Below are 247,500 nucleotides of genomic sequence, written 5' to 3' on the forward strand. Positions count from 1 at the left end.
TTAATCGCGATTAATCTTTTGACAGCCCTAAAAAAAATATATAATTTTTAAAAAATATTTTTCTGAAGAAAATGTGAGTGGAGGTGCTTGCCCGTACATTATAAAAATAAATTATAAAAAATGTAGACAAAGTTCTGTCATGAAACTCGCAGACTGATTGGTCCTTAACTCTGCTTGCAATCACATCGTTCTCTATAGGGCACAACTGATTGGTTCCTGCTGTATCAGTAGCCAATGAGCTGCTCAGTCTTTAAATACTTGGTCAGCATTTGCTGTATCAGTTGCAGTGCGCTTTCAGAAACAGTGCGCTTTCAGAAACAGTGCGCTTTCAGAAACCCTCCACCTTCCCCATCTCCACCTCTATAGATCTGCTATGGGTAATTCATGTATGCTATATTGTACAGCAGTAAAAAGTCCCACACTTGCTCTGCAGCAACAGCAATAACAGCAGCAGCAGCAGCAGATCTATCTATTCTAAACATATCAACATTTTCATATCCATTACCTTGCCTAACACTTTAAAATTAAAAATTAATTATGATAAATATTATATTTTAATATTTTCTAAAGAAAATATGTGTGGTGGTGCTTGACCATGTAAAATGAACCACCATGATGTCAGACTTGGCCTGTGCTCTCCAAGCATTTTGATCAGATCAGTGAAGGAAAATGTAGAATAAATAAATAAATACACATTTCAATTTCGTGAATCGTAAGAATATTCTTTTCCATAATTTGTCCAAAAAGGCTGCAAACTTAAACACGTGAAGGTACATTCAAAAGCAAAATATTATGACAAGACATGTCCATAAATTATTTTTGTGCAAAGGTTTAGAGAACAGAACGTCTTTACAATTCCCATTTACACATTCATGGCGTTTTCTTAAAGGTGCTCTAAACGATGTTGGGTGACGTCACTTCTTGTTGACGTTCGAAGTATTGTCAAACAAAATGGAGGCTAGCTCGACCCTCCCTCATCCTCATCCCTCCTCCTCATCCCTCCCCCTCCCTCTCCCTCTAATTCTCCCCTCCCCCTCCCCCTCCCCCTCCCCCTCCCATCCGTGCTTCCTGAAACAGACTTTTCCGATGTAAATTCGGGACTTCGCACGTTCCTTCTCCTTTCCCCTCTACTTTGCTGTTTGTTCATCTGAACGTCGTCTCTTTGGTTGTGTGTCGGCCATATCAAATTATATAATTCTAACGCTAGTCGTTGTCGTTGTCTAGGACATCTCTCCTCTAGCTAACTTTCCTCTTCATGCTTCTCTCTCCTCCACTCCCCACAATCATTCTTGTCGGTTATTGGCTGGAACAGTGTTTGTTATGTTTCGTGGTCCAGGCTGGGCCAGTTTGTTTTTGTTGCCGTTTGTGGAGCCTGGGCTGTCTACAGAGACCGCGTTTTTTTACAGTGTGTTCAGGGGACAGGCAGCTAGCAGATAGTGAGGAGATGTTTGCTGTGTGTGACAAAAAATGTTTCAGCCTAAAAAACGCACGACATCGCTTAGAGCACCTTTAAGTAAGTGCTTACTTTGCAGCCAGTTTCAAACATTTTATTAGTAAAAATGTGCTAAAGTGTGTATTGGAAAACTCAAGGTGAGATTTGTATTTCATTCAAATTAATATTAAAGGTTTTATGGAATGTACAAGATATAAACTCAAGGTCCTGGTGTCCACTGTGCCCTCTTTAGACTGGAAGTTAAATGGCTAAACGCTTATAAAGCCAGTCAAATTCAATCACAGTAAGTTACAGTTTTTCTCCATTGGTTTGGCTCATTTCTTGAAAGAGAAATTACATTCTCAAAACAACATGGACAAACCTCCAAACCACCTGGCAATTGTTCACAACAGAATTGAATTTCTCATTCATTTCATCAAATTGCAAATGTCTAAGTACATGTCTCAATGTCTTAGTACATCTTTGCAAATGATTAAGTACAGGTAGCCTACATTTAGCACAATTTCCAAGTGAATAGATCTTGTTGATCTAAACTGATTGTTGATTCTCAGTCTAATGGTTGTTCGCTCCAAAACGTGTCAGCGTCATTTCATTGTATAAGTCATCACATGCACAATAGTCTGTTCAATTGTCAAAATTAGTCAAGAACATAATACCATGATAACCATATATGTATATATATAATATTATTGGCCACCGGGCCATGGTGGATGTCCCAGGCCAGGGAGGGGGCAATATAACTATTTGTGCTGCCATATCTGAGAATGGTGTGGCCACTCTGAGAATGGTCTTGGCCCATACAGAAGCTCCTCATCTTCTTGGACCGCCTTCATTTTGATTTGATCCCTGAAAATGAGAGAGGTCTTGTAGGGCCTCACCTACCACAATATGTCATTGCATGGGACAATGTGAACTTCCACTGTGGCCCGCTCATCAGGGCCTGGTTCACTACTCAATCCAAAGATGGTCATGGTGTTCCTACCTATCCTATTGAGGAGAATTTCTCTGCTTGGAGGTGGAGAGTGTATGAGCATCGGGCTCAAGATCAGAGGTCCCTGCTCCATGCAGTGTGAGGATATTACAGGAGATCAGTGTAGGGGATGGTTGCGACATGCACGCCGTTTCTTCCCTCGTTGCATCGCAAGGGAGAATATACGCTGTGATGTGGACGAGAATCTGTGGCCAGACAGACAGCAACGTGTGGATGGCCAGGAGGGTGAGGACTATTTACAGCACTGTAGGCTGCATATAATTTTCATTGTTTTTTGTTGGTGTGTTTATATTACAGTATATTATGCTGTATACATTTTCTTTTTACTCTGATGTATGGAAGTAACTTTATGTGTGTGAATGATAATGGTTACAATTTCCTTGGCAGTATGAGTGCAATGTGTGATGTCAAACCTTGGAGGCTACTCTTACCCTAAAATCCTATTTCTTTTTTTCAGTTTTATACACAATTGTATTCTGTTAGCTAGACAAAAAACTGGGCTAAGACTGAAAGGTGGACATGAGGGATATTTCAATGGTCCTCTGCCATAGTGACAAAACATCTAAACATTTTGACTTGCGGTGCTTACACAATGCCAAAGGGACGAAGCATTTTGGGGGCACTGACTGTTTAAATGAGAAGGAAATTTAGTTTTGACACACTCATGTAACTGTTTTGGGAGATCTATGAGCTTTTGCAGGTGAACCATGGTGTTGTGCCGAACCATCCACATTATTTTGGAAAAAGCACCAAGAGTGTTGAGAACGTCCGGTCTGTTTCAAGAAATGAGCCAAAGCAATTGAGAAGGATCTTTACCATTTTCGTGGCACTGACTCTTTATATGGGAAAGGAATTTAGATTTGAAGCATGAGTGAACAGTTTTGGGAGAGATATGAGCTTTTGCAAGTGAGCTATAGTGTTATGTTGAACTGTAAGACTGTTTTGCCAAATGATCTTAGAGTTTTGAGAATGTAATTTCTGTTTCAAGAAATGAGCCAAACCAATGGAGAAAAACTGTAACACAGTAAATCACGTTTTAAAAATGTATGTGAACCACAATAAGTTGCCAGCTACTACTAGCTTTTATTTCACCTCTCTTTGGAGTAATTGATTTACTCCAAAAATCAATCACACATCTCCAAAACAAGCTGCATTATTTGAGGTATGATTCATGCATTACATTAGTTTAACTCCCAAAAAGCAATGGTATTATTGATGCTTGATTTTTGCTCAAAGCAAGATGAAACCTTTGGAGAAATCGAGGTTTATTTTTTGCATCTATTACAGCGGAGTTTGATATGGGAAATGATTTCCCATATCACACCGACAGTGTTTTACCATTTTATTTTTTTCTGGGTCCCACTGACAACGTTCGTCAAGGTTTTTTACCTTTTAATTAATGCTTGTGCTTTTTCGAACCTGATTCTGCTCAACATCTTTTGTGTTCCACCAAAGAAAATATACAGGTTTCATATGAGTCATATTCCATGTTTTCTTCAGATTTTGTTATTTCAAAAGATCAAGGAAAAATGATTTCTCATTATGTGATGCCTGTAATACAGACAATTTCGTAAAGCAGTTTCTCCTCAGATGACGTGACCTCTAAATCAGTGTATGTTGGAATTAATGTAGTGACATTTGGATTGTTTTATTTTACAGAGTCATTTGAACTTGTTCTTGCCGCCCACACCAAAGTTCATCTCTAATGATTTTTATTAAATTCTTCAGGCTGTGATAAAGAAATCTGCACCTTAAGACTTTAATCTACTTACACTGAATGATTTTCTTCCTTCCAAAACTTTAAAAAAAAATGTACATGACCTTTTCGGTATTATGTGACAGCCTAAAGTAAATTCATTTGAAATGACCTAAAACAAGGCCTCAAGGTCAAATCTTAATCATCAGGTCATGGCCTCAACCTCAACTATCTGTCCTTAATGCGGAAATGTAATGTTACAGAAAGGAATTTTGTGTGAATATTGTTGAGTGTGAATCCATATTTAGTGGTGCATGCTAAGTATCTTAAAATATAATAAAAGACCACTTTTGTTAACAAAAAATAAAAGACCACTTCATGCTTACACTTAATGACACCAAAATAATGAAATATGAGCAAAATGATGAAATGACAAGCTCCTAACCCTAATTATTAAAAATGATGGGTGAATTTAGGGTGAATGGGATTTTGCCATTGAAATGACTTGGAAAAAGTGTCCCTATCAACCTGAAGTCATCCCTATATATAAGCACCCACAACACCCTTGCAATTGCACTGTAAGTTATGCAGGAGATGGCATAAAAATGGGTCCAACACAATCATTCATGAAGCACATTGGACACGAAACCAACAGGGAGACAGCAGGGAGAAGGCCACTGGAAACTCACTGTCTTTTGAATTAAATGCACCAGCCAGAAGGTTTCTGAACAGCGGAGCAGAAGAGGATGAGAATGGAATATCTGATGAGATATCAGTCTGATTAACCAATGCTTTTAAAGGCTAAACAACACTTCAGTATCTATGAAGCAGGAATTTTAATTTCCTTGATCAGCAAACATGGCGTGGCTGCTGTCTTGTTATGCACAGTCACAATTCAAGACCTTTCTGATTTACCAATGTTACTATCAGAATATCAAGTAGCTTCTTCAGTTATTGGCACACCTCCACTTTTACACTATCATTAGCTTTTTTTATTTGTCTACTAACAGTTTCCAGCAGTAAAGAAACATGCATCATATCTAAAATGATGTATATTTTGTTTAACATGTATTATGCTGTGAATGACGGAATAAAATTGCAAACAATTTTGTCTAGTTTCATAGCCAGCACTTGATGTGTCCTAAAGTGTCATGAAATCCCCCTGTTTTAGCACTGGTCATTCACATCTCAGATTAAAAAAGACTCAAGAAATGGGCGTGTAAAGTTGTGGAAAAGTGGGATAAAACACAGAATTACAACACATATGAATATTAAAATTTGAGCGGAGAAAAAAACAATTTAATTTTTGGAACATTATTAATTACATAACATTATTTTGGAAGTTAAAGGTGCTCTAAGCGATGTCACACGTTTTTTAGGCCAAAACATTTTTTGTCACATCCAGCAAACATCTCCTCACTATCCACTAGCTGCCTGTCCCCTGAACACACTGTAAAGAAACGCGGTCTCTGTAGACAGCCCAGGCTCCACAAACGGCAACAAAATCAAACTGGCCCAGCCTGGACCACGGAACATAACAAACAGTGTTCCAGCCAATAACCGACAAGAATGATTTGGGGGTGGGGGGGTTAGTGCGCATGCACATGAAGGGGGGTGTGGAGGAGAGAGAAGCATGAAGAGGGAAGTTAGCTAGAGGAGAGATGTCCTAACAACGACTAACGTTAAAATTGTATATTCTTGAGAATTTTGATATGGCCGACACACGACCAAAGAGAGGATGTTCCAATGAACAAATAACAAAGAATAGGGAAAAAGAGAAGGAATGCGAAGTCCCGAATTTACATCGGAAAAGCGTTTTAAAGGTGGCGAGAACTCCGCCGGCAGAAGGGCTTCCAATCCGACATTCAGGTGGCTCTGTTTTTGTTGGACAGGTGGGTAAATCCAGTTTGTTTTTCTAAATGGTTCATGACTGTTTCAGGAAGCATGGAAGGGAGGGGGAGGGGACGGGATGAGGAGGAGGGAGGGTGGAGCTAGCCTCCATTTTGTTTAACAATACTTCGAACGTCAACAAGGAGTGACGTCACCCAACATCGCTTAGAGCACCTTTAAAGAGGTTTTTACATAGAATTCATAAGCCCTTGTAATTAGTGACACCGGTGGCCGTTAAGTGAACTGCAGCCAGCACTCTTTACACACCAGAGACTGAACCTGATTACCTGCCCTGATATATTCCCTTATTTTCGTCTTTGCTTAGAAGTAAAAATAAGTTGTAAATACCTTTACTGTTAACTTTTTACTGTCATTACTATCATTTACTGTTTACTGTTAACGAACATCCAGACGCCGTCCACACTGAGAGAGACGTTTAGATGAATATGTAAGCATGTGCTGCACGCTTTCACTCATTATCCATAGCACTTTCAAAGCATGGTTCTTTATGGAACCTTATAAAAAGGTTCTATTTAGCACCAAAAAGAGTTCTGCTATTGTTACAAGCCGAAGAACCCTAATTTGGTACTGTTTAGAACCATTTTTCTTAAGAGTGAAGATTTTAACAAATACTGTGATACTTCATTTTATCTGACTTTTCCATTTCAGCATATAAAGGGTTCTTCAGGATGATACGGTTCTAAATATAACTTTTTATGTGTAAATAACCTTAAAAGAACCATCTTTTTTTTAGAGTGTTGTGATGTCAATGCAGGTCTCGCAGCGGCTGAGGAAGGTTTGATAGGTTTTCTGTCATATCAAAGCAAACTCCACATCCCGTAACCAGATTAAGACTGTCAGAGGATTGTGAAACCACTTTCATTTCCACACCTTCAAAGCAAAAGCTTTACCACCTGCCAAACAGATCAAGCACCTCTAAACAGACTCTTCTATAAATGATTCTCTTCTATAAATGATTCATAAAAAAGTACTAGTTTACCTCTTCAATTTCTATTCACATTTCAAAAGTTTATTGTACACTATTGCCATCCATCAGTGACCACCGGTGTCATTTCTGATCATAGATAAAAAGCAAAAGTGAAAAAAAAGTTAAAGAAGTTTAAGTTTACTGTAAAGCAAATGTACTGAACTAAAAAAAAAAAAAAATCTAAAACTCATTATTGAAGTTACAAAAGCTATTCAGTCAAGAGCAATGAGTGATTTCCTTGTCTTTTGTTGTTTGATTAACATTAAAAACACAGACAACAGGAATATTAGGCTGCTGTCACTTTAAGACATAACACACTGATACTGATACACATGCATTTTCTTTCTCGACTGTTTACATTCACTTAAGACATAACCGACTATGTTTACTATACTCACCAAGACGGGCATGTTGAAAATGTTTGTGTGAATTTGTCCATTCAAGCGCAAGACTTAAGAAAACTCAATATTTTCGTATAACATTTACATCTCTGCAGGAGTTATACAAATATTCTGAGTGAGAGTGTGTTCTGAGGCTGAGAACGTGTTCACAACATCTTCTCCTGCATTTCATTCCCATAATTAATTTCTCCTGAGACAAAGCATCCAAATCTACCATATCTCAGTCCTATCACAGTTCCCACTGTCACTTGTGTGCAATAAATGGTCTTTTAGCTTGGACTCTTGAAAAACCACAGAGCTTAAAATCTTTTTCTCACCACAAATAAGGATTTACTGATGCATTTCTTAAAATTTGTCAAAAGGTACAGCACTCTTTTATCCAAAAATGAAAATTCAATCACACAGAATTTAAATATTCTATTCACCCAATTCAGACCTGGATGAGCAGTAAGTTTGACATCAACATATTTTTTTTTTTTTTTTTTTTTATTGAATGCCGTGATGCTTCAGTCTCTTTCAAGCTTCTTAGTTTCTCACAAGACTTTAAATAATGTGCACAAGTCATATGGAGAATACTCATATGATACTTTTATGATGATTATTTGTCATTTTTAGAGCATAGCAACACTGTCGACTTTTTGCCTTTGTCTTCTGTCGAAGAAAGAAAATCAAATTGTTTTCAAATGAGGATTAATGATTGAAAGTAAAATGATTTTACTTTTGGTCTGAATTATTCCTTTAAATAACCTTGCTCTTTCGAAATAAAAGATTGTATTTTAATCTTAATTGGTACTAAATCTGGTTCTGGCACTTCAAATTGATGCTCTTTTTGACAAAATAAGTGGTTATCCTTAGAAAAATGTTTTATCCACTTCCTTTGATCAGTTTGAAATTAATCAATTAAAAAAACAAATTAAGATAGCAAATTAAATAAACCAAAACAAATAAAAATGAGAAATAAAATTGTAAACATCTGGTTTGGATGATTTTTTTTTTTAACCAAAAACCAAATGATAATGAATTAACCAAACATTAAAGTGTTTGGTTTCTCTACAGATTATAATTTTTTTTTTTATGATCTGCACCAAAATAATTATTATTAGGCTGACAAACTAAACTATACCATCCAGACCATCTTACTTTTACATTTAGCATATGTTTTTATCCAAGGCGATTTACAAATGAGAAATACAAGCGATTGATCCTAAAGAGGCATTAAACACAAGAAATGCAAGTAGTAAAAGTTTCAGACGTGCTATACTTGTAAAAGAAAGTTTAAATCTTCTTAGAGCACAAACATATAAGAGAAAAGCTAAGCCAACCATTTATTTCAAATCTTTCTAATCCCAAAAACCTTTCAGCACAACTTTTCAGAGCCGGTCAGAATTCACTGAACCCTTAGAGAAAAAATCCAGATGATCACAGCTGGTCTGTTGGGATATGATAATATCCTGTGCCATCAGACCTCCTCTCAAACACTTCACAGTTTCTCTGAACGACATGCTTGGCATATTAAAAACAATGCTTAGTTTTGCAGGTGTATGAGAGGAGGAACTGAGTAGGACTCATTGATACAAGACAACTACAACTATTAGAAATTCATGCATTTATGAGATGTGTACGAGTATCTGCTGATTCAAGGACTTTTCAACATTTTGAATTCACTAATCAACATAGTTTTTACATTCGTGACACACGTCTTAATCTTGTGAAACTTTCTTTGAAGTGTACAGGTGTCGTGGATATTTTTCTCCTAAACCTAACTACCTGGCTCTATCTTTTGGGTCTCGTTCCTGACGTCCCCACTTTATAGATCACCTGTACTAACTTGTTTTCTCTAAACTAACTTACTTCCTAAACTAGCTTCCTGCGCAGGAATAAATTAACAAACAGACCTGCAAATGTCCTTTAAATGCTTTAATCACGGCCAGGAGATCTTCCCGAGCAGTTCTCAGGGAATCTCTCCCAAGAAGCAAGGCCGGAGGATCTCAGACAAATTCCATTGAGAATCCGAAAAACACCGAAAAACACATATACAACAGTTTTTATAGCAAAGAGGTATGACTTAAATTTCATACTGCATTACATAATTTCCCCACTATTTGATTGGTTCTTCATATGCAAACCCCTCTGTTACTAGGTAAAGAAAACTCTAATCTTGTGATTACTTATCACAAGGTTCTAACGATGACTTAATTCGTTAATCATAAGATTCTAACAGACTGTCTAGTTTTACTTCCCATAACTAGTTATTTTTACCCATAGACACTGACTCAAAGTCACAAGTTTTTCCCCAAAGAGTTTTGACACATTAAAAGCATATGAATGTTATTCCTGCAAGAAAAACAAATGTTAGTTGATTAATTAACGTTGATTAATTAAAATCCACCACACAGGTCAAACTGGCTATTCATGGAAATTAAAAGACTGAAAAAGCTCCATCTCCAGTCCACCATGACCATTTACTGAAACAAAATGGCAAACAAAATGGTTATTTAAATCATTGCATTTGTGATGTTAAAGCACATAAGAACGGGGCTGATCCAGATGTTGACTGAAAATTGGACACACACTTTAGACATTCTACTAGTCAAGTCAATTCACCTTCATTTATATAGCGCTTTTAACAATTGCTTCAAAGCAGCTTTACAGTGATAATAGGAAATTACAGTAACAAAGATTGTTTTGGCTTTACAGCAGCTCTAGAATAAAGTTATTGTCCAGCTAAAGTTAGTTTTGATTGATTCACTTCCGTCACAAAGATCATTAGTTATTAACTTAGGGGCTGCTTACACGACACCGTTCTAACAGAAAACCCTTATTGTGCTCCGGCCCGCTCACTCGCACAACAACTCGCCTGGTGGCTCGAGATCACAAACCATTAAATGTTCAAAGGTACAAGCCTTGAAAAATCTCTGCGCAACCTTAAAAAAACGCGAACCTGTGAGAACGCTGACGGCGTGCACATGCGTATAACATGTTTAGTCTATAGGTATGCACGTTTGAATATATATGTGCGCAGGCGTGTAGTCCTGAACTGGTATTATCCCAACAACGTTTTATCTGTACAGAGGAAAAGGGAAGGGAAGGAGGCCTTCACAGGGGAGAGACTGGGTGACACTTCAGGACTACGTTGTCGCCATGTCCAGGCGCAGGTCCTTCATCAGATAAACCTCGTAAACCTCGGGATAAACAGAGAGACTAATATTAGCGTAGATGCCATTCTTCTTATGATGTAACAAGTACATCAGGATTTATGGGAAGTGTTCCCAGTTCCGGCTGACCTAATCTATGCAGCCTAACATTGAATTAGAAGTCTATAATGTGTTATGTGTATACTAGGTCAAAGTATATGTATACAAAGTATACATGTGTTTTTAGTCTAGCTTTGAACTGACAGAGTGTGTCTGCTTCCTGGACAATGGTAGGAAGACTGTTCCAGAGTTTTGGTGCTAAATAGGAAAAGGATCTACTGCCAGCAGTCGATTTTGATATTCTAGGTATTATTAACTGGCCGGAATTTTGAGATCGCAATAGACGTGAAGGACTATAATGCGTTAAGAGCTCGCTCAAGTACTGCGGAGCTAAACCATTTAGCGCTTTGTAAGTAATCAGCAATATTTTAAAATGTATACAATGTTTAATAGGGAGCCAGTGCAGTGTTGACAGAACCGGGCTAATATGGTCATACTTCCTGGTTCTGGTAAGAACTCGAGCTGCTGCGTTTTGGACCAGCTGTAGTTTGTTTATTAAGCATGCAGGGCAACCACCCATAAGACAATTACTAATTTCAAGTAACTTTGCAACTATATATCAACTCTCATTAGAGTATTAGTAGGCTGTCTGCTTAATATCTGCTAACACTTTATTTTGATGCTTCCCAACACATTCTACGGACTATAAGTAGCTTTGCGACTACATGTCAATTTATTCTACTAACCTGAACCCTAATCACAACCGAACAGTCTACTAATACTCTAATGAGAGTTAGTTGACATGTAGTTGCAGTGGAAAGTCTAAAGTGAACTATCAAAATAAAGTGAAAGCCAAATAATTACAAAGCAGCAGAGAGGAATACATTTAATTAAAAGTGAAATTGAGAAGTAAAAGACAGAAATAGTATTTTCTTTACTCCAAAAATCTTCTAAAAGTTTTTACAGTGCATTTATGTGCAAATTCTAAAACCGGTAATCTGCAACATGCTGTTTGTTTCAAATGAAAAGGTTAGCCAATCAAAGCAGAGGTCATTTGCATGAAGTCTTAAAGCCACACTCTAAAAAAAAAACAGCCTGTAAAATTAGCTGTAAAGATCAGAAAGAGGTGTAAAACTGCAGTGTGAAACTAAATTATCACCATATCTGAGGCAAGAAACCTTTATAGCATTATACTGTAATTGGACTTCAGAGGAATTATTTAACATGCTTCAAAAGTGCAATATTAGCCTTTTGAGTGCACTTTGAGCACATTATATGTGAAGAACAACAACTCGAACGTGATTCACTGGCTTGATATTACCACGAAATCCAAACTAGATGAGGACAAAAACACCTTTAATGGTTTTTGCAATGATTTTTCAGGATGCATTACCTGGTGTTGAACTCGGATGCTGATCAGTCTTTGATTAAATAAATCACAGAAGAAAAGTTCATGTGATTTTTCCAAAGGTGCAGTTAGTTTAGAGATAAAAAAAATTGTACGGCATGACAGATGCAGTATTTTGCACGCCACATTTCTTCATTAGCCGTGCTGACTGGCAAATCATTTTTTAATGTTGGAACTGATGAGGCAGAGACAGTACAGCAAAAGCACAGCATCATGAAACCTTACAGAAGACAGCAGCTCAAAACAAAGATAAAGCCACTTGGGGACAAACTTCACTGACGAATCGTCTGGAACTGACCATCAATGAATCACGCAGCACTTTGGAAACGCAATAATCTTTAACGGTACATCTTATCACAGCATGTTGAAATCAAATCAAATCAATACAAGTCAAGGCAGCATGAAGTGTGGAACTAAATAATAGATCACTGGCTCACAAAGTACAATTCAGTGCAGCTTTGGCCCTCAGCGTGACACAATAGACAACACATTCACCCATGAAAACAAACGGAAAAGAAACCCCTTTTTCCTGGCCATAAAAAATAAATATGAACAATGTTTTTTGTAGACATCTTAAGGGTACAAAACTTTGCACTAAGGTCAAAAACAAGGCTTAACCGTTTGCAGTTTTTGCAACCCTGTTATGAAAATAGTTTAAAACCCTGATGTGACAATTTATAATGAACGTATATATATATATATATATATATATATATATACAGGTGCTGGTCATAAAATTAGAATATCATCAAAAAGTTGATTTATTTCAGTAATTCCGTTAAAACAGTGAAACTTGTATATTATATAGACTCATTACATGCAAAGTGAGATATCTCAAGCCTTTATTTGTTATAATTTTGATGATTATGGCTTACAGCTTATGAAAACCACAAAATCAAAATCTCAGAAAATTAGAATATTACATGAAATCACACAGTAATTACACAGTAACACCATGGTCATTGAAGCAGGTTTTGGTTCTTTTGGCAGTGTGAGCCGGTGCAAATCCTGCTGGAGAATGAAGTCAGCATCTCCATAAAGCTTGTCTGCTGAAGGAAGCATGAAGTGCTCTGGAAATGTCCTGGTAGACGGCTGCGTTGAGTGGACAGCACAGTGGACCAACACCAGCCGATGACATGGCTCCCCAAACCAACACAGACTGTGGAAACTTCACACTGGACTTCAAGCATCTTGGATTGTGTGCCTCTCCATTCTTCCTCCAGACTCTGGGACCTTGGTTTCCAAATGAGATGCAAAATTTGCTCTCATCAGAAAAGAGGACTTTGGTCCACTGTGCTTTATTAAATCCAGAGTCAACGCAGCCGTCTACCAGGACATTTCCAGAGCACTTCATGCTTCCTTCATTCTCCAGCAGGATTTGCACCTGCCCACACTGCCAAAAGAACCAAAACCTGCTTCAATGACCATGGGATTACTGTGTAATTACTGTGTGATTTCATGTAATATTCTAATTTTCTGGGATTTTGATTTTGTGGTTTTCATAAGCTGTAAGCCATAATCATCAAAATTATAACAAATAAAGGCTTGAGATATCTCACTTTGCATGTAATGAGTCTATATAATATACAAGTTTCACTTTTTTAACGGAATTACTGAAATAAATCAACTTTTTGATGATATTCTAATTTTATGACCAGAACCTGTATATATATATATATATATATACACAGACACTAAACAGTAAAATTAAATAGAATAAATCAATAATGAAAAAGTTAAAAAGTAAAAAATTATAATTATAATAATAAAATATATAATAATAATAATAAAACATTATAATAATGAATATAGTATAAAAGGTATAACATTAAACAATAAATAAAATGTAAACATTACTTGGCATGGACCAGCTAGTTTGGACCACCTAATTCTGTTTTTAGTAGATAAACAAAAAAAATAAAATTTAAAAATTTAAAAAAATTTAAAAATCTTTTAAAAACAAAAGTTGTTGTTTGATCGTTTTCTTTTTATAACTTTGGTAACAAGGTTAAATTGTTGAGCTCAACAACAACAAAAAAAAGGGGAAAATGGAATTAAATTATTTTAGTCATGCTGTAAAAAATAGTCCCAATGATGTCACTTCTTGGATGCCACAATTTTAAGGAATCTTCAGCAAAATCAGCAGCAACAGGGATGTGCATGCAATGCATGGCTACCAGTTATTAAAATGAATGAATAATTAAGACTTTACAATTCATTTCAATATCAATTCAACAGATTAGCTGTGCATAAAAAATGATGTCCCTTTTGCATAATCTTAATTGGTTTCTACAATTGAAAAGGTCAAGACAATGCATGTGGGACAGGCCAAATTCACCATTTTAGGGAGTGTTTAATACTAGCTACTTTCAGCCCAAGTTAATTTTATGTTAGATAACATTGTATTTGATATTTAATGAGATTAAGTAAGATTTGTACTTGCTGTAGTGTTGTCAAATGGATTAATCTCAATTAATTGATTCTAAAATAAAAGTTTGTGCTTATATATATATATATATATATATATATATATATATATATATATACACACACACACACACACACACACACACACACACACACATATATGTAGGCTATATATATATATACAAAAAACCCAACCCTAACATGTATTATATAAACACAAACTTTTATGTTCGAATTCATTAATCACGATTAGTCGATTTGACAGCACTAACTTGCTGGTTTTGAAAGCTTCATCTTTCTGAAAAGTGTCTTTGAATGCACATAGTGTGTCTCAAACAGGCAAATGACTGACTCTTGCAGGATATGAATTATGAACCCTAGATTGTTCAAACGGCACTTAAAGCTGTTTTAAAGACACCATTAGGACGGAGGCCGAGGAGGAAAACCCTGTTTGAGAGATAGATGGTTTATTGTGATTCTCAGGATTCGGGAACAACAAACTCTTTGAGTTCAATTCCGTCTTTGGTTCAGCTTCAACACTAAAACTGCTTCACCAAAAGCATTATCATCTCTTTAAAGCAGCTATTACCGTTCTAAATACTGATACTGAAGTCTTGATGAATGTTAATGGTTTAATTAGTTTCTTCTGAGCAGATGAAAAGCATACGGTTTGAGGGCAAATTAAATGATAGTACATTTTTTACTAAGAGGATTGAGGCAATTTGTCATTGATTTCATTCAGTTTGTGCTACAGCATCCAAAACCTCAAACCAAAACCGTTGAAAATGTTCCATCGGTCGCATGATGATGATTGGCTAAAGCCGCTGAAAGGACTCCTGGGTGATGTTGTTCAGCTCCAGGGCTTTATGAAGGTCCCTCTACATTGATGGTGGTGACCGTAGCCATGAAGCAGCGCTGGAACAGCCGGTCCGGGTCAGGCGGCTGGTTGTCACAGTCTAGTTTGCCTCTTAGGAAATGCTTGCGGAAACCTTGTGGTCCCGACGGTGCGCTGGCTTGACTCGGACCCTCCTGAGGACTGGCCCCAGATCCTGAGAAACACAACACGTGAGGAGAAAACGTGAGTCGTGCTTAACTGAGCTAAACCCGCAGGCAAGTATGAGCAAAATCAACAGTGACGCCCGTCCACAAGGACACATTCAAAATCACTGTAAAAAATTGTATGATCAATAAGTTATGACACCATGTTTTTACATTGCTTTAATTTGAATTTAAGTTAAGCAATTGTCAACTTAAAAAAAAAAAAAAACAGTTATATAAGATTCAACTAATTTTTAGTCCGTTAAGTCAGTTTAATGTAAAATAAGTTGAAATAACTTAAACATCCAAGTTGATTGTACTTAAAATCAACTTACTATCTCTGAGGAATATTTAGTATTATTTATATAATATTATAGAATGTATTAATACTTTACATGTTTATATTTTTAAATTTTCATTTTAAATTCAAGTTTTCGTAATGTATAATATGCTTTTTGCCGTTTTTAGTAGATTTCTATGGGATATTTCTCTGGTTTGAGTGCCTTGGACTACTATTTATTTAAAATATTAATATTTATCTGAGCATTATGATGCATTTGCAAGAGCTTTGAGGATGTCTATGCACAGCTCTCGTGGGTTTAGGAGAAGTTAATACATTTTGTAGAGGGTGAAATTGCCTTTCAGTATTCATACGCTGAAATACTGTCATAGGACCTCATTGGTAAGAATATCCAATGTAATACACTGCTTGCATTGACAATAATGCCTCCATACAAGAACATGCATAAATAAAACTAGTCTTTCATGTTATTACAAGCCTGGGGCTATAGCAAACCCAAAGGATGCAAGTCCATCCAGCCACACATTTCCCTATTAATGTTTTGCTGGGGTAAGAATTAATAAATGTATTAATGAATAAAGGACAGAAACAATTTTTTTTTTATATATATACTGCGTATTTGTTAAATATTAATATTGCATTATATTGCAGAGTCTTAATTATTGAATTAATACTTTACATCAATTAAATGATTAGTTCACTCAGTTTTACTCACCCCCACATCATCCAAGATGTTTATGTCTTTCTTTCTTCAGTTAAAAATAAATTAAGGTTTGAAGAAAACATTCCAGGATTTTTCTCCATTTAGTGGACTTCAATGGGGTCCAATTTTTGGTAGTGAAGTTTAACACTACCTCCAGGCTGTCCTATTTGGCATTAGTGGTGTTTGGCATTTCATGCATCATTTAGATGCTTTGCATTATTTTCATTACATTTAAGCACATTTTCATTACTGTAATGCCTCCAGGTGTTTATTTTTAACTTTATAAAATCTCATTATTGCAGATAATGATTATCATTTGAATCTTGTTTTTCAGTATATAATTGATTTTAAGTAATACAATTAAATGCAAGAAATACTACAATGATGTATTTAACGTTTTAAGACATAATTATTTGTAACATTACAGTAACCATGGTAGCCATACCATTACAGCTAATTTTGGGGGAAAACATGATTAATTGTGCACCTACACTTACACAAGCTTGAAAACATTAAGGTTTTTAAGGCTTTTGAAAGTAGTCTCTCAGTCTCCCCAAATGCTGCATTTATTTAATAAAAATACACTAAAAACAGTAATATTGTAAAAAAAATATTAGCCTACTAAAATGTAAAACAACCATTTTCTATTGTAATATATTGTAAAATGTAATTTATTCCTGTGATGCAAAGCAGAATTTTCAGCATTATTACTCCAGTCTTTTCTTATTATTCTTATTCTTAATGTTGAACACAGTTGTGCTGCTCAATATTTTTGTGGAAACTGTGATTGTTTTACAAAAAAAAAGTTTTTCCAGGATTTTTTTTATAGGCTATTCTCTCTCTCTCTCTCTCTCTCTCTCTCTCTCTCTCTCTCTCTCTCTCTCTCTCTATCTCTCTCTCTATATATATATATATATTAATAATATTTGTTAATTTCATAAATGTATTTACTGTATTTTTTGATTGATTTAATGTGCCTTAGTTAAATAAAAGTATTAATTAACTTTTTTTAAATCTTTACTACCCCAAACTTTTTAATGCCAGTGTATCATGACCCTGCTTCACAACGTTGTCGTGTTGTATTATTGGACTCTCTTCATTTTTAGCTCTCATAATTTGTGTAGTTATTATGAATAGACACTTAATTTTAGCAAGTAGAGAAACATGTGTTCTCATAATGAGTTAACAGGAGTAATTATAACCCTTCAGGTCTTTAGAGAACATTACCACTCTACACATGGAGCTGAATGTGTTCAGATTGTCTCATTAAACCTCTCTTCTCTGAAGATCTCAACCCTCCTGCTCATTAAGCCTTCTAGTGGATATTGTTTAGACCTGCATTACGTTCTTAATAAAAGTTATGATGAAGTGTTACCGTAAAATGATACTTCACAGCCGTAGGTCCTGCAGTTGGATTGAAACTGGATGGAATTTCATTAACTCAAACTGGATGCTAATTTGGGTTAATGTTCTTAAAGGGATGGTTCGGAGTAAAATCAACCTAGGGTCCTTTGTACCATGACCTCGAGCCAAACACCCCCCCAGAAGCCTTTTCTCCCTTGGTTGAACATTATTAAAAAGTTAGAGCTTATTTAGAGATATCAGCCGAAGGGCTTGAATGCCCAGAATGGTTATACTTGAGCACGTAAAAGTCCTGACAGAAAGCCAGTATATCCAGCATTTTTTATAATTTTTTTTCCAAAGTGTTGACAACTTAGTGTTAACTAATAATTCTTGCAAAGTGGTACTACTAACAAAATATTAGTGCATTCCTGGAACTGGGCGTCGTTACACTACATCCTTATGCATCGCTTTCTGCCAGGACTTTTACGTGCTTTTCCCAAATCACTGAAGTGACGTTGACGTGCGGGTTAGCGGTAGCATTGGCCATCAGGCAAGTGTTATTTAAATAAACTCCTGATGTACTTACAAACTTTCCAATGCCTCGTTTTATGAGTACAGAACCTGTTTGTACTACTGTAGAAGTTTGGTCCATTCTGGGCATTATTAGTGGGGTAATGTACGAGATACGTCATAGGATCCATTAGCGCCTGCACTAAGCCATTCGGCTGGTATCTCTAAATAAGCTCTAACTTTAATCATGTTCAACCAAGGGAGAAAAGTGTTTGGCTCGAGGTCATGGTGCAAAGGAGCCTAGGTTGATTTTACTCCGAACCATCCCTTTAATTGTCATGAATATAAATCACAACGCATACATTTTTATGCAAAAAACAATATTTATTTTTGGGGTGAAATATGACCTGGACAAGTATAGCATCGGTGTATGCTATTGCAAATATATATATGTATGTATGTATGTGTGTGTGTGTGTGTGTGTGTGTGTGTGTGTGTGTGTGTGTGTGTGCACATTGTGTTTTATTTTAATTTTTTTTTTTTTTTTTTTTTTTTTTAATTGGTTCCCTCTTGTTTTTGCATTTCTGTTCGTAATTTCTTTGTATGGCAGCCTGGCCAAAATGCCCGCACAATTTGGCATGTTTCATTGCGTCATCACAAATAAAACAATCGACTCCAAGAACAACTACACAATCTGCTTACAAAAACACTTTTTTAATAATATTTGAATAAATATTGTCAATTTTCTTAGGCTGGACATCACTTCTGTCCACTACTGTATGTAGCTATATTTGTGAAGTTTGAGTTTCATGTGTGCGAGGCACTAGATTTCTTATAGCAAAAAATCCACATCATTTTCTGCTGATGCAACCAAGGCAGAAATGCATTGCAAATAAACTGCAAGTCTCATGCTGTCAGAGAAAAGGGTTGTTAGTGTCTTGCCTGAAAACCCCCTCCAGCAGTCCTTTTCAACCACTTCAATGTTATACTTGAGAAAGCTACTTGATTATGCAAATACTAGCTTTGTCAATATTTAATGTGATTGCATGAGTATCACTTGGTTCTGCAGCTCTTAGGACTTACAGCAAGTCATCTATTCACCTGACACTGACAGAGAGTTCAAGATGCAGCACATCCTACATGAGCTCTCGAGCCTTGAAAATCTATAGCTTTTCTTTGATTCGTTTCCTTCCTGAGCCGACAGGTGTGAGATATACAGTATGAAACCTTTTCTCACACAAAACAAGCTTTTGAACTGTTATTGCTGAAAGTGTCGCCAGATAAGCTTCAGTATGTTTGTTAAGCTGCTCAAGCCTTGTAAAAACATAAAAAAAGATCAACAAAAGAACCACATTTGAGTCTAACGTTTGAAAATGGTGGCCTTTGCAATAAAGACTTAAAACAATCCATCCTAATTTTGCACAAATGAAGCACTATCGATGATGAGAGATGCATAATCATCACCCCTTGTCTCTATAGAAACTGTATTCAATGATTAACTCAATTCCTTTCGCAGCGCATCCAAGACAGAAACATGCAAGTGCAGTTCAGTGCGTTTTATACTTTTGGAAGTGCAACCAAACAAGAGGAAGAAAGGGACCTCGTTTTCCATTTTTGGCAACTTCTCTTGAGTTGTTACCTAGCTACTGCTAGAACTCATGGTGTTACTAAAACTGATGACGCAAAAATGTGATGTGGAAATAGCTAAGGGTGGGGGGGGGGGGGGGATGTCTTCAGATCATGCAATCAAAGCAGATGCGAAAGAGCCTAAAAACTGTCTAAAAATAGTTTACAGATTATAATCAAAAGACCATTTGGGAATAGACGTCACGGTTACCTCAATGCACTATGGTGGCAAAAGGGTTACAAATGGAGAAAAACGGGTGAGAAATTGTCTTTTTGTGCCTTTAGATGTCTTCATTTTTATAGAATACCGTCGTCGAAGACGGCCTTTCAAGCTAAACACAGACGCATGGTTGCATTTATGATTTTATAACTCACAACTGCGAGTTTACATCCCACAATTCTGAGAAAAAAGTCAGTATTTCGAGATATAAACGCAATTATTATTATTTTTTAATTCTGTGACAGAAACAAGTTTCCAAACTGCTACAGCAGAACTGTCACTTTTTGCCACAAAATGCTCTATAAATGCAAACATCAGGCAAAAGTTGAACTTATTAAACAGATCTCTAGAATTACTGATTCTGATTGGTCAATCGTAGCATTCTGGGGTCATATAGTTTTGTATTATGACTGTTCTCCCTGGAATCACTCCACACTCTTTTAAATCTCACATTACAAAATAATTTCCTCCTTAAAGTCCTCCTGTATAGTCCCTTAAAACTCATCTTTGATATTTTCCTTGAAAAAAAATTCTCCATGCCTTAAAATAGCTTGAATGTAACTCTACTAATGAGCCCCGCCTCCACTCACTCACACCAGTTCAGAGATCCCCTTGTTGACGATCACATGTTGATCTGATTGGTTACAAGGTAGTTTGTGACGTCAGAAACACCAGCGATTTCAAACTGTGTTTTTGAGACTGTCTTTAGTTCACTGCGGTTTTAAGGAGAAAATACTCAGCAATGCTGAAGACTTATGAATTTGTCTTAAAGCACATTAAAAACACCACATAGACATATAAACAACATTAAAAGCTTGATTTTCACCACAGGGGGACTTTAATAGTTTGTTTATTTATTTCCCAAGTAGATGTACAAAAAGAAGGATAATGCACATTACCCCTTTACATATTCATCCATTTACTTAAAGTAAATGTGACAGATGCCATCAAATGGATGAGTAAAAGATTGTTTGTCTGCTTGAGAGTATTTTTTTCATGACTGTGTTGATTAATTTATGCACCTGCATGTAATCGATTCATTCACAATCAATGTGTATAAATATTTTCTATTTATACACTGAACAAATAAATAATACAGTAGTCAACATTTGAAGTGGATCAGAAAAGTTCATCAAAGTTGTCCTAAGACAAGAACGGGTATTGTTCAGAAAGGTTTTGATCCACTTCAAATGCTGACTACTGTAGTATGACAGAACCAATCTAAGTTAATAGGAGGCTTACCAGTCGTAAATATAATTTATTTTTCACATCAACCACATAAACCCAAACTCAAAACAAGTTTGTGTAAAAATATACTATGAATGAGTCCTTAGCTCCTCTCTTGAATCTCAAGGACTTTCCTCTCAAGATGTTTTCATAAGTAGAAATTGTTGCTGTATTCATACCTGGCGCTCTTAGAGGCAGTCCATTGTCCAACCCTCGGGGTTTAGTGGCGATGAACAGGTAGCAAAGCACACAAAGAGTGATGATGAAGGCTAGCAGCACCACAGCAGCTATAGACAAACCAACCAGAGCTCCCAAACTGAAGGACAGAGAAAGAGAGAGAGATTCAGTTGTTTACATGTAGACCATGATGACATCAAATACTGTGCACAATAGCACATGGATGCACTGTGCCATGTTTGATGCCATCAATATAAAAGAGAAACAGAATTAAGGATTGAGTGAGGTAACATGAAATCATGAGAGAGATGCAATATTATTAGTCACTAGTCAGAAATAGGTTTAAGTTATGTAGGCCAACAATGCGGGAGAGCAGAGATATATAGCAAAACCACAAATGTTTTTCCACCAAAAAAATAAAAAAAATATCACTTTCAATTATTCCATTACTTGGTTAGATGTTTTTCCACTTTCAAACAACTCCTTTCAAATATCCTTCTCCCCCACAAGACCATGATGAAAGGATAATGACTTGTTTTAGATTATTAAAGCGTGCCGACGCACATCTGCATGCCTGAGAACAAATTATAACCAGCTTTGAAAAGAGCAAATGAGTTCTTACATAAATCAGTTAATGTTAATGGATTGTTTCGCATTAATTGTTTAGCGTGGAAGAGGTTGCAGAGACACTAAAAGCAGCAGAGCATCACCTGTGGAGAAACTGCACTTAAAGAGCCACAGTGGGTCATTTAGCCTACTTTACCAGTAAAAGGTCAAACTAGCAGTGCATCGCTACATTCGGGAAAACATGGAAAACTTGTCATTGTTGGGTGGTTGCCAGGTGACCAAATCAATAGAGCCCACCTCATTGAAGGCAGGTGCATATATAAAATAAAGGATCTTTATTGGCATCTATGGTTGAAGAATCTATGCAATTTTAGTATAGTATCTAAGTAAAAAATGGTTCTTTTAGAACTGTTCGCTGAAAGGTTCTTTTTTGGAACCTTTATTTTTAAGATTGTAGGTTATGGAACAGATCTCAAGATTCTTATCACACTCTTTTAAAACTCTATAAAGCTCCAAGGGGTCAGCATGAACAACCCCTGTGTGTGAGTCACCATTATTACTGCTTGTCCACAGACTTCTCTGAAATGTCATGCTGTAAAATGTCATGTCATGGTGACATGTGAACAGTCATAACTGAGTTCCTTGTGAGAGTGATCCAAGACGGCTTGACCTAATAACCTGAAGATTATAGCAGCCAAAGTACATTACAGTAGGCACTAGGGAAGCTTTTAATTGACCCTGACTGACAGAAAGTGGAACATTTGGATTTGTATCACCTACATCCTTCAAGAACATGTCCAGGCCATGTTTCACCACACAATCAAAAGAAGAAAAAAAAAATTAGGCTGATGTTTTGCAAAAAGAAAATGCATGGGGTGCTGGGGGTGGGGGGGTACTTGATGTTTTCATTTAGCTGTTTACAAGCTGTTTGTTTAGATGTATTGACCAGGAATGTGTTTCCCAAATGCATTATGAGCCTATAAATGAATTGTAGAAACCATTGGTAACAATGGCCTCTCTACATAGGTTTACGATGCTTTTGAAAGCCCAGGATGATATGGACATTTCTAACTGTAAAGCTATGGGATCCTGTGGGAAACAATGATCACAAATGAGAGTTTCTATTCAGTCAGTCACAATCAATGTTACGTCAATACTGGCGTATTGGGGTCTCACTTGGGAGCCCAATCACCTTCGAGGGGTAACAAAATGAGCCAATGGATATTACCCAGTGAGATTTGCATGCCGAGCCATTCCTACCCGACAAACGGGTATATAAGCCAGCTAGCAACTCTCTCTTTCAGGTTTTTCTGCGAGCCGAGACCGGAATCCCAGCCGTTAGGAGGTGGTTCAGGGTTGTGGAAGGAGGGACGTAACGTCTTCGTTCCCTCCTTCAGGGAACGAGGGTTAAATCAGTAACCAAGACATTCTTTATACTATCGCTGATGTTTCTTCTAGACAGCAGTGAAGTTAAATAGAGAGCAAATGGATACATTTGCTTCTCAGATATTTTCCTGCAAAAAAAAAAACACTTATCTGGCACATCTCCTCTTGAGTTTCAGAAGAAATCTCAATAATGTCAAAACCATTCTCAGATCTGCAATCAGATATCTCAGCATGAACTTCAACATTTCTCATCGAATTCCACCAAGAAGAAATGATCTGCTATTCAGATTAATTTATAGTTCTATTCTCTTACTGTACGTCAAGAATTGTCCCATTTTTCTCTACACTAATAAAAATGATTTTCTGGTCAAGTAAATACTACAGAAAAAAACAATGTAATTTACATGAAGAAGTTAGTTCAGGCAAGAATAAAAAAAAAAAACTAAGTAAACTCTATATTAGTAATCAATTCAAGCGTGTAGAAATGAAAGCGTAAATATCAACGTTATAAAATTAAGTATAGCCTACTCAACTTTTCTGATACTGGTGTTCCCATCATGCACTGGGCCTTGAATAATCAATGAGGTTGATTTTTTCACTGTTTTCCAGCTCTATTTACACTGTTTTATCAGTGCTTTTGATGTTAGGATTAGTAACTTGCCATCTTTTGTGACATTTGGAGTTCATTTTCTACTCAAAATGACACATTCAAACACAAAAACGATCCATCAAATGTTATCGTCATTGTGTATTGTCTACTAAGTATTCAGGTCTCTGCGTTCACATGGCATCTCATTAAACAACAAATTAAACCCCATGTAGTCTACTATTTAAATTGATTGCTGGACAATCGTAATGTTGTTGTACATAATATCTGATTTAGCATTGTATTAGCAACCCCCACCCCACCTGTCCCACCCACTTTTTAAAACAAAGTTATGCCACTGGCATAACTTCTCATATGTGGATATGGTGTCTCACACAATATATATTGTATTAATTACTATGATGTTTCTAAGTAAAGCATATACTTCAACAGTGTGGTTTAATTCAATGTTATATTGTTTGAATGAAATATATAGCAAAGGAAACGTCAACTAAATAGATATTACTCAACCTAATTACAGTTAAAATGACTTATTTTCTTTGTTACTTTCACTTAAGTAGAGTTTACTTAATTCCATATGTGAAATTTACTTTAAAAATATGCGTGCAAAAAACTTGCCAAAGAAAAATTAAGTAAATTTTACTTATTGTTTTTTTCAGTGTACTTTCATTTCTATCAAGGAACTTTGAGAGACACACCAGAGATTAAATTTACACTTGAAACATAAATGATTACTCCATTAACTCTCGAGAGCTATCAAAAAGCAACCTTTGAGCAAAAAGAAACTTTCCTCCGTGAGCATCCAGTAAAACTACAATAGTTCTAATTAACACTTGATGGAATGTGTTCAGCCTCCTGTCCTACTGTATAGAACCAGATTTGCATGAATTCCCAAGTAAGCATTTAACTAAACTTCAGTCATGAATATTGAAGATTAATGCAAAGGTTGTACTTATCATCAAATTAATGAGAAGATTCAAGAAACATGCATACATTTTCACCATTCTTGATTGCAGCTTTTAAGTTATTGCAACAATTTACATAATAATGGATCTATGAACAATGTAGGCTACACAAGTGATACAGTTCTTGCATCTTGAATTGGTGGTGTTTTATTCTAATTACATATGATGGCATCGAAAAGTGCAACAATTTGCATTAATTCATTAGTCATTTAATTAGGCTACAGCTTAATCGGTCAATCAAAGCTCAGGTATTAATACCATAAATATAGCATTTTCCATGACAGTGTCTGTTCTCACTTCAAGTCTTGTAAGGTCCTTATTAAGTGACTGTGCAGAAAGTGTTCTTCAAATCAAGACTTAATTAAGACTTGAGAGTGTGATTAGATCACTTGCCATTTCTTTTTTCTTTTGTAAACATGTCTACATTTAATTGTTTTTTTAGAGAGTTTGTCTTTGATTTTTGGTTGCAGCTCCTAGAAACGATTTAATTTCTTCAACCCTTCTTCTGATCAATCAATGGACCCATTAAACATTGATTAACAAAAATGTTAATGTACAATTATGTTAACAGATTGCCTGAAAATCATGTTAATGAGTAGGCTATCTTTGTCTTGTTTTCCAGTTGAAAAATTATGTAAACATCCTTAAATCAAAATACATTTTCCTGAGAAGCAGAATACAAATTATTTGGAAAAAATGACAAGCACTCTTACAGTGAGGAAAAAGAGTATTTGAACACCCTGCTATTTTGCAAGTTCTCCCACTTGGAAATAATGGAGGGGTCTGAAATTGTCATCGTAGGTGCATGTCCACTGTGAGAGACATAATCTAAAAAAAAAAAAATCCAGAAATCACAATATATGATTTTTTAACTATTTATTTGTATGATACAGCTGCAAATAAGTATTTGAACACCTGTCTATCAGCTAGAATTCTGACCCTCAAAGACCTGTTAGTCTGCCTTTAAAATGTCCACCTCCACTCCATTTATTATCCTAAATTAGATGCACCTGTTTGAGGTCGTTAGCTGCATAAAGACACCTGTCCACTCCATACAATCAGTAAGAATCCAACTACTAACATGGCCAAGATCAAAGAGCTGTCCAAAGACACTAGAGACAAAATTGTACACCTCCACAAGGCTGGAAAGGGCTACGGGGAAATTGCCAAGCAGCTTGGTGAAAAAAGATCCACTGTTGGAACAATCATTAGAAATGGAAGAAGCTAAACATGACTGTCAATCTCCCTCGGACTGGGGCTCCATGCAAGATCTCACCTCGTGGGGTCTCAATGATCCTAAGAAAGGTGAGAAATCAGCCCAGAACTACACGGGAGGAGCTGGTCAATGACCTGAAAAGAGCTGGGACCACCGTTTCCAAGGTTACTGTTGGTAATACACTAAGATGTCATGGTTTGAAATCATGCATGGCACAGAAGGTTCCCCTGCTTAAACCAGCACATGTCAAGGCCCGTCTTAAGTTTGCCAATGACCATTTGGATGATCCAGAGGAGTCATGGGAGAAAGTCATGTGGTCAGATGAGACCAAAATAGAACTTTTTGGTCATAATTCCACTAAACGTGTTTGGAGGAAGAAGAATGATGAGTACCATCCCAAGAACACCATCCCTACTGTGAAGCATGGGGGTGGTAGCATTATGCTTTGGGGGTGTTTTTCTGCACATGGGACAGGGCGACTGCACTGTATTAAGAAGAGGATGACCGGGGCCATGTATTGCGAGATTTTGGGGAACAACCTCCTTCCCTCAGTTAGAGCATTGAAGATGGGTCGAGGCTGGGTCTGCCAACATGACAATGACCCGAAGCACACAGCCAGGATAACCAAGGAGTGGCTCTGTAAGAAGCATATCAAGGTTCTGGTGTGGCCTAGCCAGTCTCCAGACCTAAACCCAATAGAGAATCTTTGGAGGGAGCTCAAACTCCGTGTTTCTTAGCGACAGCCCAGAAACCTGACTGATCTAGAGAAGATCTGTGTGGAGGAGTGGGCCAAAATCCCTCCTGCAGTGTGTGCAAACCTGGTGAAAAACTACAGGAAACGTTTGACCTCTGTAATTGCAAACAAAGGCTACTGTACCAAATATTAACATTGATTTTCTCAGGTGTTCAAATACTTATTTGCAGCTGTATCATAAATAGTTAAAAAATCATATATTGTGATTTCTGGATTTTTTTTTTTAGATTATGTCTCTCACAGTGGACATGCACCTACGATGACAATTTCAGACCCCTCCATGATTTCCAAGTGGGAGAACTTGCAAAATAGCAGGGTGTTCAAATACTTATTTTCCTCACTGTATATTCAAGATGCATCCAATGAAAACAAGTCTTAGTATGTTTCTCAGTTAAACTTTCATCTGTTTTGCTGCTCAGTGTTCATTTAGAAACTTTTGCATTTAAAACAATGTTTGTCTTTTGAAAATCTGTTTTGTCTGCATCATGGCTCCTGAAAACAGCACATTCAATATTGGAGAGATATAACAATAAACTAGTTTGTCCTTGATACTGTTTGATTTAAAGCGTAAATTCACTCAAAAAATAAAGAATACTGTCTTTCAACATGTACAATTATCTTCCTTTTGTGTAACACAAAAGATGTTTAGCAGAATATCGATATCTAAACAAAAACACAAGAAATCACTTTAATGTCAACATGAATCATGTACTATATTCCTTGGCTTCTGAAGCCATGATAGCCATTTACAATGAACAGAACAACACTCATTATTCAGTCAATTTTGGAAAAAAATGTGAAAATCTTGTCTGAAATAGCCGTTTGACACTTGGGAAACAGGCATGGCATGCTGTGGATGATGGTGAAACATACAAATGAGATTTACAAGTTATTGGAGATATTATAAAAGTATATATATATATTTTTGTACTATACATTCATTTGTCTTTTTTTTTTTTTTTTTTTTTTTTTTTTAGCTAACAGTATAACCACTTTTGTAGAATGGAAAAGCATGTGTTCAACAAAATAATGAAAGGTTCTGAAGGTCATCATGAGTAAATTTCAATTTTGGACAATTAATAGCCTACATTTTGAGTGAAAATTCCCATTAAGTTGTTGTTTTGGTAAAGACAGAATCAGAGAGTGTTGTTTTAGACAAATGTACGATAATAACCATAATTTCACATAATATCACAGTTACTCCATCAAACTTTGTCATTTCTCTCGTTTACTTTTTTATGATAGTGGTGACTACAAACTTGTCATTGTCAAGTTAGCCAACCATATGGCTACATAATTTAAAATTAGGCATCCATAACAATTAGTAGTTTCACAAAATATTGTCTTACCTAAGCCACCACATGTATCCATATTCATATGGGAAAAAGCTGTTGGGATCGTCGCAGCAGTATTTGACGTCATTGAACCCGCAGCAGAATATCGCGCGCGCGTCGCTGTCGGGTTTGGGGCACGTGAAGCCGCTGACAAACACGTTCTCCGCGTTGTAATATCCCGCGCAATCCGCGTTCATGCTGCCTGCGACTCGAACCCTCAACCGGCCACTTGTTAAAGCCTGAACACTCTTATCACATCCTCTGGATTTTCATTAGTCGTCTGGGAGTTACTTCAGTCAGATTATAAACAGTGATGTGACGACAGTCAAAGACGCGCGAACATCAGAACGTGAGATGCTGAGCGCTCTCTCTCTCTCTCTCTCTCTCTCTCTCTCTCTCTCTCTCTCTCTCTCTCTATCTATCTTTTTCTTTCTTTCTCTCTCTCTCTCCCTCTCTATCTCTCTCACACACACACACTCAATCAATCACCTTGTCTCTCTCTTCTATCCACTCTCACTTTCTATCATATTCTCGTATCCGTTAAATCTTAAGTTATGTTGTAATGACTACACACTAGATATAGATAGATAGATTGATCTATAGATATAAATAGATGTAAATATAGATGTAAATTATAGGTAGATAGATAGATTGATAGATAGGCAGATAGATAAAAATAGATTAAGAACATGTTTTTATGTTATTATTATGACATATTTACATATGAACATATTTTATAGTATAATTCTGATCTAAATATTTTCCAACAAAGACACAGTTTGAGCTGCTCTAGAGAAACTCATCAGCACAAGAATGAACGTCCTTGAAGTTTCCGTACACACCACACTTTTCTCTCATAATATTACACAATTAATTTCCTCATGATATGCTGCATGCTCGCAGAACCACATTTAATTATATCTTGATAAAGAGAAGAACATTTTCAAATTGTTTGGATGTTTGGTGGCGCTCTACCATTGAAGCGTTGAGAACTTTTCAAAGAAGAAACGCATGTGAGTTTTCACATTTCGTATCCTACATGTCAGTAGTTTTAGTGCAGTTTTCAATAATTCAGTTTTCTTATTGCTCAATAAATTAATTTTCTTATATATTTTGTTATCTTAACCCATAGTGCACCTTTAAATACTCACAGCCTCACTTACCAGCGCAAGTACCACCTGGATAAGTTGGATTCCGGGTGGTTTGTGAATGAAGACAAAGGATTTTGTGCTGAAATGGTGGAGTATGTTTTTTTTTTTTTTTTTTTTTTTTTTGTGTTTGTATATCAAGGAATATTAATGCTGCTCTGTTTTCCTCAACAGAAATATGTGTGCTCTGCCTATGAATAAGACCAGCTTTAAATCATCCAGATTGCTGAAGCTGATGCAGTGTTGCCACAGTAACACAACATGCCTCGGAGTTCAGCTTCAACACTTCGGTCCAGAGGCAAATGAGCCCAGGTTCAAGTCAGCAATAATACCCATTATCAGCGATGCAAGCAAACATAGCAGGTGCTCAGGTGAGGAAAAAAAGGGCAACCCTCTCATAATCACTATAGAAAACACTATAAAACAACTTTAAATTACTTTCATATTATTTATTTACATAAATATGTCTGTTGTTGGCATAGGCCGAATGCTGGAATTGGTAAATTAGCAAAAGTAATGTTGTGCATTACTGACAGAAATGACTATTTATTATGGATATTTAGATACATGGCACTGCAATTACATTTGCAGGAATAATGTAAAAAAAAAAATGATATGAAATACTTTTATTTGAAACTGAAACCGCCAGTAGGTGGCGGCAAGTCTTAATTAGTCAGTCAAAGAATCATTCATTCACTGATTTGTTCAAACCAGCTGCTTCATTCATGAACGAAACACCACTCTGTGATGCAGAGTTTTGCTTTCTTCAGAACTATTTCCGTTTGTGAAATAGAGCAAAAAGTCCAAATTGACATTAGTGTGTTTAAAATGTTAAATTGATAACTTATTTATTGTTTACTGAACTTTTGTATTAAAATGAAAATATTTAAATTACATTGCAATAGTGCTGATATTGGGGAAAACAGCACTTTTGCTTGTGTGATATTGCTCAATTATATCACATGATATATAAACATAAAAAAAACAAAATCTCATGCAGGGAAAATTCATATCTTGAATTTTGCAACCATTTTTATTAATTTTGGTGGCATTTTCGACTCCGCACGACGCTATTTTACGCCAGACTCGCTTTTTTGTTGTTGAGTTTAATGTATACAATAAACATAATTAATGTATAATGTATAATTAATGTATAATTAGCCCTATAGGTCTATTGCCGGTTAGGCTGGCTCTGTTTAATTTGAAAGCAGTGACAAACAAGTGGCCATGACAAGGGATGTAGGCACATACTTAATTGAGAATTGATGCCATGGGCCAAATTTCAATTTAAAATAAACTAAAAATGCACTTATGACTTAGAAAAGGGCACTTATCTAGTCAGAGACCAAACAAGCAGGCGCTTGAGGACCACTTGGGGTCTTCTCTGCATGTGCCAGCAAGCAGACATCTATCTGAAATATAACATGCTGGTTTATGTCATTAATGCATGCTGGCTGACTAGATATTTTACCCATGGACCTGCCTGAGCTCTATTGGTTGTACTCCATCTAATGAGTTGGTTGTATCTGATCTGAAGAATGTGGAGTAAGAAAAGGCATATATGTGGGTCAGCGAAGGCACACAAAGTCTAGGAGAAGTAAGCTAAGCAAAAAGCAAGAGAAAATAATTAAAAGTTTGGTAGAGAAAGAGGGGAAGACAAAACAACAGCGAAGAGCCAATAAGTGGAGTGATTGAAGTTGATGATTTGACCTGGTGGTCAACCTCTGTTTGTACCAATTCATGCCTGTACAAGCTCTTGCCTTGCCTCAAAAATAGAAAGTGCATTTTTATCTCATCTGAAGAACTGTGTTTGATAGACTCAGCAGGAGAAAGGGAAAAACATTTCAGCTTTCTGCCCCATTCATTGTGTTTGAAAGGACATTTTGAAGGCACAATATTGGCAGCCATGCTGAACATCCAAATTACCATTATTTTTTAGCCCTGTGCTCTCCAACCCTCCAAAGATCTCACTGTTGGACCTTTAAATGACCTTTAAAAACTGTTAATGCAATGACTGTAGTCAAGTCTTTTTTATCTGTTTCCTAAACCTAATCCTAATATATATTAGTTGCTAGGAATGTTGAACCACACATGCCGTTTGGAAAATTCAAGGTAGGGGAGAGCGGGGTACAACCTAACACATTTTGGTTTTGGCTCAATTATTAAAAAAATCATTAAGTTAGATTAATCTTTTTTTACACAGAAAGCAACATATACATCTCTGCTATAAATGAACACTTAAAGTTTTCTTCTAGGACCTACCATTTTTGTACAGTTGCACTGAAAGTGACAGAAGTGCAAATGTTACAACTTACCCCATGTGCGGGGTTAATTGTAACACTCAGAGGGGTTCGTTGTAACACACATAATTCAGAACTATTTTATCTGTATAGTTTGATATTGTTTGTACTGTACATCTGTATAGATATCCATACATCCATCCCTCATCCAATCATCCATCTATTATGGATCAATTAATGTCATGGATAGAGATATATGAAAGGGCTGCACAATTTTGCAATAAATAAATAAATAAAATCATCAAATGTTGTAATTGCTATTGAATTATTTATTTGTGGCAGCTGCATGCAAAATTAGTATTATTAATAATAACAGTAATAATAACAACGAGCTCAAAATCACATTTTAAAGGGTTTATTGCATGAAAAACAGGCTTTTTAGTGATTAATGCATAAGCAAATGTGAAAAAAAATCATACTTACAAAAGAGCGGAAACACAACCTGCTTGGCCCTGACTAACTATGTAAAAGGTCCGTGTTACATTTAACCCTGCGTTAGGCTGTGCCCCACGCTCCCCTACACTCTTAAAAATAAACTATCCAAAAAGTTTTTTTTTTTTTTTTTATCATATCTCCTGAACCAAACATGATTCAAACTAACTCATATTTCAAGAGCAAGCGTTTTGCACATCCCGCGTTGAACTCCGAGGTTTGACAAGCAAATGTAATCAAAACATAGGGGTAGACATCACATTTTCTGTTATCATGTTTGGTTCAGGAGATATAATACAAAATACATAATTTGGTTTTGGCGGAAAGCAAAATGGCCGCCACGAGGCGTTTTTGCGATGGATCGATTTCTGAAAATGTTCATGGCTGCGAACTGTACAAGTGTACCAAGTTTCATGCTTTTATGAAAAAGTGAACATCATTTTCACATATCGCCTGGACTATAAGTAGTCTCAAACTTATGAAATCTTTTATATGCTTATACTATGTGAATGTCCAATAGGTAAGTGGTAGGATTGTCGATTGTGTATGATGAAACTACCTTGTTATTGACATCAGTGCCATTTTTTTCCTGATGACTGTTGAAGCAGTTTTCAGATGACTTAAAAAGAGTCTCCCTGAAGAAAACAAGAAAACTTAGTGGTTAATACATATATTCCTGATCGATTGAGCTGTAGTGCTCAACAAGGTTGGGCAAATTTCTAAATGCATTGAATTGGCCACGCCCATAGGATGTTGAATTGGAAGGGAGATTTTTGCAATTCAAAGAAATGTAACAATCACATGTTTCCTGTCACTCTCTATTGTCCTTAGACATGTTATTATCATAGTGTTAAAATGAACCAGAGAAAAATTAGGTAATTTTGAGAATTGGTTTCCTACTCGCCACTCTGGCCACACTAAGCCTCTTAGCTGGAGTATTAGCTTTGATGATCAACAACCTCCTCGCATACTCAGTTCATTCTGAGTCATTGTCCATCATTCAAAATTCTCTGCTAGAATGACAGATGATAGTTCTGCTGTCATGGATATTATTTACTAAAAGCTGGACACAAGTCATCAACACAATTTTAAAATTATGGACAAAAAAAAGTTAATTGCCAGAGTGTTCCAGGCATTTGTTTTCCGGAAAAAGGCTGGAAACTGCCCAATTGCAAGTCAATTCTAGCCTCTAGATATGACATGAGTCCATCTTTCAATGTAAGTGTACAAAACAACACCTTCACTCAACAAGCAGACATGTCATTCATGGCAGGTGCACAAGTGTAACACCAAAGTTTAATATAGGGTTGGGTTTTTTGAAAAAGACAGCAAGAGAAATGTCATGTGCTGCCTTCTGATGACAGAGACATTAATATTATTAATGAATGAGTGAATGTGCACGGCAGCGGCTGGGCATTTGACTAATCTCTGCTAATCCTGACCTGATGAAACCAGATTGAGCAGAAATATTGGCAAAAGAGTGGGATTACTGAGCATGGAGTCTGGGCAAACATGTGACGTGAGGGATGACGAGACAAACCAAACATACAATTGTACAAATGTGCAAACATGCAACCTTTTACACTGGCATTGTTTGCATGTTTTTCTGATTGCAAAATAACACTTGCAATGAGTGCCCTAAAACCCAGATGCCATTAAAGAGGTTGTGTCCGTAATGGTGTCATGGGATGGTACACGTAGAGGTAAAGAGAGGTCTATCTCTCAGTGTGTGCATGTGGGACGGCCAAACTGAGTCGGATTACTCTACTGGTAAACATCCGCTGACGGCTGTCCTGACTGAAATGTATGACGCACAAGTCTCATGTCGGAGTTGTCTCAATGACCTAAAAATCTCTCCCTCTGTGCCTTACGTCAAACGAGAACATCAGCCTCTTCCACATTATGCAGATTTCAGACAACAGTTTGTTTGTACTGAATACATAATGCTGGGAAACTTTTTGAGAAAAAAATGCAGACGATTCAGAATAGTGATGGAGTTTGACTTGCTGTTTTATCAACACAATATTTAGCAATTTTGTCACGTTAAAATCGTGTTTTTTTGTTTTTGTTTTAGTTTTTGTTTTAGAATTCATTAGAGCTGAAATTAATTAAATACGTGTGTAGCACTGTTATTTGTTAACACAGTCAAAGCATTTACCTAATTTGACATTTCTGCCTCTTTCTGTCCTTTGTTATGGATCAGAACAAAGGAGGAACTTGATTAGACTTTTGTATAAAGCTAATAATATCATACCATTTGTTTAAAGCTAATCATATTGACTACACAATAACCCAAAAAGCTTTTTGAATTTTCAGAATGTCATATTGTGGAGCATGGCTGTTTTCATTGAATGGAAAGAGGAATGTGAATATCCTGCCAAACACTCCCTTTTGTGTTCGACCGATGAAAGAAAGTCATACAGGTTTGAAATGAGGGTGAGTAAATAATGACAGAGTTTTGAATTGAATAAAGTTCCTGTTAATAAACAACTGAAAATGCATTTTTTAAGCATTGAGCCATATAAAGTAACAATATAATATATATATATATATATATATATATATATATATATATATATATATATATATATATATATATAAACATTTCCTTAAAGGGATAATTTACCCAAAAAGGAAAATTCTGTCATTAATTACTCACCCTCATGTCGTTCCAAACATGAAAGACTTTCGTTCTTCTTCGTAACACAAATTAAGATCTTTTTGATGAAATCCGAGCGATTTCTGTCCCTCCATCTACACCTACGCAACTACAACTTTTGGCGCTTTTCCATTGAATGGTGCATCTCGGCTTGGCTCGGTTTGCTTTTCTATTGCAGTTTAGTACCGCTTCAAAGTGGGTGGGATTATAGACTGATCGTTATAGTTGCACCGCCTGTTGTATAGTTGTACGGTGTATAGTTGCACCGCTGTACTGCTGTGACTTAATCGTAAATGCGACACAAACAAATCCATAACACAGGAGAAATGGAGCATATCGATGGAATGGTGTTCTTGATTCTCGGCATGTGGATGTTTTTCACTGCAAGATGAAGAAGTTTGTTCGGTTTGGTGTCTCGTGTCGCGAATCCAATGATGCTGGTAGTGACGATTCTCTCTGACCAATAAGTGATCTGCGGTGTTTACACGTCACATTTTAGTATCGATACGGCTCGCTCTGAACCTCAACCGAGGTGGTACTATTTAAGTGAGCCGAACCATGCAGTGGAAAAGCGCCATTTGACGCTTCAAAAAGTTCATAAAGAGATTGTAAAACGAACCCATATGAATTGAGTGGTTTAGTCCAAATTTTTCTGAAAAGACTCGATCACTTTATAATATATTGGTGGAGAGGAGACCAATGAGTATATCGGGATGATAGGAGGCCAATGGGTAGATTTGGCCAGGATGCCAGAGTTAAACCCTACTCTTTTTTTTTTTTTTTTTTTTTATCGAAAGACTTTGTTTGATTTTTAATAACCACAGAGAGTCATGACCTCAGTTTAATGTCTCCTCCAAAGGACGGTGCTTGTTACAGTATAGTGTCCAGGGCGATATGGCTGCTGGTTGATGCATCATTATATGATGAACAGATTTTAATTTAGACTTTTATTCACATATAAACATTGATCAGCGTACATAAACAGAAGCTTAACTGAACCTGCTCGACTCGTGAGAACAAACTTCACTGGTTCTTGCTGAAGCTCAAACATGCTGCGTAACACGAGAATGAACCTCATTGGTTCTCGCAAGTGAACAAGCTTCCGTTTACCATAACCGATGTTTGAGTTGGATTAGTTTTACGAAATCTTCATGAACTTTTTGAAACGTCAGTGTGGTAGCTGTCAACGGAGGTACAGAAATCTCTCAGATTTTAGTAAAAAGAGCTTCCATTTGTGTTTCGAAGAAGAACGAAAGTCTTACGGGTTTGGAACAACATGAGGGTGAGTAATTACTGACAGAATTTAAATTTTTGCGTGAACTAAACCTTTATTATGAAAATGCTACAATTAATGCATTCAGTTCCTTTTTAAGGCAAAGAGGAAAAAAATGAGTAAGTCAAATTATGTCTGACTTGAAGCAGAATGTACAGTATGTACAATTTATTTCTAGCAATGAATCATTAACACTTTCGAAGATGCTCTGGCAGGTTCACCACATCGGTTTAATTTAAGTTTATTTTGGTCTCAAATGAACCTTTAGCTGTCACATTAGTACCATCATCATGAGTATTGAGAGGCTAGTTCATATACGAGTCGTCACTCACAGGGGTTCAGCGGGTTTAAATGAAGAATCTGAAAGGCACATTATCAAACACATTCTTCCACTAAAAGCTCTTCATTTGTTCGTTCTGTGTAGCGACTGACCCAGCGCTTATGCCCCTTTCGAGAACCATTGATGAATAAGACAGCTGGAGTGCAATGCTTAGCCTTCGGTGCTCTGGATTAATTGTGAATGAGGAGCGGAGATGTGTGTGGTGTGCCGGGATTATGTCATCTAACGCTCCTGTGATTTTCTGATCTCCTGTGCAAAAAATCACTGACAGTGCAGATTGCATACACCACTTTTCATACTATATATTATTTTAGTTTGGCATTTTGCTGCTTCTTTTATTCACGTACTGGTAAAAAGCTTAGGGTTGGTAAGATTTTATGCTCACTAATGCTGAATTGCAAAAATAGTAATATTGTGAAATATTATTACAATTTAAAATAACTTTTTTTTTTTTTGAATATATTGTAAAATGTAATTTATTCCTGTGATCAAAGCTGAATTTTCAGCATCATTACTCCAGTCTTCAGTGTCACATGATTCTTCAGAAATCATGCTAATATGATGATTTGATGCTCAAGAAACCGAGATGCACTTTTTTCAGGATTCTTTGATTAATAGAATAAAAAGAAAAGCATTTATTTGAAATAGAAATCTTGTAACATTATAAATGGATTTACTGTTACTTTTGATTACTTTAATGCATCCTAACTTTGGTCACATTTTAGATTAGGGTCCAATTCTCACTGTTAACTATTAACTACAACTTTTGCCTCAATAAACTCATAGTTATTGCCTATTAAGAGTTAGTACGGTAGTTGTTAAGTTTGGGTATTGGGTAGGATTAAGGGATGTAGGAATAAGGCATTAATATGTGCTTAGAATATATAGTCAATATCCTAGTAATATGCATGCTAATAAGCAACTAGTTAATAGTGAGAATTGGACCCTTTAACTAAGGCGTTTCCATTTCTTTTTTTTTTAAATTGTTTTGTTATTTTTTACATGCATCATGTCTAACAGTGACCTTTACCAAGATTATTTACTCAATATTTCATACATATATCATACATCTATTTCTTAAATATGCTATGCACATTTCTGTAGAATTGGAACTACATATCCAATGTTACAAATAGCATGTTCAGTTCTTTAAATGGTTATGCTACTAATAAAAGTGAAGTTATTACGAATCAGTTCAAAAACTGTTGCACTTTAACCTCAAACTCCCATTCCCCCCTGAAGAATGCACAAAGATATGCATCTGTAAACATCCACACGCCCATAAATGAGACCGTTTCTCTTCATTCAGTGTCATTTATAAATAGATCCAGCCAGTTTCATCTTCATTTGATGCTTTGTGTTTGTAATCCAGGCCACAGACCCCTTTACACAGCGTGCTTTTGCTAATAGGATTGATGGTGCCCGCACTGTGCACAACACCAACTGTTGCTCGCTTCCTATTGGCTGAGCTGGAAGGTGGGCGGAGCTGATCCGTCCCGAATGGGCTGGAAATAGTGGAGGCTTGAAAAGTGTGATGGTCTTCTTAGTCAATCGCTGCATAGGGAAGAACGAGAGACGAGAAAGAAAGAGTATGAGAGTTTTACCCATGTTCTGAGCAAAACTGCAATTATCTTTCTCGTTCACGCTCTGTCCAAGGTGCATCTGCGCGGGTCGTTCTCCCATCTGGATCTGGGTGGTGGATATATGGAGATCTGCTAGTGTGGCTGGTGTTTTGTGGACGTGGGACACACGATGGCCGTGGCACTGGATGCAGTGTGGGTGCGAGTGAAAGGGGTTTGTAAGCAGAACGGCCTGCTGATCCTCTCAGTGTTGGCCGTGGTTATCGGATGTCTTCTCGGCTTCTTCCTGCGCTCCAAGAACCTCTCGGAGCAGGTTAGTCATTCTGTCAACAAAGCACTGTAAAATTCTCCCCAAAAACCTCCCACAAAACCCTTTCCAACCCTGTCTATAGTGTCAGTATGGTCACAAACTTGGTCTCATTTGGTCCAGATGACCTGTGGGTTTCCTTTTTTTTAGATGACTTTCCAGTAGAAGGCTAAAATCAGGGTTTTTTAATGGTTATTTAATTAAAAAAGTATAAAAAAATTTTTTATAAAAAAAGTATTTCTTGTTGTACAGTACAAATATCTAAACATTATTAAATCAAGATACATTTACTTGAAAAAATTAGTTTATGCTTAAAACAAGAAGATGCAAAATCTGCTAACAGGTGTCAGAAAAAATAAACTTCAAAAGGAAGCAAGATTATTTTTACTTATCTGACTGGCAGATATATTTTTGTCTTAAGAATAAATTTGCTTCATTTTTATACATTTTTCAGAATGTAAGACTTCATATCTGAAGTAATTTTGCTCCCCAAGTAAATTTATCTTGATTTAAGTATGTTTAGATATTTGTAATGGAAAATAAAATAAAACACTGAGGAAGGTCATAGTTCTTCACTAGATTAAACCTACAGTGACTGAATGAACAGCAAACAAAACGTGGCATTTTTTCCCTCCATTTCACGTTGGCCGCTTTGACTAAAACCTCCGTTATGATTCTCAAATACGCCTAAAAATAAAACCTCCAGAGGCCATTTGCTGTGACGGCCGGGGATTACTGTCCAATCATACAAATGCTCTTAGTAATTGTACATTAAGCAAATACTGCTTAACCTTTCAGCGTTTAAAGCAGGTCTGTGATGTTATCGGCCATTTTCTGCTAAATTGGAATGGGCTCTTTAAAAAAAAAAAGGCTTATTTTGCAAGAGAAACCCAGTTTGAACCTATAAAAGAAAGAAAGAAAATGTTACATGCATTTATGTATTTGGCAAATGCTTTTATCCAGAGTGATGTTTTGTATATGCATTTACTGAAAATGTAACCCATGATCTTGGTGTTGCTAGTGTTAAGCTTGATAAGTTGAGCTACAGGAACTTGGCAATCTAATTCATGTACACTACTGGTTTGGAATAATTAATTTTTTTAATGGTTTTAAGAGAGTACAGTGCAAACAGTAATACTGGGTAATATTATTACCATTTTAAAATAGCTGTTTTCTATTTTAATATATTGTAAAATGTAATTTATTCCTGTGATCAAAGCTGAATTTTCAGCATCATTACTCCAGTCTTCAGTGTCACATGATCCTTCAGAAATCATTCTAATATGATGATTTGCTGCTCAAGAAACATTTCTGATTATTATCAATATTAAAAACATTATGCTGCTCAATATTTTTGTTGAAACCAAGAAAAGAAAAAAGAAAGAAATTAATATTTTCATTCAGCAAGGATGCATTAAATTGACAAGAATTAATTATATTAAATTGAAGCATTAAATCCCATCATTAAAGGGACAGTAAAGACATTTATAATGTTACAAACGATTCCAAATAAATGCCGTTCTTTTGAACTTTCTATTCATCAAAGAATCCTGATTAAACTTTATTTTATAAAGTGTCTTTAAAATCAGCTTCTCAAAGCGCTATACACAAAATAAGCAATAAATAGCTCAAGAAATAAAAGTAACATCAACAAACAAATGCTAGTTTAAAAAAATATGTCTTAAGTCAACCTTTAAAAATGTCATAGCTCTCAGCTTCCCGACGTTCAAAAGGCAGAGAATTCCAAAGGGCAGTGAAAGCCCTGTCACTCATAGATCTTAAGCGTGTATGAGGAACAGCCAACAAGTTGGATTTTGAAGATGGCAATCTATGATTTGGGGTATAGGACTTTAACAATTCAGATAAATAATGTGGAGCCAAGCCATGCAATGCTTTATACGTCAACATCATAATTTTAAAATCAACTCGGAATCTGACTGGGAGCCAATGTAAGAATTCCAAAACTGAAGTGATATGATCGCATATCCTGGACCCAGTCAATATCCTGGCGGCCGAGTTTTGCACATATTGCAGTTTGTTTAGTGTGGATTTAGAAATGTATCATTGGACGCAATCTTGATATATTTCTGAGGTGAAAAAAGGATGATTTAACTGTACTTTGAACAAAACAATCAAATAAAAAACTAGTCTCAAAAGGTTCCTCGCTTTACTTTGTCTCCAAGACCAATTTGATGGAAATCGGTATGGCGGGAACCAATGAGCATAGCATTCATGCCTTTCAATTACTAATTGAGCACCAAATCAGAATATTTGCCATCACAGTACTAAATTTACATTTTAAAATACTTTCAAATACAAAACGGTTCTTTTAAATTATAATAATATTTCCCAATATTACAGTTTTTTACTGTATTTTCAATTATATAAATGCAGCCTTGGTGAGCAGAAAAGAGTTCTTACAAAAACATTAAAAATCTTAATTAAAATGTTAATTATTCCAAACATTTGACTGGTAGTGTGAATTAATGCAATGCATGTTCTCACAATCTGTGACGCAGGAGAATCACATTGCACCAAAATCTCAAAATATGTTCCAATTGGCTGCTGGCTATTTCCAGTCCAGCAGCACATATTTGCCTCACTTCATACACCGCTCTATTATCTCTTTGTCTCTCACACACAGTCCTTTGAGGAGACCCTTAGGAATGGGAAGAGAATAGCTTCTACAAGTATCTCTCATGCACTGGTTATATGTATAGAGTATAATACACTATTTCAAACATATAATGGGATATTTATGTACAATACACTACAAGTACAACTATATCTCTCTATTAATTTATTTCTATACAAAAGCAGAAAACAGGTTAAGAGCCTATGATGTGTGGAGGTTTTGCATGAATTATGTATGAGAGTCATAAGAGGATAGAGAAGAGACTTAACTAACCCGAAAGCACCAGACACACACACACACACACACACACACACACACACACACACACGTTTAGCAAGCCATTTTACTACATAAAATGTTATATTATTGTGTTTAAACTAAGCTACAACTGCAGATCATAAAAGAGAATTTATAGGACAAATTAATAAACATCACCAAAAAGCTTTATTTACATTTTTTTTTATAGAATTTTAAAGGATGTCAGTTTTTTTACTTTTTAAAACTATCAAGTCAGCAGTTGTGATAGTCTTTTCTTCTCTATTGTGACATACATTTGTATTTGAAATTATTGAACCTCGATTTCAAAGGTTCAGGTTTATTGGCAAAATGTACAGACTTTCAGCTGTTTGCAATGAACAAATCAAACTAAAGTAATTGAAATAGCTCAACACAACAAATGTTTCAAGTGGTTTCCCCAAATTCAACTGAAAATGCAACTTTTAAGGACTTCTGCTATCTCAAAATTATTCAATGTCCTGAACAGAATCCTTCACAACAGCACAAATCTGCAAAACAAGTGTTGTGTCAAACACATGATGCAACTAATCAAGGGCTTCATTAGTTGCACCAGGTGTGCTTGAGCTAGAACACATTAAATATCTGAACTGGCTATGTTTGTTGAGTGTCATGTTTGACTGCATGTTAGAAATGTGGCTAAAAGGTCCAAATAATGGTGCAAAAAGATTAAGTGACGATATCATCGCCCTTCACAAACGAGGAACAGGATACAAAAAAATAGAGAAGGCACTAAATGTTCCTAGAGACGCCCTTGGAAGCATAGTTTGCAAGTTAAAAGTTAAAAGAACAGTGGTTACACTACTTGCATGGGGAAGAAAAAGAAAGCTATCAACGGCTGCAACCAGATTTCTGAGAAGGCAGGTTCAGAAAAACCCTCGAGTGACTGCAAAAGACCTGCAACAAGACTTGGTGGCAACAGGCACTGATGTTTCAGCTTGCACAGTAAGGTATGTACTAAATGCATGTGGTTTCCATGCCAGAACAACAACAACAACAACATTTATTTATAAAGCACATTTAAACACAATATAGATTGATCCAAAGTGCTGTACATAGTACAAAGCAGGTCTACACTATATTATAAAAAAAAATCCAAAAGAACACAGCCACAGGCGTTTTGGGATTCTGGCCTGTGGAGCAATGAAACAAATCTGGAACTTTTCGGCCCTATGGATCAGCGGTATGTCTGGAGGAAGAAGAATGAAGCATATGCTGAAAATAACACTGTCTACAGTTCAGCATGGTGTGGCTCGGTGATGTTCTGGGGCTGCTTTGCATCCTCTGGCACTGGAAACCTGCAGCGTGTGGAAGGCAAGATGGATTTATTGAAGTATCAGGAAATCCTAGAAGAAAACATCATGCCGTCAGTGAGGAAGCTGAAGCTTGGGCGTCATTGGACCTACCAACAGGACAATGATCCCAAGCATATACCTCAGATTCCACCAAGGCTTGGTTGCAGAGGAAGTCCTGGAAGATTCTACAGTGGTCATCACAGTCACCTGACTTGAACCCCATAGAAAATCTCTGGTGAGATTTGAAGGCGGCAGCAGCACGCAAACCCAATAATATTACTGAACTGGAGGACACTGCTCATGAAGATTCGTCAGAAACGCTGTCAGAAGCTGGTGTCTGGCTATACATCTCGTTTGCAGTAGATCATAACAGTAAACGGGTGTTCTACTAACTACTAAAGATGCCTGCCATGAAGGGGTGAAATCATTTTGAGATGTAGAAGTCCTTAAAAGTTGCATTTTCAGCTGAATTTGGGGAAACCACTTGAAACATTTGTTGTGTTGAGCTTTTTCAATTACTTTTGTTTGATTTGTTCATTGCAAACAGCTGAAAGTCGGAAGATTTTGCCAATAAACCATATTCGCAATGGGTTTCGATTACAACTGTATATCCGAGTGAAACGGCTTCTCAAACAAGAACACATTTAGGACGGGGCTTGTGGAATTGATTGGATGGTTGTGGTTTGCTATTGGTGGATCTCATGTGAGTGACAGGTTGCCCCGTGTTCATCATCAGAGAAGAGATGTCACTGCAAAGGGAGGGGAAGTTATTTTAATTCAAGATTATTTTTCCTACGGGATAATAAAAACTATTTTGATGTTCAGAATAGAACTATTTTGATGTGAGTTTTTTTTTTCTTCTCATAGCAATTGTTTTTCCCCCATACAATTTTTATACACAACCAACTCTGACATGCTTTTTGATCAATGTAAAACCCTGCTTTCAAAGTGCTTCTCCTAGAAAGATTTCCAAGCTGATTTCAGAAAGCTTTCTCACAATTCAGAATCTTTTGTTGTTTGCAGTGTGGAGAGCGCTGCTCTGAGTGGTGCTCTGTGTTTGTGTGTAAAGCTTAGTGATAGCATTGTAATGCCTCCACATAAGCTCAGTGCTGGCACGGAAAAGGAGCTGTGGGCCGCGAAGAGGTGGCCGTAAGTCATTCACATTATTTTGAAAGGCTGTGTTTATCATGTTTTTGGCAAAGCAAATGGGAGACAAAACACTTACAGACACTTTGAAGAAGAGGCTTTTTCATCCCAAAAAAAAATTATCCAAAGAACCCTTATAGTGCATGCAGTTGGTGTAATTTGAACAGCAGTGTTTGTTCATTTTCTTTCGGATGCGAGACGACTCCTGTGTTTGCCGTGCCGTGTGTGACTATAGCAGCAGTGAACAAGAGACAAGGAGACACAGCATGCACATGCTGAATAGTGGCATTGAGAAAGTCTGAATGCTTTGAGATTGATAGTCACAGATGATCACAGAAAATGTGCATATACAATAATAGACTTCATCATTCTGTAAAAGCTGGCTAAAACCAAGGAAAAATTTAAGTTGAATAAACAGTTCAAGTTAATTATCCCCATTTGGTTTCTTCTATAAAAAAAAGTAGAAGTTTAAAAGTAGTACTTATGAAACCAATTGCTTTAAAAGAATATACTTAAGCATGAAATGAATGTAATGTTTTTGACAATAATTGCATGTTGTTTGTTTTACATTACATTAACTATAGTTATTTTAAATGCAGGTATTTGAACTTAAGAGTGTTTTAACCCACTTAAGTAAAACATCTTTATATGTAATATAAGTACCTGTATTGTTTTGGTAATGGTTAATGTGTTCTACTGAAACTTGTGTCATGCATTTTAATATATTTGTAAATACACATTTGTAATGATAAAGTTGCAATTTAGAACATTTACAATATATTAGCTTTAAATGTACAGTTCAAATTATAATCTATAAACTAAATCTTATGTGCTTTAGTATGTTAGACGACATCAAAATGTGTATTTTTTAATGCACAACAGATTATTAAAACATAATTATTTAACCCCTTGCTCATCACCCCCAATTTTGGCAAGTGCTGCATACATGAAATGCCCAAAATAAAAAGGTTACTGCTCATAAGTAATTCTGAATAGAAACATAACACACATACATTTAGAAAGCCAACCCTTGAGAGTTTATAGTTCAAGACTCAAATTTAACCAGACTGTTATTAATATTGAGATATATAAGCTCAAACATATTTTGAACTAAAATAATCTAGGATCACCAGTGATCCCTGCCAGGTAAGGGGTTAAAATACACTTTAAAGTAAAAATGTAACATTATTAGAAGTGGCCATTTTAAAAGTGTAGGAGTGTGAAAGTGGACTCACTTTAAGTAAACTTAATTGTCCTTTAATTTCATTAATCTTATATTGTCTGCAAGTACAGTTTTAAAAAATATATACTTTTAAGATTTGCAGTACTCTACAAGCCCACAATAAATTAAACTAAGCACACTTCTTATTTATGACCTATGCTTTCTGGGGCCGGACTCGTATCTCAGTGTCAAACCAGCTGGACGTGAGTAGAAATGCAAGCTCTCACTGAAGCTCAGCAGGCTTTTGTTGTGGTTTTTACAGTTTTTCTCGATTGCTTAAACACATTTCTTGAAACTATGCCTCGTATTCTCAAAACTATAAACACAAATCCATAACGTCTCACCCAATTCCCCAAACATCCTATTTTCAGGTCAAAATGAAGCTCTACACTCAAAACCATTCACTCTTGCTGAAAAACCAAACTTTGACCTCAGACTGGACACACAAGCCATCAAAATCACACACACTACAACATAGTCTAAGACACTGGTGCAATAAATTCAAAACAACATTTCCAAAACTGGTAAGTTATGTTGCTTGTGGTTCCCCCTCGCAAACCTTTTCACACGATGAACACAAAAGACACAACCAATGGATACATTGGCACATTTTTATTCATACACAGAAAACACACACACACAAATATTTTTTTTTTTCCTGTTTTACTCTTTTTTTTTTTTTTTTTTTTACTCCTCTAAATTTTTTTTATATTTACTTACAGTAAGATGTGTGTGACCAACATATGACAGTAAAAGAGCACACACAAACCATATTCTAATATGGAATTCGAATTGTATTGGAATGGTAAAGAGTGTTGGGACGTGAGGGTCTCCACTCAAGGATACAATATGATGGACACGTCTAAGAATGTTTCACGTATACGGTTGAAATACCATCATTGGCCTAGAAAGATAACATTCTGGGAGTCAAGACTATAAAGGAGAAAGGATGCCCTCCCTTCACTGTCACACTCTGCAGCCACTCTGTGTGACTGTACGACTGCTGGCCTTTTCTTGCAAGAAAATAAACCTCATCAAAGACTATTGGAAATGTTTGTCTCTTATTCAGTAATTTTGTTTGCCACCACTCCTCCCTGAAGGTTCTCGAGGCGACGGTAAAGCGACTCAAATTTGGCCTTACTCGTAGCCGAGCCTCCCTCATAGTCATACCATTGAATAACACATGGGCAACTATGGGGCTTGAATTTCATCTGAGACTGCTTGTCTGCTTGCCCTTGCCCTTCCTCCTCCTCATTCTTATCCCTCTTCCTTCATGTCTTTCTGGATCCATTGTTCCAAAACTCAATAATCTGATTTAGGCCCTTTTATATATCTATTGAAGGTTCTGATTGATGTGTGTTAAATTTTGACTCTTAGTGTTTCCACCTGGGTAATTGTGTGCTAACTGAGCTGAAGCTGTGCTGACTGAGTGAACAATTTTGAATGCTAGTGCTTTCTATATGACAACATGGTGTAGGCAATGAGAAATGAAGGGATTTGTGTGTAGAGTTTTGCAGTGACAGTTCAACAAATTTGACTCATGTGTCAAAACAGGGAATAGTGTTTATAGTTTAGTGAAATGGGTGTGCTTTTTGAAAAATGGCATTATGGTTTTGAAATTTTAGTTCAAAAGCCTGGTTATAGTGTTTAAGCAATCGAGAAAAACTGTAAAGCATGCTGGTATAAAATGAATCCTTCAGCGGACGGATCATGGATTCAGAATCCATGATGCTCCGGTTCGTGAAGTCAGTATATCGGGAGTTCGGGAGTATCTCACACATTCAGATAAAGCCAGCAAAAGGTTTGGAATGTTCTAAGTCTCAAACAAACTGTTCCCAAAAGAGATGATGCTGTGATTCTTTTGTGCCCTTGAGTGAGACATTTAAAAGAGTGACCTGAATGGGAGCTCACGTGCATCATGATTGTGTCAGGTCTAAATGTCTCGGAGAATTGAGAGCAATGGTGGAAGGTACGATTTCAGTCAATAGCAAATTACATTTTTGGGGTGTTCCTCACATAAAGCTATTGTATGGCCTTAGAAAGCTTGGAAGATATCACACAAGTCTTATGAACTCATTTATAGTGGCTTTTGGAGCTGGACAAATGGTAATGGTGTCTATTTTCACTATATTGTAAAGAAAGAAAGAAAGTTATACGGGTTTGAGGTCAGTAAATGATGACAGAAGTTTGATCATGGGTGATTTATTGCTTATCCTGAGGGAATCACCTTAGATAAAGCATGGACTTCATCACACCTCCACACGGCTGCAGGATATTTGAATACTCATATCTCCTTTTTAAACAAATCTGAGGGGTTTAATTTTCTTGAGCCGACATTATTGGCCACATTAAAGGAACACTTCGGCTTTTTGGGACTTTAGCTTATTCACCGTATCCCCCAGAGTTACATAAGTCCATACACCTTTTTCATCTCTGTGCATGCTGTAGTCTGTTTGACACACCCACCGCTAGCCTAGCTTAGCACAAAGACTGGATGTAAATGGCTACAGCTAGCATACTAATCCCAATAAGTGACAAAATAACGCCAACATTTGTTGTGATTTGTATAGTCACAGTGTGTACAAATAACAAGGTCATATGAGACAGCCATTTTTTAAACGTTTAAATACTGGGAACTATTTTCTCAGAAGGCGAAGCACTACTTGGGTGGAGTGATTAGCGCAGCACCCGAGAAGCGCCGTGGTGAGGATCAGAGAGTTCGCTCAGAGTTGGAGTAATAGAGTCAGCAATTACTAGATAGTAAATGCAAAGTTTACAATCATGGGTGTTCGCTGTATTGTAAAGAGCTGCGACAATAAACAGGGGAGACCAGGTAATACCATGACGTTTCATAGAATTCCAACCAAAAACACCTCCACCCTCCATTTTTCATTTTTGAGAAACAGTGACCTTGTTTGTGAAATAGTAGGCTACTCCCGTTCTGATTCTCCCCTCGACCTCAGTCTGTTCGGCATCTTGTCTATCAGCTTCCAAAGTTTGTAACTCCTCGTCTGTGTATTCTGGCTCAAAACGATATGGTTCTGGATCTTGGTTTGATACCAAATAAAAATCCTCTGACAATTCCTCAAAGTCAGCCATGATCACGAATCACTTTCGCTACTAGCTAGTTAGTCACGTTGGTTTTGTTGACGGAACGGCGCTTCTCGGGTGCTGCGCTAATCACTCCACCCAAGTAGTGCTTCGCCTTCTGAGAAAATAGTTCCCAGTATTTAAACGTTTAAAAAATGGCTGTCTCATATGACCTTGTTATTTGTACACACTGTGACTATACAAATCACAACATGTAAATAGGAAAATGTTGGCATTATTTTGTCACTTATTGGGATTAGTATGCTAGCTGTAGCCATTTACATCCAGTCTTTGTGCTAAGCTAGGCTAGCGGTGGGTGTGTCAAACAGACTTACAGCACGCACGGAGATAAAAAAAGGTATGTATGGACTTATCTAACTCTGGGGGATACGGTGAATAAGCTAAAGTACCAAAAAGTTGAAGTGTTCCTTTAAATCAAATCAAATTTATTCAAAGCCGCATTACAGAAAATCATGATGTTGTTTATAATATTTTAATATCTGCATGCATTTTAGTTTAGTTCATGGCTTTTAATATCTTCATGCCATTTAGCAGATTAGAGCTGGACATGTTGGGAAGATTTAACTAATCACACAAGCGAGATTTGCTATAGAACATTAATTGCTTTACGTGAGTATGCTGTACATGCACACAGGTATAGAAGGTTGTACTACATAGCACATAATGCATACTGCTCATTTCCATAGTGACAGATAGTGACCATGTCTGTCAAGCTCCAAAAAATGATCTTATTTATCCAAAGTCCTAACATAATTTTGCATGAAAAACAGATATTTAAGTCTTCAATTTAGAATTCAGTCTGTTCTTCATGCAGTGCTATTGTGTGCAATCAGATGGAGATCAAGTGTGTGAGAATTAGTCCTCTTCAATGTTCTTTATGTGAAGAAATCCATTCTTTGCTTCAGGAACAATATTACCTGATTAACAGCTGCTCTTCAGCTCCACTCATCTTATGAGAAATTAGTGGGTTTGTTCCACTAGATGGCAGGATTCAAGCAGGTGACCCGGGGTCTTGAGGAAGAACTTGATGGGAAAACTTTGTGATGTTTGTACTTCTGAAATTAGAGTGTTCACCAAGATGTTAGTATTTTTTTTTATAGAGTGATATGCTGACTATATAAATGTACTTTTTTAATTACTAAAACTTTTTGGCATCCAAATTCCCCCAATAGACGAATCAGGCTGCACGATAGTTCTTAGTTCTGTACTTAATTCCAATCATTCAAAAAAATGTTCTATTGCATAAGGGCATTTATTTACCAACCATGATCACAAACAATACAGTCGAGATTAATATTTGGACTTATTACAAACCACATGGCTACATTCAGACTGTCAGTCCAAATACGATTTTTGTGCATATCTGATTGAAATCCGACCGGATGAAATCACATGAAATGTGATTTTTACAAATTAGTTTCGAGCTACATTCTTATGTGGTTTGAAAACCTATTCAAAAAGTCTGGCTGCTCTGATCGGATAGGATTTTGCGTGGTCTATGTGACTTCCTCACTCCAAGTAAAATGTAAACGTCAGACGTTGTTATAGGAAACATGCAGAAAGTTGCTGCAGACACAAGCTTGTGTTGTTGCAAAGTGCCACAAATGTTGAGCAGAAAATGACAATATAACGGAGACGAAAACCATCTCCGGTTATATTGTCATTGAAGACTAAAATGTCATCTTTTAATATGATATATGTATCTGTATTATTATTCTGTATTTATATTTATAATCAGTTTTATTATCTTATGGAGTTTTAAATGCATGTATTTGAATGCATGTGCATACTATAGATAGCATGAATCCATGTGAGGATCACATGTCAGACAGGGGGAAAGCTATATTTTGCTTAGAAGTGTGTAACATGTACACTGAGCAGAGATGTTTCCACTGATGCAAAATGCAAATGTCCCACAAATGCATCCCACAACATCTTTTCTATAGTTTCTCTCCTGACATATAAGAATAAAGATTTTTCTTGGCAAGATAACTGGTGCCTGGTCCCCTGAATCAAATTATAACGGGGAAAAGGCTTAATTCCAAGTCTACAGTCATATTGTGTGGGGGTTTTTTTTGGTTTTTTTTTTTTTTTATGTTACCAGTGCAAGATGACAAAATGTAAAATTTTCAGGACAAATAACCAGCGAGACAATGTCGAGACGATTATTTTTAATTAATCGAAAGAAGCAGACTGTCATCATGATTAATCTTGCAGCCCTGGATAGATGGATGCAGTGGATGGATGAATTAGAAATGCTGGGTGGAAGGATACAGTGAATGGATGGATTTGAAATGCTGGATGGAGAGATACAGTGGATGGATGGATGGATGGATGGATACAGTGGAAGGATACAGTGAATGGATGGATATAGTGGAAGGATACAGTGGATGGATGGATTTCAAATGCTGGCTGGCTGGATGGATGGATGGATGGATGGATGGATTTGAAATGCTGGCTGGATGGATGGATGGATGGATACAGTGGAAGGATACAGTGAATGGATGGATATAGTGGAAGGATACAGTGCATGGATGGATTTGAAATGCTGGCTGGCTGGATGGATGGATGGATGGATGGATGGATGGATGGATGGATGGATGGATGGATTTGAAATGCTGGATGGATGGATGGATGGATGGATGGATGGATGGATGGATGGATGGATTTGAAATGCTGGATGGATGGATGGATACCAGAGTTCATACCAGAGCTTTTGGTGTAGACAAGTTCGTTTGACACCAATTCTCTTCTCATAATGTATGTGCGTTCTCCAACTGATGCACTGTTGCAAAAGTTCTAATGAAACTACATAGAGAAACAGACAGCGTGACCAGTGTCCGATTCCAAAAGGAATGACTCTTCTTGTGAGCAGTTCTTTTTAGTGAAATACATTCTGTGTGATGAGTGTAGTACGACTCTTATGAGCAGGTTAATGGATCACAGAGCTTACAGCGCACAGCCACTGCAGTTCTTTAAATGAGTCAAACTGTGACACTTAATGTAGTTGCTGACTGTTTGTTTGTATCACAATGTGTTGTTGCTAAAGATGCACATTTTGAGTTTCGTAAGGATTTTTTTTTTCCAATAAAAATAAATGAATAGAATCAGTTTACACATGTCGTTGTTAATAATATGTAGCTATAAGGCTAATTATTGGATTGCATTTATGACTTCTAAAAAAAGTCTAATTAATTTTATTTAATACATTTGTTTCATTGATGCACCAGAATTGTTAAGAGGTGCAAGAACCAGAACAGTGATACAGGCCTACTTTATGATTCCCTACTGGGAGTCAGTATTGGGGTAACACATTACAAGTAATCTGAGTTACGTAATCAGATTACTTTTTTCCCTAGTAATAAAGTAACACATTTTTCAAATAAGTAATGCAAGTAACTTAGTTATAGACTAAATGTCCCTCATTTATCATTCTTGCGTAGAAACGGGCATATATGTTGGCGTAAGATTATGCTTACTTATGCGCCTGATTTATGAAGCTGTGCGTACCTTTGAAATCCAGGTGTACGCAATACCTGCGCTTGATAAATGCCGCGGCTTAAAACGATCGTCATTAGAATAACACGCCCTATATATTCAAGTCTCCGCTTCCCCCACGCCTTCATTTTATACCATGGACAAACGGAAGACGGAAAAGAAGAGAAACTTGGATGAGCAAATGACCTATCACAATGCATTATTTTACAGCACGTGTTTTGAAGCAATTAGCATTTAATTTCGTATCACGTCACATGTATTGGGGTGCACAATAGTGATGATGATGTGATGTGGAGTACCATTCATTCACATTAATAATTGCATGACAATTTGTAATATTCTTCTTATTATTATTATTATGATTTTTATTATTAATGACGCTTATTGTTATTTTGAAGAAGAATGTTGTTATTATTATTATTTGTATTATTATTATTATTATTATTTAAAAGAAGAAGAATGTTTTTATTATTTTGTCAGTCTGAATTTCTGCTTCCCTGTAGCTCAAACAGTAGAGCGTTGGCACTTGCAACGCCAAGGTCATGGGTTTGATTCCCAGGGAAAGCAAGAACTGATAAGAATGTAAATGTGTACCTTGAAATGCAATGTAAGTCGCTTTGGATAAAAGCGTCTGCCAAATGCATAAATGAAAAATGTAAATGTTTTAGTTTGTCAGTGCGTTTTGTGGTGTTAGGAATTGTTTTTCTGCGCATTTCCGCACTAACTCAAAACATGCGTACATGTACACCACCTCCTGAGCTGGCGTAGGATTTGAGCGTGCCGTACGCCAACGTCCATATTGATCAATCTCAAAGTCACCGTGGTTTTGGGTGTACTCCAGGTGTACGCTGGAAATTTGGTGTACGCACTTTTGAGGGCCAATGTGAGCATGCATTTACTCATCTCACTTGCACAAAAACAGGTTCAGTATTCCTCAAAGTAAATAAACACAGTGAAATGCAAACTCAGAATATTACACGAACCTGCTCAAAGTAAATATGTTAAATAGCACAAATATAATTTATGCATTTAATCTCACTTTAGTAAGCAATCTCTTTGCTGCTGACCTTCGATGATCCAATTCGACCACACTAATAAGCAAAAATAACTGTAGATAAACATCACATTCGTGTTTTATTTTTTGTTTTTATTGTTGAAGAGCCCTGAACTTTCTTGTCTGAGTTGTACAGATGTGAATTTGCCTTTCCTTCAGCCTGAGGCTTATTCATTTCACTTACGGTGTAAAAGGGCTTTTACATTTGAATAACTTTTGTGTTATTGAAAAACAAACAAGCAAGCCCAGCCCAGATAAGAAAAACTAACACAAACGTAACGTAATGCATTACTTTCTATAAATTGGACATTGTGAAGGCTATCTCACAGGTGTTAGTTAGGTTAGATTAGGTTATACTTTATAGTCCCATGTAGGGAAATTTGTCTTTAACTCAGAACACAGTATAGATTAACACATTAAAATACTGTATATATAACATATCAGTTATATATGCAACAGTATATAAACAGTTTCATTAAAAATATATAAAGTGCCCCCAAAGGGTTCTTATTCGGAGATCTCGGAAAGCTCTTCAGTGAGGGTTTAGGTGTTCAGTGTACAGCTTCATTTTTGCTCTTAAACATCAACTAATATGTTCTGCTCAGCAAGGTCAATAAAGCACTCAAATTGCTTTTTAGAGTCAAACAAAGAAACCTTGTACTCTAAAACTATGGAGTGGCTTTTAGAGCACAGCAGACTGCTAGAAGAACTTGTTCTTGTTTTGCTTGTAAACATCCCGTACTAGATGGAGAAACCAAAAGATAAGAATATCCACAATAATTTTATTATTATTTTGAAACCAGATAATTTCTTGAAGTACTTGTCCCTCTTTTTAAGATAGCCAAAATCTTTTAGTTTGCTTAACAGCATTAGGTGGAGAAGCATCATCTTTCTAGAGAGCATTTGATTGGACATCTGCATGTAGTGCAAGATGGTGTAAATAATATTCTTGTTATGTTTTGAATTACTCCTAAAAGTTTATTTGGACAGTTTTCACTTTTATGCATTAACCAACATTAAGTAACAATAAGCAATACATGTGTTACAGTATTTATTATTAATCTTTTAATGTAATCAATTTTAAATGTTGTAAAGAAATGGTATTTTATTTAGTATTTATTAATATTAATGTTATTTATTAAAAATTCAACTTATTGTTAATTCATAGCTTAGGTTCATTAAATAATATTAACATATACAACTTTTGATTCTAATAATGTATTAGTAAATGTCGAAATTAACATTAAAGGTGCAGTAAGCAATTTCTGAGAAATATTGTTGATATCTGTTGATATCGCCAAAACAAACACGCCCCTACCCAAAAAGATCACACCCCAATCTTCATAGCCCCGCCCCCAAACTAACCAATAATACACCATGCAACACAGGCACCTCCCCCCTCATGAGTGGACACGCCCCTTACTGCTGATTGGCTACAAGTGTGTTCTGGTGCGGTCTGATCCACTTTCAACAGCATTTCTCAGAATTCGCCCACTGCACCTTTAACTAAGAATAATAGATGCGTTATAAGTGCTTTTCATTGTTAGTTAACTAAAGTTAACAAATTAAACCTTATTGTAAAGTGTTTCCGGTAACTGTAACCAACTAAACTTAATAATTACAATGTGTAAATAACTCAAGGCAGTTTGTACCATTTAAACACAACTTTAAAGTCTTTTGTACTGTTGTATATCACCCCTTCATTGTTTAACCATTAAAAGATGCATGATGTTCCTTGTTACGCTGTAGGAGAACAAGCGTGCCACCCGGCCTATGCAATCGCACACAGATGAGCCACTTATGCACAAATCAATGGGTAATTTAAAAAAAAACTGCTTTTGAGTTCCTCTCAGAGTGTAGGAACAAAGGCATGTTATAATTCCGCTCCAAAAACTGAGCATTCAAAAACAAAGCATTGGATGTTCTTAAAGAAATAATGGATTGGCAATCATTGCTCCATTGTAAATTATGGATCTGTATATCTTGCAATATGAGGAGAAAATACATGTTCATCCTCGTCCTTCATCAAGACTTGCGGACGGAAGTGGCTCCCACTATAATTAAAGTGATCCAGTCCATGCAGGTAGAAAGAGAACATCTTTTTTAAATTGAAAAACGTAAAGTATTTGAATGTAATTGCATTAGATCAAAATGTCAGAGCAATACATTTATTTAAACAACACTAAAGCACACTTTTTGTTTGGTTTGAAAACAGTTGTGCTGCTTAATATTTTTGTGCAAACATTTTTAACAGTGTAAACCGTTTTTTTTTTTTTTTTTTTTTTCAGGATTTGTTAATGTACCTCATGTTTTTTTTTTTTTAGAAATTGTTTTTATTCAGCAAGGATGCATTAAAGTGATCAAAAGTCAGAATAAAGATGTCTATTTCAAATAAATGCTGCTCTTTATCACTGTTTCCACAAAGATATTAAGCAGCACAACTGTTTTCAACATTGATAATAAACAAATGTTTCTTTTTATCAGCATATAAGAATGATTTCTGAAGGATCATGTGACTGAAGACTAGAGTGATGATGCTAAAATTCAGCTTTGATCACAGGAATAAATTACTGTGGTGAGGGGGGCGTGGTTCAGCGAGGTCTGCAACGGGAGAGAGAGTTGGGAGACGAGCGGTGAGTAAGAAGGTCAAGTGAAAATGACAAACACCTGTGTCTTGTTTTAATAATTGGTGTGGAGAGACCGAATATAAACTGCTGGGAAACGGTGAGCGGGGAGAGAGACCAATCTGAGAGCTTGTGCTGTGACCGCTGATGAGAGCTGGAAAGCAAGAACTATTGATGACTGTCAATGAGAACTTCTGTTGAGAGCGCAGAGATCGCGAGTTTGGTTGTGTTGCTTTCAGTTTAAAATTAAAAGCGTGGGCCCTATTTTAAGCGCAGGGCGCAAGTGCATTTAGGGCGTGTCCTCTGAACATTGTTACATTGGTGCCGAAAGCCGGGAAGGAAGAAGAACGTCGCCACCGTCATGCAAACCCCGTCAGGTCCGCCATTTGCGGATGTCATCTGCTCGCTCGAGAGACTCTATCAAGAGCAACAGCAGGCGCTGGAGGACATGAGGGAGGATCAGACACGCCATTTCCAGTCCCTTGTCCAGACGCACTGTGGGGAATCCCTCTACATCGGCCCTGCCCACTCACGTGCCTCATGAAGATGGGTCCCCAGGATGACCCGTTGGCGTTCCTGGACCTCTTCGAGAGGACTGCTGCAGGGGCATGTGAGTGGCCCCAAACCCACTGGCCGGTACGCTTCATCCCCTGCTGTCGGGGGAAGCGCAAATGGCAGCACAGCAACTACCGGTCCAGAACCTACTGGTCTACAAAGACCTAAATTGAGCCATTCTTCAACGGGTCGGCCTCAGCCCAGAGCAGCAGCGCTTCAGGTTACTAGACATTGGGGAGGGGGGCCGTGATGGCTCAGCAGCTGGACTTGGCCATCCAACTGGCGGAGGACCAGATGGTTGTGTGTCCTTGGTTTCGGCACCAGTTTAACAATGTTCAGAGGAAGGCAGGAAGAAGACAGGGTCGGCTTACTGAGAACTCATGCTGTTTATTTGAAACGAAAAGGAACACAACCAAACTCCTGTCCGCTGTAAACAGAAGTGCTCAGTGACAGTCATCAATAGTTATTGCTTTCCAGCTCTCATTGACGGTCACAGCACGAGCTCTCTCCTCACTCACTGTTTCCCAGCAGCTTATATCCGGTCTCTTCATGCCAATTGCTGCAACAAGACACAGGTGTTTGTCATTTGCACTTGACCTTCTTGCTTACCGCTCGTCTCCCAACTCTCTCATCCATTGCAGACCTCACTGAACCATGCTCCCCTCACCACAATTACACTTTCAAATTGTTATTTTACATTTTTACAATATTACTGTTTTTCTGTATTTTTGATCAAATAAAGCAGCCTTGCTGAGCAGAAGAGACTTCTTTCAAAAACTCAAAAAATCGTACCAACCCCAAACTTCTGAACGGTATAGCTATCTTACTTTCATATTTGTGTGTTTGTGAGCAGTCGATGGAGAGCCGCTCTGCCGTTTTAAGATGGATTAATTTCTCCGCTCTGGCAGTCCTCTGCTCTCATAGCAGACCACAAAACAGACATAGCTTAAAGCAAAGAGGCTTTCTCAGAGTACTGACATCAGGCCAAACATCCAACCAAAGAGAGAGCGAGAGAGAGATTTGGGCATTATCACTGGGCAGTTTCTTCAGTTTTGGACTCTGGTCACTGCGGAGAGCCAATAAAGAGAAGCGTTTAGGTAACTCAGTAAGATCTGCTGATTCCAGCTGTTTTTTGCCTGGAGTTAAACAATAGAGGCATAATTGGGGGTCAGAACCTCATTGTCTTTGGAGGGTTTTTTGGAAATATTAAACGTCAAAACTTAAACATGATGTCTGATGGCCATTTCATTCCTACAGTATGAAAGCAAAACCTGATCGTCTTGAAACAAGCCCTGACCACTGAACAGCACTTGCATGCAACTTTAAAGCTGAACACTGGGAAAAAGCACACAGGCCAAATCCACCATAGCATATCAATAATTCTCTCACATGTTGATTCTCAGCGTTTTCTGCCTTGTTGAACTGGTTGTAACTGGTCTGTTTTTTGTTTATTTTTTATCCTCCAGGAAGTGAAATACTTCCAGTTCCCTGGAGAGCTGCTGATGAGGATGTTGAAGATGTTGATTTTGCCTCTGGTCGTGTCCAGGTAAGACTTAATAATGATCACTATGGATAACAAGCTGATTTTATGCCTGTAGAGCTCCAGTTCCCGCTTTAAAAACCATCTTAATGTGTTTTAATCAAACGCTATCTCACAACCAATTCATACGAATTCGTACGAGTGAGCAAAAGGTGGCTAATTCGTACGACCTCACTCGTACGAATTCGTACGTTTTACGTATTCGTACGAAATGGTTAGGTTTGGGGGCAGGGTCCAGGGGTAGGTCATTCGTACGAATTGGGCAGCTCATAAAATACGTTCGATTTCGCAAAAAAACGTATGAATTCGTACGAGTGTGGTCGTATGAATTCCTATGAAATAGCCACCTCGTAAAATTCATACGAATTGCCGTGAGATCGGGTTGGTTTTAATATGGAGTTCTACTGTTCAACAGTTTGGGTTTGGTAAAATTATAATTTTTATAATTATATACGAACTCTCTTCTGCTCACCAAGGCTGCATTCATTTGATCCAAAATACTGTAAAACCACTAATATTCTTGAATATATTTAAAAATGTAATTTATTCCTGTGATCAAAGCTGAATTTTCAGCATCATTACTCCAGTCTTCAGTGTCACATGATCCTTCAGAAATCATTCTAATATGCTGATTTGCACCTCAAGAAACATTTCTGATTATTATCAATGTTGAAAACAGTTTCATATTTTATAGAAACAATGATTCTTTGATGAATAGAAAGTTCGAATGAACAGCATTCATTTAAAATATAATTTATTTGTGATGCTATAAATGCCTTTACTGTCACTTTTTGTCAATTTAATGCATCCTCAATAAAAGTATCTGGTCTAGTCCAAGCTGGCTTAGGTGGGTTCATCTGCTGGCTACAGGTTTTTAGGGGTTCAAGCATGAAATGCTGAAACCCTATTGTAATTGTAAGGATTTGTAAAACGCATCGTGCAGGCCAAACCGTAAGGCCTAGAGACTTGAAACCTGGCCAGATGGTAGGCCTCAATTTGGGGACAACCTATCAGAGTATGACCCCGAATGGCCCATAGGTGGCGCTACAGCAACCAAAAGTTCAAAATTGCTCATAACTCTTAGACCCTTTGTCCCAGGCTCAAGTGTCTTACGTCGTTGGAATCCTTGGCTCAAGGCGGCGGACAAAATGGCTATCTCCGATTTTGATTTAGGCAGGGAAAATTTTCTGCTATGTCGAATTTTGTCCAAAACCTACTTTTGCAAACTAGTCCCTGGTTTTTCGCCCGATCGGAACCAAACCAGTCTAGGACAATTCTCTGGACTCTCTAGATCAATAATTATCAAAAAAAAGTTTAACTTTGGCATTTGGGTGGCTGTAACAGGGTCACTTAGAAAAGGGGCGTGGCAAAATACACTCAAAAGCCTATAAATCCCAAAGGAAAACTCAGAACTTCACAAAAATTGATGAGCATATGTGTCAGAACATGGTGAGGAAGCATGCAGAGTTTCATGGAGATCGGACCATAGGTGGCGCTATAACTGTCAAAAAGCTTTGAAAACCATATATTTCCTATGTTAAATGGCCTGTATTGGCTGTAAATGGTCTTTTCCATCATATATGTCAGTGGTTAAATGCTTGCTAAATAAAACTTAATGTCTTTTTGATGCTTATGTGCTTAAAGGCCTTAAATGCTTGAACCCCGATAAATGCTGCTTGCAGCTTTAATTTTTGTTTGTTTTTTCAAATTTGGTAGTTAATTGGTAGTTTAAGACATTGCTGCTGGAGGCGAGTTCAACCACCTATAGCTTGGAAGGAACCTGGAAGAAACCATGTTCCAAACGTTCATTATCTTAAGCTAGTTTTAGCTGGATTTTCAGAAGTTATAGACTGCAGCTTTCATCATTATGAATATTAAACCCAGCAATCCTGGCTTCCATCTCACATGCCTATCATCAGCTCGTTTTAATAAACCTATTTTCTTAATTATTAACAAATTAGCCCAGCTGTACTAAATTAAGAGCCATTCTTGATTTATCCATGTGCATCATGCTCATAAATGCAATGCAATTATAAAGAAGCAACCTGATCTGGCAAAACAAGCACAAAATAAGCAACCACCGGAATCCAAAATATCAGCCCTGGTTTTCATAAATGGTTTCAGTCAATGCTGATGCAATACGGCTAACCATGTTAGGAAGCTCTGAATGCAAATAATCTTTGGGGCAAAAAAAGATGTAAAAGGAAAGGTTGAGAATGTCATATGATTTTAGCACAGCCAGGAACTTGAAACGTTCATTTGATGCAGAGAGGAGCATGAATTGCACAGCAGCAAGTTGAAAGTGGGTTAGGAGTGTCCGTCATCAATGGAAACAGGAGCTGATTTCTGAGAAAACCCCATTCAGTTCCTGGAAGCGCAGAACCCTTGATATGTGCCTATTTCCTTTGAGTGTCTTGCTTATATGCGAGAACTCTCTCATCCTGCTCTTCATACGCCCTTTTAGTGGGAATGTTTGAATTAACTGTGTAAACTCTTCTTACCAGCCACAGAGGTCAGTGCGGCCAAAACAGATGGTGGAAAATCAGATCCAAAATCTGAACCTTAAATAAGCAGAAATGCATTGATAATGTTTACAATAGCGTGTTTGCAAACATATTACGATCTACAGTATTCTCCTTTATTTATTTATTTATTTATTTATTTATTTATTTATTCTCTACATTGTTGCTACTGTCACGACAGAGCAATTGTTTGAATTGAATTGTCTGAGACTTATGTTACTGCATTGCATATTGTACAGTACATCTACAGTGCTTTAGTTGAGTGTTTCTATTGTCTGATTTCGTAGATAGTTTATTCTGAATATAATGTGTGGTATTTTCATTTGTTAAAGTCGTCAAAGATTGTTCTTACGAGTTGACGCACATGAATGCCACCACAAAGTTGTAAATACGAGTGGGAAGCTTTCTTTAAGCCCCGATGTTTACAAGTTTGGGGCGTGTGTGTCAGTGAGAAACGTGGCAGAATACCACAATATTTATAGGTATTTAGCAGTGACATTGTCATGCATTTTTATTTACAACAAAATAAGATAATTGCCTGCACAAAATACGAAAGCATTGTAATCTAACAATATAATATGTTACAAAGTTTACAGTGGCTTCATAAACTACTTAAAAAAAATAAAAAAGCAAAACACACCAGCTGCACATTCACTGTTATGCATTTTCTAGAAGTAGAGTTTAAAAACCTTGCTGTATTTTTGTGAGGTTAATTAAGAGACGGTAAACCGCCATCTTGCTCCAACGAAGTGACTTGAACACACCAGACCTCGTAAACACAACTTCCCAAGAGGATTTGAATGCACCTTCTTAAATTACCCTCTTGCACAAATGGCTGAAATGTTCTCTTGCACTGTTAACTTCTGACATGTTGCAAGTCTTCTTAATAGTCCACATGCTCACTTGCTCTCTTAGGACTGAAATGGCCATAATTTGCGTAAAAACATGTCTTGTAGAGCATAATTGCCTTTGGTTATAATCTGTGCATGGCTGCATGATGAACTTTCAGCTTTGGATTTGGCGACTAATTGACAACCTAGGATGGATCATTTGGCCAAAATAGGCAATTTACCAGCAATCTAACCTCAGCGACGAGGCAAGATCCTGACTATAGCTGTAATCTGAAAGGAATACTGAATGCTCTGAGGACTTTAATTGCATTGAGATTAATTAGTGGGAAATAGAGAGGGTTTTCATTGATGAGATGCATTACAAGCCTTCAGATTGCAGTTTATTTCTGTGTGCAAATCATGGTTCTTTCTTGGGGTTTAAAAGACAATTAATATTCAGTAATATTATTGATTTAACTGCATTGAAACTATCGGATGAGAGCTGAATTGAAACTAAATTGAGCTGAATAATAGCACTGTAGAGCTGCTTTACAGCTGGAACTGAATTAGTTTCATAATGAATTTTGCAACATTAACATCGTTATTTGCTTGTTTATTGATGTGAAGCTGCTTTTAAACAATCTGTATTGTGTAAAGCACTATATAAATAAATGTGAAGGGAAGCAGTGCATACTAAGAAAACTGGAAAGAGCAAAAAGACTGAATTCAATCATGTTTTTTTATAATGCAATGCACTTTCCAAGGCCATTGGTTAACCAGAAATAATGTCAGTAATGATTTTGAATCACCTTGACTTATTATTTGGTAATAGTGTCAAAAGGTAAGACATTTTTACACAAAATTAGATTTTAAACAACCATTAACAAGATGATATCTTGATGTTTCTCACTGAATTGATGTGTGACCTGATGAGGTCATTTGAAATGTGTGCTTTTGCAGAATGTATTCTAGTATTCAATCTTGAAATGACATACTACTAAATCATTACTTTATTGTTACACAGAGATTGGTAGGTCTATTAGTAAAATCTGTTGACTTTAGCAATCGTTGTTGCATAAAGTTTGCATACCTGTAAGTAACTCAAGAAGTATTAAAGATATCTTAATTTCCTTTCAGAATTTGGTTCGTAAGAAACTTTTCTTTTGATACCCTATCTGGTTTAATACCACAGTATTGGGGATCTCAATATGGCTCCAAGTATAAATTGTTCAATTGTACACATTTTCAATGGTCGAAAACCAAATGTGGTTAACTTTGCATGCAGCTGATCATTTTTCTTTTAAAGAGGAATGTCTGAAGTTGAAACTAGAAATGTATCTATTTCTGAGAATTCTTAGTGAGATCAAATGTTTCGTGAATACGGCCCCTGGTGTTGATGGATATCTCCCAGAACATTGTGAGAGCCAGTAACTGATGTCAGTAAATCTGATTTCAAGTTCTTGGCAGTTAAGCACGTTTAATCAAAACATGCAGATATGACGCATTTCCATAATCTAGTAGCTTATGGCCTTGGGAACTGTTTAACAGGCAATCTTACTCCATTCAGTAGATTTCAGATGCTAGTGCAATCAGTTGTTTCATGCTTACAATTATGGCATTTTAGATTATGATTATTGTAATACAAATAAACAATTGTCTATGCAATTGTCTATGATTAAGCATTTGTATCCATCTAATGTAGAAAAAAGACACATTTACTTATATAGTGCTTTATAAAACAAAGATTTCTGTCAAGCAGCTTCACAGAAATAAACAGGAAATTAATATTTTTAATGTTGTCAAATTCATCAGTAACGGAACGACTTTGATTTCTGTAAAGCAGCTCTATAAAGACAATATTCTCATTAATAAGCTCATTTTAGTTTTATGTTGATTCAATTTAGTTCAATAATAGTGTTGATGTTGCAAAGTTCATCATTTATGAAACAAATTTGAAGACAATAGTGTCACTATCCAGATTAATTCAGTTCAAGTCAGTGCTGTCAAATCGATATTTCTTTCAATATTTCAAATTTTTCTTTGTCCCCTGATGTCAACCATTAAATGCACAAAGCCATATGATAGAAGCAGATATGATTAACCTTATAAATGTCCTGAGGTTAATTGGTTTAATTGTAGTGAAAGTGTTACGAAACCCCCCGTTTGCACTGGCCATTTCATACTACAATTGTAAAAAGTAAAATAACACAGGCTGCAGGTAAAGAGCTGTTCGGTTGGTGTCATTTCACACAAAAAAATTAAATCTGTAAATGTTTTTCATCCCCAAGTCGATCCAAACTTTCTTTCATCTGTGCAACACACACACACAAAAAATTCTGAAGACCATGTTGGTTAATTTTTTTCCATGCAATTTTCCCCATGCAATTACAAGTAATGGGGACGGATGCTTCCGAGTTTCAAAAAAGACCCGGAAGCACCATAAAAGCATCATAATTGTGATTCATACAACCAAACTTGTGTCATATGATGGCTTTGTGTGAGAAACAGACTGAAATTGATGTCATTATTCAATTAAAATAATTGGTTGTTGAGTCAGTGAGATGAACTCGATATAAATGCACCAATGGATTCATCGAAAACATCCGACTCAAAAGAATGACTCATTCATGAATCGGCTGATTCTCTCTTGAACTCTAATAACGTAGCCAAGGAGAGCAGGATGAATGTAAAGATGTCAATTTTGGTGTGTTCTTCAGACAAAACTCTCATATGTGACAATATAAATAACACTAGACATGCAAATGTTGCATGGACTTTTAGTCAAGTCATCTTCATTTATATAGCGTTTTTAACAATGTAGATTGTTCCAAAGCAGCTTTACATTGATTTTAGGAAATTAAAGTAACAGAGATTGTTTTGGCTTTACAGCAGCTCTAGAATAAAGTTATTGTCCAGCTAAAGTTAGTTTTGATTGATTCACTTCCATCGCAACGATCATTAGTTATTAACTTACGAACCTGTGAGAACACTGATACGCGCACATGCGTATTACGAGTTCAGTCTATAGGTATGCGCGTTTGAATATATGTGCGCAGGCGTGTAGTCCTTCCCTACAAACCAACCCTCAACAAATTACTTGTCTGGCATTAAAATTTATAATACAGAATTTTTATCGCTTCCACGTAGCCACGCGAACCGGAATTATCCCGAGAACGCTTTATCTGTACAGAGGTAAAGGGAAGGGAAGGAGGCCTTCACAGGGGAGAGACTAGTTGACACTTCAGGACTGCGTTGTCGTCATGTCCAGGCGCAGGTCCTTCATCAGATCTGGATACGGCCTGGATCCGGCGGACTGCGGTAAACCTCGGGAAATATTTTAGGATAATTATGTTTTTTTTTTAATCCTTTATAAATTCATTAAAGTAGTGGCCTGATGTGGAATATTCATTTATTATTGTCCAACTTAAGATGTATAAGCTCAAAATTAAGTGTGTTAGCGTTAATATATGGTTCAAAGTTTCATCCATTTGAAACCATGGCTGTGGATTATGCATAGGACTGGACAATATTGAATATTTATGATAATAATGAAACATAGGCCTATATACAGTATATATATAAACATATATATATACAGCTTTGATTTAAATATATACACAGCTTTGATTTGCATTTAAAGATACCAGTATAAGGGTGTTTACACACAGAGAGAGAGAGAGAGAGTGTGTCTTGAGTCACTTGAGGGAAAGAGCCAAATGAAATGGAGAGCAGCTCTCTCAATAATTGTGTGTTTTTCTAGCACAGTTGTGAAGGTACATTTATCATGTCATTTCACCTTGATTTCCTCAAGAGATCCTTCAGGAAAAATCCTCATAATCAAATTTAAAACATCATCTCGCCAGTCACTCTCCTCTCAAAACACAAACAGACACCCACACACACACACACACACACACACACACACAGTTGATTCTACTAATAACTGTTGCAAACCAGCTGAGAAAATTTTACATTTGACAGCATTTCAACAGCTTGCCTTTTATGATTATTTTGAAATCATTCACCAATTGCAACCTGTGGTGTTACTTTGAAATATCAGCATGTGAAAAAAATCTTGTTTTAAAAAAAAAAAAAAAATAGCTGTTTTAGCTTTTACAGGGACATGTTATTGAAAATGCACGAGTGGCCATCAATTGTGCTCATTTTAGACAGATTTAAAGGAATAGTTCACTCTGGTTACTTAAGTTATAAAAAATATAAAAAATTCCTGACTTCTCTTATAAAACAGCTTTTTTTTTTTTTTCATGGCAGACTCCAAATATGTAATGTCTTAATGACAAACATATTCGAAATGTTATAGAGCAGCGTTTCATTTATTATGTGGTTAAACTATTTCCACACAAAAACAGTTTGAGGTCAATGTTTTTGTCAATGTTATCACCTCAATAGCTCCAATGAGCTTAATAACTTAATACTAATAATATTTTTTAATTGAGACATGCTTTAATGTGTTAAATCACCTAATATTTTCAATTTTCATAATAATTTTTCAAATATTTTTAATATTTTATTTAATTGTGGATGTATAATTTTATAATAAATTAATTATATTTATTTTATATAAATAGTGAGTATAATGATAAAAATTATATTGAGGGTTATTTGAACCGAGAAATGTCCTGTAAAGTTTATAATTTTGTCCAAAAAAAGTGGAATAGCTTGATCATGGTTCATAACACTTGTTGTAGAGAGGTTGTAAAGGCAGCTCTCCTGTGCGTGTGGCTGTTTCACGCCACATCGGCTCACTTATATAATGTCCTTTATCTTCTCTTAGAACCTTTTATCCATCAGAATGATGATATAAGAAATTATGTAATTTACGCCATGCAAAGATGCAAGGTGTTTGCAAACACTAGACCTGTGCAAGGAAGTACAGCATTTGAACTCAACACAATTTAATTGGCTTATAACAGTATTTTCTGTAGGCGTTGAAAGCGGCATGTTGCATTGCATTAAACGTTGTTAGCTATGCAAGCTTTAATTCTTGTTTTGATCAGAAATGTATACGACAATTTGCGTGACATTCTCCACATTGCTGCAAGGTTCGCCTCCTACTAATATAATGGCGCAGCAATTGTTTGAAGAAACACTGCATTGATTTTGCACAGAAAATCTATTGTTTTATTTAAAGGCCAATGTTCTCGTAAGTTTCTCACCTCAATACTTCTTTCTCCTTATTTTTGATTGAGATATAAAGTGGAATTTATACAACACTATAAAAGTGCACTAGCCTTTTTAGCTTTGCAAGCTTCAATTCAGGCATTGTTTAGTTCAGAAATGTAAACAGCAATATGCAGGACATTCTCCACATTGCAAATGTCATTGGATTGCATTTTATACAGGTCATCTCTTGTTTTATTTATTTAAATGCCAGCAAATGTATTTTTTGAGAAGTGTCTTGCTTGTGCAATGTTCCATTAAAATAAATGTCACTCATTTTGACATGTTATCATCTAATGCGATTACATTCAGACATTTTGAATTGTGACTTAAGTGCCCAAATCATATTTTTTGCACAACAGTATTTTGTGTATCCATACAAGGAGATTATGATGCTCTTTTCAATGGTAAGAATAAACTGGACATATGCTTCATATTTCTGTTATGAGTTTCTAATGATGATTGTTTCCTCTCCACTGAGAAAGGTCAGCGAGGGTGAAAACGCACTGTAAACGGGAGGGGATAAAGTAGAGAGAAATAGATTTGACATTTCCTTAATAAATCCATCAGCACGCAAGCCCAGATTGAAACGTCATTGCAACTGGATACGGATTACCCACAATGCTCACCAGGGGTCACAGCGTTGAATGAGAAGAGGCGATGCATACAAATATGGCCATTTACACTGACCCGACACCAGCTGTGCCATGTTAGCATCAGAATGAGAAGCTCATGGGCTGTGTCCGAAATCGCCCCCATACCCTTAAATAGGGCACTATTGAGGACGTTATCGAGTGCACTCATTCAATCCCATAATGCACCACAATAACGAATGTACAACTGATGTACGCTCAACTGCTAGAGAATACCCATAATGCACTATGATGGTCATGCCAGTTATATGGCATGTGGAGTTTTAAAGATCTCAACATTTTCTCAGACTGTGCTCAGCCTCAGATTGGCCAAAAGTCTGGAATCAAACATGCAGATCTCAATATGAACTCAAACATTTCTTATCAAATTTATCTGAGATTAAATGATCTGAGCTTCAGTCCACATTCATTTACCTTTTCATGCTATTACTGTATGACTATGGAGTGCAACAGTCACGTTCTGGAAGTAAAAACCTAAATTTTCTCCAAAGGGAAATTGATTTTTAACAGTAGGCACGTTTCCATTACAGATTTGCACAAAACTCTATCGATTTTTTTCTAAATGTCGACAAAAAACTTTTGCGAAATGATGGCGTTTCCATTAACCGATGTTATGTGACTAAAACTTATTTTTTTCCTCTGGCGATAAGTCATTCCAAAAATCATAGCAACGGACGTTGGTAGGTTTATGTATATCTCAGCCACCGCACTGGCCATTATTATTAATCAAAGGAGACGTATGTGTGTTATCCAGTCATTAATGGCAAGGAAAGACCCTTAGCCTATACTTGAGAGCGGCACATATGAGGTGTTTCTGGGTGTTTCTCCGTCATATCGGCTTTGAGCTCTTGATTGTGGCATTTGTTTGAGGTTTAGAACCCAGTATTCCTGTAATTCTCAAGTCTTTTATGAGTTTAATAAAGAACTCTGTCTCGTATTCTGTCCAAACACACCGAGTCATCTACGTCAGGGGACCTGTAAATGCGCAAAAACTGTTTCCATTCCAGTTTTGCAAAATATTTCTTTTTCGAATTGCCTGAAAAGCCACATCAAGCGAGCGTAAAAAAATTTTTTGCGATAATTGGGAGTTTTTGCGAAATTGACGTGTTTCCATTGGGCGTATTTTCAATTCACAATTTCAATTTACGCAGTTTGAAGGGTAATGGAAATGCGGCTAATAACTTACAAACCTTTCAAGAAAGCCCTGATGTGAGCTACGAGGATGTTAATTGATGGTATTTGCTTCCGTCAGCCTAGTTTTAAAATAATCGTGTTTAACAGCCGAATTCGAAGTGAAAAACTACATTACCCATGATGCTGTACAGAAAATTTCACCAATCAGAGTCACCACAATCAAAACACACCAAAGCTCCACCCACTCCCATGAAGCACTGCAAATCTCAAGTTAGCCTCTCAAAATATTTGTGTATATGTACATAAATACTTTATATAAAACAATATATTTTAAGTTTGTTACAATAATCAACATTTTTAAATTAGTAGTTTTATATTTCTCCATTTTAATTTGATTATGCTGTTTGCCATGCTTCATGGGATTGTAGTTCTTTACCTCACTAAAGCCATTAAATACCTTATATCTTGTGTATTTTTGTCCAATTTTAAAAAAAGAAGCTTTTAACACTTAAATAAACTATTTTTAAATCCTTGTGGGAGAAATGAATGGGAAAAAAACTTCTGGAACCAGCGCTGCTGAAAAAGTGGGCGAGCACTAATTTGAAGATTGAATCGTGCGTGATTATTTTTAGCATTTGAAAGAAATGCAAGATAAACTTCATACACAGTTGAAACATAACTGAGAAGAACTAAATTAAGTTTCCTAAGCTATGAAAGAGAGAAAAAAAAATCCTCTGGCCATTGGCCATGCAAAATGCAAGATGTTCTGAGTGCTTTTGAGCATATTAATAAGCAGTTGCTAGAGTCTAAACTGTTCACCCTTAAGTCTCTGAAACCATACAATATATTTTGAAGGAGGAACCTAAATATCAATTACATTTTCTTGTTTGCCTACATCTGTGACTGTATATCATAACCTTACTGTGCTTGAAATCATCTCTGATTTGAAAAAAAAAATCTGAATCCATCCAATGCAGGAAAAGGAAATGATGTGAATGTGAAAAAGCAATATTTTAGCTTGAACCTCTCATTGCACGATGCCCTGCGGTCATTAATATGTAATCTCTGGCTGGTGGAGCCAGCTGTTCATCTGCACAACAGAGGCTGTTTAGAGGGCACCTTCTCCAGCGATAATCTCGCAGCTTTTGTGTGGATGACTGACTGCTCGCGTTGTAGTGAGGTTTAGCTGTATTCCCAGAGGGATGAGCGCATGTGGACATGATGACAATGATGTGCTTTTTATAGGCACCTAAAAAAATCCTGTTAAAAGGCCTTGAAAGGTCAAAATGTGGTCTGCTAAAATTCCATTAGGATGTGACAAGATGTGCTGCAGAATAAAACAATTCAAGGCCATATTCTACACCTATGACACATTTTTTTCCCTGACCATAAGTGACAGTTAAGACGTTTATAATATTACAAAAGATTTCTATTTCAAATTAATGCTGTTCTTTTGAACTTTCTATGAAAGCTGCAGTCCGTAACTTTTTTGGGTTAAAAATGATCCAAAATAATTTTTTGAGCAAGCACATAACCAGCCAGTGTTCAGAACTCTCTGCTTGCCTCAGCTCGATTCTAAACTGTAAGCTTGTAGTAATGTTTTTAATTCCAGTGGTACTGGTGGATTTCTGGGGGAAATTTGAGCATTTCTTTGCGTCATTACGCCACATCTGTACACATAAAGAAGAGTCTCGGAGGCACATTTCGACCCTCATTCTGACATCATTCTGAAATGATTTTAATGGGCGGTTCCTTAACAGCAAAAGTATCAACGTGCCCTCGCTATTGCACCTTAGTGTTTTAAAAATATTATCCATATAAAACCAAAGATTAATGAAATAGTTTACTTACCGTTTGTGATGCAGGTGCTGTCAGATCCAATACATTCGGCTGCTTCATCTTTCAACTAAAGTTTCTTTACGAACTCTCCGTTACACTGTGCCTCGATTAAAATTCAAAGCAAAAGTGAAATGCTCCGAACAAACATATAATCCTCAGATGCGATTAAAAAATAAACCATCCACTTGTTCCTGATGCTGGGATACTTCTGAAGTCTGTAGAGACACAAATGAGCTGTTTATATGGACTCAAAGCGAATGTTCTTTCACACGTCCTCAAGCGTCTGTATATCCAGTGTAGACATTGTCAGTGATTATGGCTACGTTTACACGTGGCCGGCTATTTTCATAAACGGACATTTCACCCTCTCCGTTTTCAAAAATAACATTGTGCACACCTGTCAGTTTTCAGAAAAGTGTCCGTTTACACAAACCCGTGTATATATGCCGTCAAGAGCATGCCAAACCTGTAGGTGGCAGTGTAACGAGAAGCTCAAGCCCACGTTAGCCAATCAGAATCCCGAAAATAGCAACAACAGCAATGAATACTGTGACGTCGGCTGCCTAAAACTCTGTTTTTCTCAGTTTACATGCAAACGAAGTTTTCCAAAATCTCCACTCTGGCCGGAGTTTTTAGAACAAATCATTTTCAGAGGCGAATTCTCCATTTGCGTGTAAACGAAGGGCACAAACGAAGGGAAATGTCTCAGTTTTTCAAAATAACCATGTACGTGTAAACGGGGCCTATAATGGCTTCTGTTTGCTTTTGACGCAACACTCGCCTCTGGTGCAGACAGGTGTCAACCGTTAACTGAACACCAGTGGGCGGAGCCTATGTGTCTGGAACAATAATATAATATCCAAAAAATATCCAAAGTAGCCGTTTTTGGAGCTTGATAAAATAAATGCTTTGTTTCTGAGGATGTTTTAAGCTATGAAAATTACAAGATTATTTAATGATAAAAAGACCACTTAGCCTATATGTCAAAATATCATGTCATGACCCCTTTCATTTGTATTAATATTTCCCAAAATTACTATTTTAATAGGTTTGATCAATTAACTGACTGAAAACTTTTGAACGGTAGTGTTATATACATCAAGTCACCTTTATTTCTATAGGACATTTAAGGTAGGGTAGGCAATTTTCGGAGAGGCTCGCTAGCTTTGAAATCATAAGCTTCCGTCATCCCTTCAGTAAGTCTCCAAACCCACGGCTCCTTCAAAACACATGAAAACACACTGCAGAGTCTGCAAAGCGTCACGAGACGAGAGACGGCGTTAAACTACCTCATGTCTCAAAGCACATAACATTACAATAATAATGAATATAAACAACTTAAAGAGCTCTGACCTGTATCACCTGACTGCTGCAGATTCATTTCGCCGTTGATAGTGTTGACATTGTAATGTATAAATTCGAGTCACAAACCTCTCCAATATCGTCATGTGTTTTCATCTCATCCAAATTACATTAGTTATGGTGATGGCAGCATAAGTTCATTGTTTCGGTTCAGGAGGAACTGTAAAGGGCAGCTGCTGTTTCGTTTGTGCTGCTCGTTGACTGACGTCTGTCTAACTCATTGCATGAACATAGCATGAAACGCACTGATGACGTGTGTTGATAGGCAGATAGGACCGAATGCAATGATTGGACGAACATTTCATGGTACGCCTTCCACATATGAGATATATACATGTAAACAAATTGAGAAGAGACTTTCAACCAGCATAGCAAAAAAAAACAAGTAATAAAAACTCAGTGAGTGTTTTAGCGCAATTTTCTGACGTCATGGGATCACAACACTAATGCTGCGTTCACACCAAACGCGAAAATGCGTCTGGCGCGAGTGATTTCAATGTTAAGTCAATGGTAAGACGCGTTTACGCGCGTCTGGAGGTCTTGCGGCGCGAATGAGGCGTTTAGCGCGGCGCGGTAGACGCGAATTCGCCTCATTCGCGCGTCTAGTTCGCGCGAATGACGCGAATTGAGCGTCTGGCGCGTTTTGCGCGTTAAGTGCGAATTGTGCTTTTTGTGCATCACGCGTTTGACGCGAATTCGCGTCTGCCGCCCGAGTTGAAAAATCTGAACTTCTGCGTCAATTCGCGCCGCGTTAACCAATCAGGAGCCTGCCTGCTTGCTACTGTCACGTGGTGAACTGACAGTTTAATGTTATTTTATGTTTGGCCTCAATAAATTATTTAGTATGACTAAAATGCACAACAAAGCAAATCTTTCACATAAAAACTCGATTTCAATATGAGAGATAGCCTACTCATTTGTATTGAATGCTATTTATTCCATATCTATTCTAGATTAGCCTATATGAAGCTTTATTAATCTAATGTAAAGACACCAAACACAATTAAGTGTATAAAAACTTTTCAAAAAAATCACAGGACAGGTTTCACTTTTGGAGGCTGGCTCCATTTATAATCAAAACAAAAATAAATGACAGATTAGGTGCGGGAGAGGGTGAACCTCGCGCCGGACTGTACAGCGCGGGCTCGTCATGCAGAGACCACTCGAGGCCGAGGCTTTATACGGCCTACGCTGTCCTCGTCAGCGTCCTCACCGTTAGGTCCACCAAACCTACCTCTTGGAGCAAATTGTGAAACTCCTGAAACCCTCCGGAGGTTTTGGTGGACCCGAGTACAGCGACGATGTCCCCTACGCAGCTGTTTCTGCTCTCCAGAGCATAAGAGCGGTGACTCTCTCGATTAATGCTAATGATAATGCTCGATAAACATCTAAAAAAGATGGCCGCCAACAGCTTTCGAAACTTTCGCCCCCGGACTTCGCCTTTGACGCGCGTGACGCGCGTAAATTTTTTGATTTTACGCGCGTCAATTTCGCTCTTGACGCGCGAATGCACACAAAGTGGTCACGCGTATAACTAGACGCGGCAGGCGCGAATTTTGACGCATTTTCGCGTTTGGTGTGAACGCAGCATTAGAGATAGTAAATGTTTTTATGGTATTTTTTTTTTTTTTTTTTTTTGTTTTTTTTTGTGTGCGTTCCCGAGATTAGACCTTCCTTAACATAATGCCGAAAACCCGAAGTCTCTAGGTGGTCTGGTTGAGGAGTAGATAGAAGTGCAAGATTGGTGCGCACAGACAGAACAGAAATCATGAGTTAACAATCGCAATTTTGTCCGTAGGAAAATTGCGCTAAAAAAAATCTGGAACAAATCGCCTACCCTGCCTTTAATGCAGATAACAGAGTTAATTTCAGCTGCAGCTCTACAGAAGGCAATAGTGCCATTATTCATTCACTTTGAGTCAGGTTCAATGTTGATTAAATTCAGTTCAATTGCAGTGCCAATGTAGCAAAATTAGTAAATTATGAAAAAGTCAAATCAGCAATAAAGCAGCTCTACAGAAGACAAGGGTGTCATTATCCAGCTCACGTCTGTTAAATATATCTCTGTCTGCTCTCCGTCAGTTTGATGTCCGGTCTGGCGGCTCTGGATGCAAAGTGTTCCAGTCGGCTGGGCCTCATCACGGTCTCCTACTACCTGTGGACCACCTTCCTCGCTGTGGTGGTGGGAATCGTCATGGTGTTGATCATCCATCCAGGTGGAATGGCACAGAAAGAAGATTCAGAGGACAGCGGGAAACCCATCATGAGCTCCGCTGATGCTCTCCTGGATCTCATACGGTGAGAAAACCCTCATGTTTCTCCCTCATATCCTTGGAACACATGTTCTATGGAACACAAAAGAAAAGAAAGTCAAATATCTTTGATCCAGAAACATGACTCATGATATTAACCTAACTAACAGGGAATGTTCTCAGAACGTTCTGGCAAGGTTCTCTCAAAGTTATGAAGAAACATTCTTCTAGTAACATTAATAGAATGTTCATTCAAAGTTATCTGGTCTTTAATAAAAATGTTAGCACAAAAACATTAATAGATTGTTCATGGAACGTTTTATTCGGATGTTCATCTCACATTTGTTAAATGTTACTACTTGTTTCATAATGTTCAGAGAATATTTAAAAGTAACGTTCCCATAATATTTGTAAAATTATAACGGAATGAAATTACTACTAATTACATCTAATTACTAAGAAAAACACATTTTTAAAACATAAAAAAAAAATGGATAACTTAATTGAAACGTTAGCAAAAGTTCTTATTTTTGATAGCTGAGAAATTGCCATTTTCGTTATCAACAATACCTGGCAAATAAAAACACAATTTGATTTATGAATTACTAGCAACTTGGTCAGTAATATTTTACAATGAACTGCAATCACAGATACAATCTCCAGCAACCTGATTGTGTTTCGATTGAAGGTGTAGCAGTCCTAATCTCACATGACCTGCTTGAGAGCACTCGACCGTCTAAATGAGTCACAAACACACGTCTAGAAGGATTGAGAAACTATTGTAGATTTGAGTGTTTTTATAAATGCACAGTGACCCTTAAACGTACTTGGACACTTAAGACACATTGCAAAAAATTGCATTAGATAATAAAATGAACTATAAACAAACACAAAACTGACTGTCTTCAACACTAGATTGTTTTAGGTTTGTGTGTTTTTACTTGAAAAGTGTGCTTATGATAAATGACCCTTGGTTTCGTATTTTGTTATCTAATGCAATGATTTAAACTTCAAGTGTCCAAATGCATCTTTGTGCCTCTGTTTGCATGAGCTCAGCATCAACCAACTTTTCAATTATTGTGTCATTTATACTAATGCCTGTGTTTGTAGCTTAAATCAACTATTATATTTATAAACAAGCTGTACACAGAAAGTGAATTATTGACCCTGCTTGAGGCAAATGCAGCCATTGTTTCCGCCTCCAGGAATCCACGTAACTAAAATAAATTACACTCCATCGTTACACACACTTCATCAGCTGAAGGTCACTTTATTAGAAACATAATGTAAACAACAGCCGAATTTTATTTTTGTGACTACGAAGTTGGCCTTCATTCATTGTGCATTTTGTTTTCATTCACAATTTTTATGAAGGATACTAGAAGTGTGTGCATGTTATGCTTTTTAGAAATGTCTTAAAAGCATTCAGTTGTTCAAAGAAACTCAAGTGCTCATCTAACTGTAATACATTGTATGTCCCTGAACAGAAACATGTTTCCAGCCAACCTTGTTCAAGCCACATTTCAACAGGTAAGAATCCACAGTTAGCCATGAATTAGTAGTCACACTCCTTATAATGTGTAGGGAAAATATGACAATGAACCATCAAATGAATACATGCAAAACATGAATGCACACTTGAGAATCTGTGATTCAGATGCAGCCACTGCAAAAAACATTTTTCTCATGTCTTGAGTGTATAGACACTTATCTTGTGCATTTTGCTTCTCAAGTAAATGCATTTTGATTGAGGAATGTTTAAACATTTGTTGTGGAAAACAAGACAAAAATACTGAGGAAGCAGGTTAGATACTATGCAATTAGGATTGCTGACTAAGGGACCGTTTACATGACAGTGTTTTCAACTAAAAACAGAAAACGTTTTATGCGTTTTAGCCATTCAATTACATGACAATGGCATTTTGCAGGCCTGAACATGCAAACGTTTGAAAACAGGTTTCAAAGTGCACGTTTTTGAAAGGGACAACGTTATCGTCTCTGTGTAAACTACAAAAATGATCATTTACGAAAGCGGTGCCTTCATGCATATTATGTGTTCAGTCTATAGTGTTTCTTGACAATGTCACATCGCCACCTACTGGCCTGGCAGCAGAATACAGCGTTTTTAGTCGTTTTCGCAGATCAGTGTGAACGGGGAACGATTTGACAACGTTGTAGTCTGTACACAGAAAAACGTAATGGAAAGATTTTTGCATTTACATTTGAGGAGCTTTTGCTTTGTTCACAAAGTGCTTGACAAACTGAAATAATAATTAAAAAAAAATCTCTTTAGTATCGTACCAACAGTGTGCCCATAATGAAGACGCCCAAGACGACAGTGGCCACCAGTCTGATGGAGAGCACCACTCGCCGCACGCTCATCTACGGGATTCAGGACGATAACGGGACGGACATCCAGAACTTTCAGCTGGATCTGACCCCGCCTCCTGACGTGGTGATGCGAACGCTTCCTGGCACCAGTGACGGCATGAACGTCTTGGGGATTGTCATTTTCTCTGCCACCATGGGTGAGAATACTGCAACAAATGACATATGTGTTAATATTTTTATATTATATCTCACATTTGCATATCGCTGGTCATTTTTGCGCAGGCATAATGTTGGGCAGAATGGGTCCTAACGGCAGTGCACTGGTTAACTTTTGCCAAAGTCTAAATGAAGCGGTGCTGAAAATCGTTGCGATTGTCATCTGGTAAGATTTATTTATTTATTTATTTTTTTTATAAATATATAAATGAATTTATTAATTTATTTTGCTTTGATTTTAATGTTAAGAATGTTAAAACATTACCTACTTAAACTTGTAAAGCCTAACATATGAAGTGATAGTCTAGTTTATTGAACATTTAGACAAATTAGGAAATAGTTTTTATGTTTGGCTCATAGAGTATGATATAGTGAGAATATGGAGCTCAAACTCGAAGAGGAATAACAGCAAAACAAACTGAGCAAAAATATGCAATTTTATGAGCAAAGCTCTGTAGTTTTAAAACATATAATGCAATGCAATACAATAATTATTGAGAGATTAACAAATAAACCTTCCTCAAAAGCCTGATGGATCATATTTGATACATTTCAATGTTTCTAAAAAGAAAAATGTATGGATAATCAAATAAAACTAAGTTGCTTCAGTCCAATAAGTGATCATCTTGAAATATCACTAACAATATAAAAATTATTCTTGAGTTTACTTTATAAAAATCTGTAAAGAATGCATAGCAAAAAGATTAGCAATTATACTAAATGGCCTTTTACTTGCTAAAAAATTGTATGAACTATCAATCAGATGACAGAAGGCATTTGGTAGATCGTTCATGTGCAACAGGTTTTGATCATTTAGACGCTTTATAAACTTTTGTTTCAATTATGATACAGTAGGCTTTATATGGTTAAGCAATAAAGTATAAGAGGATACATTTTGAACGTATTGTTTCTGTGCAGGTACTTCCCGTTTGGCATCGTGTTTCTGGTGGCCGGTAAGATTCTGGAGATGAGCGACCCGTCGGCGATGGGGAAGAAGCTTGGCTTTTACGCTATAACTGTGGTGATGGGCCTCATTCTGCACGGCCTCTTCATCCTGCCCAGCATGTACTTCTTCATCACCAAGAAGAGCCCCATCGTCTACATCCGAGGAATCCTGCAGGCGCTGCTCATCTCACTGGCCACGTCCTCCAGGTACAACACACACCGACACCAGCGAAGGACAAAAACATCACATTCATCCTGTTAGTCTTCTTTGGCAAAATCCCTTTAACTAACAAAAGCCAGTTCCTTAATGACACCATCCTCCAAGAAGTGACCATTTTTGGTCGTAAAACAGCGCAAATGTCAGTATTAGATGAATTTGATGAATTCTGTGATGTTTTGTGGTATTAGCTGCTTTGACGGATAATACCAAAATTTTAGGAGACATACTGTTCAAAATGTGGTGTCAGTAAGATTTTTTATTGTTTATGAAGGAAGTATCTTATGTTCACCAGGAAATACAGTAAAAACAGTAATATTGTGAAATAAATTAATTCCTGTGACCAAAGCTGCATTTTCAGCATCATTACTCCAGTCTTCAGTGTCACTGATTTGATCTATTATCAAAGAAAAATGTATCATCATTTTCAATCTATACTTTATATATACTTACTGAGCCCAAATTTTTGAACAGTAGCCTGTAAATATTAAAAACTTTAGCTCATTATTTCCATTCTGTTCATTTTCTTGCCTTTGTGCTGCTCGTGTAGAGGTAAAAAATGACAGAATTTGTTATTATATTATTGATGAAATGAAATGAATGTACTATATTATATTTTTGTATGTTTAGGGGATTTCATGGTTTTTATACCACTAAATTATATTTATGGAATAGTTATGATCCATTTATTACCTGTTAATCACCTTTTGAGTATAGACCTGAAAATGAAATTTCCAACTTAAACTGTCATAAAACTGTCGCCTTGGAGCACAGACTTATTTTTTAAGAAGACACTTGGCAAATTATTGCTGAAGTGAAAAAAAAGTTAAAAAAAGTGACACTAAAAAAAAAATTGATAAGTTTAAGTTTATTATCATGAAAAATGCATAATTCTATTTTTAAATTTACATGAAATATATATTTTCCAAAAACATGTTTTTTGTAAGATTTTGTTTGGGCCCAGTACCAAACTTTTCCTCTAGATGAAATTCGCTTCCCATTCATTTCCAATGTGCTCATTTTTGACCGCCAACAGTACAGTTGTTTTTTTAGGACCATTTAACCTTTTCAAATCGTGTGTGTGTGTGTGTGTGTGTGTGTGTGTGTGTGTGTGTGTGTGTGTGTGTGTGTGTGTGTGTGTGTGTGTGTGTGTGTGTGTGTGTGTGTGTGTGTGTGTGTGTGTGTCAAAACCTTTACCCAGTTTCATACATTCCGATTAAGTAAAAAATGTAAAAAAATGTAATTTTTCCCTCAAAAATTACCGAAGAGCACCAGAAACAAGAGCATGTTTCTGAAAGTCTGGAGTACAATTTCATTGCAATATACCCATAAATTACAAACATATTCATTTTAAAAGTTACAGTAACGATCCCATTAATTTTCCACTCAATGAACAACATGTTTTCTGCCATTCTACAGTTTGTGTCCCAGGAAAGTGTGTGTGTCTTGAGAGGTTTTGCGTGTGTTTGGAGTGCTTACAGATTTCAGCACAGGCCTAAAGCTGTAATTTCAACCTACACACCATCAGGACTCAGGAGGAGGTTGTGTGACCCTGCGTCCAGGATAGAGAGAGAGAAAACATTTTAAATATTGCACAAGCACTCATACACATGAGATATTTCATCAATAAATGTAGCCTTTTGTCAACACACTTTGCCAGTGGCTGTAGTTCACATGTTGTGTCCAAAAGAAAAATGAATTTAAAAAAAGGATAATGGTTGTGATTTTTCTCTCTGTTGTGAAATATTATACACTTAAAAACAAAGCTCCACCACTCAACACTCATCTGTAATTTATTCATAACAACCTCAGTCTTTCTAGCAATAGTTTGAGTGTTTGCACATGAATATATTGTTGTGTGAGGTCAACCGGTTATATAATATGAAGAGAATCTGTTGCAACAGGTGGTGAAATATTTTGGCTCACTCAGAATTTGCACAACATCCTTATTAGCATTTTCTACCTGGATTATGGAGATAAATATGTGGATTTTCTCAGAATGGCAAATTGTGTTTCTGATGGTAGCTGTATATATGAATAGATTAGCCACAATACTGAAACTATAAATCTAATAAATAAACATGCAAGTGTTAGAACAAATCTAGAAGTGTTGAATTATAGGAGTTATAATATGTTTGAGTTTATATTGAGAAATTTTGATTGCAGACTTTGGTATTTAGGTAAAACTAAGTTGTTGAAATCTCCTGTTATGGAGTGTTATTTTAGTTTTATTGATATTTTAAATTAGCTTTTAGTTTTAGTTTTCATGAAGATTTTAGTTTAATATTGAGTCATTTCATTCTGTGCTTTTGTCATTTTATTAGTTTACTGTTTATTTATATATATATATAGCTTTTTGGGCTTAATTTATTTTAGTTTGTAGTTTTAGTTAAATTTTGATTTTTATTTATTTCCTGGTAATATTTTTAGTGCTTCAAATTTCAATTTATTGCCAAGGCAATACATCTGATTTTCATTTAGTTTAAGTTTATACTATACTTTAAACTAATATTTGACATTATTTTATACCAGGTGTATTTTTATTACCAGAAATGTTTTAGTTTTAGTTAACAATAGTAACCCTGAATGAGACATGAGTTTTAACATGAGATCCTTTTTCATTTGCAGTTCTGCCACTCTGCCTATCACCTTCAAGTGCCTGCTGGAGAACAATCATATAGACCGGCGGATCATTCGCTTCGTGCTTCCCGTGGGAGCCACCATCAACATGGACGGCACTGCACTGTATGAGGCGGTGGCAGCCATTTTTATCGCCCAAGTCAACAACTACGAACTAGACTTTGGCCAAATCATCACTATCAGGTTTGTTTGCAAATTTAAGTTTGTAAAAACAACACTCAATCTGCTTGCAATCACATCATTCTCTATAGGGCACAGCTGATTGGTTCCTGCTGTATCAGTAGCCAATGAGCTCGCAGCTCAGCCCTCAAATACTTGGTCAGCATTTGCTGTAGCAGTTGCAGTGCGCTTTCAGAAACCCTCCACCTTCCCCAGCTCCACCTGTACAGATCTGATACGGGTAATTCATGTACGCTATATTGTACAGCAGCAGCACGTCTCACTTGCTCACAGCAGTGTGTCGTGTGTGTATTAACTGTAGCAAGTCCCGTACTTTTTCTACAGCAACAGTAATAACCAACAGCAATAGTAGCAGAAATAACAGCAGTAGAAGCAGTGTAGCAGATATATTCCACCAAGACCAAACATATCAATATTGTCACATCCATTACCATGACAAAGACTCTGAGAGTTGTCATGACAGAACTAATATAAGTCCAAATATAATGAAATACTACTATACATAGACTGCATGAGGCTGAATGATTGCAGTTAGCTAAAATCATAAAATAATTGTTACTTGAAATAAATGTAACTTTAATTGAAATAAAATAAAACCTGAAGGTACACTGTATAGGAATTTCTCCCATCTAACGGTGAAATTGTATTTTGCATTCAAACGTAGCGCTTTTTCAGATGCGTGTTGCAACTACGGTAGCCGTTATGTACCAAGAAGCTATGACAACATGTCTTCCAATAGCACTTCATCGAGTTTAACTTTACATGTTCTACTGTTATGCTGCCTATATAATGAATTACACAACCAAGCACTTGTAATTTAGACCGTAACATTGACTTACCTGTCGAGAAGAAAGCAGGCAACTTCAGCGTCCTTTCAAAGTCTTTCTCCTTCATTAGCTCTTTCCACCTGGGAAAAGCTATCCCAATATTTACCCTCGTTTTTTTAAGTAACCGGTCATGTTTCCTTTTAAATTCAATTGTTTGCTTTTTTGGCGACGAGGATTCCTTCTTCTGTGGCTCAGCATAAGTATGATCCTGCATTATGAAGTACTTCGCAGCGCAGCCTTTCAAATTTGCCGGGGCAGTGACCAGCGCCTCTCACTGATCTCCTTGTCCGTTTCAGCTGGTTTCAGTCACGTGACGCTGGCTCTGAACAAAAACGCGTTGAGGTAGGCTAGTGCTTTTTGTCCCTTCTGCTATTATAGTTTTTCAAAATGGCGGAACGACATGGAAGCCTCCTTGGACTTACCCGTTCAATGTAAATAAAGATAAGAAATTCTTCACTTATGAGGATAAGTCAGATCATTGGCAGTGGTAATTTTACACCAATGAGGACATATTTATGAATAAAGACTGATTTTAGCTAATAAAATACTTAAAAAACTACACAGTGTACCTTTAAACTCGTTTTATATTTGGCTTGTTGCCAAGGCAACATCTCTCATTTCATTTAGTATAACTTGATGCAGTAAAGTAACTAAAAGTAAAATAAAAATGAATAAAAACTATAAAGACGTTTAAAAAAATTCACACACAACGGAATTAATTAAAATTGTTAGTAAAAACTATAATAGTATCTCAATAAAACTAAAATAACACTGGTATGAGAAATGTATCACTATTTGACCCATCCACCCATCAATCTGTTCAGCAATCTAGCTAACTGGCTAGCTCTGGATTTACAGTATTTCGCACATGTAGATCTTCATGATCCAGAGACTGAATGAAGCCGAAGAGACACTTTAATCCAGCTGTGTGATGCACAGAAGAGCGTTATGTAATAGCAGTCCATTATTTATGCAATTGTACAATTTTAGAGGAGTAACAGAATAACAATGCAAAGATTTTGCCATTTCAAAGCTCTTTCCACATGTTGAAGTGGCCCTTCAATTTAGACAAGTTAAACGAATTCATAGTGGAAGTGAAGTGTTTCAGTTTAAAGAATTGATATGCAATTTCAAGTTGCATTTCTGTCTCAATAGGAATGAAAGTATACAGATATAAAATATATATATAAAAAAACTATACCTATAATATATCAGTATTCCCCAATATCACCATACCAGTTTCATGTTGTGCTCAGTTTGAACTACATTGAGTAGTTGCATGCAGTGTATTTATTTTGGTGCCCATATTAACAGGTTACAATTGAATAGCAGAGTTTCCGTGACTATTTTTGCTGAATTCAGTAAAAGTGTGCCCGCCTCGCATGCCAGAAACGCTGGTTTGAATCCTGCTCGGAGCGAGGAGGGCTGGAGGAGTTACACAGGCTCAAATATGCATTTACTAAACCTGACCAAGAAATATCATGTAAACAGTGGAAATATAATATAATATAATTAGTTTCTGGAACATTCTGAAATTTTCACTTGGCATTCAAATGTTTTGCACATAATTTACTCTGTTAGCTTCACAGGCGTGCTTGATAAAACCACCATTGGTTAGATCTTTTGGCATGCAGCATTATCCCTCCATCATCCGGTCTGGACTAAAAGGAACAACAAGCACATAAATCGAAGTGCATACTTCAGAGTTCACTACATCATAGAGTGACATGGAGACCTCACATGTCACAATCTTGCGAACGTGAGGTCAGATGAAGAAGTGGAGGGTAAGGAGATATAGGGATAGAGAGCCAGAGAGCATTTTGGGCTGCGCTGTTACAGGGATAAACTCAGCTGTCACATGGTTGTCTTACCACAGGATTATTGTGCAGTTTTCAATTGTTCCCCCCACCCTTCCCAAAATCCATCATCTCTCTCTCTCTCTCTCTCTCTCTCTCTCTCTCTCTCTCTCTCTCTCTCTCTCTCTCTCTCTCTCTCTCTCTCTCTCTCTCTCTCTCTCTCTCTCTCTCTCTCTCTCTCTCTCTCTCTCTCTCTCTCTCTCTCTCTCGCTTTCAAATGCTCTGTTGCCAGTGTTGGGGGTTGAGCGAGCCTGTTTCATGCATAAGCAGGGCAATAGCACAATGCATTTATTGCGATGCCCATGTTTACAGGTCACAGAATTCACTCTACATTGCATAAACAGGTTACACCAATTCACACTGTGATCAGTGCAATAGCAGTGTATATTTAGTGGCGCACATACAGTTTAAACAAGTGACAGCACTCATTCTACACATATAAGCAATGCAACAGCAGCACACATTATTGCAGTGCCTGTATTAACAAGTTACTGCTTGCATTTTGCATGTGTAAACAGCGCAATAGTTGCATATATGTTTTGAAATGCCCATTTTAACAGGTCACATTTACTCTGTAAGCAGCACAATAGTGGCATTTAAAGCGATGGCCATATTAACAGGTTACTGCATTTACTCAGCAAACGTAAGCAGTGCAATAGCACTATGCATTTATTGTGGCCCCTGTATTAACTGGTAACTGCGTGTTCATTTTGCAAGTGTAAGCAGTGCAATAGCACATACAGATGGTGGTCAACCAGAATGAGACTTTTACCGCCGCCGTTCCCGCGGCGGCAAAATTGGGATGTGTATTTGCTGCCTTTTACCGCTGAGTGGCGCTGTAATCACAGACTTTGAAAAGTGTCAGTTTATTCTCTTTATGACGTAATCTGCCGCGGCAGTAATTTGAGCTGAGGTCACAGATAAATTCAAGATAAATATTGTGGTTAAACGAATTCAAATTCATTAAATTTAAACAAAGTAGACACACGTTAACATTGTGTGCCCAGTTTTTCTATAATTTAGAAAGGCTATGTCAATAGGTTACTTGTCATTTTCTTCGTGTTATTTTAATGTGTTTGTAGATTTATTAACTGAAACATAACAGTGAAATAACTTAAAATAATTTACCGTGAAATTAAAACATTTTCAGGACTTGCAGCTCCTAACCGATGTAGTCGGTTTAAGCATTCTTTGTTATATTCAGAACTAAATAGCCTTACATGTTACAAACTTTTAAAACAGGGAAAATAGTAGACGTTGGCGATTCAGACGGTAGCTCTGTGGTCAAAGCATTATCAATAGCCTCTCGGAGCTTCAAACGATCTGAGATCGAATCTCAGTGTAGCCGACAGTGTTTATGTTTTTCCGTTCTTGATGCTTAAATATGTATCTGTTTATTAAAGTCAATCATCTTGTTTAATTATCAATTGTACATTACAACATAAATTTGCTACATTCCCGCTGCAAAGACGACACATCTGATGAAGGAAGACTGTCAGCCGATTGCACCAGAAAATGAAGATGATTCGTCTTTAATCTGCTAAATTATTTTTTTGTGTGTGTGTGAATCATTCACGAGATTGAGATGACTGACAGTGACCCGGCCATATCAACGGAAGACATTTTTCAAAACAGATCGAACAAATCAGAAAAATACTTTCAATACAGTATTGCTTTCAATTAAAAAATAAACAATGAAAATGTAAAATAAAAATAAAATTAATTAAGTTTGAAAACCCATCGCACATTTTAAGATATGAATAAAGTGTCGGGACAGTTTATTTATTTAAACAGGGTTGCATCGATAGAGTTTATTCCCTTTGTGATGCAAAATAAGAAACAGAATCTTAGGCCTATTCTTGCAACATTTTAAATTTCTATTGTCAAAGAAATTGCAGCTAAATTAAAAAATTAAAACGGTACAAAACGGAAAAAGTTCAAAGCAACATAAATTAAGAACAGGCGTTTTTCTTTGCCTCTCGCGCTGGATATTTTTTTAGTAAGTTTGGTCTCCCTCACTGCGCGCGGTGGGTCTTTCTCGAAATTAAGCATTTCAGCGTAAAAAAACACCATACAGCTGATAATACTGTATATGTCGCTGTGTGTCATTCACACAAATCACGAAAGAAAAAACTGTAACAAATAGCTTTTGTTCCTTCAAAGATACAACATGCCTTGCTGAATTCACCTTACAATAAAACGAGGTGGGTCGCCAATAAAAGAGCTCTGTATCTGCTAAATTTAAATTGTTTGTGGAAAACCTATACAATCAATAAAACTACAATATATAATTTAATAAGATATAGGGCCTACTGTACATAGGCTATGGACTTTTGGAGATTTTGAGATTAATCCTTAAAAGAATTTTGCCTTTGCCTCATCAGGCTGGCTCCGACACTCTCCATATGAAAGACGGAACATTAACACCTCTGTCCTCCACCCCCACGATAAAGCAAAGTATTGCCTTCTCCAAACCCCCCACAGGCTAGCTGAGTTTGCAAAACAAAACAAAGAGTTTGCCACTCGTCGTGCCAAACAAATTATAAACTTCAATATTTAATTCAAAACAATCTCAAAACGCTTTGTGACATTTTGAAAAGCCGTGGATGCATTACTGCCACTGGAACCATGAACGCAACAGAATACTGGTTCTGATTTTATTGTTTGTCGTTTAAACGTCATATATATGAATTATTATAGGCTACAGAAGTAAAGTCATTGTATAATATTTGTTCCTTAGTGTAAAATGGAAATGCATGGCGATTTTATTTTGTAAATAGGCAAAAAAAAAATGTTTTAGAAGACAAATCTCTCTGCATCAACAATAGACTATAAAATGCATTAATAGGATAATATAAAAACACCAGTAGTCCAAGTTAGTTCGGGATTCGAACCCGAGTCATCTAAATGATCGTAACGTACGTTCAACCACTCGGCCACTATTCACTCGTTGCGATACGGCCTAATGTTCCAGTGTGTGTTCGCTCACACGAGCGAGAAGCGCTCTTCATTCAAATGAACGCGCCGCCGCGTTTGTTGAACACTAATTCAACATGCCAGAATAAAACCTGGCTTTAGAACAATGCATAGCGCCACTCGTCGTGGTGTGCCAAAAAATTACAATAATTTAGTTTAATTTATTTCAGTGTTAATGTTTGAGTTAAAAAATCCTCTACAAATTAAATTAACCCAAAGTCGGCTATAAGAGTCCTTTATACGTAAAAAAGCAAAGGGCTTACAGTCTTAACATTTAGGCTACTTTGCTTAAATTCGATACATTTATTTTCAGTAGGGCCTAATACATTTGTAGGGATGTAATTTCAGTATGCTTTACCAACGCTATGTATTCAATTAAAGTTCCAAGAGGTCTGGTCTCTATATTTCCTTCCCAGCTGACACTAATATGCAAGTGCACAGCAAAAATCACAACTTGTGCTTGCTGGAACGCAAGTTATTTAAGGTGTCTCAACTGTACACAGTCTACAGTGTGAATTCGTTACAAGGTTTCATTTAATTACATTAACGTGCAGCAATTTGTACAAATAGAGTCTATAGGCCTACTGTTGTAGACATTAAATAATCTCATTTAGTATCATATTTGTTAAAATATTATAATGTTGTTTTTTCAATCTATGTTGAATATGAAAAGTGAACAGCATGAGTAAGATAAGATGCATTATATCGAGAGATGGATATGGAGTGGGTCAGACATGATTTTGACCACTTCATTAAGTTTTGTTTAGTAGAAACCTTTTTTTAAAGTGAATTTCGTTTTCTATAAATTGTATCTTAATTTTAATCATTTTTTCATCACCCAATTGTCTGGATTCAATAAGTAAGAGAAGCAAACAGACACTAATCATAGAGGCGCCCGTGAGGTCACTTGCATTGCACGTCAGCTGGAGCGCATCTCATCCTCCTAATTTAACGAAACTCAGCGTATGCCTCACACAGACATGATAAATACATCAAATACACAAAGCTTGAAATGTCTTCAAACGAAATAATTCAAAACGAAAAAGAAAAAGGCTACTCTCTGATTATGTCTTTGTGCATTTCTCTCTAGGTGCGTTCACTACAAATATGGCGATCGTCAACTTCATCGTTGCAGTCGACACTGTCAGAAAACACTAGTTCATTGATAAAAATCATATGAAGACAAGGCATATATTAAGTTATTTTAGCTGTTATGAGAAAAATAAATCTAACAAAACCTAAAATCTAAATCTAATAAATAAAAAAAATATATATTAACGCCAATTCAACATGCCAGAATAAAACCTGATTTTTGAACAATGCGTAACGCCACTCGGCCTGGTGTGCCAAAACACTACATTTTAAACTTCAATGTTTAATTCAAAACAATCTCAAAACGCGTTGTGAATTTTTTTTAAAGCCTAGCCTATATACATTAAGGGCATTGAAACCAGGATCTTAACTAAAACGTGTTCCGCGTAATCTCTCAAAAATTATGCCACACTACTCCATGTAAAAAATTTTTTTTTTTAAGGACTGCTTTTGAAATCACTATAAATTGTATCGCTCACGAGAGCTCTTCGTTTATCTAATTCCTCAATAGAATAGTAAAAATATTCAGCGTCATTGCTCCTAACATCGTCTCTATTTTTAACTTTTGATTCTATTTTTTCAGCTGTAAAATTGATTCTATCTTTGGTTCTATTCTGTTGTAGCCTAATAGGCCTATTTATATATATGAAAAATATGCCTATTATTTAACCCACTTACATTTTAAAATACGGCAATTGCTGCTGTTTTGCACAATGTCCCTTTGCGCCACCTGGCGGTCATTTCGGGAACGACTTTGAAATGCGGCTGGTTTATTTTCGCCGCGGTAATTTCGCCGCGGCGGCTGGCGCGGCGGTAATAGGCATTCTGGTTGACCACCATCTGTACTATGTACTAAAGTGCCTATATGTGTATATTTTCTCTGTACACATAAGCAGTGCAACAATGACAAACATTTATTGCGGTGCCCATATTAACATGTTATCGGATTACATCTCTCTGCACGCATATGTAGGGCAATAGCACAATGCATTTATTTTGATGCCTATATTACCAGGTTACAGAATTCACTCTGCACACGTATACAGTGCAATAGCAGCATGCATGTAATGCAGCTTTTATATTATCAGGTTATCAGGTTCTATTACTTACAAATTGTAGTCCATTACTGATTCCAAATTACATGACAAAAATGGTCATTTTAGGTCATGACAGGTACCTCAAGCCGGGACTCATCAGAACCTCATTACTTCACAAGAAAAGGCCTATTATTCATCCTGTTGCATTTAAAAAATAGTGTGCAGATCGAAGCGTGACATTGATATATGTTATTCCTCAATGAAGCAATGCACATTATATCACTGGGTGTTAAAAAACGTGTTAAACCTTGAGTGTGTGTCACTCGAGTTGACTAACGTTCTTCTAAGCCTGCGAGGGAAGAGTTGTATATGCTTGCATTCTGTGTTTGATTTTATGTGTATGTTTTGTTTGCTTTCATCCTGTAATAAATGAAGGCTGGTTATCTGTCATTGAAAACAGTTGCAAGCAGTTGTTGCTAATATAACGGGATAGTTCTCCCCAAATTGAAAAGGACCTCATGCATTTACTCTCAATGGTCTCTTTTTTGTTGTGTAATGATTTGTTTACCATGTTTTCCAGTATTACAGCGACAGCAGCGAGCATCGGTGCAGCCGGGATCCCACAGGCCGGCCTGGTCACCATGGTAATAGTGTTGACATCCGTAGGACTGCCCACCGATGACATCACTCTCATTATCGCTGTTGATTGGGCCTTGTAAGTATCGACATGTGCTGTATATTTTTAGGCTTTCACGTAGAAACCACTTTTTTTATCAGTGCACTGTTAGGCAGTTCACAGATGTTTTAGCATTCTACTGCGCTGCTTTTCCATTCTTTTTCTACATAAACATGTGCTAGGCAAACATATTTGAGCACTTGGTTTTAATTTTCTCATCATGCTCTATTTTTATCCATCATTTGTATCTATCTATTTGTTTTATCCATCAGTGTTTGTAAAACTCGTTAAAGTGGACCTATTATGTTGTTTTACAAAGTCTTGATTTTGTTTTTGGGCTGTACTAGAATATGTTTTTATGCTTGAATGTTCAAAACAACAATTTTTCTCATATTTGACCATGTCTCTTCCCCGTATCGGGTGCGTTTCCAGAAAGCATTGTTAGCCAACTATGGTCGCAAGTTCCATCTTTACCAGGAGGGCTTGACATTTTTCAACTTCAACTTTCAACTTTTTTGCTCACCAGCCACTGTGGCTAATGGTTTTCCAAAGTTACTAGCAACTCAGCATTTTCACTGGCCACAATTTTGACATCGATACTATGGGGAAAAACTGACATTCTAGATATTTTTAATATTATCTCATAATTTGGCAGCAGGAATATTAGGCTGCTGTCACTTTAAGACCTGACGCACTGATCCATTATACTGTTACACATGCGTTTCTTTCTCAACTGTTTACATTCACTTAAAACATAACTGACTGTGTTTACGTGAATACTTGCCAAGAACAGCATTTTGACATTATTTTGTGTGTATTTGACTGTTGTGCGTACCTGCTCTAGTACACTCTGCGAGCCCCAAAGTGACGTAAGAGGGAACTTGTGATTTTAATGAAACATCTGGAAATGAAGCAAAAACATGGAGAACAAAATAGCAAAGTAGTCTTCAGATGCCATGTTCATTATTTACAGCAATAATCTGATTAATTAACTGATGTAATTACTCTACCACCTGTGTGACATCATTAACTACTGTTGATCCAACGTGGTTTAAATGACAGATGTGCGACAGTTAGTATGTTTTCGGGAAACAGTCGTGACTAGCTAGTGAGTTTCTCCAACAATGCATTGTACTATGGTGGTTAAGCATTGAGTTGTCGTTGCACGGGAAACGCACCCTTGTTTAGTTCCTGTCTCTATAAGCCCTACACTGTGCTCTGATTGGTCAGCTGGACCGGTGTGTTGTGATTGGTCGAGCGCGAGTGTGTTTTTGGGAAATGTCCCGCCCCTTACCATAACCGCCAGTTTCAACACACTACTAACTAACTAAGTAAACCAGGCCCCGCCCCTTTATTCTGCGTATGAATTATTTAAATGAGGAATATTGTGACGTGTTCGTTCCCGGAAGAAAACTCAAAACTACAACGGAGGCGTTTCAGGGAGTTCAGAAATAGTGTTACTGATTTAGAGAATAACTAATGCTGGAGGGACTTTTTTGTGCTCAAACTGCAACATTACCCACTAAAGAAAGATTTAAGTGAATTTTAACATCATGTCTGTTTGTCCTCACCTCTCCAGAGACAGATTTCGCACCATGGTCAATGTGATGGGAGACGCTCTGGCCACAGGAATCATGGCCCATATCTGCAGAAAGGATTTCATCAAAGAGGGAGATGGGGTGAGTTCCTTAAAAACATCATATAATATCTGTATATATCAACTATAGTTGACAAATAACATGGACATTTTTTAAATTCCATCCAAATCAAGATAAATCACACATAAGATCACACATAAGAGTCCAGCACTCTGTAAATTCTCCTCCAGCACATCCCAAAGACTTTCATTGAATTTAAGCTCTAGATGAGTAAATTCATGTGTGAAAATGATTCTTCATTCTCCTCAACCATTCTTACACAATCGAAGAAAAGAAAAGAAATGAAAAGCTACACACTACATCACTCCATCAATTAGGGTTAGAAGAACTGTTCCCAAAACATATAACATGATAGAAACATAAGAATCACTGCAATACTGATCTAATCATAGACCCTTAAGTCTATTGCCTATCCAAACAGCGACTTTTTTTTTGGCCGGGCAGTGTTTGATGAAAAATTATTAATTACAAAATAGGAGCATTTTCACTAGTGCTCTCAGACTTTTGGAACCCACTATATATATGGGAACGCAATGTATGTTAATGTATTGGATTTAGATGCAACAGAACGACTTCAGGAGACCGTTTCCACACACTCACACCTGTTTCCAAAGCAGCTTTACAAAGTATAGCAGTTCACACACCCCACAGAGAGGAGACAATGGCAGGGAAAAACCTTGGGAGGATCGAACTACGCAATATAACAGATATAAATATATTTACACAAACACAAAGACTGAGTTTGATCCTCCCAAGGTTGAGCTTTTTTGGAAAGAATATAAATTGTAAAACGCACTTTCTTTCAACAATTTCTCAAAATGACAAGTTGCATGGACACAGTCCTCACTGAATGATATTTTACACAAGTTCATGTCTTTGTCAGTGTTTCATGAAGACAGATATAAGTATAATCTTAATTTTACAGCCACAACGTGATAACGATAGTGAGGGAGATGTGAATAGAAAATAAGCATGTTTTGTAACTGATGAACATGGTTCTCAGGAACACAGGGTTTCAAAGTTATTTCCTTGACAATAGGAAAGATCATCTGATTCATAACTCTAAGGATGCGTGCCATAATCACAAACACATCTCAAGGATACTGTATTGAAAACCAGAACAAACTAAGTAGTGTGAGGAGAGTTCATGATAATTGCATATGAAGATAGTCACGACAAGATAGAAAAACAGGGTTTCTTAGGAACTATGTAAATATGACATGATACCACTATGATTTTCACAAAACTTTTATGGACCCCAGAATATTTTGTTAAACACACAAACACAAAATCTAGCTTCATGCATTCTTCTAAATATAAGCATTTAAAACTTGCAGTCTCTTTTTTACGCAAATATGATAAATGATTTTGGTGGCATCAGCTTCTCCTCAGATTTTCTGTCCAATCAAATGCTCAGTAGAATCTCAGGCTCCGCCCCCTACATTATAAATCTGATTGTCAAGTCTGACGTTTATCCTCTTCCGGGTCCAAGCGCTCCGCTCGTCCAGATCCAATAACAATGGTGGAAACTGTGAATTTATTTACGATCACGTCCTTCTTTAGTGAGCCACCCATGGCAGTCAAAAAGGGTTTAAATTTGAACTCCAACAGAGTGGTTAGTGTAGCTCATCATTCAGGTGCATAATTAAGGGTAGAGTCCAGGCATCAGTGAAAAAGAAGGTTTACGAGGTTGAGATGAGAATCTGAAGCTGCGGCTGAAATCAGTCACTTGTTCACACATTTACTATTTTCTACATGGTGAATGGCACATAGTGCACTATAAAGGAGATAGGGAACGATTCATAGAGTGTAAATATGCTTTCCATTGGAGTGAATGAAGTCTGGTTTCACGTTATAGTCACTTGATCAGCCGCAGATCCGGTCCAGAGACATGACAGCACAGAGCGGATCATATGATCAAGTCTCGCAGACCAGAATAGGTATCGGACCATTTGAATTCTGCACATAATGCTATATTTTAAAGCAATATGTAGGAGATTAGGAGGAGAAACAGTTAGAGATTAGGAGAAAACTGCGGCTTTACTGAGCTCAACGGCTCTGGCCGAGTTGTGAAATAAACTAAACACTATTGGCTATTTATAAAAAAGGAGAGGAGCTGTTCGATATGTCCTGTCCTGTCTTCCTGTTTCAGTGGAAATTACATCAACACATTGAATAATGCTGTGTGTTTCAAGGCACTTCAGTGGGCCTTTAAAGGCATATTTGACATCTTTCTTTCTTCTGACCACTGTAATCAATCTCTCGCTATTTTTTCATAGAACCCTATCGTGGATTTTTTCTTTTGCTATTGGAGCCTAGTCTTTGTTTTTGATTTTATTCACGCTGCTAGGCAGCCTGGACACCATGGACCATATTTTCCCCTCAAAAAGGGAACCAATCACAGAACGGGGAGGGAGCAGCAAGACGATGCCGACGTCTATGCGACACACCGAAGCAGTTTGTTTATATCTATGGGTCCAACATGGCATCAGATGTGAAGTTACCTTTCGATGCAGCCTTAGATAGTGTTCTAAGTAGTTTAGAACGCAAGTTTATTTCGTCTTCTTCCTCGTCGAATTTCTGCCGCTCTACATACGTCATCTGGTATAATTGAAACGATTGGCTATGAGCTACGTGCAGGCGCATTTGATAGACATTCGTAGCGCCCAATAAACGGCTCATTCGTAAACCACGCCTCAAATACGAGAAAATGAACATGTGGTTCCCAGACCACGTCTCAATGAGAAAGAGATCTGACGTTAGCCAGGCTAATTGGAGCCAATGGGAATGCAACACATATGTTTTAGCAGTTTTCATTCCAAATGGTTAGGGAAAAATACCATTCGTCTTTATTTTTTGCTAAAACCTGACTGACGGCATATGTACACCATGTGTTGGGGGCCGTTTCTAATTATTCTTCAGGACATTTGAGTGCTTCTGTGACCGTGATGATCTCATTTTTCCACTCTTAGTAATTAGGAAGTGATTTAGCAGACGCTTTTATCCAAGAGCCACTTGTAGTTCAAGGACTATTTAACTGATTAGTTCAAGAGCAAAATGATGATAGCATATTTAACCCCTGCCACACCACCAAAAAGTGCCATCACTACATGGTATTTGCTAGGATTTCATGACAAAAAAACCCATTGTAGTCAAATCAAAACTTGCATCTATAACTGATGTGAAACACACAGCCGAATCATAGCCATGCTGATATTCGCTAAACAGCATGTGTACGTAAAATATTGCTTAAAAACTTGAGTAATCAAATGTTCACTTTGAGAAATTAATATATTCTTATAAAAGCAAATATGCATTAAATGCATTGAAATATATATTGTTCATTAGCCATGTTTTCATCCACCTAAATTGATGTGCATTTTGGGATATGGCATAAAAAACACTGAATGGAAATACGCAATAAACTGCGATGGAAACACAATTTGCCGAATAAATCCCTTGATGCGCAACAAAAAGCTCATGTGACTTTGCCTCAACAGAGGCTGTGATTGGATAACTGGACTAACCAGCGGACCAATCACATCACAGCATCTCAAATGTTGATTTTGTCGTTCTAAAATGCCTGAGACAAAGTCTATCATCAGAATGATTTGGTTTAATTCCCCCCCAGAAGCGTCTCACACGATTGTGTTCCCGAACATTAGCATCCAAACGCAAGTATAAGAAAAATTAGCTCGAAAAAGGTAATATATAATTAATAATTAATTATAATTATATAATCATACTGGTTATGATCAATTATTACCTACATATTTTAAATCGCCCAAAAAGGGAATACATAGCCCATGTATTTGTATTAGGGTGACCAGAAGTCCCGAAAAAATATAAGCTGTTGTCCCGAATCCCGAATCCGGCCCTAATTGTCCCAAAAATCTTGAGTAGTTATTGTCTGATAAAACATTAAAAACTGTCCGTGGTGGTTGAGTCGTCCTGCAGCCAGCCCCCGCCGGCTGCTCATTGGCTGCAGCATCTTTTTTCTTTTTTTTTAAGTTCTACAAAGATACCGTAAGCGTGAATTCATATGCATTGATAAGCGAGCGCAAGTTGCCGCAGCCGTGAGGACAGTGAACGTGCAGCCAGTCGTAAAGGCGTGATTGATTGGTCGCGGCACTGTGTGCAAAAAAATACTTCAGCCTAATGTCTGATGTCGGGTTACACAAAGCAAATCATCTACACAATTATTTAGTTTTCTTATTTAATGACCGACAATTTAGTTGTAATAATAATTTTGGCATAAAGCATTAGGCTATAGCCTGAAAGGTCTGATTTACGCACAGTTATTGAATTAATGTTATTAAATTCTGTCACAGAATTAATTTCACATCGAATAATCTGTTTGTCCACCGAACCGACAGTACGATCTTCTTATCAACTCTCAAGAAAGGTTATTCTTCTGGTCATGAAGACTAACTTTCCTGTTCTATTATATAACTATAAAGTACTCAACAATATAAAAGCTTGTAGCTTAAGATCTCACATTTAAGAGACTTTGTTAGGTGAGCAGGAGACAGAGGCAATCAAGCGTATAATGGGTTTTAATAAATGAAACTACAAATACATACGACTATACTTAAACAAAGAATACATAAACAGAATAACTAAAAGTAAAGAAAGAAAGAGAAAGCAGATCACAGAATGCCAAATATCACAAACAGTTAACCTTTGAGAGCTAGGACAGAATCAAATCACCTTAAAGCAGGGGCAAACAATCTTAAACGCATCTAAATCTCGATAGAAATAATACTTGCATGAATCATGGGTGCTGAGCAAGAATGCATGTGTGTGTGTGTGTGTGTGTGTGTGTGTGTGTGTGTGTGTGTGTGTGTGTGTGTGTGTGTGTGTGTGTGTGTGTGTGTGTGTGTGTGTGTGTGTGTGTGTGTGATGATGCTCGCTGGGTCCTGAGTTTGAAGCGTTCTTTCAGTTCTTCCAGAGAGCGTGTCGTTCGTGGAAAGTTTAAAGGGTTTACTTGAAAGCAAAGTTGCCGGAAATTCAGGTTAAGTCCATTTCACCCAGAGATAGAAATTAATGAGCACGGAAGAAAGACTAAAATGTAGGTAAGATGTAAGAACTAAGATAGCGATGAGCCATCATCCTTATCCAAAGGATGGTACACATAGTATAATACATTTTATCGTAACCTACTATATATATATAGCTAAGGCAAACCGAGAGGTTTAATTCGGTACCAAGAAAGATATGTCTGGAAGTTAAAAAAGTAGAGATACATTCTTACACTTGAATATAAGCGCTTAGAGTTCAACTAACACAGCTAGAAAGTCATAACTTGGCTAATATGAGGTGGGAAACATGCATACACACAGGAATATATCATATACATTTTGGAATGACTTATATAATGAGTTAAATGGAAAGAATGTTTGTGTATGTATATTGGTGCATCTCTCAGATGTCTATCCATGCCAGTTGAGTTGATAAAGATCTTTGTAAGCTCATGACAGAGTTTGTAAGTGTTTCTGTTTAACCTCTGTCATGCCACTAAAGTGGCAATGGGGCAATTTGATGCAGACTCATTGGCGCTAGGCCTGTGATTTACAAGAATGAGTCCATTAGGTTAAAAGCTTTCTGAAGCTTAGAATGAATAAGTCATCGTGATTTCGTCCAGACGCTACACAAGAGAACATCACAGAGTTTATGATGCAAGAAAAAAAAGTGACCAATTGCAGCAACATCCATTTTTATCACAGATCATTTGTGCCAATTTCCCAAGAAGTGACAATTTTGTTCTGTTGAACACATGGGATTGAAACGCTGCTTTATTTGTGAATGTTTTATCTGAAAATGACTCCATGATTTACTCACCCTCAAGCTATCCTAGGTGTATATGACTTTCTTCTCTCAGCCAAACAGATTCTGAGTTATCCTGGCTCTTCCCAGCTTTATAATGGATGTGAATGCTACCTTGTTTTTTGAAGCCCAAAAAAGCGCATCCATCCATCATAAAAGTAAGGCTCCAGGAGGGTAATAAAGGCCTTCTGAAGCGAAGCGATGTGCTTTTCTTAGAAAAATATCTATAATTCTAACTTTATAAACCATAATCACTGGCTTCTGGTAACGGCCGTACGCGAGTCGAGTTCCAGCAGAAGAGTGACCTCTGACCCGACGCATGACGAGTGACCTCTGACCCGACGAATAACGTAGGATGTAGGAGTAGCCTAGGTGAGAGTCGACGCCTCTCGCGGTTCAAACTAATAGGGCTAATTAGCAAAAAAATCAAGCTCCTATGACATTTCTCTTTAAATATTCTCGTTTAAGACTTCTAATTCATGACCGGTGTTTTGTTTTGCTCTATCGTCTGTGCCTCCGCATTCGTCAATACATCATACATCGGGTCAGAGGTCACTCTTCCGCTGGAACTCGACAAGCGTGCGCCAGTAATTATACTTTATAAAGTTATAAATATGGATATTTTGCTTACAGAAATGCGTGGCTTTGCTTCAGAAGGCGTTTATTAACCCCCTGGAGTCGTACGGATTACTTTTATGATGGATGGATGCACTTTTAGGGCTTCAAAAACTCAGTTACCATTCACTCCCATTGAAAAGCTTGGAAGGGCCGGGGTATTTTTTTTATATATAACTCAGATTGTGTTCGGTGGAAAGAAGAAAGTCATATACACTTGAGGATTATGGGATAATTTTCATTTTTGGCTGAAGTAACCCTTTAAATTCGCAACTTTGGATAGAAACATAGCTTTTAACCAATGTGAGACCTTATTGTAAACTGTTCCATAGATTTCATTCGAGCAAAGCAAATAAAAGAATTGTTTCATTTGCCTTTCCCTGTTTCTCCATAGGTCCCTCTCATCTGCGAAACAAAGCCCGTGACTAACCCGGGTTTGCCAAACTGTCAGCAGAACAATGGTAGTTTCCAGCCCCCGCCACCCGAGGGCAAACCCGAGCACATTCCTCCAGATGTGGCCCGTCTCATGCAGCTGGAGGAAGGGGTTCGTCCTCCGCCTCCAGATCGGAAAAAACCTCCCATACCGCCGCGCCACCTGAAACACAGAGACAAGGAACATTGTGCCATCGATATGAACGGTCTCGAGACTAACGTATAGCGACCATCGAAACCTTTCAGGGCGCAGACTGAAAAAGAATCCACGTACACGGGAACGGACGACATGTATTATTTCCTTTCCGTTTTTCTCTGACAGTCATGAGGCAACACATGGTATGATCCTGCACATATGGGCCAATGCCGCAGTAATGCCACTGTTGGCAGCACATCCCAGTTGACCCATTCAGAGCATTAGATAATGCCAGGATGGAAAGAGAAACCAGGTCACCAAGCCAGCCTGTTTCTTTGGGTTCAGAGCGAAACTTTTCCTGTAGTTCAACAGAAACGTGATTCAAGACTGTCAAAAAGCACGAGTGAATTGTAAATACAACATAGCTACGTACTCTATGCGGTGTTGTTTTTTTATTTCTCGAGTTTATATATAATTTTATATCTTATATTTGATTCTGGTCTCTTCAAGCAAGCCTTGTAAAATATTGTAAAGATCGCAGTTGCGTGTGAAAATCGACATTGACTGTGATGTTGAATGTTTTATGTTATCGGATGCACTGTGAAAAATTATTTTCTTGCTCAGTATTTTTGTCTTGTTTTCCAAGTACAAATATCCAAACATTCTTAAATCAGGATACATTTACTTGAGAAGCAAAACGACATAAGATAATTAGACTTGTTTTCTGAAAAGAATAAATCTCTGCCAGTGGGGTCAGAAAAATAAACTTGTTTTCCCTTTCAATTAAAAAGCAGAGAGCCGAAAATTCAAACAAATTCTTCTTTGTTTTATCACTTAATTTTGATCATTTTTTAAGAAAACAAGACTATTTTGCTTCTCAAGTAAATGTATCTTGATTTAAGAATGTTTAAATATTTGTAATGGAAAACAAGAGGAAGAAAATCAGTTTTTTCAGTGGACATTCTCCTCTCCCGTTCTTGTGCGAAACACATCTGGGTCGGTCCTACTGTTAAGCGTTCATCGAATTATTGCAACGACTAATTCAAAAAGCACTGAAGAAGCCACTTTAGGTAAGCAGTACTAATAAATAAAAGTGTGATCCCAGTCATATATGAGCTGTGAAATTGCTGTATGATTATTCAAAAATAAATATTGGTATGTAATATACCATGCACATCTCAGAAAGTGTGCTAAATTAGTCCAAAAACACTTTACGCAAGTATGAAAACCCAGAGAATCCTTTGTGAGGAATATTATCTCACTGAACTTACATGAAACTGTCTGTACATTAACCTTTATAAGCTTTTCCGTAATTTTTGAACGATTTCATATCATTTTTATAAAAATGGTTAACTCAATCTGAGTGCTTTAAATCTTGGTGATGTTTTGAATCTGAACAAACATGACGAGTCATGTTATTTTTCTTTAAAAAAACAACAACAGATGGCATCAATCTGGCCCAAATGCACAATAAATGTTCATATTTTTTTCAAAGTTCTCATATGTAAGCAATACTGAGAATAGTTGCACTGCGTTATGAATAGTTTGTGTCACATTTCAAAAAGCAATGTGTAAAATCATGCATGTTTGTGTTCATGTGCACTGGTTACAAACCTACTCAAGTTACCTTCATATGTCTGTGCCAATAAACTGGATGTTTATAGCCAGCTACCTGAAAAATAACTGTTGGCAGCTTATCAAAACTCATTTACTGAGCCAGACACTTTTCTTCTATTCTTCTAGACATTTTATGCTAATGGTTATAGAGTGCTCCTTATTGGCATCTGCGGTTCCGTGAAGAAACTTTAACATTCAAAAATAAAGGTTCCAAAAGAATGGTTTTCGCTGCAATATCATAGAAGACCCATTTTGAGTTCCAAAAAAACGTTCAGTGAACAGTTTTTGAAAAGAACCAATTTTTTTTCTTAGTGTGAAGAACATTTTAATAATCTTAAGAACATTTTTTGATTATAAAGAACCTTTTGTGCAATGAAAAAGTTCCATGGATGTTAAAGGATCTTCATGGAACCATTGATACCAATGAAGAACCTTTATTTTTCAGAGCGTGGATTCTTTATAATGAAACAAGGTTCTTTAGATTATTAAATGTTCTTTACCTTAAAAATAAGGGGGTTTTCACAGTGATGCCATAGAAGAACCATTTTTGGTTCCCCAAAGAACCTTTTCTATTATAAATAACCTTTTGTAGAATGGAAAGGTTCCATGGATGTTAAAGGTTCTTAATGGAACCATCAATGCCCAATAAAGGACCTTTATTTTTTTAAGAGTGTGGAATCTTTGCATTGCACAAGATTCTTTATAATGAAAAATTTTATTTACAGTAGACTACACTCTTTAAAAGAAATGTTCCAAAAGGAGTGATGCCATAAGAAGAACCATTTTTGGTTCCCCAAAGAACCTTTCAATGAGCCGTTTTTAAGAGAACCATTTTTTTCTTAGTGTGAAGAACATAATGTACAGTGTGTTCTAAAGAACCTTTTTCCAAATCTAATCTTTTTCCACTATAAAGAACCTTTTGTAGAATAGAAAGGTTCCATGGATTTTAAAGGTTCTTCATGAACCACTGATGCCAATGAAGAACCTTTATTTTTAAGTTTTAAGTTATTTGTAACTTTTTAGGCTGTGTTCACACTTGGCATGATTGGTTGGATTAAATCGAACTCTGGTGCGATTGCTCTGTTAGTGCGGTTCATTTGAATAAGTGTGAACGCTGCCATCTGAACCCTGGTTCCACCAAACAAGCGGGCCGACACCGCTGAAAAGATGCATCTCGGTCCGCTTCCAAACAAACTCTGGTGCGGTTTGAATGAAACATGAACGGAACAAAGACATCTAAACAAACCAAAAACAGGACGCGATGTCACAAGATGCGACCCTAAAAACAGCAAAACGTGTTTTTTCTCGTCATATGCATAATGTTGCCCATCACAGTTCGGTACAGGAGTCAGAACCGGGTCTCCTCGCAGCAGATCTTCATTTTTGTGTGTGACAGAGGGATTCCTGACGCTGTTTTGACTCCTTTACTCATTTTATAAGCTTTTCACGAGTTCAAACAGATGGTCAAAATACCATCATATGTAGCTACGCACGTACAACGAGCGCATTTATCCCAGAACACAGCATTGTTTTTGATGTTCAGTAAGTTCCGTCACGAAATAAACGTAATAAAAGCCGACCAATCAGGTTGTGAACATATCCCTAAAGCCAATGTGAACTCTAAGCGGACCAGGACTTAATGTTTTGTTTTTTTGGGTCCGGATCAAACTAACCGAACTACAAGTGTGAACACACCCTAAAAGGTTCTTCAGGGAACCGAAAATGATTCTTCTATTACATTGCTGTGAAAACCCTCTTTTGAAACCAAGAGTTTTGAAGCAACACTGAGAATCTGGCAGTAGTTGACCTGAAGACAGTTTGTGCCAATACCAGCTATATCACCTCTTACGGCAATGCTGAGCATCCAACTGTATTGCACGTTTCGTAACTCAGTGATAAAGCATTTGCGCTGATGTACTTGCGTAGAGTATATTTCAGGTCTCACTCTGCAGTCAAACGTGTATGTCGCGGTCTCTAATCTCTGATGAAACTCATTTGCGCTGATTACGAAGGCCAGCAAAGCCGTGACACGCGGGCCGGTTCATGGCCGGCTGCTGTCGTCTCTCAGAGCTGATTAAAGCGCTCAGCTTTTCTCATTGAAATATATAGAGTGTTCCATGTGGTCTTTGTGATTAACTGAATTAGGATGAAATCCCTCTCTCAGCCTTTGACACTGATGCACAGAATCTGTTCTCCGTGGATAAACGCGGATGGGATTTCCAGGAGAAATGCGTTAGGTTCTGCTCCACCTATGTGGAGAGAAGACGTGCGGATATTTGATTGACAGCAGCTTCGTTGGCAATGCCACTTGTTTTCTTGTAATCTCAACTTTTTCATAAGGAAATAAATGAAACTGCTCATCACGCACCTTTTCTCTGTACAGATGCATCTAATAAACTTCCTGCACTCTCAAGTTGGCAGGCAATGAAATGAATCGTAGTGTTGGACACTGATGTTAATCACTAAGAGACAGCTTGAGGGCAGCAGCAGATATATTGAGCATAGAAACAGCATTATTTATCTCCAGACTAAAGAAAAGCAGGAGAAGATGACATTTAAACAGCTTTTGTTATGTTGAGCTCACAAGGTCAAGATTAATAGTGACCTTGACAAAACAAGACAAAAACAATAATGCATGACATTTTAGCTATTCTGTTCAATAGGAGAGATCTCATTTCAGTATTCTAAGGTGAACTTCTTTTTTTAAAAGAGTAAAAACATGTCACATTTGCACTTATAATTGACTTTCTCACAGGAATTACCAAAAATTAACTTAGCTAATTTTAAAAGATTCACTGCCCATTAATATTTCAACCAGCTATCAAACTGTATCTTGCTTTATTTTCCTCTAATTTGCTTGAAATATTGTTGTCAAATGAATAGCCGTTTTCCTTTTAAATTGTTGTGGACATTTCACACTCGTGTTGCATTGCATTATGTTGAGTTGCAGTTTCTACAAAAGGAAGGAAATGCATTTATAATTTACTCACCTAATCCCATTTTACTCTCATTCTGCTGATTAGCGAGTGTTATTATTTGGACCGTGACGCAAGACACATTGATGAACATCTGTGATCCCCACTTCCTCAGATTACGTCTGTTCTGAAGATAATTAATGATAGAATTCATGGGCCAATATTTTGTTAATACTGTGGGGGGGGATGCATCAATAAAGCATTTCTATACACTCATATTTAATCGTGATGATTAGGCAATAATGCTGCAAAGAGTTATTTCCTTTCAAATAATCGATCCTTGTTTAATAAGCATCACTGATAAATATGCTTCAACACCCAAACCTCACTTAACACAACATGATGAGATTACAAGTGTGTTTGCACAATCTGGAAAGCACACGACTCGTACACAAACCATTTGCGCTAAATGAACAAGATTTAATCAAACATTGTTACCAACAAAAGGAAAAATAGCAGAGTTGCTCTTCTAAATATGAGTATAAAAATGCAACCAAGCACAAACGGCACAGCTGAAAAATAAATATCTTGTGTTGGTCGTGTCCAAGGTTGTGAGAGTAATATCAGAACCGGAGGGCATTTTTCACACATTTATTTAGACAGATGAAATTAGACAGATGCTATGTGACATGCTCTTTTCCTCAAAAAGCACACGAGGTAAAAGAAAATGATAGATGGACTACATTAAATAAAGGTTTGCTCGGGGAAAGGATAAATATTTTGTGTGGTGAATTAGCAGAGAGGATGAAATTTGGAAACCAATTAGGCTACATTTTAGCATGTGATTTTAACCATGTTGTGTTCCAGTCACTTTGACCCTGAGAGGATTTGCTAGTTAGCCTAATGTTATCGCATTGGACTAAAACACAATGAATTTACTCACACAGGTCATAACAAATTCCCAAAAAACGTTTTGATAATTTGTGTTACACGTGTGTGGTGTTCCCGATCAAAAATAACATTTTAGCAAAGTTTGCTTCAGCGGTCCAACAACGCTCATCAATGTCAAGATGATGGCCAATCAGATCAAAGAAGGCGGGGCGTAATGTTCGCCGAAGACGAGTGAGAATTCCAAGGTCGCGCTTTTAGTTTTAACAGCGAAAGAGTAAACTAAACATTTAACATTTGACAACTGTTTTACAATGGTTATGTTTAAGACCCACAGTTACATACAGTGATGCTAACTATTCAACCTTTTAAAGTAATTTCGCCATTTTCAATTGAAAATATGCACTTTAAACTCATTCATAACTGAATGTGACGAGACAAGAAACGAGACAAAAAACATAGGCTATTAGACATGCTGACAAGAGTGAATGTGTGCATATTATAAAATAAAATATTATTTGCAGAGTTTAAATGGATTACTTTACAACTAGGCTATGATTAGACCTAGAACTTATTTTACAGTTCTTCTTCTTTACTCCCTTAAATCACATTTAATCCTTTAATTATTTTATTTCTTTAAATAAAAAGACAGGTCAGGGATTTTCAGCACAGCGCAAGGGTTAAGGACATTTTTGCTTTTGTCCAATCAACTATAATAGGTTCCACGTTTGCTTTTTAATGCCTATTATTGTTGTTTCACGAGATGCGAGTGCAAAGGGCGTCCGTCTAGCGCGCGTTCACCTTGAAAAATAATGGAAAAGTAGCTCAATGGAATGAAAAAAAAAAAAGCATTCTGTGCGAGTGCAAAATGTATGCTGTCAAAGAGAATGTTCAAAATTTTAAATGAAAGACCTGCGAAGATGACAAGCTCACTATCTCGAGCTTTTAGTTGGAGAATTAGAACACAAACATCTTCATATTTGTGTTGCATGTCATGTGCAGTTACCCGTCGCAACACATTCATTAGTTAGAAAGGTAATAAACGTTTTTTTTTTTTTTTTCTTATAGGGACTGTCTGGCAGTTTAAACACCCTATCTTTTACAGAAGACCTTTCCGTTCATTAAACTCTGAAAGCGATTTTCCCAGAAAATCACCACATTCTGCATGATGAAAGATGAACTCTAAAGCATAACACAAATCTGTCTGCACAAAAGTACATATAGTTATCAAAACTTTCTGTACATGAAAGACTCAAAAGGCTGTCATAATAAGTAAACTGAGAATTCTGTTATAATTTACTCACCCTTGTATCCTTCCCTGTCTTCCGAAAATGAGAATTTTTGAAGAATCTTCATGCAGGTCTCGAGGGACCACATCTGCCAAGCAGAATTGTGCAAAATTCAAAACTCTCTTTTAATTCATGAGTGTTCAGTTTGAATAGAATTGGTCTAAACTGACAGGAAGTTGAATTGAAATGACTTGAAATGATTTGGAATTTATGGATTTGGAATTCTAATTGTAAATTCAAAATAAATTTAACAGGAAATTGGAATTTTGGGTGCATTCTTGGGAAATTAAGTGTTCATGTTTGTAAATCTATCTGTAAGGCCTATAAAACCTTCAAACTTTAATGTTGCTGTATGTTCTTTTTTTATTTATTTTTTTGACTGTACTAAAGCATCTAAACATAAACCATATGTTTGCAGATATTTAGAAAACATGCTAAGTTCATATTCAAGAATATATTCATATTCAATAAGCCAGTTATTCTTACTTTAAAATGTGAGTTCAGTGTTGGAATGTCTGTTTTTGTTTTGATCTGTGTGATCCCGCCCACTGCCAATTTACCCAATCGTATTTTGACTCCCCAGGTTGCCAGTTGGCGGATAACACAGCAAACAATCTAGGTCAGAGATGGCAGATTCCCGACAAAAAAAAAGTTTCAACATGTATCTAAAAATCCAGAGGAATATTAAAATGTGGATGAATCAACTTACAGTGTAAGACTCGTTGCCTTCCGTTGTCAGTTGCGCTCGTTCCTGTTGCGTGTCCTCAATCTGGCAACCCGCGTGAGCGTCCAGTCTGAAGAGGAGGAGGCAGGGGAAGCAACTCTCTCCAATATTTTGAATTTGGACTGCAGTACCCATTTCAACCACTAGCTGTCAATATTACTACCTGCACTTTTAAGCCAACATTAATTTGCATTTTTCTTGTTAAAATTACACTTATTTGGGTTATATGAATTTCAGTGCCTGCACTAAGCCATCCGGCTGATATCTCTAAATAAGCTCTAATTTTAATAATGTTCGACCAGGGGAAAAAAGGCTGGGGGGGTGTTTGGCTTGAGGTCATGGTGCAAAGGAGCCTAGGTTGATTTTACTCCGACCCATCCCTTTAAATTCTGCTTCCTTAAAATTCAAATTCAATTCCGGTTCCATTTTGCTACCTGAGTTCCAATTCAATTCAAATTCAGGAATTGATGGGAGTTTTAAAAAAACATTCTCAACTGATTCTGAATGGTGCACAATCCAGCAGTCAAGTTCCAAACAAACAAATAAAATATATCCCCTGTTATGTTACGTTATGTTACAAATCTTTCAAAATCATCAAATCTTTTCAAATCAATAGATTTGTGTGATTAGCACCCCAACATTTAAGTTGTTCTTCATGGGAAAACTGTCTAAACATCAAACCATCAATGATATCAAATTTAGTGTTGCACACTGATGCACCACTTTTGAATCTGAATGAGATTTCTACATAAATGCAGTCAGTTTCCACATGACTTCAGAAGACCTGGTATACACTTTTTCAGTCAGTCTTCCTTTACAGAAAAAAAGAAATACTCAGATGAGCCTGTTCTCTGGAGAAAGAAATTATAATTTCATAGCACAAAATGTATTCATACATGTAAACACAGTGAGCAATGAGTCATGAATTAGCAAACATCACAAAAACAAAAAAAAATAAAAGACAACCAATAAAACTTTCCGGTATCCTGCACCAGATATTTACATACTGTTTATGAGACACTTCTTTTCTTACTATTGCTTCTGATTACAACATAAAGCCAAATGAAAATATGTCTATAATATCTTCCCATGCACTCAGATGTTATTTAGAAATGAATCACACTCTGTCAGCAGCCAAAATGCATGTATAATTTCAAACTGGTTGTCATTTTTATTTTATTTTTGAGCAAGGGAAAGTTCAGGGCATGAATTTTACTGTTTTCCATTCCTTCCTGACTCATGAATGTTTCTCCTCCTCTTCATCAAACGGTAAGTCCTCCTCTTCCTCTTCCTCCTCTTCTCCTCCTCCTCGGCCTCGGTTGGGCGAGATGTTACCGTGGCCAATGTCCAACACCTGAAGCTTGGACAGGTGAGAAAAAGACTCTTCGGATACCGAATGAACTGAGAGACGATTAAATCTGAGGGAGAAAGAGAATGAGAGAGGCAGAGAAATAGTTAATGCACTGAATTTAAAAGAAAAACTAATTTCTTCCTCGGTATTTTTTGTCTAGTTTTCCAGTACAAATATCTAAACATTCTTAAATCAGGATACATTTACTTGAGAAGCAAAATGACTTAAGATGTTATGTCTTGTTTCTGAAAAATCTTATCAAAAATAAAAGTTTAACCTTAAAACTAGGCCTTCCAATGGGCTCAGAATATAAAATAAACTTTATTCTAGGGTGAAACTACTTTATTTTTCTGACCCCACTGGAAGGCCTATTTTCTTGTTTCAGGCTTAAACACTTCTTTTTGATATATATTTTATTTTTAATATCTTAAAGGGGACCCATTATGCCCTTTTACAAAGTCTTGATTTTGCTTTTGGATGTTCTTGAATGTTCAAAACACATTATTTTTCACATATTCTCCATTTTTGCAGCTCCTCTCTTCCCAGTCTGTCAGTAACACTCTGTTTAGTTCCTGTCTTTATGAAGCCCCTCCTTCTGAAAAGCACACTGTGCTCTGATTGGTCGGGATTGGTCTCTTACCATAACCGTCAGTTTCAACACACTACTAACTAACTCAACCAGGCCCCACCCCTTTATTCTGCGTATGAATTATTAAAATGAGGAATTTTGTGACGTGTTCGTTCCTGGAAGAAAACTCAAGACTACAATGGAGGCGTTTCGGGGAAGTCAGAAACACTGACACTGATAGAGTATAACTCCCTAGGAACCATTTAGGTCAAGTTGTTTGTTGCTTTAAGAAAGTTTAGATATTTGTACTGGAAAACAAGACAAAAATAGTGAGGAAGAACATCATTTTTTAGTGTCTTTCACTAGTTGATTTTCAAACATGCCATCTCATTCCAGTTTAGATGGTGAGTGAATTCTCAGAAAAGAGTCGTTCAATCCTGGACTGTTGGATGTTCTCAAATCAAAGCAGGAATTCAGCACTCTAGCCCATATTTTTTTTAATAGACCAGCTAAATTGCAAAACAATTACACTGACATGGCTTGTAATGGCTCAGGCATGTCAACTTCCATCAAGTCCATGATGTCATTCACCTACGCACTTGAGTGCTTTATTGATGCACATGAATCCATCTTTTTTATTTTCTTCCGTGTTTTTATTAATAGATACTGCAGAGAGCGGACAGGAAATTATGTACAAGAGACCTGGAATCTGCCTCTCCAACATGAACATTGGGTTTGGGGAATCAACTCAATATATATTGATATTGAACCATTTTCATGTTCACTTCTTGAATGCTTCTGTTCCTCTCCCAACGTGAATGACCATTTTCATTCCAAGTATTGTTACCACTATAATGTATTGATTGCAAAATTTTTTTTTTTTTTATTCATTCATTTTTTCACCACTGACATGCTCTGGTTCGCCTCACACTTTGAAAACTGATTTAAGACATTTTTCCTTATATAGAAACTTTTTGGCAAAAAGTGTTCATTAAAATTCATTCATTAATAAGCATTAATAAGACAGCTTGTGTTTTATATAGAACCCCATTGAAACTATTTCTAAGATTGAATATAGTAGTCAACATTATAAAAAAAAAAAAAAAAACTTGTTTTCTCTTTGAAAAAAAGTTTACTTTTCTGACTCCACTGGCAAATAGTTTCTTGCTTTAAGCATTTTAATACAATTTTGATTTTTAGAAAAAAACAAAACAAACAAGATGTAATGGTGTGGTTTAGTCAGGAACAGGCTGAAGACTCAGAAGATGAAATCCAAACACTTTAATAGCAACTCTCAGGAATCATGTACCAGACAGCAGTAACTTACATTAACATGACGCAGGTATTACAGTGACCAGACAAGGAGTGCAGGAGAAGGAACAACTTAAGTAGTGAACATATCGAGGATAATTACTAGACTCAGCTGACGCACATGAACTAATAATGACGGTAACCAAGGAGACGGATGAGTAGCGGGAAACTGAACAAAGAAACAGTGACAGATGTCCATGAACAAAACAAAACTGAACGTGACACAAGACTTATCTTTAATAATTTTGCTTATCAAATAAATGTATCCTGATTTTAAAATATTTGGATATTTGTACTGAAAAACAAGACAAAAATACTGAGGAAGAAAATCAGTTTAGCAGTGTATTGCACAACAACCCGGGGTCTGAAATAGGCCTACACATATTTTTAAATCCTATTATGTGTTAGATAAAAATTATTGTTCAGAGAGGGACATATTTGTTAAAGAAAATTGTTAAATGTTAGCCTGGCTAACGTCAGACCTCTTTCTCATTGAGACGTGCAGCGTGAATAAAATCGCGCTGAGCGCAAGGCAGCATGGGGAAACCCAGGCTAGTTAAAGGAGAACTCCGGTCAATTTTAACATTGAGCTCATTTTTTTGTCAATTTGGAGTGCTGTCAGTACAGAGAACAACGACAGAAATCGGTGTTACCTACACCGTGTTATCCTCTTTTTAAAATTTGCACCCTGTTGACTTCAATGGGGCAATATTTAAACCTGCTTTTAGCCTCTTAACATCCTTGATGTGTCATTACAAGTGCACAGCCATGTGAGTGATTCCTTCAGAGTGAACACGAGTGAATCTGACTGCAGTAGATGTGAAAGATATGAATAAAAGTGATGTTAATTCAGCCAGCGCACATACCTGTATTTACATCCTGTTTTCGGTCGAAGTCCACAGTAGTCGATTGTCGAGTTCACGCGCGTGATCATAGGTAACAAAACCGATTTTTGTCGTTGTTCTCTGTACTGACAGCACTCCAAATTTACAAAAAAAATGTTAAAATTGACCGGAGTTCTCCTTTAAATGTAACATAAAAAGATGTTTAGAATGTTAAAATTATATAGATATAGGATTCTATAAAAACAAAATCTCCTCATCAACTCAAAAAAAAAACAAACACACCAGATGAAATAACAACATAAAGTAATCTCACTGCAGAAGGAACATCTCTTCTTTTGTATAAACACCATCATTAAACCTGAGTCAGCGTATTTTCATGTTGCACCATCATCATCATCACACCAGCACCTAAACTAGTCCAAATCCCAGTGCTTCTCATATTTCTGAAACCAATAACCAGATCAAGACGGGAAAACTATTTTGAGAAATGTTCTTAAAATGCACCATGTCATTCACTCCACATGCTCCCCGACTCAGATTACACTCTGAACGCTTGTTATGATACTGTATGATTTTATGGGAAATGTTCTCGCCTCGCGTTATGTGGGAGTTAGTACAGCTGTGAGAGCTCTGAAATAAGTTCATTATAGCAGAGCAGATCCAACAGACCACAATAATGAATCGCAGAGTTTCAGGGAAAAAAATGATCTGATCCAAATGTGTTTGCATGTATAAACAAAACACGTTAGCTCATTAAAAAAGCCAACAATGCAAACAAGCCACGTTTACATGAGATTTTGAAGTCATCTGGGTTTTATCTGGTTTTGATACCAAAACATAAACAGACATGCAAAAACCCTTGCAGACAATTAATAAGCCATCAGAACGGCGGTAAAATGTGTTTACATGCAAAGTCAGGATAATGAACAAAAATCCATGTGCCGATCCGGTTTTGCTACAACAGTTTATGACTTTTAACTGATTAAACAACCCCATTTAAGACCTTTATGTGACATGTTTTTGTTTTATTAACTGCTCATTTATACTTATAGGAGACATCTATTCATAATGATTAGAAAGTGCAGAAAGTTTATCCAGCAAGGATGCATCAAATTGATCAAAAGACAATCAAGCTATTTATAATATTACAAATATTTCTATTTAAAATAAATGCTGTTCTTTTGGACTTTCTATTCATCAAAGAATCCTGAAAAAAAATGTATCACAGTTTCAGATTTCAACATTGATATTAATCATAAATGTTTCTTGAGCAGCAAACCATCATATTAGAATAATTTCTGAAGGATCATGTGACTCTGAAGACTGGAGTAATGATGCTGAAAATTCAGCTTTGATCACAGGAATAAATTACTTTTTAAAGTATATTCAAATAGAAACCAGTTATTTTAATTTGCAATAATATTTCCCAATTTCACTGTGTTTTTGATTAATTAAATGCAGCCTTGGTTAGTGTTAAAAGATTTCTTTCAAAATATGCTTTCGACTGAATGATCTTCTAGTGGGACGCAGGCCTCACTACGAGTGAAAGTACAAACACTACTCATAATCATGAGTGAAAGAGAGAAAGAGCAGGAGTCACCTGAGGAAGATGCCTTTAATGTTGGGTGTGTTGAGGAAGGCTGTGGCGGAAACCGAGCTGATCCTGTTGTTTTGCAGGTGAAGGAACTCCAGAGACTCGGGCAGGTCAGGAGGAATGTGAGACAACATGTTACCGGAGAGATCCAGCGTCTGAAACACACATAAAACATGCTCAAGCATCCTCTTTCTCCATATATCACACAATAAAGGGAGATGGACAAACCCCAAACCTTGAAATGTGAAATTGGATTTTATGGATCAGGAAACAGATCACAAGAATCTTTCCTTGGCTACAAACAGCACTTATGAGAGCATGCAATGACAGATATTTCATCCTTTTATGTAAGAGTGCTTTTCTTATCCAGCTGAAGGGAGAAAACAAGCTCTCTCTGAGATTGCTTCTGCCACAGGAATAAAAAATAAATAAAAGAACAGAATGTAAAGTAAAATTAAATAAAATATATAACTAATAAAATGCATTTCCTGAGGTCAACCTATAACATCAGTTATAAGTTCACACTAGTCCGAAATTCGCGTCCGAAATTTTCGCACGTTAAAAAATAAATACGACCTCACGTTATGTCAATCACGCTTACACACTGCCTCCGAAACTTTCGTCCGTCAAAACGATGCGAAAAAAAAAAAAACGATGCGTTTTTCGCATCCGTAAATGGTGTTTTGACAATTCAGAGCCACCGAAAATTTCGGATTTTCAGTGTGCAAGGACCTTAATTACTTGCACAAAACCGTTGTAATCTAGCTGTTAACTTGATAAGACTTTACCTACCTAATTTTAATTTTATCGTGAATAAAACACAGCTATTGACCAATCAGAATCAAGGATCGGAACTAACCGTTTTATAAAATGGTCATATACATTCATAAGATCAATAACTGGTCTTTGTTTCTATCAAATCAGTCCTCATGCAAATTATATTCAAATTACTGCCTTCCTAAGCAATTCCATTCATAAAGGAAAATCAAACATATGGATACACAACATATTACATTTCTTCCACACTATCTCTCACCGTGAGTGCGCTCAGCTCCTGCCACGCTCCCTGGTAGATGGAGTTGAGCTTCAGTTGGTTGTTGGCCAGGTAGATCTCCCTCAGCGAGCTCATTCCCAGCAGAGCTCCTTCTGGTACCTCAGTCATCTGGTTGTCCTTCACCTTCAGAATCTGGAGGCTCTTGGGAAGCCCCAACGGCAGCGCCTGGAGCTTGTTTCCCGACAGATCCAACGTCTCCAGGATCCTGAGCTTCCTGAAGGCCTCTCTGTGGAGCTTGGCACTGGTGAGGCGGTTGTAACTGAGGTTGAGCTCGGTGAGGGTGTAAAGCGTGATCAGATCGTTGCGTCCGATCTCGCTGATGTGGTTGTGGAGAAGCATGAGGGTTTTCGCGCGGCGAGGAAGGCCGCGGGGAACTCGCTCTAGGAGGTTGTTGTACATGTGGACGGTGTGGAGACGTTTGAGGCCATGGAAGGCGGCCGGATGGATGGAACGAGAGCGGAGGTGGTTGTTGTGGAGGAGCAGGTACTCCAAGTTTCGGATGGGCGTCAGAGCGTTGACTGCGATGCTCTGGATGTAATTCTTCTCCAGGTGAAGCAGGACGATATTGCGGGGCAGCCCGAGAGGAACCATGGTCAAGTTGTTATTGGACAAATCCAGATATTCCATACTGTTCAAGTGACTGATGAGAGAAGGCAGGATATTTTCCATCAGTTACAGCTCAGGGTAGAGTTTTTACAAGATGCAGAAGAAGAGAGCCGTGCAGAAGAAAGAGTGGGAGGTAAATTAGGGTTTTTCTTGGTTTATTCAGTCATGCTGACCTGAAGGTCTCGTTGTCCACGCCATCATTACTCAAGAAGTTGTTTTGCAGGTAAAGTTCTCGAAGATGAGACAAATTATCCAATGCGCCAGCGGGAATCTTCTCCAGCTTGTTGTTCTGCATAAAAATAGACAAACAATTATATAAACAATGATTATTTTTGATTCAGAGATGTGTACTGGGGCAATTATGTCATTATGTATCTTAGTGATGTGGACTGAAAGTGGTTCAGAACAACCTGAGTGCATGTAAACGATTGCTGAGCATTGTTTTTGTGTAATCTCTCCATTTAATGAGCTACGCACGGGTCTTACCTTCAGGTGTAGGCGGTAGAGGGCGGTGGGCAGATTTTTAGGGACATAACGGAGGAAATTACTGGACATAATGAGGATCTCGAGGTTGTCTGATCCATTAAACATGCTCTCTGGCAGGCCGGCATCCGTTAGCTTGTTGTTATGGAGATACACTGACCTGAAGCACAGCACACAGACCGTTAACACTCAAAAAGCAACACATAAAGCAAGTGAAAAGAGCATTTTGGGCTTACTTCAGGGCAGGCTTCTGGCCAAATGTGTTGGGGTAGATTTTAGTGAGCTGGTTTGCAGCGAAGTCAGCGCTGACCAAAGAGGCAGGGAGGTGTCTGGGAGCTGCTGTGAGCTGTGAACACGTTTAAAAGCATCATGTCAAGACAAGTCGGTCCTTACGGCAAAATGCCCCTGCCCCTTTTGTCTCAAAATGTATTGTGCCCCTCTCTGATAAATGTAAATAATAATAATTATTAAAATAAGTATTATAATAAATAACAATACACTTATACACCATTGCCACGAACAATAATAATACAAACAAATATTAAATATTATTTTTTTGGCGGAAGCATTTGGCGGAGGTGAAGTGGCAGTAGGCGGAGTTCTTTTTTTTTGCAGCGCTATGTACGCAGCAGTTCGCCGCGAGTCTTCAAACTGCACGGGCAGCAGGTAATATTAAGCTAATACGGAAAAGTTACATTTATCCTACCATGCTACTGTAAAAGTTGCGGCAGCATGTGAGTTATGCTTAACAATCATAAAAGTATAACTCAATTTCAGCCGCATTCTGAGTCTGACAATGTCATTCGTTTTTGTCCAGGCCATAGCAAGTGTAATTAGCTTGGGGAAATGCATCTAGTGAAAGGAAATTTCATGTCCAAGGAAAAGTCCATGTCCAGCTCTAAATTGTAAGGAATTTATATCTTTGATTTCATAGTACACTTTACAATAAGGTTAATTTGTTTATTATTCATATTAACTAACATTACCTAATCATGCAAAACAACTAAAAAATTACAGATCATGTACAAAGTAATCATCAATTGCCAGAAAGTATCCAAGGGTTGTTCACAGAAAGAGAATGCCAACATGACTTAAGGGGAACTTGTACAGTTCAAAAAGAACATAGGACCAATGCAAAATACCATTGCATTTCAGTTAAAGGTGTAAATCTATGGAATAGCTGTCATGAGGAATTAAAAATATGTGGGGCACTTAAGTTAAAGAAACTATTTTAAAAATAATGCACTGAAACTATATGAAACCATTTAAAGAATGATAAATGAATAAGCTGCTTTTGTTGTATTTGGATTGTGCAATGGTATTGCATAGGACATACTAATGTTTTTGTATTCTGTTTATATTTGTTTGTCAACATACTAGGGGTGTAACGGTACACAAAAATCACGGTTCGGTACGTACCTCGGTTTTAAAGTCACGGTTCGGTTTATTTTCGGTACAGTAAGGGAAAGAAATGCAAACATTAAATTGCAGGTTGTTTATTACTATAAACTTTTTTTTAAAATTTGTTTACACTTTTTTAAACACTTTTTAATAAAATATAATAAAATAGATATAAAATAAAAAAAGAATAAGAAATAAAATACTGCTGCAAAGTTCTCCACTAAATAAAATACTCTCAGTCTTAAACCAATATCACATAATAAAATATAATGAAAAATATAAATAAATAACTATGATTACAGTGCAGGAACAGAAAATAGCCCTATATTAAAATAATATTAAACAAATATATTAATGTATTATTATTTTTCAATAATCAATCAACATAATCAATTTAAGATTTTTTTTTTCCACTTTTTTAATAATTAACGTTATCTAAATAAAATATAGTCCAAAGCTATAGTACAAAGCTATTATTACCAGAGCATGTGATCAGAGCAGGTCATTTTACCATTGTTGCCAGCATAACTATACCAGCTCAGCAAACAGAAATCTAAGTTACTACTGAGAAATTTCACCTTATTTGAGCGGACTTTGCTTTTCCAGTGCGTGATCGGTACATGATTGGAGTGTTTGGGCCGTTAACCACAGAGCAGAACGCGCATCGCAAACACGGACTCGAACATTGAGCAGAGAGCGCAGCGGGTCGTCGACACACACACACACACACACACACACACGCGCGCGCGCGCGCGCCACGGAACGGAGAGTGCGGCGGCGCACACGAAGCGGAAAAGCTTTTTTTCGCCATGCAGTCTATTTCATTGTTACAGTGACGACGGGTAAAACACGGGTAAAACCAGAGAATGTCTAATAGGAAAAAACATTAGAATCAGCTGCAGGGCGGGATTTGCGCTGAACGCGGAGACTTCCGCCACTTAATATGTTCGTGTGGAAACACGAAAATGTACCTATGTTCCGCACACAAAATATTGCATTCAGTCATTCGGTACACACGTGCACCGAACCGAAAGCCCTGTACCGAAACGGTTCGGTACGAATACACGTACCGTTACACCCCTACAACATACTGAAGACAATAATCATAATTATTGATTATTCATCTGTAAGACAATAATTATTTTTATTTTTATTTTTTATTAAAATATGAGATGTTTTAAAAAGGTAGGCATTATAAGCAAGAGCTTCAGCCTACACCTGTTTTTCAGACTGTGCTGTTGTTTGTTAGCTCAACTGTGTCTGAAACTAAACTAAATTAAACATTTGTTAGGCTACTGTAGGCCTATTTGTTAATCTTAGTTATTAATAATACAACTTTTAATTGTTTGTTCATGTTATGTCACAGTCAGTGCATTAAAGCTGGGGTAGGTAACTTTTGTAAAAATGTATTTTTTACATATTTGTTAAAACTGTCATTATGTCCTGACAGTAGAATATGAGACAGATAATCTGTGATAAAATCAAGCTCCTCTGGCTCCTCCCAGTGGTCCTATTGCCATTTGCAGAAATACACCGCTCCCGGTAAGAAACAACCAATCAGAGCCAGGAGGAGTGTCTTAGCACTGTCAATCAAGTTCGCATACGCGCTGATCGCCCCTCTCTCGCACAGCGCGTACGTCATTCAAAATCAAGATTGCCGGTGTGCCGAGCAGCTGTGCTAATGGCGGACAAACAACCAAAACTGCCAATTTCTCGAGTGGAACCTGCTCATACAACAAAGACAGGTAAACGGAAAAAGACCGATGACGATAAACAAGCCCGTCGGAGCCCATTGACTCAGTGTTAAAACATAGCCGCATAACATACAGATAAAATGTCACGCACTGTGCAAAGCAACAACTGAAACCTGCTAATTCACTGGCTTGTCATGCTGCTGAAATAATGTACTAGCAAAACTTATTTAGCACTTACATATGGCTAGAATAATTGTTTACATAGCCTACTGCAACGTTAGTTACCGTTATATTATCTTACTAGCTATGGAAAAACGTGTATCAATGCAACCTGTTTTTAGCTTTGCCTTATAGTTAGCCTATAACTAGCTCGTTAGCGAATCAAAAAATATATATTTTAAACTTTACCAATATCGATATGCTAGCTTGAAAGTGAGTAGGCTACTAAAATACATCTTATTTGTTTATATTCATAAGGATAAAGTTAGATTTTTTTATTACATGTGATTCTGACATGATGCTACATGCACTGCGCTCCTTCCTCTCCACTCGTCTCAGGTAAATAATAATGCGTCTTCCAGCTCAGCTGCCAGAGTCGCGCGTTCATGCGTTTTGGGGGCGTGGCTTTGGAAGGAGCCCAGAAGGGAGAGGGTGGACTGAATGGAAATAATGAGCTGTCTTTAAAACAGTCGTTAGAGGTCTACATACACTCGATTTTTATACTTTCTTTTTCAGAATACTTACATTTTAATTATGTATTGATATATACATAAAGTTTAAACAAATTTGAAAAATAAGTTTTTTAGACCATTCCTACCTACCCCAGCTTTAACTAATGTTAACAAATACAACTTTTGATTTTAATAATGTTTTAGTAAATGCTGAAATTAATATTAACTAAGATTAATAAATTGTGTAGAAGTGCAGTTCATTATTAGTTCATGTTAATAAATGTAACTAATGAAACCTTGTTGTAAATTGTTACTGATTTCATGATAGCTAACACTTTATTGAATACATAGGCCTACAATTTATAACATCAACATAACTAAACATGAATTCCTCATAATTACCGACTTGATTCTCTGTTTTGTTTGGTAATGTAAATAATAATTAGTTATATTATCATCATTTCCGAGAGAGGCTCTCTGACCTACTGCTGCTCTTCATCGAGTGAGATATTCCAAATAATTGTGAGGAAGTCATTAAAATAGATAAAACACAACAGACAGACGGATACTGCTTTAAATACAGGTGATTTATTTTAAAAATAAATGTTTTTTTAAAAGAGTGCCCTTTTTGGACCTTCCGCCCCTGCCCCGGAGGAGGTCTGTGCACGCCACTGACATGATCCTTCAGAAATCAGTATAATATGATGATTTGATGCTTAAGAAACATTTCTGATTATTCCCAATATTAAAAACAGTTGTGCTGCTATATATTTTTGTGGAAACCATGTGACATGATTTTTTTTTCAGGATTCTATCAGTGAATAAAAAAGTTCAAAAGAACAGCATAAAATTATAAATGTCTTTACGGTCGAATTTGATCAATTTAATGCATCCTCGCTTAATTCAATTATTATTATTTTTTTTTTATCATATTGATCCAAAACTTCTGAACGGTAGTGTATGTTGGAAATTGTTTGCCTGAGGCAATATATATATATATATATATATATATATATATAATGTACATGTTAAAAAAGAAAGAAAGAAAAGAAACTGCCTGGTTATATATTATATCAATATCAATGACATAATAGTGATTTCAATGCAAAACTTCATCTTCATTGCTATTTCTTCCCCAAAAATATTAAAATCATATTACACAAAAAAAATATTGATTCTTAGGATGTCAATACATGGTGAGGTTAAATATTGCAATACGTTGAAATACACATTTCCCATCCTCCAGTAACCAAAATCGTGCATCGCAAAGAAAAAGCACACACAACAATACATCTCCATTGTCATTTGGTGACGCCAGCTGCGATTCAAATCTAACATGCTCAAGGAGAAATACTTTGTTCAATGAACAAGGACAGTTATGTGTGCTAAAGTCACGGACCAGGAGCCGCTAAAAGAGCTGAAGTGTCTAAGCGTTGCGATCAAGGCCTCCAGCATGTGAACGGAGATTGAAGAGGACTGAGAGAGAGATGGCATCCAGATATCCTTCTGAGCGCAACAGCGTGAAGCCAACACACGAAAAGAGTGATGATATGAGCTGAGAGCTGACAGAAGACATACGACCAACTTCACGAGCTTCAGAGACTGCAAAGGTCACACCATTCTTGGTGTTATTTGCCATATATTGCCATTATGAGCTTTAATGATGTGTTTCATTATTTTTATATCCAGATTTAATTTATGCGCATAGTACTTTGACTTCACAGGCTTTTCAGAGATCTGAGGCCCAAAACGTACTCTACGCAAGTGTGTGAATGACACCTCTAGCTAGGAAAAATATGCAATACATGCAATGCAAGTAAAGTTCATGCTGCACCTCTAGTGTTGCCTCAATGCATTTGCAAGAAAAACTGCTGCAAATTAATAGGCCGAGGTGGCAATTTCCGTGAATGGTTGTGCAAAAACCAACAAAGAAACTGGTTAAAATGTGTGTAGACATCATAGTCAGAATCTCTGTATACGTACAAGTAAAAAGTGCTGATTATTTCATGCATAGCAAACACACTAGTTTGCCTAACGTCTCCAACAAAAGACTGAATATCTGTCATAATGCATATATTTTAAGCCAGGGGTTTTCAATATATTAGATGCCACGAATCCTCAAATATGATCATCCTCATGTGAGGGACCTCCACCCTAAAATTTCTAAACATTTTTAGAAACATTCAGTTTATACATAGAAAAAATGTATATTATATATATATATAAAATTAGTTGTTAAATTACACTATTATATATTTTTCTACTCACTATATGTACTGTTCTGTACTATTTATTTATTTGTTTAATTTTAATGTTTATGTATATGAATCAATTTATTTATTTTAACCTAATTTAATAGATTTTATATATTTTAATCAGATTTGTATTAATGTATTTTTAATCTATTTACTTTAATATTATTGCATTGATTTATTTGGCAGTCCCCTGCGACCCCCCGGAGGTCCCCGGACCCCAGTTTGAAAATCCCTGTTTTTAAGCCACAAAGCTCTGCCAAACTCACTGATTATCTGTTCTTCACAATCACTCAAAACACTGACTCAGTGCCGCAAGAATGCATGTAACAGATCCGATGGGATCAACGGCAAACATTCACATCGCCGTATGTTTCTAGCATTTGCTTTGGCTTTCATTGGTGCGTCTTTGTCTTACTTTTCTAGCGCGACGGTGAGATTACACTAAAATCTCAGTAGGATCTCTTTCTCTTCCTGTTATCCTTTTTTAAGTCCATCAGCAACAAATCTGTCCAGCACCCGCTCTGGAGGTCGTCGGGACCGCTTTAGCTCCCACAGCTGGGTGATTAACAGGGAAAGCTGGCACGGGACGTCCAGAGACCATGCTGTTACCAGCTGGCAGAAGAACAATCCACTGACGGAGCGAGGGATTGTGGGAGCTAAACAGCAGTGACCAAACTGGCTCCCGATAACACGACAACAGACTGTCTCATGACCAACATAAACATCAAACTCCAGTTCCCACCAGCCAGCGTTAAACAGACCTGGGAAAGGCTTCAGTGTTGGAAAACAAACGTTAAAACTCAAAAGTGAGTCACTCTCAGGGGCCGTGGCTGAAAACCCTGGCCTTTAAACGAAAACTCGGTCTGGTTTTATGTCGAAACATGACTAACTCTGCTTTTCTATGGAGATTGTTATGAAAAGCATGTGCACTTGCCAACAAAAATGTTGCAATTAAAATCACGCCACAGCAAATCTGAGTACATGATAAACAGTGCAAAACAGAAACACAGGTTTGGTTTTCAGCACAACATGCTAAAACCTTGAGAATTAAGGCGTAACTTGACTTGTAAATGTGCTCCAGATGTGAGACCTCAAATCATAAATGATCAGACGCACAATTTTCACCTGCTGGACCATAAAAGAGCATTGCAACGTGTGTAATATTTTATATATATATTTTTTTTTACAATATATATATTTTTTTGGTGTATGAGTTTCTTTCTTCTCTTGAACACAGAAGAAGATATTTTAAAGAATGTTGTTAATCAAATGGTTTACGGCATCCAGTGACTTCAAGAAATACTATGGAAGTCAGTGGCTACCGTCAACTGTTTAGTTACTGACATTCTTCATAATTTCTTTTGTGTTCAACAGATGAATGAAACTCATACACGTTTGGAACAACATGATGGTGAGTAAATGAAGACAACATTTTTATTTTTGGTGAACTATCCCTTTAAGTCAGGAGAGAGAGAGAGAGAGTAAGAGAGAGAGAGAGAGATGAGAGATTGAGAGAGATGAGAGATTGAGAGAGAGAGAGAGAGAGAGAGAGAGAGAGAGAGAGAGAGAGAGAGAGAGAGAGAGAGAGAGAGAGAGAGAGAGAGAGAGAGAGAGAGAGAGAGAGAGAGAGAGAGAGAGAGAGAGAGAGAGAGAGAGAGAGAGAGAGAGAGAGAGAGAGAGAGAGAGAGAGAGAGAGAGAGAGAGAGAGAGAGAGAGAGAGAGAGAGAGAGAGAGATTGAGAATGAACATTGATGACTCACCTTATTATTTGCCAAGTATAAATATCTCAGCTTTTCCAGAGTATGAAAACCTTCATCGTCAAGGCCTGCACATACACACACACACACACACACACACACACACGCACACGTTATTCTTGACCTTCATTTCATATTTCATTTCTTTAATTATGTTTGTATGCATATATATATATACACACACACACACACACACACACACACACACACACACACACACACACACAATATCATTCAATTTTTAAATGTTAAGTTAAATGTTTAATGTCTTTAATATTAAGATTTTTAATAGTCTTTTCTGTTCACCAAGGCTGCATTTATTTGATCAAAAACACAGTACAATTTATAATGTTTATGTAATAATAATTGTATAATGTATAATTGTGTAATGTATAATAATTTACAATGTAATGTATTCCTGTGATCAAAGCTAAATTTTCAGCATCATTACTCCAGTCTTCAGTGTCACATGATCCTGCAGAAATCATTCTAATATGATTTGATGCTAAAAGAAACATTTCTTACAATAAATGATGTTGAAAACAGTTTCATATTTTTGTGAAAACCATGATACGTTCTTTTTTTCAAGATTATTTGATGAACAGAAAGTTCAAAAGTATAGCATTTACGACATTACGGTATTAGTCGTTCCAAACCCGTGAGAAATTCAGAACTATGAAAAATGATGTTTGACGTCAATGACACCTTGAACAAATTCAGTCTGTCATTCACACAGAGCAATATGGCTTCAAAATACTGTGAATTTAACGCACAAGTCATGTTGGCAGCGTCTGTGGTGTTTTTTGTCCTTTTCTTAGCTCGTATGAAACAGCATGTGTGTGTTTGAACGACTTGAGGACAAATAGGCCTAAATAATAGCATGATTTTGGCCAAACTATTCCTTTAAACAAAGTAATCTGATGTTTCTGCTGATTTATTTGAATAAAAACATGTTCCACTTCAAACAGTCATGTTGACCCCACATGCAGGACTCCAAACACGGCACCACTCTTCCCTCCTTCATCCCTCCATCCTGCCCTCTCTCTCTCTCTGTAACAGATTACTGTGTGCTGTTTTCAGCTGCTGTCCTCCGCTGACCCCCTCATCCCCCTGTACCTTGAGTCGTGAGCCGGTTGTTCTGTAAGTTTAGTGTCTCCAACAGCTGAAGTCGAGACAGATGCTCCAGCGTGACCTCAGTGATTTGGTTATTCTGGGACAGAGCAGAAAAATAAATGGCATTTAACCTCTGAATCAAAACTTTGCTTCTACATGCCTTCTATGATCTGACTAATACTTTTTTTTTTCACTCTAAATTGTAATGTAGACCATGCAAAGTTGCTTTGAAACCATGTGTTTTGTGAAAAGCGCTATACAAATAAATGTGAATTGAATTGATAATGATACATTTATTCAGCAAGGATGCATGAAATTTACCAAAAGTTACAGTAGTCTTACTGTAGACACTTACTAAAGACATTTATGTTGTTATGTTATGTTACAAAAGTTAAATAAATGCTGTTCTTTTGAACTTTCTATTCTATCAAAGAATTCCGAAAAAAAAAACAAATATCACCGTTCCCACAAAGAAATATGAAGCAGCACAACTGATTTCAACACTGATAGTATAGAAATATTTCTTGAGAAGCAAATCATATTAGAATGATTTCTGAAGGATCATGTGACACTGAAGACTGGAGTAATGATGCTGAAAATTCAGCTTTGATCACAGGAATAAATTACATTTAACTATATATTCACATAGAAATTTTTTATATTGAATTTGAATAATATTTCACAATATTACTGTTATTTTGATCAAATAAATGCAGCCTTAGTGAACAAAAGAGACTTCTTTCAAAAAAAAAAAAAATCTTAATTATTTTGATTTATGAATAAATGAGTCCACTGGAGAACACTAGACCCCCCACTAGAACTCCTATAGCCTACTTAAAGGGATAGTTCACCCAAAAATGAAAATTAGCCCATGATTTACTCACCCTCAAGTCATCCTAGGTGTATATGACATTCTTCTTTCAGACGAATACAGTCGGAGTTATATTAAAAAAATGTCCTGGCTCTTCCAAGCTTTATAATGGGAGTAAATGGCTGTATGTCTTTGGAAGTCCATCAAAGCGCATCTATCCATGATTACAGTGCTCGACACGGCTCTCCGGGGGTTAATAAAGGCCTTCTGAAGTGAAGCGATGCGTTCGTGTAAGAAAAATATCCACATTTAATACTTTATCGACTAAAATAACTCAAAGTCTGAAAGAAGAATGTCATATACACCTAGGATGGCTTCAGGGTGAGTAAATCATGGGCTAATTTTCATTTTTGGGTGAACTATCCCTTTAACATTTCAGATGCTTAAATTTGATTATTTCAGTCTGATTTTATCTGCAAACGAACAAGAAACACAATAGGCCTACTCAGGGAAAGTGTGCTGGGGAAACGATCAGTAAACAGACCCACGCACCTGCAGCGAGAGCTGGCGGGTCTGTTCGGATAATAACTCGAGTGGGAATTCATTAAGACTCGCTCCGCTGCAGTCCACCGCCCCCTCCTCGGTGCAGCTGCAGTTCTCCGGACACAACATCTTTTTCTCCACTGTTCCGTGGGCGTTGTCCGGGTCTCCTTCTGGTTCCACCTGAGCTCGAAGAAGAGTCCAGCCCAGCAGAACCAAACACAGCAGCTCCAGCAGCCCGCGCCGCTGATCCATCACTGCCGGGCCACACGACACCTGGACCCTCGCTGAACCCGACTCTGAACGCTGTTTACCGATCCAGCCAGAACCAAACCAGATCTGGACCTCGGGGCATCAAAAGAAACCTGAGATTGAAAAGGATTGATGACTTTTAGTAGGGAGATTTCCTTCTTGTTATAGTGTGTTTATTAGGGCTGGACATTGACACAAATGTCACGATTCGATTCCGATTCCGATTCACCAGCTTGTGATTTGATTCAAATTCCATTCGATTCGATTAGGGATGCACGATGTATCGGCATCGGTATTCATTTTTAATGTTATCGGGCTGATAATAAAATTTGGCCAAATATTAAAGCCGATAAATTATGGATTATTACCCTCAGCTGAAACACTTCAGATGTGCACTGTTCAACATGATGGTTTTGAATTGCTTGAAATATGATTGGAATCACTTCAAAAACGGAAAAAGTCCAACGAGCTGTCATATAGGCTACATAAAAGTATAATGAGAACATCATAACTGTGTGCTTGAGACATGGCTTTTAATGGTGAGACTTTTGTTGTTTTAATCAAGCTCTCAAAAATGTAATAATTTGGATTTAGATTTATCGGCCAATATATCGGTTATCGGCTTTCAAATATAAAGAATTATCGGTTATCGGTATCTGCCAAATTGTTCATATCGGTGCTTCCCTAGATTCGATTAATTAGTGTATCCATCAGTCAGTGCAGAACATGGCAAATTTTCTAAAGGAAAAAATAGGTAGGCCTACCGGCTATTTTTACTAAGTGAAATATTCACATTATTTTCTAGTGATATGCTATTTACACAAAGCCCCTGTTTACACCTTGTGTTTTGGTCGATCGGATCACAAGTAGACGAGGGAGACACATTCACGTTTACACCTGGTGTTTTAATCCGTCTCTTTTGTCCACTTTCAACCACTTCTGTCCTGATTTCTTTCGAGGGGAGGGTCTATGGGTGGGTAAATGTTTGGGCTTTTTCAGTTCTTTTGATCTAATGGATGAAATAAGCTTGCGCAATTTACATGTGAACAAGCCCGGAGACGACGGAGAAACACACGGAGAGCATCAGCTTTAGTTTCTGCTCTGACAGCCATAAGATCACGCCGTGTGTGTGTGTTAGAAATCAGGAATGGTGAGAGAACATTGTGCTTGGTACGTTTTTCGTCTCGAAACCAAACTCCAGTTTCCAGTCAAAGTTTAAATCCCGTTTGGCTAGTGCGCTTCCCATAAGATTAGGTCAGTAGACAGAGAGCAGACGGTGTTTTGTGGCTGTTTGAACACATGCGACCACATGAGCGTTTACACTACGAAAGCAATCCTGTCAAAGCGTTTTCGACTAACTCTGGAACTGGTCGAAAGTGGACAAGCTCAAAACATTTTAGACCCCGTTTACACCTGTATTTACAGTAGCGTTGTGATCCGATCGACCAAATCACTTCTTAATACCGGGTGTAAACAGGACCTAAGTGTTACAAAAAGTGCCTATTTTCTTTGCAATAAGTGTAAATAGTAGTTAGATACTATTTGCATCTCAGTATTTTAGTACATTATAAAACAGGATGCAATAATAACATATTGAGTGTGAATGATTCTATTTATTAAATAAATGCCGCCTTATTGGGACAATTAAAGCCCTCCTAACCCTACCAGATAAACACTTTATTATTAAATAACTCTTGAATTCCACTTTTCACATATTTTCTTCATGTTCATTGAAAATAAATGCCTTTGCAATCTGATAAGCGAGTTATTCTTGACTTCAAAATAAGAATCAATTAACATTAAGAAATCAATATTTTTAACCAAACCCTGGCGTTTATATTCAAGTTCCAATTGAATTTGTCACACACTTGCAGTGAAATGATTTTTCGTCTCTCCGAATAAAAATTAGAAAAGAATCACATAAATAAAATATATAAAATAAAACAAAGTTCTCAAAAGAAAGGAAAAATCACAAATAAGATGTTTTGTCATTTCTCACAGATGAATGGACTTTTGCTGAAGTCTCCTGCATTTCAGATGTTTCATGCTGAGAAAAAGCTCTCGAAGGTTCAAATGTAATCAATGTCTCAAACTGCATTCAGGGTTTGCCAAGAAACCAAAGTCTGTGATCAAAAGTCAAACATTTCACAGCAAATTCATCCAAGACCAAATATAAATTGAATGCTGGTATAGCATAAATAAGCGATTTAAACTCTTTTTGTAAGTGAAAAATTTGTAGCAAAATAGTATAGCATGATTTTTTTGTTATTTTTTCCTTGTTAGTCCTATTCAATCTTTATTTCAGTTCTCAGAGAACCATATTTATTTGTATATCTACAGTTTTGATAGTATTTAGCATTATGTGATTTATGATTTCTATTTATTATTCATATATTTAAGTATTTTGATCTTTAGCAAACTAAAGATTGTGAAAGAAACTTTTTGATTGTGGCGCTTCAAATGATAATGTGCTTTATTTCGCCTCAGTAAATAAATACAGGTCTGGATTCATTGACCGTGTGAATACACCACCAAAGCCCTGATCTGAGAGCAGTTTTCTCCAACGTGTTCATACAAACCCCGACATTCCACATCTGAAGTCTCGTTTAAAGAACTGGAAGGAAAGTGCACTGGGAAAAAAATTCTGGAATGAGTTCCAACAATCTCAAACAGGTGTCTAACATAAACACAGTTCACATCGCTGTGAGAGTTGGAGGAGCTGGAGCGAAGACTTAGAGAAATCTCAGTCTAATAACCAGTGTACTGAGAAACTGTGTTATCTTAGTATTATTTCTATAGTATTTATTACAAGGATAGTTAACTAAAATTGAAAACATAAAAATTGTTTTCATTTAGTTTAACTTTATGTAAAATAACTAAAACTGAAATAAAAATTAATAAAGAAAATATAGACATATTTTTGGAAGAAAGAATAACAACAAAATGACTAAAACCTATTTTTGGAAAAAATGATTTATTCATATTTGCATTTAGCTTTTATTTTTATATATTCAGTTTTAACTCGTTTTAATTTAAGTTCTATGTGCTTTTGTATTTTTTTTTTTTATATTTCTATTTAGCTTTAATGTATTTTAGTCTTAATAATTTTCGTTCTTCAACTTCAACTTATTTTATTTTGCACTAAAAAAAAACTTGGTGTAGGATTTACTTTGATACCATTTTCACTCAGATATTGCTTGTAAATTTCCCAATTAATTAGGCTACAAAGTAGCGGCAAGTCAATTTTAAAGTAGAAAGACTGAAATTTCTTGTATTTTTCTTGTATACTACACTATTTTCCTGTAAGTTCTAAGTTTTTTGTGCAATATTTATAATTTATTTCAGGCTTATATAATTATTTTGATGTTTTAGTCAGCAATAACACTGCTCTAAACCCATCATGAATTTCATTTTGCTAAGTAGGTCATATTGTGTTTACAACAACATCCTAGTCAAACAAACATAGTTGTAACCCCAACCGCAACATTAACTAAAATCAAGGGAAATGAACATTGGTCAAGCCTTAACCATGAATTTATAATCTGACAGGAATCATACTCCAGTATCAACAAGGATGTTGATCCAGGAACATGTCCTACTTGGCAAAGTCTCAGCATCCCAAAAATCCTTTTCACCAGCTAATTTATACACAGTGAGGTCCAAAAGTTCGAGACCACAATAATCTAAACCAAAGACCAACAAATACTTCTCATTCAGCACTGATCACATGACTTCCTCGCTTCCATTGACACTCTTTAGATCACATCAAATCATTTAAACCACAGAGTTTCAACTAAAAACGGAAAGCTTTTAGTGCCCGTTCATTTACACGACATAAGCGTGAAAACTTTTGAAGACTTTGAAATTTGTGAAAACGTGACGTCATGCCCATGTGATTACGTGTTCAGTCTATAGTGTTTCTTTACAATGTGACATCGCCACCTACTGGCCTGGCAGCAGAATTCAGCGTTTTTAGTCGCTTTCGCGTGTGTGAACGGGGATCGTTTTGACAGCGTTGTCATCTGTACACACAAAAAAAAAAACGCAAAGGACAAGCTTTTCTGTTTTTAGTGCATCGTTGTCTTGTAAACAGCACGACAGGTTCCCATCCATTTTATGGATTTAGTTTTCATTTATTTAGTTTTAAATTAAATTGTATGACTTAAACAGCAAAAAATCTAAATAACCATGTTAAACATGACAGTATTTCTCCTTATATAGAACATCTATGGCATAAAGGGTTCTTTAAAATTGAATTAAAAACCGTATAGGATTCTATTTAGAATCCCATTGATCCTTTTTTTCCCAAGAGTGTGGAGAACATGATCATCAGGTTTTCTGTTATTAAAGTCAAAGAGACACCAAATACTAAAACGTTCTCAAATTCACTCAAATATGCTGATAATATACTTAAAGAAAAGCTTGTATTAAATTCAAAAACAAGGCAAAAAGGAAGCATTCTTAAACTTTTTGATTGCAACGCTCAACTCCTTTCCCAAACAATAAAAAGCCTCATATTAATGCAGAAAGAAAAACAGACATTCTGTTCACACTTTCCATAAAGTTCACTGTTACATAACACTAACTGTAACTCACGGGTCAGAAACTATATAGCACACAATATTATGAAAAACACATGACACCAAGATAACACCTGTTCGACATCAAAAACAGCTGGAACCAGTTCACATGCTCTGGGAAAACTCAATGGATCGGGAGAAAAAATAAGCATATATGCATATTCAGAAAGTATAGATTCATACCTCAGTTCCCTGAAAGTATCCAAACAAAGTTAAAGCAAAAGTCCAACGTGTCAAAGCTTCCTAAAACAGCCTAAACACATAAGATCAGCAGCACTGGAGAGACGCGGTCACCCGTTGTACCTTCCAGATGTGTGAAGAGCCAGAAAGGGAGAGAACGCTGAAGAGGAAAGAGGAATAAGTGGTGTTGCCAAAAATTAACGTCTTCTGTTCCTCTTGAAAACAACTCTTCCATGATTGTAGTTGATATATGAGGCTGGTGTGGATTTCATCATCTTGGAAACATATTTGCGCATACAGTGAGTAGAAATGTTCTCACTTTAAGATATAAACAATATTATAAGTTTGTCATTCACATCATGAAAGTTCCTGAACCGTTAAGAGACAAATAGGTCAGCCCAGAAGAACATGTGTTTTTTATTTGTCTCTTGGGTTTAAACTGCATCATTTATGCACATGCAGATCTCGCTAAATCCAATTGCATGTTTTAATTCACTTCTTATTCACTGTAATATGTGCATTGAACAAAATTAAACTTTTGTCCATGTCTATTTGTATGCAGTCTTAAAAGTTTAAAATTTCATCTGTGAACATTCACTTTCACCAGATGTATGTATTTAAGAAAAATCTATTCTGGAAAATAAGTAAAAAATGTATGAGTCATGTTGCACTTTGTATATTTTTGTCCAATCAAATGCTTGCGTGAATGAGAAAGTCCCACCCCTTAAAGGGATAGTTCACTCTAAAGTGAAAATTAAGTTATTATTTACTCACCCTGGTGTTGTTCTTATACCATATGCCCTTCTTTCCCACAAAAGGAGGTTTTTTTCTAAAAGGTACTTAATGGCTGCCAATTCATAAGACTCTCCTAGGTAGTGTCATGAATGTGCAGCTGTGCACAGAAGACCAGGGTTTTCTTTTTATTAATACATTAAATTTCAGTTTGTTTTTCACATACTAGTGGTGTAACAGTACATGCATTCGTCCCGAACCGACAGTCAGATGACGAATACAGTCAGTGATAGTCGATCCACACTCCAATCCAGAAGGAGGTGTACGTGGTAATGCAACACTGTTTGCTAACCATCACAACTCTGATGCTAATCATCACAAAAAGAGCAGAAGAAGAAGAGACGATCTACGCACCAACCCCAAACAAGCGTTCAGATAGCATGCAAGAGCTTGAGTTTATACGCTGAGTTTCAATATATTGTGACGCGCTCCACAAACTTCCCGGAAAGGAAACTGGGACAGCGGCATCCTGTCCTTTTCTTTATTTTACAAAAGCACAATGTTTGTTTGTTTGTTTTTTTGGGGGGGGGGGGGGGGGGGGGTATACACAAATAACCCTTTACAGTTTCAAATGATGTCTCACTCTTATCTGTATGACCATAAATGATGGAGTATTTTAAGTTGTTTCTGCTATTATGAGAAGAAATCATTTGGCATTGTGCCGATTTGTGTCTCACTTTCCAGTCCTGGAAATAAGAAGCCTCAAGTGCTGCTTCACCCTTCGTCTCCTCGTGGAAAGGTGAAGTAGGCTCTTTTTCTCCGTCTCGCTCATCTTGCCGTGATTTCTTAAAAAAAAGCGTAATATTAAGCTTTGTGCGTCCGCCATTGACACCACATGTTAATGAACTCTCAAGTACAGTTATTGATCTGCCTGCATTGACACCACTATATGAGAACTGAACAGAGCTAGATGATAACATCATGGTTTACTCCATAGCGGCTATATATATATCTATATATATCTTCTAGAAAAACACTTTGTTGCATTATTTATTTCCTGTTATCACTGTAAAGCTGCTTTGAAACAATCTATTGTAAAAAGCGCTAAAGAGAGAAAGATTCTTCTGCTCATAAAACATTCATACTAGGCTTAAGAGATATGACCAGTTTAGATGGAAAGGATTTCAAGTTGACTAGCTGAAAACATTACTGTAGCTTTACCCAACAATAGACAATAAATTCCAGCACAGCGCTACAACAACTGATCTTCACAATAGATAATGCTTTACAATGAGCACTGTTAAAGAGCAACATATGGCAATTATCTGTTCAATAAAACACCTTACTCGCATGTTGAGTAATAAAAACACCATCATCTCCGCGTCGCTTTTACAACGTTTCAAATCCCTCAGTTCTCGTCATCATCGAAAAGCCGAGCCGATGTTGATTCTTGTTTTATTACGAGCTCTGTCTCGTTCTGTTTCTGCCAGCAGACTCTCCTCTGTTCAGCGTTTGTTTAAAACGGGTGATTCTCTGGAGGATGGAGATTTAACTGCTTCATGTCAACCTTTCACTAACCCCTGCCACACACACACCACACACACACACGTACACACCAGACATGCAGCAAAGCAGCCTGAGCGATTTTTCTCTGTTTTTACGGATCTGACGAGACACACACGGGAGAGTGACGTATGTACGCCATTTACCACGAAAACCATCCCGACAGGACTCAAATGTAAACACTTATAATATGCTTCAACACAAAAACACACTTTGGAAGAAGGACAGTACAGCCAATTTGATTATATTTAAAAATGTAAGGCAGCAACTGAACTTTTTTTAAGTTGAAATAGGTGTATAAAATAAAAATATACAGGGCTAATTTTAATTTCACGTTGACCTAAGTGTACTATGCATCCAATGTATTAATGTACAAAAGCTGCATCATATGCAGATGCAGGCATTAGAATTCTCCAAGTTTTCAACAGGAAGAAAGCACTGTTTCATCCTTGGAAAACTGGACTTGTTTCTAGGCAGAAACGCAGGGACAAAGTGAGCGGGATGCAGAATCCACAAGCACACCAAGGACAAACTCTGATGATAAAACAACGAGGTCAACACATTTCACAGTCATTAACTCAAGACTGCAGCACTTGCAGACCTTTTGAATGCACTGAGATTTCTTAATTGCTATAAAACTAGACAATGGGGATTAGGGTCAGTAGGGCCACTGCTTTCTTTAAGTCTAATGCTGGATGAAAAGGCAAAAAAATCTTCTACAAGCACTTAACCACAACCGGAAAAACTAAGGCACTTACACAGAGACGAAAAACAAAAACCACTTCCACATCTCACCTCTGCTCTAACTTTTATAAGTAAAACAACTACTATGAATATTGAATTTCTCATGTTCCTCATTTATTTTGTATTACATTATTTCTTGGCCCAGCTTTTGACAAATAAACTTAGGATTCTTTTCTAGTCGCCAAATATCAAATTCACAACAGACAAATGAATGAATCATCTATTAACACTAATTCTCCAAACATGTTTTGGCACAAACATGTCAAATAATTAACGAGCCTTCAAGACACTTCTGGGTCAACTTGCATGATTCAGTCTGGAAATACATAACCATATTCCTTTATTTCTGGGATGGTTCATTTTCAGTCACATCATATCATAGTAAAAAAGAACCAATAATGAATATACCTGATGCAAATACACCCTTTTTCTAACATACACCAACAAAAAAATTGCATTGATGAAAATATGATAACCTCGTTATGATTTCCTGTCTCGTGAATGTCTGAGAGTCACATGAGAAGAATTGGAATAAGCTTCCTCACACATTACACAGGTATTGCAATCCAGACATCATTAATTAATCACATTGCATTTCCAAATAATTGACACATTCATCAGTGCCTGTTAAAGTGAGTCAGACTGACCTTCAACACCCTGAACACATGAAATCTCTTATGAATTCAATGATGAAACCTGCAAACATACTCGCTTAACCCTCTCCATCCAGTCTAGACACATTTGTCTTTCAGCCAAATAAACTGGAATGAACACAGTTGCATTCATCCTGCAGATCACTCACATATTAAAGATGAATTTACAATCTAAACATTTTGACTATAAACATGAAATATGACACAATTTAAAAGATGTATAGTCAGATATGACGCATAAAAACAAAACCCGAATCCTGTTGTTTGTCAAAGTGACAGTTCACCCAAAGTTCACCGCAAGATATTTTCATTGTCTTATTCTACGACATAAAAATACATCAGCAATAACAAGTTTCTAAACGGGACTAAACATCATCTACTCACTTCCACAGACTCATTATGTTTATAATCGCACACTTGCAAATTATTATAACTCAAACTTTTAGGGAAAATGTTTTAAAATAAAGACTGAAAGAGTTGTTGAAGCGTATTGGTGGTGACATTGAAGTCATGTGACTGTAGTGTAGTTAATTTGTTTAGCTTTTTACTACCTGTGTTTAGGCTTCAAAATTCATAAATGTTGTTCATTTGTGAAAATTATTATCATGATGCACAAAATATGTAAGAATCACTGGGTTTTGGTTGAAGAAAACAGAGTGATGGTAACTTACGGGTTGGTTTACAAAAAACAAAACAAAAAACCGTCATCTATCTGAAAGTTTCTCTTCAATGCAGAAAATAAATAAGCTTAATGTGTAAAAATCTCATCATAGTCAATGATTCTTAAAGCTGAAGTGTGTTTCTGTGCCACTAGGCTATAGCATCACCAAACAAAATTTCAGTATGACTCACTTATAGTCTCTGTATATGAAACTAAGATAGAAGAAAGAACACAGAGAGAAAATGTTTTAAGCGTTTTGTGTGGCTAAACATCTGGTCAGTTTCGCAGTTTAATAAAATCCTCTTTTTACTCCTCTGTGTCTGGAGGCTGATCTACGGAAACAGACAATAAAACTGATGGCCTAGAAATGTAATTCCTGAAAAAACTCTTCCTGGAGAAGTCAGTCTGACCGGGAAACACTCCCTGAGGTCAGACCTACAGCACACATTAATAACACAAACGGAAGCGCCATTTCACTTGTTTTTAGCTCTTCTCTTTAGATTTAAGCACCAATAGATGCGTTGAGTTCTTCAAATGTGCACTTGATGCTTTGAGTTCAGCTCTCAGGAAAATAAAAAAGAGGAAACAATTATACAGTGAAGGACGCTGAGAAACGTGGGATGTAAAAAACGCCTACGGAGAAACGCAGAGCTCTTAACAGGCAATTCACGGCAAAAGCTCCAGGACACTGTGAGTAGAAGCATAGACAATGCATTGCTTTCTCAGTGTTTCTTTAAAACCAGAGAAAAACAACATCTATCTGTAAATGTAAGAATCTCAATCAATTCTGAAGTTCTACATTCCACGCGTGTTTTCATGTATGCAGGTTTAAGAAGTTTCAAAGCACCCGTTCACTACTTAATGTGTTTTAAACTCACTCCACTCCAGTCAAGCTAATGTCAATGGCTTGGAGTTAAAGCAATGCAAGAGCACTTAGAATGAGCAACACATTATATAAAGCTATTTAGTAAAAATAACTCTAAAGTGTGTCAGTGATTTTACCACGGTAAGCGGTGTTCAGCATGAAGCAAAGAGGAAACACTCTTAACCATGAAAAATCAGAAAGTGGAGCCTCAAGTCATGCTTTTATAAAAAATCACGGTTTTCTACAGAGCTGCTTTATAGATGAATATAACTAATTTCATATTTGATGATCTTTACACAGTTATTGAACAGAACTGAATCAACACTGAACTGACTCAAGCTGAACAATGACACTGTCGTCTTTTTACAGCTGCTTTACTAGAATTAAACTCTGTTTGCTTCATTGAATCATTATTTTCCTGTGTTTATTACGATAAAGCGGCTTGAAACAATCTGTATTGTATAAATGGTGACTTGACTTGATAAAATGCAACTGGAATACTTTCAAACAATAATTGAACTAATAAAAATCCCTATAATCAATTCTTTTTCTTTAGCATACAGTAACACCTGGAATCTTGATATAAAGTTCAACAGAGATGTGCAATAACAGGTATGCATATATATTGCCTATTTCTAGCAGCTCATCTAATCAGATTTTAGAGTATAGACACTATGCAAGATCTGTACCTTAAAGGGGGGGTACAATGGTGTTTCATGTATTCAGAGTTGTTTACAGTGTTAAAGAGATGGATTCTCATGCTAAACATGGCCAAAGTTTTTTTTAAATATTTTGGACGAATAACGGAGAATTTCTGTGCCGAAAATCTTACTTCCGGGTTGGTACAAGTTTCGGCTGTTTTTTTTTTCGACCGTGGATCTAATGACGTAGACCAGAGTGGAACTCCTTATATGAGCATTTCTCCCGGAAAAGCGCGGCCGCGCACACGTCGACCAGAGGAGAGCGAGACCGCGCACATCAACGCGCTTCAACAGGAAATCATCGGCAGCGCTGCATAGTGTCTCCAAAGTGTGTTTTTGGATGTGAGGGAAAGCTTACCAAAGAACCCAGCGTTAGGAACAGTGGATGCAGAAACGAGTTGTGTAGACTGTTTGTTCCCTGCATTTCGACGATGAATGTTTTATAAACAAAGCCCAGATCGACGGATGCTCTGGCTTCGCCCACACGGCCCGCCTCCAGACGCTCGGTTTTTTCCGGAAAGACTCGGTACAGCCTATCTTTCTTTAATAAATTTAATAAAACTAAAGACTTTTTGGAGATATGAAGGATGCAATACTACTCTATAGGTACTCAAGATTAACAGGAGATTGAGTGAAAATGAGCATTTCACCCCCCCTTTAAAGGAGACATATCATGCTTTTAAATCGTTCCTTTTTACATATAAATCATACATTTGTAGTCTATATAAAGCAGAACTGCAATGCTTGGGTCTGAATTCCTCATTATTATAGCTCCACAGGCCCCTTTTCTACCCCTTTTCTGATGTGCGTCTGAGAGCAACTCGTTTTGGTGCGGTCTCTTTAAATACAATTGAGACACTTCTTACCCCGCCCCCTCTCCAGGATGCAGAGGTGACACTCGGTTCAACTCCACCCCGTTCGGCCATTTTTGTAGTCTGATAGCAGAGATACGATTATCTAGCGGCACAGAATCTTTTTATTCACACGTTATTAACAAAATGTCAACAACGGAAGACTTGTCCAGCCAGCCTTACATGTTCGAGCCAGAGTCGGAGCCGGAGCGAGATGAAAATGAAGACGACGAACCTGCAGAACAACGTCTTCATATGGATGTATCGCAATGGTGTGTTACTGTATTTGCACATGAAACTTTGGTCTTCTGACCTTTTACCACCGTGTCGATTTATTTTGATTAATATGTGCGAGGGAGAGAGAGCAAGACAGCATCTAGTTCGGAAACGGTGTCTTGTTTACATTTTCGCCTGGCTCCGAAGAGAGAGAGAGTGCGTGCACGCGACCGGGTCTCTCTCTCTCTGCTCGTTCTTTCAGTTAAACATGCGCCCTGTCACAGGCACGGCAGTTCATCTACATTAGACGGTGTAATGAAGCGTGTGGGTTACTACATCCAACAACCGAACATTTAAACTTACCCTCTCGTAACTTCTGCATCTTTTAGCTTGGACTACAAAATTGCAGCGAGAAATAAAAATGGCGGATTGCTCGAAGTGTTGGGCTGGAAGTCAATGTCCTTATTTGGCAGTTCCGCTGCAAATACTGTGACGTAATAGTTCAAAAAACGTCATAGAGAACAGAAAAATCTGAACAGGTTGAAAAATAAGGCCAAAACAGAATATAAAGATATCAACGAAGCACCTGAAGAGAATAATTTCAACTTTTCTGTACTTCTAAACACTCCAAATATACAACAAAATGCATTTAAGGGCTAAAAAAGTGGATTTAGCATGATATGTCCCCTTTAATATAACAGCTTCGAAGTCACTTTGATGGTAAACGAACTCGTAGTAGGGCGAACTCGTCGCTGGCAAACCAAGCAATGCAAGTTTGAGAGTTGGATTATCCTCCTGGAACCTTGTAAAAAACTCTAAACTAACTGTAGAAGCTATTTGTTATGCTGCTGAAATGTTTTTGATCCTGTAACACATATCATTTATTTGAGAACAATGCCTTATTTTATTTATTTTATTTTTTTCATTGTCAAATTAAACATTTTGTTGATGCCTTGCCTGTTTTGCTGTTGTCTCCACGAGAGTTTGTAATAAACATTAATAAAAAATAAAAATAACAAAAAGTTTGAGAGTTGGCGCCCCGACAAATGTTGCGAGAATCACGACTTGCTTTATGGCACGACGTCACATACATCAACAACATATGAAGCAGCCTCTATGGAAGATACTAGCACGCATTTCAGACGTGAATCATGCACTGATCTATATAATGACATACAATGTCATTCTATATAGATCAGTGGAATCATGGCAGAGTCGACGAAGAAAACAAATCGGGGATCAGGCCGTGAGTGCAGAGACGGCTCTGCGTGAGTGGTATTTACCACAGTAACGTTAAATACAAGTACTCTAGGAGTCGCTGTTTCAGAAAAACGGAAACTGCAGTGTGCCTTTAAAGTAATGAAACAATGAGGTTGTGTTTCACAGTGATTTTAACCACTAAAACCTACTTAAAAGCAGTAAAAAATAAAAAGAAAGAAAAGACTTCACCTTTAGGGTCTTAGTGCATTTAAACAGCAGAAAATTATTATATAATAAATTACATAAATGTTAATATTCAGCATTTATAATGTCATCTATTTTCAAATTATTACTATTAATAATAATATGCCAAAATAAAAGTATAATTAATAACAAAATTATAATGATAATAATGTTAAAATAACAATTATGTATTAATGTATTAATTACTCTGCAAATAATAATAAAAATCTGCCAGTAGGCTGTCTCAGACAATCTTTAGTTCTTGGAACATTCTGTGAATAATGGTGTATGGTTATTGTTATAATAATAATAATAATAATGATAATAATAATATAACAAAAAATATAATGTTCCTAAAACATCAGGAATTAGATCACAAAAGTACAATCAAACTCTAACATTAGGTGAACGTTCTGTGCCTGTTGTGCATATGTTTATGATTGACAGCATCAGCTTTGTTTTGTCCATTGTTTGCCTGATCAATAGCACAGGGGGAAATATTCAGGAAACTTGTTTGAATTTCTGCAAAATGCAAATTCACTTGGAACACTAGTGGCACAGAAACACACAATGGACCCTTTCACAGACTGTGACGACGCGTTTCCACATTTATCAACATGCAAATCAAGTAAAGGTTTCATTTTTTAAAACATTTTACACACATTTACAAAAACACAAATTAACGCAGCTAAATCTACAGCTGAGGGAGTGACAGCAAATTTGACATCTTTCCGTCTCTTCTGACCAACGTCATCAATTTCTCTAGATTGTTTTTCCCTCTTTTGAAAAGTTGTGGAGATTCTATCAGGGATTCTTTTTCTTTTGCTATTGCCGCTTATTAGCTGTCGTTTCCATTCACCGCTATTGAAGTTTACCCAACTATGATGACTTCCGCTTCTGGGAACCCTGGAAATGTGAAAAAGGTCCTTTCAGCTACAATTCAAATTTCCCTAATAATAATAATAATAATACAGTATACTATACTAGTAATGCATGTGATCTGTATAAAGGTTTGGAACGAAGGAAAGAGAGAAGGTCTCAGCTGTGGAATGTAGGTCAGAGCTCATTAACAGTTTCAGGGATTTAGTGTTTCAGCTGAAGTTTTCAAAGGAAAAACAAAAGCGTGGCAGACTGGACACCGGCCAGTGGAAACTTCTGAGAGCTGGAACACACACTTACACTGGATCATCTCACAAGAAGAGCAAGAGAATGATATACAGGCAAACAAGCTTCGACATGATCAGAGCACATAACAAAAAGAAAAAGCGGTGGTTTATGTTTGACTTTTTTCTTGCTAAATCAAGAGGGCATTCTGAAGCAGATTTAAACAATAAATAATAAATAGTAATTTAGCAATTTAAGCACAATCCTCAAATTCTTTCACCTTAATTCAAATTAACTCACAATTTCATGCCTAAACCTTTTAATTCAGCTCAAAAGCTTTCCTGTAGCTCTAACAGTAGAGCGTTGGTGCTTGCAACGCCAAGGTCATGGGTTCGACTCCCAGGGAAAGCAGGAACTGATAAGAATGTAAATGTCGCTTTGGATAAAAGTGTCTGCCAAATGTAATGTAAAATATCTTACATTGGATGTCTTTGCCACCTCTCGTAAAAAAAAAAAAAAAAAAAGATATTTGATGACTCTAGGCACTAGATGGCCTTATAGCACTATTTGGAGCAAATGAGCTGTTCCGCTGGGTCCTAAAGTCATTTGCATTCAGATAAACATGTAGACATTATAAAATAATTAATCATTTTCAGATTGAATTTTGAGCATTTTTAGGTTTTTCTATGTGTACTGAAGCATTCCTCGCATTCCATTCATTCACATAGGGGTCAAATTGACCCGTGAGGGAAGAATCTGTTACTTTTTTAAATTTGTACCAACAAAACTCCTCGAATCCACTCAATGTGTTTTGTAAATGACCCGAGGGAGGAACAGGTTTAGCAGACCTGTTGTGACAAGCAGGGCGGGGCCGAGAGCTGTGGGAACGGAGCGAGTATTAATGATCCACACCGGTCCCGAGTCCCACGGAGGAACTCCTGAAGGATAAAAGGAGGAGTGACGACAGTGAAGGATGAGAGAGGACCAGGACTGGACTTCATGTTGTTGTTATTTTATGTTTATGTGCGGCAGTCGTCCGTGAGGGGCTGCCACTTTACTTTCGTTTTGTTGTTTATGTTTATTTTATTTTTATTATTACACCTATATGCAAAGTGACTCAAATTACACTTATTACAGACTAAATCCACTTGGAATAACCTGGTTATTGAGGTTCTCGCTGGCACAATTAATATAGAGAGCTGCAGTGATGACGTATATTTCACAAACTGAAGGCTTTTCTCTTATCATCATACAGAACATCATCAATCTACAGAGAGAGTGAAAACAGACACTTCCCATTTTCATGAGAAAGATTAAGTTTATTTAGTACAAAAGTATTTTAGCATCTGATGGGCAGAATTCATTGACGAGCATGAGAGAGACACACATGAAATGATGCTCCAATAATAGCTGAAGGATACAATAAAATCTATCCATTTCACTGATTTGATGGACATGTTTATAATTGGTCTGTTTTATCAAAGCAGTGAAATAGAATAAACCTAGGATAACTATAAGGATCAAAGAGAATGAATTTCAATGTTGTCGTACATTTTAACAAGACATCCATCCATCAAAGCCCAACACCATGCAGTGTGTGTTGATAGTTCTCTCACACACACACACTTTACCAGGCCTCATTTCCATTAAAATCCTTAAACACACCATATTTAACACCACAGATAGGCATTGGGGAAATCGATCCACACACACATATAATTGAAACAGTTATGGGTGCCTTATCCCTATTAAAACTTATCAAAGTTATCAAATCGATCTTATTAAGAACAGTATTAATTCCATAGTACTTATCAGTATCTATCAGTGATTCATCATTAAATAATTCACCCAAAAATAAGATTTCTGGCATCATTCACTCACCTTCATGTTGTTCCAAACCCATATGACTGTATAAAGTTCATAACATCTTTCGTTTGTCTCCAGAAGACTACACTGCAAAAAAAAAAAGCTTTTTTTAGTCTTGTTTTCCAGCACAAATAGCTAACAAAGATACAATAACTTAAAAAGCCAAATTACATGCTTTACTTTCTGAAAAACTTATCAAAACTAAGTCTTTAAGCTTAAAAAAAGAAGAAAAAAAATGTCAGAATTATCTTGTTTTTCCTTCAAATTCAGTACATTTTTCTGACCCCATTATTTTAAAGTCTTGTAATAATGCTTTTCAAGTAAATGTATCCTGAGTTTAAAATGTTTAGATATTTGTACTGGAAAACCAAAACAAAAAAATACTGAAGAAGAAAATCATTTTTTGCAACGTGAGAATATAGTGCACGAGTATTATGAACTACTGTAATGGGAAAGTTCTGGAAAGCGACGGTGAGTAAACGATGACCATTTTCATTTCTGGGTGAACTATCGCTTTCCCTGGTTAGAAAGAGACTGATCACTACAGCACAGAAACACATCTGGTCTCAGACTCCTGTGCTGCTACTCTAATAGAGTGAGCTCTGTGGGAGGAGCTACTCAAGGCTCCGCCCTCCCTTCGCTTGGCTCCGCCTCCTACAGCTTGGCTTTGCCTGGCTGCAACTGCAGAGTTTGAAGCTTCATGGCCATTCCCATGTTTCCAGTGATCTTCAGTTTGCCCTGAAAGAACGCCTGCATGAACGAGAGGACATGAAACCGTGATTAACATTGGTTTTGAAGATCTTAACCTCCTGAGACACAGCAATTCATTTGTGGTCCAGTAGAAGTATTTTTCTGTGACTTTACATACAAAGTTTTGTCTCTTAAAAACAACATCCAGGGCTTTTTCTTTTTCTTTTTAGAGATACAAAAAGGGAGGTTGTTTATAGAAAAACATTGAAATTAACAGTGAACAGTGAAATTAACATTTGGATCTGTTGATATTCAAATTGCTTCTCATAAAACCATCTCAGAAAAATGTCAGTAAGCTTTCAAAGCAGAATGTCATTTTCTTTTACAATAAAGGCACTGATTTTGTTTTTCAATTGCATTAAAAAAATATGCAAAACAAATCCAAGAAAGAAGACCAGTTACTATTCACCCTTCAAAATAAATCATACAAACATTACAATAATGTCATCACTGTCTGTTAGAGTTTGAATGCTGATCATTCTATGAATGGAATTATGCGGGAAACTTATGAAAAATATATTATAAATTATACTTATTATAAAAATGAAATTTAAATGAAAAACTGAAGAAGAAAAAAGGCTAAGACTTGAATATGAAAATAATGACACTTTTCATTTCGTAGTTTTCATTGTGTATAGTTGTTGACCTATATTTAGCAAAAAGTAGAGAAAACATTTGTTTTTCTCTTACAATAACCTATAGGTAGATAATAAAGGTTGATAATCACGAACGCAGAATGAGTTTCTTTCCATGCTTCCAAGTTTCCACGCTTCCACTAATCAAAGCTCTTCGCCCTTCATGGATATTTTATATATATATATATATATATATATATATATATATATATATATATATATATATATATATATATATATATATGAGGGCTGTCAAAAGATTAATCGCGATTAATCACATCCAAAATAAAAGTTTGTTTTTAATAATATATGTGTGTGTACTGTGTATAATTAAATTTGTATATATAAATACACACACATGCATGTATATATTTAAGAAAAATGTGTTATTTATATATAAAAAAAATTATATTTATATATAATATAAACTATATAAATATATATACAGTATATGTATGCAAATATTTCTTAAATATATACATGCATGTGTGTGTATTTATATATACAAAATAATTATACACCGTACACACACATATATTATGTAAACACAAACTTTTATTTTGGATGCGATTAATCGCGATTAATCTTTTGACAGCCCTAATATATATATATATATCCATGAAGGGCGAAGAGCTTCGATTAGAGGAAGCGTGGAAACCTGGAGGCATGGAAAGAAACTCATTCTGATCCAGACGGAAGGCCCCACAATATCTCCCTCAACATAGGCCATTAGTATTAGAAAAGGAAAGCGAGTGTGGAGAAATTGTTCATGGAAAACAGTTGGCGGGTTTGAGACAATGCATAAAAGGAGGGTGGGAGGCTACACAAACTATGCTTTTAAATGCTTAAAATGTATGTCCCTGAAAGGAGAGGCCTTGAAGACAAAATATCTCCACATTTCTTTCATTCAATTGTGAATTGCAGTTTGAAAAAAAGAAAAAGAAAAAAGATAACAACAGCACACGTGTAGCTAAAAGACAATACTGCTTTGAATTCACAGGCACTTGCACTTATGTGAACCTACGCAAGACAGAGTCAAAGAAAGAAAAACATCGGGGTTATGTGGGATGAGTCTCTGTGGTAAATCCAAACGGGAAAACTGAGACCGAGTTCAGCCAAAATCATAATTATAACCATACAAATCAATTGGAAATGCCAGATATCTGCCTTTGCAGCCATTCTAGGCTTCCCACTCTTTCCAAAACATTATTTTCCAGGATATTTTATGCAACGTATGCTTAAAAGTTAGGATACAATGACATTCGCAAACTATTTAACTTATATTATTTGACATGCACTAGCATTCAATAATGTGGGGTCAGTCAGATTACAGAAACAGTAATATTATTACCATTTAAAATAACTGTTTTCTCTGTGAATATAGTGTAATATAGTGTAAAATGTAATTTATTCCTGTGATCAAAGCTGAATTTTCAGCATCATTACTCCAGTCTTCAGTGGCACATGATCCTTCAGATATCATTGTAATATGATGATTTGATGCTCAAGAAACATTTATTATTATTATCAATGTAGAAAAACAGTTGTGCTGCTTCATATTTGTGGAAACTGCGATAAAAAAAAAAACTGGATTCTTTGATGAATAGAAAGTTTAAAAGAGAGGAAATAATTTGAAACGGATTTTTTGTAACAATATACATGTCTTTACTGTTGCCTTTGATCAATTTAATGCATCCTTACAGAATAGAGGTATTCATTTATTTTAACAAACCAAAATTTGACCACAAACTTTTGAATGGTAGAGTAACAGGATGTTCAAATTAATGAAAAACTGTGAGTCGCATCTTGTTTTCAGTAAAAACATCAAAACATTCGTAAAACAAGGCAAATTTACTAGATTAGCAAAACTGCACAACATATGAAGAATAGTTTTCAGAGAACATATATTAAATTCCTGTTCAATACTCAAAAAAGATTTGACACAGAGAGTAAGGAATGCTTTGGTTTAATTTCTTGGTTAATATGTTGAAACAAATACTGTATTGTCTGTCTTTCAGGAACTCTCTGATTGAAAAGCATCAATAAAAAGTTAAACTGATACTCAAAAGATTTTTGCTTAAAATGAGAACCAATTCCTCAAATAAATTTAGCGTGTTTTGTAGATGTTAAATGTATTTTTAATGTGGGCATAAATACAGTTTTTTTAGTCCAGCTTGTAACTGAAAAGTAGGATAGACGGTTGATTTTATTTGAAACAGACAGACAGACAGAGGGTTGTTTTAGTGATTTGGCTGTCTGCTTCATCACTACTTACGGTCTGTGGATTCATCTTTCCAGTCATGAGGTCCAGCAGGTCAGAGTCAGACATGGCAATAGTGCAGTCTGCTTTCTTTTCTGAGAAACACAAGAGAAGATGAACATTGAAGATCACAACATGCTTAAAATGAGATCGAAGAACAAACTGAAGTTATTTCAAAATCAGGCCAAAAAGAAGTTCATTTTGGAAGTTTGAAGCAGCTTTCAGGGAAAGTTGGCTCCGGCTGGTAAAGTCAAGTCAAGTCAAGTCAAGTCAAGGCATATTCATTTATATAGCGATTTTAACAATATAGATTGTTTCAAAGCAGCTTTACAGTGATAATAGGAAATTACAGTAACAGAGATTGTTTGGCTTTACAGCAGCTCTAGAATAAAGTTATTGTCCAGCTAAAGTTAGTTTTGATTGATGTAAACACCATTATGTAATAAATGGGTGTGGCTCTGAGGCTCCGCCTTCTTTGACATGGAAACCTACTCTGATTTATTTCTTCTGTTCAGTCCGTCAAGGTCAGATGTCCACGAGAAAAAACACAGCCGTAATTCTGAATGAAAGCGATTCTGATGTTTGCTTACAGTATAACTATTTCTAACATCTTTTTACCCCAGTGAAGTACAAAAAAATATATATATAAATATAGTATATTGGGGCATTTATAGGGGTGAAACTAGCAGGAGTGAGCGGTGAAAAATACAGCTCAGCACTTGCTGTTTCGCTGTCTTTAGCTCTTGATACACAACAAATCAGAATCCGGCATGTGTGAGCTGGTTTGATCCTGGTCATTAGACCGAACACACACTCTCACTTGCTTTCATTTCCTCTCAGCCTTCACACCAATCTCGTGGCCGTGGACAGACACACACACCTGTGAATATAGGGTATGCATTGACGTCAGCCCGATGCTCAGTATGCTCAGCCGAACTGAGTGGCAAAACATCCTGCAACATGACAGGATTTAATAGGATACTGCAAGTAAAAAAGAAGATTATCTTCTTAAATTAAAGGCAGATGAACTTGACAGGGATCCTTAATACTCACCAAATAACCAGCAATCCATATGGCCAGTAATCGGGTTTCCTGACATTTATATGTGTGATTTTGACGCCGAGGAATAACACATAAAGAAAAGCCTGTGAACGCTTAATCTGCTAGACCTGTGCTTCTCCACCATTGCACATTTTGGGTGTCTCCCTCATCAGACACACACACACACACACACAATTCAAGTCCTGCTGTCTGTACTAATGAGCTGATGAGTTGAATACGGTGTGTTAAATGAGGTAGACATACAAAATGTGCAGTGATGTGGAGACGCCAGGACAGGTTTGAGAAGCACTGTGCTAGACAACACTATAAATACAATATAAGTAGATATAAATCTGGATGATCACTTATATCATTGTTCTATATCGTCATATCTCCCCATATCCCCCAGCCCTAAAACTTGTTAAAGCTTTAAAGGGTTAGTTCACCCAAAAATTAAAATTCTGTCAGTAATTACTCGCCCTCGTGTTGTTCCAACCCCGTAAGACCCAAGAATACCATTAAGATATTTTAGATGAAATCTGAGAGCTGTCTCACTCCTCCATAGGCTTCTATGTAATTTCATTCTGCTGGTCCAGAAAAGTTATTAAAGACATTGTTAAAATAGTCCAAGTGACTACAGTGGCTCAACCTTAAAGGGATAGTTCACTTTGAAATTAAATTTTGGTATGTTTTAGCTTACCTCAAGGGCATCCAAGATGTAGGTGTCTTTGTTTCCGCAGTAGTTTCAATTTTGATATTTTTAGGTCAAACCGTTCTTGTCTGTCAGTCGTATAATGCAGGTCTGTGGTCACGGTCTCAAAGAACATGCACAGAGTCCAAATTAAAACAATTCCCCATCGTCCAAATTAAACAATTCCCCATCGTAAGTACACATTGATGGCCTAAGACACGAAACGAGCGGTTTGTGTGAGAAAACGAACAGTATTTATATCGTTTTTTAACTCCTGTACACAGCCACGTTCAAGTGATCTGAGGGCGCGCGCGCATCCTGGTGTGTGACGTGTGCGCAGACTGGTGCATAGATATATATACACTAGATATCGCCTTGGCTACGGCAGTTCATTGGAACGAATGCCGTAGGCAAGGCGGCATCTATTCTAGTGTATATATCTATGAACCAGTCTGCGCACACGTCACACAGCAGGATGCGCGAGGCCCCTCAGATCACTTGAACGTGGCTGTGTACAGGAGTTAAAAAACGATATAAATACTGTTCGTTTTCTCACACAAACCGCTCGTTTCGTGTCTTAGTGCTCTTTGAGACAGTGACCATAGACCTGCATTATATGACTGACAGACAAGAACGGTTTGACCTAAAAATATCAAAATTGAAACTACTGCGGAAAAAAAGACACCTACATCTTGGATGCCCTTGAGGTAAGCTAAAACATACCAACATTTAATTTCAAAGTGAACTATCCCTTTAAGTTTATCAAGCGACGAGAATACTTTGCGCAAAAAAGCCCTAAAATAACGACTTTATTCAACTCTTCATTTTCTTCTGTGTGGGTCTGAGTGAGTTCACGAGAGCAACACGACACATGCGTGAGAACTGAGAAGATGACGCAGATGAGTCTCGATGTCCTGTTTAAAATGGTTCTAAAGTGTGCATTTCCTGGATGTTTGAAACATAAAAGTGCCTTAAAATATCGCAAAATGAATGGCTTACCTTTCACACTTTCCCATCAAATGATCATGAGCGTCATCTCAGTTCTCGCGGATGCGTCGTGTTGCTCTCGTGAACTCACGAGACCCACACAGAAGAAAATGAAGAGCTGAATAAAGTCGTTATTTTAGGGCTTTTTTGCGCAAAGTATTCTCGTCGCTTGATAAACTTAAGGTTGAGCCACTGTAGTCACTTGAAATATTTTAACGATGTCTTTACTAACTTTTCTGGACCGGCAGAATGAAATTACATAGAAGCCTATGGAGGAGTGAGACAGCTCTCAGATTTCATCAAAAATATCTTAATTTGTGTTCTGAAGATGAATGAAAGTCTTACGGGGTTTGAACAACATGAGGGTGAGTAATTACTGACAGTATTTTCATTTTTGGGTGAACTAACCCTTTCTAGCAGGGTTTCTCAAACTCGGTCCTGGAGGGCCACTGTCCTGCACAGTTTAGCTCCAACCCTGATCAAACACACCTGAGCAAGCTGATCAATGTCTTCAGGATCACTAGAAACTCACAGCTAGGTGTATTTGATCAGGGTTGGAGCTAAACTGTGCAGGACAGTGGCCCTCCAGGACCGAGTTTGAGAAACCCTGCTTTATAGCATTATAGCATTTGAACTGAACACCAATGTTGCCACTCAGTGGGAGTAACCCGCAGTGACTCCGCCTACTGTGACGTCATTTTGAAATATCAAATAAATGTATAAAATAATCAATAATTAATTAAAATTACATTGTGTGTTTTTGTGTTCAATTAAGTTTTTTTTGTTTTAACCTGTTAAGCTTCACCAGTGCGTGGGCGCACTGAAGCGTTTTTTTATTTATATAGTTCAAAGTTACTATCAGATTTAATGTTATACCTTGACAAACTATACATCATTAAAAAGATATAATACTCAAGTTTCAGTATTTGACCACTATAGTATTCTGAGAAACTTATAGTGACAGTTATGTCTTAATTTGTGTCAGGAGTTATGAAATGAAAAAATGAGTCGATACCTTTAATATGAATTATGCGCGTCAGCCACTGATCTATATAATGTCATTCTATATAGATCAGTGGCGTCAGCTGCTTCCATTCATAAAAAACTCCCGTGCTGTCGTCATGACAGCGATACACAAAACAACGTCCTTCAGGGCTTTTAGCTCAAAAATGTGCAAACTTGGAGAAATATTGATATATTCTCATAGATTCACGTCATATTTCTAAAGACAGGAATAATATTTATTGAATTTATACCCAAATGCGTCGATGTAATCATTATGATCGCTTCTTACTGAGATGTGCAGTGTTTTCAATTCATACCAATAGCCTGAGGGCGCTATATGCACAAAAAATAATCCATATATGGGACATGAAGAAGAGCCATAATCATGTGACATTCCAGGACGTCACTGCTACACACAAAGCTACAGAGATCGCTGTAATATGCAGATAAAAGATGTTTTGAAGACAATAAACATGTTTGCTATGATATTTGATTTGCCTGTGTTCTTCAAGCCATGCCAGGTATTTTCATAATAATAGATTATATTTATAATGTAATGCTAATCGATATAGACTTTATCATCGTGCATAAAACTATAAATAATGTTTTCTGTCTGATTTTTTTTTTATCTGAAGCCAAATTATATCACAGAAGATTATTTAAAACACTCGATTGCGTTATGAAGTAAGTTTGGAGCACAAACATGGTTTTAATCTCATAAATGGTCGTGTATTGATGGTGTGCTAAGCTAACATGCTAGCTAGCCCAGGTGCACCTGCCACCAGGGGTTATTCTTTTATGAATTTTGTTCTAAATAAGAATGCTTACTGATATGTTTTAGTGCATTTGACCACTATTTAGTGCACTTCAAATGTGAAGTGAGAACTTTGATAAAAGAAATTAGGGATTGAAACTAGGGGTGGGAATCTTTTACCATCTCACGATTCGATTCGATTCCGATTCTTGAGGCCACGATTCGATTCAAAATCGATTTTCGATTCAAAAAGATTTTCGATTCAAAACAATTCGATTTTATTCATAATGATTTCTAATCAGGTTTCTGATCATGATCTACTCTCATCTGCTTTGCAATACAGAATGACAAACGGAGACATTAAAGTGTCTTTTTCACATTTATTAAGTTCAATTCTCAGGGAAGTGCCTTTTATCAAAAACATTGAAAAAATATTTTTACTTGGTACTTTTAAAGCAAAGTATTTATGATGACCCATAACGAACTTACTTCCAATACTTCCTATATTAATTGTATTAATAAAACAAATGGAAGTGATTTGGCAAGTCAACTGTAAGGTTACATTTGCCAGCATATGTCCCAACATTGCTGAGAACCAACAGGAAAATAAATGTGTGCCTGTACTAGCAGCATACTTGTAGTAAATTAATACAAACTTCAGCATATTCTGAATAATAGACTTCTAACCAACATCCTCTTGTTATTTCCAAAGAGCAATATAATCCTTCAGACAAAAAAAAAACATTTTGCTGTAGCAAATTCACAAACAGTTTTCGTTCAAAAATATAGAATTATGTACCAGAAGCTATCATAACGTATAATGCTTGTGGACTTATGCATATTCTGAATAATTAGTAACATACAAAGTCGCTCTTGACTTATACACAACTAAATAATAAAGAGTTATGACTTGAAATGTTTGCTGTATACCACAATCAAAAATAGCAAAGAAAGTGAATGAACATTCTGCAGAGAGTAACTTACAGTCAAAATGTTTTTTTGGCAAACTTTTTGTGACTGGCATTGCACATATTGCATACAGATCAGCATATTGATGTGAAAACTAAACAATACAGAAATTAGCTCTCATACAAAAAAATACTAAATAGATCACAATGAAATTGCCAATGTTCCATACGTTAGCTTTTAACGAAGAGGGTGCCATTCGGATTTGGCGCTCAGCCTTCATGCGTCTGTTATGTGCGCGTCTCTGTTATGTGTACGCCACAGACTGTCCGCGCACTGCACGTCCGCTTCAGAGTTCCGCCTTTTGCGTTCCGTCAATGTTACGTTATTAGATTTTTTTTTTTTTTTTTTTTGAAAATCGATTTTTGACATTTGTGAATCGATTCAGAATCGTCCACGTCCCGAATCGCGATTCATCTAAGAATCGATTTTTTCCCCACCCCTAATTGAAACCCTGTGAATAGCCAGTCGTTAGTAACTATAATGCAGACAAAAGAAATGCATATTTCGAGCCATAACCAGGCTGGAGAGGTGTGAATGTGTGCAGGGGGAGACTGAGACTGAATGGGGCTCGTTTGCACCACAAAACAATAGAGACAAAAGACTGAATGGATGCTTAGACGATGACTAAACATCAGTAGCATTTTTAGAGTAGCCTAATCAAAATAAAGTCATGACATGATCTTGAAAAACATTTAACTAAATACAGAGTTTTAGACTTATTATCTTCATATTTTAAATATAACATGGTCAGACATGTGGCTTTAGCTGTAGTGCATTTCTAGATTGCTCCAGTGCCAACTTCAATTTTATTTTCATTAATATGTTTCATAAAAAAAAAATTCTAATAACTTTACAAAACTTTGAAGCTATTTAAAAAAAAAAAAATCATTATGACAATAATTAATTCTACATTTACAATAAACTACCAGGTGTCAGCTTTCAAATGAGATCATACTTGTGCTTTTAGTGCAAAGGGTTCATGAACTGTATCTGTTTCAGTTTGGGTATGTCATTTCTGGGGATTTTTCAAAAGTGGGGTTGCAGCTTAACAGGTTAAAAGGTGCATTGTGTAATATTTAGGAGGATCTGTAGACAGAAATGCAATATCATATTAGGGCTGGGCGATAAAACGATAACGATAATTATCGCGATATAATTTTTCTCGATAAAACGATATCAAGAGGTCGATAAATGTTTGATAATGTTTATGCGCCAAAAGCGGAACGAAACTCATTTGAACCGCGCGCCACACGGACCATTTATCCGCTCGGCTCAAAGTCCGAACGGCAGCGCGAGCGCGAGCTCACTAAAGTTATTAGAGCAGATGCGTTTACTCTGATCGGTCTCGGTCACGAAATCCAGTGAGAAGCGCTTGAATTCAGCGAGGAACACAAATGTCTCAGTGATTTAAACCAGCTTAAAGGCAGATGAAACAGCGCTGACAAACTGTGCGCAACGATACAGTCTGAAGGCTGAAATTCCCATCATTTACCACGGATTTACTGTTAGCTTAGTAATATTAACTGCACTATGAAATGTAGGATATACATTGAATTGTATTATTAATGTAGACAATGTATTAAAGGACTAATGGAATATAATTACAGTATTTAATAATGTATTTAGACTACTGTTTTTCATACAAATACCATAGAAACCATAAAGTTACATTTTGCCATGATAGTGAGGTGCTATAGGCTAGCCCTGGTTTTATCTGTGGTTATCATGATCTAAATGCATGATACTGGATGACCAATGGTTAAGTTTAATAAAACTCAAACAGTCAGAATATTACATTTTACCAAAAAAAAAATAAAAAATTTAGCACATGCAGAAACTAAGAAATTGTCCAATAAATATATTTATTTTGTTAAGGAAAAATGACAAATGTTTGTCATGATATGTTCTGACAATAAAGAGTAGTTTAAAACCACAGTTAACGCTCTGGTTTCTACAACTTTCACTTAGGAGCAAAAATCTGCCTTTAAACTTTAAAGAAATAAAGATTTGACTTTTATCGTGATAATTATCGATATCGACTGATATAAAAAAAAAATATCGTGATATTCTTTTTTTGGCCATATCGCCCAGCCCTATATCATATGTATAACTATGTTTTCAGTGGTGTATAAAGACCTTACATTATGAACCGTTATGTTTGTATTACCTTAGAATGAGCCATTTCTATCTATCTACATACACCGCGGGTCACTTACATTGAAATGCGCCGACAAGTTTCTACAGTGGCCCTGAACGGACAAACGCGTTTCGTCACTATGTTGATCTTCGTGCAAAGAAGCTAGCTAAAGTCAGCGAATAAAACACTGACACAATGATGAACAAGTAACAATAATATTCACAATAACATTGTTTTACTGAATAATTAAGTAAACCTAATTTCTTAATTTATCTTTGTAAAGAAACCTCATTGCTTAACTGGCAAATCTCTGCTGTCTCAGACGACGACATCACTTCCTGTCAGCCACCGTAAAATCTGTTGGGTGCAATTCGCAACCTCACCACTAGATGCAGCTAAAACTTACACAGTGCACCTTTAAGTTTTCTTTATTCATTTTAAGTGTGTTTTGGTGTGTGTGTTTTGGTAATTGTTCACAGTTTTCAGAAAGACACATGGAAACTTCTACTGGGGAAAATATCGAACCTCTCCTTCAACCTACAGCTATTTTCATGTAAAATAACTCCACCTGATCCAGGTGCATCCAGCCCGAGACACTGACAGACTAGGAAAGGTCAGCTGTCGCAGATGTTCGTAGCATCTGCATCCTCACCCAGATTTAATAACAGAGAAACACACTCACCGGCATCATTGTGAACAGAGCCTTTTCCATTCTTAACATCAACGATCCAGATGGCTTCCTTTCCGTCCGGCCCGTCCTTCACCTTGAAGGCAAAAACACCTCCAATCTTCTTCACAAACTGCTCTCCGTCCTGCACACACACACACACACACACACGAGAGCCCGTCAGTTGCACACCCACCATAAACTGTGTGAACCGCAGCTAAATTTAAACGATGAAGAGATAACTTTTCCCTCAAACAGAAATGAATGTGTAAGTTTTATTTTAAGCTACTGACGTTATATGGTAACACTTTCCAATAAGGTTTCGTTTAACTACATTATTTAGCATGTACCAAATCAGAACAAAACTTCTATAGCATTTATTAATGTTAATCTCAACATTTACTACAACATTTTTAAGATCCAGCTCAATCTGTTAACATTAGTTAATGCACTGTGAACTAACATGAATGTTACATGAACACTTTTAACTAACATTGCCGAAAGATAATAATGCTGTAAGAATATATTTCTCATTGTTTGTTTATGTTAGTTAATCCATTAACTTGTGAAGGGCTGCACAATATATTGTTTCAGCATCGATATCGCGATGTGTGCATCAGCGATAGTCACATGATCGCAGGACGTGCGATGTCAAGTATAGAGATAGTAGATGATCCGTATGGACCAGGAACCCCGGTTCGAAACGCACATTTCTCGGATTTATTGCAAAGTTTAACCATCAGCAAAAATTCATAATTTGCACGTGTTTTAGGTCCTGTCCGTTTAAATATTCAAGCGATTTGAAACCATTCACGTGTATTTGTGCTTGATGTACACATGCAAAATCATGTCAATACTCATCGAGACGGGAATTTCGGCGTAAACACAGTAGCATATGGCTTATGTGAATGCAAACAATTGAGAAAGAAAACAGATGCGTATCATTATATTGGATCCGTGCATTCGGTCTTAAAGTGACAGCAGCCTAATATACCCACTGCTGTCTGTTATTAATGATAATCAAACCACAAAATACAAAGAAAAAATCAATTTTGTAGATTTAACAAAGATTAATCATATTTAATTTATTCAGTGAAGACTATGCAGTGTTATTTTACATTTGATTATTCAATTTCTGTACCCGAATACTGTTAGATTTACGTGAAAAACAAAGCACTGTTTACTTAATTTGTATCTTTGTTCTATTGTATTTATCTATAGGCTTGTAATTTGTTTATTATTTTCTATGCAGATTCACTCCCCAACAAAATCACCCTAATCATTCTATAATAATTAATTCTTTTCAAATAGAGTTTAGTGAAATTGTTTTTATATGTCAGTATATGTTTTATATGTATATCGCAAAGTCAGTTTTTTCCGATATCGTGCAGCCCTTAAAGGGATACTTCACCGATTAGCATTAAGCTTTGTATCAGTAGAAACCCGGTAGTATTTTGGAATGGCCGTGCTTCCCTCCCTCATGTCCCCCTGAGACGAGAGATTACTGTATTGTGTGTCTGGAAAAAAAACTCTGATAACGTCATTTAGCGTCATGATCATCGGAGGCTTGTTTGTCCAGAGGCGAGAGACTACAGCCAGTAGGAGGAGCTCGTCCCGCATGTCTTCAACCCGCTCATAGGGGGATCTCACGATAAAACGCCATCTTTTCAGTTTCGAGTCGACTAGTAGCCTAGTTGTATCATTTCTTCCGATACTGCCCTCTGTAACCGGTAGGCGTGGCTTGGGAGTGGCCTCGTAGGGCAGCGAAGCAAGTGCATTCTGGGAGTTGTTGTCTTTCATCCACATGAGCCAAAAATACATTTTCTGGCTTTTCTCAGTCTAGAAGGCACCAACTTCTAAAATTATTACACATTTCTACTACATAAATGACCCAATTTAAATACACATTCATCTTTCCAGCGGTGAAATATCCCTTTAACTTAAGTGTTACCCATTATATTTAGAATATAACACAAAAAGATCATCAGAAAGGGGCAGCAGGATCGAGAAAAATAAAATAGGTTGAAATACTTGATTTTAAACTTAAAAAGAGGTTATGAAAAGCTACCAAACACTTGCTTTGCATATAAACAAAATTTCCATCCTATTACACACTGTTACACACAACAGAAGAGTCATAAATAGCTGAAAAACAACAGCGAAATGTGGCGCTCGTAACATAGACCGCCTCACTCAGCCTTCCAGCCTGAGACATTTAATTTACTCGTGAAATTACACACTGCATTGAAGAGAGTAATGAAGCAAAACTGATCGGAAAATGCAGCGGTTTTACTTCTGTTGTGTAACAGGCTGTTATTTGAGACCTTTTTTTTTGGAAGAAGCTGAAGCGTGGCTGATGGTAAGAGATTATCAGTGTCTCGCCTCTCAAGAGGGTGAGAGTGTCACGGATCAACAATAACCCCATTAGAGCCCATTAGACAAGTTACTTTGTATAAATACCTAGGTTTATTTATTGATTACACACTGCAAAGAATGCTTTTCTTACTCAGTATTATTATCTTGTTTCCAGTGCAAATATCTAAATATGATGCATTTACTAAAGTAATAAAATTATATAACATATGTCTTGTTTCCTGAAAAAAAAAAAAAAAAAAAAAAGCCAAAATTAAGTGAGTTTTTGCTTACAGCAAGAAAAATGATCTGCAAATTGGGTAAGAAAAATAATCTTGTTTCCGTTTGAATTAAGATTATTTTTCTTACCCCATTGGCAAATAATTTTGCTTGTTTTAAGCAATAATAATAATAATTTTGATTTATTTATTTATTTATATTAATTTATATATATATATATATATATATATATACCTTCAACATATGTGACCATGGACCACAAAACAACCACAATTTTGAAAATGAGATGTATACATCATCTGAATTTATCATGAATAAATAAGCTTTCCATTGATGTATGGTTTGTTAGGATGGGGCAATATTACCGAGATACAACTATTTGAACATATAGAATCTGAGGGTGCAAAAAAAATCAAAACATTGAGAAAATCTCCTTTAAAGTTGTCCATTTATGTTGGCGATTGTGCTGCATTCACTCACAAAAATAAATGTTGTATATATTTACGGTAGGAAATTCACAAAATATCTTCATGGAACATGATCTTTACTTAATATCCTAATGATTTTTGGCATAAAAGACAAATGGATAATTTTGACCCGTATAATGTATTGTTGGCTATTGCCACAGATATACCCGTGCGACTTGTGACTGGTTTTGTGATCCAGGGTCACATATATACAACTTGGGCTTGGCTTGGACACTACAAAAATCTCCTTTTGTCTGATTTCGAAACAATACACAGTAAGCCCAGGTGACGAGGCTGAGCGGGTAAAGGCCTCGATTTGAGGTATAAAGCAGGTGTTGAAACAGCAGTTTGTGGAGGGGATGGACACATATGTTGCAGATTCATCAAAGTATGTGTTGCACATGAAATGACATGAATCATCTAGATAAAAACCAAGGGATTTGGGTTTCATGAAATGACGATCCTTTCAGCACCCAATAACTTTGTAGTCTGAATAAAAAGCTTTGCCATCAGCCAGCGAGGGAAAAGCAGGCCTGACAGCGGATCACTGCTGACATGATTAAAGCTGGGTAATAACTCCAATTCTGATCCATCTTGATGCAGCCTCGGGCAGAGACGCCGATGTGTAATGAGGCTTTACCTCGACAGCCAACCAATTCAGATGAATTAACCCAAGCAGGCTTTCCCATACCTCAAGCAACTTTTTATTGATCTCCTGGAAGACAGCGTGAGCTTTGAAGCCTTCTAGACCTGAGGATGCACTGGTCGACAGCGCCTGGATCTGTGGAGAGCTGGGAATGAAAGAGATACATGAAACACACACTCAAGGAACAATTCAAAGAGTTCCTCTGTGATTCACAGGAAAAGGAAAGCTGGACAGATATGGAACTAACATGAGGATAAGTAAATGAGAGAGATGCACGATATATCGGCCACCATATCGGTATCGGCCGATTATGTTCATTTTTAATGTTATCTTTATCGGCCCAATAAGAAAACTTGGTCGATATATTAAAACCAATAAATAATGGATTATTTCCTTCAGCTGAGATGCTTCAGATGCGCACTGTTCAACATGATGCTTTTGAATTGCTTGAAATATGATTGGAACTACTTCAAAAAAGGAAGATACAGTAAAGTGCAACATAAAATTATAATGAGAACATCATAATTGTGTGCTTGGGACATATTAATGATGAGACTTTTGTTTTTGTTATCAGGCTCTCAAAAGCAATATTTTTTGGGGGGTATTTTTCGGCCAATATATCAGTTATAGGCTTTCAGATATAAAGAATTATCAGTATCGCACAAAATGTTCATATCGGTGCATCCCTAGTAAGTGATATTTGGGTAAACTATCCCTTTAAGAAGTAACATGGCTTACAAGCATCCTGATCTCTTCACAATACTTTCCCCTCTCTCTCTCTCTCTCTCCTCATCCTGTCATAAACATATTAAAACTTCATATATTCAATCTGAAAAAAGAATAATGGGGCTGCTGTATTAAGTTCAGTACTTATTTAAGCACAGGAAGACATCCAGACACAGATCTCTGGACGAACTGATCACACAACACACATGTGGAGTTACTCAGACTTCCCTCACATAAACATGCTGGGACAGCAAGATAAAAACAAGACACACACATTTTTTTTGTTTATCAAGAACATTTCAAGAACAATTGCACAATTATTGATGTTTTCTCATGGGTGAAACACACACACACACACACACACACACACACACACAAATCTATTTTAAATGAAAATAATGTAAATTAACACATTATATACATAATACCTTTGCACAATTACAGTGCATTTGGTATTTTAAGTGCTTGAATATGTCTCATTCCTAGGATTTTAAACAAATTTGAGCTCTAATAAACCAAGAATCCCTTTCAATCATTGGATCAATCCACTGTCATCATATAAAACCTTAATGTTTCATATTAGCGAATCAAATCCAGAAATCATGTAATAAATGGCTCTCACACACACAGAGAAGTAAATGACCTCCATAGGATGCTGTCACACTCTCTCAGCTCTGCAGAATCATCATCAAACACACACTGTGATTATAAGCACACTGTAAACACAGGTTAGATCATCATCATCCTCACCTTGACACCTGTGGGACACGCATTGTCGGTGAATATGAACAGCAGACAGACAGGTGATCAGAAGGCCGCTGACAATCCAACACTCGGCGATACATTTGTATTTCTGAGCGCTACTTCCGTGTTCTGTGGCCACGAGCCAGACCTGAATAATCAAACACTGATTATTCAGGTCTGACATTATCATTCGTTCACTGATTGAGAGGAAAAAATAGCGTGATGTTTTTACTCGCTAAGTATGCATACAAGGAGAAAAAGACGTGCCTTTAAGCTCTCTGGTTTTGAAAAAGTCAAAAAGCATGACATATTCATGCGCATGATGCATGAATATAGGCCTATAATAGAAGCTCCCCTATAATCTCCAATATCTGTATAGTTACAGATGTGCAGCAATAAACTGCACACATTACAGTGTTTCATCTTCTATTCTAGCATCAAGATCTCATTAGACTAATAGACAGAATGAAATGATATAAAATGATATAAATACTGTTCGTTTTCTCACACAAACCGCTCGTTTCGTGTCTTAGGCCATTAATGTGTACTTACGATGGGGAATTGTTTAATTTGGACTTCTCTGTGCATGCTCTTTGAGACAGTGACCATAGACCTGCATTATATGACTGTCAGACAAGAACGGTTTGACCTAAAAATATCAAAATTGAAACTACTGCGGAAACAAAGACACCTACATCTTGGATGCCCTTCAGGTAAGCTAAAACATACCAACATTTAATTTCAAAGTGAACTATCCCTTTAAACTCTGTAGCATATGCAGTGTCTCTCTCACAGAAGAGACAGACATCGATCGGCTGGATTTGGGATGGCATGCTCGTTTAGCAGCTTACCTTTTATTTTATTTATTTATTACTATTTTATTATTATTTATTTGCATAATTCACAAAGAAAGAACATTTACTGTAAAAAAAAAAACACATCAATTAGAGAGAAAAACAAGATCACAATACTTTACTTGTTTAAGGGGTTTTATAATATTTATCATTTTTATTAGAGAGACTTCAAATCTGAGCAAGAAATTAGTTCTTATGAAGTAAGGATTTATGATGCAAAACAATGAAATTTAGAAAATGTTCAATATCATGATTAGCATATACCACCTGAAAAATAAGTATTTCAATGATAATAATGATAAATTAACTCAAAAGTATAAAAGGGCATAATTAAATTATTTTAAATCCTCACAAAAAGAGTGTAGAATATTCCAGATTGTAGAAATTGATCTTATTTGAAAGCCAGCTGGCTGGAGAGTTTGATTTAACAGAATAAATCATGTTGTTTTGTTTTGTTTGGTTGCTATTCAGTATATTGCACACATTTTCATCATGTATTTCATATGAAGTTAAAATAAGTTTCGTGGGTATTGGCTTTAGGTGATACGGTAAATGTGACGACCTTTAAGGTTCAAAGAAGAGACGGCAGGGTGTATTTAGTTTTATAAACAGCAGAAAGGGAACACAACTCGGGAACACAACTCACTCTCTCATACACACACACACACACACACACACACACACACACACACACACACACACACACACACACACACACACACACACACACACACACACACACAGAGAGAGAGAGAGAGAGAGAGAGAGAGAGAGAGAGAGAGAGAGAGAGAGAGACACACACACCTCTCTCTCTCTCTCTCTCTCTCTCTCTCTCTTCCACACACACACACACACACACACACACACACACAGACAGAGAGAGAGAAAGAGAGAAACACACCTCTCTCTCTCTCTCTCTCTCTCTCTCTCTCTCTCTCACACACACACACACACACACACACACAGAAAGAGAGAACCCCCCCCCTCTCTCTCTCTTTCACACACACACACACACACACACACACAGAGAGAGAGAGAGAAAGAGAGAAACACACACCTCTCTCTCTCTCCCTCTCCCTCTCTCTCTCTCTCTCTCTCTCTTCCACACACACACACACACACACACACACACACACACACACACACACACACACAAAGACAGACACACACACACACACACACACACACACACACACACACACAAAGACAGACACACACACACACACACACACACACACACATACACACAGAGAGAGAGAAAGAGAGAAACACACCTCTCTCTCTCTCTCTCTCTCTCTCTCTCTCTCTCTCTCTCTCTCTCACACACACACACACACACACACACACACACACAAAGAAAGAGAGAACCCCCCTCCTCTCTCTCTCTTTCACACACACACACACACACACACACACAAAGAGTAGGGCACAGGGATGCTCAGTTCAGATTGGAATTCTCCCTCAGTCTGCGGGAAACAGAAGATGGCCTTTGCTGCCTTCTGCCGGGCAGTTTAGTTGTGTTTTCCTTCTCAATATGTGTGATTAAATCATAAACACTTGCTTTTCCACGTTAATCAGTCGGAATGCCTTTCTGTGCGTACAATTACGTGAGTCGCGTTCATGCTTTGTCTATATTATGTTATAAAATTAAATGCTGAATTAATGCTAGGCCTATATGATATTTAAATTAAATGTAGAATTAATTTCCTCGTTAAACTTCACATGACGGGAAAAACGAATAGCTACTGGTCTTGAACATGAGGGTCGATTTTCAGGATTGTTAGCCTATTTTATTCGAATTCTAATATGAAAAAAAAATAAAAATAAATTGTGAATAAACCATAAATGAATATTATATTATGGTAATAATATCGATGTTACACTTATCCCTCCTGAGTCCTGCGTTTACAATAAAAGTTGAATAAGAAGTTAGAATAGCAGAGTATAAATTTAAATCATTTTAAACAGGCACAGCGCACTGTCACGTGATGTTAGCCTACTTTTCTCACCGTTTGTTTGGAAGAGGCCGATATAATTGGTCAGATATCATCCCTTTGCCCGTATTTAATATTATCGATTACAACAGAACAAAAACGAAATGATATTTAAATAAATAGGTTTTAATGGCGGGTTGTGATTTTGAGCCAACACGCGCCCCCTGCAGGCCGAAACTCCTCTGCGCCTCAGAGGAACCGTTATTTACGCACACGTGACGTCCGTTTTCGGTGTTGTTTGGCGTTTTAAATCGATCGTTAAAATGTCTAATTCAGTGATTTCAGTAATTTCCAGGTTTTTGCAGGAATATGCGTGCAGCACGCCGAATAAACTACTCTACTGCAGGTCATTTAAATCCATTGTTATTTAGTTATTTGTTTATATTCACTATAAATTATCTTATGTTGGCATTAGGCCTACTGGCAGTGTTAGGTGTAGTGCCAAATTAATTACTAAGTAATCTAATTACTGTAATGTAATTACATTTGCCTTGAAAATAGTAAAGTAAGGGATTACTCTTAATTTACTCTTACTTAATTTTTCTGTAATTTAATAACAATTACTTCTGATGCAATTGTATTAAATAACCTACTTCTAGAACTATTCTGTATAAAATAATAGTAGATTTAACATAAAAAATGCAATATTTGTTTTTACTGTAACCTGTTCACTTTACACACTTTGGTCAGTTCAAGAATATGATTTATGCAATTGTATATTGTTTATTTGAAAGAATTAAAAGAGCAGTTTTGTGTCTATCCTTGTATTGATCAACCGAGCGAGGTTGATATCGGATTTAGAAAGTAATAAGTAATCCAATACTTTTTAGAGAGAGTAATCGGTACACTGCTGAAGATGTGATTTGTAGCTAGTAATTAATTAATTAATTCACCCACACTGATTGCGGGATGTTTTTGTGTGTTTGTGTGTGTGTGTGTGTGTGTGTGTGTGTGTGTGTGTGTGTGTGTGTTGTTATTGATATCATTTAGAAATTATTAATTTATAAATAACTTATTTATCCGTTAATTTGTATTGCATTGAATGCTTTTTAATAACATGTTAATCACATCATAATCCTCAGAGGTTGTTATTATTTCATTGTTTAAGTGTCCACATGTGCAGATAAAAAGGTAAAGAAATGGCCTTTATCTGGCCTTAATCTACACCTTTAGGAATAGAGTGAGCCATTAGAGTAATTTGCAATTTATGAAGTGTTTAAAGGTCAAACTGTACTGTACGTCTTACATGTCATATTAATAACATGCAATAAAATCATTAAAAACATTGACACCGCCAGTACATGACACAGTCAGATAAGCTAGTTTTGCACTGTATTAATCCATTTAAAGTGATTATATGGTTTTGCCTTTTAAAAAATATTAAGAAATGGTTTCTTATGCTCATTAATGATTTTTTGTCTCTTCATGCAGATTGACCGCTGAGTATGACCGGTTGCATGTGGTGCCGTGACCCGGGTGGGAGTGAGGTTTACACACACAGCTCTTACTATGTCCATTTCAAACGCAGCTTACAGAAAGCAGAGAAGAAACATCGTGTATTTTCTCCTATTGTCCAACCTTATCAAATTTCCAACACTGCATGTGACAAATCCTGAAACTGGTCAATGCTTCTCAACAAATAAATATAATATTTTGGCCCATTTATGTTGCCTCCCAATATAATCAGTGATGATTGAAGAGCATTCAGTCTGTCTAATACTCAACTGGATTGTCTATTCTTTTAATTCAAACATGTTTGTACAAGTTTCATTACCAGTATTTTATAGATATATATTTATTCAGAAATAAATGATAAACCATGTTGATTTATGTTTTCTGTGACCCAGAACATATATGCAAAATATTAACAGCTAACTGTTCTATGGATGCACAACTAGCTTAGCTATCATCGGATACACAAAGCATTCAATCATGCATAAAATAATCCATATTTAAAGGAACAAAATGGTGAAAAAGCTGAAGCTGTAGCCCATCCAACACAAAGGTCATGGGCTCCATTCCCAGCAGGGAGAGCATTTTATAGTGATGAAAATGAATGCAATGTAAGTCGCTTTGGATAAAATCATCTGTGAAATGTATAATTGTAAATGGAAAAAGTAAAATAAATAAAAGCTGAAGTCAGTAAAACAGCAAGAGTTGTAGGCCTATGCACGGTAGAAATCAGGGTTTTTTTTATATTTTATTTTTTTCAAATGTTCCTTACAGATACTTGTTTACTATGAGACCAGCTTACCATGAACTTCCCACAAGGCGGCGCATGGAGGCCCATAAAGCCGAATCCTCAGAAAAGAAATTGTGCTTCTTTGGCGCTGGACAATGAATTAAAAGCGAAAATGATACTGAGAGGGTTTAATAACTATTAGATTAAATACAAAGTAGCTATTTTAACTAAAGGAATTGTTTAAACTAACCCCGCCCATTTTATCACACCGGTTTCACTTAAACTTCCTTCTACCCACTTTCATTTCTATTGTTTTCCACGCCCCGTGACGTCATCAGAGCGCATGCGCAGTAGAGTCTGTCTGTCCAGCGCTTCCTAAACACGAACGGATTCAAACTCTTGCGGGTAACGTTTCGATTTGTACATTATTATTTGAATTGCGCATTTTTCTCTACATACACACGTATTTATCGCTCTTTTTTTCGTATTTAATTAGGTCAATTTGGGCGAAGCGTAAACATTGAGCGGTAAACCTCAAAACATATTTAATCTGTTAGTTCAAGCCTATGAACATGGTTATTATAATTAATCATTGTTAATAAATGTAATTACTGATTACACTAACAAACTATACCATGGTATTACCATTTACCATGGTGTTTTTACAACTCATTTGAATACAAACATAGTAATGTAGAAATCATTACTGAATGATTACTATATTACTAAACCTTTGTATTCAAATGAGTTGTTATATGCTGTATATGAAAGTACTATGGTTAAACCATTATTTCTGCGCAATACTAATTAAAAAGGCCATTTTCCTTTCCACACCCATCAGATGCTGATTGACAGCTGTCAGATGCTGATGACCTCATGGCCTCGTCCTCTGAGGTGAACGTCCACATGGAGGAGGTGGTGGTGGTTACGACCCCTGACACCGCGGGTCAGACTTCATCTGGCGATGAGGAGAAGAATATACTGATGGCTTCTGACCTGGAACAGTCTGAGTGAGCATTTCAATCTGTTGTGACTCCCATCATGCACCTCTTTCAGACTCTCACAGAAGCTTCTGTCTTTTCCTGCGCAGGGAAAACATTATGGAGCAATCCATGGAGTCCGAGGCCGAGTCTAGCACCACTCTTTCTCTGCCCAAGGACACTGTGCTGGGTATGAAATTAGTTTTATTTTTAAATATAGTTTTTATTAAACTGCCCCTATTATGCTATTTTAAAGGGTCCTAGTTTTCTCCTACAACAGGTTTGCATGTATCAAAGGTCAAAAATACTTGAATTTTCTCATAATATACATTGCCTCATTTCTCAAAGAGTCTGAAACGGTTCGTTCGAAGATTTAGTCTCTCTAAACCCCGCCTTTCCACGAGACTACTTTGCTCTGATTGGTCCAACAGCCCAGTCTGTTGTGATTGGTCTACTCTGCTCTGATTGGTCAGATGGCCCAGTCTGTTGTGATTGGTCTACTCTGCTCTGATTGGTCAGATGGCCCAGTCTGTTGTGATTGGTCTACTCTGCTCTGATTGGCCAGATGGCCCAGTCTGTTGTGATTGGTCTACTCTGCTCTGATTGGCCAGATGGCCCAGTCTGTTGTGATTGGTCTACTCTGCTCTGATTGGCCAGATGGCCCAGTCTGTTGTGATTGGTCTACTCTGCTCTGATTGGTCAGATGGCCCAGTCTGTTGTGATTGGTCTACTCTGCTCTGATTGGTCAGATGGCTCAGTCTGTTGTGATTGGTCGACCGCTTAAAGCAGGGGTGGGCAAACTTTTTGGCTCAAGGGCCACACTGGGTTTTAAAAATTTGACATAGGGCCGGCCCAGTAGCAGATTATGAAGCACGATCTCATGAAAGTGCGTATCTATACCACAAATTTTATTTCTCGTGCCATTTATATGCCAAAAATGTTTGTTTTTTTGCGTGCATGCTACACACTGTAAACCCCTTGGTTAGGATTAGGGGTGTGGAGTGCGTGCCTATTATATGCCATAAAGTGCATATCATATGCACGCGAAAACATATTATGCACTACAAATACAATTCGCACTTTCATAAGATCGGGCTGAGCAAACAGACAACGTTGTGGCAATGTCTGTGCGAAATTCAACAACTGAGAGACGACATTCTGACAATAAATTTTTTTATGCTAGATATCCCCCATTTAGCATGTTATGTTTTGATGTTAATTTTTAAAGATGTTAGATAATTATAGCCTATACTTTTTAAATATTTTTTATCCTTATTATTATTTAATGGCCTAACAGTAAATTAGAAACAAAACATCTGCAAGTGTACACTTAGAAGAGTAAAAATGACAGGTTACGTTAATTCAACTTTATTAAAACTGAATGGCAATTTGCACTTCCAAAAGTCATACATTTGTGGAAATAAACGAATATGCTAATTTATTTTAAGAATAATAAAATAAAACATAAAAGGCAAAGGGAGATCAGAACATTTAATGAAAAAAAAACGGGTTCTGTACATGGCAGACAGGGTAGCGTAGTCGAAAGCCGGACGATAAAGGTCGGGAAACGGAATCGGGCAGGATACATCCACAAATCCAGAGGAGCAAAGAAACTAAATAGCAGACAAATCAAAGGAAAAACTAAGGTGTGCAAGCGGTTACCAAACATTTTTTTTCTCATTGAGTTTCCAAAAAAGGAAAAAACATTAACGTGCAACAAGTCTATGCGCTCAAGTTGCTGTCTGTTTGGTTTCCATGGTGACGCGTCATTGCTTGTTACGTGACACACCGCAGCCACAACAGCGCTGAATGAATGATGATCTGCTTTTATGTCATTTTTCCTTTTTTACATTGGTTAGCTATGGCATGCAATATCTGATATTCCGATTGTCAAATATATGCAACGCAATATATATATATATTATATATATATAAATAACGCAAAGTATTGCAAGAAAAAAGGCAAAATTAATGCGCAATTTTTTTAAATACTCGGCGGGCCGGATTAAACAGCCTAAGCATGTGGCCCGCGGGCCGTAGTTTGCCCACCCCTGGCTTAAAGTGTATGTCGGAAACCAAACGGCCATTACCATATCTGAATATGAGCTCTTCCTCAGCACTTGATACACAGTGATATGAACAGTGACGATGGCGTCGGTTTTGCCGTATCAATTTGAGTGCGAATCATTTTAAATTGCAGCAAAGTGGATTTGCTTTTCGACATGTCGACACACAAACCAAACTCTTCAACTCCAAACTCCAAACTCTAGTGTTTGAGGGGCTTTTTTTCATGTTGTCATGTTGTCATTGTGGAAATTTGTTACATTGTTACGTAGGTTTGTAACAGGAAGTGAGACTGGAATTACTGACGACTCGTTTCAGCAGTTCAGAATCGATTATCTCTTTTAGGAGACAATAATTTTATTTTGCAGAGCTTTTACATTCACAAACAGCTATATTACACATTTACATTTAGTAATGTAGCAGACGCTTTTGTCCAAAGCGACTTACAAATTAGGACTAAATTAAGCGAGTCTTCGTGAAGAGGCAAAAAACAATGCAAGAAGTGCTCAAAATACGAAGTTCAGGTATTGTTCAGAGTATAGCATAAGCCCGATAAGCGAGGATTTAAAGCAACATTAAGGAACTTTTCCTCTTCGGTCGCCCTACAGGTTGGAAGCGGAATTGTCCATTATCGCTGTCGTAAATAATTTCGCCGCAGCCTACTGTCGCACACACGCTCGCTGTTTATCCAGCAGCGGCTTTGAATGAACGATGTCCACAGACAAGGTAGAGTATGTTGCATGATTTCATGAAAGTATGATGTATTGCGACATCAGAAACGAAGAAAAACTAAATAATGACTATTGTAAGGCTTGACGTAAAGCAAGTCAAATTTGTAGTTTTCTTATGTCTCATTCGAACTACAGAAACGCGACCCGGTTTGGCAAACTTGCATAGTGTGGTTATAGCAGATATAGGGCTGCAATAGGGCTGCAAAGCAAATCCAGAAGTGCCTTTCACCCTGTTACGACTTGATGAACCACTGATACCATTTTGGAAACATTATTTTAATGTAAAAAATGTTACTTAGTGTTGCTTTAAAGGAAAGATTTTTTTTTTTTATGAGGTTAAGTGCTCACGGAAGAGATGGGTTTTCAGCTGTCTTTTGAAAGTTGTCAGGGATTCTGCATTCCGGATGAGGGTGGGGAGAGCGTTCCTCCAGCATGGAACTGTGAATGAGAATGTTCTGGAAAGTGATTTTCTGGCTCTCTGTGATGGAACCACGAGACGTCGCTCGTTGACCGATCGTAGGCTTCTGGTAGAGGTGTAGACTCGTAGGAGTGAGTGAAAGTAGGAGGGAGCTGAACCTGTGATAGATCTGTAAGCAAGCGTCAATGCCTTGAACTTGATGCGAGCAGCGAGTGGTAGCCAGTGCAGAGAGATGAACAGAGGAGTGACGTGGGCCCTCTTGGGCTCGTGGAAGACACATACACACTGCATGAAAGGTAAAATCTGAAAAAGCATAATAGGGGCACTTTAAGATTTTGTTTTAACTTGAAACGAAAATGAGAAATGTTGCCTATAGCTGCAACTAGCAGAAATAAAATAAGTTTTATTTTATGTCAGTTCATGTTCATTTTATTTCAAGTCTTAAAAATGTTTTTGAATGGTTTTAGTTAACAATAAAATAACCCTGCATAATATATCATAATTCAGATTTTAACAATAGACATGCCATGTTCATGTTTACACAGTGAAAATATCCGACGATACAGATGTTGAGGGTGATATTCTCTACCCCATAACCTGTGGGGACAGCAAAGCCAACCTCGTGTGGAAGAAGTTTGTGTGTCCCGGGATCAACATCAAATGTGTGCAGGTAAATACATGATGCAGTCTATTTTAAAACACTTCAAACTTACGTTTCTCGTGATCTTTTTGATTTAAGAGGTTGTGCTTAGCTAGAGATGTCTATCGATTCAGATAATTAAATCCAATTAGTCATATATATTTTTCTGTTTTTAGCTAATGCATTCATTTCCTTCAGAAATTAAAAAAAGAAAAGAAAACAATGCTATTATTATGTTTAAATTATTACTATTATTATGTTTTGCAGTGCTAATCAGGGCTATCATAATTAAAATAAAATATACAAAAATTTATTTTATTTCAGTTAGTTGCCAAGGCAAGATTTCATAAATTCATCTTTATGTACTAAAACAACTAAAACTAAAATTGAAATAAAAATGACTAAGAACTATATAGACATATTTTAAATAATAATAATAAAGTCAATAACATACAACAAAATTGCTAAAACTTTAACTAAAATTAAAATGAAATGGAGAAAATATAAACTTATTCAAAATATTAATAAAAACACTGGTGCTAATTACTCATCTCACATAAAACAACATATTCTATATCATATTAAAAATCTTATCATCTCATGAAAATTTTAATTAGATTTAGTTGTAGTCACTGCATAATTCCCACACTTTCATTTAGTGTTCTTTCCTAGATTGGATGGCTTTACTATTATTATAAAATGTGGAAAAGCAGCATTATTAAAGAAAGCAGATGTGAATGATAATGTTTTATGATCATATAGAAACTTCATATAAATTAAGAAAATAATCATAAAAAAAAATCGGAAAGGATCTATAAGATTGAGATGCTCTGTCATTGTTTTTCCTCTAAATGTGCCGCTTTGAGTAATGGACTGTCCTGACAGGAATATCCTCGCCACATAGACCATTTCACATGTGCTTGATTTGATATATAACTGTATGTACTGGACGGCTTGCTGTGTTCCAGCTGAACGAGCATCTCATCAGTCCGAAGGAGTTCGTCTATATAGCGGGAAAATCCACGCTGAAGGACTGGAAGAGAGCCATTCGCCTCAATGGGACCATGTTAAGGTTTGTGGCACTGGGCAGAAAAAGAATATCAACTAGAAATACATCCCAGCTCTGGCCGTTTTTATATTAGTATATGGTGGAATATAAATCACAAACACTTGTCTCGCTAATCTTTTCTTCCGTAAGGATGTGTTAAATTAATCAAAAGTGACAGTAAAGACTTTTTACATTGTTACTTGTTTCAAATAAATGCTCTTTTTAATGTTCTTTTCATCTCCTCAAATTTTAAACACACCTGTTCTCAACATTTTTAATAATAAGAAATGTTTCTTGAGCAGCAAATCAGCGCATGATTTCTGGAGGATCATGTGACACTGAAGACTGGAGTAATGATGCTGAAAATTCAGCTTTGATCACAGGAATACATTACATTTTACTATATATTCAAATAAAAAACTTATTTTAAATTGTAATAATGTTTAACTATATTTTACTGTATTTTTGATTAAATAAATGCAGCCTTGATTAACAGAAGAGACTCCTTTCAAAAACAAGCCCCGCTGTTGTCAATAATTTTATCCCTTAAAACTCATCTTTGATCACCAAAATTAGAGTTAAATGTTTTTTCCTTGAAATCAAATTCTTCATTCCTTAAAATATCTTGAATGTAACTCGACACCCTTGCCCATTTAGTTTATGTGGTTCTATGAATATGCAACTGAGCCCCGCCTCCACTCACTCACTCAGCTCAGAGATCCACTGGTTGACGATCACATGTTGATCTGATTGGTTACAAGGTAGTTTGTGACGTCAGAAACACCAGCGATTTCAAAGCGTGTTTTTGAGACTGTCTTTGGTTCACTGCAGTTTTAAGGAGAAAACACTCAGCAATGCTGTCGACTTATGAATTTACACATGGTTTGTCTTAAAGCATATTAAAAACACCACATAGACACATAAACAACATAAAAAAATAGATTTTCACAACAGGGGGATTTTAAGACCCCAAACTTTTGAGCATGGTGTGTATACATAAATTCAAAGCATTCATCTCCTAAAAAAGTCAAATTAATAAAAGATGGCTATTTTTTCTTTGGATTACTGTGCATTGAGGAATTGTTCACAATAAGATCAGGTACGCATATTAAAGCAGCAAATGGAGACTTTGTGTTTTTATGTCGACTTTAAGCTCCAGTCCTCCTTATATTGTTGAAGATGAAGGAACTATTGTTCAGCTGTAGCTCCTGGTTCTTCCTACAGGAAGATCATGGATTCAGGAGAGCTGGACTTTTATCAGCACTCCAGACTGTGTTCAAACACCTGCCGCAGTACCAAGATTGACCTGGTGGGGTCCCGAGTGTCTCTCAGCAGCCAGCAGTCCACAGAAACGGCTCCTGCGACCCCCGCCTCAGTGGACGGTACCGACACACAGTCAATTTCAGTAGTTTATGTGTAGACTTTCACATATGTTTGCACTTCAGAAGGATTGTCACGGTAGTGCCATTAATTGTTTGAGCAGGGATAATGTTTAACATTTGGTATGATTATTTATAGAAAAAAATAACATGTTAAAATGATTAATACTTTTAACGCACCCAGCTCAGACCTGTACTTCATCTTACACTGCATGCAGTTTAGTTACGAATAGGGATGCACCGATATGAACATTATGGCTGATACCGATAATTGCCGATAACTGATATATTGGGTGATAAATCCACATTTTTATATAATTTTTTAGAGCCTGATTACAAAAACAAAAGGCTCACCATTAAAATCCATGTCCCAAGCACACAATTATAATTTTATGTAGCGTATATGATAGACTTGTGCTGCACATGGTGCACTTAACTATATTTTCCTTATTTGAAATGATTCCAATCATATTTCAAGCAATTCAATGCAATCATGGTGAACTGTCCTCTCAGCTGAAGGAAATAATACATTATTCATCGGCTTTAATATATCGGGCAAATTTTATTATCGGGCCGATAACGATAACATTAAAAATGAACATATACCGGCCGACAAGTGTTGTGCTTCTCCGTGCAACACACAGCGGTGTTTCATTACTGAATGAATCTGTGGTTTTTAACAAAACGAGTGAGCCAATGATTCAGTGACTCATTCAGAAAGATGTTCACTTGCTTTGTTCCTGAACGAATCAGCCGTTAGAATGAATCGGTTGAGTGAACGACTCAATGACTCACTCAATTAGTGACTTGTTGCCACATACTGGCGGTTTTTGTTTAATAATCATTTCATTTTTCATTCATATTCTGAGCTACATTAAACAGTCTGTATAAATATACCTAAATGCCACTTCAGATGCTGCTTCTGAAAAAAAAAAATGCTATAGCCACATTGTAGCCTTAAACGTTTATGTGTAATAAATTCTATGCTGAATCAAAATATTTCTTTCTAACACTACTTTTTGTAATGTCTATTCAATGTATTTCTCATCAAACACTAAATTAACTTTTGGGGTAATTTCTCGCAAAAATTGAGGTGCGATTAATTTGTGATTGATTTAAATAATGAATTGGCATATCATCATGTGATTAATTAGATTAATAATGTTAATTGCTTGACAGTCCTAGTTTCTATTGCTGTTTCAGTGAATGGATGTTCAGCTTCGTTTTCCACAGATGGGGACGACAGCACTGAATGGGTCACGGCTATAGGAGGTGAGAGGCACTGCTAATGTCTCTGACATTTTAAACGATCTGTGTAGTTAATTGGTGTAACTCTTTCACCGGCCGTTCTTTTCCATATCAGAAGACACCATGACCTTCTGGAGAGGACTGAGGGATGCTGGGCTGTTGGAGGAAGTCATGGAGGATCTGGAGAGACAGATCCAGGAGATTCTCAAGGGCCTCGAGGAGCGAATCCAAGACCCGCCACTGCAGGTCAAAGGTCAGAGTTACGCCACTAAACCTGTTCATACTAAACAATCTGATGCTGCAATCAGTTTGAGCCCGCTTACATCATTTTTTAATTTCTTAAAAAATTATAACACTTTTATTATACATGCATATATATATATATATTAGTGGTGGGCCGTTATCGGCGTTAACGTGCTGCGTTAACGCGAGACTCTTATCGCACGATAAAAAAAATATCGCCGTTAATCTATTCTCCAAGTTGGGTTGGGAGCTGCCTCTATACTACACACGCTATGATGACGCAATCTACCCGCGGCCGCGAGGTAAACCCGGCTGCAACGCATCATATTCGTCGTCATCTTAAGTAAACTGCTGAAAGTGAAAGCTGGTGAAAAAGATCCGTGCAACATCCATTATTTGGACTTGGTTTGGATTTAAGCCGTCCAACGAGCAGCAGCAAATAGACAGAGTGTGTGGGGTAACAGTTCGGTAAGTTAACACACGACTAATCCGTTCTACCACCTCAAATTCAAAACGAAACATGATATCACTGAATACCAGCGCGCGCGTATTATTCCCAATATGGTGTAGCACATAATCTCTGTCTGCGCCCGATTTTAACTGTTTCTTTTTAACTGAAAAGACATCAGTTAGACAATATTCTAATTTTTAAATGTGGGGTTTCATAAGCTCCAAGCCATAATAAACATTAGACCTACTTAAGTCTCTGCAGCTAGTGTAGCCTACTTAAATTTTATTTATCTGCAAAATTATGTTGTATACTTACAGTTTTGCACAATATATGTTCTCAAAACATACACCCTTTAAAAAAATAAATAAATAATACATTTAGCAGTTGTTTAGCAGGGTCTGTGTAACCTGTTCTGAAATGGTTTTATTATCATCACAAGATCACAATATAGGGATCATACAAACGATTTATTTTTAAAATTAAACATTTTAAAATTCTATGATTTAGTGGATTACAAGGTTACATTGACAATGTATAAAGCATATTATAAAATGCTGCCTGATAAAATTTTGAGTATGTTTGAGAAACGTTATTGTAAGTATGAGTTAAAAGGAACATGTTTGTTTAAAAAACTGAAGGTACGAACAAATATTAGATGCAGAACTATCTCTGTAAAAGGAGTGAATTTATGGAATTGTTTGCATATAGACCTTAAATTGACACAAACAATAAGTGGATTTAAAAGGCTCATAAGAAACAAGATGATATTTCATATAGATAAGTTTTGGGTAATCAATTTCTATGACTTTGTTGTTCCAAGTGTTTGCAAGAAGAGAATTGAGCACTGTTTGACTGTGAAAATTGAGGGATAGGCGTTAATAAGCCTTGAGCTTCAGCCTATACCCTTTGGTTTAATCAAAAGTTATGTATATGATGAGTTGAATATTTGTTATTGTATATTTGTTAGTGATAAACCAAATAAACGAAATGAAAAATTATAATATATATCGTTATCACAAGAGGCTGCAATGTATATCACAATATAAATTTTAGGCCATATCGCCCAGAAACCCGTTCTCAAAGACTTACTTTTATAGTCATTATTTGGGTAGCACACATATTCTGAATGCCTTCGGCAGAATTCAAATGAGCCATTTTAATCTAGATTAATCTAGATTAAAAAAATTTATCTATGCCCACATATATATATTCATACATACATATAATTAATGAATTACAATATTAATATGAAATATGTCACATTAATACTTATATGATGTTAAAATTAAATAATCTATTATTAGTATAATAAAATATAGAACTATTTTAATATAATATTTGTATGTATTCTCAATATTTCAGAATATATTGCATCAGATTGTAGTCTTGTTGTTTAATGTTCAATTTGTGGTAAATGAGTTTATATCATTGAAATGCTATTTTAGATTTCATTTTATTTTTTATTATTTTCTGTTTTCATTTTAATTCTAGTTAAATATTTTGACATTTTGTTGTGTGTTTTTGTAATTTTTAATAGTTTTTTTATGTCTAAATAGCTTTTGTTAAGTTTTAGTTTATTATTTAAAATGAGAAACTAGCTGAAGTAAGATAAGTGTAATATAAATATAAATGTTTCTATAAGTTATATATATATATATATATATATATATATATATATATATATATATATATATATATATATATATATATATATATATGCCAGGGTTATTATCGTTAACTTGAATATTTTTAGTCATTTATAACATTGTATATTTATATTTATATTCATATAGATTATGTAGAATAATATATATATATTATATTCTTGTTGTTTAATGTTCCGTTTGTAGTAGGTAAAAAAAAACAGATTACATATATGAATATATATTTTAATATAATGCTTTAACTGAAGCAAGACATTTATGTAAATATATTCCATGTCTGTTTTTTTGTGATTCAGTATCCTGCAAATAGACACAAATGTTCTATTAAACTTCAGACTGATTCGATATATTGTTCATTATATGAATCTGTCAATAGATGCCGCTCTGCTCAACAATATAGTCCAGAACTTTGGGATGTTGGACCTGGTGAAGAAAGTTCTTTCCAGTCACAAAAGCCAGATGGACCGCTGTAGGGAGCAGTACACACGCAGCTTAGTGGGTCAGTACGTGTGTGTGTCTGTGTGTGTGTGTGTGTGTGTGTGTGTGTGTGTGTTGTTTGTGTGTTTTTTCTCCATATCCAACCACACATTTTAGGTTTTTAAAGAGGAAAACATTAATAAGCACTAGGGCTGCATGAATTATATGAAATCGAATCGAATATGATTATCAAATTGTGACGGCTGCAACTTAATTGACTTGAATGAATGAATGAATGAAAATATTTATTTAGGACTATTAAAAGAAGAAAGAAACAAATAAAATATACAAACGAGTAGAAGAAGGAAATGCATAACAAAATAATCAACATTATACTCTACATAATACTCAACCCATTTGAAAAGGGAACTTAAATAAATATAAATTAAATAAGTACATGCACTGTGTTTTGTGAATCTTCCCAAAGTTGTAATGAGAAGCTTCAAGGGCTTAAATAAATGTAAAATTTAAATTGTATTTAAAAGTAAAAAAAAAAAAAAAATTAAGACAGCCATAAATATTATTATTGTAATTTTACATTTGTAATGTAAAATAAAATTATTAAAATTATATTTTCTTAAATGCTTGATTTTTTTTTTTTTTTTTTTTTTTTTACAGTGAAAAGTTACATTAGTATGGTAATATTTCTTATTTAGTTTTATTTAGTAATAATAATTAAAGTAATAATAATAATAATTATTAAATAGCCACACAAAACAACACATTTTGTGTGGAGCCATATAAACAAGCACAGCAAACTTGGATTTATTTATTTTTTTTATCGCAATTTTCATCACAAAAATCCCCATAGCAAGTTTTTAAGAAGTGACTATTTTTAACTCTTTGCATTTCTAGCCCTAGAGCAACAGTGTGACGAGCATCGCAAACGCGCCAAAGAGCTGAAGAGCAAATCTCAGCACCTCAACAACGTCCTGATGACCTTGACCCCCGTGACCTCACCTCCCACTGCCAAACGCCCCCGTCTGACCCGTGCCGTTTCGGGCCCCGCCACCGTGGCCCCGACCCCCGCCCAGTCCACGCACTTCACCCTGCCCATCACCCAGCTCACCGGCATCCCTCTGTCGGCTCAGACTCAGTCTCCGCTGATCGGCGGATACACAGTGCTGACGTCACCCGGGGGGGGCGAACTGCATCCCGACGGCTCCAATCTGACCGTGCTGAGCGCTGCCGGCGTCCCACAGGGCTCCGCGGGACACACGTTTGTCAAAGTGGTCAGTCCGTTTCAGCTGGTCACGTTGCCCACAATGGCAGGAGGAGCCACGCTGCAGAACCTGGGAGCACCAGTAGGGGGCGCTGCAGGCAACACTGTAGTCGCTGTGCCCGTTAGTACTGTCAGTAGCATAAACACTGCCGTCGTTGAGACCGTCGGGCCGCAAGCAGACGCGGCGACAGAACAGAGAGATGACCAGAAGGAGTGAAAATCTCCTGAAAGCCAGGAAAAAGTTGCGTGTTTTTTTTTTTTTTTTTTTTTTTTTTTGGCGTAACGTCAATGTATCATAAAATTTGTATAGGGAGGATGAAATTTTTTGCTTTTTAATGAGGAATTTGCAACTTTTTTTGCAAAAACAGCCATGGTTTGCTAATGAAAGTCTTTTGTTTGCATTGCATTTTGATTTGATTGTAAACTGATTACAATGTGGTGAAATACAGGATAAACTGTTTAAGGATATTTTAAATGCTAATCCTTAAAATTCTGTGTTTGACCAGTGTGTATAATTTGTAGTTATGTGTTTTTGATGTAACGCTCACTTTGATATTTATACTGTGCACATCATTTTTTCCATACTGATGTTTCATATTAGTATTTCTGAGAGCACTTCATTACAGTGGAATCTGTTCCTGACTCGTCATTATTTAAAATTGATTAACCATCTTGTCTTTCAAAATAAATATACATTGATTGTACAATACAGCAAATTGACCTTAAAATCAACAACATGATATCAAGGATTGGGGGGGATCCAGTTCTACACAGGCAGTCGATATAAAATAGGCTGAATATTCCTCGAAGTTCCACGGTGGACTGTTTTGCAGTCTTTTAACCACTTACCATTGTAAAACAATGTGTAGAGTCATAAGCTCTGTGGTGCATTTTTGTGTATCACTGAGTGTTTCTTCATCACAGTACAACAGGACTTTTTTCAAGCGTTGTATTTAACTTGTAATTTTGACCAACAGGTGGTGCTGTTTATCTAAACATTCTGCACGTGAGATTTGACTTTAAGGGATAGTTCACCCAAAAAAATGAACATTTTCTCATTACTTACCCTAAGATGTTCCAACCCTGTATGAGTTTCTTTCTTCTGTTGAACACAAAAGAACATATTTTGTAGAATGTTGGTAACTAAACAGTTTATGGCATCCATTGACTTCCATAGTAGGCTAGGAAAGAAAATACTATGGAAGTCAATGGGGTCCATCAACTGTCTGGTTATCAACATTCTTCAAAATATCATCTTTTGTGTTCAACAGAAGAAAGAAACTCATATCAGTTTTAAACAACATGAGGGTGAGTAAATGACATAATTGTCATTTATGAGTGAACTATCCCTTTAAGATGGACAATTCCTGAAAGATAAGCAATCTTTTTTTGGATTAGACTAAAAAGGGGTTTAACCTTAGTAAATCGTATAGTAACATAGCAATGCAATTTCATGTTTAATTTATTAGAAATTGTAATGTGCTCGAAAAAAAAAATAAAGTGGAGGGGAAAAAAGTCACACAAAACATTACCCGAACAATGTTAGCAGGTAACCTAATGGTCTTGCCCTTTATTGGTCATCTTAAACAAGCATTATTTGCAGTAGCTATTGATTGCTTACATGGGGTAAAGTTCACTGGAAACAACAAGTGGTCGGTCACTGAAACGTCCTGAGGGCATGATTGACAAGTTGATAGTGGATGATTGATAGCGTCCAGAGGTCAGCAGCGATTTCGGTTTGCCATTTTGGGGGGGGTGGGCAATGCGTAGGCAAAATGAGTTCTGATTAAGTTATGATACAACAGCCTATAAAGCATAGTCCTCGTGCGATGAGGGCTCTTCGTCAGAGCGCACGGAGATTTTAAAATGGCGCCGTAAAAAACCGCCATATCGCTTTTGGTTGTCCCATCTCAACTTCGGGCGAATTCTTCGCATAAAACCACCGTATCGTTTCTGTAACACCTGCCGGCTGGTGTTGTCCACCAAGTCGCTTCTTTTAGGACCGAATTTGCGAAGAAACCCACCGTAACGTTTGACTTCATTCAAAGGAACTTCGTTGTTGTAAAGTCCCGTTTCGTTTTCCGCCGTAATATCGTCGCCCTCGTCGTCTTCCGTGAACGACGGGACGTCTCGCTCGCTCAGTTTAGAGAGGGATTCTCCGTATTTCTTCGCGAACAATCCTTTAAGAATGGCGTTCTCCTTCCAGGGTGAGGCGAAAAATTTATTTTTATTCTTATCGATCCTCTTGATGAATCCTCCGTATCGTTTGACCAGGTTGTATGGCTTGTCTTGGAGATCCTCTGCGTTTAGCGCGCTTCGTTCGCCGTCGTCGTCTGGGTCGAGGTCCGCTAATTCATCTGAAAGCTCCTGTAACGCTTTCTCACATCTGTCTAGTGTACCAGAAGATGGGACTGCTCCTTCACATTCTAAAGTACAAGTCTGCAAAAAGAAAAGTGGGACAAACTTGACTCTGTGCACTCTTGAAAATAAAAGTTCCGTTATAGAACCTAAAGGGTTTTACCATCGGATGCCTAAAGTTCCAAAAAGAACGTTTTATTTATTTTATTTTATTTAAAAACATCACATAACTCAGAAGGCTACACGTAGCCTACTTTAATGTGTTTTTTAATCTCAAAAAGAGCCTTACAGAAACAGAAACATATCAGATTAGAAACAATTTGGGTTTGATGCAGAAACTTTTCAAGTACGAAGAACATTTTATTTATTTACCACGTTTTTTTGCGGATTGATTTCAATTTGTAGGCTATAACCACAGTTTTACTACAAATACAATGGTTAAACTATGGTTAGTGTAGCAAACCCATTTTTTAATTTGTGGTTACCATGGTTTAAAATACAATGACCATGTTTTTTGGTTTATTTTAGTAAAAACCATGGCTCATTTTCGTAAGGGATTTAGGCTATATATTTTTTTCACCGAAACTATATGCAAACTATCCTTTATGTACTTGCAAAATTTATAAATTTTTCCTCAGTATATGAAGAAGGTTTTCCCAAGGTCGTTATATCTAAAGGAGCGCGCGTACTGTCGCGCTCTCCATGGTGCTGAATGCGCGCGCCCCAGTGAGTTTAATTGCAAAAAATGACAAAAGAAATCCATTTTCAATTTTGAAATGTTTCCATTACAGATAGACATTTCTATTTGTTAATTTACAAATGCTTATTATTTATTTGATTTTGTTTAAAACTCATTGCATCTAATTTTTCATTCGTTTTACCATTATACTGCCATTTTTGCTTCATTTGCTAATCGACCAACATTTATTTAATGCTACATACTATCTGCACTTCTGATTAGATGCTAACTTTATTTTTCTGTTCAGTACAAGTACAGAGCCAATAACGACAAAGTTTAATCCATTTCAATCGGTTTTGCTCCTGATCGTGCATCACATTTATCACAAAATTAAGCGCATGCAAACTATATCTGGTCATAAGTGGTTTAAAATGAGGAGAACTGAGGGTGATCTTACCAAGCGGTTCACTGCAGTGTCCAGGTCGGAGATCTGTTGCGCGCATCTCAGGCATTGCGCTGAACAATCTGCCTGACTCAAGGTTGGCAAGCTCAGCATCAACACCAAAACATACCACTCCATCATTCACTGGGATTCCTGTGGTGCGAGAGAAGAAAACATAAAACAAGTGACACTATCTTCCTCACAGGATCCACCTTATCTTCTCTTCAGGGAGGTTTTTGAAGAATTCACTGATGTTTGAGGTTATTTAGCCTATTTTGTCTTTTTCTTACCAGTTTTATATCCAAAACCTTTTGTATAGAGTTATAGGCACGTGTGCCAACACTAAATCTACTCCGTTACCTTGAATGCCTACAGAGCTTCTTGTTTTCCAAGCGTCAAGGCGATCACTTGGTGAAGCTGGTTGAAACTTCTTTGTTCTGTCCTTCAATAGTCACTCTTTATCCATCCACGGCTCTTATTTGGACTCAACCCAGCCTCCATACTTTTATTCACGCAGCCCACACACCCCTCCGAATGAACGTTTATCTGACCAATGGGAACAACGGGCCAGTTGATTGACAGGTCCCACCCACACAGTGATGAGGTCGCATCAGCAATAGCTTGGCTAATAAAAAGATTAGGCTCTGATAATGAAATTACTATGAAGTGCAAAACTGTTATTTAACATAATATGGATATTCCTAATGGTTTTTAATTATTCACTTCACAGTATTTTAAGGGTAAAATACATAGTCTTTCATAGAATTATAAACACACCCACTTTGAGGAGAAGGAAGTGCCACGGGTAACTTGAGTTGTATTAGCTCAAGGCTGTAGGCTTGTGTTCTCTTCTCAAAGACTGCAGCTCCTCATCTGAATGTCTTTGCAAGTCCTTTGCTAAACATTTGTAGTGCCAGAAATCACACTCTTTTTTTGGCTATAAAATATCCGCACGAGATCAAGGCCCAGATATCAGTCTTTGTCCTCTATTAACCTGACATCATTCCTACGTAACGATGCTGTAAACCACTCTCAGTTTCTGGAACTTCAAAATTAATTTAGTGTGTATTTGTGCGATTCAAGGAAAGACGTACAGCTGCAGTAAATCTTGTAGGCTATGACTCATTTCTAATGAATCTGCACCACAATAGTATCAAACCTTCTCAAACACTAACGTTTTTGTAATACGCTTGTGATATGCAAGTCTATAATATCTTGATAAATAATGGCAATGCATGCATTAATGTTTTTGCTGTATCGTCCCATGACTGCTGTTGCGAGCTTATGTAGCTCCGCCCCTTTTCAGCGCCGCGCTCGTTGTGTTCTGTCTTCCGGTTTGTATTTTCACAGCATGACGGTAAGATCTTAGGGATTTATGAATGAAGCGCTCCTTTTAAATTCTTCCCAGTCTATTGACCTTTGTTATGATCCGCTTCAAACATTACAACACTCATAGTAACGTTCGTTAACTCTACAATAAGTAGCCTAAATCCACTTCACTAGCTATAGGCTAATTACTCTGCAACAAAAACGGAAGTTCAAACACAACATTTGACAGATGGCTGCGTGCTTGTTTCTCTGGTTCATGGTCTATATATCATCTATTGAAAAACAGGTGAAAAAACACGCTCTCACTAATTAGTTGATGTTTCCCGAAAGAAAAGTTTCTACAAGTGCTAGCGAGCAATTCTGACTTTCAGGGGGAACTGGACACAATCTGCGGAGGTTCCCGCGCAACCAACATTGCCGCTTGCCAACGCTAATTATCTTACAGACTTTTCAAACAAATTACTAAAACGATTATTTTTGTAATATCAATATCAGCCTACTGTTGGTTACCTCGTCCCGCTTATGAGCGAGCCGTCTGTGTGGTAAATTATTGTAAGATAGCGTTTGTGGTTGTGTTTGCGAACAAATAAATGATAGTGAAAGTACAATTATTGTGTTAAAGTTTTAGGCAGGTTTTGGTTTTTAGAAAAGAAAAGACCAATCTCTATTCAAAAATTACATCATCGAAGTAATTCTAAGAATGTGGGTCAGTGGGAGATTTTATCAGAGAGGGTCTTCATTATTGGGAGATACTAGGGTGGCTCTACCCAGAGCCCGTCTACGGAGAGCCTGTCCACTCCCTATTAAGTCCTATTGTACCAAATTTTGGTTGTAGTTCCACCAGAGTTCCACTGGGGGCGATCGCCAATGAGTGCAAAATGAATGGGAGTCTATGGAGCTAGACGGCTAAATTTGTCTCTTTCACCCGATTAATGTTGAGAAATCTCAGATTTGATTGTAGGTTTTGCAAGTTCAACATGGGTTATAGGTCGAAAGTTGAATGAACATGTACTTATGTCCTTTCGATTTCTTACCACAGCAAAATCCCCAGAGTAAAATTAACTCTGTTCAGAGAACATTTGGTCCCTCTCTACAGAGAGTTAAAATAACTCTGAAACAGAGTAAAAGTTAATGAGATACTTAAGTGATTAATTAAATTATGATTGGGCATTAATGATGAACACCTGCTGTCAACAAGTTCTCAGCAGAGGAGGATTAAACAACTCCATAAACAGCATTACCAGCTGCACTTATTACTAACCAGACTGACTTTATTTCTGTCATACGTCTACAGAAGTTCGTATTGAGAATTGAGGTTTAGATGTTGACGATTTATTGAAAATGTATGATCACCAATATCGTGATGAATGTTTCCTTTAGTTGGGCAGTTTGACTCTAGCTTATATTTTTGAGCGTTTATGGTTTTTGTAACAGCTTTTACCAAAACATGTAATTTGTTGCAAAGAATGCCAGATGCAAAGATGTTCAGGTGATCTAGTTTTCAACAACAAAAAGTAGAATGATGCGCTTATATCATCACTGTCCAAAAGTGGTCATTTGATGTTAATAGATTATGTTCAATAACAATAACAATAACAATTTTTTTAAATAAATAATAGGGGATTTTTTTTTTTCTAAGACACAGACATCAAGAATCAGCTTATGAATCTCAACAATGGTAACATGTTTCATGCCGCAATGCATCCTGGGAGCCATGAGTTTTATAATATTGTGGCTCCCAGCATGCATTGCAGCATGAAGCATGTCACCATTGTTGAGATTCATAAGCTGATTATTGATGTCTTTGTTTAAAAAAAAAAAAAAATCCCCTATTATGTATTTTAAAAATTCAAAATGTCCAATCTGTAGCAAGAGAGTATTGTTAGTGAAAATAATCTATTAACATCAAATGACCACTTTTGGACAGTGACGACATAAGCTCATTTTTTTTACTATCTGCTGTTAAACACTATATCACCTGATCATCTTTGTTTTTGGTTTTCTTTGTAACGAATTACATGTTTTGGTAAAAGCTGTTACAAAAACCACAAACTCGCAAGAAGAGTCAAACTGCCCAACAGAAGGAAACAATCATCACTATAATGGTAATCATACATTTTCAATAAATCATCAACATTTAAACCTCTGTTAATTCTCAATAAGACCTTCTGTAGATGTCTGACAGAAATAAAGTCAGTCTGGGGTGCGTTTCCCGAAAGCATCGTTGGCCAACTATGGTCGCAAGTTCCGTCGTTACCAATAGAGTTCAATGGACATTGCGATGAACTGGCGACCATAGTTGGCCAACGATGCTTTCGGGAAACGCACCCCTGGTTAGTAATAAGTGAAGCTGGTAATGCTGTTTGTGGAGTTGTTGAATCCTCCTCTGCTGAGAACTTGTTAACAGCAGATGTTCATCATTAATGCCCAATCATCACTTAATTAATCACTTAAGTATCTCATTAACTTTAACTCTGATTCAGAGTTATTTTAACTCTCTGTAGAGAGGGACCAAATGTTCTCTGAACAGAGTTAATTTTACTCTGGGGATTTTGCTGTGCAGGTTGAGTTGTTGTTGCCCATAACACGCTAGCATTCTGCTAATGAGTAATCAGTCCTTCAATGACAAAATATCGTTTAGAGTTGTGCGACAGTCAATTACTGTCTGCGTCCAAAATCACCACCTATACCCTCATTCACTATTCCCTACATTAGTCTATTAATAATTAACTAAAGAGTGAATGAAAACGAGTGAACGAATTCGGACACTGAGTGCGCTGGAAGGACTGCCGCTTTATGTTTGCTGTTTAATAATCATTTGACACTTAGCAAACTGGCAGCTCCAGTAGTAATGAAAAGATTTATCTTGAACATTGTCATGGAAGCTATAGCATCTATGAACCTTAATGAAACAAGTTAATGATCAATTAAAAATGAATGTATGATATTACGCCATCATACATTTAAGATGCGGGCGCCATCTTTAGCTCAGAAGCGGGAATTCATTTGGCGCGACTGTCGCAATGCATTATGGGTATTTGTTTTTGCGGTGCATTATGGGATTGAATGAGTGCACTGGATAACGTCCTCTATGGTTTCAGACACCACTACAAATGGCTGTCCCCTCAAATTGTGCCCATGATTTTGCGGATACCATAGAAATGAATGAAACGTGCTGAAGATTAGCCGACGGGCTGTCGTTTCATTAAACCATAAGCCGTTTTCCCACAAAAGCAGTTTATTCAGCATAGTGAAGCCTCTCCTCCATTGACACCCTCTAGCAGCTTTAGCATCCGTGGCTTTGATTTTACTTTAACCTTTCATTTCATAAAAAGAGTAAACTCTACCAAAAAACGTTGACACACCTAAGGCTAAAAACAAAAACTAAATGTATGTAATGTACGTAATCTCTTAATTAATCTTGCGTTCAAACGCTCAGTTGCCAGCTCAGATCTTTAGACCTCTGTAAGAGCTAGAGCTATGTGATGTGATGTGTCGTAGTACAGTGAGAGACACTGTTGTCAGTGATGCTCAATAAGTAAATGGCAGTTTCTAAGCAACCTCGCCTAACAGTATAATGTGTGTTAGTCTCCTGAGCTCGTTTGGACATGTTGATCTTCCTGCTTGTTGCCAAAGAACCAAAGGGAAAAAAATAATAATTTAGGTTGTCACGGAGGACGCACAGATTGATCTTCTTTCCTCCCAGGAGAAGATCAGTGGCGTGTATGAGGCAAAAGAAATGAAATCCATATGTCTTCACAAACACTACACATGAGGTTTTAATATTAATAATAATAAAAACAGTGACTTGAGGAACTGGAGGTGTAACATGAAGAAAGCACTGAAGAAAAGATGCAGTTTACAAAGACAATGTGACAACATGCCCCTATGGTTGTCAGACTGGAAACCTGCTGTTTCTTTTTATATATATTGCACTTATTTTAACAAGTAATACCTGAGACTGAAAGCTGGAACATTCTTCCACACAATCCTGGAGGAAGCGGTCCGGACAGAAGTGTGTCGTGCACCAGCTCTGTTGTAAGTCCTGAATAAATCATTAATCTAATGCTGGGGCCTGTTCAAACACAATACTCAATTATCCATGTGGGCCCATCAGCGAACACAGTTTTTATATACTCTACTGTTCTACTGTCAGTGTTTATCCTTCCCAGTAACCTGGATACAAAAGCATGTCAATCCTGAGTCATTACAAACGGAAATATCCTCTTTCACGGCTAAATCTGACTTATGGAAATGCTTTTAAACGTTGTGTACTTGAGATTTGAACAGTGGTCACAAATTAGCCTCACTGTGAAATACATTTTAAAAACAGTATGTTAATGGGGCTGTTTCAAATCCAGGCTCCGCCGATGTTCAGGAAGCTATCAGAAATATGTTCCTAAAAATGTTTTGCTAATGTTTCCATTAAGTTATGAATATGTTATTTCTGAATGTTGCCTGAACATTCAAAATGTCCAGTTCTTTTAAAAGCTTTTTCCTGGTTGTGCGAAAGTTAAGGGAACATTCAATTTTTTGCATCATATGGAATAGCATGTTCTGTAAACTTTCTGAAACCAGTTAAAGGAGAACTCCGGTCAATTTTAACATTGAGCTCATTTTTTTGTACATTTGGAGTGCTGTCAATACAGAGAACAACGACAAAAATCGGTGTTGCCTACACCGTGTTATCCTCTTTTTTAAAATGTGCACCCTGTTGACTTCAATGGGGCAAGTTTTAAACCTGCTTTTAGCCTCTTAACATCCTTGATGTGTCATTACAAGTGCACAGGTCATGTAGTGATTCCTTCGGAGTGAACACAGGTGAATCTGACTGCAGTAGATGTGAAAGATATGAATAAAAATGATAAAATTTCAGCCAGCGCACATACCTTTGTTTACATCCTGTTTTCGGCTGAAGTCCACGTAATCGATTGTCGAGTTCACGCGCGTGATCATAGGTACTAAACCAATGCGCGTGAACTCGACAATCGATTACTATGGACTTTGACCGAAAACAGGATGTAAATACAGGTATGTGCGCTGGCTGAATAAACATCATTTTTATTCATATCTTTCACATCTACTGCAGTCAGATTCACCGTGTTCACTCTAAAGGAATCACTCACATGACCTGTGCACTTGTAATGACACATCAAGGATGTTAAGAGGCTAAAAGCAGGTTTAAAACTTGCCCCATTGAAGTCAACAGGGTGCAAATTTTAAAAAGAGGATAACACGGTGTAGGCAACACCGATTTTTGTCGTTGTTCTCTGTACTGACAGCACTCCTAATGTACAAAAAAATAAGCTCAATGTTAAAATTGACTGGAGTTCTCCTTTAAAACATTTTTTTTTAAAAAAACATTAGACAAATAAAAAATAAAAAAATAAAACGTTCCATGAACAATGTATAAATAATGTTTTTGTGCTAACTTTGTGAAAACATTATTAAAGACCAGATCACTTTTAACGAACATCCTATTAAAGTTACTGGAAGAATGATTGTTCATAACTTTGAGAGAACCTTGCCATAACGTTTTAAGGAGATTTCCTGCTAGACAGCAGACAACAGAGCAGCTCACAAGATTTCGGAACAATTATTGCATTTATAATTTGGCAGATGCATCTTTTCATTGAAAGTTATTAAATTACAGTTCAATTGCAATTTTAAAACGGGTCAATTTTAAAACTATACTTTTGCATATAAGTTACTAGCAAGGTAGAGCTAAGTACATTAAAGCTACTCGAGATTTAAAAAAAAATATATTTATTAGATCAAATCACAAGAAAATGAAGATCTCCATTAGAGTGCACAAACTGCCTCAAAAGGCTTCAAATGAATTCATGAATCTATGATTCATATTAGTAAATCTGTTTGACGTACATGATTCATTTGAATTTATTTGAATCCCATTCAACTCAATCTAATTCAAATGAATCAGATTCACTGACTCATTTGAAGTCAGTTCTTTAAAGTTAAGTACAAGAATTAGATCATTTGAAACATTATACTTAAGCTATTTACAGTAAATAATGCTTACACTATTTTAATGTGTCAGTGTTACAGTGTAATTATACATTGAAGTACTGAGTATTATGAATTAACTATATGTACTTAGGGCTTGATTTGGGGTTAGTTGCATGTATTGTGTAACAAGGACACTGTAAAATAAAGTTGACCTAATATGTTTCTAAATGTATAACTATGATTTATTTGTCACAAAAACAATTAAGGTAAAAGCATTGAACTTTTTAAACATGAATTTTCACTGATTCCTACATGTGGTTATTGTAATTGCATGCAAACTCCTCACCCGATCAGGCAGTGAGTCTGTAATGAGTTTTGAAAAGCAACAAGTGAATGACGTAAAGAAAGACAGTGAGGGAGAAACCTTTATCTCATTTAAATTGAATTGCAGCTGCGTGCGGTGTGAACGTAACCATAGCAGCAGAGACAATTGTGTTGTTGCCATAAATAATTACTGTGGGAGTTGCAACTTTTAACTTCTCATTACATCCCATAACTCCCAAATCGACAGGCCTGGAGAAGCGGTAACAGGTGAAATGAGAAGACGCACTTCACAGCTTGGTCAAAGGAAAGATGGCATGGTGTGACGTACTGCATTAGGTACATTCAGTGTTTTTCACGAGCTCAGAGAGGTGATGACAATGTTTGCAATGATTCATTTTGATAAAAATACATCTCAGAGAAGGACTTGAAACATAACAGCTGCTACAAACAACAGTTGTGCTCTGCTTTTGAATGTGCAGATAAATGGAGCTATTTTAGTCCTATTTCATACTTCATGTCTTAATGTTCTTAATATGCTTTATTTTTGGAACCAAATACACCAGAAATGTGGTGAAGTGCTTACACCATATATGGCTGTGTCTCAATACATATACTGTAAGAAATATCCTTATGCATCGCTTTCTGCCAGGACTTTTACGTGCTTTTCCTAAATCACTGAAGTGACGTCGATGTCCGGGTTAGCGGTAGCATTAGCCATCAGGCAAGTGTTATTTAAATAAACTCCTGATGTACTTACAAACTTTCTAATGCCTCGTTTTAAGAGTACAGAACCTATTTGTACTACTGTAGAAGTTTGGTCCATTCTGGGCATTATTAGTGGGGTAATTTACGAGATACAACCTTGGATCCATTAGCGCCTGCACTAAGCCATTCGGCTGGTATCTCTAAATAAGCTCTAACTTTAATCATGTTCAACCAAGGGAGAAAAGGCTTCTGGGGGGGGGGGGGGGGGGGGGGGGGGGGGGGGGTTTGGCTCGAGGACATGGTGCAAAGGACCCTAGGTTGATTTTACTCCGAACCATCCCTTTAAGTATAACGTTTCAAATTATCTAATTCTTGTACTGAACTTTAAAGAACTGACTTCAAATGAGTCAGTGAATCAGATTCATTTGAAACATACAGATGTCTCTTGCAGTGACATCTCTTCTCTTCTGTGATGACCTGTTTACTGGCGCGAGGGCGGGGCAACCTGTCGCTCACATGAGATCCACCAATAGCAAACCACAACCATCCAATCAATTCCCTATGAACAAAATCAAGCCCTGCCCTACTTTTGATCTTGTTCGGGAAGCCGTTTCACTCGGATGTACGTCACAACTGAAAAGACTATCGCAACTTCCGGTTCCTTCCTCAATCACGTCAACAACAATAGAGATGCTGCAAACAAGGGGCTGATATTTGCTAAATAAAACATGCAGACATTATCACAGCTGATTCCAATACATTAATAGAAAGATTTGGGTGTGTAATGAGGTAAAAGAAGCAAAAGACACACTTCAGCTCCTGATAAACGTGCTGACAGCTTTATCGGCTTGTCCTTTAGTCCGTATCTTTCAGTGAGCGTGTCCATGCAGTTGTATGACGTGTTTCTGTGAGAGAGAGTCTGAATAGCTCTTATTTTCACACTTGGAATTAATATGAAATGACCTTGGTCTCCAAAGATACGGCAGAAAAAAAAATTAAGCGTGTTGGTGACTAAGACGGATTGACTTCCGAGTCATCTAATCAGAAGTTTAAACAGATTCAAAGCCTCTGCTTCTGACTGATCTGCTTGCTATTACTGTATCATTCAGCACAGGAGAAAATATGGGGAAAACTGGGTTCTTATTCAATAGCCTATAGGCTACTTAATTAAGAAACTCAGTTGTTGAACATTTTATCACAACATATGTAAAAGATGTGCATGTATGCGTAGAAACATCGATAAACAGCAGAATTTTGCTTAATATTTCGCTATAAATAAAAAAAAGGTAAAATGGGGATGAATCATCTGTGAATCTTTTATTTTTTGTGCATTATGTGTTTTTACAATTGTTGTTCAAGCCGTCCTTGATAAAGGATGCATTAATTAATCCCAGGTGCTCAATCTTTGTGATTTGGCAAAATCCTTTTTAATGTCATGCAAATAATAGTTCCGTTTTGTAGCCCATGTCTTCTCTCCTTTGGGCCTTCATTCACGTTTTAAAGATAACAAAGGCACATGATTTTTTTTTTTTTTTTTTTTTTTTTTTTTAATAATGATGTGCTCGGAATCGGATAAATAATTTATAATAAATACTCAAATAGCCTATGCCATAAAAAACAAGAGTTGTCAATGTTGGTTTCATAGCGACTTTACATCGAAACAGCAGCTCTTTCCTTTCTGTTTGTTTGATTGCTGATTAATAATTCAGATCAGAGTCCACTGCTCTGAGATCAGTTTCTGAGATCCTCATTGACATGCTGCTACACACAGCGGTTGTGATCTCAGAACAGGGTTTATAACGGGCAGAGCACCGTGTGTCTCGTGAGCAGCGTGAAGCTCTTGTACGCGCGCGGAGGCTGAAAGCTTTCCGGCGTTTCCGGATACTGGACAAAAGCCTTCCGCTCAGACACAGCAGGACTGAGTGTGTGTGTGCGTGTGTGCTCGTGTGTGCTCAAGGAGAACAGGATAGGGGACAATGTCTAGCACACATCTGTTGGTTTATATTTCTGAGAATTGGAAATTAAATTACCCAGGTGTAAATCCAGTCCCGTGAGGCTTTGAAACACGAACGCAGTTATTGGGCCTTCTGTATCGATATCGCTGATTGAATTTTTCTTTATTTCCCCACTATAGAACCTTTCGTGGAATGGAAAGGTTCCATGAATGTTAAAGGTTCTTTATGGAACCATCGATCCCAATAAATAACCTTTATTTTTAAGAGTGTATGATTGTGTCCTTATCATATTGCTTTTAATCTGATGATTAATGGTGAGACAAACCCATAAATGCAAAGAAAAGTTGTGAATTAATGCAGCAATTAGAGGAATAGTTCATGAAAAAAACATACTGCTCTACTTTGTGTGTGTGTGTGTGTGTGTGTGTGTGTGTGTGTGTGTGTGAAACATTAGAGAACATCGGTTTGTCTGCCTATATTTTTTGACCTGCAAAAATAAGCCGCCTATATTATAATGCCATTGTTGTTCACAAACTTTTGATAAATGATCAATTACATGTTATAAATGTTTTATTTTAGATTTGACCGCCTCTTCAAAAAGCATGGCACTCAACGACTGACTGTTTCTGATTGGCTAATAAAGTGTGGATTGCTTTTCGGATTCATTTTTGTTGTTTACAGATAGGACTGTTCAATTTTATACACTTAAAAAACGGACATTCCCAGAAAAGTATTTCGTTTAAATAGGCTAATTATGTTTCTTAATAGATTTTGTCAGTTATGCATATTTGAGTTTAAGTAACATCTTGTTAAATGAATGTTTAGTGCATTATTTGCATGTGTGTTTGCATTATTCACTGTTTGCGTGAATGACTTGTTCTATAATTCAGCTTATGGAAAGGCTATGAACTTCCTAATGATTCTTCATGTGGCTTCCTCTTTTACCATCTGCATTATTATGGTGGTTGTCAGTAAATGTTAAAGGTACAAAATACATTTCAGTAGGATTTACCGGTTTAAATAGCAGTTTTCATGTTTGTAAATTACAGTTTTATACTGTAAAATGTAAAAGGTTGTTTTGTAAATATGTTTGCTGCATTTTTTTTTTTTTTTTTTTTTTTTTTACAGAATATCAACCACAGCTGCCAGGATTGTTTTGTAAAAGCAGCGGGATTTTAAACTGTATCCTATCTATCTGTCAGGCATTATGGACACTTTATTAAAAGATCCTGCGTGAACACGCATCTAAGTAGGCCTATTAAACATCAGAGCTGATAAAAACAAGCCTTGCAGAGTCTTAAAAAACAGTTGTGCAACCTTGAACACATAGCCTACTCTAATTGTTTTTCTTTTTCAACTAGAAAGAGAAGCTCTGGGCACAGACACTCTTGTGGTGTGACAAAATTAAGATTTGACGTCAGCGCTTTTCTATAGATTTGTCTTTCCACACGGACTGCACATCATCGCATGTGGAAGCTGTTGTTGATCTCTGTTCAGACAGAAGGGGGCGCCAGAAACCAGTCACTGTCACTCACAGGCCGACAGGTGTTCTGCCTCCCAAAACTATTAGTCAGGACGCATGTACAGTATCGTTATATGTACTCATGTATGTAAATTATGTTTTATTCTTATTGAAATGCAATCAAAAAACAAAACAAAAACTATTAGTCAGGACCGCCCACACAGCCGGATAATCATATCAAATATGTAAATTAACTTGGAATTTAATCTGGACTTGTAAACAAAAACTTGGAACAAAAACAAAAATCTGTAGGCCTACATTAATAAAAGCAATTACAAAACTAACAGGCTGTAACTATTAAGACAATTCCAGATTAAATTCCAAGTTAATTGACATTTGATATGATTATCCGGCTGTGTGGGCGGTCCTGACTGTATAGTTTTTGTTTTGTTTTTTGATTGCATTTTAATAAGAATAAAACATAATTTACATACAGGAGTAACATCCCTGACTAATTTGTATTTTTGTATTTAATTTCCACTTTCTCTTCATTCACTCAGAACAAAGAGACCTATGAAAATAAAGTGTTGCAAATAGACACTCCTAATTTAAAAAACAAATTCTAATAGCTTTATAAATAAAAATGGTTACTCCAAAATATAAATAAATACATTTCGTGCAAAATTACAAATGCACATTGATTTATCTCTTTCTCTTTTCATCCACTTCTGCTGTTCAGAACAAGGTCTTCAAAGTAGTACAAAATAAAAGAGTGCAAATACTCTCATAATACAAAACAATTACTAAATTAGCATACTGATGGGATTTGGGGTTATTAGTGGTAGCAGGTTACAGGTTACTTAGGGGCCGTTTACACGACACCATTTTCAACTAAAAACAGAAACCTTTTTATGCGCTTTGGCCATTCATCGGCGTCTTGCGGCCCTGAAAATGCAAACCTATGAAAATGGTTTTCAAAGTGGAACATTTTTGAAAACGATAGCATTATCGTCTCTGTGTAAACTACAAAAACACAAATTTGTGAAAATGGTGCCGTCATGCGTATGTGTACTACGTGTTCAGTCTATAGTGTTTCTTTACAAAGAAACATCGCCACCTACTGGCCTGGCAGCAGAATACAGCAATTTTAGTCGTTTTTGCGGATCCGTGTGAACGGGGATCAATTTGACAATTTTACATGAAAAACAAAACAGAAAAACGTATCCATTTTTAGTACATCGTTGATGTAAATGTACCCTTGGAGTCTTATAAAACCTTCAGAATGTGAGTCACTTGTGAAAAATAAATGAGTGATTGGTTGTGAAAGCATGATTTGAGCAGGCAGTTATATTATATTAATGATCTTAATGTATTTCAGAGTGTGTATGGATACTGAGAGAGTGATTTGGTGATTAAAAAAGGAGAAAGATTTTGGGAGATTTTTCCTCTTCTCTCTTTTGAATCCAGTGGGCTAGAGCTTGAAGTAGAAGAGCTGCCTCTTTATTAGTGTTCATTTGAAGGTCTCTGCTCTTTGCTCTCCTCGTGCCTCATCTCAAGGGTTTTCCATCTGTACTTAGTCCTTCAACACTCTCACACACTTCCTTACAAGAGGCTCTGCTCAAACAACATTTATGTTACATCACACATTCATGAGCCTGTCCAGCTCCAGCTGAGGGGGATGTAAATCTTTAATCTTTAATCTATAAATGTATATCTCCCTCATTTTGTTCACTACTAGTTTGTAATGGTTATGTTCGGTTTGTGGACTTTTACTTTGTTTCCAGTGTATAGTTCCTGTTCCTATTTTGCTGTTTGTTTCTATGGCTACTCATTGATTAATTGATTATGTTCACCTGTGTCTTGTTTGGTTCCTCACTTAGCCATGTTTTTAAGCCCTCAGGGTACTTTTACATGACAGCGATGTACTAAAAACGGTAATGTTTTTCTTTTGCATTTTTCACATACAGACAACAACGTTGTCAAAACGATCCCCGTTCACACGGATCCGCGAAAACGACTTAAAGCGCTGTAATCTGCAGCCAGGCCAGTAGATGGCGATGTCACTGTGTAAAGAAACACTATAGACTGTAAACGTAATACACATAACGTCACTGTTTTCACAAATATACATTTTTGTGGTTTACACAGAGATAAGAACATTTATCTAAAAAAAAAAAGTATCATTTATATAAAAAAAATTGCACTTTGAAACCCATTTTCATTCCCATTTTCACTGTTGTGTAAACCAGTGGTGTAAAATATTTGAGTAAATATAAATAGTTTGAGTAAAAAAATATAAATCAAGTTTTACTGTTGTTTATATGTCTATCTAGTGTTTTATATACAAAGACAAACCATGTGCAAATTCATGAGTCAACACCATTGCTGAGTATTTTCTCCTTAAAACCGCAGTGAACCAAAGACAGTCTCAAAAACACGCTTTGAAATCGCTGGTGTTTCTGACGTCACAAACTACCTTGTAACCAATCAGATCAACATGCGGGCGGGCTTTTCTCTGAAGCATTGGAGTCTCAAGAGAAGCCAGATTATCCCAGTATATTTTTCTGTTGATATGATAAATCTGGTACATTTAGAAATATACCGGGTGAATTATATGATGGATATTACGATGAACTATATGCCTTTGTCCCCTCCACAGGCGTTCTGATGACTGTCAGAAGGCAGACTTAGATGCGAACGGAAACATGGTTTGTGTAACATTAGCAACACATTAATAGCTGTTTTTATAATCTAGTCAAGCCAAAGGCTAATCACATTAATTACTGTAATGTGTCCGACATGGTAAATAGCGATACCTTTGTGCAGTGTTTACTATAGTAACTTGAGTAAAGTTGAGCGAGTGGATCTCTGCGCTGGTGTGAGTGAGTGGAGGCGGGGCTAATTTGCATATTCATAGAACCACATAAACTAAATGAGAAAATAAAAATCGTTTAAATGTGTAATTTTGTTGATCAAATGTGAGTTTTGACTACAGGGGGACTTTAAGCACCTTTTTGGCTACTTTGTATAGTTTTACGAAGTATCAAAGATATTAGCAACTTTTACTCTCTACTTGACCACATTTTTGAAGTATATGTACTTGAATACATTTGTAATGAGTAATGCACTTAAACTTTACATTTTGCATGGCACCTAACTTTTTCTGCAGCAGTTTATTTCTGCTACAAAAGAAGCGATATCGCCATCTACTGTACAGGACACTGAAGGTACTTTATCTTGTGTGTTTTGCTCTTACACTCCCAAACTTGTCAGCATGGCTACTGTAAGCGAATGTGAGTGCATTATAGTTGTGAATCGCAGGTGTTTCATATATGAGATGAGGACATGACTGCAGTCAAAACCAGAACAGAGCAAGTATAGGCTTTGACTTTTTCTTGTTCTTCACTTGCATGTCTCTCAGGTGTTGAAAAATAGTGCATATTTGAGTCTACATTTGGTATACGAGTAAAGTATGTGAGCACTGTTAAAATCAGATAGCCTACTTTTACTCAAGTCCTATTGGAATTGGAGAACTTGTAGTGAAGTCATTTTCGTTGTAAGGTATCTGTACTTTTACTCAAATGCTGTAAACAGCCCCTCTGTTTGGTTCTTCTCTTTGTCATGGATTGTCTTTACGTTGGTGAAGCTGTTATGTTGATGTCTTCTGGATCAACAGTTTTTGTATAAAGCTTAGATCCTCTACTCCTTTTCTCTCGCCTGCACCGTGAAACTATTTAAATGTCATTCATCATTGTGATTTACATACTTAAATATGTTTAGCTGAGCAAACAACAAAAACATGTTAGTTTTAAATAACGTTTTTTAATTACAGACATGTCTTTCTATTCATGCACGTTTCAAAGTGATTTCAGTCTTTTTAATACAATTTTTAAGTGTAAATATCTTTGTTTGCCTTATAGACCGTATGTAGCCCCGCCCCTTTTCAGCGCCGCGCTCGTTGTCTTTTGACTTCCGGTTTGTATTTTCACAGCGATCTTCTATTTATGAATGAACGGCTCGTTTTAAAACATTTGTTAAGACATCTGCTTTAAACATTACAGTCCTCCTCATGATAACTTTCGTTAACTTTACATTAAGTAAATCCACTTCAAAAGCTATTAGGCTACTCCTGGACAGCAATGCCATAGAAATATATAAAGTCCCTCCCCTTCCGGTCGACCACCATGGGACCTTATTTCGGAAAAATATTGTATGGTAGTCAATGGCGAGAGACAACAAATATGTTGATCTCGTTTGAATTGTGCCCTGATTTACACATATGATGTTTGTCAATTTAAAAGATACATTTTAAAGTCAAGAAAGTCGCAGCTTGATGTAAAACTGCTGAGGTATAAGACTGTGAAAATACGTAATTACAAAGACTACAAACCCAGAAGGCGCACATGCGACGTCATACCTTTTCTCTCAATGAATGAAGCTAACTTTACTGAAGCTAACGTCTGTCATGTTTTCTATAGTCTTACATTATAATCGTAACGTTACGCCGTCATGCCTGAGTGTTTTGAGCCAGAATACACACATACGAGCAACGGATCTTGTGACGTACATAGTGCGAGACGAGAGATGTAGTTCATTGAGCGATTTTCACATAAAACTAAACGTTACTCTTCTGTTTTATGACAAACTGCGACTTTCTTGACCTTCATAATTACCTTTTAAATTGACAAACATCATATGTGTAGTTCAGGGCACAGTTCAGACGGAATAAAAAGATAAGTTATCTCTCGCCATTGACTTCCATACATATTTTTTCCGAAATAAGGTCCCATGAGCCGGAAGCGGAGGGGCGGGACTTAGGCTCTCTATACAGAGCGACCGCAAAAACGGAAGTTCAAAGACAATATTCTAAAGATGGCTCCGCCCTTGTTTCTCTGCCGCATAAGGTCTATCTATATGTTCTCTCCACTAATTAATATCACATCCTGCTTTTTATTCCTCTCCGCAGATGATAAACACAAGCATGTTATTGTGAAGCTGTTTACATGCTTTTTCATTTATCTTTGTTGAAAAAAAAATATGCTGGCCTTCAAGTTGCTGTGGCAACGCAAGTGACATGATGCAGGGTGTAAAAGTAAGAGAGTGACAGACAAAGAAGAAGAAGAGAAAGAGAGAGGCATATGTGAGTCATACTGTGACCCTGAAACTTGAGCAACAAAATCTGCCTACAGTTACAATTAATGAATGATATGGAAGGGTGAGAGAATTATATGAATATTGCATTGGAAATGACCTAAAAAGAAAAAAAAAAACTGCATCAAGTCATCTCTTTTGAGAGGCTTCATGGTTATTGGTGAGTCACACATACAGTATATCGCCAGAGAAATGTTATCAAACCACTGAAGTGCCTGAAGAGTAACGGAGGAGAGTCACACCAGTGAGATTTCTGAACGTGAGGAGATGTAATGATGAGAATCAGCCAGATTTGATCTTCAGCGAGCTTCTTCTTTGAGATGTGAACTCCTGAGCTCGGCCCCCGGGCTCTTCTCAAGTCATTTATATAGTTGTGAAAGGCATTATATAGCGTTCGTGTCCAGTGGAGTAATGGAGAAATCAATGGAACTGATGCAAAAGAGTTACAGTTATGACATGATCACCTAAATAGTGCGATTTGACATTTCACACCAAATTACAGAGAGAAGGGAACCTAAAATCATGTTTCAGTCTTTCTCATTTGTTGGGACACCCATTTGGCATCATTAAACACACACACACACACACACACACACACACACACACACACACACACACACACACACACACACACACACACACACACACACACACACACACACACACAAATAAATGTTTTACTTTCTCACAAAATTTTGAATAGGTTTTATATTATTTTTTTATTTTATAAAGCACACACTTTTTAATCTTCTTGTGAATGAAATGTTAATTCATTGCTTCATAATTAATAACATTCATGGATTGCAGTTGTCGTTTCCAACAGGAAAAAGTCTTGCAAAAAAACAGAAGTAGGAGTACACGGGTGTCTTTACATCAAATTATGTAGACGAAATACTCCAAGGCATTGACGTGGTAAAGTAAACAGCCTTTAATGAACTGGGCTAAATCATTAAACCAGTTTAAAGTAGATCTACGTGTTTCGGCAACACAACTAGTGGCGAATAGTGGATCATCAAGGACAGCTGTTGATATGTGTGTGTGGCTGAGACTAGCCTCTTGGTACAAAGCATAACAACAACAAAGACAGAAAAAAAGAAGAAAAAGCGAATGAAGAAAGAAAGAAAAAAATCGATTAATCACGATTTAATCACATCTAACATAAAAGTTTGTGTTTAGGCTATATAATATATGTGTGTAGCCTACTGTATATTATATAACAGTGGTTCTCAACTCCAGTCCTCGGGACCCGTTGCTCTGCACATTTTGTATGTCTCTCTTATCTGACACTCTCAGTTCAGTTCATGGAGTCTCTCTTAACGAGCTGATGATCTGATTCAGGTGTGTTAAATAAGGGAGACATACAAAATGTGCAGAGCAGCGGGTCCCGAGGACTGGAGTTGAGAACCACTGTTATAACATCTTATGTTATTATATAACATCATATATATATATATATAGGCGTGTTCACACACACACACACACACACACACACATACACATACACACACACACACACACACACACACACACACACACACACACACTGCACACACACACACACACACATATATATATATATATATGTGTGTGTGCAGTGTGTGTGTGTGTGTGTGTGTGTGCAGTGTGTGTGTGTGTGTGTGTGTGTGTATATATATACATATATATATATGATAGGAAAACATCATGAAATTGATGCGATTTACATTTGAGACAAGATAATGCTGTTGTAGCTTTTTTAGCGCTTTGGAAAAAATATATAAAAAATCCACTTAAAATAAAATTTTTGAAATATTATGTGCATCTGATGTAGAAACACTGTTTATATAATGGATTAAGACTGACATTACTTTCTCAAAAAATAGTTTTTTAGAATGATTATTTGACTGATATGTAAAGACTTTTTTCCTGTTGCAAAAGACAATGTCTGTGAATGTTATTAATTATGAAGCAATGAATTAACGTTTCATTTACAAAAATATTAAAAAGCTTGTGCTTTATATATATATAAAAAGAATAATATAAAACCTATCCAAAATATTGTGAGAAAGTAAAACATTTTTATTTATTTTTTTAAATAAAAATATTTTTGTATTTATAGTAGGCTAGTTCATTGTTGATCTCCTGGGGGAATATGCAGTGAAATAAAAAGGAAAGTAATTAATTAATCAGTTTACAAGGTGCAGTCACGTGATGCCTTGCATGCAATATATGCAATTAGTTAATATATATATTACATGTACCTAGGATGAAAAGGAAAAATAAGCCAGAGTATAGCTGAATAAATCAATGACTACATACATGGACAGATGTGAATATCAATCTGCACATCATTGGTTAAGAGAAACGTGTATCATAAAAACAAAGGAGAAAAAAAAAACAAAAAAACAAAGCAACATGCAGGCACAATGAAACGCTTCTGACACATAGCCTAGGTATATAACACATGTCTTCGATGACGTCAGGGGCAGGCTGTGCGTGTCTGAGGGAACATGCTGAACCGCACGTGCCCCTCACCCTCCCCCTCACGTGCCACCGCACATCATCAACTCACGCCGATACACTACCCTGTCATTTCATAAGGGCATCATCTTTGTTTTGTTTTTATAAGTTGATGTTTGATGAATTTCAGTGTCATCAATTTCAAATTCAGCGCAATTATGCTCCGTCAATTCCTCCCCCTATCATGGAGAAGTGGGATCAACCTACTTTGCATATTACAGAATGACGCTGTGTTTAACCACATGAATATGTGTATATCATAACACAGATCTATGAAAAATTTGTGAATATCCTTTTGCGTCAAATATGAATGTGAATATAATGTGAAATAATTCTGAATTAAAAATGACTTTTACCATGTAGCATTACTGGGATTGTTTAACACATAGACAAAATAAGTAACTTTATCTTTGTTTTCTTATTCTATCTCTTTCTTTTACATATTTTATATATATTATAGATTTTAGTGGACACAATATTTTATTTCATTTTATTATTTTGTCTTCAGGTAATGCGTGAGTCAGTCCACTTACAATCACTTACAAAAATGCTGTACAATTCTATTAATAAAAACTGATATATGATATCAAGTTCACATTTTTGTTAAAAAAAAGGGATTACTCTTCATTTTTTATGTAGTCTAATTTAATTACAGTTACTTCTGATGCATTAAATACTGTACAGACTATAAACAATTATATAAAACAATAGTGGATTTAACATAAAAATCCAATGTTAAAATGTATGTTTTTAATGTAACCTTCTCCCTTTACACACTTAGGTCAGTTCAAGAATAATGTTTGCTATTTTATATGATTTTTTTTTGTTTTGTTTTTTTTGGAAAGAATTAAAAGAGCAGTTTAATGTCTATCCTTGTGTTGATACTGCTCGAGGTTGATATGCGATATAGAAAGTAATTAGTAAGTAATCCAATACTTTTTAAAGAGAGAGAGAGAGAGAGAGAGAGAGAGAGAGAGAGAGAGTGAGAGTGAGAGTGTAATTAGTACAGTTATCTAAATACACTGTTGAAGATGTAGAATTAACTACTTTTTAGAGTAACTTGCCCAACACTGTTTGTAAGTATACAATCTTTAATGGCATGATTAAATTCTTAAAGAATTTTACTTCTTTTCAATATATATATTAAAAAAACACCCTTAAATGTTTATTATTATTTTTTATTCTGTGCATTTAAATCAACTCTGAAAAAAATAAATCGCTTTAATATTGTTTAAAAAGCTTTTTTTTAATGTGACAAACCCCACCCGTCTTTTGAATGAAATGGAACAGTCCGCCGAGGCCACGCCCCCTTTGCTTTCTCCTGTTAATGTTGTTATTGTTTATGTCAGTTGGACGTTTGATAGAAGAAGTGACAAAAACAAAACAAAAACCTACACACAAACCTGTCGAGTTTCCCCCCCCAAAAAACGAGCACAGTCAGCTAGATAGGGACGTTATGACAAATAGGATTATTGCCCCGAAACATATGTCAACACAGGGGGTAATAAACTCATGGAGCTGCGCAACGGCACACAGGGGAGAGTAACGAGCCTCCGGCGGGGCTGCAAGAGAGTCGAGCCGCCCATCGCGAACATGAGGCGGGATGTCAGTAAAGTTTTGCGCCCGCTTCCCGTGGAGACCAACGATGATGATGAGCCCATGGAAGAAGATGACTGCTTCTCCACGGGCTTCCTTAAGAGTGCCAACCGGGAGCTCGCGACGCTGTTCTCGGCGCCCCGGTACAGTCTGATTCGGGAGGTGGGTCGGGGGAGCTACGGCGTGGTGTATGAAGCGGTCGCCCGCAGGACCGGAGCCCGGGTGGCCGTGAAGAAGCTCCGCTGCGACGCGCCAGAGAAAGTGGAGCTTGCACTGGCTGAGTTCTGGGCCCTGGCGAGCCTGGAGAAGAAGCACGAGAATGTGGTGCAGCTGGAGGAGTGTGTCTTGCAAAGAAACGGGATGGCACAGAAAATGAGCCACGGGAACAAGCGAAACAAGCAGTATTTGAGATTAGTGGAAACTTCACTGAAAGGTAAATAAAGTTTCACAGACCAGTACTGTACTGTAGCTGGAGCTTCTTGAAAGCATTTGCACTGTTCATAAGGTGGACTAAATGCTTGATATCTGATTTATTTATCTTGTCAACACAAGTAGGTGTTTGCTTTGTAATACAAATGAAAGTTGCATAAAAGCAAATGCACTTTTAATAATATGCATGCATTAGCATTAAAACCCTTTATGGTTTTATTGTGCATCTTAAATGCACATGAATGCAAAAAGTAGGAAGAGAAGCTCATCTGTGCGTGAGGGAACATCATGTTCCAGCACTCAATGCATTAACCCCTTCACTCCCATACAGGCCATATAGGCTATATGTACACCTCTGGTCATTGTATGCAATTTTCAAAACTCGAGTTTTCCAGTAGGTTTAATAATATTGTTAAATGTTTAAATGTCTGAATAAAAAAATCTGAATCTGAATCTGAATATTGCTATTTTCATGTCATTTGTATTACCAAAATCAGATTAAACTCTGCTGTCAAGGTGCAGAGTGCAAGTACTTTTAAAGACATTTACAGGATAAAAATTTATTTTTAAGCCATTGCAATCACAGACAACAATTTCTAGCTCATTAGATGTTTTAGAGTGGTTCATAATATGAAAAATGTAAATTGCCAATTGTTTTGTTGTTGTTGTTTCATGAATTTTTACAATTTTACCATTTTCTTTGACTTTTCGGGGCTTGGGAATATATATATATTTTTAATGCCCTGATATTTCCATGATCATAGGAACCCTGATTATAGTTGATCATATAGGCTAGTTGAAATTTTGAAATATTTTACACGTCCCATTGGTGTACTCCATTTATAACAATTTTAAAGGGGATTTTGTGAATTAGGCTATTTGATACATTTTCAAAATGGCACAATGTGATTTTGGTGTTTGTGTGGCGTGTGGCGTGTGGAGGTGACAGTGAGTTGCGTGTGAGTGAGTGCTATATTTGTGGTTGTGCTCAGCAGTGGCAGGATCTATTTTGTGCTGACTGGTGTTATGCAAGTGCCACCATTTAGTGGCCTCGTCTACAGCGGAAAAACTAATCCTGATGTTACAGCCTTCTTTAGAAATGATCCTGATATAAATGTTTTTGCTGATGGATTTTTGGGTTATGTAATGCTTTTTGACAAATACGTCATATATGTCCGTCATGTCTGTATCAACTAGGCCAGAATATTGTGTTTGTGGCCTGTAATCAGTCAGTTCGGTCAAAGTGAACAAATTTATAGATCGCACCTTCCATTAAATCAGAGATTCCTAAACTTTTCTTTCTCATTTTTTAATCCAAAGTAAATACCCTCAGTAATAAAGTTAATATTTAATATTTCAATAGTTCATGCTTCTCTGCTGTCAGTTAAAGTGCCCCATTGTGATATTTTAAAGGTTCCTGATTTTCTCCTACAATAGGTTTACATGCATCAAAGGTCAAAAACACTTTCATTATTATACATTATATCTCATAATAATATATATTGCACATCACCACTTAATTTCTCTGAAAACGGTTTGTTCGAAGATTCAGTCTCTCGTTTCGGCTGTTCAGAATCAAATCTTTCTTTTATAAGAGACAATATCTTTATTTGTCGTGCACTTTAATTTTTAAAACTTTGCAGACATTTTAACTTCACAAACAGCTGTATTACACACTGCATGAAACAGAGATAATATATATATAAAAAACATAATGGGGCACTTTAATTGTTACTTGAAATGCAGGTAAGTAAACAAAATAAGTAAAAAATGAAGTATTTAGGTAGATCTTTTGCTGTTTATTAAAGTTTGATAACCCCAGTTTGGGAAATCCTGCTTCGTGAGACCTAACATTTGTTTTTTAGGATTATAGGAGAAACGTGTTCCCTAGTGTTTCCTTTCGCTAAGTGTTTATAAGTTGCTATATACTTCCACAGGTCACAGTCCACCTGTTTTCCATGCATTTCCCAACCCTTGTTTCCTGAAGTTAAGCTATGTTAGTTATTACAGAACGCAGACAGATTATCAATGCTTAGCCTCATACAGTCTCTTTGGAAGGGCTCCAAACGTGTCGCTCAGAGGAAATCTGTGCTCAGCTAAAGTCTGATTGGTGTTTTGCTAGTCTATCAGCATTAGCTAAAGCAGCACTTTAGTTCTGGCTGGCGTAACACTCTTTGTTGAAGGCTTTGGTTCTTTGGACAGTAAAGCCGCTGTAGTTTGAACAGAACTCGGTTTAATCAAACACAACCGTCTCTGTTTGCTAATGAGTCTGACACAACGGCTTATCAGTGTCAGTTAGAGACCAGAAACGTTCAATGAAGAGATGTTTTGCCTAACTCAGCAGAAACAGCTCTATTGAAGCACATGAGTAGATTATGGACTGGAGTGGGTTTGATTTGCCATCATCCTGAAGTGGTTTACAATAAAGGCCAGTTCTGACTTAAAAAGGAGGCCACTTGGAGCACATTGTTGTCCACCGTTGTTTTCTTTGAATCTTTAAATTGGGACTTTATGCTTTGAAAGCAAGGAGCTACTAAAAAGGCAAAAGAAATTGTTAGTTTCGCAACATGAAATTAAAATTGACCCCGTTTACTTTCTTCAAAGGGTTAGGCCTAGTTCACCCAAAAATTCTGTCATTAATTACTCACACTCATGTCGTTCCAAACCCGTAAGACTTTCGTTCTTCTTCGGAACACAAATGAAGATCTTTTTGATGAAATCTGAGAGATTTCTGTCCCTCCATTGACAACCTACGCAACTACAAATTGACGCTTCAAAAAGTTCATGAAGAGATCTTAAACTAATCCAAATGAATTGAGTGGTTTAGTCCAAATTTTCTGAAGAGACAAAATCGCTTTATACACTAAATAGATTTAATTTAGGCTTTTATTCACATATAAGCATTCATCAACTCACACATCAGAACTTGTGGTAAACAGAATCTCAAGCATGTTTGCTTGATGTGCGAGAACCAATGAGGTTTATCCTCGCGTGTCAAGCAGGTTCAGTTGAGCTTCGATTTATATTCGCTGAAAAAAGTTTATATGTGAATGAAAGCCGAAATTAAATCTGTTCATCATATAAAGAGATCGAGTCTCATCAGAAAATGTGGACTAAACTGCCCAACTCATGATTAGTTTTACAATCTCTTTATAAACTTTTTGAAGCATCAAAGTGGTAGTTGTGTAGCTGTCAACAGAGGGACAGAAAGCTCTCAGATTAAATTAAAAAGATCTTCATTTGTGTTCCGTAAATGAACGAAAGTCTTTTCGGGTTGAGGGTGAGTAGATGACAGAATTTTCATTTTTGGGTGAACTATCCCTTTAATAAACATGTTTAATCAGTGCACCTTATTTTAAAGAAACAACATTTTCTTTTTCAACATGCTGAATAACTAATGATCGTTGCGACGGAAGTGAATCAATCAAATTAACTTTAGCTGGAAAATAACTTCATTCAAGAACTGCTATAAAGCCAAAACAATCTCTGTTACTTTAAACTATCCTTGTATCTCTGTAAAGCACAATCTACATTGTTAAAAGCGCTTTATAAATGAAGATGACTTGACTTGACTTGAATTGGTAAAAAGGCCCCTTACAGGGTCCAACTAGTGTCAACGGTGCAGAACACACTAAAACCGGGCCGGCCGACTGTCGGCATGGTGTGTCGGGGCCTTAAGCTTCAAACCTGCTTCTTAACTACAGTAGTCAACATTTGAAGTGGATCAAAACCTTTCATCAAAGTCATACACGAGTTAACTTTGTTCAACTTTGATGAACTTTGAATGTCCACCTGTGCATTTTCATCGCATAATTCCCACATTCTACTTTCATTGCAGGTGAGCGTATCTTGGGTCACCCAGAGGAACCGTGTTATCTTTGGTTTGTAATGGAGTTCTGCGATGGCGGCGACCTCAACCAGTACATCCTCTCCCGACGACCTGATCCGCGGACCAACCGCAGTTTCATGAAGCAGCTGACCAGCGCTGTGGCCTTCCTACATAAGAACAACATTGTCCACCGGGACCTCAAACCAGACAACATTCTCATCTCACAGAAATCGGATGGTCCCGTGATCAAGGTCGCCGACTTCGGCCTCAGCAAGGTGTGCGCGGGACTCAGCTACATTGAGAACGACGGCGACAACCATGTTAACAAGAACATGGTGAACATTAATAAGTTCTGGCTGTCGTCAGCATGCGGTTCTGACTTCTACATGGCACCGGAGGTGTGGGAGGGCCATTACACCGCCAAGGCGGACATTTTCGCGCTCGGCATCATCATTTGGGCCATGGTAGAACGCATCACGTTTATCGACGCCGAATCCAAGCGAGAGCTCCTCGGCACGTACATTCGTCAGGGAACCGAGATCGTCCCGGTGGGCGAGGCCTTGCTGGAGAACCCGAAGATGATCCTGCATATCCCGCAAAGGACACGCAGTGTCATGTCGGAGGGCGTCAAGCGGCTTCTGCAGGACATGTTGGCGGTCAACCCGCAGGACCGGCCCGACGCATTTCAGCTGGAAGTTAGAATGGACCAGGTCACGTGTGCGGGATAAGCCGACCTGATTGGCCAAAACGAGCATGCTTGCTCTTTCAGGTGGGTTGCAATTTCTAAACATCAAGCGCAGCGTCAGTTCTGGTAGGTTACGCTAGTCAAGCTCGCGTCAGCTGACTCTCAGCTGATCCACGTCTACCTATAGGAATACGATGCCTATCACTGTATACGTATACAGACCCTTTCCAAAAAATTAGAATATCATGGAAAAGTTTATTTATTTCCATAATTCCATTCAAAACGTTAAACTTCCATAGATTATAGATTCAGGACCCATAACGATTTCAAGTATTTAGTTGTTTATTTGTACATAATTTGGGCTTCCAGCTCATAAAACCCACAAAAACAGGATTTCAAAAAATTAGAATATTACATGAAATCACACAGTAATTACACAGTGATACCATGGTCATTGAACCAGGTTTTGGTTCTTTTGGCAGTGTGGACAGGTGCAAATCCTGCTGGAAAATGAAGGAAGCATGAAGTGCTCTGGAAATGTCCTGGTAGACGGCTGCGTTGACTCTGGATTTAATAAAGCACAGTGGACCAAAGTCCTCTTTTCTGATGAGAGCAAATTTTGCATCTCATTTGGAAACCAAGGTCCCAGAGTCTGGAGGAAGAATGGAGAGGCACACAATCCAAGATGCTGGAAGTCCAGTGTGAAGTTTCCACAGTCTGTGTTGGTTTGGGGAGCCATGTCATCGGCTGGTGTTGGTCCACTGTGCTGTCCACTCAACGCAGCCGTCTACCAGGACATTTCCAGAGCACTTCATGCTTCCTTCAGCAGACAAGCTTTATGGAGATGCTTCCATCATTTTCCAGCAGGATTTGCACCTGCACACACTGCCAAAAGAACCAAAACCTGGTTCAATGACCATGGGATTACTGTGTAATTACTGTGTGATTTCATGTAATATTCAAATTTTTTGAAATTCTGTTTTCGTGGGTTTTATGAGCTGGAAGCCCAAATTATGTACAAATAAACAACTAAATACTGAAATCGTTTAAGTTGTGGGCCCTGAGTCTATAATCAATGGAAGTTTAACGTTTTGAATGGAATTATGGAAATAAATAAACTTTTCCATGATATTCAAATTTTTTGGAAAGGGTCTGTATAAGCTCCTTCAGTATTATCAGCAGCTGTCGTGTTTCTCAGGAGCTCATTACCCTCCTCCATCCCCAGCTCCTCCTCTCGTCAGTCAGGATTTGGCATTCTGATTCCCCTTTGAATCAGACTATGTTGTACATTAAAATCTTTATTAATTATTGATATCTGCAAAACATTCATGTAATTTATGTAGTTTAATGGGCCGCAATGGAAACTAAACAATCAAATTACACTTCAAACACATTGTTTCCAAAGATGTTTTATGTAATTTTAGGTCGTTTTTAGTTGGTCTAAGTTAGTTATTTGATGCTATAAAAATGGGAATGTGACGTCATGGTTGACAGCTGTGATTGACAGCTTCTCTAAACGAAGTAGTCACTGGGGCACCAACAGACTTTTTTTGGGATTTTCGGGAGGAGATTGGAGCTTCAACACCGACATAATGAGTAAAGTGAGTGAGGCCGGGACCTTGATATCGCGGCTTTTCTTCACGTTCACTACTGGGCAGAATCAGGTCCCAAATCAGCGCAAGATGTCAGCGCCATATTAGGACTTTGGCGGCTTCACTTTTCACCAATGGGAGTGATGGTGTGTCGTCCACATCTTTTTTTTTACAGTCTATAATGTAAATACGTACATTTATCTACGTGTTAAAGTGCTCTCAGGTGCCAAATTGATTATAAACGAAGCTAGGCCGATCTTGAGTTTGCTTCCCAGAGTTCTTTGCCTATTCTAGAATTTCTCGTCCTTCCAGCTGCTTTGTGTTTCTCTAATCAAACCCACGTACAGTAAATGGCCTCAGGGGTAACATGTACCCTGCGAGGCTGCCACGCTCTAACCTTCGCACGTCTCGCAGGCCTGTTTGGTTTTACCGACGCCACGCCCTGAGTTCCTACCAACATTTTGACTAACAAGATCCGACACCTTTTTAACAGCAGAATGCATGTGGCCAGGGGCGATAGCGTGACTGTGTGATACACGGCATACACCCAACCAGGTGCGTTCTGTTTTTTTGGGTAGGATCCAATTATTATACAATGTCAGTAATACCAAAATGGCGTTCCCGCAGAGTTTATTGCACTTTTTTTTATGGATTTTGCATTGGATGAGGTTCAACTAAAAAGGCCAGAGGAAATTGAATGCATTTCCTGAATGCAAGTCACTCTATAGTTTATTTTTTATTTTTACTGTAGCTATATTTAGGCTTTTTAATTTTAGGAATTATACTATTGCTGCTTTTTTAAATAAAAAATATTCACACTTTCAGGAATTCACGCCACAGTGAATAACAGTGTGAATTTTATTCATTAAAATCACTAAAGTTTATTATCAATGTTTTATTAATGTGTATTACTTTTATTAATAATGTTTTATTAACTTATTATTAATAACAATTGTTAATATTATTTATTTAATGTGATCTAAATGTATTTATTTATTTGGTTTGTTGTTCATGTTGGAATATTATTAAATTTGCTGAATCAATAATAATTATAGCTATTATGTTTTTTCCTCTAATTTCCTTTTTATTAAAATCTAGGGCTGTCAATTCTGCATTCAAATAGTAATCATTTTTAATTAAATGAAATAATATGCTGAATAATCTGATTTATAAAAATATTCACACTTTCAGTAATTCACGCCAAGTATTTTAATGTGTAACAAAGTAAATTGTATTCATTCAAATCAATAATATTTAATATCAATGAATGTATGTTTATATTATAATGTTTATTATTTTTAATTAATAATAACTTATTCATTTATATTTAATTATTTATTTATATGTAATTTGATCTAAAGTTATTTATTTATTTATGAGTTTGCCGTTAATGTTGGAAGATTACAAATTTGCTGAAACAGTAAAAATAATATTTCAGTAATAATTATATCTATTATGTTTTTCCTCTAACTTCCCTTTTATTCAAATCTAGGGCTGTTAATAAAAAAAATAAAAATATTTTAATCAAATGAAATAAAATGCTGAATAATCTAATTAATTGTTTATATATTCATATTTTCTAAAGAAAATGATCATTTGAATATATTCCATTGTCACGTGTCATTAGAAGTCAACATATTGTAATTAAAGTCAGTAAAGTATTTTACTAACTTAAAATTCACACTTTAAGTCTGCTGTATACTCCCAACCAGGTGCTTCAGTGTTTTGGGATGGGAACCAATTGTTATACAACATCAGTAACACCGGAATGTCGTTCCCGCAGAGTTTATTGCATTCTTTTATGGATTTTGCATTGGATGAGGTTCAACTGAAAAGGCCAGAGGAAATTAAATGCATTTTGAAGCCATTTTATAGCACGATTTTAATCAAAACTGGCTTCATTGTTGTCCGGAGGCTAGAACATACGACAGCCGGTTTGTTCTAAAACAATGACTTCATTCAGACTAGCACGCATCTGTATAACCTTTATTTAACCAGGAGAAAAGTGAAATGCAATGAAGATGGCGGCTTGTTTGATGTAAAATCGGAGGGCCTGTGTTTGCGAGGATGTGAACGTGTACGTGACTCGTGCGTCAGGGGTTTATGGCCTCAGTGAGCATATAGAGCAGTTATGCAACACTCCTCCTCTCCCCGACGGCCTGAATGGATGCAGCCATCCGTCAAAACAAGCAGGCCTGGGAGTCGGCCTGTGTGTCTTAGTGGGGTAAGAGGGGGTACTTTTGCGTATTTACACCCGCAGCGCTTTCAGACGTGCTCTTCAAGCCCTCCACCCTCTCGTCCCAAAGCACACACGCACGTTTCAGGCCCTGAGACACTGAGGGGGTCTATGGTCTCGCTCTAGACTCATGTTCAGAACATTTTGTTCTTTGCCTGCCAGCCCGTGTGAGTCTCCATTGCTACTGTGTATACACTGTCACTGTCAGGTACATTATTATTAACAAATGAAATATAGATGGTGATATTGCTTCTCTTTTTTAATTAAAGACATTCACACTTTCAGTAATTCACATCACAAAAATGTAATGAACATGTAATGTGTAACAGTATGTAAATTATATTCATTCATATCAATGATGTTTATTATTTATTGTATTATTTCAACACATTTATTATTTTAACATTAATGTTTATTTATTGTATATTTTATTATGTCTAATACTTTTTTTATATATCTTTTATTATTTATTTATTTATTTAAAATTTTATTCTTTTTTAAATACTATTTAATAGCAAAATTCACACCACAGTACATGTAATGTGTACCAATATGTAAATTATATTCACTCATATGAATAATAAGCTTCAATCATTTCAAAAATAAATCAATCATTTATTTATTTGTAATGCTTTTTGTTTTTAATATTTTTATTAATTTATATTTAAATTGTATTAATTAATACTATTTGTTTTATTATTATTATTATGGGTTAGTTTGACCCAATTGACCAATTGAATAATCACTGCTAGTGCCAATTAATATGATTATTCCAAATTAATTGTCTATTAATCAATATTTGCTGAGAAAAGCATAGAATGAAGATAATTCAAATACATACACAAGTAAATCGTTGAATGGTAGTCAGTATTGTAAAAATAGTAAAGCATTTTATCAAGTCTGTTGTCTTAGGCCAGTTTGCAAGTTGTATTTGTTACCTTTTATAAATATTATAATTACTATACTACTACTTTGACTGATGTTCGCAGGCACAACTCTCTCTGTGCTCAGATCTTTTGCAGATGTAAGAGCGTATTATCATCAACTGTTAGTGTGATTGTGGCCGTGTTGTCTCTGTGATTATGGTCATTATATAAGCGGGTCATTGAGTGCAGAGCAGCTGTAATATATGGTACAGTGTGTTCTCTGTCTCTGTTCACCGACACCCATGTCGTGTTGATCAACGTATAGAAGTCAGTGTTTATGCCAAAACTAACGGGACAACAGAACTAGGCTAAATGTAAGAAATGCATTATAATACACCATCAGATTTCACAACATTTAAAACTTACCATTTTTGTGTGCAATTCAGACTCCTTTGGGAAAAGTGGGGGTTGTTTTCCAGGATTGGAGGGAGCGAGCGAGTGTTTACAGACTGTTATGCAAGCTGGAATATCTTTCAGCTGATAATTGATCTAAAAACATGCCGTTTTTCCATGTATTTAGCACACTTTTCCAATCAGAGCTTGCTTTTTTTAATCGTTAAACTGTTTTGGTTCGGTTTTTTTTTTTTATCTATTAGATCATTTTTAAAGAAGAACAACCTAAAACCCTTTGCAAATTAATAATAAGTCAATGTAAGATGTGACATTGAAGTCATTTGTTCACTGTAAAAAAACACTCAAACCCTCTTTTGGCGTTAAAAAACTACTGTCAGGATTTACTAAAGACATGCAGTGAAAAATTAGCGCTGAAAAGGCGTGGACAGGGTTATTTTTGTGGTTGACCTTATTGCATATGCATTTGTAGGAGTTTCCCTTTCAGATGCAAAGTTTATGGGAGGATAGTATTTAAATCAATCATGTAACACCGTGTCCTAACCAGACGCGATGCGATGAGATTCCAGCGACAAATAATTTGTCTGTCCACACTAGACGCGCCAAAATCAATCAAAACCCACAGCCAATCAGAACAGCGGGTGGGCGGAGTCTCGTGGCGAGTGCATAGTACCAGAGAGTAATCTTGACGGCAATCGCAAGAAATGGCTACATAATCAAATTCACAAATATTACATCTTTCAAACATTATTCAAATACATAGGCTACTGAGTTACTAAAGCAATCTTTGTCAAATAATACACTTGTTTGTTCACAGTTTGAACATTCTTGTTTCCATTTGTTTAATTTCAAGATCTGAGGTGAATTATCCATTGTTGCTTTTACAGCTACAAAGCTGGAGTACTAAATGATATTCAAAGTCACATTACAGGCTTTTAACATTAAAGGGATACTTCAGGATTTAGCATTAAGCTTTGTATTAGTAGAAAACCTGTAGTATTTTCGAATTACCGTGCTTTCCACCCTCATATCCCCCTGAGATGAGAGATGTATGTTTTTTTTTTCTGGAAAAAATCCTCCAATGATGCAAAAATCGTCATTTTGCGTCATCGGAGGATTTTCTGGCCAGAGGCGAGAGACTACAGCCAGTAGGAGGAGCTGTCCCGCATGTTTTCAACCCGCCCATAGAGGGTGGGATCTCACTCACAGAATGTACACATAGTTTCAGCCGTCTTTCTTTGGAAGCTAAGCTAGCAGGCTCTTGTTCTGTGGAGAAAGCTGAGTAGTAGGAGAAAGCTGAGTAGTAGGGGTTACCATCCTCTTTTTCCCGGACATGTCCGGCCGTCGAGATCGTCCAAAATGTCCGGGATTCGGCTTTTGCTTTCTTTGCAGTCGCCATTCATTGTTTACATGCACACCTTTTGTTTCAATCTAAATGGATTCATTCTGATTGGTGAATCTGAATGTAGTGTTTACATGAATGCTAAACAAGTGATCGGTTGATGTGCGTTTTAACATTGCTAAGAAAATTCCCGCTCCTCCGTGAGAGATACGAGACCGGCGCGTCATCAGTAATCACGCCACCGGCCTCGCGCCGTTCTCCCGCGGCCGTCAGCCTCGTCCTGCTCACCACAGTAAACATGATGAATGGCGACTGTAGAACGCAAAAGCCGAATCCCGGACATTTTGGGCGATCTCGAAATCCCGGGCAAACTCATGACGGAGACTCACCAGTAGCCTAGCCTTGTTGTTTTCAACTGCGCTCTCTAACCGGTAGGCGTGGCCTCCTAGGGCAGCGAAGCAAGTGCATTCTGGGAGTTGTTGTCTTTCATCCACATGAGCCAAAAATACATTTTCTGGCTTTTCTCAGTCTAGAAAGCTCCAAATTCAAAAACAATTTCACATTTCTTCTACATAAATGACCTATTTTAAATACACATTCATCTTTCCAGAGGTGAAGTATCCCTTTAAATAAAGCACATAAACAGTACCTGAGATTATCATAACCACACTTTGTGTTTGTTGTTCCAGCGCGATGTCGCAGAAAAATAGAAACCGTTTCTAATATAGTATCATCGCGTGTCGCGGCTGGTTAGGGCAAAAACTCTGATTAACATGGAAAAGACGCCTTTTATCACGCGTTGCGGCGTCACGTCGCGTGTAGTTAGGACACAGTGTAAGGTGATTTACTAAGGTTTGCGCTAGTCAATTTTCTGGTGTTTGTGCCATTATTTATCGCCCAAAACAGCATGTCTTAACCAGATGCTAACTTGCGCAGCTCTTGAGAGATTGCGTCAGTCATTATGGAAATTATCCGACTGCATCTGTTCTTTCATTTGGGCGTTGTCAGTAGATCACACGCAGAACTTTACACTCCCATCGGTGCTTTTATGGGATTGAGCTCTCATACACTTCACACAGCACTTTACCCTACAAGCTGTCGTCATCACTTTGCTCCTGACTATCTTCTTCTCTCTCCAACATGGTAGATGCTGATGCTGATGTGTTTTTTATTTTATTAACATTAATGATGACACAGACAACAGCAGGAATATTAGGCTGCCAAATGCACGGACCGAATATACTGACACACATCCGGTTTCTTTCTCAACTGTTCACTAATGACATAACCGAGAGAATACTTGTCGAGACGGGTGTTTTGATATAATTTTGTGAGTATGTGGCCATTCAAGCGCAAGTAAACGCGAAAGAGGAATCAATACGCTCCCCTCTCTCTCTCTCTCTCTTTTTCTCTCTCTCGCTCTCTCTTTCTTTCTCTCTCTGTGCACGAGTCCCGATTTTAGCCTCTTCTTCTGCGTTTAAAATCGTTTGAATGTGTAGATTGTAGGGGTGTCATAATGTATCGTTTCTACGATGCATCGCGATGCAGACGATTCGGTATCGGTTCAGTAATAGACCATAACTGATTATTATGTACTGACGCTTTTCTGCCGTCATTTGTCGCATACGTGCTTTGTCGCGGTAGCATACAATGGCAGAGGGAGGTGAGACGCGAGTGCGAGCAATTAAAAATGCTCCAACTACTTTAAAAGCCTACATCTGGGCACATTTCGGCTTTTATGAACAACCTGGTAAGCACGACCTGCAGAAGACATTTAGCTGTGTGCGCTCATGTCACGCACAAATAGAATATGCAGGAGGTAATACCACTAACTTGACAAACCACGTTAGCCGTTTTCACCCCGAGCTGTTAACGCCTGGCAGAGTCTGACTGCTTTAGAGTAAGCGGATGAGCTCCAACGTCTCCCGAATCCGTAGCCAAAAATAAATCGTCCACCCTGACCCACCCCAATAACTTTCTCTGATTTAAGTATCCGCACCCGATGGTCAAATTACAATTATTCTGTGTTGTTATGCATGATTATTAATGGATGATCGTCACCTTCAACAAAGGTTTTCACCTTCAACGAACTCATTTTTTCTACGTATGCGCACCAGTTACGGGCACCCCTGATTATAACCCAATATTTACTCAGTTTTCTTTATGTAATCCTTTTGTGGAATATATTCTGGCTCAGTCTCTGTAAAGTAAATTCGATCGGGTCAAACTTGGCAAAACAATTGTACGGACACTCAGCATTATTGGATTAGCTTACAGCCATAGTTGGCCGAGGATGAAATCGGATCTGATGCAGAAACAGCTTGGATGACATCAGTAAATCATTTACTTGCCAAGCGTCCGACACATGGACTCCGGATTAGAAACACTAGGAGAACAACAACAACCAGGCCTGTAGCCTGTAACTGTTGAGTAGAGTATATCAATGAAAGATAAGGTCTTCGTTTGAGCAGTGGTGTGTTTCTGCTATGACCGGCTGATCATGTACATTTCAGTGGGTCTGAGTGGGTCTCTGTCTCGTTTTTGCTCTATTTACCTACAGTATCACACGCTGAATTATTATGCTTTCAAATAAGTTATTTATGTGCAGTTTGTGCAATTATTTACATGCAGCGTCTGTGCAAACGTTTCAGCGTATACTCGAGTGTGGATGACATAAAATTCGATATTATGACAAAAGTCGTAAAAATGAGATAAAAAATTAAAATTATGATATATAATGTTATATTATGACAAAAAAGTTATAACTAAGAGATTAAAAAAAATTATGACAAAAAAACAATTGACATTAAAAAGTCATGATAACAAAACATTGATTTATAATTTTAATTCTGACTTATATCTCCTAATTTCTACTTTTCTTTCATAATTTAGCATTTTTACATCATAATTATTACTTAGTATCTCATAATTTTGACTTTTTATGTCATAATTGCGACTTTTTTGTCATTATTATGATTTTCCAAATCATGTGTTTTATTATTATGTTTATTAAATTATTACTTTCTTGGGTGTGTTTGGTTGAGTAAGTTTTGTTTTGCTCTCTCTACAGGTTTGCAGATTGAAATTGCTCACCGATGGAAGGGAATCAAAAGGAATCAGTGAATCCCGGAACTGTGAATTTTGTCTTGCGCTCGCTTCCAGAAAGCAGAAGTGAAAAGAGAAGTCTCGATCTCTATATTAAAGACCCATCATGTGGAAATGTTATGCAGGTATCTTTCTTAACACGCTGTTTTTCTACTTCGGTGCATCGGATTCCACATACAAGTCTTCCAAACTGACTTCAAACCTATGTGTTTTCTGCTCAAATCTCACCAGCAATGATTTCACGACCCTCTCGTTCTCTGCTGTGACTCGTGCTGTTGTTCTGGACCAGATTTAGACGCACACGTTGCACTATGTCCTCAAACAAGCATATCCCATGAATACTACCTTTCACCCCATCCTTCTGGACGGGGGTTTACCAGACAGTATAGATGTAAATACTTCGATGTAGATAATGCAGCACTAGGACTGATCGAATGTTGTTGAATGCTCTAAAATATTCACGGGACAACAGAGAAGGAAGTTATTATAAAGCTCACAACCATAAAGACATACTGTGAACGATATAATGTGAATAACTGGGTACATAGTGACCCCGTCTCTCCTGTAGGTTTGAATGTTTCTGACCCGAACAACAGCACTTCTATAAAAAAAAAAATAATAATTAAATCACCGTTGTGCCTTACTTTTACTTTTACTTTTTTTTTTTTTTTTTAAAGAAAGTATTTGGATGGTTCTTATTATTTTAGTTTAGTTTTTCAAGGATATTTAAAATGATTTTGTTTTACCTGAAATGTCACCATGTTATTTCCATGCTAATAATATTGGTTTCAAATGTTTTAACATTTGCAAAAAATGTGAGAGGTAATTAAACTTTGCTTTGATTTGAGTTCATTTGACAGGATTCATTGAAGCAGTTGCAATTTCTGTCAAATCATTTTCTTTTTTTTTGTGTGTGACATTTATCATCTATCAAAAAACAGATCAGGTGTAAACAAAATGATGACACTTTTTTTGTACTAACGCCGTTAACCAGGAGATTATTTTACTTCCTATGCAGACTGGAGAGTTGATGTTTTGTAAATAATGAATTTGTGAGGGATCAAATATTGTAGTTGTTAATCTTGGTTTTCATCTTCACATTGTTGTAGCAAAATGTCTCATTTCCTTTTCACATCAAAAACGGATATATGGAATGTTTTAGTTCCGTTGGAATGGAACGGTTTGAATTCACTTTATGGGATTTTATACACAGAACACTGCAAGATTCTGTTTCTATAGAAACCATTGAGTAGATGTTGCTTGATTCTCCTCAGTACTGTTTGACACAAACACACTAACCCGATTAGGACCTTTGTGAAAAATGTGAGTACTTGTTTTAATTATAAAAAGGTTCACATTCACATTCAAGGTTAAAGTACATACATTTGAGGTCACAATAGTCTATATTTCTCCTGTAAACTGGGAATTTGTAAAGCCAGTGAGAAATAGTTTTCCTTCTGTATTTTAGTAATGATTTCTATTCAGTGTTCTTGTTTACATACTCAGTGTTTCTACCTCACTATCATGACATCTTTAACCTCACTTTTCCTCTCTGTGGTGCGTTGCGTTTAGTTCAGTCTTTTGCTGTTTGCATCTTTTCAGCGGTAGTACTTTTATCCGTAACGTATTAAATGTCTCGAGCAGACTTTGCATTTCACTGTATATGTTGTTATTTTATTGTGCTTTATATGAGTCGCAGAGCAAGAGGAATCTTCTTTTATTACGGTAAAACAATTTTACCGTTCATCTTTTATCTTACATTCTCCCTAAAGGGACATGGTGATAGAAAAAAAGCGAATGAGAGCAAACGCAAAGTCAAACTTTTTGTGAGCAAATGCAAAGGTTCTCAGCGGAACAGAAAGTGAATTTAAAGGTTCTCGGGGGAACACAAAACATTTAGCAAGCGAAAGCAGTTTCTTGTGGAACGCGAAATGTTTAGCGAGCAAACGCAAAGTTTCTCGTGGAACGCAAAACGTTTAGCGAGCAAACGCAAAGGTTCTCAGGGAACACAAAACATTTAGCGAGCGAACGCAAAGTTTCTCGGGGAACACAAAACGTTTAGCGAGCGAACACAAAGGTTCTCAGGGAACACAAAACATTTAGCGAGCGAACGCAAAGTTTCTCGGGGAACGCTAAACATTTTGCAAGCGAAAGCAAAGTTTCTCGTGGAACGCAAAAGGTTTACAGAGCGACCGCAAAATGTTTAGCGAGCGAACGCAAAGTTTCTCGTGGAACGCAAATGTTTAGCGAGCGAACGCAAAGTTTCTCGTTGAACACAAATGTTTAGCGAGCGAACGCAAAGTTTCTCGTGGAACGCAACATTTTTAGCGAGTGAACGCAGAGTTTCTCGGGGAGCACAAAATGTTTAGCGATTGAACGCAGAGTTTCTCGGGGAGCACAAAATGTTTAGCGATTGAACGCAGAGTTTCTCGGGGAGCACAAAATGTTTAGCGATTGAACGCAAAGTTTCTCGTGGAACGCAAAATTTTTAGCGACAAATAATTTTTCCTCCCATCTCATATTTTTTTTCCTTCACCCATGTCCCTTTAGCCTCTGATCTCTTTATGGATCACTACAGTTAAAATATCGCTGATATACCTCCTCTGCCAGTGACACTTTCTAATCTCTTAGGGAACTTCTAGCTGTTCTTTCATCAAGACAAAATAACCACCACATGAAGTTCGTGTCTTTCACCGGTGAATGATATTAAAGGACGTCTTTCAAGTCTGAAAATAGTACATTTAGTGTTACTCACCTTGAGATACCAAAAAACCTCATCGACTCACAGTAAGGTCAAGCTTCTTGTCCCTCAGGTGTTCACTGTAAAATGTTTGCAGGTCAAACAAACAGAACCATTTAACAGCCTGAGGAATACTAACCTACACAAAAACACGCACATTGACTGTTCACTACAAACACGGAAACCAAACTGTTATCTTTCTACTGAATTGTTTTCTTTCTATCCTTTGGTGATTTTTTTTTTTTTTTTGGTCTAAATATTTTAAGATTACAGATATTTTATATTGCACAAATGTCTTCTCATAGTTAATATTGAACTGGGTTTGGTTTGTGATGCTACGAGCCATTTGATGTTTTTGCAATGCGATCTTTCTTAAATGTATGTAGACTCTTGTTTTCTTGAAATAAAGAAATAGAAATAAATATTTCTGACTTGATTATTACTTGTTTTGTCATACTTGTGATTTTTATCACCTAATTTTTACTGTTATAATTTTGACTTTTCTTATCATAATGACGTAATGACTGTTATTCTCTATTTTTATGTTTTATTCAACTTTTTAAATGAAAATTATAAATTGGTATGTCATTCTACTTTTTGTGTCATGAATATATTTCCTAATGTCTACTTTTGTCATAATTATTACTTTTTATGTCATAATCTTTACTTTTGTCATAATTATGATTTACCACAGTATAATTTTTTTTCTTATGTGGTGGAAATGGGCTTTCAGAAATTATGACTTAGTATGTCAGAATTTTGACTTTTTGTCAGAATTTTGACTTTTTTATCTCCTAATTCAAATTTTTGTCATAAGTTTGAATTTTAATGTAATAATTATGACTTATGTCAATTTTGACTTATAATTTTACTTATAATAATTACTATCATCATTTTGACTTTTTGTGTCATATTTATGATTTTTATGTCATGATTTTTTACTTTTACATAAATTATGACTTAATATGTCTTAGTTTCTACTTTTTACCTCCTAATATCTACGACTGACTATGTAATAATTATGACTCGGTATCTCATAATTTCAACTTTTTAAAATATTATTTAAGACATATATGACTTAATGGTCTCTTGTTTTCTTGAAATAAAGAAATGTGATTGATTGTTGTGTATTGTCAGGTTTTGGAGCCAGCTAATTCTCCAGAATATTAGTCATAATTATCATTAATAACTTGGTTACATTTGGCACATTCGAAAATATCATTTTAAAATTGCCTTTGGATTTAAGGTTCACTTGACTTCTCGTAAACACATCACAGGAGATGTCTGTCAAACTTTCTAGCCTTTGTTTTTCACCACTGGCCTGTATAAACACGCTTAATTACCTACGCAAATACTTGCACAGCATGACGTGACTTTGTGTTGAGCTTCTGTTTCATACATGACTGACTTGAGACTCATGAAACTTCATGTTCAGTGACAGCATCATCACGTAATGATCACATAATGGGAGCTCAGTGAAAGGTCACCCTTGAGGTCCACATTGTGTTAAAGTAGGTCAGTAGTGTGTGATGAAACCTAATCCATCATAATCAGTTTTGAAGTGATGGTCAAGCACATGAATGCAGCTAATGGCCTAGAGGTCAGTTGTGTAATAAAGTCAAGGAGGTCTGTAATACCCGGAGAGTGTCATCGTTAGAATTCACACTATATCAACTGTTACTGTACTATGAAGAAGCGTTCGTCATATGTAACAAGGCCACTTTAGCTGTAAATAGAGAAAGATGCATAGTTATGGCATCTACCAGAGACTAACTGAAAGAAAGAAAGATATCATTTTTAATTACAATTATTATACTCTGTTCATACTCTATATGTTTTTAATCATTTTCACAAATCATTTCTGTTTAGAATATCAACATAAAGTCTGTCTGTCTATATATCCATCTGACTATCGTCTCTCTATCTATCTATCTATCTATCTATCTATCTATCTATCTATCTATCTATCTATCTATCTATCTATCTATCTATCTATCTATCTATCCATCTGACTATCGTCTATCTATCATCTATCTATCTATCTATCTATCTATCTATCTATCTATCTATCTATCTATCTATCTATCTATCTATCTATCTATCTATCTATCTATCCATCTGACTATCGTCTATCTATCATCTATCTATCTATCTATCTATCTATCTATCTATCTATCTATCTGTCTGTCTGTCTGTCTGTCTATCTATCTATCCATCTATCTATCTATCTATCTATCTATCTATTGTCTATCTATCTATCTATCTATCTATCTATCTATCTATCTATCTATCTATCTATCTATTGTCTATCTATCTATCTATCTATCTATCTATCTATCTATCTATCTATCTATTGTCTATCTATCTATCTATCTATCTATCTATCTATCTATCTATCTGTCTGTCTGTCTGTCTGTCTGTCTGTCTGTCTGTCTGTCTGTCTGTCTGTCTGTCTGTCTGTCTGTCTGTCTGTCTATCTATCTATCTATCTATCTATCTATCTATCTATCTCTATTATCTATCTATCTATCTATCTATCTATCTATCTATCTATCTATCTATCTATCTATCTATCTCTGTCTGTCTGTCTATCTATCTATCTATCTATCTATCTATCTATCTATCTATCTATCTATCTATCTATCTATCTATCTATCTATCTATCTATCTATCTATCTATCTATCTATCTATCTATCTATCTATCTATCTATCTATCTATCTATCTATCTTAGTTCTTAGTGCTGTGTTCGACACTATAGATCATAAAATACTCTTAGATCGATTGACTACAAAGTTACGTTGGTGATCAGGGACCGGCATTAAGGTGGTTTAGATCGTATCTATCAGAACGTTACCATTTTGTCTATTTAAACGGGGAAAAATCTTAAGATAACGTCAGTAAATTGTTGAGTGCCGCAAGGATCTGTGTTAGGCCCTCTGCTATTGTACACATAATCTCTTCTCTTCTCTTCTCTTCATTTCTTCATCCTCTACAGTTTAAGACCTGTGTGTTATATTAGACAGCAACTTGTCTTTCGAAAATCATATTTCATATGTTACAAAAAAAGCCTTCTTCCACCTCAGAAACATCGCTAAGCTCCAGAACATGCTTTCTGTTTCTGATGCAGAAACGTTATTTCATGCGTTCATGACCTCTAGACTAGATTACTGTAATGCATTACTGGTTGTCTTTCATCCTCAATAAACAAGCTACTTATTAGTCCAAAATGCAGATGCTTACTAGGTCAAGAACATATGATCATATAACATCAATTTTATCATCTCTACACTGGTTATTAAGTCCCATATCAATTATAAAGTATTGCTACTGACCTATATGGCCCTAAATGGTTTAGTTCATGTGTATTTAACTGATCTTATCACCTTACAATCCATCACGCTCTTTAAGATCACAAAACTTTGGGCTTCTGGTAGTATTTAGCATATCTAAGTCCACTAAAGGAGGGAGAGCGCTTTCACATTTAGCTCCTAAACTCTGGAATATCCTTCCTGATGATGTTTGGGGCTTAGACCGTATACTCCAGTTATATCAGATTAAATGCACATGATTATCTTGTGCTTGAAATGTTATATAATAGCAGCTACACTGATTATTTTCCAGTAGCTTTTCCATTTCTACTTCGAGATACCCATCCCGAGGTAACTAGAGATTACTTCAGCTCCAGTTTGGATCCAGACTCTTATGAAGACTTCAGATGATCCAACTCTGAATCAACATGCACCAATGCTACATTTCTGTATACTGTAATGTGGACTCATGCATTTTCTGTAAAGCTGCTTTGAAATGATATGTATTGTGAAAAGCGCTATACGAATAAATATTAATTAATTTGATACATATATATATACTGTGTGTATGTATGTGTGTGTGTATATATATATAAATCTTTTTTGTAAATATTTTTTTTTATACAATGAATATTGAAATTGATCAATATGTAAATGTAATCATCTTGTTAGAATGGATTTAAGATAAAATGTCTGAAATGATTGAGTGAATTAGGATTAGTGTCATGTTTGGACTAAACACTGCAAAGAAAAAACATGATCAGATAAAGAAAGCACACTGCATACTTGTTGAGTGAGTGAGAGAGAGAAAGAGAGAGAGAGCAGGAAACAGATCCTATAGATCAGCTGAACCTTATATGAAACACACCATTAACACACACGGGTGGAGACTGATAATAACTGAAGAGCTGAACATATCTATAGCCCCACCCAACACACACACACACACACACACACACACACACACACACACACACACACACACACACACACACACACACACACACACACACACACACAGCATACAGAAAACCTAGCTGCAGCACTTGTCCTTGTATTTTATGTTATTATGAGTAGGTGCTGCAGGCACAAACTTTTCAGTAAGACTGGACACAAAAGTGTTTTATTTCTAACAGTGTCCTGAAATGTTGAACTGTCCGAGGATTTGCAGAAACTGAGCAGGTAAACACAGAAATCATATGAGGAGGAAGTGAGACTTGAGTGTTTTTCACATGTCATGCTCTACTCTGCAAGGACAGGAAGTGCTGGAGCAGAATGATGTACTTTTCCTTTAAGAGCTGCTGTGATTGGATGGTGTTATTACCATGACGACTGCAGCACATCAGGGCAGATGTGTGAATGATATTTTCTCGCTCTTGTCTGTTAGTGTCACGCTGCCCTGAAACTTTGAGAATTGTTACTTATGCTGTTCAGAATGTTTATTTGGTGTTTCTGACGTCTAATTAAGGATTTTAGATGAAAAACAGCAATATTTATCGTTTTAACCGTATTTCACTCATATGTCACATGGTCCTTCAGAAATCATTCTAAGATGCATTTCTGATTATTGTCAATGTTGAAAACCAAGATACATTCTTAGAAGAAAAGGTTCTATATGGAACCTTAAAGGGTTCCGTCAGACACTTTATATACATCGAATCTTTAAGGGGTTCCAGTCATGTGATCATTGTATGGATTTAATTTAATTATTTTTTGTTTTAATTCATTCTTAATTTTAATAAAAAAAAAATGTTTTTAATTAAAACTCTCGTAAACACATTATCAATATAAAGAAAAATAGAATTAAACATGAAATTATTATGGAAAAATTTAAGACATTTCTCCTTATATACAACCTTTTTGTCATAAAGCGTTAAAATTGAGTCGAGAACCCTAGAGTTCTGTGTAGAACCCCAGTGAACCTTTTTTTTCTAAGAGTTCAGAAGAACAGCATTTATTTGACATGAATCTTTTGTAACATTTTAAATGTCTTTACAGTCACTTTCATTTAATCTAATGCACTTACTAAATAAAAGTAGTACTTGTTCACTACAAAGTCTAATTTAAACTTTCACAATTATGTTTATATTTTTTACTCTGGAGACATACAGGCCTTCATGGTTTTCTACATGAAAACTTTACTGAGTGACATTAATATTAAAGATGATGCTCAATAATAAATGCTAGTTTGCTGTATGACTTAAAAGGAACACATTTGTGTTTTGAGTTGGCAACACAGAAGATGAAACAAACGAAAATATCAGAATAAGATGATTCCCCACATGCATCTTGTTGATGAGCGTGACTTTGAACTCTTTTTGTAGTGTTTCTTCATCACTGAGATCCTCCTCGGTCTTAATTATCTGTCTAAATGTCAAATTAATTGGAGCTTGTTTATGATTATGAAGGTTGGTGTGAATCATTAGCTCTCTATATACGTGCTGTACGAAGAAGCAGGAGAATCAGACTCTGAGTGTAAAGAATCTCAATGAGGTCAATACATTCTGCCAGGAAACCTCGGGAGACCCTTTGTATTCAGTCTCTCATTTACTTTGCATTGTGAGTTGAGAAAGAGATCAGAAAGGTGGATGATTTGGGAACGAAAGAGACTTTCTTCTTATCGCCTTTCATGACACCATCACAAAAGACTCCATCAACACATTAAGAACATACAGTATTTGTGTTTATCTCTCTCTCAAAGAGTGTAGCCTAATAAAAGAACCAGCATTGATCTCACTAATAAACGGACGTGGATTGAAATGAACAAAAAAACAACAAAAAAACTCCACAATAAACATCAGTCCACCTTTCCTTTTAATGAGCGTCAAGAGGACGACAGACATCAGTCTCGATCTCTCATCTCATGTTGAGTCACCGTGACAATCACAAAAGAGCCGAAGCTTTGAGGGGCTCGAGAAGTGCGGAGAGCTGAAAGGTAAAAACTAATGGACGACACTCCTTTCACACCGAGAGACTGCGTGAGACACTCATAAATGACCAGGCTTGGGGATCCATTAAAAAGTCGAAATTTAATGTAGGTTTACATACATCTGTGTTTGAACATTATGAAGCTCTGTATGGACCGTAGGGGTGAACGTGATTTCACCAAGTACCACATGTTCCTGGATCAACATCTTTGTTGATCCTGGAACAACTTTCCAATCAACCAATCAGAATTGAGGAACAAGTTTACAGTTTATGTCAAGTTTAGGCTTAAAACCAGGGTGAGGTGCTTCAACATCAGTGTTATTCACCTATCATTTCCCTCTGATTTTAGGGAAAAGTTTGGGTAGGGTTAGGTTTAGGGGTTAGGATAGGGTTAGGACTACATTTTGGGGCAGGAATTTTATTCCAGGATCATGTGATATGTTGATCCAGGAACATGTCTTACTTGGCAAAATCACGGTGACCGTATAGGCTATATAGCTTCATATATATATATATTTTGTTGTTGTTGTTGTTGTTTTCACACGTCATGCCTTATATTTAAGTTTTTTTAATGACACTTTTTTCTCTTTATAACAAGTACACTAACTTTTCATTTAGGGGCGTAACCATCCATTCTGATGAAAATGACCTTTACCTTTAAAAGACCTTTACTCTTATTTAATCTCATTTTTAATTAATTTTATAACTTACTACATATACTAATATATATACAGTAGTATGTCCTAATACTGATGTCTCTAAATGGATTTTTCCTCAATTTTAGCAGTTAAAGGGGTCCTATTATGCCCTTTTGACACGACACGACATGGCCTAAGACACGAAACGAGTGGTTTGTGTGAGAAAACGAAACAGTATTTATATCGTTTTTACCTCTTGTACACTTTCCGGCACTTGCGCAGACTAAGCCAGAACGCGCGCACACGTCACACACCAGGAAGCGCGCGCGCCCTCAGATCACTTGGACGTGGTTGTGTAGAGGTAAAAACGATATAAATACTGTTCGTTTTCTCACACAAAACGCTCGTTTCGTGTCTTAGGCCATCAGTGTGTACTTACGATGGGGAATTGTTTAATTTGGACTCTGTGCATGCTCTTTGAGACAGTGACCATAGACCTGCATTATATGACTGACAGACAAGAACGGTTTGACCTAAAAATATCAAAATTGAAACTACTGCGGAAACAAAGACACCTACATCTTGGATGCCCTTGAGGTAAGCTAAAACATACCAACATTTAATTTCAAAGTGAACTATCCTTTTAAATGAGGAACATTATGACTTCATAAGATCCGGAAAAAAACGCGTTGTAGTTCTTGTAGAATCTGTTAAATGAAATATCTCCCTTTGGAGTGGACTTCGAGCTTTGTAACCTTGCAGATCTTTTAATGCTCAAACAGCAACATTACACACTAACTAAAGTTGAAAAAGTGGAAAAGCATAATAGGACCCCTTTAATTATAGCCATTCAGGTAGGTATAGCAGGTAAATATAGCCTAAATAATCAAACACTGCATACATTATACATTGAATATAGATTAATCCTTATTAAAGGGTTAGTTCACCCACAAATTCTGTCAGTAATCACTCACCCTCATGACGTTCCAACCCCGTAAGACTTTCGTTCATCTTCAGAACACAAATTAAGATATTTTTGATGAAATCTGAGAGCTGTCTCACTCCTCCATAGGCTTCTATGTAATTTCATTCTGCCGGACCAGAAAGTTAGTAAAGAGAATGTTTAAAATAGTCCAAGTGACTACAGTGGCTCAACCTTAAGTTTATCAAGCGACGAGAATACTTTTTGTGCGCAAAAAAAAAAAATAAATAAAAAAAAATAACGATGTTATTCAACTATTCATTTTCTTTTGTGTGGGCCTCTGACATGACATGCGAGAGCGCCACGACGCATGCTCATTTAATGTGCATTTTATGATATTTTCTTAATAATGCATATACATACATATTTGTATATAGGCCTACAGTATATCTAAAATGTGTGTAACTGAAATTGTTGTGTTTTGTGGTATGATGGTATGATTATGTATGCATACAAGCTGTATTTTGACTAGTAACAAGTGGTGATACATTGGTAAGCCAGTGATGGTCATTCGGTGGTCATGAGCTGAGACAGAACAGAGACGAGCAGGACACGATGTCCCGTTTGTGTCGGCTGACAAATCTGACCCACTTCTAAAATCCCAAACAGTCTGTCTCAGCTGACACGTGCCACAGCGTCGCCCGACCGCCAGACACACACGTGACCAGAGCGTCTTCGGCTGAAAGCTTTTAAAAAGCAGACTTGATATATTCTCACTCCAGACTGTAATTACTGTAAGTCATGGCTGTGGGACATTCAACATCATTTAAGCATAAACTCAGCATTTAGACCTGAAAGAAAAACTATATATTATATAGTATATTATTATTAATATTATTATATAGTATATTATTATTATAACTATATATTATATATCAAATGATTGAAATACAGTAAAAACAGAAATATTCTGAAATAGTATTACAATTTAAAATAACTGTTCTCTATTTGACTATATTTTAAATATATAATTTATTCCTGTGATGCAAAACTGAATTTTTAGCATCATTACTCCAGTCTTCAGTGACAACAGCAATTCTGTCAAAAGTGACAATAATAATTGAGCACCAAATCGGCATATTAGAATTAATTTAAATTGTAATAAAATTCACAATATTACCGTATATTGATTAAATAAATGCAGCCTTGGTGAAAGAGTTTTTCCCCCCAAAAGAATTAAAAGATCCTAATTATTCCAAACTTTTGACCAGTAAAGATTGTATGATCAAGAAGTTATGAAAACATATGTTTTTTACATTGCTTTAACTTTTTTTATGTTATACAAGATTCAACTCAGTGTCTTTAAGTTGAAATGACTTAAACATCCAAGTTGATTGTACTTAAAAATGTAAGGCAGCAATAATGGTGTAAATGTGTATTGTGATGATAATTTCCAACAGAATGGACTATTTTGTCTCCATGTAAAAGAATGCTGTAAAACACGTTACTTCATCTGAGAGGTGAAAGAAATGACAAACACATTTTTATAAACATGTTTGTTCACTGTTCAGCAATGTTAGACAAATAAAAACGACAGAGAGTGAAAAGTGTTTTCTTTATTATTATTCCACAAAAAGTTATCTTAACCATTTAAAGAAACACATACAACGTGCATTTGAATCGTCACACAATGAACTGATGCATAAAACGCTCAGCAAATTGTCCCACTAAAGGTGATGACCTAACAGTGGAGGAACCATCGGAAAGGAATCCCATTGACCGGCTCTTCCGATCCGTATCCTTACAGCTCCTGGATGGGGTTAATCCCAATCTAAATTGCTGTTTTCCAGGAATAGAACAGCTAATCTGTTCTTGGCTCAAAGGAAAGTGACACAGCACAAAGTCAAATGGTTACAAATACTCGTCTACACAATATTTAGCCTACATGCTGTCCTAAAGTATAGCTCTATAAGTTATTTAGACACTTAAAGTCCCCATGATTATCCGTTAAGATGATAAAATATGAAAGCAAGAATCTGTATCTGTGCTCAAATGCATATAAGGAAACCCTGGATCGAATGCAATGACATTCAATCATTTTTAAGCATGACTCCCAAAACTTTTTGGCCCAATTTTACAATATAAACATGTGCTGATACTCGAAAACAACAGATGCTAACGGACACTGTAAACAAACTATCATAGTAATGAAGGTCATAGATATCCATCTGAAAAAGACCTATATGACTCTCTGATATATTTATATCTCATAAAACAGCCTTTGCATGCTGACTAATGTTTGTTTTTGCCTGTATTGATATACGGAATTAATGTAATTCCAGGTTTTATAGAGCATTTAAAGCCAGAGGATTATTATGTGGGTAAATAAAAGGTGGCACACACTCAAATATCTCACGTAGACAGATGATACACGATGACAGAGCGCCTTCAAGGTGTTGTGGAGGGATGTGGGAGTCGTTCCCACTCTGTGCCAGTGGCACGAACACACAGCCGCCCACCGAGAGTCACCGGAGAGGCCAGATCTGTGTGTGTGTGTGTTCAGTGCTGAAGGGGACGCGAGCAGGAGGAGTGAACTGACTAATGTTATAACCTTCTGACAGCCTGCAATGCATTGTTGTGCACTGAGTCGCCATGCGTTTCTGTGTGCTAATACTTCTGAGAACATGTTATGACATTGTCTGTTTGTTTCAAGGCCTTCTGTATGCCAAATGATATATAAGAAGACTATATATAATAAAAAATATATAATTTATTTTTTATATATTATATTTTTATATATATATATTTATATTTAATATTTATTATAGCCTATATAATTTTGTACATGCATATATATATATATATAGCGTGCTAATATTATTTCATAACATTTATTCGATTGAATTATTTAATTTATATATTTTAATTAATATATATTTACATATATCTAATTTCATTTAATTACATTTATATATTTATCAATTTATATATTAATTATTTATCATTTAAATTTCTATCATTATATATATAATGCTGATATAATTTTGTAATATATTACATAAAACATTTAATTTATTGTTTTAATTTATTTACATTTAAAGTTATTTATATTTTATATATTTATTATAAAAAATGAAAATATATTAATATTTTACTAAAATGTAATTTAATTTATATTTAGATATCATTTATAAAATATAATTTAATCAAACACACACACACACACACACACACACACACACACACACACACATATATAGTGCTGAAATTTTAATATATTACTCAATGCCTTTATTTGATATTTTAATATATACGTGTAAAGTAATTTACATTTTATATATTTATTTTATATATTTTTAGAAAAAAATATCACAAATTATATATATATATATATATATATATATATATATATATATATATATATATATATATATATACTGTATATATATAGTGATATTGTTGTATTACAAAATTTTGAAGGATTTTTTTTAAATTATTTAATTTTACATGTTGATGTTATAATTTATGTATTTATTGTATATATTTTTTTGTAAAATGATTATACATAAATTCATATTTATAAGTATATTTATATTGCGTTATAAAATGAAACATTAATACTTATTGTAAGTAGCCTATATACTATAATTAATATATATTTTTTAGATCAAAAACGATCAACTTGACAATATTTTGAAAGAAGAAGATGAAACTAGTCAAAAACTTTGGTTCTTTTTTGAGCTTTGCCTTTTGGTTACAGAACAGGAGCACGATCTGACCTGGACGACCGAGAACAGACGCACGCGCGCCCTCCAGCGGTGCGCGCGGTGAAGAGGCGTCGAGTCTGCAGATCAACGACTGTGAACGAGCAGTAAAACTGCTTCAGGGCAGCAAGGGAGTAGTAGGCTATTTTGTAGGCCTGTGTAGTGTCTCATTTCCTCCGCACTTTGCTCACAGCATCATAAATATGTGTCTCAGTGGTCAAGGACGAAAGATCCATCTCAAAACAGCTGCAGACATGACATGATGTGTTGCAAACTATAAAAGATTACAGTTTTTTTTTACGATTGCTATGACAGATTTTTCAATACTTTTAACAATTTTCCAAAACTTTTAACACAGTTAGCACTACATCCGTCTGTGTAAGCTATACTATTAACACATTTCTTGGTGCTTTAACACAAAATGGATATATCCAATTAACACAAATTTAAAATGCTTGAACTTCTTTTACACACAAGCTCAAACAAGACCAAAACAATGGATTTTTACTGCCAAATTTACCAATGCTTTAACACTGTACGTCAGAGCAGATAACTCCATGTTCTAAACCTAACCTTACAGACTAAAGTCAAGGTGAACAGCTGCTTATATTGTGAAATGAAACACAAATATATCCCCTGTATTTTCATTGCTACTGAGAAACAGCTGATTGAAGTTATGCAAATATGGGACAATGTGGCATTCCACCATTACGGTCTAGTCACAGCCAGGTTTGACGCCCATCAGAGGATGATGTCCATTTTCCTTGCCCCTTACTTCCCTTTCCTGGAAGGAAATCAAAGAAATCTTCTTTGCAAAAGATGCTGCATACCAAGACATCACAGCTGAACACTGCCAGGGGTGGATAAGGCATGCCAAAAGATTCTTCCCAAGATGCCTTGCCAGGTGTGATGTGGATGAGAACATGTGGACAAATGCAGAAGACCGGACAGATTAGAAGATGGCTTTTTCTGTTTGTATATTTTGTATTTTCACATACAGTAATACTGTACATGGCAGCTATATTGCATATTTTTGTTATCTTGCAGAAATGTCCTGTTGCAAATAAAGCCGTTACTGCAGCAATTCTGTCTCTGTCTACTTTTTTCATAAACCATACATTCTATAAAGCTAAGAAGGGTCATTTTTTTTTTGTTGTATTGAATTTCTGCTGCTGCAAAAAAAAAAAAAAAAAAAAAAATGCATGCATTTACATTACAAACAAAACAAAAATTTAGAGAGACTTCAAAAGAAACTGCAGTGCAAAACACAATCTATGATCAATACAATATACTGTCTGTTGTATAAGGGCAGACCTGACACATAATGCAGTTTCTGTAATTCCATCTGATGTTAGTGTTTTTATGACATTGTGCTATGATCAACTTGTTGGACGAGAACAAATGTTAGTGTTTTGAAAAAATATTTGATTTTGAGACATGTTTGCAGTGTTGTGGTAGACATAGTGTATTGTTGCTAGTTTATTATTGTATTTTGAAAATTAGTGTTGGAGTTTAGTTTACAATGTGTGATTTTGAGCATGAAATGAACTGTTTTGCCAATTGTGTGTTGTTAAAAGTATTGAAAAATCTGTCATAGCGATCGTAAAAAACTGTAATTAAATACACACAGTTTTCACTCTAGTAGTGAATATTTCTTAGGATGGGAATGATTTTTAAAGTCAGTTTCTGTGCATGACTAACATTTCAAATCACACATTTAAATGAACATAAAATTACAACATATGTGATTTACCACGTCACAACCTTTATTATTGTATATAGGTTCTTGGCATATGCTTATAGATGCTCATCTGAAAATGTCAGTGTGCTTGAATTGTTTTAACATAATAATACTCATTAAATCAGACTTGCATGCATAAACAATCAATAAATACATTTGATGCACACAGTCTTGTCTCAACCAGTAAGATCTTAGTAAAGAAACGACCACATTACTGGAGTCTGAAGGCATATTTATGATGCTGGATTAAAGTTCATTCTATGCAGAAATGACCAGAGGATAAAATAGCATGTGTTTTTTACGACTGTGTAAATTGTTTGCATCTGTTGACACCGTACAGTGGAATGGCTTTGTACTAAAGTGCTGTTAGTGCCGCGAGACCTCTTGATTTAATATCTGTGTGGATATTTCACCCCTCAAGATCTTCAGCATTCGTAGTCTGACAAAGACTCTCTCCGTGGGGAATTCTTTATTTATTGTTGTTTATTTATCAAATAAGTGTGTGAGGCCTGGAGATTTTTTTTTAATCATTTTATGGCCGTAATACGGTGGCCGAGAGAGCTCAATGCGCTGCAATGCGAATAGAAAAAACGTCATCAGTGACTGTTTGACAACACACGCGCTGGCGTTTCTGCATTTGGTTGAGTTGTGAGTATTTGTAGTGTGTTTCTGTATTTGGGTTGTGTTTTGTTTTGAGTATTTGCAGCGCGATTTTGTGTTTGGTTGTGTTGTGAGTATTTGCAGCATGTTTTTGTATTTGGTTGTGTTGTGAGTATTTGAAGCATGTTTCTGTATTTGGTTGTATTGTGAGTATTTGAAGCATGTTTCTATATTTGGTTGTGTTGTGAGTATTTGAAGCATGTTTCTATATTTGGTTGTGTTGTGAGTATTTGCAGCGAGATTCTGTATTTGGTTGTGTTGTGAGTATTTGAAGCATGTTTCTATATTTGGTTGTGTTGTGAGTATTTGAAGCATGTTTCTGTATTTGGTTGTATTGTGAGTATTTGAAGCATGTTTCTATATTTGGTTGTGTTGTGAGTATTTGAAGCATGTTTCTATATTTGGTTGTGTTGTGAGTATTTGCAGCGAGATTCTGTATTTGGTTGTATTGTGAGTATTTGAAGCATGTTTCTGTATTTGGTTGTGTTGTGAGTATTTGAAGCATGTTTCTGTATTTGGTTGCATTGTGAGTATTTGGTTGTATTGTGAGTATTTGCAGCATGTTTCTGTATTTGGTTGTGTTGTGAGTATTTGTAGCATGTTTCTGAATTTGGTTGTATTGTGAGTATTTGCAGCATGTTTTTGTATTTGGTTGCATTGTGAGTATTTGAAGCTTGTTTCTGTATTTGGTTGCGATGTGAGTATTTGCAGCTCGTGTTGTCAAAATGATTAAGATATTTTCATAATCTGCTGGTGTTTTTTTCTATTTGCATGTGTTTTCTTCAGTTGCAGCACATTAAGATCTCTCGTTGTATTTGCAGCTCGTTTTTGTTTCTGGTTGCATTGTGAGTATTTGTAGCACATGTCTGTTTTTGGTTGCGTTCTGAGTATTTGCAGTGTTTCTGTATTTGGTTGCGTTGTGAGTATTTGCAACTTGTTTCTGTATTTGGTTGCGTTGTGAGTATTTGCAACTTGTTTCTGTATTTGGTTGCGTTGTGAGTATTTGCAACTTGTTTCTGGTTTTGGTTGCGTTGTGAGTATTTGCAACTTGTTTCTGGTTTTGGTTGCGTTGTGAGTATTTGCAACTTGTTTCTGGTTTTGGTTGCGTTGTGAGTATTTGGGAGTTTATGTATTTGGTTGCGATGTGAGTATTTGCAGCTTGTTTCTGGTTTTGGTTGCGTTGTGAGTATTTGCAGCTTGCTTCTGGTTTTGGTTGCGTTGTTGTGAGTATTTGGGGCGTTTCTGTATTTGGTTGTGATTTGAGTATTTGCAGCTCGTGTTGTCAACATTATTAAGATATTTAATATGTTAAATATATGTTAAATGTTAAAAATATGTTAACAGATTAACATATAATAGATAACTTCTTACAGACAAAGCGGCTAAATAGAGACCCTGAAACAGCATGTCCTTCATATGCTCTTCATATCTTTGTTCTCTGGTTGACGTGTTTTTGTCACTAATGCCACTGAAGTTTATTTCCTGTCTTTGGTGATAATGAGTTGAGAGATTCATAAAAAAAACCCATTAATTAACACATCGCAGGGTCTGGCGTGCGTCACCAGAGGACACAAAACCCTTAAAACTCTTCCCAATGTCACTCAAGACACGTGGTTTGAGCTGAACGAGGTTTTGAATAATAGTGTCACATTGTCTTCAATGAAAGCTATTAGCTTTGTGGACCTTTACAACAGTCTGATCTGAAGCTCTCAAAGATTAGCTTTAAAACTGATGGTCTTTGTCTCAGATTTGCAATGGTGTCATTCAATGTAAAACGCTCTTGAGATTGTAAGGATTTGCTTTATTTGCTCTGTTGGACACATTTTTTTATGGTCATTTTTATAGACCAAGATAAAAAATATTATTTTAAAAAAATCTATTTATAAAATATGATTAATTAATATTGTTTTTTTTTTTTTTTTTTTTTTTTAAAGCCCATAGCTCATTAAAATGTAATGTGATGAATAATGTGCAAAAATGAAATTAATGTTTTATTTACAGTAAGATAATTTATGTGTATTAAGCTTATATGTATTATACTCTAACCATAGTTTTATCGATCTAAAACCTTCAGTATTCTGTTAATTACAGTATGGGAACATGCAGCATATTACATTTTTTGTTTTGTGAGAACGACTCTATGATATCATATTTCATATATTATAATATGATATTTCTATTCTGTGTTGAACAGATTTCATCTCTGAAAACAGAGTGACCTTTTTATCATCTTTTCTTTAAATGTCAAGAAATCATCACAGCATTGGACATAAGGAGCATTCAACTGAATATTTCACTTTCTGCTCGCTTTGACTTGATTTCCAGGTTTAAAGAGTTCTCCGTCTTCATTTGCTAGCGTATAATCCAGCATCAAAGCGATGTAATGTTTCTCAGATGCGTGGGTGTTTGTGTCTGGCTTACGGTAGTCATGACGGATGTGGACGAGCTAAAGCTCTCTGGCCCAGTGGAAGGCCATGATGCATCAGGCCGAGACTTCATCTTGAGGTCCATTAATCTGAACATCAGGCCTGTAGACCCGTGGAGACGCCACTGGATCATACAGTCCGACGCCGGCAGTGTGTGAGAGAGAGCCCAAGAATGACTGAGTGGGTGAGTTAAGGGAAAAATATTAAGGATTGCAGAAGAAGAAAAGGAAAGTTCACCAGAAAAGAACTGAAAGCCAGGAGCCAAACAATACAGCTCTGAGAGAAATTCATTCAAACTCTGATTTGAAACTAAAAGATTAGGAAATTGTAACATAGTTGCAACATTTTACAAAACATACAAACAAATAATTATAGATAAATCTTTTTAAATGAATAAATAAATTAAACAAATAGTAATAAAACACATGATTTAAATGAATAAATAAATAATTAATTGAATAAATAAAAAATAATTTAAATACATAAATTGAGATAAATGATTTTATACAAACAAACAAACAAACAATTTTACATATTAAAAACATATTTAAATATGTAAATAAATTATTTCAGATACATTATTTTACAGTAAATAATAAATAAATAAACGATTTAAATAAAAATATAAATGATAAATAAATGATTTAAATAAGTAAATAATTATGTAAATAATTGTAAATAAATAAATGAAGATAGATAGATAGATAGATAGATAGATAGAAATGTATGATAGATAGATAGATAGATAGATAGATAGAGAGAGAGATAGACAATATATAGATGGATAGATAGATAGATAGATAGATAGATAGATAGATAGATAGACAGATAGACAGATAGATAGATAGATAGACAGACAATAGATAGATCGATAGATAGATAGATAGATAGGCCTAGATAGATAGATAGATAGATAGATAGATAGATAGATAGATAGATAGATAGATAGATAGATAGATAGATAGATAGATAGATAGATAGATAGATAGATAGATAGATAGATATGCACTAGAAATGTTTGCTTTAGCAATTAAGCTTGTTTGTTTTGTCAGAAAGTCAAGGCGGCTTTGACTCACTCGAGTGAATCACACTCGGGACGGAACGGCTAAACGCACGACATAACGATCAAAAAGTTCAAGTGATGTTTGCTGAAAATCCCATCAGATGGATCTAATCCCGTCCTTTATTTGCTGCACAGATGATCTGTCAGTGAGATCTTGACATTTGCTTTACAAATGTTAATCAGGTTGATATGAGGAACGATGTCTATGCTGGATTTCAGTTTGAGTGTTTGTCCAAGTGTTTTAATTAGGCTACGCTGAATGAATAGAAATGAATAGCTAAGGCACTTGATTTATTCCGAAACACGTCAAAGCAGACGCACGTCTTCAAATTTGCATTTATTTATTTTTACTTATTTAGTAGGCTATTCTGTGTCTCTAAACCTGATCGTGTCTGTATACTGTATACGTTTTATTTTATATAATATTTCTTTTTCATACATTGAGAACCAATCATGTTGTACAATCAATATGTGGTGTAGTTTCAACCTCTACCAGCAGGGGGAAATTAGACAACGCTAATCACACTTGAGACGCTTTTTAACTGTCATCGTAAATCCTGCATTATTTGTATTATTATTATTTTTTTTATTTTTTTTAAATGTATGCACATTTATAACTCTGTACTTACTACCGTTGTATCAAAATAAATAGTTCACTTTGCTGTGAGGGTTTTTCTACAGCAGCTCTGGCCTGGGAGTGACGTGATAATTTACATCTTTCATTTTTTTTTCTCTCTTTTTGAAAGTTGTAAAAACATATTGTCGAGTTTTTTGTTTTGTTTTTTTGTTACTATTTTAGAAAATTGGAACCCAAATTAATGTAGTCAATCATTCGCGCTATAGAAGTTTCCCCAACTACGACGACTTCCGCTTCTGAGAAATGTGAACATTAGCCTATTATATGTTGTGATGTAGCCTATTTATAATTGAAACAGGAGGTCGATGCAAGATAGGCCTATCACAAATTAAATTGCCAAAGGCCTTTGACATCACGATCCAGCTGAACTAGGCTACCCTTGACAACTTGTGTCATAGACAAAAACAAAGGATTTGCCACCACCAGTTTCACCGACGACTGCAGAGCTTCAAGAACCGGAGGATGATGAAGAAAAACGTGAACCTGTGTTTGTTTTTGGGGTATGTACAATGTATTCACGCCAAGATTACATTAATAAAGAGGCACATTATTTGCTATTTACTAATACTCGTCATTCTAGTGAGCATTGGATACAATCTAGTGTCCAAGGCTATTTTTGGGTGTTTTCCATGAGCTGTGCTGTTCATATAAAATGGGTTTATCTAGGCTACTAAAAGTGAATTTTTGATAGTTCACTATCATATAAATGACCCCAAAGCTAATAGACATGGACTAAATGTGACTAATCTCCCTTGTCACTTTTTAATTTCAGTGGTCATTGAAAATTGTGCAAAATATTTGCTTAAAATCCATTAAAACAGAAAGATGTCAACACCTTTGAGTTATACTGCCATCTAGTGATGTCTGTTGAGTTCAACATAGAACATCATCATCATCATCATCTGTGAATTATGATTGATGGAGATGATAAATAACTGTTATTAGTGATCAGTGATCCAGCATGTGACTGCATAGAAGTTGTCACATCCAAAATAAGAACCACAGTGTATATTTGACCATATATTAAAGAAACTGACCACCATAGGTCATTTTAAATAGGATAAATCATAAAAAAATGGAGTAAACAAAATTCATTCAAGTTCATTTAAGTTTTTCCATTCCAGTTTTTACCAGCTTTTGAATTTTAACACTATATATGATGTTTAGCCTACATATAAAAAAATATAGGCTATACTCTACATGCAATACATGCATGTACTTGTGCATTGTAATAATTCTCAAATTGTTCATTAAAACTAATACTACGGTCAATAAAAAGGCTGCACAAATTCAAACCATGAAAATATTTTCCAGCTAAAGTGACACATCTTGTAGTAAACTTGAGAAGACATTGAGATGAACAGATGATCTAAATCTTATAGAAGCTTGTTTCTGCCATGGAATAAAAAAATATTCAGACCTTTTTTCTTTTCTTGCAGAGTTTATATCTCACAATTCTGAGATATAAAAAAAAGTTTTAATTTCACTATATAAGAACCTGAAATAAAACAAGAGTTTAAATTCAAAGTAGGCCTGTCGCGATAATTAAATAACCGTCTGATCGCGATTATTTGATCTAACCGCGATTGTTTCAGACAACCGCGATTATTGCGCTCTTTTATAGACCTACGGCACAAGGGGGAGTCATGAACCAAAATAAATAGACAAGCACTAATTACGTTTTCTAGCAATATATTCAAAGTCATCTGAAGCCATTCCATAGCTTAATGTGAGGGACAGTAGTATATTTACATTGTTAAATTAAAGTTCACAAACTCGTCTGCAGCTGTCAATCATTCCGTTCAGCATTCAAACAACGCGCGTCGTCCGGTTACGACAGGATACACGGTAAAACTTTCTCCAATGTGACATTGACGTTATAATGCTTGATCTGTAGATAAAGGGCTGTGGATTCGCATGAAATGACTTTATTTTGCTGGAGTTTTTTGCTGTTTCTAAATGACTCGCTCGCTACCGTGTGCCTACACAGCACAAGGACTATGAATTGGCATCAGACGCACAATAACTGGAGTTTAAAACTGTGAAGAAACAAATGATCAATAAACTGTTGGACTGATATACACTAGGATTTGTGCCCTCGACATTTCTTCGCTTTGTGCCGTGAACTTTTAAATGCGCACTTGTGCAGCGCTGTTCACTGTGACTCCATGTTGCATTAAGCACATCATTCTGCACCCGCGATGCGCATACGCGCTTTGTTCCGCTCTGTTTTGAAGCGTATCATATTATCATGGTTTGTGCACATTTGTTTTTATTAACATGTTTAGATTTTATTAAATTACTGTGCAGATGTTTTCAAAAATTACTTTTTGCTGCTGATTTATACACTCACTAAGTTTAATAAACAAATTGTCATAGCTATTGAATATATTTATTTAATATTTAAAGGTGTTAACTGTAATCTTACACTGCAAAATGATAACTTACAAAGGATTAAATTCATCACAATTATTTAATGAATGAAGCACAAAGCCCTAAAACAGACAATTAATCAGCATAATCGCCAAAGCCCTAACACAGACAATTAATCGTCAAAGCCCTAAAACTGACAATTAATCGGCATAACCGCAATTATTTTTTTAGACAATTAATCGTCAAAGCCCTAAAACTGACAATTAATCGGCATAACCGCAATTATTTTTTTAGACAATTAATCGTCAGCCAAATTTCATAATCGTGACAGGCCTAATTCAAAGAGGTGTTTCTCAAACACCTTCATTTACTTTATGTCTTAGTTTTCTACCATGTTTTGGATAATAATGCTCCCGCCTTCCTAATCGAAGCCTTTGGTGATTTTGAGTCAGGAGTTTCATTGGGAGATATGTTTTCTTGTTTTAAGCAACAACAACAACAAAAAAAAGTATGTATTTTTCATAAAATGAGACTCAATATCTTCAGTCATTTTGCATCTTAAGTAACTGTATCTTGATTTAAGAACGTTTAGAAATTTTTATTGGAAAATAAAACAAAAATACTGAGGAAGACAATCATTTTTCAGTTCACACACATCTTGTGTGTTTTGTGTGTGTTTTGTCAGGTTAGGAAGAATCTCATCCACTCCAGACTCTCACAAAACAACAGCACGATGAGCATAAGTAGATGAGATGCTTTCCATCTTGATTCCATGACTTGGATCCATGGTCGTTTTTTCCATGCCGGTCTCATCTACTTTAACAGGCACGTGTGTGGACTCTCGGGGAACATCGACGGGCTCCGTGGTCCTGTGGGAACGCTCAGGTAAGACAGTCGGATCTTCAGTGACATCCGGCTCCTCAGATGGATGGAAGAGATTCTCACGCACTGAGGAAAAGAGAGATTAGGAGGAGGGTGTACAACAAAAATAAGCATTTAGTTATTCATGGCGATTTAGTTCATGTTGGCTTTAAGTTGATTTGCACTGATAAAGTTTTCACATTACCGCAGATTTTCTCCTCACACACTGGCAGATTATCTGGACACTCTGAGCACGGCTCTCCAGACACGTATGGATTTTGTCCCACAAAGTTTCCTCTGAAATGAAGGATGGATTTAATAGATATTTCACTTTATTATGTAAAAGGTATGGCTTAAATATCTTTATATAAGCTTAAACTGCTAAAAATTCATTTCTTGTCATTTCTTAAATTCATATATATATATATATATATATATATATATATATATAGCCTATATATAGGGCTGGGCGATATATCGATATAAAAAATATATCTATATTTTTTAAATGCGATATGGAATTAGACCATATCGCATATATCGATATAGTTGAAATTTGCGGTGTGATCCTTGCTCCCCGCGTCCCCGCCCCCCCTTTTCCACTCTGCGTGCGTGGTTAGAGAATGTTATGTTATGAGAGGCGAATCATGACTACTTCAGAAAACCCAACACAATAGGAACTACCAGGCAGTGACATAAGTGTACGCTGAAATAAAGTCTTTCACCTCAGAAAAACTGACTTTCTTGTCCTGTCAGCCGTTATCCTGTTCTCGGAGCGCACACTCAATTGCACGCGCAAATGCGGCGGCGCGCGCTGTATTGCCTCACTGATCAAGTGCAAAAGAAACTACGAGCATGCAACGCCGTTACGTTGTAAAATACACGAAATAAAAGTAATGCAGGTATGATTTTCATTCTATTCACCAGGAGCAGTTTCCATGTTTCATTAACAGTTATTGTTAATATTGTGTATTCACCATGGTAACGGTCGTTTCCATATTAACCCCAAAATGCCACTTTATTTTCACTTTGTGTTATTTTTTTATATTTATAAATGACTGTAGTGGCTCATACCAACATTGTATTAACAAAAACTAGTGTGGGACTGCTATTTAATAGCTTTAGCATAGGCCTAATGTTTATTTATTAGTACTAGTCTTTACTATTAGTCATATTCTTACAATTTATGTTAAGTAAAGGGGAAAAGTACTTGTGTGTGTGTTAACAAATTTTGTGTAAACGTGTTATAATTTGCCTATATATATATATATATATAGGCAAATTATAACATAACATTTTTACACAAAATTTGTTTATATACATTCAATGTAAACTTTGATAATCATAATTAATAAATCGCAATTACAATTCCAAGGGAATAATCGGCAATTATGATTTTTGTCATAATTGTGCAGCCCTAAGGTGAAGAAACCTGTTTATTATTTATTCATTTGATTTTGCAACTGTTCACTGAAATAGCCGGACTTGTGACCTCATATTTGGCTTTGACTTCGACTGAACATTTGCCCTCACTTTGCGGAAAAAATATCGGGATATATATCGTATATCGATATTCAGCGTAAATATATCGGGATATGACTTTTGGTCCATATCGCCCAGCCCTATATATATATATATGTGTGTGTGTGTGTATGTGTGTGTGTGTGTGTGTGTGTTTGTGTGTGTGTATGTATGTGTGTAAAATGTTTGTATATGAACTCATATGATGTTAAGTTGCAACTTATACCACAATAAGTAATGTAAAACTGGCCATGTTCTAGAATGAACACACTTTCTAGAACACTGAGCTCATGTTCAGTTTGGATTATTGAAACACACTTACCGAGGATAGTAATTACAGACGAGAAGAGTGACCTTCTCGAAACCTAGACCCTCAAGAGTGTCACAGAAGTGAGAAGCACAGCCAATTTTATTGCTGTTCGCCCACACCATCTGTAAAAACAACAGAAACACATCGTCACATCTGCATATTCATACTGTGAAAACCAATCAAACGCACAGAATGGAAACGGCGCTTACCTGAGTGTAATGGTCACACATTTTGTCTTCAGGACAGAACTTGTTTTCATAGTCATAATCCACATTTTCTCCAAACCTGTGGTGCAAAGAAATGAGCTGATTTACTGCTTATAGATAATATTTCTGCATATCACAGATCATTGGTATTTATTATTTTAGTCATCAGTCATTCATTCATTCTCATTTATGTTTTAGTTAAGATAGTTTTCATACCATCTAACCATTGCTTTGGTTGCATTAAAATGTCCAGTGCTGACAAAGAGATTTTCCCCCAAAGTGAGTTCCTCAAGGTCAGGGTTGTGTTCCCAGATGCATTTTGTTGCGTAAGCTTCCGCCACCACACGCAGTGTATCGTCCCACACCTTAAACGACAGAAACAAGTTTGATGATGTTATTTGACTTTGACGTTTGTTAGTTTTGTGACAGCAGAACAATTTATTTACTTAACTCTTAAATAAACCAATGTTGTTTTACATTATTATAATTATGTAAAATGATAATTTAGGTAATTAACAGCGAGTGAATCTTGCAAAGCCTGGACATATTTCATGCTAAGATCTAAAATAAGGACATTATATAAATATTCAAGGCCTAAAACTAACTTTTTGCCACACCTGCCAATGGCTGGCGACTTAAAACGTCTAGGTTACGACTGTAACCTCTGTTCCCAGATATCAAGGTGTCCCTGTGAAGGTCGACACACAAATATTATACGACTGAAGTTCAGGGGCCGTATTCACAAAGAATTTTAAGGCTAAAAGTAGCTCCTAACTGGCGAATTTAGGAGCAAATCCTAAAAATAATGGGCATGTCACTCCTAACTTTAGGACTCCTAATTTTTTTGACTAAGAGTAATTCAGGAAGCATTTTAGCCCTAAATGTAGCACCTAAGTCTGGGACAGCTTAAAAGAAGTCGAGAGGACTCCTAACTCACTAAGACCTTCACAAACCGCTTTTTGTGGCATTTCACGTTGCGATGTTTTGAAATGCGTATGCGGCGGCTACAGGAGCTTCCAATCGCGAGGGAACAATTTTGCATTGTAGGCATAACTAGGGACGCAATAACACCACCAACAACAACCAAAACTAGGCTACTCATTGCATGTAAACTAATTGTAACGTTTCATTGTGAATCAAATTAAAATGTTCTTCTCTTTGCAAACGTAGGCAGAGGCATATAGTGACAGATTAATTCAATAATGTTGCAAAGATATTGCATCAAGCCATTTGTAATCCATCAATAACTATTTATTCAGTTATTCATCATCTTCCGTCCTTCGCACTACTTAGCGCACGCATTCTCAGACCTGTCACCTGTCACTCATCATCGTAGGGGAGGTGTTTGGAATCATTCCCGCGTTACAATCATCAGCCAATCAAGGTGGTCACTTCAGTCAAGCTTGTGCATGAGTAATGACGTCATCCATAGCAATGAAGACTCACTCTTAGTTTAGGAGTTGTCATTTTTCTTTACTAAGAGTAGGTCTGAAAGGCGTTGTGAATAACTTTTAAGAGAAAACTCCTAGCTAAAATCTTTTAGTGCGATTTAGGAGTACTCCTAGTGGTAAGATAAAATGCTTTGTGAATACGGCCCCAGAGCTATACTCTCAAAGTGAGAGGAGACCTGCTGCTCTAGTATAAGGTGGCTATCAGGGTGGTCCGACGAGGGCCAAATGTTTGACTCCTCTATCTGGAGCTTGACAGAGCGGTGGCCTCAGTAGAATAACTCCCGCTAGGGGGAAGCTATCTCACACAGAATGTCTGTTTGATGCTCAGATGAACCGTGGCCTCACTAGAGAAATTCTCACTAGAGAATTTTCCATATAATAAAGCCAACCTGTTCACTACTACAGATTGGCACTACTCACTAATTAAGCCTGCCGACTAACTTAAGAGGAGGCCTCTGGAAAGGGTATGCATAGGCTACCTATATATGGGAACTTCAGGGCCCTAATTTCACCATCCTATAAAAACCCTACCTAACACCCCCATGATACTTTCTAACAGGGAACTGTGGTCTACCCTTCAACCTTACTAAAAACTCTCGTAAAGGGAGGAGACCTACAGAGCTCAACCTGCTGCCCATAGAGCGATGGCCTAAACGACATTCACAAATGGAGGCCTCGAAAGAGCGCACTTACTACCAAACCCGATGCCAGACCTACAGACGGGTTCCTACATTGAAGGAATAACTCATCATGGGTCCATCCTCAGGGCTGATGCAAGAAGCGCTTGGGGTGAGGAAACAGATTCAGATCGCATTCCTTTTTTTTCTCATGCGGTCCAAATCTGACAGCAGATCAGTCTGGTATGCTTGCAACACCGCCATTGTGTGCAAGGCATCACCAGCCAGACCCGCCGCCGAGTATGCCCTGCAATTTAAGCGAGACTTTCTCTTTTTTTATGGCTTAAAAGGCAGGGCCGGAGCACTTAGTGTCGGTGCCTTTCCAGCTGCTAGATAGTTTGCAAACATCTCATCAATTGTGGCATCGACACATACCCGCGTCCCCTCAACATCAACGTAGTTTGTTGAACCCGCATCAGCGTAGTTTGTTGAACCCGCTGAATACGGGTTCTTCCATGCCTTTTCGATCACGTTGTGTAGATCGGGCAGGAATGAAAGGCTCACGAGAGATGGAGCGTTATGGCTGGAAAGGAATCCATTCGCCAAGTCTGGTCTCTTTCCTCAAGCACTCCAACGGCAGCTGAAGCCTCGCTGAAGCACATTACATAACATCATACACGGGACAGGGTGGCTGTGAGGGTTCAGGTCGTACATCCTCTTCACCCTCATCAGCCATCTCTTGCTCTCTTGGGCTGGTTGTTTTATAGCCACTTGATGCTGATATATATTATTATGATGATATATATTATTAAATTTTTTTTTTTTTGGACAATACATCCTCATCCTGCAGCTCACTCTCGCGAGTCTCTGAGGGGCGTGAGAGATTAACAATTTTCTCCAACTCCTCAGCGAGCTCCCTCTGAAAAACCCCACAATTCCAGTCCCCGCTCTGCCTTAGCACGAGCGGGACCCGAATCGCCAGGTACAGATGTCTGTCTCTCTTCCCTTGAGAAGAGGGCAGACGAGAGTGGAGTTTTCTCAAAGGAAAAACTCATAGTTGGCTCAAGCAGATCCCTCAGAAACTTATTGTGCGTGCTCTGAGCCCAAACAATAAACATAAGTTGTGCGTGTCATCAGGTGTCAAATATCTTAGACACAGATGCACACACTTCCTGAAGCTTTTTGAAGTCTCAGGTTGAAGCGTACAGACAAAACAGTCCCTGAAGACGAAAAAGCTGTTAACATGTTCTCCAGGCTGCGATATTTTTTTTCCAGGATGGTAGGGGAAGGTACCGCCTTCTTCGCCTCTGATTGGCTAGAAGGGCTCTCCTCCGATTGGTTATTTGATTTGGCCGTGAAACGTCATCTCACGTTCATGGCAGACTGTCGGCTAGTCTGTTTTGATCGTCTTTACAACAGAAGTAAACGAAGTCAATCCAACATAGCCTACTAAGAAAAGCGCTATACAGTATGTGCGTGTCTTTGATTTATATTCCAAGTTTCATAGCCTGTTTAGATCGTGTTTAGATTAGTCTTAGCTGTTTGGGGGAATTTTGTGACGAACATGTGAACTTGGGAGTACAAATCTGACCAGCCTACGTTTCGTAAACTCGCTGTGGCTCTCAAGTACTGAACAGTTAGAGTACATAAGCATATTTAGGCCTATGCATTGCCTGGGTTTAAGATGTATGCAATACAATAAAACGGCACTATTTTGCCCAGCTGTGTGCAGTGCACTATTCTAGACTAATGAAAACTAGTGATGCATCATCATGCTCAGCTTTGACTTAAGGTCCATTAAATAATACAAACAATTACACAGAGGGAACTAGGTATGGAAGATTTTGTTTAAAGTAAAGACATTTTTGCATGGACTTTTTGTTCAGTAACTCTTGGAACAATCAGGTTTTCACCACTAGAACCAAAGCGAAATATGTTGTGCATATGTTTCTCCAGTCAGGTGCATCTCTTACCACTTTCTGCATGAAGGTGGCGCTGGGCTGAACCTGAGAGCGAAGCTTGTTGTGCATGTCCACGATGGTTGATTTCTCCTGCTCGGTCAGTTGTCCAGCAGCTAAACTCAGAATCGCCCAGATCCCGGCGCTCCAGAGGGCCACGTCCCAGTACATGCTGCCTGTCTGACTGTGAGGACACTAGATCAGCTGGACAAAAACCTCTTCTCTTGTTCTGAGTTGTTCTCCGCTGTCTTACCCCGTCACTCGCTGTCCTTAATGCCTTCAGAACATGTTAAAGTATCTCTCTCAGAGCTGTTAGTGTGTGTAAGTGAGAGAGAAAGTTAGTACAGGACCCCAGAATGAAACTCCCACCCTTTTTATCCTGTACTCAAGCCACCCATATTATACATCTCACATGTACATAAACACACTCCACCGGTTTATTCATAATACTGGGAATACGTGGTTCTGTCCGGCTGTCCAACAAGAGGCACTAGGTCTTCCCTTAGGGTGTCCCAAAACTTTAGGGAGCAAGGGGGACTGCTATTCTTCCCTTAAAATCAACTCTCAAAACATAGTGAGGTCCGATACAGGCTTAAAACTAAGTGGGAGATGAAATTACCCAGGATACCTTGTGAACTCAGCGAGCCAGCCAAATTTTTCAACCAAGATGGCGGACACCGCTGGAAAGGAACAATTGAATTGTAAGTATATTTTCGCAAATAAGCATGTTAAAATTTCGAAATATGTCGGAATATGTTAGTTTGATGCACATCCAATGGACTGTTGAGTTTTGAACACTAATGTTAGAAAATATTTCACAAAGCTATCTGATGATGTTCATGATATCTGAGAGTCTGCCCATCAAATATACATCTGGGGCCGTATTCACAAAGCATTTTATCTTACCACTAGGAGTACTCCTAAATCGCACTAAAAGATTTTAGCTAGGAGTTTTCTCTTAGAAGTTATTCACAACGCCTTTCAGACCTACTCTTAGTAAAGAAAAATGACAACTCTTAAACTAAGAGTGAGTCTTCGTTGCTATGGATGACGTCATTACTCATGCACGAGCTTGACTGAAGTGACCACCTTGATTGGCTGATGATTGTAACGCGGGAATGATTCCAAACACCTCCCCTACGATGATGATTGACAGGTGACAGGTCTGAGAATGCGTGCGCTACACAAGTAGTGTGAAGGACGGAAGATGATGAATAACTGAATAAATAGCCTAAATGAATAAAGAGTAAGGCAAAACAAATAGCCTAGTAGCCTAATGAAACATATGGATTGATGCAATATCTTTGCAACATTATTGAATTAATCTGTCACTATATGCCTCTGCCTACGTTTGCAAAGAGAAGAACATTTTAATTTGATTCACAATGAAACGTTACAAATAGTTTACATGCAATGAGTAGCCTAGTTTTGGTTGTTGTTGGTGGCGTTATTGCATCCCTAGTTATGCCTACAATGCAAAATAGTTCCCTCGCGATTGGAAGCTCCTTAGCCGCCGCATGCGCATTTCAAAACATCGCAACGTGAAATGACACAAAAAGCGGTTTGTGAATAGGTCTTAGTGAGTTAGGAGTCCTCTCGACTTCTTTTAAGCTGTCCCAGGCTTAGGTGCTACTTTTAGGGCTAAAATGCTTCGTGAATTACTCTTAGTCAAAAAAATTAGGAGTCCTAAAGTTACGAGTGACACGCCCATTATTTTTAAGAGTTGCTCCTAAATTCGCCAGTTAGGAGCTACTTTTAGCCTTAAAATTCTTTGTGAATACGGCCCCTGATCTTGTTAGTTAATCTAATTTTATTTTCGATTTCGATTTTGGCTTCCAAGGATTCTAAAAAAAAAAGATACGTGAGGTAAAAATATTAAAAACGTGTTTGTATTAACCCATGTGATAATGAGCTGATGAATTGAATCAGGTGTGTTTGATTAGGGAGACAAAGAAAACGTGCAGTGTTGGGGGTCCTTTAGGAGCAGGGTTGAAGAACACTGGTCTAGCGCATCATCTTTTCCTTCACAGCACGCTGTCATTTCTCCCTAAACCCAAACTTAATGTCAGAATCAGCACTGAGCACAATCGCTGATTGTTGTAAAATGCAGTGTCTGCTGTTTCTAAATTGCGGGATGTGTTTGATAGTAAAAAGAGCTGTTAAAAGCACATTGTCCCTGTTCCCATGGCGGCGCACGCTCGGAAACGGACTGCAACTGGTCAAGCAAACTATACTTTGGGTTTCTTGTGCAAAAACACACAAAACTAAACGATCAAATACACACAAAAATATGACAAAATGACCGGTTTGGAGATTCACTTAAACACAGTCTATGTGTTAAATGGGAGAAAATATGTGTATTATTAGATCTGCATTCGATCTTAAAGTGGCAGCGTCTAATAAACCTGTTGATGATTGCACCATTAATGTGAATAAAACGACTAAAGGCAAAGAGAAAATTACTCGCAGCTCTTGAATGAATAACTTTAGCTTTAATAGGCATTAATCTATATATAATAAACTATGCTGTGTTATTTAACATTTGATTACTTTATTAGATTTCTAGCATATTATTATGGACACTTATATCCTGATCATAACTGGGATAGTTATGTGTGTGTGTAAACACACTCATCAGATCGTACTGACTATTCAGTCTTTTTCTCTTCTGTTAATTTGCAATTTACTAAGCAGCAACTGGTGTCTTATATTTCAGGGACTGTAGAGCAGACATTTGGCCTCATCAGGTTCAGGACTGAAAATAAGGATAAGTTCACCAAAAAGAAATTTGCCTCCAAACTGTTATTGTAGTGAGTGACCAGATTGTACAGTTCAATAACTGATAACAATATCAATGTCTGATAATGCTCTAGCCCCCAGCTACAATGCATTTCAACACAGCTATTCATCATATTTGTATGTTTATAGGAAAGCAGTGAAAAACCTGGGCCTGGATGGAAAGATTACAGGAGAGAAGGCAGGCAAGAAGTGGGAGAAGAAGCGGTACAAGGTAATTCTTTGGATAGAGATCTGTTTCATGTCTTTATCACTTACATTTTACTTTAAATCCTTTACATCAGCGGTGCCCAATCCTACTCCTGACAATCGACTGTCCTGCAGTTCATCTCCAACCCTAATCAAACACACCTGCCTTTCATTTTCAAGTGGTCCTGGAGACGTTAATTGGTTGCTTCAGGTGTGTTTGATTAGGGTTGGAGATGAACTGTGCAGGACAGTCGATCGGCAGGAGCAGGATTGGGCACAACCTGCTTTACATGATTCAATTTTGCTCCCTCTCTCTTTCTCGTGTGTGTGTGTGTGCGGGATGGGGAAATGAAGCCTCAGGAATCAGGCTTTCCCCTGACTGTTCCAGGAAAAGATTCAAAGCTTCAAGAGTGTTGAGAACAGCGCCATCTGGTGCTTATTTAAAATAAAGCAGCCAGAAGCCTATGTTAGAAGCTCTGGCAGATGAAGCAACCACAACACTCTCCATAGTTTCAATTTTATGTTATGCAACTTTTAGAATGTGGATAAAGCAGAAAGCTATGCAGTAACGGTTATGTTTGCGAGTGCCTTAACTTCAGTAGTAGGGTTACGTTACTAAGAATAACGTATATATTATTATATACGTTAATAATATAATAGGGTATATAATTACCCATATTAATATTTTCATTAATTATTACTAAGTGCCTTAGTTACAGTAATTGTTAGGTTTGCAAGTGCCAAGCTACAGTTGCTTTGTTAACGCATAACTAACTTATTTTAGTTATCAATATCAACTGAACCCCAACTTCCCTATATATCTGGCTCTATTTTTTGTCCATAAATAATTTATAAATTTATTTACAATATTATGTCGCGTTCCAGTGGGCGTAGTTCTCAGAGTAGTTCGAGAACTAGTTGCACTTTGTCTCAATTGATCCACTTTTATGTCTAGAAACAACCGTTTTTTGGGGTCGACAGCTTAAAAAAAAAGTATTTCTGGGTTATTTAGCTTGTTTGCTGTACACCTTGTCACATAGCAGCTTTTAGACATTGTTGTGATTTTTGTTATAAGTCATAAATGACAAGGAGGCAGCCTCTCGCAATGCAAAGTCAACGGAGACGGTTGGATTGCCCCGGTGTGGGCGTGGCCTAAATACGCTCTGTCTCTATAGAAGTTTCCCCAACTATGACGACTTCCGCTTGTGAGAAATGTGAAAAGGTTTAAACCCCAATTAGCCTAAATATGTTGTGATGCCTATTTATCATTGAAACAGGAGGTCGATGCAAGATAGGCCTATCAAAAATTAAATTGCCAAAGGCCTTTGACATCACGATCCAGCTGAACTAGGCTACCCTTGACAACTTGTGTCATAGACAAAAACAAAGGATTTGCCACCACCAGTTTCACCGACGACTGCAGACCTTCAAGAACCGGAGGATGATGAAGAAAAACGTGAACCTGTGTTTGTTTTTGGGGTATGTACAATGTATTCAAGCCAAGATTACATTAATAAAGAGGCACATTATTTGCTATTTACTAATACTCGTCATTCTAGTGAGCATTGGACAAATAATGTTATATACAATCTAGAGTCCAAGGCTATTTTTGGGTGTTTTCCATGTGCTGTTCATATAAAATGGGTTTATCTAGGCTACTAAAAGTGAATTTTTGATAGTTCACTATAAATGACCCCAAAGCTAATAGACATGGACTATTAAAACCATTAAAACAGAAAGATGTCAACACCTTTGAGTTATACTGCCATCTAGTGATGTCTGTTGAGTTCAACATAGAACATCATCATCATCTGTGAATTATGATTGATGGAGATGATAAATAACTGTTATTAGTGATCAGTGATCCATCATGTGACTGCATAGAAGTTGTCACATCCAAAATAAGAACAACAGTGGATATTTGACCATATATTAAAGAAACTGACCACCATAGGTCATTTTAAATAGGATAACATTTTTTTATTTTTATTTTA

At 36.7% G+C, this 247,500-nt stretch overlaps 8 protein-coding genes and 1 long non-coding RNA gene across 16 annotated transcripts; 3 read left to right on the forward strand and 6 right to left on the reverse strand.

Annotated features, from left to right (window-relative positions):
* Positions 1–14,700: 14,700 nt before the first annotated feature.
* Positions 14,701–28,779, reverse strand: LOC307146145 (protein shisa-like-2A). The gene is made up of 3 exons (XM_079850003.1): positions 28,439–28,779; positions 21,597–21,733; positions 14,701–15,497 (listed from the first exon to the last, which is right to left on the reverse strand). The coding sequence occupies exons 1-3, from the start codon at positions 28,618–28,620 to the stop codon at positions 15,313–15,315; spliced, it is 504 nt and encodes a 167-aa protein (XP_079706129.1). The 5' UTR covers positions 28,621–28,779; the 3' UTR covers positions 14,701–15,312.
* Positions 28,780–29,193: 414 nt separating this feature from the next.
* On the forward strand, positions 29,194–100,907 carry slc1a7b (solute carrier family 1 member 7b). Of its 5 annotated transcripts, XM_079849976.1 has the most exons (15): positions 29,194–29,436; positions 29,556–29,661; positions 29,746–29,942; positions 34,620–34,739; positions 38,232–38,468; positions 57,363–57,442; positions 73,040–73,255; positions 74,697–74,739; positions 75,503–75,737; positions 75,823–75,922; positions 76,675–76,908; positions 79,547–79,741; positions 88,107–88,241; positions 89,782–89,881; positions 96,696–100,907. In XM_079849976.1, the coding sequence occupies exons 5-15, from the start codon at positions 38,328–38,330 to the stop codon at positions 96,957–96,959; spliced, it is 1,743 nt and encodes a 580-aa protein (XP_079706102.1). In that variant the 5' UTR covers positions 29,194–29,436; positions 29,556–29,661; positions 29,746–29,942; positions 34,620–34,739; positions 38,232–38,327; the 3' UTR covers positions 96,960–100,907. The 5 variants fall into 5 exon arrangements, with proteins under 5 accessions (XP_079706102.1, XP_079706101.1, XP_079706103.1 ...); XM_079849975.1 differs by lacking the exon at positions 34,620–34,739 and having other exon boundaries at positions 29,556–29,666; XM_079849977.1 differs by lacking the exon at positions 34,620–34,739 and having other exon boundaries at positions 29,556–29,666; positions 29,794–29,942.
* A 4,237-nt stretch (positions 100,908–105,144) lies between these two features.
* Positions 105,145–128,184, reverse strand: podn (podocan). 2 transcript variants are annotated; one of them, XM_079849972.1, is made up of 11 exons: positions 128,143–128,184; positions 127,372–127,528; positions 122,369–122,721; positions 121,009–121,102; positions 119,896–119,960; positions 112,351–112,460; positions 112,118–112,274; positions 111,805–111,920; positions 111,008–111,665; positions 109,978–110,126; positions 105,145–105,720 (listed from the first exon to the last, which is right to left on the reverse strand). In XM_079849972.1, the coding sequence occupies exons 3-11, from the start codon at positions 122,609–122,611 to the stop codon at positions 105,540–105,542; spliced, it is 1,773 nt and encodes a 590-aa protein (XP_079706098.1). In that variant the 5' UTR covers positions 122,612–122,721; positions 127,372–127,528; positions 128,143–128,184; the 3' UTR covers positions 105,145–105,539. The 2 variants fall into 2 exon arrangements, with proteins under 2 accessions (XP_079706098.1, XP_079706097.1); XM_079849971.1 differs by lacking the exon at positions 128,143–128,184 and having other exon boundaries at positions 127,372–127,592.
* A 10,012-nt stretch (positions 128,185–138,196) lies between these two features.
* On the reverse strand, positions 138,197–155,983 carry scp2b (sterol carrier protein 2b). Its single transcript, XM_079850004.1, has 5 exons — positions 155,845–155,983; positions 154,414–154,513; positions 150,679–150,808; positions 142,428–142,507; positions 138,197–139,517 (listed from the first exon to the last, which is right to left on the reverse strand). Exons 1-5 carry the CDS (start codon positions 155,937–155,939, stop codon positions 139,422–139,424), a joined length of 501 nt encoding a protein of 166 aa, XP_079706130.1. The 5' UTR covers positions 155,940–155,983; the 3' UTR covers positions 138,197–139,421.
* On the reverse strand, positions 143,293–143,603 carry LOC307146153. Its single transcript, XR_013819052.1, has 2 exons — positions 143,466–143,603; positions 143,293–143,365 (listed from the first exon to the last, which is right to left on the reverse strand). It is a non-coding gene; the product is annotated as an uncharacterized lncRNA (long non-coding RNA).
* Positions 155,984–161,195: 5,212 nt separating the features above from the next.
* Positions 161,196–174,304, forward strand: gmeb2 (glucocorticoid modulatory element binding protein 2). Of its 2 annotated transcripts, none has more exons than XM_079848437.1 (10): positions 161,196–161,273; positions 161,710–161,878; positions 161,959–162,038; positions 165,607–165,731; positions 166,670–166,773; positions 167,974–168,131; positions 169,332–169,400; positions 169,492–169,629; positions 172,111–172,233; positions 173,067–174,304. In XM_079848437.1, the coding sequence occupies exons 2-10, from the start codon at positions 161,745–161,747 to the stop codon at positions 173,648–173,650; spliced, it is 1,515 nt and encodes a 504-aa protein (XP_079704563.1). In that variant the 5' UTR covers positions 161,196–161,273; positions 161,710–161,744; the 3' UTR covers positions 173,651–174,304. The 2 variants fall into 2 exon arrangements, with proteins under 2 accessions (XP_079704563.1, XP_079704564.1); XM_079848438.1 differs by having other exon boundaries at positions 169,362–169,400.
* A 660-nt stretch (positions 174,305–174,964) lies between these two features.
* Positions 174,965–177,388, reverse strand: pdyn (prodynorphin). Its single transcript, XM_079849370.1, has 3 exons — positions 177,273–177,388; positions 176,928–177,065; positions 174,965–175,872 (listed from the first exon to the last, which is right to left on the reverse strand). Exons 2-3 carry the CDS (start codon positions 177,051–177,053, stop codon positions 175,240–175,242), a joined length of 759 nt encoding a protein of 252 aa, XP_079705496.1. The 5' UTR covers positions 177,054–177,065; positions 177,273–177,388; the 3' UTR covers positions 174,965–175,239.
* Positions 177,389–197,623: 20,235 nt separating this feature from the next.
* stk35 (serine/threonine kinase 35) lies at positions 197,624–215,119 on the forward strand. Of its 2 annotated transcripts, XR_013818987.1 has the most exons (4): positions 197,624–198,333; positions 202,168–202,927; positions 212,361–214,616; positions 214,658–215,119. XR_013818987.1 is itself a non-coding variant. In XM_079849069.1 (3 exons), the coding sequence occupies exons 1-2, from the start codon at positions 197,817–197,819 to the stop codon at positions 202,884–202,886; spliced, it is 1,236 nt and encodes a 411-aa protein (XP_079705195.1). In that variant the 5' UTR covers positions 197,624–197,816; the 3' UTR covers positions 202,887–202,927; positions 212,361–215,119. The 2 variants fall into 2 exon arrangements, 1 of the variants encoding a protein (XP_079705195.1); XM_079849069.1 differs by having other exon boundaries at positions 212,361–215,119.
* A 23,178-nt stretch (positions 215,120–238,297) lies between these two features.
* Positions 238,298–245,658, reverse strand: LOC307146290 (peptidase inhibitor 16-like; the record flags this gene model as incomplete). Its single annotated transcript, XM_079850188.1, has 5 exons — positions 245,576–245,658; positions 242,537–242,798; positions 238,712–238,860; positions 238,499–238,574; positions 238,298–238,411 (listed from the first exon to the last, which is right to left on the reverse strand). The coding sequence occupies exons 2-5, from the start codon at positions 242,690–242,692 to the stop codon at positions 238,298–238,300; spliced, it is 495 nt and encodes a 164-aa protein (XP_079706314.1). The 5' UTR covers positions 242,693–242,798; positions 245,576–245,658.
* Between the last annotated feature and the right edge of the window lie 1,842 nt (positions 245,659–247,500).

The sequence above is a fragment of the Squalius cephalus genome, assembly GCF_949319135.1.
Source record: "Squalius cephalus genome assembly, chromosome: 18".
NCBI lineage: Eukaryota > Metazoa > Chordata > Actinopteri > Cypriniformes > Leuciscidae > Squalius > Squalius cephalus.

Excerpts from the sequence above, each read along its gene's own strand:
- LOC307146145 (XM_079850003.1), bottom strand. The coding sequence starts at position 28,620 with ATGAACGCGGATTGCGCGGGATATTACAACGCGGAGAACGTGTTTGTC. Across the intron at positions 21,734-28,438 it reads GGATACATGTGGTGGCTTAG|TTTGGGAGCTCTGGTTGGTT; the intron begins GTAAGACAATAT and ends TCTGTCCTTCAG. Across the intron at positions 15,498-21,596 it reads ACTGCCTCTAAGAGCGCCAG|GATCTGGGGCCAGTCCTCAG; the intron begins GTATGAATACAG and ends TGTGTTTCTCAG.
- slc1a7b (XM_079849975.1), top strand. The coding sequence starts at position 38,328 with ATGGCCGTGGCACTGGATGCAGTGTGGGTGCGAGTGAAAGGGGTTTGT. Across the intron at positions 79,742-88,106 it reads GGCCAAATCATCACTATCAG|TATTACAGCGACAGCAGCGA; the intron begins GTTTGTTTGCAA and ends CATGTTTTCCAG. Across the intron at positions 89,882-96,695 it reads TCATCAAAGAGGGAGATGGG|GTCCCTCTCATCTGCGAAAC; the intron begins GTGAGTTCCTTA and ends GTTTCTCCATAG.
- podn (XM_079849972.1), bottom strand. The coding sequence starts at position 122,611 with ATGGATCAGCGGCGCGGGCTGCTGGAGCTGCTGTGTTTGGTTCTGCTG. Across the intron at positions 111,666-111,804 it reads GTGGACAACGAGACCTTCAG|TCACTTGAACAGTATGGAAT; the intron begins GTCAGCATGACT and ends TTCTCTCATCAG. Across the intron at positions 110,127-111,007 it reads AGGAGCTGAGCGCACTCACG|ACGCTGGATCTCTCCGGTAA; the intron begins GTGAGAGATAGT and ends TGTGTGTTTCAG.
- scp2b (XM_079850004.1), bottom strand. The coding sequence starts at position 155,939 with ATGTATCGCCGAGTGTTGGATTGTCAGCGGCCTTCTGATCACCTGTCT. Across the intron at positions 154,514-155,844 it reads CGTGTCCCACAGGTGTCAAG|CTCTCCACAGATCCAGGCGC; the intron begins GTGAGGATGATG and ends TTTCATTCCCAG. Across the intron at positions 139,518-142,427 it reads GAAAGATGAATCCACAGACC|GCGTTCTTTCAGGGCAAACT; the intron begins GTAAGTAGTGAT and ends TCGTTCATGCAG.
- gmeb2 (XM_079848437.1), top strand. The coding sequence starts at position 161,745 with ATGGCCTCGTCCTCTGAGGTGAACGTCCACATGGAGGAGGTGGTGGTG. Across the intron at positions 161,879-161,958 it reads TCTGACCTGGAACAGTCTGA|GGAAAACATTATGGAGCAAT; the intron begins GTGAGCATTTCA and ends TTTCCTGCGCAG. Across the intron at positions 172,234-173,066 it reads GTACACACGCAGCTTAGTGG|CCCTAGAGCAACAGTGTGAC; the intron begins GTCAGTACGTGT and ends TTGCATTTCTAG.
- pdyn (XM_079849370.1), bottom strand. The coding sequence starts at position 177,053 with ATGATGGAGTGGTATGTTTTGGTGTTGATGCTGAGCTTGCCAACCTTG. Across the intron at positions 175,873-176,927 it reads ACACTGCAGTGAACCGCTTG|ACTTGTACTTTAGAATGTGA; the intron begins GTAAGATCACCC and ends TTCTTTTTGCAG.
- stk35 (XM_079849069.1), top strand. The coding sequence starts at position 197,817 with ATGGAGCTGCGCAACGGCACACAGGGGAGAGTAACGAGCCTCCGGCGG. Across the intron at positions 198,334-202,167 it reads AGTGGAAACTTCACTGAAAG|GTGAGCGTATCTTGGGTCAC; the intron begins GTAAATAAAGTT and ends CTTTCATTGCAG.